Source organism: Mesoplodon mirus (assembly GCF_964341445.2).
Source record: "Mesoplodon mirus genome assembly, chromosome: 7".
NCBI classification, from domain to species: Eukaryota; Metazoa; Chordata; class Mammalia; order Artiodactyla; family Ziphiidae; genus Mesoplodon; species Mesoplodon mirus.
The window spans coordinates 23,998,943-24,249,447 of NC_138983.1; the positions used below are offsets into that span (position 1 = coordinate 23,998,943).

At 44.4% G+C, this 250,505-nt stretch overlaps 2 protein-coding genes across 3 annotated transcripts; one reads left to right on the forward strand and one right to left on the reverse strand.

Annotated features, from left to right (window-relative positions):
* Positions 1–13,511: 13,511 nt before the first annotated feature.
* FJX1 (four-jointed box kinase 1) lies at positions 13,512–15,779 on the reverse strand. The gene has a single exon (XM_082628487.1). The coding sequence runs from the start codon at positions 15,702–15,704 to the stop codon at positions 14,391–14,393; it is 1,314 nt and encodes a 437-aa protein (XP_082484613.1). The 5' UTR covers positions 15,705–15,779; the 3' UTR covers positions 13,512–14,390.
* Positions 15,780–16,901: 1,122 nt separating this feature from the next.
* On the forward strand, positions 16,902–186,543 carry PAMR1 (peptidase domain containing associated with muscle regeneration 1). Of its 2 annotated transcripts, none has more exons than XM_082626269.1 (11): positions 16,902–17,245; positions 136,112–136,288; positions 142,843–142,971; positions 153,276–153,390; positions 156,698–156,915; positions 159,731–159,838; positions 177,665–177,877; positions 179,653–179,719; positions 182,697–182,929; positions 183,893–184,185; positions 185,461–186,543. In XM_082626269.1, the coding sequence occupies exons 2-11, from the start codon at positions 136,117–136,119 to the stop codon at positions 185,995–185,997; spliced, it is 2,085 nt and encodes a 694-aa protein (XP_082482395.1). In that variant the 5' UTR covers positions 16,902–17,245; positions 136,112–136,116; the 3' UTR covers positions 185,998–186,543. The 2 variants fall into 2 exon arrangements, with proteins under 2 accessions (XP_082482395.1, XP_082482394.1); XM_082626268.1 differs by lacking the exon at positions 16,902–17,245 and adding an exon at positions 112,989–113,139.
* The last annotated feature ends 63,962 nt before the right edge of the window (positions 186,544–250,505 follow it).

Genomic DNA, 250,505 nt, shown 5'->3' on the forward strand with positions numbered 1-250,505 from the left:
ATTTGTACCATTATACCTTATACCCAGGGGATGATATTCAAATCACATAAGGAGCAATCAGAACTTACTGTTGGTCTTAGTGTTGGAGCACTGGTCCAAGAGACTGCCCGCTGTTCCAGGTGTCAACCTGTTAGCAGCTGGATCATGGGAAGGTGTGTGGGGTTGTTCAGGAGAAGGGCTGGGTGCTTGGGCAAGTAGGAGAGGCACTCTGGGAACTCCTGGCTGTAGGCATTTATCAACCTAGCTAGAAGTATTTCAGTAGTCTAATAACCAACATAAGTGTACTGATATATACTGCACATATCTGGGCCATGAGTAATCACTTGAAAATAACCCAACAGGGATTTCACATGAAGCACCAACTTCTGAGTTGCTAAATCTAGAGGCATGACAATAATTCATATGTATGAGTCATGCACCCAGGATCCCAGCATTGGAAGAGACACACATTTAATGTGGAGTTGAGTCATGACTGTTATATTATAGGGAGAGTTTGGATGGTCTCAGCTGCAAAGAGGTGGAGGAGAAGGGAGCCACACAGCAGCTTTTTTGGACATCTTTTTTATTAGCTTGATGCCTTGAGAAGTCAAAGATGCTTAACCTCTTCATTCATTAGCATGTCGGATGTTGCTAATAGCTCATTAGAGATGGGCTCACTGAACGGTGAAGCCAAATGCACGGTCCCTGGAAATGCAAGGTTGAGATTCATGTGTGCTGGCAAAGGCTTTGTTCTCTTCACAAGGTTGGTAGATTCTGGTCTTCACTGGTGATGGCTGGATTTTGCATATTTGGGAGCTGTGGTGGTGGCAGGAAGCTGACTGTAGATGAAGAGTACTTTTCCCTGAAGATACTTGACCTTTCTTTAACCCTAAATGTAACGTGCTGAGGCACTAGCTCCTTTGCCTGCAATGTGACATCACTTTTGCTGGCTCTGATGTTGATTGAAGGTCAATCTGAGGGATAGATGTTCCAGAGGCAAGGGCTGCCCTTTGACACTCTACCACATGTTATTCTTTTTTAACAATCCCTCCTCACTCGCCTTTCCTCTTGTTCCCAATCGTTTCCTTTCTTCTTCGCTTTTAATCATTTTCCTGGCCTATATCTCAAACTTGCTGTGGCAAACAGAACAGAATTTGTTATCGACTCCTGGGTCACTTGTTTCATGGATTATTTCAGGTCAAATCCTATTAAAGTAAATGTCTCCACTGTGGGGAAATCTCTCTGAATAACCAAATAGGGCATCTAATCCTTAAGTAAGGGCCAGCTTATTGCAAGCAGGATTTGATAGCAGGGTTTAGAAAGAGCTCAGGTGGACTTTGTTTCCAGCAATAAGGCAAACTACATGACCTAAAAAGCTTCCCTTGATAAGGCACCTATAAATGTTTTACAAAATATAACAAACATCTTCTTAAATGCATATCTGAGCTCATAAAAATGTACAGAAAATTCCCGGGGGTCCAAAACAAAGAGAGAATCAAAATCAGAGTGATAGGTGTGAACTGAAATTTGGGCTGCTCTGATGGGTGTGTGTGTGTGTGTGTGTGTGTGTGTGTGTGTGTGTGTGTGTCTGATCTTTGTAATCAAACAATTTGGGTTTAATGTGCCCCAGCTTGGGGACGGTGGTGGTGTATTTGGATCTTTCCAAGACCTTCACAAAGCTAAGACCCTCAAAGGAAAACTCTATCCTTCCAGCAAAGGGAGACGTGAGTGGGGATTTTAGCCTGAACTCTGGTTGGGGAAAATAACCAGCCTGGGAAGACTCCTCCTGTCATCATACACATTTAGTACTTAAATTTAAACTACCTTTTAGGACCTCGACTCCCAGGCAAAATAATTAATATAAAAGTGAGCTAGTTTTGCCTCTAACCCTGGGGTGCCTGACACAAGGAAATAAAAACTTCTTCGGGAGGACACATCTTCAACCCAAACAAAATGTGAGTGTTGCAGATAAAAGCCTAGATGAACATGAGTTTACAATCCAGAATTACAAAATACAAAGCTTCTGTGAGTCAGATTGCCAGGTTTAGGGAAATAAAACAAAACAAGAAATCTAAGTAACTTTGAATTTCAGATAAACAACAAATAATTTTTAATATAAGCATATTCCAAACATTGCTTGCAACATACTAAAAATTTATACTATAACTAAAGTATACTAATACTAAAAACTTATTCATTGTTTACCTAAAATTTAAAGTTAACTGGATGTTCTGTATTTTACTTTGCAACCCTATATGTGTAAAAGTCAGGAGACAAACAAATGGTAGGATTAAACTATCCCAGAATTCCAAATACTAGAGTAATCAGATGTATACATTTAAATGGTTGAATATATTAAATGACTGAATACATCTTGAAAATGTGAGAAAAGAAAATATTTTAAAAATGACTTGGAAGTTTTGAAAAAGAACCAAGTATTACTTTGGAAGAGAGATTGGCAGTCTCTTACAAAATTAAACATACTCTTACCATAAGGCCCAGCAATTACACTTCTTGGTATTTACCCAAAGGAGCTGAAAACTTATGTCCACAAAAAATCCTGCACATGGATGCACACCACAGCTTTATTTGTAATTGCCAAAACATGGAAGTAACCAAGGTATTCCTCAGTGGGTGAATGGATAAATAAACTGTTGTATATTCAGGCAATGGAATATTATTCAGCACTAAAAAGAAATGAGCTATCAAGCCATGAAAATACATGGACGAAACTTAAATGCATATTACTAAGGGAAAGAAGTCAATCTGAAGAGGCTACCTACTATAAGGTTCCAACTATATGACATTCTGGAATAGGCAAAATTATGGAGACATTAAAATGATCAGTGGATGCCAGGGGTTAGGGGGAAGGAGGAATGAGTAGGTGGAATACAGAGGATTTTTAGGATACTGTCTTAAATGGTACTGATGAATGATACAGATACTACTCTGTATGATACCATAATGGTAGATACATTTCATTATATATTTGTCCAAATCCATAGAATGTACAATGAACCTTAATGTAAACATGGACTGGGTGATGCTGATGTGTTAATGTAGGTTCATCAACTGTAACAAATGAACCACTCTAGTTGGAAACTCTGATTTGGAAATGTTGATGATGGGGAGGCTATGCATATGTGGGGCAGGGGGTATATGGGAATCTCTGTACCATCTGCTCAATTTTACTGTGAACCTAAAATTGCTCTAAGAAGGAAAGTTAAAAAAAAAAAAAGAACCAAATAGGATTTTTGGAAATAAAAATAAAGTCATTGAATTTAAAAAGACAAAAAAAAAAAAAAAACCCCAACAACTTCAGAGATGAATAAAATAGTAGTCTGGACACTGCTGGAGAGAGAATTCATGAACTAGAAGATAGATCTGAGGGAATTACCCAGAGAGCAGCATAGAAGGATTAAGAGATGGAGCATATGTAGGGGTTTCCCTGGTGGCGCAGTGGTTAAGAATCTGCCTGCCAATGCACGGGACATGGGTTCGAGCCCTGGGCCAGGAAGATCCCACATGCCGCAGAGCAACTAAGCCCGTGCGCCACAACTACTGAGCCCACGTGCTGCAACTACTGAAGCCCACGTGCCTAGAGCCCGAGCTCCACAACAAGAGAAGCCACCACAATGAGAAGCCCATGCACTGCAATGAAGAGTAGCCCCCACTCGCCGCAACTAGAGAAAGCCTGCACACAGCAAAGAAGACCCAACACAGCCACAGATAAATAAACTTATAAAAAAAATAACAGAGATGGAGCATATGTAAAAGAACTTGGGCATGGAAGATGGTCTAACACACGCTCAATAATATTTCTAGAAGGAGAGAACAGAAAAAAACTAAGAGAGATAAATATGTAAGAGATAAATATTGAGAGATAATGACTGAGAATTTTTCTAGACTGAAAATAAAGAACTCATTACATGTAAGAAACACACCATGTTCTTATCAGAAAAGAACAAAAGTAAATCCACATCCAAATACATCATAATGAAATTACAGGACATCAAAGACAAAGAGAAGATCTTAAAAGGAACCAATTAGAAAAGACTAATATTTTTAAAAAAGGAATAAAAAAAGAAAGACAAAAGGAAAAAGTATAACCTATTCTTTGGAAATACACAGATTTGCCTTCAAACCACTGCCCCACCTCTTCAAGCCGTGCGGGAAGTTTACTTTTTGAGCCTTAGTATCCACACCTGTAAAGAAAACATTCAATCCAGGGTTATCATTGCTAATTCCATAGCAACCTTGCAAAATGCCTAACACAAAGTCTTGTTTGTTAATACTTGTTCAGCAAAAAGGAGTTATTAATATTATTGACAAGTAATTTCCTAGAGGGCAGACAGCAGAAGCAAGAAGAACTACAATCCTGCAGCCTGTGGAACAAAAACCACATTCACAGAAAGATAGACAAGATGAAAAGGCAGAGGGCTATGTACCAGATGAAGGAACAAGATAAAACCCCAGAAAAACAACTAAACGAAGTGGAGATAGGCAACCTTCCAGAAAAAGAATTCAGAGTAATGATAGTGAAGATGATCCAGGACCTCAGAAAAAGGATGTAGGCAAAGATCTAGAAGATGCAAGAAATGTTTAACAAAGACCTAGAAGAATTAAAGAACAAACAAACAGAGATGAACAATACAATAACTGAAATGAAAACGACACTAGAAGGAATCAATAGCAGAATAACTGAGGCAGAAGAACGGATAAGTGACCTGGAAGACAGAATGGTGGAATTCACTGCTGCGGAACAGAATAAAGAAAAAAGAATGAAAAGAAATGAAGGCAGCCTAAGAGACCTCTGGGACAACATTAAATGCAACAACATTCACATTATAGGGGTCCCAGAAGGAGAAGAGAGAGAGAAAACACCTGAGAAGATATTTGAAGAGATTATAGTCAAAAACTTCCCTAACATGGGAAAGGAAATAGCCACCCAAGTCCAGGAAGCACAGAGAGTCCCATACAGGATAAACCCAAGGAGAAACACACCAAGACAGATAGTAATCAAATTGGCAAATATTAAAGACAAAGAAAAATTATTGAAAGCAACAAGGGAAAAATGACAAATAACATACAAGGGAACTCCCATAAGGTTAACAGCTGATTTCTCAGCAGAAATTCTACAAGCCAGAAGGGACTGGCAAGATATACTTAAAGTGACGAAAAGGAAGAAACTACAATCAAGATTACTCTACCCGGCAAGGATCTCATTCAGATTCAACAGAGAAATCAAAAGCTTTACAGACAAGCAAAAGCTAAGAGAGGGCTTCCCTGTTGGCGCAGTGCTTGAGAGTCCGCCTGCCGATGCAGGGGACACGGGTTCGTGCCCCGGTCCGGGAGGATCCCGCATGCCGCGGTGCGGCTGGGCCCGAGGGCCATGGCCACTGGGCCTGCGCGTCCGGAGCCTGTGCTCCGCAACGGGAGAGGCCACAGCGGTGAGAGGCCCGCGTACCAAAAAAAAAAAAAAAAAAAAAGAATAAAATACCTAGGAATATACCTATTAGGGAGACAAAAGACCTGTATGCAGAAAACCATAAGACACTGATGAAAGAAATTAAAGATGATACCAACAGGTGGGGAGATATACCATGTTCTTGGATTGAAAGAATCAATATTGTGAAAATGACTATATACCCAAAGAAATCTACAGATTCAATGCAATCCCTATCAAATTACCAATGGCAGTTTTTATGGAACTAGAACAAAAAATATTAAAATTTGTATGGAGACCCAATGACCCCAAATAGCAAAAGCAGTCTTGAGGGCAAAAAAACGGAGCTGGAGGAATCAGACTCCCTGACTTCAGACTATACAGTAATCAAGACAATATGGTACTGGCACAAAAACAGAAACATAGATCAATGGAACAAGATAGAAAGCCCAGAGATAAACCCACGCACCAATGGTCAACTAATCTATGACAAAGGAGGCAAGGATATACAATGGAGCAAAGACGGTCTCTTCATTAAGTGGTGCTGGGAAAACTGGATGTAAAAGAATGAAATTAGAACACTCCCTAACACCATACACAAAAATAAACTCAAAATGGATTACAGACCTAAATGTAAGACGGGACACTATAAAACTCTTAGAGGAAAACATAGGAAGAACACTCTTTGACATAAATCACAGCAAGATCTTTTTTGATCCACTTCCTAGAGTAATGGAAATAAAAACAAAAATAAACAAATGGGACCTAATGGAACTTCAAAGCTTTTGCACAGCAAAGCAATAAACAAGACGAAAAGACACCCCTTAGAATGGGAGAAAATATTTGCAAACGAATCAATGGACAAAGGATTAATCTCCAAAATATATAAACAGCTCATGCAGCTCAATATCAAAAAAACAAACAACCCAATCCAAAAATGGGCAGAAGACCTAAATAGACATTTCTCCAAAGAAGACATACAGATGGCCAAGAGGCACATGAAAAGCTGCTCAACATCACTAATTATTAGAGAAATGCAAATCAAAAGTACAATGAGGTATCACTTCACACCAGTTAGAATGGGCATCATCAGAAAATCTACAAACAACAAATGCTGGAGAGGGTGTGGAGTAAAGGGAACCCTCTTGCACTGTTGGTGGGAATGTAAATTGATAGAGCCACTATGGAGAACAGTATGGCAGTTCCTTAAGAAACTAAAAATAGAATTACCATATGACCCAACAATCCCACTACTGGGCATATACCCAGAGAAAACCATAATTCAAAAAGACACATGCACCCCAATGTTCATTGCAGCACTATTTACAATAGCCAGGTCATGGAAGCAACCTAAATGCCCATCGACAGACGAACAGAATAAAGAAGATATGGTACATATATACAATGGAATATTACTCAGCCGTAAAAAGGAACAAAATTGGGTCATTTGTTGAGATGTGGATGGATCTAGAGACTGTCATACAGAGTGAAATAAGTCAGAAAGAGAAAAACAAATATCGTATATTAATGTATATATGTGGAACCTAGAAAAGTGGTACAGATGAACTCATTTGCAGGGCAGAAATTGAGGCACAGTTGTAGAGAACAAATGTATGGACACCAAGCAGGGAAAGCAGCAGGGTGGTGGTGGTGGTGGTGTGATGAATTGAGCGATTTGGGTTGACATGTATACACTGATGTGTATAAAATTGACAACTAATAAGAACCTGCTGTATAAAAAAATAAAATTAAAGAAAAAAAGAAGTAATTTCCCCATGACATGAATTTCTATAGCATATGATATGAATTTCTACCTTCCCATGAACATAATCTCAGGATGACTAATATTTAAATGCATGTCATATTGCAGAAAGAAGACGGCATCCCTGTTGCAAAAAAGCTTAAACAACCATCATGGGACTCCCTCAACCTTCCAAGACAAACTGTAGAGATCAAGCCTCCCTGCAGTCTTGTCAGCAGGACATCTTCAGAAATACTATGAGAATCCCTCTTTTTGTAGTTTCCTTTTCTTCGAGACTTCCCTAAAATTCAAAGATAAACACAAGGGCAATTTGTAACACTTCTTTGACTTCCCCACCTTCAGACCAGTTTACAAAGTCTGCTGTGTGGCCCCATAGCACTTTCCTCTTTTATACCATTTATCACATTTTGTATCTGCTAGATTATTTTCCATCTTCCCCACTAAACTCTAAGCTCCTTGAAGGCAGGTACCTTACCTATCTTGCTCGCCTTTGACTCCACATGACCTGAAACTTTTTAAGGAGGCACCGAAAAAATTACTGAGTCTTCAGGTAGAGAAAAGAGACTGGAAGTTAGGGATGAAATTCATTTGCAGGGTTGCTGTACATAAAAACATGGCATTTTTCTAGAGTTGAAGGGGATTCTAGAGAACATCTAGTCTTCACATTGTTTTTTCAGATGAGGAAAATGAGGAGTTCATCAATTGGTATGAAAATCCAGGGCTATTAAATGGTGGAAATCAGACCCAAACCCAGTTTTACCAGTTCCCAAATGATACTGCTTACATTCTATCATGTTGCCTCCAGGGCGAGGATCACGGTTGTGTAAGTGAAAGAAGACAGACAAAAAAGGACAAATATTGTATGATTCCATTTATATGAAATATTGAGACTAGGCAAGTTCATAGAGATAGAAAGTAGATTAGAAGTTACCAGAGGCTGGGGCAAGGGAGGAATGGGGATATATGGCTTAATGATGACAGAGCTTGTTTGGACTGATGAAAAAATTTTGGAAATAGATAGTGGTATGGTTGCATCACATTCATATCACTGAACTGTATTCTTAACAATGGTTAAAATGGCACATTTTGTGATGTGTATATTTTATCAAAACTAAAAAGAAAAAAAAAGATCATGGCTATGGTCATTCCCTACTCTCCTTGCTTCTTCAGGCCATTTGTAAGATGGGAACAAAGACTTTAACAAGCATTTAAAAGATTCCTAAGGGGAAGGTGTAAACAGGCAGAGACAAATGCATGATGTAGGACCATCAAATTAAAAGTGACACTTCTCTATAATTAACCCACAATTTCTCAGCAAAGTAATATCTGTGGGCTTATACTGGAAAAAGGCCAGTTTCATAAGCTATTTAATTTTTTCTGGATAGGGTGTAATATAACTGTTAAAGCCATAAAAGATACCATATGGCATCAAAGAAAGGGAAAAAAAGAGCTCTTTTTTTGTTGTTGTTATTCAATGAACAATCAGTTCTCTATTCTCCTAAGAAAAATTAAGGTACCATTAAGGGAAAAAATTCAGAAGTGTCAAGAAGACATATCCAGAATGGAAAGAAAGTTGAATAGATAAATAAAATGAGGATTCCTTTAGCTATATTTGATGGAGTCCTGCAGAGAAAAAAATTCCAGCTAGGCAGCATTGAGACATAGTTTATTAATGCAGTTTCTCCCACAGCAGGACACAGAAAGAGAAATTGGTAAAACAGTCACATTAAAAAATTATGACTCCTACATCTGATCTTTATGAATACACAGAAAAGAAACTGTCCCCTTGAGTCGTCCTTGGGCCATGTTGAGGCAGAGATGCAAAGAATATATTTTTTTCCTTCCAAAACCACGCAACAACACTATCTGCTCCCAGATGGCAGGAACAGACTGAAAGTTATGTCCCACCCACATTTAGGGGATCTCGAAGGTGTTTATAAAAAGACCCTAGGTGAGATTTTGAGCAGTTCTTCCAATTACGATTTGAAATATACATCAGTCTTTTGTTTTTAAAGAGTGTAGAAAATTGAAATCTGCTTGTATTCCCTCTGGGGAAAAAATTATAGTAGGTGGTGAACTGGTTATAAATGGAATTTCCCTAGAATCTTAGAGCTGGAAAGGAGCTTACCAATCACCTAATCCAGTATTTTGCATAGTGTAGACTATGCCGCACTGATGAGTTATTAAATCAGTTTAGAGGGTCACGACTAGCATTGGGAAGTAGAGGAAGAGGAGGAATAGAATAAAGTTGAATTGAATATAAAAGTGTGTGGGCTTCCCTGGTGGCACAGTGGTTGAGAGTCCACCTGCTGATGCGGGGGACACGGGTTCGTGCCCCGGTCCGGGAAGATCCCACATACCGTGGAGTGGCTAGGCCTGTGAGCCATGGTCGCTGAGCCTGCGCATCCAGAGCCTGTGCTCCGCAACGGGAGAGGCCACAACAGTCAGAGACCCGCGTACTGCAAAAAAAAAAAAAAAAAAAAAGTGTGTTGTACAGACTGTTTTGTAGAACTTGTTTCAGTTGAGTAGAGTGTGTGTGTGTGTGTGTGTGTGTGTGCTCCCGTGCGTGCATGGGCACGCGTGCGCACATACTGGGTCACAATGTAAAGTGTGTGTCTTACTGTGAGTTCTGGTGACAAAAATAGTAAACTTACCAGTCTAATCAAACACCCCCTGTTCCAGGTAAGACACCTGGAGCCAGAGAGGGAAATGAATTTCCCAAGTCACATGACTCAGAAGTAGCCTGAATCTCTTGACTCGCAATATCCTTTCCACTTGACTCTAATGATCAAAGTATGCTTGGAGGTGGGTGTCAACTCTTGTCCTGTGATTTCCATCCACCTCAGCAGCTGACATTCTATTTCTTTCTGGAGCAATTCCTGTGCTTCTGGGTCAACCGGCGTCCCCACTCTTTCTTTAATACTCCTGCCAACCTTACACCACAGGGATCAGTGGCTCTGTGGGAGAGGGCAGATGTGTGGAGGGACAAATAATCAGTGCCCAGGCTTGGATGATCCATGGCAGCTGGGTAGCTCAGAAGGTGCACAATTCCACAGCTTACTGCTCCCTGGAGCTGATGAGCCATATGAGAAAGAGAATCACAGCCTCCCTGTGAAAAAGAGGGGGCTGCATGTGACAACTCACACAGAGGGCAATCTCAGAAAGGAGACAACCAGCTGACAACTGTGGGCTTTAGGTAATTCCTGCCAGACTCATGCACTCTGGCTGGTTTTCCTGAGCCAAAATAGAAGCATGTAGAAGGTGTTCTATGATTGCAGAGATACAGCAGGATTATGAAAGAGGAGCCTGCCTGGGACCCAAAATGCCTCTGGTTTTGACTTAAGAAAATGGTCTATCCCACGAATAAACAAACACTCCATATTGCATTTACCCTGTGCCAGGCACTGTTCTGAGAATGTTACAAATAGTTACTCATTTAATCCACGTAACCAACCTCTAGGCCTTAAGAGCTCCTAGCTGCAGTGGTAGGCGGAAGGTGAAGTGTTGAGAGGTGTTAAAATAATTTGTTTCTCTCCCTGATTTGAAGACAGGAGGGCAAGTACTCTTAATAGAGTTTAGAACTATGTCATTGACAAAGTGAATTAATCAACAGTCAAATCCAGGGAATAAAGGTCAACTGCCCACTTTCTCTTGGCAGAAGGAAATTGGAGGAGGATTGTTCTTCTTGCAAAGATGCATCACTTTTTGATGCTTTCCAGAAGTGATGATGGGTTTGCAATGATCTATCTACTCAAAAAAAAATCACCCTCGTATATTTGTAGTATAGCTGCCTGTGGTACAGCGGGTCTGCTTGGGTCCTGAAACCACCCACTTGAGCCCACATAGAGATCAAGCCTCTGCCCCTGGCCATATGATCCAGTGCTTTGCATAGGATCATATGCTAGAATAGGGTTCTCAAGCACTTAAAAATTAGTTTATTACTAATTTCAAAAAGTGGACCTCAACTTGGACATTTTTAGATTTTTTTCATTCTACTAATGAAAATTATTAGAAATTTACTGAAGTGTAAGAAAGGCAGGAATTTTTTTTTTTTTTTTTTTTTTTTTTTGCGGTACGCGGGCCTCTCACTGTTGTGGCCTCTGCCGCTGCGGAGCACAGGCTCCGGACGCGCAGGCTCAGCGGCCATGGCCCATGGGCCCAGCCGCTCCGCGGCATGTGGGATCTTCCTGGATCGGGGCACGAACCCATGTCCCCTGCATCGGCAGGCGGACTCTCAACCACTGCGCCACCAGGGAAGCCCTGTTTTGTTTTTTTTAAGAGCAATAGGAAATGAGTTTTTTAAAAGTACCTATGTGTGTCCTTATGTTTTATATGTTAACATTTAAATCCCACAATACTCTGAATGAATCTCCATTTCATAAATGAGGGAACTAAGTTAAATGACTTGCTGAAAGTAAATAGGTGAGGGACAGAATTCAGAATATAGTCTGCCTGCAGAACCTCTTACTCTGTTACATCATGCTGCAGCCTGAAAGTTCTTTTTCTTTTTTTCATCTGAAAAATGATTTGGTCCTAGCAGCATTCACTGACCATGGCAAAACATTAATTGATCTTTCCATGTCACAGACTACCGATTATCCAGAAGGAATAGCAACAGATAAAACCTCTTCTCTATAATTAAGTCTTGGTTCCCTAAACAACTCCACCATGTAATTAAACTTATTTCTCGAACAGGCAGATATAGTTCACTAAAGAATCTGAGAAGAGCCATTTAAATGATGCTTCGTTTCTTGCACTGGGTTAACCATGGTCAAGTCTGGGCTTGAAACTGAAGTTTAGGAGGAATGTGGAGAATGCAGCTGGCCCAGAATTTACCAGTGCAGAAGTTATATGGGAGTCAGGGTATATTTCCTGTGCATCTGTGAAACTTCTAACTTAGCTCTGCCCATGGTTTTCCTCCATGAACATGTCGGGTAAGCATGCACATTGCTGAATATTTATCCTTTTCTTGGAGCAGCCTCTGCTGATTTGGGCAGGAAATCTCATATAGTTATCAATCATCAGAAATGGAAAATGTTTCTTTTTGAAAGAGGTAACTATCAGAGGTTTCACATTAACAATGTCTTGAAAAAGATGTATGTGCCATTATCACTACCCTGTATCACGAAAATATTTGGCTTACACTACAAACTTTATAGACTCTTTTTTGAGCTGGCTTAGCAGAGGCACTGAAACATAAGGATGGCATTAAATCGTTAAATTACACGCTGTGTTGTAATGCACAGTGAGAAGGGAAACCCACAGAGATTTAATACCATCACGAGTCTATAAAACCCTAGGTTTACAAATGCAAGTCAAATAAAAATCTATTAAAGTAGCCAAAAGTTGCTTTGAGTTAAAGGTCGTTAAATAAAAAGAAGATAACAGGCAAGATCATTTGGACCCACGTATCAAAATAAAATGCCAAGATAAAACACCAATGGGTCATAAAAAAAAAAAAAAGACACAAACTGACTGCCTCTCCTCTCCCCTATGAGTCAAAAAGAAGCTTAAGAAAATACAAAGACATTTCCTGTTTTAAGTCACCAAGAAGTAAGGGTCCAAGTGCCATATACAAAGTACTACACACATTCCTGGTTTCACAATGGCTGCTCTGAGGGGACCATGCAATTAGTACTTGGGGGGGTGGGGAACAGTACAATCTCTTAAGAGAGCTGGATGAGTCCAGATGTTGGAGATTATGATCTCCTGGATGCAATGGAATTTATGCTGGGAGATTAAAGAGAAGAATTAATTCATGACTTTCTCTACCTGTATGCAGTATGTGCTCAGCTTATTATCTGTACACATCGTGATGCATGGTACTTACAATGCTGAAAATCAGGTGCAACACGTGACCACAGCAGTTAAGTTTAAGGGGGGGGCATTTGTCATATTTTAGTCTATACGTCTGGTTCTATCATATTTGCCAAATGATTAATATAGGACTAAACTACAGTGAAATCCTTTTATATCACAGTTTTATTTGCTAGGAAATAGAATACTTTCCGTCCATGTCTCTCTCCACCATCCCGCATGTTCTATGCTGAACTCTGAAATTTCCAGCACTAGGGTTCATTTGAGTGAGCAGGACAGGGAATCTGCTCTTGTCTTTGTTCAATTCTATAAGTTCCATGGTCACAGCTGGGATATACATGCGTCCTTTGTTTTAAAAGCACATCCACAAGGGAGAAACCTTAGAGCTTATTCTAAAACCAGACAGGGCATCAGATACCTCAAACAGTTAAAACCACAGGAATTAAATTCTAAATTTTAAACTCCCTTTTATTGAAATATAAGTTTGTTTAGTATATTTACACCACACTTTATGCACATATATACACATAGAAGGCAAATTTTGTCAAATAAAAAAAGTTTTTCTTAATAAAAAATTAAAATAAAAACAAAGTAAAGTGCATGAAACTTTTTTTTTTCCCTTCTGGTGAACATCATCATTGACAAAATTATGAACGGTTGGGAAGGGGGAGGAAGAAGAAATTCATTATTTGAATCAATGCATACAGCCGGTCCTGCATTTGTAGCCTTCAGGCTGAAATGACCAGCTGTAAGGAACAAGTCAGACAAATTGCCGGCGTCTGCAGGACTCCCTCCATTCTGCAGGTCCTGCTCCCTTTGTCCTATTGGGAGCGGTTCCCCAGCTCTTAACAGTGATCTCACCATCACCGAGCCGGAACAAAGGGAGAACACAGGAAGGGGGCTCCACCAGCCAATGTCATAGCCCTGCTCCGGGGCCACCAGCGCTGCGTTTGGTAGGAAACTGCAGAATTAGCTCAATGGCTCAAATAGAAGTTTTCCTTTTTCGGAAGGGGAATGAGGGGGCCAAGAAATAGGATGTATCTCCCACAGAGACGGCCACCCGGGGGCCAAACTCCGGCAGCAGCCAGTTTCTTTGGATGCAAACTCCGTGCTGGCACAGGGAAGAATCCTTTTATAGGCTGGGTGGAGGAAATGTTACACTTCTCGCCTCGGTGAGTTCGTCCTCCCAGAACTTTGAAAGGACACAGCTTGGGACTGAGAGAAAGGGGCAGGTGGGTAAAGCTGAAGTTTTTAGCCGTCTTCGCGCTCGGGTCTCCGGCTGGGCGTTGGCCGGCTGGTCCCAGGCGGTGGCTGAGGCGACGGCCCTTCCCCCATCATCCATTCCCCAGCCAGGGGTCTCTCTCTCTCCTCTTCCTCCGGGGGATGCTAAGTCCCCGGTCGGCGACCGTACTTAGCCTTACAGTGCAAAATGTGCTTGGCGAGGAAGTCGAGGCGGCGCTGCAGCAGCTGAGCGTGGGGGTCGGCGAGGGCGGCCAGCTCCGGGAAGCGAGGCTCGTGGTGCTGGTAGAGGCGCAGCAGCCGGGCGGCCGCATCCTGGCCGCGGTGCAGCTCCAGGACGCGCCGCGCAGTCCGCTCGCGGAACACGCACACTGACTGCAGCAGCGGCTCGTTATACTTGTCCCACATGCCCGCCACCCGGTAGCCGTGCACCAAGCCCGCCTCGTTGTCCAGAAAGACCAGCGCCCCGCTCGGGCCGCGGTGCAGGTTGCTCGTGGCGCGCTGCATGACCCGCGGGTCCCACTGCAGGCTGAAGAGGTTGCTGACAAGCCGGTCAAAGTTGGCCGTCAGGTAGTCGAAGAGGATCAAGTCGGTCCATTGTACCAGGTCTACCAGCTCCGCCCGGCTGCGGTTGGCCAGCTCGCCCCCCGTGGCGCGCAGGGGCCGCAGATGGCCGTCCTCAGAGCGCCAGGGCGCGGGCACCACCACGTCCGTGAGGTTGGGCAGCCAGCGAGTCAGACTCACCACGCTGCCCTCGGTCCAGTGAGCGGCACGAAGCTCCTCCTGCACCTGAGCCCACTGAGCGCCCCGAGCCTCCACCCGGGCCAGTGCCAGCGGCGGCACGTGGTGCTGGAGGCCCAGCAAGCGCGCCAGGTAGTAGGATAGGGCCTCGCCCTGTATCTGCTCGGGGTTGATGCCATAGCGCACGCAGGCGCGGGTGCCGTCGGCGAAGCGGGCCAGCCGGTTGGAGCTGCGCCCGCAGCCCCCGCGCTCCAGGGCCACCACCCGGGCGCCGCGCGCCGCCTCCAGCCAAGACGCCGCCTGGGCCTCTGAGAAGCCCCGGGGCACCTGCTCCTCCAGGCCGCGGCTCCAGAAGACGCCCCCGTGCACCGCGGCGCGTTCCTCAGGCCAGGGCCGTCCGGTTGGCACGTGTCGCCTGCGCTCACCCGGGGGCTGCCCAGGCGGGCCATCTGCGCCCGCCGCCAAGGTGAGCAGCGCTCGGAAAGTTTTCAGGGAGCCGCCACGGGCGTCCCGCGCCAGGGGCGGGGGCAGAGGGACGCGAGGCGCGGGCTCCCGGCCGCCGCTCCGGGCCGGGCGCCGCGGGAGTCGGTCTTCCGGCGGCCGGGAGGCGGGCAGCTCGGTCCGCGGCGGCAGGAGCCCGCCCCACAGCGCCAGCAGCGAGCCCAGCGCCAGCAGCCAGAGCCCCGCGGTGGCGGAGGCGCCCCGCATCCTCCTGCCCATGCTCCCCCGGCCGCGCCGGTGCCGCCGCCGCTTCAAGCCGAGCCCAGGAGCCCGGGTCCCGGCGGCGACGCGGGCTCGGCAGCTCGTTGGCTCCGGGGTTCCGGGCGCCTCAGCTCCATCGCTGCCGCGGGGCGCTGCGGGGCTCTGCCCGGCACTGAGAACTCGCCTCGCTGCCGCTTCCCAGCTGCTTTTGTATTTCGCTGTGAGACCCTCCGGCGGGCGCAATTCACAGGCGCCCGGACCACGTGGGAGAGATGGAGGATTCCCCCTCCCCCTCCTCCGCCGCCGCTCCCCGCCCCCTTCCCCTCCTCTTCCCTTTAAAGCGGCGATGGCTCCTTCCAAGCGGGAGAAGCGGTCCCACACTCAGTCGGGGGCTTAGGGGCCGGGAGCAGGAAGCCAGGCAGGCGGCGCCCGCGCGGGGGCGTCGGAGCGGGCGGCACAGAGCTGGAGTCGCGCTGGGTGGGTGAGACGCGCCGCTCGCTCTCGCGGGGGTTGGAGTGGTCGTGGAGTCCCTTTGCCTGGGCGGCTCCTGGCCTCCAGCAAAGTTCAGACTAACCCCCAGCACGCTCCCGGCGCCGCCCGGGGTGGATTGGGGCAGGTCCCTTTGCCTTCTCCGTTTCCGACGGTGGGTGTGATTCACCCTGCCTATGTAAACCCCTGGGGAGCTCTCCGAGCCACTGAGGAGGTGACTCCAGCCGGGTTAGAAGAACCATCTGTAGCAAACAACTTTGAACCGACACCTCCTTTCCCAAGCACGCTCACCACACTGGTCACTGAGGACTGCGCTTTGAGGTTGGTCGCTCCGCCTTTCCCGAGGGCCCCACCGGGAATTCAGCCTTGCTGTGCAAGAACCCCTAGGCAGGTTCCATTCAACAAACTGTCCTCGGTTCTGGTCACAGAGCATTAAAATCCACAGATGAGGTCCCGTGCTCACGGAGCTCACATTCTAGGGAGATGTTCAGGTTGCCAGGAGAGCCTTTACAACTCAGGATCCGACTTAGTGCGGAGGAGGGGGCCTTGGAGACCGTTTCTCTACGAAACGATACTATTTTGCCCATGAGGAAACTGAGGCACAGAGATGGGATGGGGCTTGCTCAAGATCCCAGAAGTAGCAAGTGGAGAAACTAAAATTCAAACTGGGGTCTCTGGGCAACATGCCACTTGATTTTCCCTCTATCAAGAAAGTTCACTATTTTTATCAAGTTGCCAGCATTCTCGTTTTTTAAAAACTCACTGTCACGTTATGCCCCAAATGTGATTTTCCATTCAATGAATGAAAAACAAAAAACCGAAAAAGAACAAACCCATATTGTATTTGACTTACTGGTTTAATGGTTTAAGGGAAGAAGTGGTTGGGGGGAGGGGTGGAGGAGCAAAAATAATAATAATAATAATAAAAAAGAAGAAGTAAACAGCAAACCACATTGTCTTCCAGCCACTTTTGGGTTCAATCCACCAGGAAGACTCTTGGGTAAGAATCGGCTCTCCCTCTTACCTCTCTGCGTGAGACCCTGTCCCAGATGTAAACCAAGATTTCCCAGGTGAGACACAAGACAAGGGGTGGGGGGTGGAATCCACCTCTGAAAGCAGGAGTTCGAAATTTGTTTCCTTTCATGTGTTTCTTTTGTCTTTACGCCCCCCCCCCATCAGATGCAACTGGGGGTTTTCAACTGCCTCAGCTCATTACCTGGCACTGATTATATTTTCTTCTCCAAAGAATGAACATTTTAAGAAACCCTAAGGTTTGTGACTAAGCAGAGGCATCCAGAGACCACATCTAGGGACTTCCAGAGCTGACCCAGTGTACCCTCAAGTGTTTCCATATTGGCTGAAGTGTGGGGTCTTTGTTGAATCTCTTCTGCACCCCATGGTGGCTGCCTCATGCCTTTGTATAGATCTTATCTGATGATGAAATGACTATTACTATACTACCTTAATTCATTAAAAGGTACCGTCTTCCTGCTCTGTGCAAGCTCCTTACCCCTATCTTTCCCTAGAAGGCAGGGACTATATCTTAACAACTTTCTATTTGTCTTACTACCTAATATAGGATATTGCACTAAAAAGGTGCTCAATAAATTGAATTTAATTTTTTGTCTTTTGGTTTAACTTCTGAGAATTTTTTTTTTTTTTTTTGAATGCATTGCTTTCAGCTTGGGTAAACTGTAAGCAAGATCTCCACCTTGTGGGCACTAAGTAGAATATCATCTAACTAGAAAGAAGTATACATTTTCAGCAGGTCGGTTAATTGTTTAAGTTCAAGTCTGAGACTATTACTTGGCTACCATGGCCCATGCCATGTCCTGGGGGATATGGGGAAATCCAGAGTAGTTGGTGTCTCTGTGTTTGTAGCTGTTAAAAAAACTATAAGTAACTATAAGGTATAGTTCACTGTAAACTTTGCAAGGGGTCCGTCTTGTCTGTTGTTCTATGGCTGCCGGGCCTCTCACTGTTATGGCCTCTCCCGTTGCGGGGCACAGCCTCCGGACGCGCAGGCTCAGCGGCCATGGCTCATGGGCCCAGCCGCTCCTGCGGCATGTGGGATCTTCCCGCACCGGGGTACGAACCCGTGTCCCCTGCATCAGTAGGCAGACTCTCAACCACTGCACCACCAGGGAAGCCGTATCAAGGTATTTTTAAAAAAACTGCATACCACTAAAAGATACAAAATAAGAGCTTTCATACATAAAAGGAAAAAAAAATGGTGACGGATCCACATAATGTAAGAGAAGGAAGCACATGATTTTCGATCTGGGAGGGATGACTTCAACTCAGATACCCCAAATCCCAGAATCTTCCAAGCACATTACCAGCATTGACGAAGAAACTAAAGCCTTAAAGCAGCCAGCTAGGATCTTACACCTCGGAAGATGGACTGACTCTATTGTAGCTCTTAGCCTGTAGCCACAGGACTGAATGCACTGGGTACCAGAACAGGATGCACTAATAGAAACTTGAACAAATGCATTGAAATGCATTGAAATGCAGAATTACAGAAAACCGCAGAAATAAAAGAGAAACAAAAAACAAACCCAAGGTAGAATGCAGTTTAAATGCATTACATAAGAGATATTTTTAGGCAGTGTTTAAAAACACTCCTCTGTTTACCCGTATGATGAAGACACTCCCATTCTTCTTTACTTCCTGGCCTGAGGACACCCCCCCACCTACTGCCATTCCCCTGGGGCTCCTTGGGAGGGCACAGGGCACAGTTCTTCACAATGTGTGACCTCAGGCCGGCCCCTCTGGCAGTTGCTTGGGGATGAAGGGAGGTGCTGTTCATCTTTCCCTACATAGGAACCTATTTTCACGTGGAGAACTTTCTTCACAGTCCTCAGAACTTCTCCCTGAGCCTCAGCTTCCAATTGCTTCACACTCATCCACAGTCCTGTTTGAAGGATGATCTGCTTCACAGAACAGTGCCTCCTGGGGAAGAGAGAGGAGGTGGATTTGAGGAGTTGAGGGTTGGGTGCAGGACAGCAGGCTGGGAGTTGGGAGATTTTCTAAGTCTGATATTTCTTCTTGCTGGCTGTTTTCCTTTCTGGCTAGTTATTTCCCTTCTATGAGTTCCAGTTTCCACATCTGAGAAACAAGGATAATAAATCCTACCTCCCTCACAGGATTGTTGTGAAGTTCCTGTGAGATGTTGATAATAACCTTATAACATTAGTAGCAAACGCTTATTGAGTGCTTATTATGGGCTTGGCACAGGACTGAGCCCTGCACGTGTGTTCTCCTTTCACCTTCCCAACCAGTAGTCTTGTCCCCACTGTACAGATGGGAAGACCGAAGCTTAGCCAGTAACTGGCCTGAAGTCACACAGCAAGTAGATGGCCGGGCTAAGATTCCAGAATGATGGAGGCCAAACTCTTTGCAAATTGTAAACTACTAGGAAGATGTCAGATATAAAAATTATTGAATTAAATCAAAGTAGATTCAACTCAGATTAAATTTTGCTTTGAAATGTTCTCTGTGGTTGCTATCAAGTGAAGCGGTTAAGAGCGTGAACCCTCAAGCCAGATTGTCCAGATTTAAAACTTACCAAGTGTGTGACTTTGAGTAAGTTACTTGACCTCTCTGTGCCTCAGTGTCCTCATCTATAAAACACAGTAATAATAGTGTTGGTATTATTGATACTAATTACAATAATATAATATCTGATGATTAACAGTAATTAATTAATAGTGAAAAACCTTACAGCTTATTGTGGTGATTAAATTAGATCCTGTATTTAAAACTCTTGAAAGGCTATCCAAGAGTCCACTATTTTTATAGGTTTTTTAAAAAAATTGAAGTATAGTTAATTTGCAATGTGTTAGTTTCGAGTGGATAGCAAAGTGATTCAGTTATGCATGTATATATCTTCTTTTTCAGATTCTTTTCCATTATAGCTTATTACAAGATACTGACTAGAGTTCCCTGTGCTATACAGTAGGTCCTGGTTGTTTATCTATTTTATACATAGTAGCGTGTATCTGTTAATCCCAAACTCCTAGTTTTTATCATTCCCTCTCCTTCCTGTTTCTCTGCTTTGTTGCCCAGATGGGGGTCTCCTTCTTTTCCTGTTGCTGTCTTCCACCAAGCCTCACTTGGGTCTTGAGAGACATGATACGGGTGGCGACCCTGACCAGTGCACCCTCTATGCCCCAGATGAGCATCTTCCCTGAAAATTTTGCTCCCTTCCTTCCCAGCTGGACCGTAGCAGGGTTCCCAGTGCAGCTCTTGTTGAAATCCCAGAGCCTCCAGCTAGCCTTGGGCAGCTGCTTTCCTCTCACTACTCTGCCTCATTCAATCCTAACCTTTCCTGGGTCTTCTGAGTTACAAGCCCCTCCCAAAATAGAGGTCCCCAAATTCACCCTCTAGATGCTTCTACAAAAGGGAAGAGTGGGAAAGACCATGTCAGGGAGAGGAGTACAATATTCCTTGAAACTGGGTATGACTCCTGCTTTAGCTGTTACTAGCTGTGTGACTTCAGGTAGCTTTCGAGTCTCTCTGGGCTGCAGTTTCATTATTTGTGTTTCCTTCTTCTCTACCCTGTCTCTGCCTAGGGTACATTATTTTCCTGCTTGGGGATCTTTTTCCTTTTCTTGGCATGTCTCTATTTGACCATGATCTGGATCTCCCAAGAATTGCGTAACTGTCTCATCTTTACACACCTGGCTGTCAGGGGCAGGTAATGTATACACCTGGCTCTAGGTAAATCTTGCTGGATAGTTGGAAGGAGGTCTGGAAACATACAGTGTTTGCAATCAACTTGTCTGCCTGAATGAGTCCCGGTTTTAAGAACACACTGTGTTTCTGGAAAGAAAGTGTCACCCTTAATTTATGGTGAGACTAATAGTTATATGATTCTCTTTATTCCATGTAGCTCTCTTTTTGATCTGCTTTTGGAAAAGGTTCCTGTAGCCACTGGTGTTGGAGACCAGAATCTAAAGGTTGGAACACTGGTGAATTAATTTAGTAAATTTTAGAGCAGTTGCTGATACAATCTCTCAGTCATATATCGTCATACCCTAGTTACAGGGCATGATGGTAAAAATTCTGGACTGGGCATTTGGGGACGTGAATTTCTTTCTCTACTATAACTTAGTTCAACTGACATTTATCGTTCATGTGCCAAAGGCCAAAGAATTGGGTGAAAGTAATGGTGTCAGATATTCTCTTGTCCTTCACACCTGCATCAGGAAACATTGGTTGTCTTTTCTTCACCCTTCCCTTTCCCTTCCTTCTTCTTGGCAGGTCTCCATCCTTCTCCCTGTGCCTGGTGCTGGAGGGGAGGCTGAATCCTCATTGGGCTAAATCAGTCACAGTGCCTTCAACTTCCTTGCCAGTGTTGGCTTTAGACACAGGCATATGACACCATTCTGGCTGGTGACACCTGAAGGGAAGTCCACAGGGAAGTTTTTGGAAAAGATGTCTGTGCTGTTACAAAAAGACGCAGAAAAATATGGCACTTTTCTCCATGGCTCAGGTCTAGATTTGAGGCCTGGAATTGGGGCTGGGATCATATAACTGCAAGGAGAGCTAAGTGGACACATTGAGGGTGGCAGAGCCGAAAGAGGGAAGGAACCTGGGTCCTTGGTGATGTCACCAAGCTCCTGAATTAATCCGCTCTGGAGCCACCCTGCCTCTGGAGTTCTCTGGTGGTTTAACGCACTCTGAGTTGGGGCTTTTATTCTTTGCAGCCAAAAGATTCCTAAATGATATACCTCTCACATGGGAGCTTGCAAACCGGAAAGAGGGCAAACATATAAACAGAACTCTTCCATCACACCTGTGCTGCTGGGAAGGCAGTGTGTTGTCATATTTTGGTACATGTGCTCGGCAGCCAAGCTGAGTCTTGCACTTACCAGCTGTGCTGTCTTGGGAAAGTCACTTAACCTGTTAACTCATGCGATAAATGGATGGTGATAACTGCACCTGCCTCGTAATATTATTGTGTGGATGAAATGCACATTAAGCACTAAGTAAGTGCTCAATAAATATTATCGCTTGCTCTAGCTATTAAGGAAATGGCAACCACACAAGAGCCCAGAGGAGGGAGCAACTAATTCTACTAGAGAAGGTCAGGAAGGCTTCACCAGGGAGGCAGATGTGAAGCTGGTCTTGAAGGGTAACTGGGGGTTTACAGGTCAGGGTTTGGGGAGGAAGAACATTGGGGCAAGCAGAGAGATCAGCATGTGAGCTAATTTCTACATCTTTCAGGAGCTCAATTTCCTCATCCTTAAAAGATTTGAGTGTGCTGGATTAGCTTAATCCTCTTTTGATAAAAGAAACAAATCTCAGGCCCCCTCCCTAAATTGAGAAGCGCCAGATGGCAGACTCTCCACGGCCCCTTTATCACTCACCTATCATTTTTCAGCCACGCTGGAGAAATTCACTCGACAAACATTTGCCACTGAAGAAAGTGACTCTCGCTGGCTTCGTTGATTCCTTTGTTCATTGCAGCCCAGAGCCTTATCTGCTGCGTAATTAGCAATGCTGTGCTTCCTCAGCTTCCCCAGGCTCTGTGCATCTCATCAGTCAGATAGATGCTGAAGCTTAATTAAGCTTGTAAGGCTTTCTGATTTCCTTAGATGAAAGGTGGCCCATAAGTACCAGGTTTTATTTTGGTGGCTCCTGCCAACGGTTATTATAAATGGGACTTAGTGCCACGTGGCTGAGCTCTTAGTGTGATAATGTGTCAAGACCAATCGAGGCTGCCGAGAGCAGAGATATTTTCATAATGGTTCCATCATAGGCGGTGGGTGTTAATGGAAGTGGCTGTGAAAAAAAAAGTATTGCAGGCAGTGAAACCAGACTAGAGGTGGCTGCAAGTGAAATATCGGCAGCTCCTAGGATCTCCATCATAATCATTAGCTATATTAGCCTTGGAGCCATTCTTCTGCCATCTCTTCTAGACCAGGCTCAAAGTCGAATAAAAAATGGTGCTTTAACTCCAAGTGAAAATATATTCCTTTGCTGCTTTTTAAAATCCATTTACATTAAAATGGTGGCCAGCAGGTAAGTAATTTATAACTGGGGGCTCAGTGCAACATGGATGGGTGTTGTCAGAATAGGGAGCAGCCTAAATGGGAGACAGAGGCCCTTCCAGGCCTGGGAAGAGTCATCACTGTTGGACTGAAGAGGGGCTGGAGGAATGTGCAAAAACAAGGGGTAACTTAGGGACACTCGCTGGTGGGGACTAGTGAATGGAGAGGTAGCTTCATATTTCAACAGTGAGGTGGGTGAAAAACCAGGTAGAAGTTCTTTAGTAATGCAGCCCTCGTTAAGAATGTGCTAGCTTCCTGGACTCCGGGTTTCATTGCCTAAAACCAGTTTTAGGCATCCCACAGGCAAAGAATCGATAATACCTGTTGATGATGGTGGTGATGATGATGACAGTGGTATAACCCCGTTGTTAGCTGAACTTTCCCTGCTCTTTTGAGATCCGGTTAATCTTGACCCAAATGCCTATTCCATGGCCTGGGAGGGTCCAGAAACTTCCCCTCCATTTCTGAGAGTCCCTGGGCCTTTGTTCCTCAAGCATGTCTCTCTGTGTCCACCTCCTGCTTCCATGCTTGTTGCTTTGACTTCAACACACAGTAGCATGGATGTGAAGTTCAATGCCTTACCTACAGCACCCTCCTGCCCTGTCCCGGAATCCACTTGGGCCAAAGATATGAGTTTAGTGACTTTACTGAAGATCTGGGGGGGCTCCCGGGGTGTGTGTGGGTCACGTAATTGCACAAGGCCTTCGTCCATCTACCTCTCCTTTCCCTCCTTTCCCTCTCCCCTTTGTGGAGGAACAGGCAAAATTTCCCTCTTCCTTCATGTAACACAGTGCTGCTTCTATTCAGGCCTCTGTAGGATCCCAGCTTCTTCCTTCGGTCCACAGACTGTCAAGGTTTTTCTTGTGATAAAGTTGGGAACAGAATTCTGGTGGACAACACTGAATGATTCTGAGGTACTTTCTACATGCAGTGCAGTGTGTCAGAGCTTTTCACGCACTCAATCTAGAAGACCTGCCTCCAACCCCCCTCCCCTGCCCCTGGAGGTGTTACTCCTCCATTTCATTGATGGGAAAACCAGAGCATCATGAGAAGTAAGACTTCTCATTGGCCTGGGAGACTTCTGCTAAGTAACAGAAGAGGAATTCCAACTCTGGTCTGTCCAAAGACAGAAGTTATGTTAACTACAGTGCCGTGTGACCTCTGGGGCTGGGAAACACCCTGGCCAGTTAACCAAGGGGCCTCTTACAAGGGACTCGTCTCTTCCTTTGTACTGGCACATTGTCTTACACCAGGCATGTTGGAAACAGGGACTTACATCTCTCCTCATCTCTGCTGTGTGACTGAGCCCAGCGCATCTCCTGGGAGACCTGTCATAGCCCAGAAAGCTCCCCGTGGTAAATATCTTATGTGGGCGGATGAGAGGGATTGGAAAAGAAGTGGGCTGGCTGACCTGATAGTCCTGAGGACAGCACTCTCTTTGTCTCAGGACTAGAAAAGTCTGAGTTAAGGTTGACAGTGGAAGAACACTCATCACCTGCTATAATTTCTCCTGTGGTTTCACCTCTCCTGAGAACCGACTCAGAGACTGCCACAGGGAATCAGAGAATTGCCTCTCTGGGACTGGGCGTGTTTGTTATGCGCCAGGCACTGAGACTCGATCCCTGGTTCCTTTACACTTTACCTGATGAAAAAAGGAAGGAAAAAACCCTCAGAGGCCATTTCTTGCCTGCTTGAGCTTAAAGAATGCCTGCATTTTAGGGAAAATGTGGGCCTGAGGAATAGCAGGAGAAGGGCTGAGGAATAATGATGGTGATATATTTCTATAGCTCTTTGCAGTTTTGCTGAGTTCTTTCCCGTGCGAGTCTGGTCGGATTTTTACAACAACCTGCTAGGGAGGGGTAGTTGGGCAGGTGTTAGTGACTGTTCCTATTTTGTGAAGGAGAAAACTGAGTTTCAGAGGGTGTGTGATGAGCCCCAGATGCACAGGTAGTTCCTGGCAGACCTGGAACTTGAAAGCACTTTACCTGACTTCCACATAAGAGCTCTTCCATGGCATTCATACCCTGTTTGCTGAGTTTAATCCATTTCTGCAGACTCTGTCACTACCTCCAGTTTTCCACATGGTTACATGTCCATGTTGAATGTATGTTACAATGACCATTAAAACTCCAGTCAGGATGGCACAAAAAGGAACCCAGGGGCAATTCCTCAAAAGTTGGAAATTTTAAAAGCCCCTCTCCCCTTTAATGGTGCTTTCTTTTTCTCTTATTAGCTGCTATGACAGAAAGGAGGAGGAAAAGATAAACCAGAAGGGTTGGGGAAAAGAAGAGAGAGATTATTTTGAAATCATTTTCTTTGCTTGCCTGGTTCTGTTAATAAACAGAGGATTTAATCAATAGGAGTCAGAGAGAGAAAGAGGCGGGTAATCACCGATCATTGGATTATTTGCGGGGCGGGGTGGGGGGGAAATGATCATAAAAAAACTCTGAGATGGCAAAGAGGAAATGGTGAGAAACAGAAAGTTTTCTCTTGCTTCTCTGCTCCTATGCATGATACCCTTGCGCACACAGGGCAAAACCAAGCCAAGAGACCAGAGTAGGGTGCTTGACCTTGTTGCCTTTCCCCACTGAGAGGGTCATTTAGTTGGGGATGATGATAGATCTGCATGGCTGTTTAGGCTCAGAGAGGGTAGCTAGACTGCATAGAAGTCTTCTTGCATTGATTTTCTCTTTCATAAGAAGGGATATTAATGCTTGCCTCACAGGAATATTGTAAGAATTAAATGAGAGTATGGGATTAAATAAATATAGCAAGTGAGAAGTTCCAGTACAGTTTCTGGCATATAGTAGGCACTGAATAAGTATTAAAAACCACACATTCAAGGGCTTCCCTGGTGGCGCAGTGGTTGAGAGTCCGCCTGCGATGCAGGGGACACGGGTTCATGCCCCGGTCCGGGAAGATCCCACATGCCGCGGAGCGGCTGGGCCCGTGAGCGATGGCCGCAGAGCCTGTGCGTCCAGAGCCTGTGCTCCGCAACGGGAGAGGCCCGCGTACCGCAAAAAAAAGAAAAGAAAAAAAAAAAAACCCCACACATTCAGCTACATAGAAACATGTCTGGGAGGACATACTAAGTGATTAACAGCATTACTCCTTAAGAAAAGGTCTGTGGGTGGGAGGCACTTTTACTTTTTATCGTATATATTTTTACTTTATCCTCCCTAGAGCATTTGGGGAAAGTATGCTGTGTACGTATGAATGGGTGTGTGTGGAGGCTTAAGTTAAAAGTTAAGATCAGACATAGAGTAATAAAGAATGTGAGATTTTGGTACCCCTGTCTCTGTGTGATTGTAAAATTTGTGCTCACTACCCTTGAACCAGTTGAGGTGGCTTTTGTGGCAAGCGACAGAAATGGACTGGCCAAGTCAAAAAACAGAAATGGGATTTGATAGAAGGATGCTGGAGTAGCTCCCAGCATCAATGGAGGGCCTGAAAATTGGGCACTGGAAAGCACCAGAACTCAGAAACACCAGGTAGGTAAGCAGGAGGGCCTTCTCTCAAAGGTGCACGTATACAGTGTCTCAGCTCCAGTCACCTCCCATTCCAGTGTGTACATTCCAGGGAGAGGAAATCTGATTGGTCCGTTTGTAGACAGCTGTTTCCACCATTGGCTCACTGGACCTTTGCCACGTGACAGGGCAGGGAGTATATAAGGGAGCAGTTCTGTGCTGGACCATAATTCTATAGGTAGCTACCTCAGTCGTCTGTGCTATTTAATTTTTGAAAAATTATAATCTTGTGTTACTTTTGTTACTTTTTTTTTTAAATAGGATTTACTCTTTTTTTTCCCTTAATTAATTAATTAATTAACTTATGGCTGTGTTGGGTCTTTGTTTCTGCTCAAGGGCTTTCTCTAGTTGCGGCAAGCGGGGGCTACTCTTCATCGCGGTGCGCGGGCCTCCCACTATCGCGGCCTCTCTTGTTGCAGAGCACAGGCTCCAGACGCGCAGTCTCAGTAGTTGTGGCTCACGGGCCTAGTTGCTCTGCAACACGTGGGACCCTCCCAGACCAGGGCTCGAAATCGTGTCCCCTGCATTAGCAGGCAGATTCTCAACCACTGCGCCACCAGGGAAGCCCCCTTGTGTTACTTTAAAAATAATATTGAGAAATCTCTGACAATTCATCAAATAAGTAGAGCTATACTGTAAGATCTCAACAGAATGTATTTTATGCATCTTTTATAAGGAGCCAATACAAAGCAAAACCAAGCAGCATCATGCGCCTAGTGATACATCACAGAGTGACACCTTGGCTTTGGGTCTGAATAAATGTTGATTATGATGGCAAACACACCCACACAACAAAAACAATACTTATCTTTTTGACTCCAACCGTTAGCAGATCCAAAATTTCCATAAATTCGTCTAGCGCTGTCTAGCTTAGGAAGGGAGTTTGAGACCTTTATCAGGGTAAAGAAAAGTAATAGGGCATTTTTGATTTTTTTATCACTAGCTGTTATTTTATGGTGTTTGGGAGGCAGGGAATACAAAGTACACAGAAGGTATGCAGGGTCTACTCCTTGTGTGTGTGTGTGTGTGTGTGTGTGTGTGTGTGTGAGAGAGAGAGAGAGAGAGAGACAGAGAGAGTGGGAGAGAGGTAGTATTTCATTCCCCTGGGGCATAATGATTTAGGCAGTCCTGTATAAGGCAAGCTCAAATCCAGACTGCATTTTCTATGCTGACCATCTGTGTTTCCCAGGAAAGAGGAGCCCAGCCGTGGGCCCCAAGAGGTTGAGGAAATAGTGAGAAGCAGGGTGTGTGGCCAGTCCCGGAGGGTCTCGGGGGGATGCTCTGTGTCCTTGTAGTGTCTTCTGGCAACATCAGCCCCACAGAGGCAGGCTTGGCTCTCTCCCCTCCTGGCAGCCCCATAAGCATCCCTCCCAGTGTCAATAAATCTCCTCTGGCCACTCTCCCCTTCCTTGTGATGTTTTTCTTCTCTGAGGGTGTTGCTGGGGGAGATCATCAGAAACTACTTATTTGAAGGCAGAAGCCTCATCTCTAACAAACGGGGATTTACTGATAACGCATACCATTTTCTGAGTCTTGCTAATAAGCCAGGTAGCTCACATATCCTCACCAACGCTTTCAGGTGGGTTTTTTTTTTTTTTTTTTTTTTCGGTACGCGGGCCTCTCACTGTTGTGGCCTCTCCCATTGCAGAGCACAGGCTCCGGACGCGCAGGCTCAGCGGCCATGGCTCACGGGCCCAGCCACTCCGCGGCATGTGGGATCTTCCTGGATCGGGGCGCGAACCCGCATCGGCAGGCGGACTCTCAACCACTGCGCCACCAGGGAAGCCCCAGGTGGGTTTTTATAGCCCCCTTCACAGACGAGAAAACCATGGTTCAGAGAGTTTGAGTGTGTTGCTCAATTGGCACAGCTCTTAGATGGTGGAGCCAGATGCACACCTGGCCAGTGTGTCTCCAGGTCACCTGGTCCTAATGCCTCCTCCATGTTGGAAAGCCAGCTCAGAAGGGCCCAAGACCTGGCAGCTCTGTCACCGATCACTGGCTACTCTAGGACCAGTCACAGAACTGTTGAGCAGTCTCAGTCTTAACTACAACAAATTGAGAATTATGATACAATAATACTCCCAAAGCCAGCACTGTAATAACATAATTTTAAGCCAAGGCTTTGCATTTGCTCTTTTGGGCATGTTTGGGAGACCAAGGCCCCAAGACCTGCCAGGACTGCATACCCAACTGTGAGAACCCTCCGAGGAGTGCTGTTTCTAAGATGCCCAGGGAAAGCTTTCCTTCTCTCTTCAGCTTGAGACGCTGGGTGTTCTAACCTCTGTAGTTCCTGGAACAGGACCATTAGGCTTGATAGCTTTATCGGAATTAAAAATACTGTGAATTCACAATGGCCTCTGGCCATAACTGGAATAAAAATGGTATTGCTTTAGATGATACCATTCACTAATTAAACTAGTAGAGAATGAAGCAACAGAAATACAACAGCGACAAAAGTGGGAGTTGTGGGCTTCAGAATACTCCCCCAGCAGGCAGTTGAATTTAAATTTCCATTATTTTGAGTGAATGTGGCCCTAAGGAACCATGTAGGGATGGATTTTTATGTGATTTCAGGGCATTCTGTCTCTTGTAGGGCAGTAAATTTGATAAAACTATAGCATGCTTTCTTGAAAAAAGTATAAAATATATGTATAACTAGGAAAGAATCCAGGAGGACACAGCTAACTGTTAGCAATGGGTTACCTTGGGGAAAGGAAATTTGGAGAGAAAGGACTTTCTTCTTTTTCTTTTAAAAAAATTCTATGTATTTCTGGTGTGTTTAAATTCATGATACTCAGCACATATTTTTTGAACAGACTAGGATGATCAAGGGAATGCTTTAGAGTGAATGATTCATGCTTCATGGCATCAGATTATCAAAAGGCAGATTAGATAGGTTACCATTAAGAAGCTGCTCCAAATAGGCCAGGAGTTAAGATGGGAACTGTCTGAGCTTAGATGGTAGCTGTGGAGATGGAAAGGAAGGGAGAGGGACTTGAGAAGCCAGAAGCCGGGATGTGATGGTTAATTTTTTGTGTCGACCTGATTGGGCTAAGGCGCGCCCCAGATGGCTGGTGAAACATTATTTCTGGGTGTGTCTGTGAGGCTGTTTGTGGAAGAGATTAACATTTGAATGGGTAGGCTGAGTAAAGAAGATCACCCTCACCAATGCAGGTGGGCGAACTTGCTTGCTTGAGCTGGGGCATCCTTCTTCTCCTGCCCTTGGACATTGGTGCTCCTGGTTCTTGGACCTTTGGACTCAGATGAGGACTTACACCATTGACCCCCCTGATTCTCAGGCCTTTGGAGTCAGACTGAATTATGCCACTGGCTTTCCTGGTTCTCCTGTTTGCAGATGGCACATCATGGGACTTCTTGGCCTGCATAACTGTATGAGCTAATTCCTATAATAATATATTCCTAGAGTAATTTTATATTATATATATATATAAATTATATATATATATATATATATATATATATATATATATATATATATATACATAATTATATCTATCTGTCTATCTCTTATTGGTTCTGTTTCTCTGGAGAACACAGGGGTGTTACCTGAATTGGCTAAAAGCTTGCAAGGTGGTACTGTTTGGATGAAGATGGAGCCTAGATATTGGTGCTGAGCTATGGAGGGACCTAAAGGGGCTAGAATCCTAATTCTCAGTGCGTGGGTGGTTGGGTGGATAGATGGACAAATGAATGAGTTCCGTCATAGAAGCTCTTTGCTTTCAGGTTAAGGCCGAACTTCTTTAAAAGCCTACTTAGGTCCTGAGGTTAGGTGGTGATTTCTCATACTCTTCCCCTGACCTCAGCTATTCTTCCCCAAACTAGGGAGGGTTAAGGCCTTTCTAAGATCTGGACCATTTCTGGATGCCTCATGGGGTCAGTTAGGTCTTTTATGTTCTAACTATGAGGACCCATCCCCCCACCACCACCAATGGCTTAGACAATAAAGGAGATTGATTTAAAGCCAAGTAATTAGGAGGTCTTCTGGCTGGTTTGATTTGGGGCCTCACCAGTGTCATCAAGCACCTGGTCTAGTCTTTCAAGCTTTCTGTTCTGCTGTTTGTACAACATCAGCCTGGCTTCCTCTTGGTGGCAAAATGGATGCAACAGTTCCAGGCTTTACCCTCACATTATATAGGAGATAGAGAAAGCTTGTTTTCCCCTAGAAGTTCCTTGAAAAATCTCTCTAGTCTCACGGACTCAAATTGGGTCTTTACTGAGTCCCTTAGGCTAGAGAATGCTGATTGGCTGATTGGCTTAAGTTACCTGAGTCTATCACAGTTATAAGGGTGGTGGTGTCAATCCACCTTCCCCTCCTCCCCCCATGGCCATGGCACAATGGGGGAGGGATGGAAGTGATGTTAGGGGGCCATCCAGTTCTACTTTGGGACAATGGAGCAGGAATGGCCTGTGTTTGTCAGTGTGTGGTGAGTGGTGGATGGAGTTAAAAGAGGAAAATGGCCAGAGGAGGGTGGTGGGTTTTCCACATTGAGAAGCAGGACATTTTCCACTGAGAAGCAGGACAGTGAGTTTGGATGTTTGGGTCCAGTCAAGAGCAGTGCCTCTAGAGCTATGGGTAGGGGCTGTAGAGGAGAATGATTATGAGGGTGCCTGAGAAAACTGGGCACGGAGAACTTAGGGTCTAGGGTGCTAGACAAGGCGCTTCCTGGGCTTTGCTTGGCTCTAAGTGAGTGGGTCAGCCAAGGAGATGCCCACTTCCAAAGGCTATGTTGGCATGAGCAGGAAGCTGGCGAATGGCACCCATGGTGGCATGGAGCAGCATTACCAGGCAGCATGTGGAGGGCCACGGACCGAGAGCAGCTCTAGGGGCACTGAACAAGTTTATGTAGAGCATTTGGAGTGTCTGGCAAGGAGAGCATGCTCCATCACTGTTACAATCAGTATTTTTACTTTATTTTATTATTATTATTATTATTATTATTGTGGTACACGGGCCTCTCACTGCTGTGGCCTCTCCCATTGCGGAGCACAGGCTCCGGGTGCTCAGGCTCAGCGGCTGTGGCTCCTGGGCCCAGCCGCTCCGTGGCATGTGGGATCTTCCCAGACCGGGGCACGAACCCGTGTCCCCTGCATCAGCAGGCGGACTCTCAACCACTGCGCCACCAGGGAAGCCCCTTCTTTTGACTTTTAAATTAACTTTTTTTTTTCTTGTGGCATCTTTGGTTTGGTATCAGGGTAATGCTGGCCTCATAAAATGAGTTTGGAAGTATTCCTTCCTCTTCTGTTTTTTAGAAGAGTTTGAGAAGGATTGGTATTAATTCTTCTTTAAATGTTTGATAGAATTCACCGGTGAAGCCATCTGGTTCTGGACTTTTGTTTGTTGGGAGGTTTTTTTTTTTGTGGTACGCGGGCCTCTCACTGTTGTGGCCTCTCCCGTTGCAGAGCACAGGCTCCTGACGCACAAGCTCAGTGGCCGTGGCTCACAGGCCCAGCCGCTCCACGGCATGTGGGATCTTCCTGGACCGGGGCACGAACCCGCGTCCCCTGCATCGGCAGGCGGACTCTCAACCACTGCGCCACCAGGGAAGCCCCTATTTTTACTTTTAATTGTTTAAAGTGGTGAGAAGCCGTAGCAGAAATGCAAACAGGAGACTGAGTGATTCAGAACTTCTTCCTGCTTGAAAGTGACAGTTTGGTGAACCTTCTTTTTGGACTCTCTCACCTTAGGGCTGGGAAGGCTCAAGAGTGTGATGGCTGGGATTCCTTCCAATCTGGTGTATGGGAGCTTAAGCAGGGTCCAATCTGTCTGAGAAATAAAGACCTATGGCATTACTTGTGTGGCATGAGCGAGCCTGGAGCTGCTCATACAGACAGAACTATAAAATCACATGCACACGTACTTTACATGCATGATCCCATTTGAGCCTCACAATACCCTACAAGGTAGTCATTGTTATCACTGTCTGACAGGAGAGGAAAGCCCAGCTTGGAGGTATTCGGTCCACAGCCCAAGCTCCAGAGCTAGGATATGGTAGAGACGGTCTTTGGACCCAGCATCCACAGGCCCACCAGCTCCCCAACACCGTCTACCTTCCTTACAGAGCTTAATTTGGCAAGCTATCCCCTCCTCCCCCATGAAGCCATGTGATTCAGGGATATGACCTCACCCTCACCTCCAGGGGAGAGGCCGCTTTTTCCCCTTGACCTAGTTCTGACCACTGGAATTCTGCTGATGGGATTTTGAGAGAAGTTATCTTACTTCCAGAGGAGAGCTATAGGAATAGTTTCCCTCTTCTTCCTCCAGATATTATCACATCTGGATGAGATATTTGGAAGTGCTGCAGAGCCACTTGCTACCAACCTCAGGACTAGGCCAATACTTAAGATGGCAGAGCCAAGATGGAGAGAATCTGGGTCCCTGATGGTGGGGGGAGTCACTAAATAACCCATCGTAGACGCCTCCAGGTACTGCTAGTTGCCTTCCTAGGGTCCATTCTGCTCGTCTTCCTTAGTCACAGAAAATCTATATTGATGGATGTAGCAATGTACCCAGATATAAAGCCACATTTTCCAGACTCCCTTATCAACACAAGTAGCTGATAAACTGTTAAGTGGCCCTTTGACCTGCCCCTCTTTATCTTCCTACTTCCTGGGATGTGGACATGATGGCTAGAGTGTAGTAGCCATTACATAATCACGAAGCTAACTTGAGGATGGAAGCCACATGCTAAAGATGGCAGCACAGAAAGTGTGGGTCCCTGCTGACTGTGGAGCTGCCATAACAGCTTTTGACTGTTTATATCTGGGCTTCTTTTCTGTGGGAGAAATATAAACTTCTATTTTATGTAAGCCACTGTTACTTGTGTTTCCTGTTATATACAGCTGAGTCTAATCCCAGCTGGGAAAACTATATAGTTCTGAATTTCCTGCTGGGTGAGAATTAATTTCCTTAATACCTAAACCGTTTGGAGTTGGGGTTGCTTTTGTGTGCAATCAATAGCTTCCGAATTGTTTCCTCTTTGAAACCCATACTGTTCACATCTGCGCTACATAGCCATCTATAACATAGGGCTGTGTTCTTCAATTCTCCATTATTCTTGGGGTGAGAGGTCCTCACGCTAGGATACCCACCACTTTCTATGATGTTTCCTGCCTCTGAGTCCCATCTTTGGGCAATAAATAAGTTCCAGAAAGCCCAAACAAAAAGCAAATGTTCTGGCTAGCTGCTACAGGGGTGGTACAGCACTGGTGGGGAACCCAAGTGGCTTCTTCGGCACTGACCTCAGACTCTCAGAGTAATACCTCCCACCTGAGCAGGGTCTGGCTTTCAATAGCCTCCTGTCTATTCCATCACCTTCCCCACTGCCTATCCCTCCTCGGTTCCTCTGCCCAGACCATGTGGCCTGCCTCCCACACAAATCCTCAGGGAGAGGAGCTTTTAATAACTGGCGAGGCAACTATTGACTCAGGTTTTGTTTGTCTGCCACTAAGTTCACATTTAATAAATGCAGGATTCTTGGCTTAATAGGCTGGTGATCGTCAAAATGGCAAATTAATTATTCAAAGCTGTGCTTGAGATAGACCAGAGACGTAACCGAGGTGGCCTCTCTCCTTCCTAATTCACAGTGAACTTTGCATTTCTGGCCAGTCAGTATTTATTTAAAGTATAATAGCTAACTTGTTAAACTCAAGTCTATTAAATCTAAATGAAGGTCAGGGATTCGTACTGGAGGGTGGGGGAGCTTTTAGTCAGTCTATGCCGAGAGCGTCCCAAACCACCCGCTTCATTACTCCCATCTTGCTGTGAGGTTGCCAAAGCCAGCTCATAAAGCATGGCTAGATTAATCATCGTTCATTATCCAGGGACAGAACCACCTACCATCCTTAGCCCAAGAAACTTTCCCTTGGATATAAACCTGTAATGTAATGATAATAATGACAACAAGCACTTAGCAAGGCCTATTGTATGCCAAGTGCTTTAGATTCATGATCTCCAATTCTCACAGCAATCCCAATCTACAGATGAGGAAATTGAGGCCTAGAGGGGTTAAATAATCTGCCCAAGGTCACACCTTTGTTAATTGGCAGAGCTAATTAATAAAGAGCTATTTTTGTTAATTAGCTCCAGAGTTTGGGGGTTCAAACACAGGTTGTTTGGGTTCTAACACCCATCCTTCTCTTGCTGCAGAGACTGACACCTTGAACATGTCTTTTTGTGTCCCAGCAGAAGGGTTCTGTCCCTTGCCTCTTGGGTCAGAGCCTGATTACCTGAGCAGTCTGTTTGACCTTCCACCTACTCTCATTCCCCATTGAAGCCCCCCAGACTTGCTCCACCTTTACATGGCATGTGCATTGGCCTCCTCGGCTCTCGAGGTGCCTCTCTGAGGCTGATGTGAGAGGAGGTCATCCTGACCTACCTTTGCAACCCTCCTGTTTCCACCCCTATGTGCAGGACTGCAGGATTTGTCACCACATTCTAATGAGAAGGAACAAAATTCCCAAGGAGAAAAAAATTTTTTATTGCATCTGAGCCACTTTTCTAGATTCTCTGTTTGAGTTTTCCCCACCCTGCCTTGTGAACCCGTCTGGGCTCTTTCAATGTGGGCCTTTGGCTTACAGCTGAGACCCAGCAACCCTCAGTGGAGGGAACATAAGGCACGAACAGCCAACTTCCTGGGGACTTCAGTACAGCTCACAACTTAGGATCCAAGATGCCTGGTTGGACCCATGGCATGATGTTGCTGAGCAACCAGGCCACATGGTTCAAACCAAGGACCTAATAAAAGGACACTCTGTTCAGCTTCTACTGAAGGCAGCCACTTGTTTTATTCGTTCATTCACTCCACACATATGTGTTGTATGTCTCTCTTGTATCAGGCACTGATGTAAAGCCTGAGGTCTTTGACTTCATGTGAGAGAGTCCTGGAATCCCAAGGGTAGGAGAGAGGAAGGAGCACTGACTGGACAGAGAATTGGTAGACCTGGGTTTGACCAACTTTCCCAGTTTGTCTGGAACTTTCCCAGTTTTAGTACTGCATCCTGGACAACCCTCAGCATCCACGGATGGTTGCTTGCCCTAGTTTGAGTGCCAGTTCTGCCATCTACTAGTCAGTCAGCAAGGGTATACTTCTTGAGGGCTGACTGTGTGCCAGGCAGTGTTCCACTCCTGTGAGAACAGCGGTGAACAAAGTGGAGTCTGTACTCAAGGGGCCCCCTTTCAGTGCCAGTAAATAATATAGGCAAGATTGCTTTTGGTATTTGAGGTCTTTTGTGTTTCCATACAAATTGTAAAATTTTTTGTTCTAGTTCTGTGAAAAATGCCAAAATGGAGCTGGAAGAATCAGGCTCTCTGACTTCAGACTATACTACAGGGCTACAGTAATCAAGACAGTATGGTACTGGCACAAAAACAGAAATATAGATCAATGGAACAGGATAGAAAGCCCAGAGGTAACCCCACGCACCTATGGTCACCTAATCTATGACAAAGGAGGCCAGAATATACAATGGAGCAAAGACAGCCTCTTCAATAAGTAGTGCTGGGAAAACTGGATAGCTACATGTAAAAGAATGAAATTAGGACACTCCCTAACACCATACACAAAAATAAACTCAAAATGAATTAAAGACCTAAATGTAAGGCCAGACACTGTAAAACTCTTAGAGGAAAACATAGGCAGAACACTCTTTGACATAAATTGCAGCAAGATAGTGTTTGACTCACCTCCTAGAGTAATGAGAATAAAAATAAACAAATGGGACCTAATGGAACTTAAAAGCTGTTGCACAACAAAGGAAACCGTAAACAAGATGAAAAGACAACCCTCAGAATGGAGAAAATATTTGCAAATGAAGCAACTGACAAAGGATTAACCTCCAAAATATACAGCTTATGCAGCTCAATATCAAAAAAAAAATGAACAACCCAATCAAAAAATAGGCCGAAGATGTAAATAGACATTTCTCCAAAGAAGACATACGGATGGCCAACAAACACATGAAAAAATGTTTAACATCATTAATTATTAGAGAAAAGCAAACCAAAACTACAGTGAGGTATCACCTCACACGGGTCAGAATGGCCATCACCACAAAATCTACAAACAATAAATGCTGGAGAGGGTGTGGAGAAAAGGGAACCCTCTTGCACTGTTGGTGGAACAGTTATAAACTGATATAGATCCTATGAAGAACCATACAGAGGTTCCTTAAAAAACTAAAAATAAAACTACCATGTGACCCAGCAATCCCACCACTGGGCATATACCCAGAGAAAACCATAATTCAGAAAGACACACGCACCCCAATGTTCATTGCAGCACTATTTACAATAGCCAGGACATCGAAACAACCAAAATGTCCATCAACAGAGGAATAGATAAAGAAGATGTACATATATACAATGGAATATTATTCAGCCATAAAAAAGAATGAAATTGGGTCATTTGTAGAGACGTGGATGGACCTAGAGACTGTCATACAGAATGAAGTAAGTCAGAAAGAAAAAAAACAAATATTGTATATTAATGCATATATGTGGAATCTGAAAAAATTGGTAGAGATGATCTTATTTACAAAGCAGAAATAAGGACACAGACCTAGAGAACAAACATATGGATACCAAGGGGGAAAGGGGGAGTGGGATGAATTGGGAGATTCGGGTTGACATATATACACTACTGATACTATGTATAAAATAGATAACTAATGAGAACCTACTGTATAGCACAGGCAACTCTACTCATTGCTCTGTGGTGACCTAAATGGGAAGGAAATCCAAAAAAGAGAGGATATATGTATACATATAGCTGATTCATTTTGCTGTACAGTAGCAACTAATGCAACATTGTAAAGCAACTATACTCCAATAAACATTTTTAAAAAATACAAGTAAGAGCAAATAAGATAAGGTATGTCTAAAAAGATAAAGCAGATACTGTTAGGTAGGTTGACTGCATGGTGGGCGGGGCTGTTTTAGATAGGAAGGTCAGAGAAGGCCTCAGTGGCAGGTGACAATGAACAGACACAGGTAGCCATGTACAGATCTTGTGGGGGAAGATTTCCGAGTAGAAGGATCATCAAGGGCAAAGACCCTGAGATGGGAACAAATCTTGCCAGGTTTGAGATCAGAAGGATGGTCGGAGTGGATGGGTACAGGGGAGGTGGGAGAGGGAAGGAGGAGGATGTTGGAGGATCAGGCTGGGGTCAGGTGATACAAGGCCGTGGGCTCTGCACTAGGTATGTGCCCTGGGGGATATCACTGTCAGAGGAGCAATCAAACGTTCAGAGAGGTCAGGTGGAGCTAGAAAACACAGTTCATAGGGTTGAGGTTAGGTTTCCTAGCTTCCCCCACAAACCTGCTTTCTATGTTGGGTTTTCTATCTTGGTAAGAATATCCCCATTCACAGAGTTGTCTGGGCTCAGAACTTTAGTGTCATCTGGGTTCCCGCTTTCCCGTCCACCTGTGTCCACATCCAGTTAGTCTCCCAGTCTTGTCAATTCGATCTTCCCCTCAACCTCACATCTATTTCCATCTCTCCATCCTCCCTGACCTGCTCCGCTAAAATGTCTCATCATCCCTTATCTGCAGCAGTTTCCTGACTGATCTTCTTGCCCTTAATTTCTTCCCCATTATGGTATGTGTTGCCATAGCTCTTTTTCTAAAACATAAATCCTTGCATTTCATGACCTTGCTTAAAACAATAGTACTCAGCATATTTTCCCAAGCTGCACACTTTCCCAGAAGCAGACTCTGAGGTGAAGATTTGTATACAGGAAGTTTACTGGAGAGTTTTTTTGGGTGTTTTGATATGGTGAATTACATGAACTAATCTTGTAGTGTTGAACTAACCTTGCATTCTTGAGATAAAATCCACTTGGTCATGATGTATTTAGTATATTATATTTATATTTTCTTAGTATTATAGTATATATTATATTTATAATTATAGTCTATTATCCTATTCTGTTATATCATATATATTATATTTTATATAGTACTAAATTCAATTTGCTATTGTTTTGTTAAGGATTTTTGCATCTATGTTCACGGTTTTTATATTTTGTAATGTGTTTGCCTGGTTTTGGTAAGAATATATAACAATGGTCTCCTAAAGTGAGGAGAGACTGGATTAGGGATAGAAGTGATATGGCAAGGGACTCCTGTTTTTCATTATAAGACTTTTAGCACTGTCTGATTTTTAATTATTTTGCTCTAGTACATGGAAATCAATTTTTTTAAACACTAAAAAGACAAAACAAAACCAAAATTCAAACCTATAATTTTGCATGACTTGATACTGGTGTGGGGTTTTTTGTTTGTTTGTTTTATTTTTGTTTCTATTTTGGAGTGAGTGGTAGAGAAAGGCCTTAGGTGGTTGCAGTTGGGCTGGGTAACAGTTGAAAAGTAGGAGAAGGTAGGCCTGGACTTGACGCAAGGTAATCATTGCCACATATAAAGCCACTTTCTGTGCCAGGAACTGTGCTGGCCCTTTGCATTACCTGATTTAATCCTGACAAGAGCCTGTATCAGTTAACTATGGTTAACATAACAAACCGTCCCCAAACTTAGCGGTTTAAAACAACAACTGTTTATTTTGCAATAAACAGTAATGCAGCAGTCTCCCTTGCCAGAAGCCAGAGAAGGAGATGGATGGATTAAAGAATTCAGAACTTTTGTGCTTGCGTGGCCCTTCCCTTCCTATAACTGAATGCTAAAAGGATGATTTAAAAGAGGACAATTTGTACTAAGTAGGTGCGTGGACTCATCTTATCTGTTGATGGCACAAGATACCAAAGGTCATCTCTACAAATGTGATCAGCATTCTACCATTTGAACTGGGCAGTTATTCTCTGGTTTCACTTGGGGTCACTTGTGTGACTGCAGTCATCTGCCTGTGTGGCTCAGCCAGGATAGAATGGCCCAAGATGGTGACCATCTGGTGGTCACAACATATATGGTGATTAGCTGGGGCTGCTGGCTGGGGTATCTCCGTTCTTCTCCGTGTGGCCTTCGCAGCAAGATATCTTAGGTTTCTTAGACGGCGGTAGCAGTACTACAAGGGCAGGCCCAGTAGTACAAACACTGAGGTTCCACTGGCATCCCATGTGATGATATTCCATCCGTCAAAGTGAATCACATGGCAAAGTCTAGTGTCAATGTGAGAGGAGGATATGCACGGGCATGGGTACTGGGAGGAGGAATTCACTGGGGGCATTCGATGTAACAATTTGCTGCAGAATGCTTTGAAGCAAGCATTTATTATTATCCTTATTTTATAGATGAAGAAACCAAGTTAAATAGCTTGCCCAAGGTCCTCACTCATGTCTGGCAGGGAACTCTCCTCTCTTCAACTCCAAAGCCCACACCTTAACCATTGTAGTGTCTCAGGTGCCCTGTCTTGACCTTGACTTCTTTTGCATGGTCCATTGTCAGATTATCTGATTGACATGGTGTTGAGTCTTCTAGTCTCAGGTCTGCTGCTGGTCTCTTGTGTGTCTGCCCTCGACCTCAGTGGTCCTCCAAGAACACACACACACGCACGGATGCACACACGGATGCACACACACACACACTCAAAAGAACAGTATAAACATGATTGACTCATGTTCTCCCTTTGCACATATTCCCTTAAAGGTACAACATCGTACTTCCCACTCTCACTTCCTTTATATATGAGGCCTGGAGAGAATGAACGCCCCATTACATTTGCAGAGATCACCCTTTGTATCTTGTACCATCAACAGATGAGATGAGTCCATGTACCTACTTGGTACAACTTGTCCTCTTTTTAATCATCCTTTTGGCATTCAATTACAAGAAGAATATGGCCATGCAGGCAGAAAAGTTCTGCATTCTTAAACCATCCATCTCCTTCTCTGGCTTCTGGCAAGGGAGACTGCTGTGATACTTCTCTCCCACCACTTAGCAGACTGATGGAAGTAGGGGAAGTTGAGTCCTCTCACCGTCATTGCCATCAGAAATCTTATAGCATCTCACAGACCGAGACAGATGGCCTCTTACTCAGGGAGGCCTGTTTTGTTGACAGCATCCAGCCTGAAGGCCCCGAGCACTATTTCAGAGTTGTTAATGACAACGTGATTGAGAGGAAAAGATTGTCAACTTGGCCTTCACAGGACTATTAAAGTGAAGCAGGAGGTAAAGTGTATTTTGTTTTCCACAAGGTTTCCTTTCTGTCCTACACGATGAACTCCAAAACATGTCATAGAAATGTGGCTTCTTATTATTCCTCCTTTTAGGGCACTTTGAAACGTTAGGAGAGGTGTAGGCAAAGAGCTGAGTGTTAATCCTTACTGACGAGTGTGATGCTGCTCTTTCTGAGATTATTATTTGTGGTTGACAGAATAATGCCCACTCCTCCCCCCCTCCTCCCCCATCCCCACAAAGATGTCTGTGTCCTAATCCCTGGAATCTGTGAATATGTTACATTGCATGGCAAAGGGAAATTAAGGTTGCAGATGGAAGTAAGGTTGCTAATCAGCTGATTTTAAAACAGGAAGAGTAGGGCTTCCCTGGTGGCGCAGTGGTTGAGAGTCCGCCTGCCGATGCAGGGGACACGGGTTCGTGCCCCGATCCCGGAAGATCCCACATGCCGCGGAGCGGCTGGGCCCGCGAGCCATGGCCGCGGAGCCTGTGTGTCCGGAGCCTGTGCTCCGCAACGGGAGAGGCCACAGCAGTGAGAGGCCCGCGTACAGCAAAAAAAAAAAAAAAAAAAAAAAAAACAGGAAGAGTCGCCTAGATTATCCAGGTGGGCCCAGTGTACTCAAAAGGGTCATTAAGTGTGGAAGAAGGAGGTCAAAGGTCATTCATTGAGAGAGACTCAACTGGCCATTGCTGGCTTTCAGTGTGAAAGGGGAGCATAAGCCAAGGAGTGTGGACAGCCTCTAGTAGGTGGAAAACGCAGGAAAAGAATTATTCCCTATAGCATCCAGAAGGAATGCAGCCCTGCTGACACCTTGCTTTTAGCACAGTGAGACCCATTTTGGACTTCTGACCTCTGGAAGTGTCAGATAATCAAGTGGTGTCATTTTAAGCCACCAAGTTTTTGTTAATTTGTTACAGCAGCAATAGGAAACAAATACACTACTTTTCATTGGCTCCTTGAATAATAGTCAGTGTTTAGAGAGCATCCTGGTTGCATTTATGGAAGACTTCAGCATACATGAGAGGAACAGAATGCATAACTCATGGTGGGGATATTACCCCACTTCTCATGTTTCTGTAGAAAAACTGTGGGAGCCACACTCCCTTTATACCAGAGAGACTTATCTGGTTGGTGAGGCTGAATAGCAATTACCAAGCATGCTCTGATCAAGTTTAAGATTATTTGCTCAAGATTTTGTGGGCTGGCAATTTGGGCAGGACTTGGTTGAGACTACTCATCTCCGTTCTATGTGGTATTTGTTGGGTTCGCTCCTGTGTTTGTGGTCACTTGGCACGTTGATTGGGTGCTGGCTGATGCTAGCTGATGTCATTCACAGGTCTAGCATTTGGCTCAGGTTTCAACTGGGCCATGGTTTTCATCCACATGGCCTTTCCACTGGAGTAGCTAGTGTAGGTTTCCCTCCTTAGCGGCTGGGTTCCAAGAAGGAAAATGCAGAACTCTCTATAGGTCTTGGCTCAGAAATTGCATAGTTTCATTCTATTACTTTCTATTGTCCAAAAGAAGTCACAGGAGCAGTTCAGATTTAAAAGAGAGCAGAGAAATAGATTGCGCTTCTTGATGGGAGCCGGGCCAACCCCACAGTGCAAAGTAGCATGCGTGCAGGGATGGGAAGAATCTGTAGCTGTATTTTTCAACCTTCTGTACTCTCTGCTGTTCCTTTCTTGGGCTAGGATACCTGAAGGTGGAATGTGTTCTTCCTTCTGCTCCTGCCTCTTCCGTGCAGTGAGCATACCAGGGCAAGCTCTGCCCTTGAGGGGAGTGGCCTGCAGTTGTCCAGCTGCTGTGACCATGGCTAAGTGCAATTTGGAGAAGAAGGAGCAGAGAACTCACTCAGGCTCAGGGACAATCCCCAGGAACCAGTTTGGGTAGCCAGCAGGACAACTGTTATTAGGACATCTGTCTGACTCCTTTGTGTATTTCTCAATTGCTTTAGAACTTGGGGTGGGAAGAAGGCATGATTAATTAATAACTCAAGAACTTTGCGATAACCGAGACTTCCCTGGTGGCACAGTGGTTAAGAGTCCGCCTGCCAACACAAGGGATGCGGGTTCAATCCCTGGTCTGGGAAGATGCCACAGGGCAACTAAGCCCATGCACCACAACTACTGAGCCCACGTGCCACAACTACTGAAGCCCGCCCACCTAGAGCCCATGCTCTGCAACAAGAGAAGCCACTGCAATGAGAAGCCCCGCGCACCGCAACAAAGAGTAGCCCCTGCTCGGCGCAACTAAAAATAAATAAATAAATAAATAAATAAATTTAAAATAATCTTGTTTAGAAACAAAGAAGAACTTAGCAATAACCACCTGAAGGAGTTAGAGAAATAACCAATGATAAGCAGGGGAAAGCTCAGTAAGGACAAAACCAGGCCATTGTTCTAAAAGAGAAGGTGCAAACAAACACTATCAGTGTAAGTGGTAGAGGCACAATGGGAAAGGCTTTCGCCATCTTTGTGGACTAACTATAAAATGTCCAACGATTAGGATGTTTAAAAAACACTGACAAAGTTCTGGAAAGCATTTGCTGGTTTTGTGTTTCCATTCTGGTCAAGTCTGTTTTGCAGGAGAGTTGCTATATGGACAGGTCTCTTGAGACAGCAGTGGAGTATAACATAAACTGACAGATAGACATTCACACATTTCCATTCTCTCTAGTTCATCTTCTTCCTAGAAAACCCACAGGAGTATATATTGAACATACTCATACACAGACACATTTTCACTCTTGTTGTTGATGCAATTTATAATGGGACACATGAAATGAAGGGTCTCTGGGTGTGGGTGAGACTTTTTCAATGAGCACTGCATCCAGAAGTCATTCTCTTCCTACAAAAATGGCAGTGAAAAATCAGAGCGTTACATAGACGCTCTTGTTCTATAGCAGTGGCAGCAGGATGGAGAGAAGGCATTGGTGCGTGGCTACAGGCAGCTTTCTGGTTAGAGCAGATATAAAGAATTAGTGCACCGTGGTGGAATGAGCACGTGCTTTGGTTAAAGATGGGCCTGGGTTTTCTACTCCTGGATTTACAGATCACTCAGTCTGAAACCTTGGGAAGGTAATTTCATCTTCTTCCATCTCCATTTCTTCTATAAAATGAGGCTCATGATACTCAAATTCACATGACTATTGCAAGGATTAAATAAGATGCATTTATAACGTCTACTCTTATGCTTAGGCCATTGTATTGTTAGTTGTGCCATAGTGACAGCCACTTGAGAACCAAATTTGCAGGACTGATGGAAGGAGTCATGATTCAAGCCCTGGCACGGATCTGTGCAGTAGCTCTCAGGAACACAGATAGCTAGGGTGGTAGACATGTGCTTGAAGAAAGCTTGAAGAATTCCAGGTTTTATGGAATGCATTTTTAGCAACTGCATAGCAGGAGACAACTTTAGAACTAACACATCACTTTCAGAGAACTCTCAATTAATGCGTCTGGTCTGAAAAGCATGGACCAGTGTGACTGGGCTAAGGGGATAAGAGGTTGATGTAGAATAAGACAACAGCAGACTGAGCAGAGCTGAGCACATGTGTATAGGCAGCTCTCTGGGCTGGTTTTGAGCTGTGCCATGTCCACTGCAGAGGCACAGTTTTGCTTCCCACTGGCTACCCTCCAATCGTTCTTCTCATTGACTTGGCAAGGCTGGTTCCTATTCTATAAACCTCAGCTCTAACAGCTCTTGGAATGTTCTAGTGTAACAGGTAAGTAAGCTGACAAAAATAGGAGCAAGGGCACACTCTCCCACTTGAGCCCCTCAGCTGGTCTCTCATCTACTGGGAAAGACCACTTCCTGGCTCAGCTCTTTCACCCATAAACTGGATTCTTGGTGCCTTTCCCAGCTCTTCTTTCTGCAACCTGCTGTAGTAGCAGGAGGAGGGAGAGATTCAAACCATCTTTCTAAAAACCAACCCTCATATTTCTGGCCGCCTTGTTATTATAGTGATGGCTCCTTGGGGACAGTGACTTGAATGATGAAAGTAACTGCTGTCCTGTGAACTGTCTTGACTTTCTCTCTCCCAGCAGGAGGGGGAGAGCACCTCCCCTTCCAAGGTATGGAGGCAACAAAGGCTTCTCCCCTCTTGATCCTCTGTTGCGGGTGTAGTGGGGCCAGACTTTACATACTAGACCTCAGGTGTGCAAAACCAGAAGGGAACTTCCTTTATTTTATTTTATTTATTTATTTATTTATTTATTGTGGTACGTGGGCCTCTCACTGTTGTGGCCTCTCCCGTTGTGGAGCACAGGCTCCGGACGCGCAGGCTCAGCGGCCATGGCTCACGGGCCCAGCCGCTCCGCGGCATGTGGGATCTTCCCGGACCGGGACACGAACCCGTGTCCCCTGCATCGGCAGGCGGACTCTCAACCACTGCGCCACCAGGGAAGCCCGGAACTTCCTTTATTTTAATAACTGATCTCTTTCTACTCTGAAGCCCCCTTAAGAGTAGGGGGAAAAGCAGAAAAAGACAAACAGGTGTGCCAATGAAAGAGACCTCAATATCTTCCAGTTCAAAACCATCCCTGTTGGGTTAATATTCTGAGGTTCTGTTTCCTGTCAGGTCTGTTTTTCTCTTTTCAAGAAGTTGCACTCTGCTCTTTCCCAAGGTGGCATCTGAGGTAGAGGGCAGAGAAGCTGTAGCCATCCTCATGGGATAAGGGAGGAGCGCTGTATCTGCATGTGGTCCTCTGGGCCACTGTTCCCTGAGCCTCTGGCCTCACAGCCTTACTGCTTCAGAACAAAGTCTGGTGTATCTTTTCTCAGCCCATGGAATGCAAGCTCAGCCATCTCCCTGCTGCTGTCTCCAACCCTCCTGGGATTTCACTGCTTCTGCTGGTTCTAAGACTTGGTCATATCCACCATCAGGCCCCCAGACCTGGCCAGACCTCCCTGTGACCTCTGCTACAGGATTTCCCCATTTTATGTCTCAGTGAACCCCTGTGGGCAGACTTCTTAGTTCTTAACTCTCAGCTACATTCACCATCCCTCTCACTGGCCCCTGAGAATGTTCCAGATCTTTTGTGTGCTCTGTTGAAGCTCAGAGAGACTTGGGCCCTGTGTATATAGTCACTCACTTCTGCCTGATGGTACTCACCCCTTGATGCACAGAGCACCCTTTGGAAATGCCAGGTTCCTCTCACAGGCCTGTGGCTCTCTCAGGTGGCACCTGGGGAAGCGGAGCACCAACGATGGCCTTTCTAGATTTCTCCAAACCTGCCTCGACATCCCACTGCATATCACACACAACCCAGCCTGTTTTTTTTTTTTTTGCGGTACGCGGGCCTCTCACTGTTGTGGCCTCTCCCGTTGCGGAACACAGGCTCTGGACGCGCAGGCCCAGCAGCCATGGCTCACGGGCCCAGCCACTCCGTGGCATGTGGGATCCTCCCGGACCGGGGCACGAACCCGTGTCCCCTGCATCGGCAGGTGGACTCTCAACCACCGCGCCACCAGGGAAGCCCCAGCCTGGTGGTTTGGATCTGGGTACGGTGGGGAGTCAGGACTCCATGTCTCACTTGCCTATCCTTCTCTCGTCACCCCTCTTCTCAGCTCCTCCCCCACTGGAAGTGCTTTCTACTCCTCCTCCTGTCGGACTGGAACTTTCTCCACATCATCCTGTGTTCCTTCTCTCTGGCCCTTGCCCTCCCCTCTTCAGGTCCAAAATGGCAGAAAAGGCTATAGGGAAAGAAACAAGACTTCCAACAAGGGGAAACACAGAAAGAAAGGGGACTGCCATCCGAAGCTCCATGTCTCCAGGCTCGGCGAAGGGCAACAGAATGGGTGGTAACTCACCCTTCACTGAGCTGCTACGGCACCTTTCATGGACTTTGAAACTAGGAAGACCGTTAGGAATTTTCTACTGTGATCTAGGAGGAAACCCAGAGAAGTGAGGTGACTTGCCCAAGGCTACACCACTAACTATTTGAACTGGGTCTAGTTTTCATTCTGTTTTGCGACACCACCTCCCTATCACCAGTTAATATCAATGCTAAGATATTGCAAATAAACACAGTAAGGAAGTAGCAATAATAATATCCAGAGGTCCACCTCTATGGATAAGGAGGGATGTATGAGTATAAGCATTCTCCAGAAGAAACAGAAGTAAAAGAATGTGTGAAAAATATTTTCACACATTTTAATACATATATATATGTATACTTATGTATACATATATATATATATGGGGGGAGGGGAGAGAGAGATTTACATTAAAGAGCCGGCTCATGTGAACGTGGCCTTGGGGAATCCGAAATCTGATGGGGTAACCTGGCAGGTTGGAGACCCAAGGAAGAGTTGCAGTTTGAGTTCAAAGGCAGTCTGCTGGCCGAATTTCTTCTTGCTTGGGGAAAGGGGCAGTCTGTTTTATTCAGGCCTTCAAGTGACTGGATGAGTCCCACCCACACTGTGAAGGGAAATCAGCTTTACTCAGAGTCCACTGATTTAAATGTTTTTTTTTTAAATATTTATTTATTTAGGCTGCACCAGGTCTTAGTTGCAGCATGCGGGATCTTTAGTTGCAGCATGCGGGATCTTTTAGTTGTGGATGCGGACTTCTTAGTTGCAGCATGCATGAGGGATCTATTTCCCCAACCAGAAATCGAACCCGGGACCCCTGCCTTGGGAGCATGGAGTCTTACCCCCTGGACCACCAGGGAAGTCCCAAACCCCTTCACAGAAACATCCAGACCCAAAACCCCTTCACAGAAACATCCAGGATCATGTTTATTCAAGTATCTCAGTACTGTGGCCCAACCAAGTGGACACATAAAATTAATAGTCAGAAGGGAGTTATGCTTTTCATCACGAGCTAGAAAGATATTGGCAAAAGCCCATCTCAGTGGGTGACGTTTCCAGAGAGTTAGAGATTACATTGGATTTCAGTTTTAAGTGGCTGATGTGGGCAGCACATCGAGAAAGAGGGGAGGTAAATGATGTTGAGGAAGGTGTGTGCCTCCACCTGCTTTACTTAGGTCATGTTTATAAGCAGAAAAAACCAGTTCAAGCGCCCTTTGCCTAAAGGGGGAGTTTTTTGGAGTGTCTTTGAAGCCAACCACAGCAACAAAATGGGACCTTGGGAAACATCTAAGATCAGGAACCAGAACACAAGCCAGACTTTTCCTGGGTCCCTTGCCTCTGATCTCCTCTTCTCCAGTCTTCTTATTCCCTGGAGACTTGCTTCCTCTGCTTCTTGATTCATGTGGCAGCTGGAACATGTTCAACACACAGGTCCAGTTATCCAAGTGAAGTCATACTTCCTTTTTCTAATTCCTAGGGGAGCTTTGATCAACCCAACTTGGGTAAGTTGCCCAACTCTGATTCAATCAATCATGGTAGATGATTGAGGGGATGGCTCAGTAATTGCCAGAGGCTCACTGCTGTGGATGAGGAGGGAGTTGAGGGTTTCAACCTGAACTGGGGAGATATTGCCAAAAATGATCCACTCCCCACCATCTCAGTGGGTAAGGATTCCATGGAGTTGAAGATCACATCCATGAGAATTGGGGTGGGGCTGCCTACCTCTCTCTGGCACTCTGCCCACCCTCCCTTTGAAGGATGCTGGCCTCTGTGACATTTCTCAGTAGCTTGTCAGTAGCAAAGAGAGCCTGTGAGGAACACCAACCTCCCTCCTGCCTTTAGTTGAGGACACATTAGGGCTTGTAGCTGTTAACACCTCTGAGAAACTGAGAGTTATGCCAGTGCATTGCCTGAAACAGAATCTCATTCACTATTCAGTTCATGGTCCAAGAAACAAAAATAATATTTAATGAGGAAAATCTTCTTTGCTTAATTATGTTGAATGTCAAGGTCGAATCCAAGTGCTTTGCTTAAGATCAAATGCTCAGTGCTATCAAAAAGCATTTAACCAGAGTGGCTGGGCTATTAAAACCCAGTTTAGTTAAAATCAGGCACCATCCTCTTTCACTGATTTATTTCCCCATTGGAAGCGGTAATGTTGGAGCTACAACAATCCTCTTGTGTTTTGCTCTTCTCTGACGTTCTCTTTAGGCTGATGAGGAATCCCCTAATGAAATCAATACTCCAAGTCTCCCAAAGAGTTACCCACAAGTCTCAGGAATCCTGTTTCCATTTGACCAGTGGTTTAGGAAGATGCTGATGCCCAGACTTCTCTCTCAGAGCTTTTTATCTGATTGATCTGGGTGAGACCTGGGCACTGGTCTTTTCTTAAGCCTCCCAAGTAAAGCGTTTCTAATATGCAGTATTAGAAACCTAACGTTTCTAACCCAGTTAGAACAACTGGGTTAAATGCTCAACTTAGTCAAAATGCCAAAAGCCGATGCTCTGTGTGCCCTGAGCTTTCCGCCATATTGCACTGTTCTTTCTCATAGTTTTTATTGCATCCAAATTTATATTCTTCCCCGCTGCCTCTTATTCTCAGAGCCCAGAGCTGCCTCCTAAGAGACAGCATGTGCTGTCAAGCTCCAGAAAGGGCAAAGCTGCAATACCATGCTCCCCTTGTACTTGGCAGTGAATGAAATGGGAACTATCCCGCAAACGTCCCTAGCTCCCCACCACGTGGGTTAGCAAAGATCAGTTTCGAAGGCTCAAGAAAGAGATGAGAATTCAGACCCTGGCATTCAGACCATTATCCTGTAGGTAAACAGAGGTGCCAGTCAATCACGGACAGAACACAAGTCAGTGGGAGAATAGTTGATTAAACGTCTCTGTAACTTATATAGCACCTCTCATCCCAGAGGATCTCCAAGCACCAGATAGACTTATGTATGTGCCACTACCCAGCCCCTATATATGTCATTTCCTACTCCATTGCCTCAGGGGGTGTGGAATGTTTATTGCCTTTGTCATATAGTTACTTCGAAACTGCAGTCATGGTTTAGACGGGAGGCAAAGAAAGGAACTTTTCGCTTCCTTGTCCTTTCAGGGAGCAGAAATCAACTACCCACCAGGAACTCAGCAGCAGTCAGAGAGTAATCTCCCTGCCCTTTGGGGCAAAATTTCTTTGGTTCGTGAAATGCTGCCAGTATTAGAGAATTCCCTGTTTATTCTTCTAAATTTGGCAACAGTAGGGCAGGCATTGAGATTGAGGGGTGAGCTAGGACAAGATCTAAAGTAAGGGTTACCAAGGCAGAAATGTTTTAGGATCTGCTAGAATCATTGTCTAGGAGAAGATCACTTGCAGGGAGGATTACGTACAAGACTTTAGAACTATTCGTGATAACTCTGCTCTTTAAACTTTAGTCATACATGGGCCCCTTTGAAAGCAGAAAACAATTTCCACTTCCCTCCCAGGGTTTCCTACAATTAGAGTGCTTTCAAACTTATTGGTACAGCTCTGATATATGTATAAAACCAAAAACCAGGCTTCCCTGGTGGCGCAGTGGTTGAGAGTCCGCCTGCCGATGCAGGGGACACGGGTTCGTGCCCCGGTCTGGGAAGATCCCACATGCCGCGGAGCGGCTGGGCCCGTGAGCCATGGCTGCTGAGCCTGCGCGTCCAGAGCCTGTGCTCCGCAACGGGAGAGGCCACAACAGTGAGAGGCCCGCGTACCGCAAAAAAAGAAAAACAAACAAAAAAACCCCCCAAACCAAGTTATATTCAAGCAAGTTAAATTCAGTTCAGTAAAATTCAGTTCAATACAAGCTAACACCAAAAAGCCAATGTGATTCAATTTAACACCATTAATTTAATGGGAAGGATGATGTTTTGCTGAAACCAAATTATCTCTCAGATGAGAACATGATATTGACTTCTGCCTCATTAGTTCTTTTGAGTTTCATATACTCGTCCTACAGGGTGCCATGACCCAATTTCCCACCATTTCTGTCTATTTGAATGGCAATGGAAACTCCCTTTGTGTGGTACACTATTAATTTATTTGGCCTTGATTTGGGGTGAGCACAAAGTTTCTGTGCTAAGTCTACATATGTGCCACTGGAACAAACAAGGCCGATGGGACCCTATGGCATGATTGATAATGTCGAGTTGTTAGCATGATGCAGAAGACGGTAAAACTAAATTTTAATACTATGATCAAAAGGAAAGCCCCCAATTAAAAAGTCCTCATAAAAATTTTTAAGGACTCTTTGGGGTCTGTGGGAACCATGGACCCCACATTAAAATACATGCATCCAAAGTCATTAGGTTTAGGCCAATATTGGGTTTAAAGCTGGAATCAGTGAAAAATTCTGGGAGAAAAGCAAAAGAAAGTTAAAAGACAGCATGACAATAAAATTCATTCCTAATTGGAATCATGGACTTGAGTATGGAATCCTGTCATAGGCGTGGCAGAGACTGCTGAATGTCCAAGTGTGTCCGCTGTCTCCTTTTCCCTTATAGTAAGAGGCTCCCCCTTGACCCCATTCCACAGGTGCTCTCAGGGAACTTGGCTAATCAGCTAGACGCCACATTTCCCAGCCTCCCTTGAAGTTCCTCATGGTCATGTGAGCAGATTCTTGCTAACAGAAATGGGGGCAGAGGGGTGAACTTCCACGTCGCTCCTTTACAGGGAAATTGCTTGCTTTCCACTCTCTTTGCTCCTTCACTTTGGCAGGTGCTTGGATGTGATACTGCTGGATCATCACCAACCAGGCAGCATCACCCTAAGAGGATCCAGAGGAAGAAAGTAGAAGAACCTGGGTCCCAGGATAACCTCATAGAGCACAGTGGTCAGTCTTTCCTGCTTACTGCTATTCTGCTATATCAGAGAGACATAAACTCCTTTGTTGTTTATGCCCCTGTATTTTGGGATCTCTTTGTTAAAGCCTCTGAACCTATACTCTAGCTGATACAGAAAGTGATAGCTTAAGATCCTGTTTCATTCGCTCAGCAATATATATTATGCACTTTTTATGTGCCAAGAATCAGAGAGGAAAGGATTTATTTGAGACTGTGTATTTAGTTCGTGGTAGAGCTGGGGAAAAAATCAGGTCTTCTGACTTTCAGCCCAGAACTCTTGCCACTTCATGCTTCCTCCTCATCTGGCTCTGTGGCTAACACTCCAACCATTACGATTGATTAGGGGAGGGCCAGTGTTCCCAGAACTGAGTGTGACCTGGTAGGCTTTATTCTCACATGGCTTGTTTGATTTTTGTTTGTTTGGAGTTTATTTTTTATGTTTTTTATTTTTTATTTTTTTGCGGTACGCGGGCCTCTCACTGCTGTGGCCTCTCCCGTTGCGGAGCACAGGCTCCGGACGCGCAGGCTCAGCGGCCATGGCTCACGGGCCCAGCCGCTCCGCGGCATGTGGGATCTTCCCAGACCGGGGCACGAACCCGCATCCCCTGCATTGGCAGGCAGACTCTCAACCACCGCGCCACCAGGGAAGCCCTGGAGTTTATTTTTTTAAAGGGAAAAATAAGGATAGTCCAAAAAACTTAGAGGAGATACTAACCCAGAAGAAATGTGTATTCATCACTGCAGGACCAACCCCACTCCCTGTGTATAGAGGGGTGTACAGGGAAGCTCACAGTATTCCAGGGATATGACTTGCCAGCAACAACATTGTTAGAGAAAGGCAGAAGCTGGAGTGAATAGAACTAGCTGATGTTTATGCCGGGGAAGAAAACAAATGGCAGTTGGGTTCAATGCCCCACTTCAGTGTTTCAAGATAGAGTCTGAGGGTTGAGAAAAGAAAGGAGCAGAAAACATGATCAAACACGATGGCTTCTCTTCTCCCTCCCCTTAAAAATCCTTCCTTATTGCATCATCCTGTTGTGTTTTCCTCAAGGTATGATCATGATCAGAAACTTTCATCTTCATTTTTTCATTCACAGTTTTATGGTCCATCTTCTTTAAAACAAGATATTTCCATGGCTGACTTGTTTACCATTGATTCTCTAGTGACCAGAACAGTTAGGCTCTCAAAAGCGTTGCTGAGTCAATAAAAGAAGTAGTGAATAAATGAATGAATGAGTGAGTGAATAGGAAATGTGACCACACAGAAAATGTAAATCATGAAACATACACAGTTCTGCTTCTTTGGTGACAGTATAAAGATCATATTTTTTCAATAAAGACATATTGAGTGTTACCTCTTAGAGAAGTGCTATTATTCCAGAATAACCTTCCTGCCTTACTGATCTCAGAATTTTCATCGTTAAATGCCCCGGTGGTGACCATGAGACTGCTCCTTGCAGACCTCTACTACAGGGAGGTTGTGTGCTGATGCCACACTTCCTATTCCCAGCCAACAACTGGCAGGGCAGGGATACTCAGGCAGACATGTTCCCGGGAGACCTAGGACTCCACTGACAGCTGACTTGGGCTTGGAGACTCCCTGACAGCTTTGAAGAATCCTCCTTGGACTGCATGGTGGTCTAGGATGTTCCTACCCAACTTTCCTTCTCTCTCTTGTTCACTCAGGGACGGACTCACATTGCAATTGATGGCTCTCCCAACCTTTTCTGACCCCTGTTTCCCCCAACAAATCCTTGCATATTTAATCTCATGTTGGAGCCTGATTCTCAACGGACTTGGACTAACACAGGCTCTGAGAATAGCTCTGGGGCCTCTCGTGGTGGGGAGGCTGCCTAACACCAAGCACCATCCAATTTTGAATCCAATGCCCTCTCTCACAGAGCCACCATCCAATTTTGCCTGCCAGAGCCAGATCCAGCTTAAATCTGGAAACCCTAACGCAAAAGCAGAGGTATAAGGCAAACACTACTTAATAGTCCATACTCTAGATTCAGGCACTGACAAGAAGAGTAAATATCAGAAGACGGCTAGGAAGTTTAACAGGGAAAACAAAGACATAAAAATCTCTTATGAGTTCAGAGCCTTCCTCACCATGGGGGACGATGTCAACTTTGACAAGCAGTAGCATGGTTACTGAATTTTTAGGGGCAAAAGAAGAGAGATTGGACAATTCAAATGAGAGTAGCAGCTCTTGGAATGAAGGCACTTAAACATATATATCTGTTGACTTTGTTTAATTACAGAAGTGGGAGGAAATTGGACAGGGCATGTTAAAAACTAAATTTCATAGTATGCCTTGGAGAAAGACAATGGATGTGAAAATTTGTTCCTGAGGAATGGATTTTCCAGTTCCAACCTGCTGCATTCTCTGGAACACTATTAGCCTGCCAAGGCACTGAAATTTTTTCTCTTTTACTAAATGTAAAGAAAATTTTTAACAATTTGTAACATAACAAAAGAAAATGTATTCATTATCTATGGCTGCATAACAAATGATCCCCAAATGTACTGATGTAATACTATGTTTTATATCTCAGTTTCTGTAGGTCAGGAATATGGCAAAGCTTAGCTGGCTCTCTGGCTCAAGGTTGGTCATAAATTGCAATCAAGGTATCATCTGGGATGCTGCTGGGTTTTTTTAAACATCTTTATTGGAGTATAATTGCTTTACATTGTTGTGTTAGTTTCTGCTGTATAACAAAGTGAATCAGCTATACATGTACATATATCCCCATATCCCCTCCCTCTTGTGTCTACCACCCACCCTCCCTATCCCACCCCTCTAGGTGGACACAAAGCACCCAGTTGATCTCCCTGTGCTACGTGGCTGCTTCCCACTAGTTATCTGTTTTACATTTGGTAGTGTATATATGTCAATGCCACTCTCTCACTTCGTCCCAACTTACCCTTCGCCCTCCCCGTGTCCTCAAGTCCATTCTCTATGTCTTCATCTTTATTCCTGTCCCTAGGTTCTTCAGAACCTTTCTTTTTTTCTTTAGATTCCATATATATGTGTTAGCATACAGTATTAGTTTTTCTCTTTCTGACTTACTTCACTCTGTATGACAGACTCTAGGTCCATCCACCTTACTACAAATAACTCAGTTTAGTTTCTTTTTAGGGCTGAGTAATATTCCATTGTATATATGTGCCACATCTTCTTTATCCATTCGTCTGTGGATGGACACTTAGGTTGCTTCCATGCCCTGTCTATTGTAAATAGTGCTGCAATGAACATTGTGGTACATGACTCTTTCTGAATTATGGTTTTCTCAGGGTATATGCCCAGTAGTGGGATTGCTGGGTCATATGGTAGTTCTATTTTTAATTTTTTAAGGAACCTCCATACTGTTCTCCGCAGTGGCTGTATCAATTTACACTCCCACCAACAGTGCAAGAGGGTTCCCTTTTCTCCACACCCTCTCCAGCATTTATTGTTTGTAGATTTTTTGATGATGGCCATTCTGACCAGTGTGAGGTGATACCTCACGGTAGTTTTGATTTTCATTTCTCTAATGATTAGTGATGTTGAGCATCCTTTCATGTGTTTCTTGGCAATCTGTATAGCTTCTTTGGAGAAATGTCTATTTAGGTCTTCTTCCCATTTTTGGATTGGGTTGTTTGTTTTTTTTGATATTGAGCTGCATGAGCTGCTTGTATATTTTGGAGATTAATCCTTTGTCAGTTGCTTCATTTGCAAATATTTTCTCCCATTCTGAGGGTTGTCTTTTCATCTTGTTTATGGTTTCCTTTGCTGTGCAAAGACTTTTAAGTTTCATTAGGTCCCATTTGTTTATTCTTGTTTTCTTATTTCCATTTCTCTAGGAGGTGGGTCAAAAAGGATCTTGCTGTGATTTATGTCATAGAGTGTTCTGCCTATGTTTACCTCTAAGAGGTTTACAGTGTCTGGCCTTACATTTAGGTCTTTAATCCATTTTGAGTTTATTTTTGTGTATAGTGTTAGGGAGTGTTCTAATTTCATTCTTTTACATGTAGCTGTCCAGTTTTCCCAGCACCACTGATGGAAGAGGCTGTCCTTTCTCCATTGTATATTCTTGCCTCCTTTATCAAAAGTAAGGTGACCATATGTGCATGGGTTTATCTCTGGGCTTTCTATGCTGTTGCATTGATCTATATGTCTGTTTTTGTGCCAGTACCATACTGTCTTGATTACTGTAACTTTGTAGTGTAGTCTTAAGTCAGGGAGCTTGATTCCTCCACCTCCGTTTTTCTTTCTCAAGATTGCTTTGACTATTTGGGGTCTTTTGTGTTTCCATACAAATTGTGACATTTTTTGTTCTAGTTCTGTGAAAAATGCCATTGGTAGTTTGATAGGGATTATACTGAATCTGTAGATTGCTTTGTGTACTACAGTCATTTTCACAATGTTGATTCTTCCAATCCAAGGAACATAGTATCTCTCTCCATCTGTTTGTCTCATCTATAATTTCTTTCATCAGTGTCTTATAGTTTTCTGCATACAGGTCTTTTGTCTCCTTTGGTAGGTTTATTCCTAGGTATTTTATTCTTTTTGTTGCAGTGGTAAATGGGAGTGTTTCCTTAATTTCTCTTTCAGATTTTTCATCATTAGTGTATATGAATGCAAGAGATTTCTGTGCATAACTTTTGTATCCTGCTACTTTACCAAATTCATTGATTAGCTCTAGTAGTTTTCTGGTAGCATCTTTAGGATTCTCTATGTATAGTATCATGTTATTTGCAAATAGTAACAGTTTTACTTCTTCTTTTCCAATTTGGATTTCTTTTATTTCTTTTTTGTCTCCGATTGCTGTGGCTAAAACTTCCAAAACTGTGTTGAATAATAGTGGTGAGAGTGGGCAACCTTGTCTTGTTCCTGATCTTAGTGGAAATGCTTTCAGTTTTTCACCATTGAGAACGATGTTGGCTGTGGGTTTGTCATATATGGCCTTTATTATGTTGAGGTAAGGTCCATCTATGCCTACTTTCTGGAGAGTTTTTATTATAAATGGGTGTTGAATTTTGTCAGAAGCTTTTTCTGCATATATTGAGATGATCATATGGTTTTTCTCCTTCAATTTGTTAATATGGTGTATCACATTGACTTGTGTATGTTGAAGAATCCTTGCATTCCTGGGATAAACCCCACTTGATCATGGTGTATGATCCTTTTAATGTGCTGTTGGATTGTGTTTGCTAGTATTTTGTTGAGGATTTTTGCATCTATGTTCATCAGCGATATTGGCCTGTAGTTTTCTTTCTTTGTGACATCTTTGTCTGGTTTTGGTATCAGGGTGATGGTGGCCTTGTAGAATGAGTTTGGGAATCTTCCTCCCTCTGCTATATTTTGGTAGAGTTTGAGAAGGATAGGTGTTAGCTCTTCTCTAAATGTTTGTTAGAATTCACCTGTGAATCCTTCTGGTCCTGGGCTTTTGTTTTTTGGAAGATTTTTAATCACAGTTTCAATTTCAGTGCTTGTGATTGGTCTGTTTATATTTTCTACTTCTTCCCTTGTTCAGTCTCAGAACTTTGTGCTCTTCTAAGAATTTGTCCATTTCTTTCAGGTTGTCCATTTTATTGGCATATACTTGCTTGTAGTAATCTCATGATTCTTTGTATTTCTGCAGTGTCAGTTGTTACTTCTCCTTTTTCATTTCTAATTCTGTTGATTTGAGTGTTCTCCCTTTTTTTCTTGATGAGTCTGGCTAATGGTGTACCAATTTTGTTTATCTTCTCAAAGAGCCAGCGTTTAGGTTTATTTATCTTTGCTATCATTTCCTTCATTTCTTTTTCATTTATTTCTGATCTGATTTTTATGATTTCTTTCCTTCTGCTAACTTTGGGGTTTTTTTGTTCTTCTTCCTCTAATTGCTTTAGGTGTAAGGTTAGGTTGTTTATTTGAGATTTTTCTTATTTGTTGAGGTAGGATTGTATTGCTATAAAGTTGCCTCTTAAACTGCTTTGGCAGCATCCCATAGGTTTTGGGCCATCGTGTTTTCATTGTCATTTGTTTCTAGGTATTTTTTGATTTCCTCAGTGATCTGTTGATTATTTAGTAGCCTATTGTTTAGCCTCCATGTGTTCGTATTTTTTACAGATTTTTTCCTGTAATTGATATCTAACCTCATAGCATTGTGGTCAGAAAAAATACTTGATACGATCTCAATTTTCTTAAATTTACCAAGGCTTGATTTGTGATCCAATGTATGATCTATCCTGGAGAATGTTCCATGAGCACTTGAGAAGAAAGTGTATTCTGTTGTTTTTGGATGGAATGTCCTATAAATATCAATTAAGTCCATCTTGTTTAATGTGTCATTTAAAGCTTATGATCCCTTATTTATTTTCATTTTGGTTGATCTGTCCATTGGTGAAAGTGGGGTGTTAAGGTCCCCTACTATGATTGTGTTACTGTTGATTTCCCCTTTTATGGCTGTTAGTATTTACTTTATGTATTGAGGTGCTCCTATGTTGGGTGCATAAGTATTTACAATTGTTATATCTTCTTCTTAGATTGATCCCTTGATCATTATGTAGTGTCCTTATTTGTCTCTTGTAATCATCTTTATTTTAAAGTGTATTTTATCTGATATGAGAATTGCTACTCCAGCTTTCTTTTGATTTCCATTTGCATGGAATATCTTTTTCCATCACCTCACTTTCAGTCTGTATGTGTCCCTAGTTCTGAAGTGGGTCTCTTGTAGACAGCATATATATGGGTCTTGTTTTTGTATCCATTCAGCCAGTCTCTATCTTTTGGTTGGAACATTTAATCCATTTACATTTAAGGTAATTATCGATATGTTTGTTCCTATTACCATTTTCTTTCGGTTTGTTATTGTAGGTCTTTTCCTTCTCTTGTGTTTCCTGCCTGGAGAAGTTCCTTTAGCACTTCTTTAAAGCTGGTTTGGTGGTACTGAATTCTCTTAGCTTTTGCTTTTCTGTAAAGGTTTTAATTGCTCCATCAAATCGGAATGAGGGAGACTGGTGCAAGATGGTGGAGTAGAAGGACGTGCGCTCACTTCCTCTTGGGAGAGCACCAGAATCACAAGTAACTGCTGAACAATCATTGACAGCAAGACACTGGAACTCACCAAGAAAGATACCCCATATCCAAAGACAAAGGAGAAGCCACAATGAGACGGTAGGAGAGGCACAATCACAATAAAATCAAATCCCATAACTGCTGGGTGGGTGACTCACAAACTGGAGGACACTTATACCACAGAAGCCCACCCACTGGAGTGAAGGTTCTGAGCCCCATGTCAGGCTTCGCAACCTGGGGGTCTGGCAACGGGAGGAGGAATTCCTAAAGAATCAGACTTTGAAGGGTAGTGGGATTTGATTGCAGAACTTTAACAGAACTGGGGGAAACAGAAACTCCACTCTTGGAGGACACACAGAAAGTAGTGTGCACATTGGGACCCAGGGGAAGGAGCAGTGACCCCACTAGAGACTGAACCAGACCCACCTGCTAGTGTTGGAGGGTCTCCTGCAGAGGCAGGGGATGGATGTGACTCACTGTGAGGACAAGGACACTGGAAGCAGAAGTTCTGGGAAGTGCTCCTTGGCGTGAGCCCTCCAAGGGTCCTCCATTGGCCCCACCAGAGAGCCGGGTAAGCTTGTGTTGGGTCGCCTCAGGCCAAACAACCAACAGGGAGGGAACCCTATCCCACCCATCAGCAGACAAGAGGATTAAAGTTTTACTGAGCTCTTCCCACCAGAGCAACACCCAACTTTACCCCAGTCCCTCCAATCAGGAAGCTTGCACAAGCCTTTTAGATAGCCTCATCCACCAGAAGGCAGAGAGCAGAAGCAAGAAGAACTACAATCCTGCAGCCTGTGGAACAAAAACCACATTCACAGAAAGATAGACAAGATGAAAAGGCAGAGGGCTATGTACCAGATGAAGGAACAAGATAAAACCCCAGAAAAACAACTAAATGAAGTAGAGATAGGAAACCTTCCAGAAAAAGGATTCAGAATAATGATAGTGAAGATGATCCAGAACCTCAGAAAAAGAATGGAGACAAAGATCGAGAAGATGCAAGAAATGTTTAACGAAGACCTAGAAGAATTAAAGTACAAACACCAAGAAGAATTAAAGAAAAAACAAACAGAGATGAACAATACAATAACTGAAATGAAAAATACACTAGAAGGAAGCAATAGCAGAATAACTGAGGCAGAAGAATGGATAAGTGACCTGGAAGGCAGAATGGTGGAATTTACTGCCACAGAACAGAATAAAGAAAAAAGAGTTATAAGAAATGAAGACAGCCTAAGTGACCTCTGGGACAATGTTAAACACAACAACATTCGCATTATAGGGGTCCCAAAAGGAGAAGAGAGAGAGAAAGAACCAGAGAAAATATTTGAAGAGATTAGAGTCGAAAACTTCCCTAACATGGGAAAGGAAATAGCCACCCAAGTCCAGGAAGCGCAGAGAGTCCCAGGCAGGATAAACCCAAGGAGAAACACGCCGAGACACATAGTAATCAAATTGACAAAAATTAAAGACAAAGAAAAATTATTGAAAGCAACAAGGGGAAAACAACAAATAACATACAAGGGAACTCCCATAAGGTTAACAGCTGATTTCTCAGCAGAAACTCTACAAGCCAGAAGAGAGTGGCATGATATATTTAAAGTGATGAAAGGGAAGAACCTACAACCAAGATTACTCTACCCAGCAAGGATCTCATTCAGATTCGATGGAGAAATCAAAAGCTTTACAGACAAGCAAAAACTAAGAGAATTCAGCACTACCAAACCAGCTCTACAACAAATGCTAAAGGACCTTCTCTAAGTAGGAAACACAAGAGAAGAAAAGGACCTACAAAAATAGGTCCTTCTCAAGTGTGCATGGAAAATTCTCCAGGATAGATCACATCTTGGGTCACAAATCAAGCCTCAGTAAATCTAAGAAAACTGAAATCATAGAATAGAATAGAAATAGGATAGAAATCAATTACAGGGAAAAAACGTAAAAAACACAAACACATGGAGGCTAAACAATATGTAACTAAATAACCAGAAGATCACTGAAGAAATCAAAGAGGAAATGAAAAAATACCTAGAGACAAATGGCAATGAAAACACGATGATCCAAAACCTATGGGATGCAGTAAAGGTAGTTTTGAGGGAAGTTTATAGCAATAAAAGCCTACCTCAAGAAACAAGAAAAATCTCAAATAAACAATCTAACCTCACACCTAAAGGGACTAGAGAAAGAAGAATAAAGAAAACCCAAAGTTAGTAGAAGGAAAGAAATCATAAAGATCAAAACAGAAATAAAAGAAATAGAAACTATAGCAAAGATTAATAAAACTAAAACCTGGTTCTTTGAGAAGATAAACAAAATTGATAAACCATTGGCAGACTCATCAAGAAAAAGAGGGAGAGGACTCAAATCAATAAAATTAGAAATGAAAAAGGAGAAGTTACAACAGACACCGCAGAAATGCAAAGCATCCTAAGAGACTACTACAAGTAACTCTATGCCAATAAAATGGATAACCTGGAAGAAATGGACAAGTTCTTAGAAATGTATAACCTTCCAAGACTGAACCAGGAAGAAATAGAAAATATGAACAGACCAATCACAAGTAATGAAATTGAAACTGTGATTAAAATTCTTCCAACAACAAAAGTCCAGGACCAGATGGCTTCACAGGTGAATTCTAACAAATATTTAGAGAAGAGCTAACACCCATTCTTCTCAAACTGTTCCAAAGAATTGCAGAGGAAGGAACACTCTCAAACTCATTCTTTGAGGCCAACATCACCCTGATACCAAAACCAGACAAAGATACTACAAAAAAAGAAATTTACCGACCAATATCACTGATGAATATAGATGCAAAAATCCTCAACAAAATACTAGGAAACAGAATCCAACAACATATTAAAAGGATCATACACCATGATCAAGTGGGATTTATCCCAGGGATGCAAGGATTCTACAGTATATGCAAATCAATCAATGTGCTACACATATTAACAAACTGAAGAATGAAAACCCGATGATCATCTCAATAGATGCAGAAAAAGCTTTTGACAAAATTCAACACCCATTTATGACAAAAACTCTCTAGAAAGTGGGCATAGAAGGAACCTACCTCAACATAATAAAGGCCATATACGTGAAACCCACAGCAAACATCATTCTCAGTGGTGAAAAACTGAAACCATTTCCTCTAAGGTCAGGAACAAGACAAGGATGTCCACTCTTGCCATTATTATTCAACGTAGTTTTGGAAGTGCTAGCCACAGCAACAAGAGAAGAAAAAGAAATAAAAGGAATCCAAATCGGAAAAGAAGTAAAACTGTCATTGTTTGCAAATGACATGGTACTATACATAGAGAATCCTAAAGATGCTACCAGAAAACTACTAGAGCTAATCAATGAATTTGGTAAAGTTGCAGGATACAAAATTAATGCACAGAAGTCTCTTGCACTCCTGTACACTAATGATGAAAAATCTGAAAGAGAATGTAAGGAAACACTCCCATTTACCATTGCAACAACAAAAATGAAATACCTAGGAATAAACCTACCTAAGGAGACAAAAGACTTGTATGCAGAAAACCATAAGACACCGATGAAAGAAATTAAAGATGATACCAACAGATGGAGAGATATACCATGTTCTTGGATTGGAAGAATCAATATTGTGAAAATGACTGTACTACCAAAAGCAATCTACAGATTCAATGCAATCCCTATCAAATTACCAATGGCCTTTTTTTTTATAGAACTAGAACAAAAAGTCTTAAAATTCATATGGAGACAAAAAAGACCCCGAATAGCCAAAGCAGTCTTGAGGGAAAAAAACGGATCTGGAGGAATCAGACTCCCTGATTTCAGACTATACTACAAAGCTACAGTAATCAAGCCAGTATGGTACTGGCACAAAAACAGACATATAGATCAATGGAACAGGACAGAAAGCCCAGAGATAAACCCACGCACCTATGGTCAACTAATCTATGACAAAAGAAGCAAAGATATACAGTGGGGAAAGACAGTTTCTTCAATAAGTGGTGCTGGGAAAATTGGACAGCTACATGTAAAAGAATGAAATTAAAACACTCCCTAACACCATACACAAAAATAAACTCAAAATGGATTAGAGACCTAAATGTAAGACCGGACACTATAAAACTCTTAGAGGAAAACATAGGAAGAACACTCTTTGACATAAATCACAGCAAGATCTTTTTTGATCCACCTCCTAGAGTCATGGAAATAAAAACAAAAATAAACAAATGGGACCTAATGAAATTTAAAAGCTTTTGCATGCAAAGGAAAACATAAACAAGACGAAAAGACAACCCTCAGAATGGGAGAAAATATTTGCAAATGGATCAATGGACAAAGGATTAATCTCCAAAATATATAAACAGCTCATGCAGCTCACTATTACAAAAACAAACAACCCTGTCCAAAAATGAGCAGAAGACCTAAATAGACAGTTCTCCAAAGAAGACATACAGATGGCCAGGAAGCACATGAAATCTGCTCAGCATCACTAATTATTAGAGAAATGCAAATCAAAAGTACAAGGAGGGGGCTTCCCTGGTGGCGCAGTGGTTGAGAGTCCGCCTGCCAATGCAGGGGACATGGGTTCGTGCCCCGGTCCGGGCAGATCCCACATGCCGTGGAGCGGCTGGGCCTGTGAGCCATGGCAGCTGAGCCTGCGCATCCAGAGCCTGCGCTCCACAATGGGAGAGGCCACAACAGTGAGAGGCCCGTGTACCGCAAAAAAAAAAAAAAGAAAAAAAGAAAAAAAAAGTACAATGAGGTATCACCTCACACCAGTTAGAATGGGCATCATCAGAAAATCTACAAACAATAAATGCTGGAGAGGGTGTGGAGAAAAGGGAACCCTCTTGCACTGTTGGTGGGAATGTAAATTGATACAGCCACTATGGAGAACAGTATGGAGGTTCCTTAAAAATCTAAAAATAGAATTACCATATGACCCAGCAATCCCACTATTGGGCATATACCTAGAGAAAAGCATATTTCAAAAAAGACACATGCACCCCAATGTTCATTTCAGCACTGTTTACAATAGCTGGGTCATGGAAGCAACCTAAATGCCCATTGATAGATGAATGGATAAAGAAGATGTGGTACATACATACAATGGAATATTATTCAGCTGTAAAACGGTATGAAATTAGGTCATTTGTAGAGATGTGGATGGATCTAGAGACTGTCATACATAGTGAAGTAAGTCAGAAAGAGGATAACAAATATCATATATTAACATATATATGTGGAACCTAAAAAAATGATACAGATGAACTGGTTTCCAGGACTGAAATAGAGACACAGATGTAGAGAACAAACGTATGGATACCAAGGGGGAAAGGTAGCAGGGGGGTGTTGGTGGTGTGATGAATTGGGAGATTGGGATTTACTAATATACAGTAATATGTATAAAATGGATAACTAATAAGAACCTGCTATATACAAAAGTAACTAAAATAAAATTCCAAAGTTCAAAAAAAAATCTGAATGAGATCCTTGCCAGGTAGAGTAATCTTGGTTGTAGGTTTTTCCCTTTCATCACTTTCAATATGTCCTGCCACTGCCTCTGGCTTGCATAGTTTCTGCTGAAAGATCAGCTCTTAACCTTATGGGGATTCTCTTGTATGTTATTTGTTGCTTTTCCCTTGCTGCTTTTAATATTTTTTCTTTTTTTTTGTACTTAATTTTTGATAGTTTGATTAATATGTGTCTTAGTGTGTTTTTCCTTGGATTTATCATATATGGGACTCTCTGTGCTTCCTGGACTTGATTGACTGTTTCCTTTCCCATATTAGGGGAGTTTTCAACTATAATCTCTTCAAATATTTTCTCAGTCCCTTTCTTTTTCTCTTCTTCTTCTGGGACCCCTATAATTCGAATGTTGATGCATTTAATGTTGTCCCAGAGGTCTCTGAGACTGTCCTCAATTCTTTTCACTCTTTTTTCTTTATTCTGCTCTGCAGTAGTTATTTCCACTATTTTATCTTCCTGGTCACTTATCCGTTCTTCTGCCTCAGTTATTCTGCTATTGATTCTTTCTAGAGAATTTTTAATCTCATTTATCATGTTGTTCATCATTGTTTGTTTGCTCTTTAGTTCTTCTAGGTCCTTGTTAAAAGTTTCTTGTATTTTCTCCATTCTATTTCCAAGATTTTGGATCATCTTTACTATCATTACTCTGAATTCTTTTTCAGGTAGACCGCCTATTTCCTCTTCATTTATTAGGTCTGGTGGGTTTTTACCTTGCTCCTTCATCTGCTGCGTGTTTCTTTGTCTTCTCATTTTGCTTAACTTATTGTGCTTGGGAATCTTCTTTTTGCAGGCTGCAGGTTCATAGTTCCTGTTGTTTTTGGTGTCTGCCCTCAGTGGCTAAGGTTGGTTCAGTGGGCTGTGTAGGCTTCCTGGTGGAGGGGACTGGTGCCTGTGTTCTGTTGGATGAGGCTGGATCTTGTCTTTCTGGTGGGCAGGACTGCATCTGGTGGTGTGTTTGCGGGTGTCTGTGAACTTATTATGATTTTAGGCAGCATGCTATGCTACCATTTTGAAACTCAACTGGGGAAGGATCCACTTCCGTTTGGTTGTTGGCAAGAGTTAGTTCTTTGTGGGCTGCTGCTCTGAGGGTCTCGGTTTCTCAGTGGTTCTTGGCTGGAGGGCACCTGTCCTGAGTTCCTTGCCAGGTGAGCCTCTCCATGGGGAAGCTCACAGTGGGTGACATTGGACTCCATCAGAGTGATCAAGTGATTGGGCCCGAGAGAGGCTGTGAGCAAGAAAGGAGTCAGAGTCTTTTGTAACCTAATTTTGGAAGTGACATTTCACCTCCTGCCATATCCTGTTCATTAGAAGAAATTTATTAGGTGCAGCTCACACTCAAGGGGAGGAAATTACACAAGGGTGTGAATACCAAGGCGAAGGGATTTTTGGAAGCCATTTCAGAAGCTGTCTACCACACAAAACACAACTGAAGGTTAAATAAAAATAAACGTGACTTGAGGGCATAATGGAAGAATGACCTGGAAGAAGGAGAAGAAACCACACCTCCAAGGGTATGATTCTTTATAAGGTTTTATTGGTTTCTGCAGAGGATGAATGGTTGGTTTGCATTCAAATAGTACTGGGCAAACTTCTCCACCAAAGTATTACTAATAATGGAAGGTTAGAAATGTACCCATGAGTCCCAAGGCTGTCAGTTTGAAATGGAAAATGACCTTAAGTTTTATGCTTTGTTGCTAAGGTTCACATGAGTTGTGTATACTAGGCTATAATATATGGGTTTGTTTGAATATAAAAGTATAAGAACTATTTACTAGGAGCAGAGTTGATTTTCCAAGGCAAGGCACCATGTGGATTTAGTTTGAAGAGCCTGACTAAGATCTCATAGCATCAGTTTCTTTTCCATGGGTCATCTCTGCTGAGTCACAGAGGCCCATTTCCTCTGTGACATGGAGAAGTTAACTACTATCATCTGCTGATAGGAGAAACATGAGAGATTTTGCAATGTCTCTTTATTTTCTGTTTTGTTAGGCATCCAGCCTCTCTGCTTGCTAATCCTTGTGTGGTCTACACATCAGCCATGTTAAACATCCACTTGCTCTTCCTTGAGTATCGCAGCTCTTTCTCACCTCAGGTTATGCAAACGTGTAATTCTCTCAGCCTGGACTGTCTTTTCCTGCCTTGTCTCTCTGTGTGATTCCTCCTTACCTGTTTATATTCCCCTTAGGGAGTCAGGGGTGGTCTTGGAGAAGCAGTGACACTTCATCTGAGTTAAGGGCTGCACCTGCCCTGCATTCCCGGAGCCATCCTTGTGCACCCTCATTAGATTGTTCAGACAAATAAATCTATAACGACTATCTAATATTCAACATTTCCTCCTCTTGATGTAAGCTGCTTAAGGACAGACTCTGACTTTTCTCCTTTATACCCCAGCCGTCAGTATAAAGTATCCACTGTTTGACATATAGTAGATGTTAAAAAAAATGGCTGTAGACTAAATCAATGGTTCTCAAACTTTTTTGTCTTAAGACCTCTTTATACTCTTAAAATGTATTGAGATCTCTGCAAAGCTTTTGTTTATATGGATAATATCTATTGATATTTACCAAATTAGAAACTATAACTAAATAATAAAAGATATTAAAATTTTTATTAATTCATTTAAAAATAACCACAAACCTATTACATGTTAACTAAATAAGAATTTTTTCCTGGCTCTTGTGTTTTAAAAGCCTGGGCCTTTGGAGGAACCTCAGTATCTCAAGGCAGAGATAAAATATTTGGGAGAATATGTTATGAGCACAAAGCATCATTTTTCCTCCAGGAGAAGTTCTTCTTGTCCAGGAATAGTTGACCTGGGATTAGGGGGTGTGGGTTGAGAAGAAGTGAAAAGATTGTTTGTGTTGGTGGGGCCCTAGATAGGAGCTAAGCCCAGAGATAGGAAAGGGTGGTTACACACACCAAAGGGACTAAACTCCATTCACTGGTACCATCTAAGAGAGTCCTCCGGACTCACCAAGAAAGAGGAGGAGAGAGAGGCTATGTGTGATGGGTCTCACCAGATGGCACCTTAGATGGCATACTCCAGGGGGCCTGGGAGCAGGAGAATGACTCCAGGCACCCAAATGTGTCAAGCAAGTTGTGGCGAGAGCCCCAGACAAGAGGGAAGGTTGCATCCGGTGTGGATCTGAGTTGCTGACTGCTGTGGCTACCAGCCTGGGCTATGAAAAAGACCAAAGCATGGACATTTTTGTAGATTTCTTTATGGTTATATGGTAGGGGTGAGATAAGCCCTCCAGAGCTTAGCACTTTATAACCCCTTCAGAACCAGGTCACAACCATGGGGAAAAGGGCAGAAGATGTTGAGTTGATGGAGATAAATATCTGCTGTTCAGATCCAAACGGAGCTCAAGATAAAAATTAAGCTGGGTTATAGAAAGTAAAATTATATTTCTTCATTATATGAATTTCTGGACAGAGATTTGTCCTTGCTACCACCATTTTACTGATGAGGAAACTGAAACTTCTAGACAGCAAGGCACTCGCCCAAGGATTAAAGCTAAGTGGCTTGGCTGGGATTCAAACACCAGAGTCCTGGTTCCTAAACATGCATTGTTTTGTCTCTCGGAGGACTAAACTCAAGGCTGGAGGTATTCAGTGTCCAAGACCACATGACCATTTGGGGTAGACTTAGACATGGAAACATATCTGTTGACTTCTCAGCCTGTGCCCTTTTCTAAGACAATAGGATTCTGTATTTCAAAGGAATGTGGTGAATTCCTACAGTGAGTTCTGTTATATGTGAATTTCTGTTGACTTCTCTAAAGGTCATGAGAAAAATCTGTTGATCAAGCCTGGGTATTTTAATCCTTTTTTTGCAGACTACTAACTTTGAAATGTTAGAAAAGTGATTTAACCTTTCAGCTACTTTTTTTTCTGTGAATGGGACTCACAGTTTTTGTCTCCCCACTCCTTAAATGTGCGCTGTGCATAGCCCCAGTATAATCATGATAAAAGTGCCAGAAAAAATCTCAATTTTGGTCTGTAGACTACCAGACCAGTTTTCCTCAGGGTCATCAAAAACAAGGAAAGTATGAGAAACTTTCATAGCCAAGAGGAGCCTAAGGAGAAATGATGACTAAAAGTAACATCCTTGGATGGGACCCTAGAACAAAAAAAGGACATTAGGGAAAAACTCAGGAAGTCTGAATAAAGTATGGATTTTAGTTGATAATAACATATGCATGCTAAGTCATTAACTATAATAAATGTACCATACTGATGTAAGATGTCAATAATGAGAAATTGGGTGTGGGGCATATGGGAACTCTCTACACTCTCTTTGCAACTTTCTGCAAATCTAAAACTAATCTAAAATTTAAAAGGGTTGATGTAAAAAAAAGGAAAAAAGGTAGGATATTGGTAAATGAGAAAATAACATTGGCAGTAACACTGAGGTATCCTTGAACATGCTTTATTTTATTAAAAGGAAACTAATTCTCAAACTTAATTTTTTATTGTGGTTAAAATACATGTAACATAAAATTTACCGTCTTAACCATTTTTAAGTGTACAGTTCAGTGGAATTAAATACATTCAAAATGTTTGACAACCATCACCACCATCCATCTCCAGAACTCTTTTCATCTTTAAAGCTAAAACTCTACACTCATTAAACAGGAACTCCCCATTCCTTCCTCCTCCAGCTCCAGGCAACCACTATCCTACTTTCTGTCTCTATGATTTTGCCTAGTCTAAGTATCTTATATAAGTGTACTCATACGGTATTTGTCTTTTTACATCTGATTTACTTCACTTAGTATAATGTACTCAAAGTTCATCCCTGTTGTAGTATATGTCAGAATTTCCTTTCTTTTTAAGACTGAATAACACTCCATTGTATGTATAATTGGCCCTCTATATCCACGTGTTTCAGATCCACACATTCAACTAACCATGGATCAAAAGTATTTAAGAAAAAATTCCAGAAATTTTCAAAAAACAAAACTTAATTTGCTGCATGCTGACAACTATTTATGTAGCTTTTACATTGTATTAGGTATTATAGGTAATCTTGAGATGTCTTAAAGTATGTGGGAGGATGTGTGTAGGTTATATGCAAATATATTTTTGTATATTCAAGCTTATTTGTAATTATTTTTAGAAACAAAGCACTAGTGACATACCTGTGGGTCAAGAAACCCGAGTTTCAACTGCTGAGGTAGATGGTGTCTATAAAATGCTTTTTGGCAACTCAGGCTTCTTGATTCAGATCTTCAGATGGTGCCTGAGGTTCTTTCCTGAATTCAGTCATTATCTAGTACTCAGTGGGAGTTGTAGCTGGACTTAGCTGATCATCAGCACCACAGGAAAGCATATAATTTTTAAAAATGTATTTTAATTAACCCAACATATCCAAACTATTATAATTTCAATATGTAACCAATAGAAAAATACTCATGAGGTCTTTTAATTTTTTTATATACTAAGTCTGAAATCGGTGTGTATTTTGCACTCACAGCACATCTCACTTTGCAGAGGCCACATTTCAAGTGCTCAATAGCCACATGTGCAGTTCTGTACTATCATTTAGTAAAAGAAAGGGCACTATCACACACACACACACACACACACACATGCACACACACACATGATCATGATCTCTGAATTTTTTAAAATGAAATTTAGGTGAATAAAGGAATGAATTACCTGTCCTTGTTTTCCTCGGCCTTCGTTGTGAACATCTTGGAGGACCATGCCAAGTTCACAGACGCTGTTTCCCAACTGGACACTGTGGGGTGGGTTGAGTTGCACCATGGTGTCTGGGACAGCCATGCCCCGACCTGAGTTGATGCCTTCCTTTATTGAGCAGATATCATTGAGGATCTACCTTGTGCTAAGCCCTGCTAGATGCTGGGGATACAATGGTGAGAGTAAAAACCAGATGGGTCCCCTGCAGCTTCCAGTCTACACAAATGAAAGGTTAATTACAAAGGAGCTGAGTGCTCTGTGGTGTGTGCTAAGGGTGGGGCAGGTGCAGGCAATGAGGGTGTGTGTTGTCTGTAGAGAATTTAAAAACAGTAATAAAACTGATGGAAAGTTGGTGTGCTTTTTATTATCACCATGAGCCTGCAATTCTAAATGATATTAGTGATAAAATGCTCCTCACAGGAAGACTTTTAAGCACCCAGATTCCCATGCCCCCCCTCTAGCCCACTAAATCAGGATTTCTGGGGGGGTGGCTCAAGCCTCTGAATGGTGAAGGAGCTCCCCAGATGCTATGGACTGAATAATGTTCTCCCCAAGTCCATATGTTGAAGCCTTCATCCGCCCCCCCAATGTGATGGTGTTTGGAGATGGGACCTCTGAGTGAGAATTAGGTTTAGATGAGGGCCTGAGGGTGAGGCCCTCATGATGGGATTAGTGCCCTTACAAGAAGGGACACCAGACAGCTTGCAAAATTGTAGCCACCTATGAGCTAAGAGAAGAAGCCTCAGAATGAAACCCACCTTGCTGGCACCTTGACCTTGGACTTCCCAGCCTCCAGGATTGTGAGGAAATAAACATCTGTTGTTTAAGCCCATTAGTCTATGGTATTTTGTCATGGCAGTCTGAGGTGAGGAAGACACCAGGTGAGTCTGAAGTTCATCCAGATTTGGGAGCTCTTAAACTAGACCAGGAATAACCAGTAGGGTTCTTCTGCCATGCTGTCTGGGAAGGACTTTGAGCCCTCAAAGGAAATAAGTGCTCTATCTCATTGAATAGTGATGTTTACCAAGGATGGCAAGGTGGTGACATGGAGTGAGGGGACTGGGGAAAGTATTTGCGACAAGTGCCATGTATTTGCCATCCTCTAATTCTTTAAAGTTTTAACAGCTTCTTTTCTTATTTCCTTGAGTCCTCTTTTTTCCTTCCTGGCATTGTAGTTTTGATAACAATGTTAACAAATCCTCAAAAAACTTTACACCCTTCCCCTTGACTCACTCACGCTCCTTGGATTTCAAAAACAGATACTGAAGAGCCAAGAGTCACTGTCTACATTTGGACTTTTCCTTTTGGTGTATCTTGTTTTTTTCCATTTCTTCTCTTCAGAGTTCTGGAATAAGCTTGGGAGTGATTCATCAGTCAAATGTTCTAACTTGAAAACAAAAGAATCTCTGGCATTAACAATAAGACAACTAAAATGTAATATCAAATTTCTTATCTTTTTCATTCATTCAGCTGTCATTTTTGAGTACCTTCTAGGAGTCTGTCTCCATGTTACTGAGCCTTTGGGAGACAGATAAATAGAAGATAAAATCTCTGCCCTAGGGAAGCTTCAAGTCAAACAGGGGAGCCAGATTCCATATCAAATAATTATAATGTGTTGGGGCTATAATGGGAGGTCTAAGGGAGTGCAAAAGAGAGGCCATTTCTGTATGGAGGGGGTGATTAAGGGTTTTCTTGGGTGCTAATCATGCTTCTTCCCCCTGTGGATTCAGTAATTCATTAAACAAATAAATCCTGAGCCCCTTCTATATGCCAAGCTCTGCTCCAGGCATTTAAGATACATAAGTAAACAAAACAAAGATTCCTGCTCTTATCAAGCTTATATTGTAACAGGGGGATCAACTAGATTGAGGCATCAGAAAGAGACCAGCATATCGACCCAGCAATCCCACTACTGGTCATGTATCCTGAGAAAACCATAATTCAAAAAGAGTCATGTACCAAAATGTTCATTGCAGCTCTATTTACAATAGCCAGGAGTTGGAAGCAACTTAAGTGTCCATCATTGGATGAATGGATAAAGAAGACGTGGCACATATATACAGTGGAATATTAGCCATAAAAAGAAAGAAAATTGAGTTATTTGTAGTGAGGTGGATGGACCTAGAGTCTTGTCATACAGAGTGAAGTAAGTCAGAAAGAGAAAAACAAATACTGTATGCTAACACATATATATGGAATCTAAGAAAAAAAAAAGGTCATGAAGAACCTAGGGGTAAGACGTGAATAAAGACACAGACCTACTAGAGAATGGACTTGAGGATATGGAGAAGGGGAAGGGTAAGCTGTGACAAAGTGAGAGAGTGGCATGGACATATATACACTACCAAACGTAAAATAAATAGCTAGTGGGAAGCAGCCGCATAGCACAGGGAGATCACCTAAGTGCTTTGTGACTACGTAGAGGGGTGGGATAGGGAGGGTGGGAAGGAGGGAGACGCAAGAGGGAGGAGATATGGGAACATATGTATATGTGTAACTGATTCACTTTGTTATAAAGCAGAAACTAACACACCATTGTAAAGCAATTATACTCCAAAAAAAGATTTATTTAAAAAAATATATATAAATTTTATTTTTAAAAAAAGATTTATTAGCTGGTAAAACGGTATGGGAAATTGTGGTTTGGACTTGTGGCTGGAGTCAGTTGCTCCTCCTTTCTGCCCAAGTTCCCTTCCTTCCCACCGTCTTCAGGGGAGATAAAACCTGCCTCATCCTTCCCAGCCTCAGTACTGACCTTAAGAAGGGAAACCATGGGCCCTTACCCGATGCGCTTACTGCAGGGGTGGAGGAAGGGTCCGGTTAGCCTGAAAGAGAGGGTTTTTCCTACTCTTGGCATTCAGGTGAACTACTCCTCGCTAGGAGAAGAGTGCAGGAATTGGTGGTCGTGGTGGTGGTGGTGATGGGGTGGGATGGAGAGAAGGACAGAAGTTCCTGCTTTAGGAAGGAAGGCAAGGAGAGGAGAAGGGCGCCCCCTTTACTTTAGACCTGGAAAAAGTACAGAGATAAGGAATTTGGTGATAAGGAGTTGTTCACCAGGCAGATAGGAAAGAGGGGGTTTCAGTTCAAGGAACATCATATGCTGAAGCATAGGCTCTGTAAATAAAGCCCCTGTAATGTTGCTATTTTTACCTTCATGATAGGGATGAGGAAACTGCCTTGGACACCTCTTGTGCTCCTGGGCCCACCGTTTCTTCTACCCATTGCTGCCGTGACCAGCTTGGCATGAGGTATAACCTACCTGACTATACCTCATCTAGGCCACACCACACTTTGCTTGCTTTTCGCTGTTGAGGAGGAAAAACTGTTCCTCTGCACCCTTAGGTGCTGCGTAGGGTGGCCTGCAAGTTAAACCAACAAAGACAGATTAATAAGAGAACAATTTTATTTGCCAGTGGAAGTGAACAAAAGAAGTAGCTAGCTTGTTAAATGTTTAAAGTTAGGGGCTTATATACCTAACTTATTAGGGGAAAGGGCAGGAGGAGAAACGGCTTCTATGGGAAGAGCAAATAGACTTCTTTAGGAAAGACACAGGAATTTTTAGGAGAACAAATGGGAGATAGGAAAGTTGGTGAGAATGTTTGTTTATGCAGGTGTGGGTGGTCTTTTCATCTTTTTATGGCCATGAAACTCCCCTGAGAGGGACTTTATGGCAGCCTCAGTTCCCAGAAATTGCTGCTTTTAGTCCAATGAGGGAAACTCTGAGAAGCCTTCTTTCTGCATCTGTTGATTCTCAATTGCTTTTAACTCAAAATAATCCTTATGCCAGAGTGGCCTATTTTAGGGTGGCAGATTCTGATCCCCACCACTGTCTCAGGACTCTCTGACGCAGCTGCATGGGAAGTCTGCAGGAAACCATCTGGCACTCATGCAGGCGTGATCTGGGCGTGGATGATGGAGCCCATTGAGAACTGTCTCCTCTTTTTTGTCTCTTGGGCATTCCACATAGCCCCCAGAAGGTCCCTATATCGCTGGGCCCAGCTACCCACAGGACTGGCTAACTCCAGAATACCCCTTGGAATGGCTTTTCCTCTTTTCCTGTTGTACTTGTGTCACTTCCCAATCCTTTCCTTAGGTCATTTCTCAAAAATACCTGCATAAAAGCCCTTGGCCAGGCTCTGCTTTCTGGGCGAACCCAGTCTAAGATAGAAACTGCAGTTCAAAAAGGGTGTAGTGATGTTGCCAAGATGCCACAGATAACATACGGTAGAAAAGGAATTCAAACCTGGGCTTCACCCAAAAACAAGTCCTTTTTTCCTCCATGTCTTCATGTTTTCAGTTGCTAAACTCTACTTGCATTCACTGCTTGAGTCTCCTGGGCCAACAGCTAAAATAAAGTAGGGGTGGAAAAGAATGATATTTTGTAAAGTTTGAAAACATGGAATTTACATCTGGTTTCTCTGGAATTTAGAGAGCCTTTGCCATCAACGGTTAAATTTGGAAAGTTTTTCAAAATACTGGTTTTGGAATGGTTTTCTTATAATTAATTGATTTGAAATCTATTTCATGTGGTTCTCATAACATATAAGTGGTTTTTAAAGACAGTGTAAGCCTGTTGGATGTCAAACTGGTTTTTGAAACCAGAACACTTAGGCAAAATATTTTTGTAACATTTTTATACTATTTAAAAATTAAAGAACTTTTAATCCAAACAATTTAAAACTCTTTAGAAACCGATTTCTCTGAATACCAAGATTTCTGGAGAAGTTTCACACTATTTAACGTCAAAACATTTAGTCAAAATAGCCTGGATCTGAGACAGATTTCAAAGCTGTATACTTTCAAAATGGCTCATCTAGATAACATCCAACACTCTGTGGACCATTTTATTGTCTCAAAACATTGGTTTCCCATCATATAAATAGGAGCCTCAGTAATAACTTCACATTATTGCAAAATCAGCTATATATTTTTTTAATTAAAACATCTGTGCAATGTGGAAGTGGATTGAAATGTTTTCTTTATCAATAATATGGAAACTATTTTGCAAAACTTCCATCCCTGTCCCCCTCTTTCCCTCCCATTGGGTTATAACCGTGGATTGTACATCACTCGATGGAACCAGCACTTTGTGCTGGTTCTTTTACTAGTATTTTTCCTTGTAATTCTCACAACAGTGCTGTGAGGTGTACACTATTATTATCCCTTTCACAAAAGAACACCCAGGGTCACAATGTTTCAAGTAACTTGCCTAAAGTCTTAAAAGTTACTGAGGACAGAACAAGTTTCAGGTCTCATCGGTTTGGTCCACGTCTCAAGTTCTTAACTGTGGTACTTCCTGCCTCATACCCAGTATTCATAAATTTAACTTACTGAACCAGTCTATCTTGTCTGTATAGTTCCCCTCTTTCTAGTCTCTGTTCCAGTAGATCGCAACCAAAGAATTGCCATGTCCCTGCAATCAGTTGCCAGATATATTACAAGTAATCTACCATCAATAACAAATGCTAATTTGAGTAAATTATGATTTACAGTGAGACATTACAGTGGATTCAGGATGATCTATAAAGTAATATTTTCCCCACACATTTCTATTCATATATGATTCTTGAGTGGGAACAAGGGGGAAATGGTAGAATTAGAGAAAGAAATGCCATCATCCGATGAACGTAGCATCTTCAGCATCTTCCAGGATGCTGGAAGATCCAGGAAGATGCATCTTCAGTTCTTGGTCGTCGGCCAAGAATTGAATGCTCTCTTTACACGTGGTTCCTCTAAGTTTAGGCTGGAGCCGACAGGAGGTGATTTAGAGGCTACCTGAGGGACAGAATGTGGAAGAGTGAGGGTTAGGAGTGGGGGAAAGGAAGTGACACTTCTGCGTAATAACAGAAAGGAGTACCTTCTTTTCTGTGAGAGATCACCTCATAAATAGAGAATTATAGGGAAAAATAAAATGTTTCTCCTTTCCCTGATAGGATGACTGTACTGACTCTGAAACTGCTGTTTGTTTTTGGAAATGTGAGTAGCTGTGCTTGATTTCAACAGTTAAGAGCTGGATGGTAAGGAGAATTATGAGGTGTGTTTCTTACTTACATTCGTAGACAAATGTCAAAAGATAGCAAAGACATTCTGGAATAATTTGTGGGCTTTAGGGTGGTGGAGGGCAATGTTGGGTCTTGCTGGGGCTCCCCCAAGCCCCGACCCAGACTAAGGGAGCTCAACTTGGGGATATTGACTGCTGGCGGAGGGATGCTCCTGGAACAAGGATCCTGGGACAAGACCAGTTTCTTTGGATGAGGGTAGGATTGTGTCAGAGGTTGTTGGAGAAATTTATGGGAGAGACTGACAGGAGGTGCCTTGATAGATCTGAAGACCAGAAGGCGAGCCTGGGAATGGTGGTGTGCTCACGGGCTGCACCCCGAAAGCCTTAGAGACAGGCCACTTCAGAAAATTGTTCATTTTCTCTTGAATCCATTACATTTGGCCCTTGCAGATCAGAAAAAAAACTGCCCTGGATCCCAAATTGGGCCTTAATTAAAATAATTTGTCATGGACAGGTATATCCTAACTGCTGGTTAGGGCTCATGAACCGGAATTAAACCATTTTGCCTCTGACTTAGTATAAACCTGTTCAATTAAGTGAAGAATGAAGACAATTATAGAAATAATTTTGTCTTCAAATATAGTTTTTCCTGAAAAATTCATTTAATTAAAGCAAAGGATTTTTTTTTTTACTTGAATTTTCCCCAAACTCTTTTGAGGTTGTGTTAATAAAGCCACTGTCAGTGGGAGGAAGTGCTACTGGTGGGGAGGAGGAGTGGGGGAAGGGCGATCGAGAGTCTGGTGTAGTGGGAAAAATTATAATTTAACAAATAAAATGGCTGGCTCCATGTCTGCATTCCAGGGCACAAGCTGATTGACTTTGTTTTCATTTTCACGATATTTATAATTAATTTCACCTTAGAAGTGGGTGAGTCTTTTGTGAAGGAAATCATCTTGATAAGCATTGATGAATCTTTTGGATTGAGAAGGGTAATACACCCCTCCCCCACTGCCCCGCCACACACACACACCCCGTGCCTGGCTGAGTTTGGATGGGCAATCGAAAATTGCTCTCGAGATAAAATCATGAGTTAGGGTTTGGGAAGCTGACAGCTGGAGCAGAGTGGAGAAGATCTCCTGAGAGGGAAAGACCCAAAGATGAAGGAGACAGGAATCCATCCAAGAGGAATTCCCCACAGCAGAGAATGATCCCTTTTAGGGGAGAAATGCCAAATATTAACTTTGGACAATGTATGATTGTATCAATATGTATTTTCATCTAGGAAATAGAACAAAGTCAAACAGTATGAAAGGATCAAGGATAAATCTAAAATGTTGATTTGGGTCCAACACTTCTTAGCAACATGGTCTTGGGCAGGTGAGTTCCTTAACCTTTCTGTGCTTCCACTTACCCAACTACAAAAGTAGGACAGTGATGGTGCCCACTTCACAGAGTTGTTGAGAAAAGTAACTGAGTTCACATCTGCAAGGGGTTAGGAACAGTATTTGGCCTTTAATAAGCACTTTATAAACCCCATATTTATATTATTATTATTATTAAGCACTTTAGAGGTACTTTGCTTTCTTTTTTTTTATTTTACAGGAGAAAAGCACACAAATTTTATTCGATGTTAATTTTTACATGACACGGAGGTGGGGGAGAAGTGGTTCCTAGAAAAGAGGACTCAGAGAAGTAGATAGTTCTGAGAGCCTATATACCACGTTTACCAAAGAGGAATAAATTGTGGAGACATGACAAGACAAAGAAAAAGCAGTCTTAGGCTTCCAGGGGCTGCAAACTGTGGGAAGGTAATACAGGTATCCCTCTCCCCACTTTTCAAAAGTTCACTGTACGCCACTAGAGGCACTTCTTTTAACTCCATGTTTTCCACCAGCTACTGCTCCATCTCTTTGATCCCTTTTGCAGCAAAATTTGTTACAGCATTATTTATCTTCTGTCCCTAATTCCTTTCTTCACGCTGTCTCTTGAACCAGTGTTTCTCAAACTTTCTTTTCCATTATTGTTGCCCTAAGGAATCTCTTTGACCTTTCTAAAAAAATCGCCTCCTCCAACACTTGACATTTAATACCACAGATGAACTATAGAGTCGTTTATCTACGTTTTATACATAAAAAGAGCAAGATTTTTTCATCCCCCAAGAATCCATTTCTCCTCCCTTGGGAGTGCTATCACCCTCACTGAGAATGCATGTCTTAAATCTACTCCAGCCCTTCTTTGCCTCCACTACACACGGTTCTTGTTCAAGGTCAGATCACTGACCTCTGTGTTGCTAAATCTGTGGTCAATTCTCAGTCCTCATCTTACTAGACTTCCCACCAGCATTTGCCATGGTTGGTCACTCCCTCTTACTTGGTACACTTTCTTCAGTGGCTTCTGGCACACCCCATTCTCTTGGTTTTTCTCCTAGTCACTTGTTGCTCCTTCTCAGTTCCTTGCTGGTTCCTCTCTTCTTGTCTTCCTCTTAATGTTGGAGGACCCCAGGGCTTAGTCCTTGATCCTCTTCCTTACCTATACTCACTCCCTGTGTGATCTCATCAGATATCCTGGCTTTATGATCACCTATGTACCCATGATTCCTTACTTTATTCCTCCACCAAAAGTATCTCCAGGACTCCAGGCTCATATAATAACTGCTTACTTGATTCCTCCACTCGGGTGTTTAATGGACCTCCCCCTACTAACATATGCAATTTTAACTTTTGAAATTCTTCCCCCAAACTGCTTTATCCGAGTTCTTCTTCTCTATTTTTCTCACACCCCACCAATCCATTAGCAAATTCTGATATCAAAATAAATCCAGAATGCTCCTTGATATTTACCCAAATGAACTGAAATAAACTTACATCCACACAAAAACCAGCATAGGGATGCTTATAGCAGCTTTATTCACAATTTCCAAAACTTGGAAGCAACCAAGATCTCCTTCAGTAGGTGAATGGATAAATAAACGGTGGTACATCCAGACAATGGAACATTATTCAGCACTAAAAATAAGTGAGCTATTAAACCATGAAAAGATATGGAAGAAGCATAAAGGAATATTACTGAGTGAGAGAAGCCAGTCTGAAAAGGCTACAGACTATATGATTCCAACTATATGACATTCTGGAAAAGGCAAAACTATGGAGACAATGGAAAGATCACTGCTTGCCACGGGTTGCGGGGAGAGAGGGATGAACAGGTAGAGCACAGAGCACAGAGGATTTTTAGGGCAGTGAAAGTACCATGTATGATACTACAATGGTGGTACTTGTCATTATATATTTGTCAAAACCCATGAAATGTACAACACCAAGAGTAAACTCTAATGTAAACTATGGACGTTGGGTGACAATGATGGGTCAGTGAAAGTTCATGATTGTAACAACTGTACCCATGGGGTGCAGGACATTGACAGAGGGGGATGCTATACACGTTGGGGAAGGAAGTATATGGGAATTCTCTGTGCTTGCTGCCTAATTTTGCTGTGAACCTAAAATTGCTCTAAAAAAATAAAGTCTATAAAAAAAAAATTCAGGGCTTCCCTGGTGGCACAGTGGTTGAGAGCCCGCCTGCCGATGCAGGCGACACGGGTTCGTGCCCCAGTCCCGGAAGATCCCACGTGCCGCGGAGCGGCTGGGCCCGTGAGCCATGGCCATTGAGCCTGCGCGTCCGGAGCCTGTGCTCCGCAACGGGAGAGGCCACAACAGTGAGAGGCCTGCGTACCGCAAAAAAAAAAAAAAAAAAAAAAAAAAAAAAAAAAAAAAAAAATTCAGAATCTGCTAGCAGCTTGGTGAGAGCCACAATCTTACCCTCTCTCCTGAATGACAATAATCACCTTCTAACTGGGCTCCCTGCTATGACCTTGTTTCACTATAATCTATGCTTTTCCTAGCGGCTGAAGGTTCCTGCTAGAACACAAGTCAGACCATATTACTTCTCTGCTCAGCACCCTCCAGTGACTCCCCATCTGACTCAGAGAAAAACCCAAAGTCCTGACTGTGGCTTTCCAGGCCCTCCTTTCTGACCCCCATTCTTTTAGTCTCCCACTTGTTCACTCTGCTGCAGCCACACTGGTCTCCTTGCTGTTCCTCAGACACACCAGGCACACTCCTGCCTCATGGCCTGTGCACCAGCTGTTCCCTTCCTGGAAGCCTCTTCTTCCCTGTATCCTTGGGACTCCCTCGCTCACCTCTGCAAGCCTTTGCTCAAATGCTGCCTTCTCAATGGGGCATTCTTGTCTACCTATTTAAAACTGTAACTCTTCCATCCCTTGCATTCTGAGCTCTTTTATCTGCTCTATTTTATTCATAGCACATCATTATGTAGCATACTGTATTGTTTACTTACTTTCTAATTTGTTGTGTGGACAAAGAATGTCCACTGCCATGTCAGTAAACAAAAGGTGTGGTGGTTGTCAAGCCCTCAGCCACTGCAGCCACCCCCAACTGTGTACCCTGAGGGATTCAGGATGGAGAAAAAAGGATACTGGCCCTAGATAGCTAAGGTGCATATCAAAGGAATAATTTCAGGAAGCCCATCCTGAAACTATACTCTTGTATCTTCCTCCACATAAGAAAGCACTAAATTCATCCACTTCGGATGTCTGATTTTTCTTTAATTAGCAGTAATATCTTTTGATGTTTGACTACCTGTTTTATTTTGTTTGCAAAAGCTCCTATATAGCCTGGCTCCTTTCTTAACTCTTTGGAACAGCCCCTCAGAGCTATCTGAGAGGTGCATCCTAGGCTTAAGTCCTCAGTACGTCTGCTGGATAAAACAGAATTTTCGGTTTTAGGTTGTGCATTTGTTTTTCCGTGGACAGTTTTTTTTATTTGGTCTCCCCTTGACAAAATAAAAGGTCCATGAAGACAATGATGTCTGTCTGTTTTGTTCTCTGCTCTATCCCAAGTCACTAGAACAGTGCTTGACATGTATTAGGTGCTCAGTCAAAAGTTATGGATAAGTGAGAGTCTCCCTACTGCCTCTGATTCCAGGTCCTTCTGCAGTGTATGCTTCCAGGGATGTTCTGGGCACATATGAGCAAATAATTATAATTTAAGCCAGTTCTTGTATTTTGCTGTGCTGTAATTCTGTTGCTTACAACCTTCAGTAAAAGTCTGCTGCATACAACTTTAACAGTACTTGGAAGGGCTGAAGTGATGGGATGTTCAGTGTATGGCAAGTGGGATGGAGAGAAGACAAGAACAAAAGGAGATGAGTCAGGGAATGCAGAGAAATAATTCCACGGAAGCACAAACTCAGTAAAGAGGTGACCAGAAGAAACATATGACCCCAAAGAACCCTTGGCGTCATTTGAATAATGGTACATATTCTTATTGCCTGTTCATTTACTATGCTAGTTGAATGAAAAATGAAAGAGCCACCATCCCACTAAGGCTGGAAGACTTGGTGATATCTAGACAGCAGATGTCTTGATAAGAATTGAAGAATTGCCCCGATTCTTCATTTTATTATGCTGATGTAACTATAACCAGGGACAAGCTCTCAAATAACGATTCTTCAGGCTTCTGTTTTCTTCTTTTTCCTATTGCTTTTATTAGACGATCTCAGTTCTTGTGGCTGGGACCAAAGGTATTGGGGGAAGAGGATGGGCCATTGTGGGACTGGCTAAAATTCTTCAGGATCCAGTCCTGCTGGTCCAGAGACGGGATCCACTCTCCTCCCCTCGCTGATGCAGTGATTGAAAACACTAGGACTAAGACTTCAAGGCAGGGCTGGCCTTCTCAGTTGATTTTACAGCAGGGCAAGTATGTTTCCTTCTGGCTGAAATGCCTGGGATTGAAGGTCTGGAACATGTATTAGTGGAGTAATGTCTCGGGAGAAAAAGACAATAACATGGAAATACTGACTGCTATGGCAACAGTTGGAATAATAAACAACATTTTTTCCCCCTAGGAAAATCACAGAGTTTGGCCTTGTGGCAACTTTAGGAAGGGAAATAAGTAATACCCCAAGTTAGATCTTGTGTTTGGCTTGATTTTTTTCCCCCTGGGTTGAAGAAATTTGCTAAGTGCCTTATTGGGCAAATGGAGGATGTTATACGTCATTCAAAACTCATATGTCTTTCTAGAAACTCTTTTAAACAAAAGGAACTCAGAATGTATGAATTGAATAGTCAAAATCCCTCCTCCCCCTTCTCATTCTTTCTCTTCTGCGGTAACCACTACACAAAGAATTGTTATAAAATTTCTATATACATACAAATATATTACTAACTGGTTTAGTTTTTTTGGTTTGTTTGTTATTAAGTGGGTGAGACTTGATAGGGTACATTCAGCAATTAGTGTAATCCTCCCCTCCATTTCTTGCTTCAAACATACTCTAATGATTTCCCTTCTTGGCATCTCAGATGGCCTCATAGCTTTCCACCCACTAGCAAGTATTCAAAAGTCCAGCCCAGTATAAATTAAAACTTTAATTTATCATCTAATTCAAAGTTTCTTTCCCCACCACCCTACCAGGACGCCTGACCCCAGCTAAGTGCTGACTTGATGGGGAAGGAGGCGTGGCTGTGATATGATCCATTCTTTCCAACTTCTTGCACCATGATGTCCTTTGTGGCCTTTGTCTCCTCCAGTGTGGGGAAGAGGGAATTAGAAAAAAAAAAGGCACAGTCTTATTTGACTGACATTGTTGTAATCTGTAATGCAGATGCCCAAATGCTGGCTCTTCAGAGACCCCATGACCCTTACGCACAGGGAAATCAATCTCTTTTATACCATTTGATGAATTTATAACTCCCCAAATTTGCACCCTACCCTATCCAGCTTCCCTGGTTATTATGGAAATATATCTGTCAAGGTAGGATGATAGAACATGTTTTATTTAGCTTGATTCATGATTTAAAAATATTTAGACATAGGGTATGTGAGCCTTCCTTTGTGCTCTTGGTCTAGGTCCTGGAAATATTAGGGGTGGTCATGATTCAGCCCGCATGGAAACTCATGCCTCCATGATATGCTCAACCTTGGAAGTACAGGCAGGTTCTGCTGCTGTCCCCTCTCCTCTCTCCAGCATCCCAGGGAGCTTCATCCAGCCTCCCACCTTTCTGCTTCTTCAGGCTAGAGGTAGGCATTTCTCTCTCCCTTTCCATACCCCCCACACTCGGAGGGCTACCTTTCAGGTTCTTTCAGAACCTTTTGCCCTCTACTTTAGGTAGTAGCACCTGGTGGTGAGCTTGTGAGTTGTTCCCAGGACACATTAAGCTGAAGGATGGGATGTAGCTGCTCCTCCTGGCAGACAAACTCAGACTCCGTGAGTGGTTCTCTTGGGGAGCATCTCCCTCAGTCTGAAGGGGAAAGGAGGAAAAACATGACTGTGCTTTCTACTCCTATGGATTCCCTTCAGACGATTTCCTCTACTGGATCTCAACCTTTTCTTCTATGACCTGGAGATGGGTGAGCAGGACCCATAGTGAAGGGCCCCTCTGTGTACCTCCTGGTAAGACCTGCATCTTACCAGGTATATCTAGAACTTCTCTTTAGAATGTGTGTATACTCATCACCCAGTTGTTTTCAGCTTTGGGCTTTAGCAGAATTCAAAGGCAAAGGGAAAACTCCTACCTAGTAATCTGCGACACATACACATTTACTCATTTATTGATTATTTATTAAGCCCTAAACTTGCCTTTTTCATTTGGATGACTGTTTATATATTTCTTTAATAGCTACATAACATTTCATATGGTACATATGGCTGCACCATAACTTATTTAACCATTCTCATATTGATAGTTATTTAGGTGGGTTTTTGATATAACAAGGAAGGCTGCAATGAATAATCCTTTAACATATATCCTTGTGCCCTTATGTAAATATTCTTAGAAGTGTGATTGCTAATCCAAAGGGTCCACAGATTTTACATTTTGTTAGGAATCACATTTTGTTTAATAGGTGGAGCCAAATTACCCTTCAAAAAAACTTTAACAATTTACACTCTTACTCAAGTGTCTTTCCCTAAACCCTTGCCTACACTGAATATTGTCAAGCTAATCTAATCAGTGACAAATTCTATCTCTTTGCTACTTTAATTTGCTTTTCCCAGATCACTAATGAGGTTGAACACCTTTTCATACATTTACTAGCTATTTGTAATTCTGTGAATCATGTTTGTATCTTTTGATGACTTTTTAATGTTTAGAACTCTGTTTTAGTCATAACTGCTTGACTATAAAATATGTGGCAAATATTTTTTCTCTATCTGTTATTCTCAAGATGCTTTAATCATAAATAAATTATTGAGACCAAAGGATTATTCTGTTGACTTAAGTTAGTACCTCCAGAAAACAGAGTAATGAATTACATATTAGTCAACAAATTTGCTATAACAAATTATCCTCAAATTTCTGTAGCTTCATTCAATAAAAAGTTTATTTTTCATTCTTTTAAAAAAATTTATTTACTTAATTTATTTATTTTTGGCTGTGTTAGGTCTTCATTGCTGTGCGCAGGCTTTCTCTAGTTGTGGTGAGCAGGGGCTACTCTTGGTTGCGGTGCGCGGGCTTCTTCTTGCGGTGGCTTCTCTTGTTGTGGAGCACGGGCTCTAGGTGCACGGGCTTCAGTAGTTGTGGCACACGGGCTTAGTTGCTCCGCAGCATGGGGGATATTCCTGGACCAGGGCGCGAACCCGTGTCCCCTGCATTGGCAGGTGGATTCTTAACCACTGCGCCACCAGGGAAGCCCTATTTTTCATGCTTGCAACACTCCAACATGGGTGTTCCTGTTCAGCTCTTTTCAAAGTGACTCATCGTTCCATGATCCTTCTACTTTGTGGCTCTGCTCTCCTCTGGATTCTTGACGTTTTCTCCATTCAGCTGGCAGATGGGGAAGGAGAGAGCAGAGGATTTCACAGGATGTTTTACAGACCAGGTTTGGAAGTGGCATACATCACTTGCCCTCTTATTCCTTTGGCCAGAGCATAATCATATCATAAAGAAGACTAGAAATGAGATCTAGCTATGAGCCTACAGAAGTCTCTGCTACAATAAGTGGAGCACACCGACATCTCAGCAAATAAACTTCTCCAAATCTCACTGTGTTATTGAAGGAAGTCTAGTGACTCTTGAATAGAGAGCATAGGATGATCCCTACCAAAGAGTTTTCAACACACAGAGTGCTGTTTGAATGTCAAGGATCATGGTTCCATTGAAGTCTTATAACTCTTCCTTATGGAACAAAATTCAAAGCCTCTTCAAAGGGACAAGGAATTCTTCTGAATTCTTTTACAAGAGGAAAAGAATCTCTCTCAATACAAAAACATTTCTGCAAGTTTCCTTGCCCCTGTTAGACTCAGAGGCTTTGCATGGGGTGTTTGGGTGGAGGGGCCGGGATCAGGCAGCTCTGGCAAGGGCGGGTTCTAGGGGTCATGAGATGGGGAGGCGGTTGGCTGAGAGCTCACAAGCCAAGCTAGAGCTGGGGTGGAGGTGAAATAAATGTTCCAGGGTTGGGGAATCACTGTGGAGGCTGGTGAGGGGTGAGCTTTGGGAATGTAATTCTTGTAAGGGGTGACCTTAATAATAGACAGATTAGGGCAGAGGGAGGAGAAAGTTAAGAACAGCCTGGAACATGGATTTCTGACCCATGTTTAAAATGCGAAGGAGAGGGGCAAATGCTAAGGCTGGTATGGAAACAGCATTCGGAATTGCTTCCTAAAAGTGCCACATGAATTTCCAGACAAATAAAACATTTTATAATCTTCAGCTGCCTTGACCCTAGCACAGCTCTCCCACACCTTGGCCATTGTGATGTTCTCCCAACCCAAGACTTTATGTCATTAGGAAGTAGTGCTTCACCACCTGGACGGCCAACCACCTGCAGGGGTTATCCTGGGGCTGCTGTTTGGTGCAGGGGCACTGAAAATATTTGACTACTCAGAGAAGTGATATATAGACATTCATAACTAGAATGGCAGTGAATGACCTCTGGCCTTGTGACCAATGTTCACATTCCATTAGACGGGCTGTTGAAGTCAGCAAGAATCATGCCCTCTTCTTTTATAAGGGGTAATTAGTCCCAAGACCAAGCGGAAGAAGACAGCAACTTCTCACCAAACTCCTCAGGCTGCAGTGATGTTCCTGACCTCGGGCAAGTTACCTTCTCTCCCTAGTACTGTTTTACCATCTGAAAAAATAGGGTAGAGTCTGTGGGGGTGACTTACTCTTCCAGCTGTGACTTTCTAGGAACCTAAATACAACGTGTGAAAACCAGAGTTTTCAGGAGAAGGTAGGTTCTGCCCCAATGTGATCAGGGTGGTCTTCCCATTGCTGAGCTCATGTATAACCCAGTAGGCTTTATGATACCCTAGACTGCTCAAGGGCCTTAAAGTCTTCCTTATCACTCACACTGGAAGATAAAGATGTCCCAGGGGGATGCTTACTGCTCTGTTCTGGTGGCTTCACTCCCTGGTACCCCCCCACATCCCAATCCCAACACATCACTGATTTCTCTCTTGTGGCTTCTCCCTGTTTGAGTCATCCTTTCAAATAAATCCATGTTGGCAGTGCCCTGGCTTTAAATTTTGGCTTCTCTCTATATCATTGGGTCCCCCATTCTCTCTGAAACTACACACCGAAGTTCATGGTTAAGTCCTAACCAGTCTTGCAAAGGCTTAGAGTCCCAGGTGTCCCCATGGAGAGAGAAATTGGACAGTTGTTGTGCATCACAGCACTTGTTCTGGTTTTTTTGTGTGACCAAACTTCAGAGGGTAGCAGATGGTGGTCAAATGACCTTTAGCTCTGAGAGGCCAAGAATCAGCTCTGTGAGAAGGTGTGTTTTTAAAAAATCTATTATTTGTTTGGCTGTGCTGCACGGCATGTGGGATCTTAGTTCCTTGACCAGGGTTTGAACCCGCACCCCCTGCAGTGGAAGCATGGAGTCTTAACCACTGGACCACCAGGGAAGTCCCAAAGTTATCATAATATTTTCAGGTGTAGGATATTTCTATCATTACAAAAAAAAATCAGGATGCACTGTTTGGGGCCTTATATGGGGCTGGGAGTAATCAAGATGATGAACACCGAGCCTATTTTTCCTTATGCCACACAGCCCCTTCTAATTCAATAATCAGGAAAGGCTAGTATTATGGAGGGAAGTGTTACATTTGTTAATTAACTTCTTCAGCATGGCTGGCACACACTGACACGACTCTCCACTCTGACCAGATCTTAATTTCCTCCACTTTGTAAAGGCACATCTGGGAAAGAAAAATGAACCTACCAACCCAGAGAGACAATTGTGGGAGAGAAGCTCCTTTGTGCCAAGAGAGAATTTTCTAGAAGAACCTTCTCATTCAGGGAACCTACCCTGGGCTGTGGGCTCGATGAGGGCAGGGTCCATGTCCATCGTTTCTGGTGCACTTTGGGTGTCAGCATTTGGAATGAACAGATGAAGCCAGGTCTGCCCCACAATGTCCATGACGGATACTCCCAGGGCTGAGATGCCCTCTTTGATAAGTAAAGCCCCACGGTGTTTGCCCTACAATTTGGCTCTTACTGTCCTATTCTGTTGTGTTCTAAATCTCACCCTGTTTCTTACTGTTGGCACTGAACATGGTTTTTGAGATCCAGCCTTATTCCTAGATGTAAATTATGGTTTCTGACTGCTGTGTAAGATTTCGTTATATATTATACCAAACTCTCTAGAGATGGATATCTATGTTGCCTCCAACAACTAACTCTAGTTCCCAGCCATCCCCATGCTCAAAGTATTTCCTCATACTTGTCTTCTTCCGAAATGCAATCCGACTTTGTTTAGTGTTTACTTGAATGGTTTCAATCACAAATTCATTGCTTTCTTAGTGTGTAAGTTCCCTTCGAGCAGATAATCATAGTCTCTACCTCTTAGGGTGGTTGGTATAGATGAGATTATGTGAGTGAAGTGCTTAGCACATTATCTGGCGAGCAGAAAATTCTCAGTAGATGGTATAATCCTTCCAGAGCCTAGAACACATTAGGACTTTAATAAATAGCAATTACAAGAATGAATGTTTAATTACCTGTGGTGATTTGGGGTCTCCTTCCCCATAAAGCTCAGTCCCAGAACACTTGAAACATTAGGTATTCATAATAGTAGTAATGAATGAGATAGTAATTACGATAGTCACCATTAATCCTCCCAAATTGTTCCCCTTTTACAGATGATAAAACTGAAACTCAGAGAGGTTTTGCATCTTGCTTATGATCATTCAGCGTAGTTAGTGGCAGAATTGGGGCTTACACTGTGGTCTAACTCCAAAGCTTCTATTTTTAAGCACCCTGCTGTATCACCACCCCTGGGGAAGTGTGCTTAGGTTATTACTATTTCAGCAGCAATAGCTTTTATTTTCTTTGTGTGCAGATAACAAAGAATTTAAGATTCAATTAATATTTACTGGGACCTCACATGTGCCAGGCCCTGCCAGGGCCATGTTTAAGGGACATTTGTGTAAATTACCGAAAGATGCTCCCTGGGTGGATTCAGCAGTGGGCACATGGCTTGGTGAGTAGAAGCTGGGCTGGATTCTGGCCTCTGCTTGTCCCCTACCCTGGGCACCTGTGTGCAGTACACAAACTGCCCAAGTGTATGCTATACCCCTGGGAACATGCTGCTTGTTTCCTCCGTGCCATGCCACTGGATCTTCCTCTCCACAACAGTCCTATGGGGCAAATACAATTCTGCTGGACAGATGAAGAGACTGAGGTTCAGAGTTGTGACATTTCAAGGTGACGTGGTCTCAAGGCACAGATCCAATGTTCAAATGGGAGCTCTTTGGCTTCAAATCCAGAGACTGGCTAAATATAAAGCAGAGTGATCGAATGGGGTCCCATGTAGGAAAGGAAAAGAGATTCAGGAATCACTGGGCAGAACCTGCCAAGTTTGATGACTACTGCTGGGATGATCCTCATGCTTTGATGTAGCTGCCTCCCTGGTGAGTGATGGATGTGGTCCCCCATCAGAACTCCAGAGGAGACGAAGTTCCAGGCAGACTGAAACCACTGTCTGGTGAGCTTAGGGCTGTGGAATGTGAGTACTTGAAGGCGGTTATGAGCTCCTGGAATAGGCTTCAGGTTTCAGGGCATATACTGCTGCTTCTGCACGAGGGATTAGTAAATATACCTGCAGGTACAGAGTAGCACATGCTCAGCCGAGGGCCAAGAGGTCCTGCCAGTGGCTCAGTGGAGAGGGACAGGCTGTTGGGTAGTGAGGTGAAGATGAGGCCCCTGGAGAAAGCCAGACTGGGCTTGCCCTCCGGCTTGGCACTTACGAGCCAACCTCTCAGAGCTTTGGTGTCCTTATCTCCTCCCTTATTCCTCTGTGACTTTTCTAGTCCTTTGGAGGTTGAGTTTATGATCTCCCTGAAGATACACCCATGCCCCAGAGTCAAATCAGGACCTCTGATTTTAGAATGTTCTACAAAATCATTATCTCAAAGAGGTATCTGCCCGCCCACCATGTTCATAGGAGCATTATTTTTTTTTTTTTTTTTTTTCTTTTTGCGGTATGCGGGCCTCTCACTGTTGTGGCCTCTCCCGTTGCGGAGCACAGGCTCCGGATGCGCAGGCCCAGCGGCCATGGCTCACGGGCCCAGCCGCTCCGCGGCATATGGGATCCTCCCAGACCGGGGCACGAACCCGTATCCCCTGCATCGGCAGGCGGACTCTCAACCACTGCGCCACCAGGGAGGCCCCATAGGAGCATTATTTACAATAGCCAGGATATGGAAACAACCTAAGTGTCCGTTGATGGCTGAATGGATAAAGAAAATTTGAGATATATAAATAAGAAAGTAAAGTGTATATAAATGTGGTATTCATATATATATATATATATATATGAATATTTACTATTCAGCCTTTAAAGAGGAGAAAATTCTGTCATTTGCAGCAACATGGATGAATCTGGAGGGCATTAAGCTAAGTGAAATAAGCCAGACAAGGAAAGACAAATAACTCATAGTATCACTGATATGTGGAATCTTAAAAAAAAATTGCCAAACTCATAGAAATAGAGGGTAGAGAGGGGCTGGGGGTGGGGCCACTAGGGAGGGGTTGGTTAAAGGGTACAAACTTTCAGTTACAAGATGAATAAGGTCTGAGGATCTAATGTATAAGATGGTGACTAGAGTTGATAACACTGTATTGTATGATTGAAAAGTGCTAAGGGAATCGAACTCAGATGTTTTCTCTCACACACACAAAAGATAAATACGTGAGTTGCTGGGTGTGCTAATTAACTCTATGGCAGGAATCCTTTGACAATGTATACGTGTATCAAATCATCACGTTGTATACTTTAAATATCTTACAATTTTGTCAATTATATCTTGGTAAAGCTGGGGGGGAAATAATGTTGTTCTAAAGCACTGGGGATTTTTCTGCCAGTGAAGGAGATGTGTATTTGGATGGGCTATTCTCAAGTTACTCTGTAGGTATCCTTCCCTCTGAAGCTGGGGACTCCCTGACCCCGCCCCCGCCCCCACCCCAAACTGTTACGTGCTGGAAATATTGTCGTAACCATTCCTACTTCGAGGAAGTTTCCATCTAAAGGGAGGCAGACTAATAAATAAGCATTTATAATCCAGCATAATAAGAGCTAAAATAGACACTGCAACACTGGGGGGAATCAGAGAAGACTTCCTGGAGGAAGTGATATCTAACCTGAGTCCTGAAGGATGAGTAAAAAGCAGAACGGGAAGAGAGTTCCAGGTGGAAGGCACAGTCTGCGCAAAGATCCAGAGCAAATCAAAGCCAGCTTGTTTAAGGAACAGAAAGATTGGGAAACAAAAGACCCCACAGGGTTGGTTTGTCTGTTTGGCTACATTCATGCTTTTGGACTTTATTCTGGGGGCCACAGGAGGCCTGGAAGGAATTTGAACAGGGATTAACCTGCTCTGAAGTTGAGAAAGACCACTTCGGCCTGATGCAGAAGACAGCGGGGGTGGGGCAGAGACTGAACGCCGGGAGATTTGTTAGAAGGCTGTTCAGATGTGGGATTATTTAAGGAAACCTAAAAATCCATGTCTAACTGTGCTCCTCAGGAGAAAGGCCTTCCTCCTCCCGCCCCAGAGTAGTCACCTCTGGAATCTTTGGAATCTCTATGATCTTGGAGGCCAGTGAGAGCCCATAGTTCTCCTGGCTCCCAGGCCAGTGCTGTGCTCCAAACCTTCCCCATCCATTTCCCTTCCAAGAATCAGTCCTTTCCCCCAGCAGCTAATCTTTCCTTCCAGCATCCCCACGGCCTCCAGACGGATCACGCGTATTTCTTCCTATGCCCTTTAGTTTCCCGTCTGACTCTCCTCTGATTTTCTCTTGACCTCCCCGGGGCAGACACAGTGATAAATCTGTTGGCTTCTTGGTGGGACAGTTTAGTCTTGTTTCCAGCTCTGGCAGAGGCAGCAGCTTCACTCTGGCCTGGGACCGCGCCGAGGGGCAGTGAAGGAGCTCTGGCTGCTGGAAGTTCTTGCTATGGATTCGAAGATGGAAAAAAGAAACTGATTCTGGTCCCTTCTGTCAGTAACGTGGTACCCTGTCTCATGGTTCTCAACCCAGACTGCAGAATAGAATCACCTTCTGTGGACTTAAAAAAAATTGCCTGGTTCCTCAGAGATTCTGATTTAATTGTCACAGGAAGAATCCAAGTATCTGTAGTTTTCAAAGCTGCCTGGCTAATTCTAATATGTGGGCAGGATGGAGAACCACAGCAGTTTTAGCATCACATTTCAGAGATAAGATGACACTTAGGTGGATTGCAGGCTCTGGCTTTTTTTTTTTTTTTTTTTTTTTTTTTTGTGCTGGGCTTACCTTGGGCAAAGCATAGCCTCTCTGAGCCTCATCTATTCCCTCCTCTGGACAGGGAGGTTAAAAGCACCTACCTTGTAAGATGGTTGTGAACCTGCCGAGTCAAGCATTTGCATTGCCTGGTACAACTGTTTTTTCTCATGCCCAGCTACTTTAGTGTGAGTTGGATGACCAGATTTTTAAGACTCAACTGTGAGAGAAGATGTACTATATGAGGGAGAAAGGTACAGGGTTAAAATTTTTGCAAAATGATTAAATAGAATAAGTTTTGTCTCCATTTCCACTCCCTGTGCCCTAAGGCTTTTAGGCAGGATTTGAGGCCACTGGAGGTCCCTCAGTACCAAGCATGCATCCCCAAGGAGGATGGAGAGAGGATTCTTCTGTAAAATTTTCCTTTAATAAGTGGTTTCAACGCCATTATAGAATAAGACTTTCCATCGCTTTCCTGCCAAATGTGTTTCATTAATCCCTAGATGTAGCCTGTGTGGTCTTTACTATGGGTGGGCTCTCAGAGTCCCCGCCCACTCTATCTTCTGTGATGAAGGGGGGTAATGATACATAGCACGGCAGGGGCAAGAGTGAGTCCTCCCAGGCACAGTTAGCTCGGCAAAGAACTCTCTCCTTACTCCCATTGTCACAAATGTGTTTTCCTGGGCACAGCAGAAATGTCAGTGGAAGAGGGAAAGGTCAGTGCAAACTCATCACCACTCCAGGAAAAATAGCTCGCAACACGCTCTTCATAAATGAGAAGATGGATGTGTCTCTCTCAAGACATTTGAGACTCAGAGATTGGGAGAGGTGCTCTGGAACAGCTGAAACTGAGTTCAGAAGAGGTGCTCAGAGATCCAAGTGACAGCTGATGGGAGAAGCCCACGCCTTCACAGTGGTTGTGATAGAATTCTAACTCAAAGGATATTGCCTTTCCATAGAGACCTTCATTAAGATGGAAAACAAACAATCTGAGCCCTTAATGGATTAAGCTAAAGAGTCCAACAGCAGTTCAGTTTCTGAAAGTCAAGCTATTTTAAGAAGCAATATATTATCCCAAAGAATTTTTCAGTGCTATGACAGAACCTGGATGTCCTATGCACTGACTCACTTCATAATTCAATAAACATTTACTGTTCCAATGAGCATTTGTTTCTTCTCCTTTACCACAAATACATCACAGGAGCAGATCTTTCAAATTGCAGGCATTGACTGGTGATGAAACTCCTTCTCACACAGGCAACTCAACCTAGCATGATCCAGGGCGAGTAGCTACACGAATTTAATTGTGTGTCTTGGAAACTGAATGACCAATTCACTGTGTAAAAAGCTTTATTGCAAAGTTTAAAACTATCATAGCTTGGTATTAATTATTAACAATTATAAAAAAATTAATGCTGACATTTAATAATTTTTACTTATAAAATTATTATGACGTCAGCATTAATTTTTATCATTTTCATAAAACTTTATTTAATAATGGTTAATCGCTTTTACTGAGCCAACCTGGCAAAACAGTTAATGAGATAAAATATGTCAAGTGCTTAGCACACGACATTTAAATAAGCAGGCAAGAAATGATGGTTCTCATTTTATCATGGGAAAATTATAATTTTTCCAAAAGATAAAGGCATTTTGAAAGAAACTTGATTTTTTCAGAAGAGGAATAAAAGTGGTGCAAGTCTAATGGCTAGTCTGATTATCTAGGAATCACAGTATCCATGAAATTCAGGTCTAGATATTCACTGACACTGTCATTTTGATTGGTTTTGCCCTTTCTGGAACGACTAAATTATTAGCAACAACTACTGCAACTATTATTATTCTAAATATTAATATTAGTGGTAGTAGTGGTCATAACTGTAGCTGGTGTCATTTATTTCTGCTTGCCCAGCACACCAGCCCCCTGATTTTGGAAGTATCTAGATTATCCTTTGGATAATTACCCTTCCCCATTGGCTTTGGTCTTTGTTGGGATGTCAAAGTGTACACCTTCGTTTGGAAGGTGACTCAAAGATGGTGGAGCTGTTTCATCCTTACAGCAACACGTTGAAGATACCATCCAATGATTCCTGTGACTTACCTGGTGGCTCTTCTGTCTCCTGCTTCCTAGTTCCTTCCAAAGCTTGGCCATTCAATTTATCCTTTGATTCTGTCAACTATCTCAGAACTACTCAATATATTTTCTTTTTTTTTTTAAGTTAGCCAGAGATGATTTGCTTTGCTTAATAATCAAAAACCCTAAATAATAAGATAATATTAGTAATAGTAGCTCTGATTGTCATTGTCATTATTTTCAAAGTCATAGTAGTAATAGCTACCATTTACTTGCTATGCATTATGTTCTAGGGACTATTCAAAGCATTATCTTATTGCATCCTCATAACAATTCAGTGGATATACACTGTTATTTCCTTCTGCATATGAGAAAACTGTAGGTTGGAGAGATTAAGTAATTTGCCCATAGCTAGCAATCTGTGCTAGCAAATGTGGCATCTCCAACTCTGGCACCAACACCCTCAATCACTATGCTACTTTTCTATTACATGACTCAGATGGGATGTGCCTGGCAATGTGCTAATCACTTTACATCAATTACCTCTTATTTTTCACAAAAACAATCATGTCTCAGTATGGGTTCTGATTGCAGCCATACAGATGAGGAAACGGGGGCTCAGATGAGTTAAATGCTTTTTGCAAGGTCACTCAGCTACTAACATTCCAGAGCAAAGCTATCCAGCAAGAAAGGTCTGAGCCTGTCAGCAGAGGGATGAAGAAACAGGCCAGGTCTGTCCAGACTTAACCTCACTTGCTGTTAACAGAACAAAAGAATCTTTAAAAGATGCTGAGAACCAGGCTGCCTTCTGAGGAGTCCCAGGAGGCTTCAGCGGAAAGGGAAAACTTCCTTGTACTGAGATAACTCTGAAACCCTCATTTCTTGGCCAGTTTTGTTTTGTTTTTTTCTCTTTTCTTCTTTGAAATTCCAGGCCTGATTAGATCATGCTCTGGACTTGAGTCGGCCAAGGGCCATGCTTTAAATCACTGTGATCCTGATGACCTTACAAGAACATCTTAAAAGGATAAATCTATTTGTTTTACACTGAGATAATGGAAAATAAAGCAACCTCTGCCCTCTCCAGGAGACCTTGCTTGCCAAGTTGGTTTTTTTTTTTTTTTTTTTTTTTTTCTTTTTGCGGTATGCGGGCCTCTCACTGTTGTGGCCTCTCCCGTTGCGGAGCACAGGCTCCGGACGCGCAGGCCCAGCGGCCATGGCTCACGGGCCCAGCCGCTCCGCGGCATATGGGATCCTCCCAGACCGGGGCACGAACCCGTATCCCCTGCATCGGCAGGCGGACTCTCAACCACTGCGCCACCAGGGAGGCCCGCCAAGTTGGTTTTTATAACATACTTTTACAGTTGATTTATCTGCCCTGAAAAATGAGATTTAAAAACTAAAAAATAAAGAAGCCCTCAGTGGTGCTTGTGCTAAAACCAGTGGTGAAAGCCAAGAACATCATCGTAGACCCTGTTACCAGAATCGGCAGGTTGATGTGTTTCCATACATGGGAACAAAGGCCTCAAATTCCACTGAGTCTGGAGAGACTTTCAGGGGCTGTATTTTCAGGCCTGTATCAGGAAGTGAATGATGTAGAAGGCACTCGTGTGGCTGCTGTTTGGCCTCCACCACCAACACCAAATCCCACCAGCATTTATGGCCCTCCCCCCAGGACTTCTAGGTCCGCAGCTTGGAAATTCAAAATTTGTGCCCTGAAAGTGGATAAGACCATTTTAACAGAATTATCTGGCTGGGATGATTTTCTAGAGGATGCTGATGGGGATGGTGTGGGGAGTAATCAAAGTGATGACAGAAGAACAAGTCATTTCTGCTTTGCCTTTTGTAGCAGTTATTTCTAGACCAAACCAACTTTTTCATAAATTTCAGAAGCATGGAAGGATGACATTGTCATTGCACTACACAAGGGCACGCCTGCCAGCTGGTGGAGGTCATTGGGCACCATCTTGGAAACTGGCTACCACTTAAGACTGGCTACTGTATAAGCCTTAAGGACAAAAGCCCTTAACATGGTCCACAGGGACCAGCTTGCCTCACCAGCCTCCACTCCTTGATGTTCTCTGGGCTCCATTTCACACTGGTCTTTTTTCAGTTCCTTGCATGTAACATGTTCCATCCCAGTCTGCCTTTGCAAGTGTTGCTCCCTCACCTGGAAGGTTAATGTATTACTCTGTGTCATCACTACCTCTTCATCCTTTTTTTTTTTTTTTCTTTTTTTTTTTGCAGTACGCGGGCCTCTCACTGTTGTGGCCTCTCCCGTTGCAGAGCACAGGCTCCAGACCCGCAGGCTCAGCGGCCATGGCTCACGGGCCCAGCCGCTCTGCAGCATGTGGGATCCTCCTGGACGGGGGCACGAGCCCATGTCCCCTGCACTGGCAGGCGGACTCTCAACCACTGCGACATCAGGGAAGCCCACTACCTCTTCATCCTTTAAAGCTCAGCACCACCAACACATCCCCCAGGAAGCCGTCCCTGATCCCCTAGACTAGGTCTGGTCTTCTGGTCCTGTGCACAATATTGCTAATAACTGAGTCATTGATTAATTGATTAATCATTAATTAATACTTACAGGAATGTATGGTCTGACTTGTGCTCTCTGGGTCACCAGCAGGGAGCACAGATCATAAAGTCAGACCCAGATTCCAGGTTTCTTCACTCAGAATGCTGGGTTCATACTCTTCATAACAACTTTTTAATCCCTATTCCTAGGGGGAGAAAAATGACCATTATTGTACCTTGTCCTTATACAAGGCTCTTTTCATTAGTTCTAAAAATAGAATCATGCTGATTTTCCAGACTAAGCATCTAGCGTATATTTTTGCTTCCAGGCCCCCTACATTAACCACAAGAAAGCACTTTCATTAAAGTACGTTATTTTATTCCTTTATCAATTTGATTCCTATTTGTCAGGAAGTACAGAGTTTTAAAAGTTACCAGCAACACTGTTCGTTACAGGTTTTCTTTGGACATCAAGGCCTACTGCTAGAATCCACTGCAGGGAAGAGTTGGAGAAAAGAATTCACTATTTTTCCCGAGTACGGTGGAGTGGCACACTGGATGTGCCACTTGGAGCAGAGCTCTTAGTCCTCTGCTTTTTTTTCACTCAACTCACACACACACACACACACACACACATACACACACACTCACTCCTTTGATTTATTCGCTAGGATGATATAAATGGAAATTACAGAATCATATATGTGTGTGTGTGTGTGTGCACGCGCGTGCTGGTGGGGGAAGTAGGGATGTCTGAGCTGAGCCTAAAATGGAATTCAAATATGTCTGTAGAAGTGGTGGGAGGACCACTTGGAGGTGATTTGCAGTAAGGCTTTCCCACCCCTCACTGGGAAGGAAGTCAGACATGGCCTGTGTCTTACTCCTGTGGAAAGGAGGCTCCTAAGGGAAAGAAAGAGGAACTGTTTGTATTACACAACAGACTCCATGACTCTCGAGGGCACAAGCAGGGCCTTTTGGAGGTCTGGGTGACCCTGTGTGACTCTGAGTGGGGAGGGGGCTCATAGCCTCACTTAGGAGTGGGTTGAACTTGGAAGCCCAGCAGCTTGGGAATAGTGGCAGGTGGCACCTTTGTGTGGACATTGGCATTGAACTAGTGTCCGCAGCGTTCAGAGACCACATGGTGAGCTCTCAGGGGGCTCTAGATGCAGGTGGCATAGGTGGGGAAGAGAAAAACCCAGTGGCTGCAACTGGATGTGTTGTGTCTGCGGTAGCTGACTGATTTGTGATCACCAGGGAGACACCCCCAGGGGACACCAGGACACAAGAGGCTGAGATGTCATGGGGGCTGATGAGCTCTAAGATCTTATGGAAGAAAGAGCCAGTGATGTGTGGGAATGGCTGTAACAGTGAGCTTTATCTAGCCATCCACCAGAGAGGCTGAGAAACCCTGATTTGTATAGAATAAACCACTGAAGTTAGAGGCTAAGAGAGACCTTAGGTCATATACTCCAACCCTTCACTTTACTGAGGAGGAAGCAGAACCCAGAGAGAAAGGCAAGCTTTCCAAGGGCAGACAGTTAAGATGGAGATCTGAGTTCTAGCCTTGCTGTCTCTTGGTACCTAAAGGAGTTTGGAGGAACTAAGTAGATCACTGATAGTTCCCTAAGACCACTGAGACTTGGGGGTGGACTGATGCTAAGAGACAAGCAGGCCTTAGGTTGGGTGGCTCCATGCCATGTGGCTGGAGGGACAGAAGAAACCCAGCATGCCCCAAATGTCTCCCCTGATGGCACACCCCGGACTCAGAAATGCCCTCCTTCAAGGTCATTCCTTTGGTTTGAAGGCTTGTGCTTAGCAAAGATGCTTTATCGGGAGGGTTGGACCCCATGAGTAAGCATGGGAGGAGTTGGATAAGGGAACAGCAGAGATGGCAGGCCTGGGTGAGGCCTGGGAGGGGAGGTCCACGGAGATGCAAGAGAGGTGAGCAGATGCTAAAATGGGGAATGGGTGGAAATGAAGGGCCATGACAAAAAATGGGCCACTTCTCCTTTTAACTGGGCCCTGAGCCCATTTCCCGTGCTCCCTCCAGGCAGGTTTCAAGTGGTGCACTGTGCATCAGTCATATGCTGGAAAATCCCCTTGCCCTACTTAAGTGGTGCCCTAGCCTGACCTCATGCTTAGGTTCTTGAGCCTTGCTTCACTGAAAAGAGAGAGGGAGAGGAGAGGAGAGAGGAAGACAAAAGAAAGAGGGAATAGAGGATGAGAACAGAGAGAGGCGGAGAGCAGAGGAGGGGATGTACTGAGACACACAGAGAAAGAGCAGACATGGGCCATAAATTGCTTCCAGGGTGTAAGGAATGACAGACACCCACTTTCAAGACCTTCTGGGGCCACTGTTTAAAAGCATCCAGCCGTCTGGCCGCAGGTGGGCCTCTCACCTGACCCCCATTAGAGCTCCTTGCCTCTGGAAACTGGCATGATTTATGGGTCCCTCTGGACTCATGGCTAGACAGCCACCCCTCACCTATCACATCCTCCCTGACCCTGAGTTGCCCTTCTTCTTGCTTGTGGTGCAGCAGGTGGATTTGAATTTCTAATGACTGCAGACACCTGTGTTTCCCTTAGGCTCTTGCTGTGGTGATGGAGAGCAGACCCTGTACCCAGGAGGGAGAGTTCAGTGGAGGAAATATGAGAGACAGGCTTGATGGAGGCATGACAGGTCACCGAAAGTGTGCACCCTGTTAGATTTCATTAACTGTCTACACTTTCCTGGCTGCATTCCACTGGTCACCTGCTCAGAAACACAATTGGAAACACAAATCTTAAAGGAGATCAATTTTCCAATGACATATGGTAGGAAAAAAAGGGTCCGGAGCCAAATCACAGATAAGCGGGCCCAATCCACCAGAGGGACATTCATGAGGATCCCGGTGTCCGTGCAGCTCTGGTCCAGCCTGACTTATGGCTGGGAGCCCCACTGTGAAGGAGAAGGGGGTAAAGCAGGTTTGCAGAGCCCAAGAGAGGCATGCGCCGACTTGGATTAATGGGGGGCCGCCGCCCGATCCCTCCCACCCTCTAAGTCCTTTGGAGAATAGCATGCTTTCCCTGATGACAGCTCTGCTGCAGTTCATAGCAACTCAAGATTGAAAGTTTAAGGCCCATGGTCAAGCCAGCAGTGCAGAGGGAACAGAAGACTTAGTTACGAGTCCTAAATCCCTCCAGATGCAGCGCAATTCACGCTGCTCATCTCCAAGCTGCTTAGCAGAGAGTAACCCCTTCATTCCCAGGGAACATGGTTTGAAAACCCTCTCAGTCAAGTCCAGCTAAGTCCTTGGTGCCAGATTTCATGGGTCAGCAGTTCCCTGCTGCTGTTGCTGCTTAAGGGGAAGTAGTCCCTGCTAAAACCTTCATGACTCTCCTTTAGAGCCTGCTGGAAGAACTTTTCCTCTATCAGTAGTCTAGCCTGTGACCTTAGAGGAGGTAATTTCTGCTTTGTTACAGCGTTACTTCTCTAATTGCAGTGCAGAAACCAGCATCAATGGCATTGTTGGGATCAGTGGCATCATTTGAGTCCTTGTTAGAAATGCAAAATCTCAGGTCCCCGTCCCAGTCCTACTGGATCAAAATAGTGCCATGTCAGGGGCTCAGCATTGGGCCTGGTCGCCTGCAAGTTGGATATTCAGAGGTGGCGGTAGTTGGATTGGCTTTGGTAAGCAGCAGTCCAGGTTGTATCGTGTAACCTCTATCTCTACTACTTTGAACACTCATGTGCCCATCATGTCAGGTGATGACAAATACTGGCTAACGTCATTTTTGTCTACTTGGCTATTCAGTGCCTTTCCCATGGTAGATGCTTTCTTTCTACCATGATCACATTTTCTAGTCATCCTTGGTGCTCACTCCCATATGCCCATCCACTTGCCTCCAATCATTCAGTCCTTTTCATTTCAGGCTCCTGATCAGCCAGCGAGGCCATTTGCTACTGTCCATGAGACTTGATATATTCTCACTTCTGGCCACTTTTTCTTTCACACAGAGCAAAGGACTAGGTGCACCACTCAAAGCTCCACCCACTGGAAAGATCTTCCCTCAGCTCTGTCATTTGAGTCCACTCCATGATGCCTGGAAGACACCCACCATTCATTTTCAGCTTGTACTCACATTCCAAGATGTCCCACCTGTAAACCAACCATGAGATTTTTCTCCTTCAGCTAGTTGTTTTGGGAACCTTCCTAACCATCTGGCCATAGGTACAAGCTGAGAGAGTGGTACTGGGCAGTCATGGCAGGTAGCATGGGAGTCTGGGGTTCATGCCCATGAACCTTTATTGTTCCATCTGGTCCTGCTTGGGATCCATTTGGGGTGTACCATTTCCATCTTAGAATGGCCTGCTATGGGCCTGTGTGATTTCATGACTTGGAGGGTCTGGTAGAACTCAGCTCATGATTACTTGACATTCCAGGGTCAAATGTCCCATGTCCACCAGGGCCCAGAAATACTCCAGGATATGTTCCTCAAAAAGCACATGCTGAAACTGACATGGCCTTCATCCAGACCCCAGAGCCTATGTTGTAATTTTCCCACTGGGGTTTGTTATAAGATCCTTACTGTATCTTTTTCCCACCACTGACACTTCCGACACCAGATTGTCTGCCAGATCATATCCTCCAAGTGGCAGAGCTACTTGTACCATAGCCTGAACTGACTACAGATTCCTTTCTTGCTCCAGGCCCACACAAAGTTGGCTACCTTTCAGATTTCCCAGTATATGCACTGGAGTAGTATTGCTAGATGTGGGATGTGCAGCCTCCAGAACCCAACCCAAAAGGGAATGACAGACATTATACCTCATTCTAAGGGATAAAAAATACAGCAATTTGTCTTTTACTTTGGACAGTATTTCTCAGCATGATCTTTGGACCCCTGAAAACTTTACCAATGTGCCATGCCTCTCCATCTTCCTAGGGTTTATCTCCCACCATCTGAAGTGAGCTGTTTCACCAAGGCCCCCAGTGTGCTAGGCAGCTCTTACTCTCCCTGCTCTGTCATTGATAGAATGGATCAATGTGGCATTCTGAAGGATGTGCAGATGGCCCAGATTCCTTCTGACTATATTGTGATGGCAGAAGAATTAACATAGACCTAGGACAATACTGTAAATACATATCATTGTCCATTCCATGTGAATGTAAATTTTTCCTGATTCTCTTCTCTGATTGGGATAGAAAAGAACTCATTGGCTGCATACCATTTGCCCAAGTCCATAATAATCTGCTCTGGCAAAGGGACCATGAATGGCAAGACAGCCACTATTGGAACTACTTCTCGGCTGAGTATGTGATAGTTGACAGTCATTGTAGAGTATCCATCTGGTTTCTGCAGGGACCTGACTGGTGAATTAAGTTGAGATGTGGAGATATGAAGAAGACCACCATGACTGCATCAGTAAGATCCTTACGGGTGGCACTAATCTCCAACTTCCCCAGGAATGTGATATCTTTTTGATTCACTATTTGGGGGAACTGAAGTTTCAGAGGGGAAGGCAGTTTCAGAGGCTTTTGCTCAGTCTTTCCATTATGATAAACCAAGGATCTCATGTAAGAATTTAAGAGCTGAGTATATCAATCCCAATGATACATTTGGAGACCAGAAAAATCATCACTGGATGGGTGATCCATGGACCCACTGGACCCACCGTAAGTTGGCCTTTGGCCAAAACTCAATATATTAACTTGCTACCATATGCCTCAAACAGGTGGCCATTATGACATTTCAGGTCTCCAGATATTGATGTCATCTCAGACTCTGTGTCCACTAACCCTCAAAATGTATTGGTATTTCTCTTTCTCCAGTCATCTAAGTAAATGGTTGTAGGTATTTTAAGGGAAATATTAAGGGGATCATTAGTATATACTTGCCATGGTGTTGCTGTGTACTTCCTTTTGGGGACCCATCCACCTCTGTAGCCAACAGAGTCTGGATATGAAAACTGGCTCAGGTCCAGGAATTGAGCAAAGTTCATACTTCTGTTGAGGTGACCACCTTCAGCCTCCTGCTCATTCATTCTTGTCTTTTTTGATTGTATATGTTAAGCAGCACCCTCTTTGTCTGCCTGTGTCTTTTGTCCCCAGGGGATCCCATGTTCTACTAACCATATCCACAACTCCTTGTGGGTCAAGCCCCCTTGGCTGCCCCTCCAGTCTTGTTGGTGATAGTAATTGTGGGGCCCCCTCATTTCTGGTGATTAATAACCATCATCTGGACTCTTTTGCTTTGAGGCCTTATCATTCCCATTGCAATTAGTAAGCCAAGTTCTATGACATATTTCCTATAGTCAGTCCTAGCCGGTAGAGGAAAGCCACCACTTAATATCTTAGTGATGCTAATATTCATCCCATCAGCATGTTCTTGATGGCCTTCATGAATAGCGCGTTCTCTAGATCCTTCCATGGAACAAAATTTCTGATGGATCTTCTGTCCTCATGTAATATATCCAATTCAGCATGCCTAGTTCCCTGAGCCATTTAATCCCACTAGTTTCCATGGTACCTTAGGCATTACCACTTGCTCAGTATGGGCTATTTTGGGTATTTTTTTGGCTGTGCTGGGTCTTAGTTGTGGCATGCAGGAGCTTCATTGTGGCTTGCAGGATCTTTTTTTTTTTTAGTTGTAGCATGCGGACTTCTTAGTTGTGGCATGTGGACTCTTAGTTGTGGCATGCATGCGGGATCTAGTTCCCCAACCAGGGATCGAACCTGGGCCCCCTGCATTGGGAACTTGGAGTGTTACCCACTGGACTGCCAGGGAAGTCCCAGAATGGGCTGTTTTTTTCTCCATGTTTTTAAGAGTTTTTAATAAGTATCCCAGTTATCAGTTATGTTGGTTGGTCCCTTTAAGAAGCAGACACCAAGCTAAGTTAGAAGTGCAAGACAGAATTCTTGGTTGTAGAGCCTGTGAAAAATAAAGGGGAGAGAAGCAAGAGTAGGCAGGGAGAGCCTTCAAACTGCTGTGCGGGTCTGACATGGTGAAAAGCCAGGGGAAACACAGGAGGATGGGGTAGGAGACCCTCAGACTGGTACAGCGTTCAGGATTTCTTGGTCAGTGTGGTAGGGAACTCTAGTGCAAATATTACCTAGAGAGAAGTCCTGCACTGGGTAGAAATGGCCAGGCCCCCATACCCTCACCAACTGGGAATAATGTGGCTTGAGTTCAAATGCTGCAATTAGGTCATTTCTGGGTAGGCTTCAGAAGGTCCACGCATATCCTGAAATTGTAAGCAAAAATCAATATGTGTATATGTTTCTAGAATCCATAGCTTTTCACTCAACTTTCAAAGAACTCCCTGAGGCCCAGAAGGTAGCGTGACAGTGGTGTGAATTCACTTGGTCATCCCAGCATGTTCTCCTGGCCCCTTTCATGTTCCCTCTTTTCTGAAGAGCTGTGTGCCAGCTACACTGGCCTCCTTTGTGTTCCTCAAGCACTCTAAGCTCATTCCCAACTCAGGGCCTTTGTCTTAGCTGTTCCCTCTGCCTGGGATGCCCTTTCATCAGATGCATTCATCTTAAATGTCAGCTTCTCAGAGAGGCCTGCTCGGATTCTGCAAACTAAAGTACCTTCCTCGTCACTCCTAACATACTTCTCTGTTTCATTTCTAGCACAGAGCTCTTCCATCTGATCTTCTCTTTGTTATTTGTTTGTGATATATCTTTGCCCAGTAGGATGTAAGCTCCATGAAAACAAGTCATTCTCTCTTGTTCAACATGCTTTCCCCATAGCCTAGAATGTTCTTGACATATAGGAGACATTCAAAATGTTTTCTTTTTTTATTGAAGTACAGTTGATTTGCAGTGTTGTGTTAATTTCTGCTGTACAGCAGTGATTCTGTTATACACATATATACATTCTTTTTTATATTCTTTTCCATTATAGTTTATCACAGGATATTGAATACAGTTCCCTGTACTAAACAGTAGGACCTTGTTGTTTATCCATCCTATATATAAGAGTTTTCATCTGCTAATCCCCAAATCCCAATTCATCCCTCCCCCCACCCCTTGGCAACCACAAGTCTGTTCTCTATGTCTGTGAGTCTTTCTGTTTTGTAGATAAGTTCATTTGTGTCATATTTTAGATTCCACATATAAGTGGTATCATGTGGTATGTCTTTCTCTTTCTCTTTCTGACTTACTTCAGGTAGTATGAAAATCTCTAGGTCCATCCATGTTGCTGCAAATGGCATTATTTCATTCTTTCAAAATGTTTTCTTAAGAATAAATGCTTGTCTTCTCTGTCCATTAAAATATTTTCCAATGTGTCCCCTTCTTACATTTTTTGTAGCTACTTTATAGAACTATAAATATAGATATAATTATTAATAATCCAGACATGCAAAAAAATTCCAGACAATAACAGATCCCTATGGACTAGCCTCAAAGATAGACAGATGTTAACGTTTGGCTTCAATTGCTTCAATTTCTCCTTCATTTGTTTTATTTTTTAGCTAAAATTTCATAGCTCACATTTTGTGACATGCTTCCTTTTCAGTAGTAACTCCTGCCTTGAAGGTAGTGTATGTCATTTCTAACTATGTTTTAGTAGTTTAATGACACATGTTTCTATTCACAAACAACATATGCTATTTTTTTTTTTACTGAAGTATAGTTGATTTACAATATTGTGTTAGTTTCAGGTGTATAACAAAGTGATTTGGTTATGTATATACATAACTGAGTATATATATATATATATATATATATATATATATACATTCTTTTTTCAATTTTTTTCCATTATAGGTTATTACAAGGTATTAAATATAGTTCCCTATGCTATAGAGTAAATCCTTGTTGTTTATCTATTTTATATAGGTAATATGTATCTGTTAATCCCATACTCTGAATTTATCCCTCCCCCCGCTTCCCCTTTGGTAACCATAAGTTTGTTTTCTATGTCTGGAGTCTGTTTCTGTTTTGTAAATAAGTTCATTTGTACTATTTTTTAGATTCCACATGTAAGTGATATCATTTAATATTTGTCTTCCTCTCTCTGACTTATTTCACTTGGTATGATAATCTCCAGGTCCATCCATGTTGCTGCAAATGGCATTATTTCATTCTTTTTTATGGCTGAGTAATATTCCATTGTATATATGTACCACATCTTCTTTATCCATTCATCTATTGATGGACACTTAGGTTGCTTCCATGTCTTGGCTATTGTAAATAGTGCTGCAATGAACATTGGGGTCCATGTATCTTTAAGAATTAGAGTTTTCATCTTTTGTGGATATATGCCCAGGAATGGGATTGCTGGATCATATGGTAGCTCTATTTTTAGTTTTTTAAGGAACTTCCATAATGTTTTCCATAGTGGCTGCACCAATTTACATTCTCACCAACAGTGCAAGAGGGTTCCCTTTTCTCCACAAGCTCTCCAGCATTTATTGTTTCTAGATGTTTTTATTATGGCTATTCTGACAGGTATGAAGTGATACCTCATAGTTTTGATTTGCATTTCTCTAATAATTAGCGATGTTGAGCATCTTTTCATGTGGCTGTTGGCCATCTGTATAACACATGCTATTTTTATATGTCCCAAGATTTTATATAAATGTGTGCACACTATGTATCTGTTGGTAATTTGGACCTATTTAAGTATTTAACACTATTGTTGAGCCACAGAATTAACTCTGGAGCTGTCCTACCTGTGGACTTATTGTTATACATGATAATACAATTCCTTATTGTTTAAGCCACATGAATTGGGTTTGTTGTTATGCACAACTGAAAGCTTCTTCCCTGCGATAGGCTCATTGTATTAACATTTCTCAGTGTTGAGTCCTTAAGCTGTGGCTGCCCAGAAGTTTTCATTTGGCTGCAGGTTTACCAAGTGTATAGACAGTTTTGGTTTCTCCTCTACCCCAGGTTGCCCAATTCAGAAATCTTTTGTAGTAGTAATTTATTGTCGTGTAACAAATTTAGCAGTGTAAAACAACACAATTTATTATCTTGCCTAGTTTCTGAGGGTCAGGGATCTGGGAGCAACTTAGCTGCGTGGCTCTGGCTAAGGGGACTCTTGTGAGGTCACAGGCAAGTTGCTGGCTGGGGCTGCAGCCATCGGAAGGGCTGGGGAATTGGCTCCCAAGATCCTTCATGGGACTGTTGTCAGGAAGCTTTGGTTCCTTTCTGTGTGAGACTCTCCATAGTTGACTTCTCCCAGAGTGAATGATCTGAGAGAGAGAGAGAGAGAGAGTCCTACACAGAGCACCACCATGCACCCACCCACATCTACACGGTTATCAACTAGGAGTGGTCTTTGCTCCCTCACTTTTCACCTCAATATACACCATAATCACTGATCCCATCCTTTTTACCTCCTTGGTGCCTCTCAGATCAAGCCACTTCTCTCCATCCTATTGCATACTGGATGTAGGTGCAGAGAGCTGAGTCTGGGGCACAAGTCTGATCCAGTCACTGGCCCTCAAGTTGTTTTCAATGACCCTGTCAGAATCAAGTTCATGGTTTTGAAGGCCTGCCTGCACCTCTAGCCTCCTTATTACCCGGTCTCCCTCATCTCTTGTCCTTTACTCTCCCTTCCCTCTGTGTTTCTTTAGGTCTGAAGTTCAGGGTCACCTTCTCAGGGAAACTTTTCTGACCTTCAGACCAGACTGGATCCCCTGGCTACATGCTTTTGGAATGTTCCATCTTCACTCATGCTGATCATCACATTTGCCCGATGTCTCATTGCTACCTGGTCTGAAAATCTGCAAGGTGAGGGACCACACAGGTTTTGTTCACGGCTCTACTCCAAGGACCTGAGATGATGTCTGGCATGTAGCAGACATGCAATACATTGCGTTGAATAAGTGAATGGATGATTTTTACTTGGTATTTGCGCTTTCTCCTTTCCTTCCTTCCATGGAAGGAGACAGGTTACTTTATATGCAAATCCTATTTATCCCAATGAACAATGTGGCAAGATTGAACCAGACATTCAAAGCAAGGACCTTTCAGGGGATTTTGTGGGTCCTGTGTGACAAAGACTTGCTCCTTAAGCAAGCTGTAGTCAGTCTTGTGTAAGCCTTTTCTTGACTAGGCCCCTCCTTGAGCCTTGTCCTCAAGAGAAAGAATCCTGCTAAGTCAGTTTAGGGAGAATCTCCCATCACTGATATCTGATCACCCTTGATATCTGATTCAGTTCCTCATCCCCCACCATCTCCTGGTTGATATCTGATCACCCTGACGTGCCTTCAGCAAGAATCCTGTTAAATCAGATTAGCCAGTATCCCCCCTTATTCCTAATGTTTCCTCTTAGTAGTTTTCCATCCACTGACCCCCCACCCCTCTCCTTGGTGATAAATCCTCACTTTTCCTTGTTTAATTCAGAGTTGAGCCCAATCTCCCCTGCTTCCTGCAGACACCCATTGCTGCAGTCCCTTGAATAAAGTCTTCCTTACAGTCTTTAACAAACATCAGAATAATTTTTTCTTCAGCACTTGGACTGGGTCTACTCAGGACAGGCCTCTCGATTTGTCTTTTAACAAATGCACACTCTACCCCTAGACTTCCAACTGGAAGCATAAATATACAAGACAATATATTCTTCACACATGCATTGGCTTCAAATCAATATAGGAACATAACCTAACTTATATCACCAGACCTGTGGAAAATGGTACCTACTTAGTTTCATTTTGAAATGAAAATCTAAAAGTAGATGTTCATACATAGTTATAACAACAGTCAACCTTGATTGAGCTACCATTGTTTGCCAGCCTTATTTTAATCTCACCAGAATTATAAGGTAGCTATTACCTCCCTTTTATAGATGAGGAAACTGAGACTCAGAGGGGCCAATGAACTTACCCAAGTTCATACAGCCGGTAGGTAGTAGAGCCTTGATCCAGCCTGGGGCCTGTTGCCTTTTGTATGCCACTGTACCCTGCTGCCTTTCCTTGGAGTTATTCTATTTTTTGGTCCCTTCCTCATCCTAAATGGCTCAAATGCATGTAACTGTTGAGTTAGCCACTTGGATTGGGGTCACAATTTTTGCCAGTGTTCTTTGTAAAGCTTTGCAGTTCCGTGGCATGGCAGACATTTGGCTTTAAATTGAAGTTTATAAATACACATATAAAAGTCAAGAATAGGTTTCCCCAAGTGATTCAGGAGCACATTGACTATGAAGGAGGGAAGCATGCCCACTTTCAGCAATTTCCATGATGAATGACATAGACCAAGAAGAATGTGGTTAAAGAAAGGACGACAGACTCACCTACCCCTTTGCCTGGTTCCCGATGGAAAGGGAGTGGAGCTGAGCCAGCCCTGGAGGTGGAACACTGCTGCTTGTTGTGTAGGTGAACAGCCGGGATTCATTAGGGCTGGAGACTTCCATGGTGCGGCCAGTTAGAGCAGGCTCTGCTGGAAGGACCCTTTGTCTTTTCCACAGACCTACCCTTCTCCATCTCTGGCCTTGGTTGACTTGAACTTTGTGTCTCGTACACTGATGAAAACCACACTTACTGACCACACTACTGACTAGTGCTCTGGGATGCCTGTCTCAGGCTTGCAGACCTGTACCACCCCAGCTCTTTACTCTGGCTTGCCCTCTGTATGGTTGCTGCTCAGGTGCTGATCTGAAAAAGTTATAGTTTGGAGATTGGCGAGCTGTTGGCATTCACAAGACAGCCTTCTCTGCGGTTTCTTTCTGTGTATTCACATGCAATCAGCCTCCCACGGCATTGAAAAAGGTTCAGGTTTTTTAGAGTGCCTCATCCTTTCATGTGAAAATTAGAGGGGGTTGTGACTTGTAATTAAATGGGTGGCCCCACTCCATCTACTACAGCCAATTGTTGATTTCTGAGTGTTGATTATAAGTAGATAATTCTTAATTCCAGGTACTGTTCCCTACTTCCCAGCATGGCACTTTACCTCTTTCACCCATAGCCTTTCTAATGATTTATTCCCCCCAGAAGTGGGTGTAGAAAGTGAGGGGGAGAGAATCATAATAAAAATAGCTAATGTTTCCTGAGTACTTAGTATATTTTAGGCACTGTTCTGAGCTCTTTACTCCAACCCTATGGGGGCAGGTACCATTATTCTCTCTACTTAACAGATGGGAAAACTACAGCCATCATAGGTGAAATAACCTGCCTAGGTGTACATATGTAGTAAGTGGTCCAGTTGGATTCAACACTAGGTAGTATGATCCAGAGCAAGAGCTCTTAAGACAGAAATAGAAAAAAAGGGAGGAAGGGTCCTACAAATACCCATTGTGCAGCTTATAGCCTAGATTCAACAATTGTCTGTCCCAAACCACTTTCCCCAAACCCAACAGATACTTGGTGAACTTTTCAGTGTTATCTTATGATGATCAGTGATTCTTAAAAAGTTGGGACTTTGCAGATCCCTTTGAGATTTTGAAGAAGGCCATGGCTCCCTCTTACTCCAAAAACTTCGTGCAAAATTTTGCATATCATTTCCAGAGGTTCAAAGGCCATGTGAAACTCTCCTCCCAATATACCCCATGGAACCTGGGTCAAGAATCCTGACTTAGAATATTAAACTCTATCAATATGAAAAACTGATTTGACCATAATGGGAAGAGAGGAAGCTAAATTTGGGTAGGAAAAAGGAAATTTGTGTAGAGTTGTATGACCTCAGACAAACTACTGACCTTTTTTGTATCATAGTCATAGCTTCCCTCTTCCTCTACCAGCCCATGTTTATTGTCAAGTTCAACAAGGTAATATCCGATCACTGCTTTCAGTTCCCCAGAAGAATGTGTCCCGCTCCTTTCTGAGAATTCCTTTCCAGGTTCCATAGCCCTAGGAAGTTTGCAAACCCAGATTAGTGACAACAAACTAGTAGGGCCCAATTACTCCTGTGGGCATTCCAAAGATAGATGTGAGGGCCTGTTTCCAGCCCCCTAAGCCTGGAGAAGCAAAGACCTGGCACCAGGGACTTCCTTAGGGAGCTGCCAGTCTTGTTCACCACCTGGGGCTCCATCCTAGTGGGGTAAATTGCTGTAGGGAGAGGTTGCTGGGTATGCCTCAGGGAGGGTGTGTTTGTGTGTGTAGGTGAGGGGAGACAAGGGAAGAAGGAAGTAGCATTGTCAGCTGATGGGAGAAACAGATTCCTGAGAGGCTCTAATACCTACAGTTCTTTGGAAACTAAGTCACCACCTCCCCACTCCCATCACCAAAGGACTAGAGCTGGTTGACCAGCAACAAAGTAAACCTCTCCTCTTCTAACTTCTTCCCTCCACCCCCTAGGTGTGCTGCCCTTTGGCATTCCCTGCCCCCCCCCTTAAGGTTACTTTTGGTGCTTGTTTTAAACAAGTTTCACCTGGATAGACAAGTTGAGGGTGAGGGAGAAGGCCCATACCACGGGATGTCCTTGGGATCAGTCTCAGACTGATAATACAGACAATGATTTATATTTATGGAGCATTGAGAATGAGCTAGACCCTGTGCTAAGGGCTTTATGTATATAATCTCATTAAATTCTCCAAACAGTCTACAAAGTAGATTTGATTATTATTTCCATGTGACAGATGAGAAAATTGAGATTCAGAGAGTTAGTGGTGAATCAAGGATTTGACTGCCGTTCACAATCTTTTGGCTGCAAAGGGCCCCAGAAGCAGGGCTGGGATTTAGGAATTTCTCCCTGAGAGGAGCACCTGTGTCAGGGCTCCTGCCCATTTAGTCTGTCCTGAGTCCTGGGATTCTACCTTCGCCAAGTTTCTCCCATAATTTTTCCCTTCAACTTCCACGGCTGGCTCCTTAGTCCAGGCATTACTCCATAGTCCCAGCTGTTCTCTCTAGGCGGGCCTTGGCCTCCTCCATCCCTCAGTCTGGACATCAGGGTGACTTTTCTTCCTGGGACTTGGCTTTGGGCCCAACACCCCCTTCTCCTAAACCATCAGAGCTGTAGAACCATCATTAACTGTAGAATAAAATCCAAAGACCATGACCACATGCTTTTTTCCTTGCTCTCTGCCATATCCAAGCTATACAGATTGTTTATCCTCTTGAGTTGGCTTTTGTTCTGAGGCATATATATATATATATATATATATATATATACAGTTTTGATATATAGATCGAGATATATCTATATCTCGATCTATCTATCTATATATGAAAACTATTTAAAATTCATTTTAATGGTATACATTGCCATGGATCCTTTGGGGAAAAGGATAAATATAAATTATAAACATGCAAATACTCACTTATTTCCCAGTGGCTCTGGACAAACTCAGCCCTTTTTCTTAGAAAGACCTCCCCACTCCCTCCATGGATTGAGATCCTACTTCTCTCTTAGGTCCCAGATCAAGCTTCCCCAGCTCAGGGAAGCCTCCCAGTGCTCTGGGCCTGAATGATCACTCCTCTCAATAGCCTAGTTTGGTTCTTCATCTGAAGATACAAACTGGGGCCAAGCATGGCTTGAAGCCCCAGTGCCTCCCTGAGTTAGACCTGGGTATGAGTCCTACTTTGCCACTTCCAGCCAAGTGACCTTGAACAAGTCATGTAATCTCTGAGTCTTGGTTTCTGTATCCATACTGTGTGGACAATGCCATCTACTGTACATGGTGACTATAATGGCTAAATAAAATGCTGTATACACAGCATTTTAAGAAGCAGTATGCCTGGTGGCTAGGACTATGGCTTCTGGACCCAAGCTGCTTGGGTTCAAACCCTGGCTCTGCCACTTACTGCCTGACCTTGGATGAGCTATTGAACTCTCAAGGACTCAGTTTCCCTATCTGTAAGATGGAGATGATAGGTTTATTTATTTTTTAATTAATTAATTTATTTATTTTTGGCTATGCCTCATGGCAGGTGGGATCCTAGTTCCCCAACCAGGGATCGAACCTGCATCCCCTGCAGTGGAAGTGGGGAGTCTTAACCACTGGACTGCCAGGGAAGTCCCAGAGATGATAGGTTTATTTTGAGGAATAAATGAGTTAATACATGTAATGTACTTAGATGCCTGACACAGAGAAACTGATAAAAAATGTCAGCTATTATCTTGTAAAGCATCCTTCCTCCTCACTTCAACATGTCACTTGCTATCTCTGTACCTAGACTGAACGTCCTCAGAACGGAGGCAATATCCTGTATGTTCTTTTATCCCTGAGCCCAATACCCTGCCTAGCATGTGTGCAGGGGCTTTTATGCTGCTGAACTTACCATAATGGGCGCCATGGGAAGACGAAGAATTTTCCCAGAAGCCTGTAGAGGCAAAGGATAAGATTTCCAAACTGTGATCACCTGGGGCAAATGCTCCAGGTAGGAAGGAGACTTGGGGATACAGGTGGCGGGGGAGGCAAGTTGGCTGCTTTTCTCCTCGAATCACCGGTGCGCCCCCTCCCCCTCGAAGGCAGGCTTTTAATCTAGCAGACTCAGTGTGCGCAGTGAAGGCAGGCAGTGGACCTCCCATCCCAGGCTCGGGGCGTGGGTGAGGGTGTTGGGGGCAGGTGCTTCAGGCCTCACCTGAGCGGTCCCCAGCCCCGTCTACCTCCGCTCCCATTCAGCGTACTGCGGGCTGCTCCCCTCCCCTCACCGCGCTGAGGGAGTCCAGCCTGACCTGGGCTGGCCTCCGTGCCCCGCAGCGTCCGTTCCAGCCACAGCCTGGGGCCTCTCCGCGCGGCCACACCTCCCCGGGCCCCGCAAGGGTTAAGGCAGCCGCGGAGAGGAGAGGTTTGGGCTGACGTCGCTCTGGCTGAAGGTGGTTCCCCTCGGATGAGGATGGGAGAGCCTGGCGAGCTGAAACCCGAGCTCCCGCGCGGCTGGGGCTTGGGGAGGTCCGTGTAAGAGCCGCCTGCCCGCCGGCCTCCCTCGGTCCCTCCCCGGCAGTCGCTCCGGGCACCACCGCGGAACGATGGAGCTGGGCTGGTGGCCGCAGCTGGGGCTCACTTTCCTGCAGCTGCTTCTCATCTCCTCCTTGCCAAGAGGTACTGTGGGTAGCATCAGGAACCCCAGGAGGGGACTTTTCCCTCTTGGGGTTTGGTAGGGGGCAGGACTGGGGGGTCCCAGGAGATGGTGCTTGTGTGTATGTGGGTGGTGGCTGGGGGCGGGGGCTTCTTCTCAGTGATAATCTTGGGGGCTTGGCTGGTGATGCTGGAGTGTCTGTCTTTCTCCCTGAGAATGGGACACTGTTTTCTGTCATCCCAACTTGTGGGACTGAACTGCCTCATGAGGAGTACCAGCTTCAGTTTCATTTACTGGTTTTTTATTTTAGCTTCTCAAAGCACAAAATTACCTCCGGGAATCTACCCAGTGTCAGGTACCCCACCCCCTGACATGCAAAAGCTAAATTTCCCACTGGAAAAAGCCCCCTCAGAGGTGAGCTGGAAGGAAAGAGGAGGATGAGAGCAGGGCTTGCAGCGAGGGTGTCCCTCTGGGGCATCTTGCTTGGTGAAATCTTACAGTTACAACCCTTCAGAACAGATTCCCAGCAAGGGAGATGTACTCACTCAGCATATATACACTTCCTTTCTGATAAGAATGAGAAAGAAGAAGGAAAAGCCGAGGTGAAGAGTGCAAGTCGTTTCTGGGGAAGCACAGTGCTTGTTTAGAAAGAGCTGTGGCTTCTGTGTTTTTCACATGTCATTTTCTGAGCCACAAAACCCATGTCAAATGGGCTCCTGGGGCAAGTGAGGCTGAAACGAGACACAGAGGTCTTGGGAGCCTCTTGACCCAGCAGAAGCAAGGAGAGGGCAGGCTTGTCCTCTGATTGCTTCCAGGCAAGCAGGGAAGGAGGACTTCTTAGGATCATCTGTCCTATGGCTGGAGAGGCCAGGTGTCAGGAGGTAGGGAGAGACCTCAGGAGATAAGGACCAGTTGAAATGTACACACATGATAAAATAGGGCAACTTTGCAGAGGAGCAGGGAGTGTGTGAGCTTTTGCTACTCTCCTTCTCCGGGGGTTACCTGTCACCTGTGCTGGTTACCTGTCACCTGTGCTCTACTTGAGAGGTGGATGCTCCATTGCTGCACATAGCTCGCAAGTGCCTGAGAGTGAAACAGAGTAAGTGGGAGTGGTGAGGGTGTAAAATGCAATCACCTACTGTAGAAGGGGAGCTGGACCGTGGGGCATATCCCTTCCTGATGAACAAAAAGCCAAGATATAAAAAAAGAAAAACCCATTTTGGTGAATACTTCCCATCTACCTGTAGCCTGCCAGCCCCAGGTGAAATCTTCCTTGGTGATTTACTCTTAAGCTGGAGAGAGTGTTTCATTTGAATTTTGCCTCACTGGCATCTGGAATAGCCCAAAGACAAGAATGTAGGAAGAAGGAGCCCAGGAGGGGCAAGTCTGATAATCCATAAACCCAGACACTCGCCCCAGGGGGTAAGTTGGTGAATTTTCCTTAAGGCTCCTTCCTGTTCCACCTCTGCCTTTTGGAGCCGAACTTCCAGGGCATGGTGGCCCGAGCCCAACTACAGAGGAACCTGGTTCCTTCTGGAGCACCAGGGCTCCGAGGTCTAGTTTGCTCATCTCTGCATCAGCACGCCCCTGCTTCTTTTTTTCTAACGTGGCAGGTTAGATGGCTGAAACCCAGAAAAGTTAAAAACCAAAGCTCAGCTGCCCCTTTTCTCTTGCCCAGGATCCGAAAAACCCATTTTTTCCTGAACTGAGAATCTCTTTTACCTTTTGCTCTGGAAAAGCTTCAGGGAGGGTACGCGGCGTCTGGGCAGCCAAGCTGCTGACTGAACCAGAGAGCAACTTCACGAGTCTAGCAAGGATATTTCATTGTTGAGCATTCGCATTTAGAGGGAACACGGAGAGATGGAGTGGAGAAGGAAAATATTTCTTCAAGTCGTGAGTGAATGAGTCCACTCCCCGCTGGAGTTCTGAATCTGGCCCCGTCAAGGAAAGCTTAGCAGCATATTTCCTCTAATTAGTTTTCTAAAAAGAGCGTCTGATGAAATGTAAACATCCACGGGGATGGCACAGCAGACGGTTGTTGCTCATCGACTTGGGACACGTGTCTGAGGATGAAAATCCAAACATGGGGCCAAGTGATAACCCAATATAAACAGCATGTGAGGGGAGAAACCCAACTCCACTGACTTCACCAAATAGCAGTAGCTCTGCCAACAGGATTCTGCCTAAAAGGAGCGACTCATTTAAAAGATGTGACTCTGGGGAGTGAAACCTTAATATGAATAACTTCACAAGTGTTGCTTCCAACAGACATTAGCTGGTGGGGAATGAGCATCAAGGCAGCTGGGGAAGATAATCTGAAGCACAGATATTCAGTGGGCAGGAGAAGCCAACCGAGAAAGGGAACGTGGAAAGAGAGCAAGGGGGAAAGAGTGGCAAGAAAAATTAGATGTTGGTTTATAATGGGATGTGTTAGCAAATTCCAAGGAGACAGCTATGAAAATTGGGCCTTCTTGGCAGGGCTAGATTTCTGTGGGGACCATAAAGAGGGTGTTCCCCAGATATATATTCTGAGAACGCCTGGCTTCTCCACAGGGAAATAATTTGAGGGGGGGATCATTGGTTTAGGGAACTGGGAGTAACTGTAGAGATCATTTAGTTTGAGTACCTCAAATGCAGAGGACAAGGAGAGTAAACATCTGTGAGCATTTATGATGTGCCCAGTGTTTGAGCCAAAGCAGGGTAGGTGCTGTTTCCAGATAAAGTTTAGAGAGGGTCTGTAACCTGTCCAAAGATATACAGGCACAGTTGTAAAAAAGGTAAACGTTTGATCTAGCAATTCCACTTCTGGGTATATACACAAAATAAGTCAAAGCAGGAACTCCAGCAGATATTTGTACACCAGTGTCCACTGCAGCATTATTCCCAATAGCCAAAAGGTGGGAAAAACCCACGTGTTCATCAATGGATAAACAAAATGTGGTACGTACATATAGTGGAATATTATTCAGACTTAAAAAGGAGTGAAGTTCTGACACAGCCTACAACATGGATGAACCTTGAAAACATTATGCTAAGTGAAAGAAGCCAGACACAAAAGGACAAATCCTGTCTGATTCCATTTATATGAAGTACCTAGAGAAGTCAAATTCATAGAGGCAGAAAGTACAACAGTGGTTACCAGGGGCTGTGGGGAGGAAAGATTGAGGAGTTAGTGTTTAATGGGTGTAGAGTGTCACTGAGGGGTGACGGAAACATTCTGGAGACGTATAGTGGTGACGGTTACACAGGCCACTGAACTGTACACTTAAAAGTGATTAAAATGGTAAATTTATGTTATTTACATTTTGCTGTAATAATGATAAAAAAGAAAACGCAAGCAGATTAGCGGAGCCTGGCGTGAGCCCAGACTGTTGAATTCCTGAGCTCAAGCTCATGTGGTACCTGGCTGACTTAAACTCACATACCTAATAGAATCATATACTGATACACATGTGATCATGGCATGGCTTCAGGACACACGTGGCGGGGGGAGGGTTCTTGCTAGCTCCAGTTTGGGTGGCACTCCTGCTCTTTTGGGGGCCACTTGGGCAAAGAGGGGGACTGTAGCACCGAAGGATTGGCAGCCTTCGGGTCAAAGGTCTGCAGAAGTAGCTAGTAGGATATGATGCTTAAAAGTGTTTTGAACCTGAATGCTTTGAGGTAGGCTGGGTCCCCTCTCTGGCCTGACACCCTGCCTTCTCAATTCACACGTATGTATGTTCTCTGCTAGTCTCTACTGGCATTTGCATTTTTGACCTCCATTCCTGGGAGGGGTGGGGCAGAAATGGAGAGTGAAAGAAAGTGGAAGGCTGTGTACTGAAATGGGGGGAAGCACAAGTGAGAATTTCGTAGCAGACAGGGCTTTTAAAAGAAGGAACGTAAATGTATTTTAACTTGTGTGTTTGTGGAATGTAATCTCAACTCTAGGACCACCAACTCTTTGGTAAAATGTTCTACTCTCAAGAATGCCCTTGAGAGTGAGCTTTTGGTGGAAACTGAGGGTGAGGCTTGGTGTTATGTTTGGGTCAGTAAGCTAGGGACAAAGCACCTCTGGACCCAGAGGCAGATGTGACCTGGAGCATGTAAGTCCCTTAGAAATATCCAGAAGCCTTAGGGAGGGCTTTGGAATGCTCCTGGCAGGGACCATGGGTTTGACTTAAACTTATCTGCATCTGGGTTCCCCTGGCTAGACAGCAATGGCTGAGATAATGGCGTCTCATGGCGTCTGGAGGACCTAATGACTGGCCTTAAGTCAGAAAATTATTTCCATCTGCCCTACTAGGGGTGGCCAATCCCAATGCATGAGAAAACCTCTCTACCTGCCTCCCCTGAGCCCAGCTCTAGACACTGCAATTGATCTGGGGTATGTGCAAATTGGGAAAAGTGCCATTTCAGTGATAAATGAGAGAAGGTGGTGCCCTGCTCTTCCCACGTGTGGGAGAACCTGTCACTCTCACCTTGTGGATACTTGAAAGTCATAGGAACCCAGATCCCTTTCCTCTTATTTTATTTTAAAGGGGAGGGAAAAGCAATGTTTACATTTTCTAATTCCTGAATTCCATGGCAGAGGACCCAGAGGGCAGCTGGAGCTTTGAAAGCTACCAGATCAGTGGCAGAAAGTCTATCAGAGTCCAAGCCTGGTCTATGTTTAAGGAGTTCTGTTCGTCAGTCATCATGAGATCTGGGCCAAAGCATTAGGTTTATGATGGAGAGAAAGAAGTAAAATGCAGGAAAAAAAATCAAACCTCATATCTATAAACAAAACCACTCACAGAAGGCAGAGAATTAGTGTTGGCTGGAGATATTCCACTCTCTTAACCAGTGGGACTTTCTACTACTCCCCGCGCACTGCCCAACCCACCAACAATGACTCCTTTCATTGTTCTCAGTTGTTATTTGTGATACAGACACAGAGCCCATGTGGGCTGAGAGTGGAGTAGGTAGGGCTGCACATCAGATTCTTCACCGGTGATGGTGGAAACACCAGTGGTGGAAGCCTCCATGCCTAAGGGACCAGATCCCAAATGATCTACTGAGTCTGTGGTAAATACCAGGCACTCTCCTATATGCTTTACATGTATTTATTTAATCCTCACAACACATCTAGAAGCTAATTAGTAGTGTTATTATCCCTAGTTTACATAGGAGGGAACTGAGAGGTACAGTACTTGCCCAGGTCATAGAGCTGGACGTCCATGATTTGAACCCAGACAGCCTGACCCCGTTATACATGCACTGAAACACTACACAACGCTGCCACGGTCAGCAGGGGGTCCAACTATGGTAGATCTGCTGGCCGAATCACAAAGACCATGGTGTTAGTAAAGAATTCTGGTTATCCCTTGGATATTCCAGGAGCTGAGAATGGCCTCAGGGGGGTCATGTGCTCACCACTGTGGGGGCAGAGTGGATGTGAGAGACGACGGAGAGACCTCAGCAACCCCAGTGGGACCACATGGAAACCAAGAGGAGCCATTTTCTAAAGGAAACAGGAGTGTTAAGCAGATTGCAAACCCCGCCAGTTTCTGGGGTAGCTGTCCACAGGCTCACGCATCTCATTCTGATTAGATGTGGGAAGTGAGAATTTCTTTGTCCCATGGTCAGCCTTTATAATCAAAGTCATGTGTCTGCTTGTGGAGGGACAGAATTAAGGATGAGACATGCTTCAAGCCTGGCCCTGACACTGTGTAGCGCTTCTCCTTTATGGATTTATTCTGTCAAGATCGTCAATGTGTAAACTCTTAGGCTATGGAACAGGAGCAGCAGGCCTGGCGTGAGTAAGGGGAAGCGTTTTCTCTTTCTTCTTTTTTTTCGGCATAACACAGTTGATGGATATTGCAGGGGATGGAAATGTAGACTCCTTCCATTAATACTCAGGTGGGTTTTGAATGAGGATCAGCTGTCTACTAGACACTAATGTCTTGGGTCCTTTGTCAAATGGTTAAGCGAAGTGCTCCCCTCAGCTGAGCAGCAAATAAAGACACAAGTTTCTGTCACCCTTCTGCCTCTGGAGTTGGGAAAATGCCTTTGTTCCTGCAGTGTAAGCATCTTTCTCACTGCCCTCTCCGAGGCTCTGGCTGTCTCAGAGGGTTGAGTTAGTGCTTTGGCAGCCAGTGTCAATGTAAGTAGAAGTCTGGTCAGTTGGTTTGGTGATTGGAAACCCAGGGCTTCTGCTGCCAGAACAGAGTGAGGAACACATTCAGGCAACTTTAGCTCATGGGAAGATGCAGCAATTGTCCTCATCAGCTGAATTTATGATTGGTTACAATAAATTTCCAACCAGTTTTTAATGGAAAACCACTGTGCGAAGGAGGGATGTTGTCCTGCTTTGCTTCAAGTCAAATCATTTGAGGACTCTGAGGGACCAAGGTGTCAATGTTTTTCAAACCCAGTTCCATGTCCACTTACTTCATAGGACTCCTTTGAAGATGATCAATTAATCCCCTGCATCATGGGATCCCACCTTGGAAGTCAACAGTGATGGTAGAGAACACCTGAGATATCCCAGAACAAGTTGCCTGAGCTTAGCTTCCATCTGGTAGCATCTACTATATTTTTCAATATACCACTTGGCTCACCTGGATACAAGCAGAAGGGAGGGCTTGCCTGGTATAAAGAATCTTTATTCTTGGTCTGGCTTTCTGCCTCCCAGTGGGTGATTGACTGCCTGCTTCTAAGTGATGTTCCGCCTCCTTTCTGTACAAGCCTGGCTCCCCCGGCAAATCAAAGGTAGAAAAGAACAAGTGAGCAGCGAAAGCCTTTATGGAAATGAGATGCAAACTGCAGTACACAAAGAGCAAAAAGTATTCAGCAGTAATGGACCCAATGGATTCCTTCTACTGTAAAATAGCGACCCCAAAATGTCATCGCAAGAGCCATTTCTTTTTCTTTTTTTTTTTTTTTTTGCTGTACGCGGGCCTCTCACTGTTGCGGCCTCTCCCGTTGCGGAGCACAGGCTCTGGACGCACAGGCTCAGCGGCCATGGCTCATGGGCCCAGCCACTCCCCGGCATGTGGGATCTTCCCAGACCGGGGCACGAACCCATGTCCCCTGTATCAGCAGGTGGACTCTCAACCACTGCGCCACCAGGGAAGCCCCGCAAGAGCCATTTCTAACATCAGTCTTTGACACAAATAACCTGACCTTGGAAATCACACATGCCTCATGTATCCACATTCATATATTTATTCAGCAGACTTTATCAAGCACCTACCAGGTGCCAGGTGTGATCCTAGGTGCTGGAGACAGGATGATGAATAAAAGGCCTTTTCCTTAAAGCACTTTCTTTCTTTCTTTTTTTTTAACATCTTTATTGGAGTAAAATTGCTTTACAATGGTGTGTTAATTTCTGCTTTATAACAAAGTGAATCAGCTATACATATACATGTATCCCCACATCTCTTCCCTCTTGCGTCTCCCTTCCACACTCCCTATCCCACCCCTCTAGGTGGAGGCAAAGCACCGAGCTGATCTCCCTGTGCTATGCAGCTGCTTCCTACTAGCTATCTATTTTACATTTGGTAGTGTCCATGCCACTCTCTCACTTCATCCCAGCTTACCCTTCCCCCTTCCCGTGTCCTCAAGTCCATTCTCTACGTCTGCATCTTTATTCCTGCCCTGCCCCTAGGTTCTTCAAACCATTTTGTTTTTTGTGTTTTTAGATTCCATATATATGTGTTAGCATACGGTATTTGTTTTTCTCTTTCTGAATTACTTCACTCTGTATGACAGTCTTTAGGTCCATCCACCTCACTACAAATAACTCAATTTCGTTTCTTATTATGGCTAAGTAGTATTCCATTGTATATACGTAAGGCACTTTCTTTAAGGTTGAAACAGCTTATGGTCCAGCCTGGTATTTTCCAAAGTAGGTTTCATGGAATACTAATCCTAAAGGATATTCAGCAGAAGTAAACAAAACCTAGGACGTCATGATGGAATTAGCTTGGGGAATGTGGGAATTAACTATGTGCAAAGAATATTATAGACTTGGCAAAGCCCTACAATAAAGAAAGCTGTTATTAGCATTTACAAAGTTGTTTGGCCACAGAACCTTTATTCACATAATACCTTATACCATCCAGTGGAACTAGTGCTCTAGCATTTGGAAAACTCAGGTCTCTTGCCCATAATGAATAAAACATTGAAGAATATCTTCACCATTATAGAGGATGGGGTAAGAAGGGAATTTGAAAATCTACAAAACATGAGCTTTTCTTCAGACTTCTGCTGAGAGATGGACGGGAAGTCTGATGTCCTAGTCCCTTCACACTTGTTGAGATGTTGAAACAACTGTGGAGGTGATCCCGACCACATTGCTGTAAGAAAAGTCCTCACCAGCATCGACCTGCATAGTTCACCAAGAAAACTCATTTCTTGTCTATAAGTTGTTTAAAGTAATGTGGTTGCCCTGGGATCACTGGTCAAACTGAGGTGTGGGTCTGAGTAACGCACACCTATGACGATGTGGCAGTTCTGGGGAGCGATAAGAGCTGTGACTTGACTTCCCGACTACATTGTATCCTTGGTGACAGTCACACTGTCTCCTCTTCAAAAATAAGGAGAATATGGGACTTCCCTGGTGGCACAGTGCTTAAGAAGCCACCTGCCAATGCAGGGGTCAGGGTTCGAGCCCCGGTCTGGGAAGATCCCACATGCTGCGGAGCAACTAAGCCCGTGCGCCACAACTACTGAGCCTGCACTCTAGAGCACACAAGCCGCAACTACTGAAGCCTGCGCGCCTAGAGCCTGTGCACCGCAACGAAGAGAAGCCCCCGCTCACCGCAACTAGAGAAAGCCTGCGTGCAGCAACGAAGACCCAACGCAGCCAAAAATAAAATAAATTTTAAAAAAATTAAAAAAAAACCAATACAGAGAATATTTGGGCATCCTTCTAGTCCCTGGGGGCACTGAGTCCACGGTCTGTTCATTACCAATTAACCTCTCCCTTCCCCCCTCTAACACATGCAGGTTTGTCTCCATTGTTTTTTTATTTACCCCCCTGTCTGCCAGTTCTAGTATAGCTACCATGACCCTGATTTGCACAACCTGGAAGTGGTCTGGGCTGTTTACACTGGGGCTGTATCCCATAGAGACAGAATGTGAGTTTGAGCTGTTCATCAACTCCTTGTTTGCTGTTTCTGGGAACAGCTTTCTTCCTGCCTTTCCTAAATATTGTTCTTGTTGTCACGCAACACGGCTTCTCCCTTGCCCCTAGCATTGCCTGCCTCCTCTCTCTGCCCAGACTTGCTTCAGAACAGTGGCAATGGATAAGGAATAAAACCAGCTGTTCCTTTTAAGGGCTTCCTGCCTAAGCAGACTTGAGTAACCATATCCTTCTCAGCAAAGATTCAGCCCTTGCTTGCCATATTTATGGATTTCATTTTTGATATAGACATCTTAGTATGGATATGTTCAAGTTTGAATACACATGTACACAGAAAAATAAAAGTGTAGATATGGTGTGTGTATACTTATGTGTGTATATGTATGGATATGTATAAACATAGGGTGTAGAGTATTATGGTTTAAAATATGGGCCAGGTTTGAATCTTGCCTCCGTCATTTATGGCTGGTTTTCTTGGCAAGTTACTTAACCTCTTTAATGTGGCTGTACCACCTCTTAGCCTGTACACTGAGGATAATAGTGTCATTTTTGTTTGTTTGTTTTTTGTTTGCGGTACGTGGGCCTCTCACTGTTGTGGCCTCTCCAGTTGCGGAGTACAGGCTCCGGACGCGCAGGCTCAGCGGCCATGGCTCACGGGCCCAGCCGCTCCGTGGCATGTGGGATCTTCCTGGACCGGGGCACGAACCCGTGTCCCCTGCACCGGCAGGTGGACTCTCAACCACTGCGCCACCAGGGAAGCCCCTGTAATAATAGTGTCTTTATATAGGTTTATTGCAGGTGTTAAATGAGATAACCTATTTATTTATTTACTTACTTATTTATTTATTTTTAAATTTTTATTGGGGTATAGTTGATTTATAATGTTGTGTTAGTTTCAAGTGTACAGCAAAGTGAATCTGTTATACATATACATATATCAACTCTTTTTTAGATTCTTTTCCCAAATAGGCCATTACAGAGTATTGAGTAGAGTTCCCTGTGCTATACAGTAGGTTCTTATTAGTTATCTATTTTATATATAGTAGTGTGTATATGTCAATCCCAATCTTGCAATTTATCCCTCCCCCTCTTTACCCCTGATAACCATAAGTTTATTTTCTACATCTATAAGTCTCTTCCTGTTTTGTAGGTAAGTTCATTTGTAGCCTTTTTTTTTTTTAGATTCCACTTATAAGTGATCTCATATGATATGTCTTTCTCTGTCTGACTGACTTCACTCAGTATGACAATCTCTAGGTGGTCCAGTGGTTAAGACTTCACGCTTTCACTGCAAGGGCACAGGTTCAGTCCCTGGTCAGGGAACTAAGATCCTGTATGCTGCGTGGCATGGCCAAAAAAAAAAATAAAGTAACCTATTTAAAATAGTATAATGCTTTGTAAAAAGGGAGCGCTCAGGAAGTTAAAGTCATCTTCCACTCCTCTCCTTTCTGCTATATTTCCCACTAGCACATGTTTCACAAGGAATTAAGAAGGAAAAATACTGGGTGTTCTATCTATAGTAGGATGGAAGTTACATGGTCTTCTTGAGGCCCACTCCACCTTGGTCCACAGTCCTATGCTATTCATCTGTTACTCTGTGTCAGGGAAAAAATATTCCTAAAGATTCACCATATGTTTATTTCTTTGAGACTTGCTTTCTCCCCTTGCTTTTATCATGCATCTGCCTTCCAGCCTTAGGGTGAAATGCCTTCCACATGCTGTGCCTAAGTTTGTCCATGTTTGAAATATGGCTGGTGGTAGATTCTTGCAGGGGTTTGAGGGGATGGTGTCTTTCAGAGTAGGTGATTCTGGGTCAGTGATGTCTCCCAAACATGAGATGTTGCTCATGACCATCTGTTGTGATTCAAGGGTAGAGCCAGCCAGGAATCCTCAGGCAAAAAGAAGTTCCCCTTCATCTTGTTCTAGCTTGCAGAACTGGAGAAGGCAATTCTAATGAGGGCTAGCCTGCATGAAGCTGCCGCAAGCTTAGGGCTTAGTGAACCATAGGACATGCCATTGTAAACGCATCACCCTCGCTCAGACTGACATCTGCTCTTGGCCATGTGCCTTTGGTAGAAGGAAAATCTGGCTTCTGCCTGGCATCAGTGAACCTGGATGTGAAGACAGTAACACTTACTCTGGAAGCTCTTGGCAATGGGGCGGGTGTGGTTGACCAAGACCCCCTTATAGCCCTGACACACTCTGACTCAGAAAGAAGGTTTTAAAAGTGTTGAGGATTGAGGAGCAGGTGGGATCATTTGTAGAATTCTTAGGTCTGGGGAAATTCAGATTGGATTTTTAGGGTATAGCTTAAGTTTTATTGTTTTTAACTTAGACATTCTAATACTTTGCTTGGATATAATATTTGCTGAGTTCTATTGCCAAGTACATTTAGATGCATTATTAAATTATATTTTTAGTACTCAATGCTAATAAAAAAATAAGATCTATTCAGCTCATATTCCAGTGTTTGAAATAACCCAGAAGCAGCCGCCCTTCAAGGACTTCCAGCACAGTTGTTGAGGATAATGGCAGCTTGGGGCTCTTCCAAGATGCTAGAGTTTGAGTTTTGTTCCCTTTGCCTATAGATGTAGAATTTCTATTTCTGGAAGACAAGCAGCAGGAGGTGAGGTATGTCCTAGTTAAAAAGGTGTCTGAAGAGGAGGTATTAGAAAAAAGAGATCAGGAAATCTAGAAGCAAGGGGGAGGAACCCAGAATGCCATGATATAAGCAAGAATGGACTGCTTGAAAATGCCATGTATGTGTGGGCCTCTGGAGGAGACATTATTACTCACCCCCTTTGCTCCCTTAGCCATCTGTGTTTTAGCTACACGTGATGGTTTTTTAAAAAAATTTTATTGGGGCCTCCCTGGTGGCGCAGTGGTTGAGAGTCCGCCTGCCGATGCAGGGGATACGGGTTCGTGCCCCGGTCTGGGAGGATCCCATGTGCCGCGGAGCGGCTGGGCCCGTGGGCCATGGCCGCTGGGCCTGCGCGTCCGGAGCCTGTGCTCCGCGGCGGGGGAGGCCACAACAGTGAGAGGCCCGCATACCGCAAAAAAAAAAAAAAAAATTTTATTGGAGTATAGTTGATTTACAATGTTGTGTTAGTTTCAGGTGTATAGCAAAGGGAATCATATATATATATATATATATATATATATAATCTCTATTCTTTTTCAGATTCTTTTCCCATATAGGTTATTACAGAATATTGAGTAGAGTTCCCTGTGCTATACTGTAGGTTCCTGTTGGTTATCTATTTTATACATAGTAGTGTGTATATGTTAATCCCAATCTCCTAATTTATCACTTCCCCCCACGTTTCCCCTTTGGTAACCATAAGTTTGATTTTGAGATCTGTGAGTCTGTTTCTGTTTTGTAAAAAAGTTCATTTGTATCATTTTTATTAGATTCCACATATAAGTGGTATCGTATGATATTTGTCTTTGTCTGACTTCACTTGGTATGATAATCTCTAGGTCCATCCATGTTGCTGTCAATGGCATTACTTCATTCCTTTTTAGGGATGAGTAGTATTCCATTGTATATATGTACCACACCTTCTTTATCCATTGATGGTTGTTTATTCTACAGAGAATAATGGTAATATCTCAACAAACATACGATTTTTCTTCGAAAGTGCTTTATGCTCATTGCCTCTTTAACTGCAGTGACATTAACAACCCTATCAACCTACATCCATTCTCTTGAGGTTTGTGGGAAATGCCACAGCAGGGTGTCTTGTCTATGATTGTCCAGCAGCATACAAGAGGGACAGATTTGGTATTAAAATTTGGGTGGTCTGATTACCAAGTGTGTTCATTTCACCAATGCTGCATTCTTAATCTGTAAAGTCAAAGTTGTGAACTCTCTAGAATCAAAATACTGTTTTGGAAAGAATAAGACTTTGGCCCCAGAAAGAGCTGGCTTCTAATCTTTCTTCTTTCACCTGAAAGCTGTGCCACCTGGGACAATTTATTTACCCTCTCTGTTCCTCAGTTTCCTCATCTGTTAAATGAAAAAAATGATACTTCCTTTGAAGGGTGGCTCTGAGGATTCAGTGAGCTGGTATGTTTGAAAGGTTCAGCTCCGTTTCCGTGGGGGCTGGGACCCAGGGAGAGAGGAGAATGAATGAGGAGTGACAGTGCCGGGCAGAGTGAAGAGGGGAAGGAAGTGAAAAACTGATTTTTGCTTCCCTACCCCTCCCAATGTACTAGTGTCAACACACTAGATTTCTAGGGAATCCATTGTAAGTTTTATCACTGCTGATACCCAAAAGGGGGTGATGGAGGCATTGACTTTCCATCTATCATTACCTCGTTAACAAGAGGAGCTGTGAGCAGGGAAAGACCAAGGTCACTGAAGTTGGGAATCCAGCCAGGCTGGGACTGAGGGTCATGGTGATGGGATGGTTCTCAAAGGCACAGGAGGAGATATTGAGTCACCAAGGGCCCCAGTAACCGTTCCATCACCCCTGACTCACATCATTTCTGTCTGGGATTTGCCTGGCATCTGTCATTGGCCGCATGGAGTGGGTGGTCAGACCTTCAGGTGGTTAGGAATGTTGTGTGTTACAGGGAGTTCAGACAGCACGAGAGGAGGCGGGGGAATGAGTGGGGATGAGAGCAGAGCCCAAGCTGCCTAGCTGCAGGACTCTCTGATTCCTACATCTTTTTTCTCCCTCTGGTCTTAGATGGTTTATAAAATGCAGGACAATAAAACGCTCAGTAGAAATTTTCATTAAATGTGGTTAGAGGGGAGGTCTGTGGGGTTTTTGGTGGATGCAAAGGCAGACCCTAACATCACAGAGGAGAGGGCGCATGATGAAAACGCCTTTCTTTGCAACCTGCTGGGGTGGCCTGTGGTCTGACAACTGACATTTCCACTGTATGTGGAACAGTCTGACTCATGTTTTCATCATGAATTCTCTGACCTTTTTCAGATTTACCTTAACAACTATCATGTCAACATATTTCCTTAAAACCTAGTGTTGAAAGCTTGCCACTTGGAGACGATGCTAAGGAGACACAATTGCTCCCTCTGCCATTCTGTGGAATCAAGCCCCTGCTGTTTGAGGGATTAAGTGTTCTCCATCTTGTCAGCAGTAGAAATACATCAGTGTTGGAGAGCCTTAAAGCAAGCTGCCTGGCTGATGGGGGGCTGTGAAAATAATGCCGATGGCCATGTTGACAGCCAACTCTCTCTCACTCATTTGTTCATTTGTTCACCACATCTATGAAAGCCAAACCTGTGCCAATTGGTCAGCATTGTTTTCATTGCCTTGGTATTTGCATGGATAAAACAGGACTGAGCGGTTAAGTGTCTTACGTTTTCCAACGTGAATTCAGGGAAAACCAGAGCTGGACCAATATAACTGAACTCTTTACTCTGGATAGGAGATACCAGGATGGCTGTCCCAAGCGTGGCAGCTGAGGAAGGGCTTGGGCAAAGCCTATGATACCAAAGTACTCTGCATCTCTTTTTTTATTTGTTTACCCTGATTTTAAAAAGAGGGGAGAGAAGCAGTTGCACATACAGGATAATGATGCAGCAGTTTAAAGTCACTTTTGAAGATTACTCAAGGTCAAGAGAAAATGTGATTAAAGTAAAGAAGAAGAGCAGTTTCTTTTCTTTTAAAAAATATTTATTTATTTATTTGTCTGCACTGGGTCTTAATTGCAGCACGTGGGATCTTTGTTGCCACGAGTGGGATCTTTAGTTGGGACATGTGGAATCTAGTTCCCTGAGCAGTGGTTGAACCCGGGCTCCCTGAATTGGGAGTGCGGAGTCTTAACTGCTGGACCACCAGGGAAGTCCCGAAGCAGCGCAGTTTCTTTTCTTTTTTTTTTAAATATCTTTATTGGAGTATAATTGCTTTACAATGTTGTGTTAGTTTCTGCTGTATGACAAAGTGAATCAGCTATATGTATACATATATCCCCATATCCCCTCCCTCTTGCATCTCCCTCCCACCCTCCCTATCCCACCCCTCTAGGTGGTCACAAAGCACCGAGCTGATAAAAATAAAAATAATAATAATAATAGCTTACCAGCTTTGAGAGGTAAGAAGATAATCTACACATCTAGCATTTTCTACATGTGGATATGTATGTCCACTGAAAGAAACCAATTGAAAGATAGACAATATAATATTAAGGTTATTTCTGAATACTTCTTACTCCTTTATGTATGATCTTATTATTTGAAGCTTTCACAAGGAATCGTTTACATTAAAATATGGAGTGTTTTATATAGAAAAAACTAAATATTTTGTCCAATGGAAGAGTTAGAGATGAACGAATGCATATGGTGCCTGGAACTTTGTAAGTTCAATTTTGCTATGTGATTATGGGCATGTGCTTGACCTTTTGGTGCCTTGATTGATCCCAAAGTGGTGCTCTATGAGTTCTTGGTGCTTAATTTGCGCTTATTTCCTGGGAAGCACTGACAGGATAAAACTCATTTGCAGCTTAATAACTCTTTGTTCTCAAACATGGAAGGCAAAGTAAGAGTTGTACAACTACAGCAGCCCCTGAAACTAGAGGTTGTCCTGGGCTGTTTCCAGGCTAAGGAAGCAGCAGGCTGTTCACCCCCTCCCTAAACCTGGAATTCTATGGGCCTCCCTTCCCACTCAGAATTCCCTAAAAAACATCTTTGGCATTTCTCTTTGCTTCTTCCCTACTTAGCTCTTTTCATCACTGGTAAAGTGAAGAGGTTAGAGTAGCTTATTTTAGATTACAAGAAAATGTATTACCTACCTCACTGGGTCATCTTGAAAATTAAATTGCATAAACAATATAAAAGCCCTTTAGCTAAACAAATGCTAACGTGATTTAGCATGCATATAGGAAAACATTCAGTAACTTCTCCTGCTGTTGGTATTTCTTTAAATCCTAGTTTCTGGAACTGACCTTTAGCATCATATTGAAATCGCCTGAAATTTGTACAGCTGAAGCCAAATGACCAATGTGCCCTTCGTCCATTTAATTCTGATAAATGGAGAAGGAAAAGTCCAGGAGATCACTTTTGTCTGCTTATCGTATTTTCAAACCTCTTCAGCTGATCAACTTTAAATATTTCTCATAGAATATTTCACTTACCTGTTTGTTTCTCACATGTATGTTTTTTTTTTTTTTTTTTTTTTGCGGTACGCGGGCCTCTCACTGTTGTGGCCTCTCCCGTTGCGGAGCACAGGCTCCAGACACGCAGGCTCAGCGACCATGGCTCACGGGCCTAGCCGCTCCGCGGCATGTAGGATCTTCCCGGACCGGGGCACGAACCCTTGTCCCCCGCATCGGCAAGCGGACTCTCAACCGCTGTGCCACCAGGGAAGCCCCTTCTTTTGACTTTTAAATTAACTTTTTTTTTTTTCTTGTGGCATCTTTGGTTTGGTATCAGGGTAATGCTGGCCTCATAAAATGAGTTTGGAAGTGTTCCTTCCTCTTCTGTTTTTTAGAAGAGTTTGAGAAGGATTGGTATTAATTCTTCTTTAAATGTTTGATAGAATTCACCGGTGAAGCCATCTGGTTCTGGACTTTTGTTTGTTGGGAGGTTTTTTTTGTTTGTTTGTTTTTTTGCCGTATGCGGGCCTCTCACTGTTGTGGCCTCTCCCATTGCGGAGCACAGGCTCCGGACGCGCAGACTCAGCGGCCATGGCTCACGGGCCCAGCCACTCCACGGCATGTGGGATCCTCCCGGACCGGGGCACGAACCCCTGTCCCCTGCATCAGCAGGCGGACTCTCAACCACTGCACCACCACATGTATGTTTTGGGGACACTTTCCTGTCTCTGTTCCAGTGAGGGGAGAAGGAAGAGTGATGGATTTACCAGACCAGAGGAGCCCAGTCAACAGAAGCATTAAAACCTTCCCCTCCTCCATCACATCCGTATTCCTGAGAAGTGGTCTTATCTTGGCAAATAGATTTTTATTTGTGATTTTACTTAAACCCCCTTAACCCTGCGAGTCCTGTAGATTTGGTGCTAATGTCCCTGCATGACCATCCACTTGTTCCCATAGCATCCTACATGTCCTCATCACAATGAGTGATCGTGTGTTTGTGGGATCCTTTATCCAATATCTACTCCTCTACAAAACTGTGAGTTCCATGGGGCCGGTAACAGTGTTTGTTCTCTCCATTGTCTCCCAGTACCCAGCCTCCTACCTGGGATGTAGCAGACACTCAATAAATACTTGTGGGATGAAACAATGAATTCATCAGTTCACCCACACCCTTAGCACTGTGCTCAGTGGGAAAGCTGAGGACCAGAGTGGTTAAATGACTGGCTGTGGGTTAACCTTTCTTTTGAGAAGACACACGTTGTTAATTCCCTGTGGATACTGTAACATATTACCACAGACTTAGTGACTTAAAACAGCGCAAGTGTATTTTTGTACCATTCTGGAGCTCAGGGGTCTGAAATGAGTCTTAGGAAGCCAAAATCTAGGTGATGGCAGGCCTGTGTTCCTTCAGGATGCCCTAAGGGAGAATCTGTTTCCTTGCCTTATTCAGCTTCTAGAGGCTGCCTGCATTCTTTGGATTGTGGTCCCTTCCTCCATCGTGAAAACACATCACTCCTGTCTGTCCAGTGCTTCCGTCCTCACACCTCTGTTTCTGACCCTGACCCTCCTGCCTCCCTCTTATAAGGATCCTTGGGATTATATTGGTCCCACCTGGACAAGCCAGCATTCTCTACCCATTTCAAGAACCTTAAATTAGTCACATCTGCAAAATTCCTTTTGTCCTGTAAGGTAACATTTTCATGGGTCCTGGAGGTTAGGATATGGACATCTTTGGGGCTACCACAGAGAGTCCTTGGAAAGGAGCCAGCTGGCTGACTTGGCAGACAGCATAGAAATGGGTTTCCCTGGGATCATTCCCTTTGGCTAAGATGATACAATACTCTGGACCTTACCTATAAAATTATTGTAATGCGTTAGGGAGAGCAGAGGTGGGTTTGCTCATTGAAATAAAGAGAAATGCCATTGAAGGCATTTTAGGGAATTCATTTCCCAGGTAAAGGGAGGCCCGCAGTATTCCATGGCTGGGCCAGACGTGGACTAGTCAGCTGCTTAGGGAAAACACGCTTTGCCCTCTACTGGCGTAGAGCAGACCTTACTTGGCTTCCCGTATTTTATTACAAGGCTTATAAAAGCTGCAAACAACATTTATTCTGTTGGTGTCCCCCAAGAGTCATTAGTACTTGTAAATTCTTAGAAAACCTAGAAGGATGGAGTGCTTACCCTCGGGTGGGCAGGGGGAAGGGTAAGACATGAGCCACACCCCACAGGCATATTAGATGTTAAGAGAGTGGAGAAATCATACAGCTGGACGAGGCAGGGGCTGGCGCCAAGGAATGGAGACCCAAGTTGGGTAACCTGGACCAACTGTTCTAGACCCTTCACCATGGGAGGGAAAGTGCCCCGGTTCTGATATCAGCAAATTATGGAGCGGAGCCAGCTCTCCTGGCTCAGCTCCGAGCTGGACCACTGGATAGAAATATTTGACTGTTGAAGGGAGGGTAGCTCTAGAGTGGAGGCTGGTTCTTTCAACAAGTATTTATCCAGCACCTCTTACATTCCAGGCCCTTCTCTAGCTGCGGTGAACAAGTTAGGTGTTGTTCCTACCAGCTTATGGTCACGTAAGGGAGACAGATGATATGCAAGTAAATGGAAACATAGAAAGGGATTATAAATTGTGGTAAGGGCGATGAAAGGAAACAACTGGGATGCTGTGATAGAGAACACTATGGACGGAGGGGCAGAGGCATGAACTTCAGATGAGAAAGTCAGCGAGGACCGTTCTGAACGCGTGTCATTTACACTAAGGCCCAACGTTTTGACAGAGGCAGTGGGGAAAGCAAATGTGAAGGCCCTGGGATGAGCAAGACCTTGATGGTTTTGAGAAATAAAAGGTGGGAAAGAGTGCCAAGGAAAGGTTGCGGGGCTCAGGAGAGAGCAGCTCTCAAAGGCCTTGGGGGCCATAGCAGAGCATTTAGGGTTTGCTCCAAATGCAGTGGGGAAACAACCTAAGCATTTAATTAATTAATTAATTTTTTATTTATTTGGTTGCACCAGGTCTTAGTTTTGTCAGGCAGGCTCCTTAGTTGCAGCTCACGGACTCCTTAGTTACAGCTCGCTGGCTCCTTAGTTGTGGCATGTGAAGTCTTAGTTGCAGTGTGCATGTGGGATCTAATTCCCCGACCAGGGATCGAACCCAGGCCCCCTGCATTGGGAGTGTGGAGTCTTCTTAACCACTGCACCACCAGGAAAGTCCCAACATGAGCATTTTACGTAAGGAGTTGATATGTGGTACATTCAAAAACTTAGATCCTTGAGAAATATGGATGTCAATAGTGTTTTTCTTCTTAAGCTACTAGTTATCGAATGTTCATTATATACTGGGCACTGTGTTAAGCTCTTTATATACATAATCTTATCTAGTCCTTTCAGCTGGCTTCTGAGTTAGATAAAATGTACTCATTTCATTGGATGATAAACTGAGACTGAGTGAGTAAAGTAACTTAGCCAAGGTCATATACCCAGTAAGTAGCAAAGGTGGGATTCCAAACCCAGGTCTGTCTGACTCCAATGCTTAAGCCTTTAAACACTTTTTTTCCTCTCACTAGTTTTTTAATATTAAAAAAATATGATAAAAATAACATAAAATTTTCTACATTAATCATTTTAAGTATACAGTTCAGTGGCACAATATTTGTCCTTCTGTGTCTGGCTTCTTTTACTTAGCATGTTTGCAAGGTTCATCCATATTGTAATTGGTATCAGCATCGTCTTCTTTTTCATGGCTGAATAATATTCCACATTCAGAATAACATTTTATGCATATACCATGTTTTCACTCATCTCTTGATGGACATTTGGGTTGTTTCTACCTTTTGGCTGCTGTGAATAATGCTGAAGTGAGCACTGGTATATAAGTATCTGTTTGAGTTTCTGTTTTTGATTTTTGGGGTATATGCTTGGGAGTAGAATTGCTGGGTCATAAAATAATTCAATGTTTAGCTTTTGAAGGAACTGTCAAACTGGTTTCTACAGAAGTTGCCTCATTTTACATTCCCCTGAGCAATATACAAGGGCTCCAGTTTCTCTACATCTTTGTCAATGCTTGTTATTTTCCTTTTTTTTTTCTTTTTTGGATTATAGCCATCCTAGTACGTGTAAGGTGTTGTCTTGTTGTGGCTTTGATTTTCAATTCTCTAATGACTTGTGATGCTGAGCATCTTTTCATGTGTTTATTGGCCGTTTGTATATCTTCTTTGGAGAAGTGTCAGTTCATGTCATTTGCCCTTTTTAAAATTGGGCTGTTTGTCTTTTTGTGGTTGAGTTGTAGGGGTCGTTTACGTATTCTGGATATTAAATCCTTATCAGACGTATGATTTGCAAAATTTCCCCCCATTTCGTAGGTTGTCCTTTCACTTTCCTTTGTTGCACAAAAGTTTTTAATTTTGATGAATCCAATTTATCTGTTTTTCTTTTGTCATTTTTGGTGTCACATCTAAGAATCCAAGATCATAACCAATCTAAGATCATGGAGACTTACTCCTATGTTTTCTTCTACTTTCTTTTACTCTTAACCATTAAGTTCTCTTCTAGATTTTTTAAAAAATAAATTTATTTATTTGTTTTTGGCTGCATTGGGTCTGTTGCTCGGTGCAGGCTTTCTCTAGTTGTTGTGAGCGGGGGCTACTCTTCGTTGCGGTGCATGGGCTTCTCATTGCAGTGGCTTCTCTTGTTGCTGAGTGCGGGCTCTAGGTGCACGTGCTTCAGTAGTTGTGGCGTGTGGGCTCAGTAGTTCTGGCTCTCAGGCTCTAGAATGCAGGCTCAGTAGTTGTGGTACACGGGCTTAGTCGCTCTGCGGCATGTGGGATCTTCCCGGACCAGGGATCAAACCCGTGTCCCCTGCATTGGCAGGCGGATTCTTAACCAGTGCACCACCAGGGAAGTCCTCTCTTCTACATTTTAGAAGTTATTCATCTCATCCAGCCAAGTTAGAAACATGAGAAGCTCAGCTAAGTAAGTCCTGGTGTCTGTCCTGGAGGGGCTCACAGAATAGAACGGGAAACAAAATCTCAGTAGTGACAATATCATGGTGGCCTATGCTGGTTGTTCCCAAATGCCAGTGTGAGGATCTTTGCTGCCCCACCAATGTTCGTAGAAAAGAAAAGAGGAATTTTTTCATAAAACTACATGTATTCAATTAAGGAACTGTCCCTTATTATGAAAGTGGTTCCTTTCTATGATGCTAGAATGTTCTTATGACAGAAGGCTGAGAGAAGATGGTGAGAGTTTCTTTAAATTGGTCTACTTGGCAAATTGAGAATGACCAGTTCTGTGTCAGACTTCCAAATTTAGGGGAGGAAAACAGAAAAGTAAACTATGAAATTCAAGAGGTTAGAAGCCACCGCAGATATTAGGGTTGGTTTATATGGGCCTACAAGGCATGTTGGGGATCCCTCCCCGGGGTTTTTAGGGAAGCCTGATTCACTTTCTTCCTCAAATATCTGACCTATTTCTGCTTCAATCGTCATCTTTGTGCAAAATTTTTAGGAATAGAGAGTTGGGGCAGGAAGAAGAGCAAATCAAAGCTAGGTCTGTTTCTTAGCCTGAATTCCTCTGGGCAGCCTCCGACTGATTCCTTTTATAGTTTTTGCCAAATGATTTTTCTTTTTCATTACCTAAGGTATATTTTTAAAAAGACAGACAGAAAGAAATTCCACCCAGAAAGGAATACTTTTTTTCTCATGGGAAAGAATGCTCAGTTGTTTTTAGGGACTGAATGAAGTTCTGCCAATGAGTTCACTCTTGTAAAACGTTGAAATTCTCCCAAACATACTAATTAAGATGGCTTTTGTCTTTTCTGTTGGTTTTAGCTTTGAAGATACCGTAAAAATGACATGTTGCAAAATCGAGGAGCCAGGTTTGGAGGAAATGATGTGGTTCCTACTTGGCATTCAGCCTTGCACTTGATAGACCTAGTCTAGAAAGTGGTCACCAAACTTTTTTGATGGCCCAGGTGCCTGGGCTGCACTTTACAGTTGTGCAGTTTAATGGTTCCTTCTGGAATTGCGCAGTGCACAACCTGTGTAGCTGTAAGCCTTGGCCTGATGTGCCCCGGCAAAAACAGAAATGAGCACAGACACTCAGGAAATGTATGCTTGTTTATAAGTTATTTATGTGTATGTGTATCAATCCACTTAGATTATATGTTGATAAAACATGATTTCTTTTTTGATTAAAAAATAAAAATGAATAGCAGTTTTATTATTATTATTTTTTTTTGCTGTACGCGGGCCTCTCACTGCTGTGGCCTCTCCCGTTGCGGAGCACAGGCTCCGGACACACAGGCTCCGCGGCCATGGCTCGCGGGCCCAGCTGCTCCGCGGCATGTGGGATCTTCCGGGATCGGGGCACGAACCCGTGTCCCCTGCATCGGCAGGCGGACTCTCAACCACTGCGCCACCAGGGAAGCCCTTGAATAGCAGTTTTAACAAATTTCATCTGTGCCCCAGTGGATGTTTCTTTGTTTGTTTGTTTGTTTGTTTGCCGTACGCGGGCCTCTCACTGTTGTGGCCTCTCCCATTGCGGAGCACAGGCTCCGGACGCGCAGGCTCAGCGGCCATGGCTCACGGGCCCAGCCGCTCCGCAGCATGTGGGATCTTCCCAGACCGGGGCACGAACCCGTGTCCCCTGCATCGGCAGGCGGACTCTCAACCACTGCGCCACCAGGAAAGCCCCACTCGATGGTTTTGAACATCCTTCAGGCAGGGTGACACGTTTGTAGGGCAAGGTTGCTTCTTGGCAGTAAGGTACTTATGGGTCTTACCTGTTCCTGCCAGACCCTCCATCTCACCTTCTGGTTTCTGTTTCAGAGTACATGGTCATTAATGAAGGCTGCCCCGGAGCTGAGTGGAACATAATGTGTCGGGAGTGTTGTGAATACGATCAGGTTAAGTGTGCCTGCCCTGGAAAGAAAGAAGTGGTGGGTTATACCATCCCTTGCTGCAGGAACGAGGAGAATGAATGTGACTCCTGCCTGATTCACCCAGGTGAGTGTGCAATGGGAGACCTCAGGTTGCCTTCATGTTTTCTGAGGTCAGTAATAGGAGCACGCCGAACACTTGAATTCTGCCAGGTAGACATCAGGAGGCTGTGATGCCATGATGATTAAAAGTGGCATAGTTCAACCCACTCTAACTACAGGCAAAGGAATTGGAGGAGTTAGTACCCTTTTCAGTGTTAAGCTTATAAAGCTGTAGATTTATCTACTTAGTCATTCATTTAACAAATAGACTGAGCAGCTCCTTTATACCATGACAGGTAGTGGGAATACAGTGATTTTTAAAAAGATACATTCCTGGCATTTCCAGAGCTTACAGCTTAGTGGGCGAGATGGAGGAGTAAACAGGTGGCTATAATGCAGCCTGGCAGGTGCTGTGACAGAGAAGCATGGGTACCATGGGAGCCTGGATGCGGATGTGGGTGGATGACTTATTAGAGGAGGTGATATGTGTGCTGAAGATGGAAGCAGCAAACTGAAAAGCATGAAGGGGAGCCAGTCGAGAGGTCAGGCCATAGAGCATAGCATGTGATAAGGCCCTGTGGCAAGAGAAAGCATGGAGTTTAGGGAATTGCAAGTAGCTCCGTCTGCCTGGAGGGGTGTGTGTGTGTGTGTGTGTGTGTGTGTGTGTGTGTGTGTGAGGTGAGAAACATGGAAAGAAATAGACCAAAGATTGAGAGAACAATCTGAAGGAGAGAACAGGGGGCTCCAAGCCAAAGGGATTTGGAGGCTGTACTGTGATGTTCAGGGTATATCCTGAAGATATTTGGTAACATTGGAGATCTTTTCATTAAAAAGGTAAAAGCTGATTTTCTCTTCAAATGCAGTATGGAGAAAGGATTGGGAGAAGGCCTCGATTGGAGGCAGGGGAGGAATACTGGAGACCTTGATGAACAGAAGCCCTATGGATGGAGAGAGGTGGAGGGATGTGAGAGAGATTAGAGAGTGGAGTTGATGACAATTTGGGATTGGTAGGATGGGGAAGTGAAGGGAAGAGCAGAAGTCGAGGATGATGCTCCGGCCCTGAGTTAGACATTTGGGCGGTGGTCTCAGTAATATGAGAGCATCCTAGGGTGAGATGGGACCTTCCCAGGTCATGGTGCCTATTCCTTTGCCTTTATATCAGGCTGGACCTGCCTTCTCCCAAACCCCCAATTCCCTGGCCCCCACCATAGAGGGGGCAGTGATTGGCCTTCTTCACTGAAGTGCCTGTCTGCCTGGAGCAGTGTGGACACTGAGCTTCACTCTTAAGGTATTTCCAGTGTGATTAGCGACTCACTGAATGTTTTCTTAGTGCTTTCATATCTGCTGCCTCGTAAATCTGACTTTTTCCAGGGGAATCTGACCTTTTCCCTTCCAGGCCTGATCAAAAGGAGGAGGTAGAGAATTTTAAATACACTTTCCTCAGACTGAAGACTAAAAGGATGTCAAATATGTGCCTTGGGAACTTCTGTCATTTCTTCCTCTCCCCTTATTTTACAAACACAGAGAATGTTGCTCATTATTACCAGGAACTCTCTTTTGAGGAAAGCTATAGAAGAGGAGAGAAAACAGGGCTTAAGTATACAGGTGTTACATCTAAACCATCTTCCTTCTTGGAAGAGAGTAATGTGGAGCTTTAAAATATAAGTGACCTCAGGGCTTCCCTGGTGGCGCAGTGGTTGAGAGTCCGCCTGCCGATGCAGGGGACACGAGTTCATGCCCTGGTCTGGGAAGATCCTACATGCTGCGGAGCGGCTGGGCCCGTGAGCCATGGCCGCTGAGCCTGCGCATCTGGAGCCTGTGCTCTGCAAAGGGAGAGGCCACAACAGTGAGAGGCCCGCGTACCACAAAAAAAAATAAAATAATAAATAAATAAATAAATAAAAATAAAAAAAATAGAAGTGACCTCAATAACCTTTGCACATTTGATCCAGAAAAGAAACCCACTGTTCCAATTCCCTGATGGTGAGAATGTTTTGTAGGGAAATAGTTGAGTAGTGCCTCCAAATTTTCTAAGGAAATTTTGACAGCTAAGCCAGGGTCTCCTGACTAGGGGTCCTTGACAGGGATGCTGAAGTCTTTGAACAATTTTCAATATTTTCAAAAGCCTAGCGATTACTGTTGTTATGAGGGTGGGGCTTTGGTTTAATGAGCTGGCATGAGGTCGTGGAATAAATAAGAGACCTTCATAGGCAGTGCTGTGTGCTTCCTACTGCATCATATAGAAGGGCATCAACGTCTGCCACGCCTGCACCCAACATCTTATTACATCATACGGAGGCACCCAATATGACCACGTCGAATGGTGCTAGGAACGATCTTTCAAACTGAGTAGTGAAGAACTGTCCCATACCTACCATCTGGTTGCCCTGAAAGGAGAGGCTAGAGAAAGGCTTTTTTAGAAAAAAAGATTTTCAAAAGTAGTGAATTGGTGTCCTAGCAGTCCCTACTGGTGATCAAAGAGGTTTCTCTGTGTGTGTGTGTCATTATGAACGCAGGCATTTTTATTTATTGATGTGATTTAATCCATTTCAGTCATTATTTATTTTAATGCACACAACTCATAACACTGGGTGCCCCTTTATATCTTTCTGTGTTCTTCTGACATGACCACACTGTTTTTGAAGACTTCTTGATTTCTCACATGACAAGATATTTTAGCCTCTTCTTATATATTTTCTGCCCCAGATCTGGAATCAGCCACTTCTCAAAAGAACTTTGGTCTGAGATCACGATCTGGTCACCTGAGGTGTTCCTTGCTATTGGACTGTCATTGTTACAAGGTTTTGTTTGTATGTTTTCTTAAGTGGATGGAGCTGGGAAACATGTATTTTTTAAAATGAATTTTTGCTGCTACTCAAGTTCAAATGTAATATTCCAAGGTTGTTCATTAACTTCTTTGATTTTATATTTGTATGTCTTTTCTCTCATGGTGAAAATCCTGTTTCCTGTTAATATTACCCTAATCACTTACTTGCTTTATCTTATAATTATACAAAACAATAACAGCGCTATTGGTATTAGTAATAAGACCATTGATGATAGTGATTTTTATTCACCTTAGAATATATCTCATAAGTATATAGAGTCAAAATACTATGTTTTAAAGCCAATTGATGTAGTTCTTTTGTCTGTGGTGTTATACCATCTACTTGATGTGTAGTTAGGTTTATTGTTTCTATCTGTTTTCTATATTTGATGATACAAGAAAATATGTGTGTGCATTTCTGTATCTTTCCCCTTCTTGCACAAAAGACAACATGCCATAAACACTGCTAACTGCCTTGCTTTTTTCTCTTAACAATATATGCTAGAGATCACTCACTGACAGTAATAAAGCTGGGGTTTTTTTTTCCATTTCTTTTTACAGTTGCATATAACTACATCACGTGGATTACCATAGTTCATGAGTATTTGGGTTGTTTCTAGCTTTTTGCTGTTATAAATACTACTATAGTGAATAGCCTCAGGCATACATCAGCTAGTATTTTTGCAGCATATCTTTGGGGTACATTCCCGGAAGAAGAATTGCTGCATCAAAGGGAGGTGCATATGTCATTTTGCCAGTCTTTGCCAAATTCTCCTCCATGCATTGGCATTCACAGCATTCACACAGTACATGAGAGTACCGTTTTCCCGAAGTCTTGTGACAGAGTGTGTTGTTTTGGAATTTTGTTAGTCTCAGAGGTGCGAAATGGGATCTCAGCCTGGTTTAAGAATTTCTATCACTTCTATCATTATGCTGGACAACGATTCTTTCTCTTGTGATGGCAGTAATTGCATGAGGATCGATGTCCAGGGGCATGGTGGTGGGGATGGCAGTGCTGACATCCAGCAGTGGCCAGTGGCACTGGGGCCCTCAATGGAGCAAGGTGGCTGTGTATTTTCGTGCGTTTCTAGGCTGTGTAGCTTGGCCCTCGGTCCTCTAACTCTTCTGGCAATACCGTGAGCTACTTAGCGTCCTTTTAACACAGCCTTGTTCATCTTAATGACCAGGCTGGTTTTTGTGGCTTGCAACTAATGGCCCGGATGTTACTGTGCTGACAGCTGGCAGAGTCGTAGAGGGCAAACTCTGAGTCCATTGGCCTCCTTGGTGGCACAGTAGGTAGGAAGTCGGACGGGAATGTGGCATATGGGCGAAGATGGCCTTTAAAAGACCATCTTTTAAAGCAGTCTTTTAAAGGACCACTGGGACCCAGTTATGGGCCATATGAAATTTGATGATTCATATTAGCAATTCTTTTCTGGTTGGAAGAGACCCTGGGAGAGGGAAGCAAAGTCAGGATGGTGTGCAGAGAGAGAGCTACAAGTCTCTCTCCTACAGAAGTCACACATATGTACACTGCATGTATATACTACAGGCCAATGAAAACCTAATTTTAGCCAAAAGCAAAAAAGTATGCTCTTAGCTCAAGGAAATGCTGGTTATCTTGAACAGCTCAGAAGCCTGGATTATTCATCCATTCAACCATCCATCTATCCAGTTATTTATTCGCTCAAATCTCAAATAATAATATTTCTGGAACACTTATTATGTGCCAGATACTGTATTAACCGGGGGGGATATAATGTTGAACATGGTGCAGTCCCTGACTTCAGTCTGTACAGGAAAACAGGCAGTAGGCAGTTAAAATTGAGCATGCTATATGCTATGGTGGGGATAAGCCAAGAGGAGGTATGGGAATGCAGAATAATAAAAATAGTTCATGTTTTGTGGGTACTTGCTATGTGCCAGGCCCTTTACAGGTGTGAATTTAATTTATAAAACAACTTTATGAGGTAGGCACAGTTTTTAACCCTGGGTTTACAGATGAGGACATTGAGGTACAGAGAGCTTAAGCAATTTGCTCAAGGACACACAGCTGGACAATGGAGGCGCCAGAACTTAGCGCTCCGTTTTAATAAGTGGGATTGGATTATCTCTACCTTTCCTCACTGTCCCCCACCCCTCAGGAGACCATGTTTTAAAAATAACCTTTGACTAGGGTCTGCTCAACCCTCTCTGGTGTGGACTGCTGGTCGGGGGGAGCCTGACACCTTCCAGGGTGAGCCCATTATTAGGCATTAAGGTTGTTTCTGACGGCACACTCTGGTTATAGAAGAATATGCCATAGGGCTTCCCTGGTGGCACAGTGGTTGAGAGTCTGCCTGCCGATGCAGGGGACACGGGTTCATGCCCCGGTCCGGGAAGATGCCACATGCCGCGGAGCGGCTGGGCCCATGAGCCATGGCCGCTGAGCCTGCGTGTCCGGAGCCTGTGCTCTGCAACGGGAGAGGCCACACAGTGAGAGGCCCGCGTACCGGAAAAAAAAAAAAAAAAAAAGAATATGCCATAGAAGAATATTTAATGGAATGGGAAGATGGTTACTATCTATTATTAAATTAAAAGATAAGTTATTGAAAACAGAATGTACAGTATATAGTATAAGCCTAATTTAAAAAAATGTGTTCATATATATAGAGAGAATTACTGATCATTTTCTCTGGGCGATGGAATTTTTGGTGTTTTTAATTGAATTCTTTTTGCTTGTCTGAATTTTCTAAATATTCCATAATAAACATGTAATATTTTTATAAAGAGAAAAAATACCCTGTATTGATGGATTCTACCTTTTACTACAGGTTATTTCATTTTGCATTAAAACATCAGCCACAAATGAAACAAGCCAGACACAAAAGGCCATATATTGTATGATTCCATTCATATGAAATGACTGGTAGATTACTGGTTGCCAGGGATTCGGGCCGGGGGTGGGAACTGGCGAATGGGGAGTGACTGCTATTGAGTATGGGGTGTTTTGTGGGGAAGGTGATGAAATGTTCTGAAGTTAGATGATAGTGATGGTTATGCAACTCTGGGGTATGCTAGAACCCACTGAATTGTACACTTTAAAAGAGGGAATTTTATGGTATGTGAATTATCTCCATGTAGACTTTTTAAAAACGAATGCGTTAGAACAAAAATGTGCAATCAGTCTGGAAGCTTATTACTAAATATTTTTGATGTCTTTTCAGGTTACTTTTGATATACTTTTCAGGTTACTGATGTTACGTGAGATATAGCACCCTTGTAAAACGTGAAACATTTACAACCAGCAAGAGGGTTTTCCTTCAGTACAAACAACAGTGTAATTTAGATTTGGTTTTCATATAGTAATAGGCATTTGCTGTCAATTAGTCTTAAATTTGGAGGTATTTTCATCAATGTTATTTGCTTTATAAAACATAGTGATTACAAAATAATTTTAAATAGCATTGTGTTTTATTGAAACTTAAAGTTCATAATTATGACCAGAAATGGAATTAAAAAAAAAAAAAGCCATCAGCCACTAACTAGGAAGATGGTTCAAACCACCCTCCTAAACTCCTCAGTCTGAATTCTGGTGCCTCTAGCGTCTTCCTAGGAATGAGAATTTTTTCCTAAAGGCTTTGGCACCTTTCTAGGTCCAGATGCCCTCAGCTGAGACAAGGTCCTGGGAAGGTCCATAGTTTCTCTCTCGTGCAGCCGATTAGAACCTGCATGTGCTTAATCTAACACCCTTCTGCTTGGAAAATTTTCAGGTTGTACCATCTTTGAAAACTGCAAGACGTGCCGAAACGGCTCGTGGGGGGGGACTCTGGACGACTTCTACGTGAAGGGCATCTACTGTGCAGAGTGCCACGCAGGCTGGTACGGAGGAGACTGCATGCGTGAGTAGACCCTGACATAGCTCCATCTCTAGTGTGTGCTCCTTTCAAGTCTCAGCTTTGCCATGGACTAAGGTTGATCTTATTGGACTCTGAGTTCTGGAAAGTTTGTGGCCACAGGGCTTTCTAGGTAAGACTGTAAAACACAAAGATGTGTTTCCATCTGTTAGGTGTGGATTGTGGACTTCTGTTTGGAATTGACCACAGGAGGTTTCTGTCTGTTCTTAAATCTTCCCCTCTCTCGTAAATGAAGTCAATGCATTCTGCACAGAGCATGCCTCATGTCCACTGAGAAGGAATTGTATGTTGTCATTGGTCAGCAAGCAGTAAATAAGGCTTCAAAAATGCTAAGTCTGTAGTGCATTTAACATATGAATTTCTATGGAAACCTTCTTGAATCCTGAGTTAAATTCCTAGAACCCACATCAAATTGTCAGCATGCCACTTGTCCCAGGAAAGGGATTATTTCTGGGTTCTGCTTGATCTCCAAGAATTACTAAATCTTTATTAGTGTCCCCCTCTAGGTCAATAATCCTTTGAAAATGGAGTGGAAATCTAACCTGTCTCAGTTTAAGATCCCCCTCTGCAGCAACTGAGAGTCAGGATCTGGAGCAATGTACAAACTGTCATTATTTCGTTAAGCCTATTTTACATGTTTCCTATTTGAATCAGGAGCAGTCAGGATGGTCGTAGAGTCTAAGTAACTTTACGCTTATGAACGATATTTCCAGTCTGCAGAAATAGAGGATGGAGCGTTATATTGGTGTTCTTCGCTTGATCAAACCTGTCGCAAAATGCAAGAGTCGAGGGCAAGGGGTGAGGAAGATACCTAAGTCTATGTGATTTCAGACCCCTTATTCTCAACCACAGTACTCACCTACCTCCCAGTGGTGAGTTCTTCCTAATAGCTCTGTTTTCTCTGCAAAGCAGGATATGAAGTCTCTAATGATAGCAGAGTAGAAGGGAAGCTGAGGCTTGAGAGTACCAAAGTTTTGGGACAGCCACGTGATGAATGCAGAAATGTACCAGCTAGCGACAATTTAAAGCATGTCCAAGCAAGGCTGAGGACCCAGTTGAAGCTGGAACTCCTGTGTAGGTGATGCAGCCAGGACAGGTGGATGATGCTCTCTAGCAGCATGGTAGCAGAGATGAATAAAAGCAGTCACTTGGTTTATCCAAGAGTTGGCTGAGACATGATTGTCCAGGGGTCCGGGTTGGGTAGGACATGAAACCAAAAAGAACTGGGTAAAGAGACTAGGGACTGGAGGTCTCAATGAGATGGAAAAGCAGACTTAGTGATAATAAAGCAATGGAACATGTAGATGGAAGAGGTATTGTGGTCAGAGAACAGAATTTCTAAGTTGAAGCTTTCAGGGGTGGTGGTGATAATGTGTTCATATAGATTAGTCAGTTTTTGCTGTGTAACAAACAACCTCAAAAGGACAGATGTGTATTTTTCTCTATCCTGGGTCTGTGAGTTGGCTGGGGTTTAACTGGTTTCAGCTGGGTTGGCCTGGGTTGAACTCTAGGGTTCAGGGCTCAGACCAAAGGGGCAACTTTGGGGTGTGGTCTTCTCAGAGTGGGTCACAGAAGCACAAGAGGCCAAGCCAAACACACAGCCAAATTTAAGGCCTCTGCTCACATCACGTTCACTCATATTCCAGGGAAGTCACATGGCTAATCCCCAAATCAGTCAAGTATGAGAGTATATTCCATCCCAAGGGGAAGGGTACAAATATTTCCTAAACAATACTTTAAACACTCTGTGTGAGTAAGTGGGTTTGTTTAGCGGACAAGGCAGAGAAGGGGAAGAATATTTGCATGCGGGAGGTCAAAGACAGAAGGACTGAATTTGCCCCAAGAAATCCTGTAGGTGTGTCTTTCCAAATGGTACCTATTGGTTGAGTCCTGGGTTTAGCCTCAGTGTAAGAGCTGACTGTGTATGGAGTCTGATTGGTTGGATTAGTGATGGTGGCCATGTGTAGGATCAAAGCCTTCTCAAGGACAGCAGAACTGGCTCAGGGCAACTGGTCATCACCACTAGGCAGGCAAAGCAGAGCACACATGCCCCCATTCATTAAAAAAAAGTTTAATGAATAAATCTACCCATAACCATTCAAAAAATATTTCTTGAATGGATGCTTCCAGGTGCAATGATGAGCAAGACAGATGTAGTCACTGCCATCTTAGAGCTTGAAAATTAGAGAGGAGAGACCAAAAAACAAACCAAACCAAAACAAAAACCAAAACAAAATAAGAGTGTGGTCAATGCTATGAAACAAACAAAGTAATGGTCATACTCCTATCTCATTCTTTGTTGGTTCAGTTATGCTTGTTCAATTCCGTGATGTTTGTTCTGAAAGCCTCATTCCATACAGTGTATGTTACCTGATCACTGTCCTCATTCCACCCAGTTATGGATATTATCTGATCACAGCCACATACACGAAGGAAGCATTTCTTATGGATCGCTGGGCTGGTCACCAGGCAATACAATGAACCCTCCGTGAGTTTACAGTACATTCGTGGAAACAGGGCTTGACCCTAAGAAGACATCACTATGATGTTATTAGGTTCTTATCACCTGCAGCTCATACTGGCACTAAATAAATGTGAAGGGAATTCATAAGAGGAAGTAATTCATTTCAGTATTTGTTGAATGCCTGCTCAACTGGGCACCATGCTGCCTGCCTCTGTTAAGGGGCAGCTGAGCACTTGGGTGGTCTGTGCACAGCTCGGGCACAGTGCGGGAGCCAGGTGGCAGTGCAAGCATTTACCCAGTAGATGGCGCCCAAGCGATCCTTTCAGGCCCTTTAATCCTGGAGGAGGAAGGCTTCCTGCTGAGCACCATTGTAGAGCCCTGGCATTTTTTCCTGAGCTCCGTATAGAACCTTAGAAGGAAAGAGGAGTGCAAATGCCAGAAAGTATCCGCGTCATTTATATTTGAGTTATAGAGCATTCAGTACTGAGCAGTCGTGGTAGCACCTTTATTTGCTCACTGTCCTTGACAATGCTTGTCGCAGTTGGTATTAACCTAACTACTTAGAGTCTTAAAATCCATTAGGTGACTGATTGATTCATAACCATTGACAAGTTCCATTAACCAAGAGAATTGGAGAAGGGCTGGAGGTCACTGAGCCCAGGAGACAACTTTCTTCACATCTTCCTGGCCAGGAAATGTTGGTTTAGTAATCTCAGAATATTCTGGCTAAGAAGCTGATTCCTCCTTTCTCCAACTTTCTATTTTGAAAAGTTTTAAATACACAGAAAGTTGAAAGAATACTTCATTCATCCTTTACCTGGATTTACCCATTATTATAATTTTCCCACATTTTGGCCTGCTCTCTCTTCTTCTGCACTATGGATTCTTTCCACGTTTCATAGCGCTACCATCATTTTTTAATGCTCAAATTGTCCCAGAATTGGCCACTGAAGACCCTTTAAGCCCACTTCATCACATCATTCTCTGAGCACTTCCTTGCTTCTTGGCCACCGTAACCCCCCACCCTCTCCCAACATGTTTCAAGTTCACCTTGACTGTTTACATACAGGTCCTGGAACCAGCCATGTCTCCACGAATCCTGGTTCCTTTTGTGGGGAATGGTATTTAGGAACTGTGATCTGGTGCTGGCCATGAGAGACACTGATCTCTAAAGTCAAAATCAAGGCTTCCTTTCAAAGCTTCTTAAACAGGAAAGTTGAGTTCTTAAGTGGAACCACTCTGCTGACTTCCAGAGTGAAGTTTATTTAACTTGGCCTTCAGACCAAGTTCCTAAGCCACCAAATGAGATGAGCGTGAGAGGGCCCGAGAGCCACCCGGATGCCATGCTTCTAGGTAGCACTGAAGTGATGCCAACCCTTCGGGCCCCAAGGGCTCTAGGGGAGGTAAGAAGGTTAGGAAAGCAACCTAGAGGAGAGAGGATTTATGGGGAGAGATTATAGGCCCTTAACACCTTTTTCTTTTCTTAGTTATATTATAGATAGAAGCAGAGTAGGAGAGGAACTGGCTAATCAGCCGCGACCAAAAATGTTTGTGGGGCTGGAATATCAGGCTGGTCCTTGAGCCATAACCAGGAATGATCAAGAGCAAATGAGAAAGAGAGAGAGAGGGAGAGAGGGAGACAGGAAGGGAAGAGAGAAGGAGGGAGAGGGAGAGAGGGAGGGAGGAAAGGAGGGAAGGAAAGAAGGAAGCGGGGAGAGCGGGAGGGAGAGGGGGAGGGAGAGAAAAGGCTCACAAATCTGTGTGTGACTGAGTTACTGATTTAAGGAGCCGTCTTCCTGGGAGAGCATAGAGTCACCTGGGTGGAGTTACTGAAAACTGGCTCATCTTCCTCTGGGCTTTTGTGTCCTGACACTTCCAGGAAAGGAACAATGCCCAACTAGGAACAAATTGGGGATGGTATTATATGGTAGTTAACAGCTGGGCTTGGAACCCATTAGGACCTGGATTTTAATCTCTCCCGTGACTTCTTCCTCCGTGACTTTGGGCAAAGTTACCCAATCTTTGTAAATCTCAGTTTCCTCATTTACAAAATGGGGAAAACAATAGTGCCCCCTCAGAGGATTTTTGTGAGGGTTAACTGAAGTGCTGTCTATAAAATTCCTTAACATAGAGTCTGGTATATAGTAAGTGCTCAATAAATGGTAGTTGCTATCGGTATTTTTACTAAACCAGAGCCTTCTTGAAGGGAGCTCTTTTGCTTTTTCTTTGTTGGGAAGGAAGTCAATGTAGGGCCAGAGAGGAAGAATAATAAAGCAGAACTTCCCAAGGGACAAGAGAATATACACTGGCCATGAGGAGGTTATCTTCTCAGGACCATTGGTATGGGGGGAGGGGCTTCAAAAATGGTTTGATTGGGCAGGGAGATGTTCGATTTAATCTGGCATAGCCATTCACTCAGTTAACAATTAATTAAGCACCTACTCGATGCATACAAAGGTGTGAGCAAGACAGACAAGGTCCCTGCTCTCACAGAACTGTGTCATGGAGGAGACAAACATTTAAACCACCATTATAAAGTGTCAGATTGGTTGGGATTATAGGCCAATTCACAGGATGACCCTTGAAGTCATTCCTGGACATCTAATGAAGACCTGAGCCCCTGACAAAAGCCATCACTTAGCACTTACTTTGAACCAGGTATTGTTCTAAGTACCTTCATGTACAAACTCATTAACCCTCCTCACAGCCTTTTATAGGTGAGGGCATTGAGGCACAGAGGGGCTGAGTAACTTTCCTGCTTGCTGTCATGCAGCTGGTAAGTGGCAAAGCCAAGATGCCAGCCCGTTCAGAGGCTGGGCCCCAGGGCCCAGTCTCTCATCCTCTATACGAAACCGCCTCTTGATGTGAGAGGCCCGTGAGGTCCTCACTCCGAGTGCCTGTCTGAGGGCCTAGCAGGTCAGGGTAGGATGAACCAAATCACATGGAAGGTGTGAGCTTCCTTCCGGCTCCTGGTCCTTCCCATGTCCTCATCCGGGCTTTTGTTCTGCCATCACTGTCGGAGATCCTGGGCCTACAGGCCTTAGGGCTTCAGCCGATGATGTAAAGAGGCTCCTAGGAGCCCTGGAGCGGTGGGTCAGAATCTGGGCTGTCACCTGTGATTCTTTTTTTTGTGTGTGTGGTACGGGAGCCTCTCACTGTTGTGACCTCTCTCGTTGCGGAGCACAGGCTCCGGAAGCACAGGCTCAGCGGCCATGGCTCAAGGGCCCAGCCGCTCCGCGGCATGTGGGATCTTCCCAGACTGGGGCACGAACCCGTGTCCCCTGCATTGGCAGGCGGACTCTCAACCACTGTGCCACCAGGGAAGCCCCACCTGTGATCCTTGTACCAAATTTGTGTCTCAGATCCAGACAAGACTCGAGACACGACAGTATTAGTTGCCATTTACTGAGGATTTCTGTGTACCAGGCACTTTGCTAAATGCTTTACATACAATATCTATCTCATTTAATCCTCAAACAAATAAGAACGTATCAACAACAACAACAAGGTAGTAGGTATTCCTATTATGCTTGTTTCCACATGAGGGAACCTTGGCTTGGAAAATCTAGAGAACTTGTCTCGGGTCACACAGCTTGGAAAATCTGAACTGAGATTACGACCTGGTCGGGCTTCCAGGCTGCCCCTTTAACCATTGTGAGTCCTGTCTCCTGAGTGCTATTTGAAGGAGGAAGGAAAGTGCAAATGGCTTTTTAGGTCAGAATGCTTCCTTTAGTCCTTCCCCCGTCCCCATCCAAGAGGAAAGATTAAAGAAAAAAAAAAAGCACTGCTTCTCAGAAGTATGTTGTCTCTCTCTCCTGACCCTCCCTCCTTGCTCCCCCAGCTGGAGATAACAAGACTTGTCTGAATGCTGGGGGTGTTCATTTTTGCTGGGAACCTTCCGCTCTCTTTCTAGTTTAGAAATTCATGAAGGTTTCCTTTCAGCTCTGTAGAGGCAGAGTCTATCCAGCTCTCTCTCTTGTCTGGGTTTGTAGCCATGGGGAAAGATGGGGGAGGGGGCGGCCTTGGAGATGAGTCCAGGATTCGAGATCCCAGGGGACAGTCTGGCTTGGCTGGCAAAATTCCCTGCACACACACATGCGTGCGCACACATACACACGCACACATACACACACCCTCTTCCCCTGCAGCAAGACATGGTCAGGGAATCTGAGCACTTCGTCTGGGCCATTGCCTCTCTGGTCTTTCAGGCTCAGGACCACCTGCTTGCTTGGCCAGCTGTACTTCCTTGGCAGGGACGCTCACCTGTGTTCAGTGTTCCGCCCTAGACGGAGGGTGCAGTGAGTCTGCCCTGCGCCCAGACCCTTGGACTCGGACGCCCACGTGGAGGTGGGAGTCGCTTCGTGTGAGGGGGGAGCAGACCACCTTCTCCTTTTCCCGGTGCCCAGTACCCTCCCCCCAGAGCACATCTCTGAGAAGTGGCCTCTTTGTCGCTGGCTGTTTGGAGCTTGTCCCCACTCTTGGGACCGACTCTGCCCTCCCCTCTGGAGTGGGAAGGAAAACATCATGAGGGCCCGAGGCATCACATGTGGCTGGTAATCCTGGCTGCTTCTGAAGGACAGCCCCTGGGCCGCAGGAACAAGTGGTCTTGCATCTCAGGTGGCCGGGGGCCAGCCCCCCGGGGTGGGTGGGGCTCCTGGCCCTCTGGAGGCCGCACGAGACCCTGGAGCTGGCCAAAGACCTGTGCGGTCTTGCCAAGAAGACCTGCCTGGGGAGGGGCACCAGCTCCCCGTGGACCTGGGGGGTGGGGGGGGCAGTGCCACTGCTGTCTGATTCCAGGGAAGAAACCAGAAGCAGGCTGGTGGCATCTGCTGCTGATTCCGACTTGGGGTCCCTGCAGGATGTTTGCTGCGGAGCTGGGATTTAACAACTTGTGGCTGGGAGGCTGCCAGTCCCAGAGGGGCGGAGACTGTGCAGGAAGGTTTCTTTTTTTGTCTCTCACACCCAATGTATCACTTCCATAGCCGGGCAGCAGATGGGCGGATGGGGGCGATGAGGAGTGTGAGGTATACAGGAAGAAGGCACGTGCTCTTCCAAAAGTGGGGGGCTGGGGCAGAGATTCATTGTATTTGGGGGACGGGTGGTGGTGGAAAAATCCTGTTGCTTCAAAACGGAGTGGGAGAAGGCTGGGTCCGGAAACCCTACGACAGTTTAATGCACTAGCAGAGACCCAGCCTTGGTGCTAGACGGATCCAAGTTCAAATCCCTGCTCTGCCACCAAATAGCAACAGCTACGTTTGCTGAGTTTTCTGTTAACTCCTTTCCATGTGAGTAATCCGATTCAAGTCTCACAAAACGTATGAAGTAAGTGCTAGTTTTACTCCCATTTGGCTCAGGTCTACTGAGGTTCTGTGAGATGAAGAAACTTGCCCAAGGCCACGCAGCCCGTGAAGCTAAGCCTGAGACTCAAACCCATGACAGCGGGACTCCGAAGTCCCGTCGTAACCACTGCTCGGCAGTTAGAACAGTCGTCTGCAGTCTTCCGACTTCCTGGCCACCCAGCTGTGGGGAAGTCACCTCACTTCTCCCATCCTTAGTGTTCCTGTCTGGGGACTGGGGAGATGAATATCGTTCTCCCAGGTTTCTTGTGAGGATTAAACAAGAGAATTTGTGTACGTCTTTTAGCCAGTCCCTGGCCTGTCCCAATGTCATCATTCATTCATTCATTCAACAGCTCTTTACTGAGCACCTGTTATATGCCAGTTTCCATTCTAGGTGTACAAGCTAGAGAAGTCCCAGCTCTACCAAAGGGAGTAAGCAAATAAGCTAGATAATTTCAGATAGTGATGTGTGTTATGAAGAAAACAAAATCGAGTAAAAGGCAGTGACTGTAGAAACGTGAAGGTCTATTTTAGCTGGGTGGTCCAGGAAGTCCTCTTTGAAGAAGCAGCAGTTGAGCTTAATTCCCAAAGGAAGGAGATGTGGAAGAAGATGAACCTTGTGGGTTAAGGGAGCAGTGGGTGCAAGGCTTGCAGCTGGGACAGAAAGGAGGCCGTGTGGCTGGAGCTGCATGAAGACCAGATGGGTGGTGGTAGAAACCGGGCAGAGGGCAGGGCTGGGCGGTCCGTGAGGCAGGGCCGTGGATGCTGTGGGAAGGTGAGGCACAGTGGCCAGCCTTTGGAGGGTCAAGTCGAGAGAGTAATGTGATCTAAGTTACTTAGTTAAAGGGTGGCTTTGGCTGCTACGTGGAGAATGGAAAGTTGGGAGACAAGGATGGATGCGAGGAGGCTGGAATTGCAGAGAGAGAGAGAGAATGGAGGCCTGGCCCAGACAAGAGTCCCACATGGAAAGTGGTGGAAGATGTTTCCCATGTGGTGCCGGGCAGCAGCAATAAACATCCTAATGATGAGATGACTCATGCTGCCTAGCACTCAGTTTTGCAAAAGTCACAAGCTTCAGACCTCACAGCTTGTCAAAAGCAGAGTTTGGGCTGTATTCCTAACACTGTAGAAATATTACTAACATTATCCTGCCATGAGGCACCATCCACTGATGTTCATATTTTTCTTTTGAGCGATGAGAATTTATTTGGGGAGGTTATTGAAGATAACCACATGTCCAGAATTTATGAGGTCAAACTGGGTTCTTTGTAGAACAGGGTTAAATACACTGTTTCTGTAAAGGGGCAGATAGTAAATATTTTCATTTCTGTGGATTCTACTGCCTCCTTTTTGCAACTACTCAACTCTGCCATTATAGCTGGAAACTGACCTTAGACAATGCATTAAAAATGGGTGTGGCTCTGTTCCAATAAAACTTTATTTAAAAAACAGGCAGGAAGCCGGATTTGGCCCATGGATCATAGTTTGCCAACTATGGTAGAAAATATAGTTTATTTACATGACCCAGATAACTTTTTTTTCTATAACACCAATTCAAGACATTTCCCCCAAACTCTTTTGTAAAACTAAGGTGCATCTTACACATCTCTGCTTAACACTAGAAGATATGATATAATTTAATGAAGACTCTGTTCCGTGGTTTTCAGATCTTGGGGATTCCTTGGAGGTAACTCAGGAGACCAAGGTGATAGTGAGAGTGGAGGGCTTGGAGCCCCAGCTTCAACCAGGAGCCCCTCTTGGATCCATTTTAAAAAATTAAATTGGTGGTCTTCATAAGAGTTTGTCTCAAAAAAGAAGGGGCTTGGGAGGTAGAAAAAAAATTGAAAACCACTAATCCAGTCCAAATGGTTGGAGTTCATGTCCCCCTGTAGGTGCTTATCACATAGTTGCTCATAGAACAAATTAATACATACGTTTTCTAAATGGATGGAGGGGGGTCAGGAAGGAGTTGCTTTGGGGTTATATTTGTAGGGTAGAGAATGTGCAGGGAACACAGACCAAAGGGTCTTATGCAGATTTAGACTCTGGACAAAGGCCACAGTGTCCCATGTAGAGCTGCGGGGAGGGCCTGCTTTCTGAGCCTGGTAAGGTGGCAGCAACAGGCTGGCATGTGGCAGCCTTGGAGAGGCAGGTGAGAGAGTGGCTTGGACCTTACATTCAGACACAGGTTCAAATCTCTGCTTTGTCACTTAGTAGCTAGACAAGTTATGTATTGAATCTCTGGTTATCTATTTTTCCATCTGGAAAACTGGAATGATACTACTTCTCTTCTCAAGCTGTTGGGTGGATTAAATGAATTAACAATTCACTGCCAATTGCCTAGCACATTACCAGGTGCTTGAGAAATAGAAATATCTTTCTCCATTCTGTTCTCAAGGATGTGGGATGAGCTCAGAGGCTTTGAGACCTTTTACCATCTCTTTCCTGTTGACTCCAATTTTCATTCCCCAATCTTCTCTTCTTAGGATGTGGCCAGGTTCTACGAGTCCCAAAGGGTCAGATTTTGTTGGAGAGCTACCCCCTGAATGCTCACTGTGAATGGACCATTCACGCCAAACCTGGGTTTATCATCCAGCTAAGGTAAGGGGCTGGGGTCAGAATTAGGGAGTCTGAGGTTATAAGGAAACACAGTAACAGGACCAAAGGTCCTGGATCCTAGTGACCAAGGGCTAATCATCAGAACTTCATTTTTAAAAGCAGAAAATGTATATTAGAATCTTTTCCTTTACCTCTCAGTGATTTTGTGGGATAAGGCCTGGGTAAAGCTACAGTCAATTAGATGTTTGTCATTCACTGCCCGAGGACAGTGAGGCTCAGGTGACGGTGACCCAAGGATAATACCAACACTGCAGGACACTGAGAGCAATCTATCCCCCAACCCCCAGATCTTGACCAAGTCTTCCTATTTGCTCAGTACTGGACTAGACTCTATGGGAGGGAAGGGAAGAAATAAGGACAGGTCTAACCTTTAAGGAATTTACACTCTAGACTGGGGTTTATGCTCATCACAGCTCCTTTCATGGCTGTTCTCAGAAGACAACCACCAGCCCTGCAGCCAATAAACTGATTGTTTCACGTGCGTGGAAGATAAGCTGATTCTTCTTATGGAGCTCTGGGGTCCTCACAAATGTGACTAATTTATGCCATAGTCCAAAGTATAGACCCAGGTTCATTGTAAGTATAGATAAATAACACGAGTGCATCCAGTTTTGTGAGAACTCCTCACTGCTGCATCCAGGTGCCTGAAACAGGACCCGGTACACACCACAGGTGCTTGGTGGATTCTTGTTGCATAAATAAAGTTGAAAGAAGTGCTCCCTGCTGCCGGTGTATCTTCTCTCCCCTGGCAAGCACCTCGGCTCTTCCTCTCTAGGAAAGCAGAGTGGCCCACTCTCCCCTGGGACATCTAGGGACATTGTCCACCTAGCTCTTCCCTTTTCTAACCAGTGGGGAGGTTGGCGGTGATGGAAATCTCTAATCTTCTAGGGCACAGGCTTTCAGTAGGTATTTTCTGGGTGGATCAATGCACCTGGAGGTGACCACGTGCCAGCTGGCTCCTCGATGGTGTTCTGTCCTTCAGGAGGGGCAACACGATACCCACTTTGGAAGGATCCAGCAGATCAGGTCCCCTTCTCAATCTTCCACATCAAAGCTGCCCTTTAGTAGCTGGTCTTCTTGCTCCCCCAGGTCCTGGGGTTAGGAGTAAGCTTCTTTAAGTAGACTTTCCCGGAAGAAGGTTAACTCAAGGAGCAAGTGAGAGGCCACACGGTGCTGCTGAATGGGCTCCAGGCTGGGTCTGGCAGGATGATAAAGGCAGGTGTTAGATGCCCCATGTTAATTTTTCAGCAGCTCAGGGACCAGGACCAATGGTCCCCTCAGGGGCCTCTAAAGAGCTTCTCGGAGATACAGGATACAAAATAAATCCCCTCCCCCTAACCCTGCCAAACAAAAATCCAAAATGGTGGAAGGATTGAGAAGCACATCACCTGCCCGGGAAAGGGCCCTAGGAAGGATTGGAAATATGTAGATTTCTTTCCTGCCAGTCCAACCTGGACCTGCTGGCCAAGGATAATAATAAGGACATAAATACTCTGAAGCCTAGTGTTCAGCCCAAAAGCTGGCAGTCATCCCTGATGCCCCCCTTTTCCATCACCTACTACAGCCAGGTCATCACAAAATCTACTTCCTTACTTGTAAAATAATCTCAAGTCCATCCACTGTCTCTATTGCCAACAATTCCTTTGTTTTCTGGTTTCCTTGCTTATTGTCTGTCCCCCAGATCAGAACTCCATGAGGGCAGGCACTGTGTCTACTTGGGACACTGCTGTACTTTCAGCACCTAGAACAGCGTCTGACACAGTGCTGACCTGCCACAAATGTGTTGAATAAGTGAACAAATGAATGAATGTAAATACAAGTTGCAATGTCTCATGTTTCAGTTTCAGAAAAAGCTGTGATTTCTGTTGGGTGGTGGCCTTGTCCCCCCTCCTACCCTTTTTAGACTAAGATACCAAAGCCCAGAGAAGGAAGTGATTGCTCAAGGCTCACAGTGAGTTGGTGGTGGCAACTGGATGAGAAGTCAGATCCTTACATGCTACAGCATGTTTCACAAAGTATGGTTAATAGGACTTACACTCCCTAGCAAAAGATTTTGTGATAAAAATTTTTGAAAAATAAACACTAAGCATACTCAGTTATTGGGTTTCTTTTTCAGTAAGACCTTTAAGAGCATTTAGAATATCCTGATTGTTCTCTAACTCTGTCACTTGAAGGTTTTACCCAAGGTGGTAGAAATAGCACAGGTCCCAACTTTTCAGGTTGTAGTTCTGAGCTCTTCTGTCTATTCCTAACTTCTCCAAAATGTGAGGGACAAGATACAGAGGTACATTTTGTGAACTTGATACTGAGGCATTCCCTTGGGAATCTTCTAAAAAATGTCTTTTCCTCTCTTGCCCTGGGATGTGACTGCCTCTTTTCTTATCTCTTGGAAATGGGAGCTTAAGGTTACCTTCTGCTTTTTTGATCTGCTGCACCCCAGTATTTCCAAACCCAAGACCCCTTTAAGGTAATCACAGATATATCAGATCTCTTTCAATTCTGAAATTTTGATATGGTGCTGCTTTTTCTACTCTTTGGGGTAAGTATTGTTACCAAGAGAATAATTATCTTCTGATCCTTCCGTCAGACAGAAGAGTGTGCAGAGAGTTTTTTCCTTTACTTGGTCTTACAAGACAACATACTCTTTTCCACTCTCCCATTGTAAAATTACGATAGAGTATCCATTGTCATCTATTCAGCAATATTTGTTTATTGTCTCTATATGCCATGCACTGCGTTAGTCACTAAGCAAACAGTGGTAGAATAAGACAGATGTCACACTCTACCCTCAAGGAATTTGCAGTCAAGGGGAGGAGACAGGCATGCACACACACTCACAAAGTCAAGGAGATAAATGTGAGAAATTAAAATGTATCCACGCATTATGAAGAAAACAATAGGTCTCCTTTAGAAAGAGTTGTCAGGGAAGCCTCTTTGAGGAGAGAATATTTAAGCTGAGACCCGAGGATAGGAAAGAACCAGCCACGCAGCCTGGGAGGAGAAGTGCTCCTGGAAGAGGAGCCAGTGTGTGCAGAGATTCTCTGAATGGACTGTGGCGCGCCCCTCACCTGGGCATGCGTGTACACACACCTTCACACGGAATACCTACCTACACACATTAAAAGAAACGTATCTGACCTCAAGTCCTCCAGGACCATTGTCCTATCACATCAGGCCAATGGCACCACTCTTCAAGAGACTTGTTTATCGTCTGGCCGTGAACTTGCCCTGGGGTGTAAGGACTATCCGGGGCCCACCTGTTTCCTGCTGTCACCCTCTCCACCCACAGGATTGTCATGTTGAGCCTGGAGTTTGACTACATGTGCCAGTATGACTATGTTGAGATCCGTGACGGGGACAGCAGCGACAGTCAGATCATCAAGCGTTTCTGTGGCAACGAGCGGCCGGCTCCCATCCGAAGCACGGGTTCCTCGCTCCACGTCCTCTTCCACTCAGACGGCTCCAAGAACTTTGACGGCTTCCACGCCATCTTTGAGGAGATCACAGGTAAAGGCCAGGGAGACAAATGTCGCATTTTATGGCTGTGCTCCAGACAAACATTCCTTTCTGTGTACCCCCCTTCTCCCTGCCCAGCCTTGTTAAAACCCAGCGTGCTGGGTTCTCAGAAGCAACCTGCACATTAAGAAGGTAGAGAGAGGGGCTTCCCTAGTGGCGCAGTGGTTGAGAGTCCGCCTGCCGAGGCAGGGGACACGGGTTTGTGCCCCGGTCTGGGAAGATCCCACATGCCGCGGAGCGGCTGGGCCCGTGAGCCGTGGCCACTGAGCCTGCGTGTCTGGAACCTGTACTCTGCAACAGGAGAGGCCACAACAGTGAGAGGCCTGCATACCACAAAAAAAAAAAAAAAAAAGGTAGAGAGAAATGGCAAGGGATATTTCAGAAACGCTCACTAGGACCAGAGCTAAGAATTATTAACTCCCCTGTTTAGATGCTGCAGCACGGAGAGCCCAGGTAATTTGTCTGTGGTTGCACGGCTCTGGGGATGGAACCAGGGATCTGTACAGTTTGGCTCTAGAGCTTCTATTAGGGGCTCTCATGGTTAAGAGCATTAGCTTTGGTCCCTAGCAGATTAAGCCGTGTGGCTTGGACAAGTTCTACTTCTCTGGGCCTCATGTTCCTAATCAGTGAATAAGGACATAACCCTAGATCCTGCTCTGTTAAGGAGGTGCTGGAAGACAGAACAGATGAAGACTTTAGCACAGTGTCTGGAACAGAGGAAGCCCTCAGTAGCCGCCTTGCCCCAGGCCTGCCCTGAGCCTCCCTTTCTCATCTTTCAAATAGGTGTTCAAAGTCTTAAACTACGTAGGAAATGCCACATACTTTATGAGTAACTCTGAGTCTGACTTCACCTCCTGTCCTGTTCATATTAGGAAGTAGGGTTCGGCCAGAATGAACAAAGTGCTCAGTCCTCAGAGATTGGATTGCATCGGGTTTTACAAAATAAACTCGAGCTGGAAGTTCTATTTTTTTAATACTGAATTTTAAAAATTGCAATTGACCATTATAGCTTCCTTATGGAAGGTGTGATACAGAAGTCTCAGGAAGGGAGGCAGGTAGTAGTGGCATCAGCCCTGTCCTTTCAGCAAGACCGGCAGACAACCCACCCTCCCCAGCCTCCTCCCGCGGAGAATGGTCCCACAGGAGCTCTCAGCAGTTGCTTCTGTGTGACTGCCTCCTTCAGGGATGTCAGTCTCCTCTGCAGCTGCTCAGAGCCTGGGAGTTCTAGAAGCTTTGCTGCTGTGGTGTGGTCGGCCTGTGGCTGAATCCTTGCCCCTCGGTGACGCCCTACCAGCTGAGGCTGAGATACATCTGGGGGTGTTTATGGCAGGCAGCTGTTGGGGGCAGCAGTGGCTCGCCAGCTTGTGACCCTGTGACTGAGGGGAGAGTTAGGAGGGTCTCTTCTTCAACCTCCCCTGGAGAACTCTGGGAAACTCTGTTCTCCATTGTCAAACAGTCAGACAGAGCTCTTCCCGTTCCTCAAACACCCTAAGCGTCCCGCCTGTGCTCAAGTTTTTCCCTCTGACTAAACCCACCTCCCAACTCCTGCCCATCAAGTCCCACCCTTCGAGGCCCTATCAGATTTCTCCTCCCCTGTTAAGCCTTTTCCCTTGTTCTGATGGGCTGTGGCTTTGCCTTTTTTTGAATGTCTTCTAGCACTTTCTCTCTTTTCTGACACTAACTGAATCATGCTTCAGTTTATACTCACTGCCTACTCTTCTTAGAAAGGCTCTGATCTGGTGAGTGGGAGCTCCTATTCATCTTTTTTTTTTTTTTTTTTGCGGTACACGGGCCTCTCACTGTTGTGGCCTCTTCCGTTGTGGAGCACAGGCTCCGGACGCGCAGGCTCAGTGGCCATGGCTCACGGGCCCAGCCGCTCCGCGGCATGTGGGATCTTCCCGGACCGGGGCACGAACCTGTGTCCCCTGCATTGGCAGGCGGACTCTCAACCACTGCGCCACCTGGGAAGCCCCGTCCTGTTCATCTTTGTATCCCTCCAGTGCCTTACACAGAGCAAGCTCTCAATTTGGGTTTGTTGAACTTGGCCGAGTGATACATTTCTACACCAGGGTAAATGAATGTGGAATTGGTGGGTAATGAGCAGACTAGTGTTTCCCAAAGTGTTCTCTGTAGAAAAATAGTCCCCAGGACACTCTGTAAAATGCAGTCTCTCAGGTCACATAAGCCTATGAAAGGTGGAACATTATGTGCATTCTTAGAAATTCACAATGCGCCTTAGAATGTGGAATGTTCGGAGAAGTTCTGCAGTAGAGAATCTGGTTAATTATCATTTAACACCAGTAGCATTTCCCCACCATATCTGAGATCTTAACTCTCAGTATCTCAAGGGACTACTGTTTACAGAATGCGTGTTTGAAAATTCTTGAGTACACTTTTACTAGTGTCATGAAGATCATCTTCTGGTTCCTTTCCCCCAGTATCCCGGATACTGAGCTTCCTTGGAAATAAAGATGATCTATTACCCAAGGCTTCTGTCTCCCACGGAGCCCCTACAGGAGGGGGTGAAGCAGGCCTCTGCTTTAATTGTGTGGTGCGCCTGTGTGTGTTGTCTCAGACTCTTAAGTGTCTAGAGCATACTTCTGGGGCCTTGGAAAACATCAAAGAACATCAGCAACATTTGATTAATGAGCAGCTGTTTTAGGCAACCTCAAACAATGGTAACATGATATCAATAAAAGGAGTTAAAAAATTGCAAGAAGACTGAAAAACAAGTGAAAGACTGGAGGCTTGAAGAGACTGACTCACTGCACAGGGGCACTGAGAGAAACTGCCTTTTCTCTTACAGCATGTTCTTCGTCGCCTTGTTTCCATGATGGCACTTGCCTTCTTGACAACACCGGATCTTACAAGTGTGCCTGCCTGGCAGGCTACACTGGGCAGCACTGTGAAAATCGTGAGTTTGCCTCTGGAGTGGGAGTTAAGGTGTCACATGGGGCTGGCATGGAGAGGGTTTGGGGAGCTTGCCAGGGGTGTTGTTCCCTGCTGTCTACCATGGTCCCTCCAAGATGATGGATAATGTGGGCTTTGGCACTGAGTGGATCTCAAGAGGGCTGGGCTACCTCTGAGTCAGGATGTCTGGAACCACCCAGTTTTGTCCTCAACTGCTGCAAATACCTCTCAAAAAGATATGCCTTCAGTGGCCTTGAATAATATTCTGAACTCAAACACAGTGAGAAAGTGTTAACAGTAGAAAGCCACCACCATACACACACCTGGGGCCCAGAGTCTGAACTCTCTGTCCATCCCATCATCCAAATTTTGGAGTCATGGCAGCTGTGGAATTCCACACATCGTTCTCTAGGACGGCTCCCCTTCTGCTGTCACCACTCAAGTCCCACCTCCTGCCTGAGCTGTATCCTGGCTGTCCCATTGAGTCACCCACACTCTCCAGTTCTTGCAGACAGAAGTCACAAGCAGAACCACAGTAGTATTACCAAACCATACTTGGGTCTGCTCACCCACGTGCAGTGAAGCCAATCTACTGACACCGGGTTGTGGTGAAGGAAAGTGTGGTATTTATTGTAGGGCACCCTACAAGGAGTCCAGGACAGCTAGGGCTAGGAAAAGCCAGAACTGCCCAAAGGGTTTCAGCAAAGCATTTTTTTTTTTTTTTTTTTTTTTTTGCTGTACGCGGGCCTCTCACTGTTGTGGCCTCTCCCGTTGTGGAGCACAGGCTCCGGACGCGCAGGCTCAGCGGCCATGGCTCACGGGCCCAGCCGCTTCTCGGCATGTGGGATCTTCCCGGACCAGGGCACGAACCCGTGTCCCCTGCATCGGCAGGCGGACTCCCAACCACTGTGCCACCAGGGAAGCCCAGAAAAGCATTTTTAAAGGCCAGGTGAGGGAGGGCGGGTCACAGAGTATGTGATCAGTTCGTGCACAGTTCTCTGATCAGTTGATGGTGAGGTAACAGAGTGGCGTCAGAAGGATTAACATGATCAGTCCTTAGGTGCCAGTAGGTCTGGGAGCTACATGCCCGTGATCATCAAGTAGTTAATTTCTTCCACTTGGTGGTGGTTTCAGCATCTGTAAAACAACTCAGGAAATGTGCACCAGATACTATTATCTAGGTATTTCAGAGAGGAGCCACAGCGGAGGATATGGGGGAGGAGTCTGTCCCGGGAAGGGTCCATCGGGTCCTGCTCAGTTACAGTAGCCCTCATTAACCCTGGTTCAACCAAACAGCAGAAATAAGAAGAAACAAACACAAAGAAATAACTCACTCAGAAGGAGGTAGAAGTTTCTAATTCATGTTCTTGAAAGGCAGATCATGGCTCTTCTTCGATATTAGACTCAAACTTCTGCCAGAGGAGAGAAGCTAGAACGTGTATCTGATAGGGCAAATCCATTGCCCTGGGGAAGGGTACAAACACTGACCACTGCCTACGGCAGCATCAGGTGACATCCAGCCCAGTGGTGCAGTACCAGGACTGTGCCATTGGCAGAGAGGAACTTAAACACTATGACTAGAAATCACCTATCAAGGGTCTCTGGTAACCAAGACCCTGTGTATGTCCTAACAGAAGTTTGAGACTTAAAACAGGTGCCACAAACTGCAGCTGTCAACATGGAATGAGACGTTTGGAAGAGCAAGAGGAATCAAAATTTGGGGAAAGCCAAGGAGGGCAGCTAATGACCTAGGCAGTGTTCCCCTGAAGCAAATCCTGACATGCGAATGTGTGAGGACATGACCCCAGGAGAAGCTGGTAAGGGGGTGGGGAAGCTGGGCCAGAAGGGAAGGAAGCCAAGCAGAGTCATGATTTCAGGCAAAATCCCAGCCTTAGTGTTAACAGGCAATGGAATCTGGAATGTGAAGTACATCTCAGACTGTGTCCTGGCTTTAATGCAAGGCAGCTGGGCTTTCAGAGCCCAACTGCAATCGGTGATTGGCTAAGGGCTGCCTTGGGTGAGCAGGACATGCCTAAGTTTCTACGCGTGTGCCAGAGGGGTTCCAATAACCCTTGAGCAGTGGAAGAGTTGGTAGGTGCAGGCCATTGGAAGTAAAACAGCGTAGACTGGGCGGGGGAGAGAAGATAAAGGGCATCCAAGGACAGAACACCAGCAGTGTTTGCTACCATCGCTTCTAACTAGCGTGCACGGGTAACTCTGGGGTCATCCTATATATAAGGGGCCTGGTCTGACAGCATTCTATAAAGTTCATGCATTTTTTTCAATTACTTTCATGAACTTGCCTTGCAAACAATGTAGACAGAAGCCAGTTTCGGTAGTGTGTCCTTGAGTGTACATTTCATTCTACTCAAAGCACTCCTTGCTTTGGGGTGGCACAGCTGACCTGAGTGTGATTATGCCGGATTCTTAGAAAGTGATGTTCTGCTTTGTGGTTCCTGCCTCGTTTAAGTTCACTGGGTTGTGTGCAAGGTGGAGAAGAGAAATGTTGCTTTCCCTTTGTTTCAAGAATTTGTACATAGAGTGATTCTAGAGTCTTGACAATGGCAAATCCTGAGCTCTACCCTTTAGATGCAGAGGGGGAACAAAAAAGGAAGGCTTAAATTCTTGGTGAACTAACTGTACGATATTAGAGCTTTGATAAATAAAGGTAAAATTGGAGTGCAGTAAAACCACCAAATTAGTCAAAATGCCTTTAAGAAGCTGGGTCAAATCATGGGGTGGGGGTGGAGGGGGGGAAGGAAATTGGTCCAAAAGTTGTGAGTAAAATATTTATGAGTAGCTTTTGAGCCAAAAAAGGACTTCTCGTCATTGTTATTCTATCCAGCAAAATACCAAAACAAAACAAAACAATTAACCATGATGAAAAAAATGTAAAATATGTCATTATGAACTGATTCATAGCTTGGTTCAAAAACTGTCTCAAATCACTTTTGGTCTCAAATCACTTTTGGTCTCAAAACATCAGCATAGATGGACAAGAGAATTCTTCCTAGCTACTTTACAAAATGTTGTTCAAAAACTGTGATTTCCTTAGTACCCTATAGTTGTGACTGGGTGAAGATATTGGTGGTGGATATCTGATATGCCATTTGCTAGCATCAATGTAGGGGACCAAATGTTTGATTATTTTCTGTAAGATTTAGGTCTCTTTTTCCTTTTAGGAAATTCAGCATGAATTCCAACTAACTCAGTGAGGGAATGATCACAATTGGCTGTGGCAGTTTACCTTGTAATTTCTGAACAAACGTCAACCATTTTTCCTGAGCAGTCTATCATCTAGAAAAAGAAAAAAGAAAAAAACCAAGCTTTACTTTATTGTTTTTCTCATGAGTATCTCAAAAAACCGAACAAACCTCCTTGGAGGAAATTCTTTCAAAATTAATAAGAAACTGAAGCATTCTGGGATTCTCCAAATTCTAAATTGTCCAGATTGGACTAGGCATATGTTTTTTAAAAAATGGCTTTAAAAGCGCCAAAGCCGGGCTTCCCTGGTGGTGCAGTGGTTGGGAGTCTGCCTGCCGATGCAGGGGACACGGGTTCGTGCCCCGGTCCGGGAAGATCCCACATGCCGTGGAGCGGCTAGGCCCGTGAGCCATGGCCGCTGAGCCTGCGCGTCCAGAGCCTGTGCTCCGCAGCGGGAGAGGCCACAACAGTGAGAGGCCCGCGTACCGCAAAAACAAAAACAAACAAACAAAAAAACCGCCAAAGCCAATATTAATGAGAATTCCATCTTTTGTTTATGTAGTACCAAATCTGATGAGGTACTGCTTCATAGTTGCTGCCTTAATGCATTGCTCTCCTAAAGGTTTTGTGGAAAGGTAGATGATCCTTTAAGCAAATGAAGGATTTGAAGTACAGGGTGCAAGACACCGATCTCGGTCAAATTGAAAACCAGAGGCCAGAATTCCTCATTTCCCACGTTGTTCACAATCTCTCTAACACCATTCTCACCACCTGGCTTGATGAGACTCCAGATGATGGATTGATGAGCTGTGGTTACCATCCTGTCTCATTATCAAGTCCTCCCAGAGGGCTTCCCTTCCCAGGTAAAGCCCACCTGTCTCTCTTTTCTAGAGAGTCCCGATTGACTGTCTCTTGATATGAGCTATTCTCTTTATATTCTTTGTGTATGTGTATGTCGGTGAGTGGGAGTGGAATAGAAATAGATTTTCTACTAAACTACAGAGGAAATATATACTTGTAAAAATAATCAAACAGTACAGAGGTGTATAAAATAAAAAGAGAACATTGTTTTCCCTCACCAATCCCGGTTCCCAGGGGAATCACTGTTAACAACTAGGTGAGTATCCTTCCAAACTTTTTCTATGACATGCAAACCTAGGTTGTCTATATGTTTTCAGCTGGGGGAGATTTTGTCCCCTGCTCCCACCCCCAGTGGACTTTTGGCAAACTGGACGCTTTATTGGTTGTCACAATAGCAAGGGGGGAGAGTGCTGCTGACATTTGGTGGGTAGAGGCCAGGGATGCTGCAAAACATCCTACAATACACAGGACAGCCTCCACCACAAAGAGTTATCTGGCCCAAAGATCAGTAGTGCCAAGGTTGAGAAACCCTGTTTTAAACAAAAGTGGATTAAAGTATGCATACAATTTTTCAACTTTTTATTTTCCGTGCTCATATCATAGATATTTTTTCCAGGTCATTCCTTTTTGGTCTCCCTCATGGGGGAAAAAAATGACTGCTGAGGACTCCATTGTATGGGTGTCTATACAATCATATAATCACCCCTTAAGATGGACTTGATATCACGTTTAATATTTTTACTATTATGAAGAAAGCTACAATGAATAGCCTAACATATGTTTCTTTGCTCACATGTAGAGGTATTTTTGTAAGATAAATTCCTAGATGTTGAACTGTTAGTCCAAAGGGTACACGTATTTAAACTTTGGGGAGTTGTCAAAATGGCCACCAAAATGTTTTACCAGATTACAAGATGAACCATTTTAAATGCCAGTCCTCAAAATAAGAATCAGAACTTGGAGGTCAGAAGCCAGGGTCTATTCTTGTCAAGCTGGAAATGGATTTATTTTAGAAGGAATTCTGTGGGTCTGAGGGGAGATGTCTTGTTCAGATTTTGTGTTGTAGTAGATGAAGAATAAGATACTGTCAACACAGGTTTGCCCTGTTCGGTTAGGGAGAGGGTGCAAGAGCCCCGAGGACAATCTTCAAGGACAGCTACCCCAGCCTTCTCCTCAAAATGTTTTCCAAGGAGCAACAACCTTCCCCTGCTCCCAGGTGAACTCCGCTGAGAACAAAAAGAGGGGAGTGGCCCCTCCTCGGCTTTGGGGCCAAGCTAACCTCCTGCCAGCACCCTCCGTGACCCCAACCTCCCTGGGCCACCATGTAAGAAACTGGAGCCCCTTTTTTTCGCCTCTGAAATTTCCTGTTTCTTTGTATGGAACACGAGGACAAAATAAGTTCTTGAGTAAACGGTTGGAATCTTGTTTTGAAAAAGTGGAGAGCGAGGGATTCATTGCCCCGCTCCAGTTTCCATGTTGCCTTTGTTCCTCTGGCCCAGTTGACGGTGCTGGCGTCTCCCCTCTGCATCCTAATGAAGGGTGATGAAACGGGCTGAATCTTGGGGCACAATGCTCATACTGCGGGCTCTGACGCGCCTTTGAACAACACGAATCGGCTTCCACCAATTAAAGAAAAATGGTGTTTCTGGATTCATTGGGGTTTTGGAGCATCAGAAGGTTTCCCAGTAGCCTGTCCCAAGGACTGGGAAGAAAAGAGCCCAGGATGAGAGGCACACTTTATACTTCAGCTTCAAAGGGCCAACCCGCGTTTCTCAGCAGAATAAGCGATTGGGAACTTTGGGGTTTTCAAGGAGACGTTAACACTGATGCAGTGAGGATGCACTGAGACCCCTAGTGGGTCTCAATTGCCTCTCCCATCACAGATAAATAATGTGCCTTAGGTTTGCTGGAATTAATGCAAATTCTTGTAAGATCTCTTAGGGGAGGTATGGTAAAAATGGAATGATTTCACTGGCTTTTTTACAGTTCTAAAGGCCTATTTCATCCTTAACATGTGGAAGACAGGCGCACCTTTGTTCACAGTGACATGATGCAATCCTGGGTGAAGAGCTTGGACTCTGGTCAGAAAGACTTTGGTTTGGTTGTAAGCCTGCAATTTACCAGCCCAGTAAATCTCGAGCAGGTCATTCATCTCCTATGAGCCTCAGTTTCGCCACTTATAAATTCCAGGAAAATATTATCTAATTCTTCTTAGGGGTGATGGCAGGGATGGAATGAGATGAGCCATGTAAGGCGCTTCTATATTGATATTGATGTTATTATATTGAATAATAGAAGCAGTGATTCTTATTACTACTTTTGGCCCCATGTGGCCATTTAAAAGTTTGGCAGAAAGCAGGGATTCTCTAGACAAGGGGTTAGGGTAACGGCACTAGTTTCTACAAACTAGATGATCATGACAAACCTTTCTTAGGGTTTAAGAAAATTCTCACAAGACTTTCTAAGTTTTCTCTGTGAACTCTTCCTCCTGAATCATTGCCAGATGCTAAGTATTGCTACCATTACACCAGTATCCAGGCAAGAAAGATCGGGTTTTAAAGGACAAGTAGATACTGCCAGTGCCATTGTCATAAAGGAACCCTGGATCCCAGGAGAAGACATGAACATTGCCATGATGGATGGGGAGTCTCTGTAGCCAGAACAACCAGGAAGGGGCTGTTAGAGGTGATAAGTGGAGGAATGTCAGGGGGAACTAGATTGGGAAACTCCAGAGCAGGTTGCCCCAAGCATCATGTTATCTAGTCAGCCTCCTTTTTTTCTCATGGGACTTTTTAATAGTCACTCATTTAACATGGGGTGGGCTGTATGTCAGTCCCCTGTGGTTATGCAGGAAACCAAAGCTCCAGAGCATCCCTTACATATTTTATTAGAGTAACAGGGTAGAAAAGAGAATACACAGTCTGCCCTGAGAGGGTATGAGGGGTATAGGGATAACTCCATGGAAAACAGTCCCGGGGAATCTGTAGTTGTTACCCACCAGCACTTGGTAACCCAGAGCCTTCAGAGAGTGGAGGAGTCCAGAAAGATGACTGGCTAGTGGACTGCTTACTTCTTACACATCCCCTATACCTGAGCCTCCCATCTCCTCTCCCTCCCTAACATGGAGATGAATCTCTGCCATCCTTCTTAGCATGTTTAGAGGGAAGCTGTCTCATTTGGATTTAGATCTGGAAAGCCAAAGAGGTCACTGAACACAGTAGAAGCTGCCCTTGTATAGTTATCAAGGTATTTGTTTGTTTGCTTTTATAATTTAGGGGAAATTTTCCTTTTCATTTGGATCATTCCTTCTTGGTAATTCTGAGTGTACATAGACCCAGTGACATTTTAGTGTTAACTCTGCTGGGCTCCAAGCGCCTGTGGCCCCTTAACCAAGGCATTGCCTCTTCTCATTCAGAGTAAGATGACTGGGGTTTGTATATAAGGGATGCATTTTGCTAGTCAGCAATTGTTTTAGTTATGGATGGCATTCCAGCCAAATAATAAGAGGACAGGTCAGGCCTCCTAAACAACTCTCCAGCCTGACTGTCTCCAAGAGTTTGGGGTGGAGTGCCCTTGAGTGTGGAATGGGCCACGTCCACCATTGTTTTACTAAGACTTTGCTTCCACTTGCCTGCTCCTTGTTGGGGCCCCCTTGGCTTTTGCTTTGGCAGACGAGGTCACTGAGGCAGGACTTAATGCAGGGGGTGGATTTTATTTTGGTTTTGGGTTAAGAGGTAACCCATCAGAGCTGGGTTGGACTGTATGCCCATGCAGGGAAGTGGGAGGAAGATGCAAAGAGTAGAATAACTTGAGAGCAAAGCAGAATTAACTTCTGATGGAAACAAACATCCCTCCTGTCACAGACCCTGAGACTCCAGCCCCTTGACAAAGGCTACAGAGTTCCCACTTCTCCTTAAAGCCTCCTGCCTTGTGGGGTGTTCACTACCTGTCCCTCACCCTGCTTCAGAAGGTGAAAGCTTCCTCTCTGCAAAACACAAGACATCCTTATTGGTATCCAAGTATTAAAAATTACAACAGTAGTTATTCTCACGATTCTCAATATAGGTCAAGCTCTGTGCTTTTTGTGACACTGTCTCATTTCATTGTCATGACATCCCCCTGGGGTAGGTACTATTATCCTCCCCACTTTGCAGATTCATCCAGCCAGACATTTTTGAGTGTCTGTTAGGTACCAGGCACTGAGGAGATAAGGCAGGGCTCTTTGGTATATTTTCCCCCTTCATTAGGCAGAACTGTAAAACAATTCCAATCTTAGCCTTTTTCTGGTGCAGAGGAGAGTGGTCATGCCGTACATTTCCCAGCGACAACTTTTTCTAGAAAGGCCTTTGGTTGGTAATGGTGATGGTGGTGAGAATTACTAAGTTAGCAGGATCTCTTAGGACTCACATGTTCTCAGAAGCTCAGGACTCCTCTGCAAGGTCATTCTCTTCATCCCCAAGGCTAAACAGAATAGTGTTGCCTTGTTTGGGCCATTTTCATTGGGATGTATTTTCTATTTGAAAAGTTAACCATGAATGCCTTGGGGGACATTTCCCCTGGTAGGTTAGTGTTATTGCCCCCCACACACACAGCCGCATCCCCAGGAGCTGACTCAGAAACCTTCTGAGATTTGTGGGAGCCCTAAGAGGACTTACTGAGCACATTGGCTAGGTAGAAGACGGCTAAGTTTCTATAGTTATGTAGGTTGCTCATTGGCTCTACCACATGAGGATGTGAGAGGTTCATCTTTTTGTTTTGTTTTTTTCAATTAATTTTTATTGGAGTATAGTTGCTTTACAATGTTGTGTTAGTTTTTGCTGTACGGCAAAGTGAATCAGCTGTATGTATACACATATCCCCTCTTTTTGGATTTCCTTCCCATTTAGGTCACCCTCAGAGCATTGAGTAGAGTTCCCTGTGCTATATGGTAGGTTCTCATTAGCTATCTATTTTATACATAGTAGTGTATATATGTCAATCCCAATCTCCCAATTCATCCCACCCCCACAAAAAGACCAGAATTTCCTGAGGATTTTTTGAAGCTGACCCATCTCTTAGGCACAGGGAGTTTCAGCTGTCTAATGAAATAGGCCATCCAAATACCAGGAAAGTGGTATCCAAAAGACACAGTGTACCCAAAGCCAAGGACAATACTGATTAAGATCAAATAGCTAATTGTAAGCCTCAGCCTCCAAAGTGTTGCCAGATGAACAAATAGCAGTGTGTGCAGTCCAAGTATAATTTCACATGGATAGTCTCATTCACAACTTCGGAAGGCTGGAAAACATCAGGGCGGCAGGGTTCCATTGGCTGGACAGGGATAAAAAGGGGTTTCATTGGGGTTTATATCACCAGTTGGTGTCATTATTCCTGTTTGGGGGAGACCTTTGTGGAAGTAAAAGATATTGGGTCCAGAGGCACCAGGCACAGATATTAGCTGAATAGGAAGAGATGCGAGCCTGTCCAACGGTTGTCTCTGGGTGTTGGTCTCAGATTAAGTTGGATTTCCAGAATGAAGGAAGTTCCAATGAGAAAGTTAATGCCTTTCCCAAACAGAACTTTAATTCTGTCATAAATTATTCCCTTGACTTTTTGACGAGTGAGAATGGGTGGATACCAAGAGTATGTTAAGAATTGAGACTAACACCCCAGCTCACACTGCCAGCTAGATAATGGGGTAATGAATATTGTTGACTTTGGATCTTTTTCCCTTGATGGAACTCTCAAGATAATTTTTACAGCTCTGAAACCCAGCTCCTGTTAAAGAGACAGAGTAGTCCTCTTAGTTTTTTGCTCAGGTGGCTCTCTGGCTACCCTAAATATATCATTAATATAAAATTAGCGGGAAAAAGTATGCTTTTTTTAGGTGCAGTTTTGTAAATCACATCAAACCATTCCTGAAAACAAGCAGGGTATAAATGATAATTAAAGTAAAACAATTTAGAAGTGGGACAAGAACAAGCAACGGAGAACACTAGGTGGTGCAAGAAAATTAATCAACGAAATGGACAGCCAACAGCACTTCACCAGTCTTTCTCTACAGAGAGACTTACAGGGCTTCCAAAAGGCAAAGCGGTGATTGGATTCTTTGGTTCTTAGGGGCTTTTTCTAGATGTTGTCTCCAAATTTGAACTTACAGCTTTGAGACCAAAGGAAAAGACAAATATTCTTGAAGTCTGGTATATCATAGGGAAATTCTAGACTCATTCATAAGAAGATAGTTTGTGAACAGGGATACACTGGTAGAGAGCAATATAATGGAGCAAGAGGTCTGTTTTCTTGCCACAGCTGGAACTGCTCCCTGAGTTTTGTGATTATTTGGGGAATGGGAAGGTGGGTCCACTCCCTAAATTAGGGATGAAGAGTGTGACCTTCCTTTTCTTATAGTCAATATAGTTGATCTGACAAGAGGGCACAAAAAAGTGGTATTATTTGTGTGCACCAAAAAGCTACTTTTCCTTAAAATGTCTCTACATTATCCTGACATACTCCCTGACGTCTTCATCATTGTGTCCATTTCTTATAGACCTTCTGGACCTGGTCATATTAGCTACTTTATATTGGGTATGAATCTTCGTGCACAAATCAGGGGAGAAAAAGATACAACTTTATTTGCTTTAAATCAACTTAAATTCAAATCTAAGACCCATAATTCAGGCCCGTGAGAAGTTCTATACCCCAGGGCTGTAAAAAGGTCCCTGGCTTTCCACAGACAGCACCAAGTCAGCAGGGAGAATCCTTGGATGGTGGATTCCGTGTCTACACTGTTTAGCTTAGGGAAGTCCATTGTCTTGATCCCTTCAGGTCAAAACAGCCCTGCTGGTGGGGATGGGGGTGGGATGCTGGAGCCTGATATATCTGTGGAGGCTGGAGAACCTCTGATGAGATGCAGCCTTTCTAGTTGCAGTCATCCTCCCCAAGATCTCCCAGGAGTGCTGAAAGGCAAACAAGGCCCTATGCCCAGGGCTGAGATAACAACCTCTCTCGGGTCTCATCACCTCCCAGGAGTGTCGCCCTAGGGAGGCATGAGGGGCTCTGGTACCCAGGGCTAAGAAAACAGCAGAGCTGTCTTAGCTTAGTTTCTCCCCAAACCAGACCCTGAGCCACATTTGGGTCCAAATGATTTATTAAAGGAAGTACTCTCAGGATCAACCAGTAAGGGAATTGCAGAAGCAAAATAGGAAAGAGGAAAAAACCCAGCACAAGTGATTTCACCTGAACTCCCAGACTCAGCCTGATCCTGTGGGGTGTTGGGAAGTGTAAATTACACCTCGAGAAACAGGAGTTGGGCTTTTGTACTTCCACACCCATCAGTCACTGGCTACAGCCAACCCTGGGGTGGGCATGAGGGGACAAAAATCTAGGCATTTTTTTAGCTCTTCATATGGGCAAGATGGTGCCCATGCCCAAGGGGCAGTCCTGTGAAGGTGGCAGGTGCCAGCTCTCAGCAGCAAAGCACACATGTAGAAGCTGAGTTGGTAAAAGGATACAAGGAGACCTGGATGGGGCACCAGTAGTGATCACTACAAGAACCATCCCACAGCCATTGCATCTCCTCTGTAAAGTGGTATCACAGCAAACTGCCTAGTACTGTTGCCCTGAGAAAAAAAGAGAACGAGGGAAGGTCTTTCTTTAAATGTTTATCTGAAACAGTATGCCATAGAAATGCATCCCAAGTACTATTTTGTTCGAAAGATAGCCTGTAAAGGCATGCTAAACTTAATGTGTTCATATCCCTGGGCCGAGTCCCAAAAGTAACAGGACAATGTGCTATTTATTACTAATTATGTAATATTTTACTTAGCAAAAAGCAAGAGCTTGATGCTTCTTCACACCGGAGATGCAGATGTTTTAAATTCTCATTTGGCTTTGTGTGGAAACATCCATCCTACTGAGGAGAAATGAAATACAAAGTTCTTGAAAAATCAAATAGAAAAGAATCATGAGTCTGTTCAGTGGGGAGATACAAAGGTTTCTAAACAGAGAACCCACAGGGGTAACAGAGAGGGAGTTTGGAAGTCTAACCCTGGGGAGATGCTCTTTTGAGATGCAGATGCTCTATGAACCCAACAGGTAGAAGTCTAAACAGGGAGAGAAAAGGATGGATAGAGGAAGTCTTAGAATTCTCTTCAAAAGCATCATAGGAGAGGGTACAGAAGGAAGAGAGAATAATGCCCAGTAGATGTTTGATATAGGAATATAATTTTAAGGCTTCATTACACAGGATTAAAATAGATGAATGTACAGAGATCATGGTTGGTACCCAGAAGTCTGAGTCAATACACTGGACCCAGATCTGGAAGCCCATCGCATTACCAAGAAGCCAAAAAATATTGCTTTATACTTGAATAGACCCGATAATGGGCCTTTAGATTCCTTTATGGGTTTTTCTTTAAGGTGTATGAATTTGGGGAATTGTTTTTTAAAGGTAGTAGGGTGCTTTGTAAATAAAGGCAAAAAAGGGAATTAGAGACTATGTGTAGTTTAAATTACTCCTCAAAACCAGCCCAGCCAGAAAAGTGTAATTATCTCCTTTTATAGATGAGAAAAGCAAGTCTTGGAGAAATTAATTAATTTTCCCAGGCCCTGGTTTATTAAGTGGAAGAATGAATACATTTTAGCCTTTATCCCTTCCACCCGCAAACAAACATTTATTGAACACCTACTGTGTGCTTATTCTGGACACTGAGGACCAAATGATTATTTAAGCCTATAGCTATCTGATCCTGGAAAACATTGTTTTTCCACCAGAGTCTAGTGACAAAATTCATTTGGATCTGAGTTCATGGAAAGTTGGATTAGTCTGTGATTATGCAAGATGGTAAAGAGATTTGCATGGGTTGGAGAGGGTATGGGAACACACACACAAAAAAAGGCATGAAGACTTAATGCTAGATTTATAGGCTTAGTGGGGAGGACCCAAACCATTTTGCCTGATACTTTAAAAAATAATAACAATAGAAACAACAACAAAAATAATAAACTTTTATGGCTGCATTTTCTGATTATAAAACTTCTAAAAAAAAGTAGAAAGAAGCAAAACACATTCTCAGTGTTATAAGCCAGAGATAATGACTGTAATTATTTTAAAGGATGTTTTTCCAGTCTTTTAACCCTTTGGCTCCTTAAATTGTTTTTCTTTGGTTTTTGTTTTGAAAAGTTTTATATTATATGTCTATGTGTGGTTTTCTTCATATTCATCTGGTTTGGGACTTTGTAAATCTGTAGCTTGATGTCTTTCATCAGAAAAATTTCAATTATTATATCTTTACATATTGGTTTTGCTCCATTCTCTCTCTCTTCTTCTGGGGTGCCAATTACATGTATTTATTAACCTCCTCACTGTATCCTTACATTTTCCTTACATTTTTCACCTTTTTGAGTCTTGGGGTTTGTTCTGAATCTTTTCTTTGAAGTTATCTTTCAGTTTGTTAATCCCCTTACACTGTATCCGGTTTGCTACTAAACTCAGCCACTGAATTTTTACTTTATGTCATTATAACTTTTTGAGTTCTAGATTTCTCCTTTGGCTATTTTTTTTTTTTTTTTTTGCGGTACATGGGCCTCTCACAGTTGTGGCCTCTCCCATTGCAGAGCACAGGCTCCGGACGTGCAGGCTCAGCGGCCATGGCTCACGGGCCTAGCCGCTCCGTGGCATGTGGGATCTTCCCGGACCAGGGCATGAACCTGTGTCCCCTGCATCGTTAGGTGGACTCTCAACCACTGTGCCACCAGGGAAGTCCTCTCCTTTGGCTATTTTTTTAAGGTTTTCAGTTTTCTACGAAAGTTCTCAATTTTGTCTTTTATTTCCTTGAATATATTCAGTCTATTTATTTTTCAGTAGTGTCAGACAACTACATTATCTGAATCCTTTATGAATCTGTTTCTAATGTCTGAATTTCTCTTGAATTTCAGCCGTATAGTCTCACCTTCCATTGAACCCTCACTTGGAAGCATCATTCAGCTCAACCCTGGTGACATTTCATGAGCATAACTTAAAACCAAATAAATAGTTCTCCATTCTAAGATTTTAGCAAGTTTAAGGTGCACTGTTGATTTAATTATAGCTGTTTTGGGGATTGGGAGTAAAGAAATATTACAGGAAATGTAGGCATGTGACCTGATTTCAGACATATCACGTTATAAAGGAATAGGCATTTAAGAATTATAGAAATATGGCAGAATTCCTCAGCCACGGGCAGACCTGTTTGGATATCTTGAGTCCGTTTCCCTTTAAATGTTCCTTTAAAGCCTCTTCAGTGAGAGGAAGAAAGGACCTGAATTGTCCTGAAGCTTTATTACATCCAAGAGCTCGAGAACTCTCCAATGTTCCTGCCAGTTAAACCCACATGGGAAATGTTTATTTAGGTCTTCTGCCCATTTTTGGATTTGGTTGTTTGTTTTTTTGTTATTGAGCTGCATGAGCTGCTTATAAATTTTGGAGATTAATCCTTTGTCAGTTGCTTCATTTGCAACTATTTTCTCCCATTCTAAGGGTTGTCTTTTGGTCTTGTTTATGGTTTCCTTTGCTGTGCATACAGACTGCCAACAAACACATGAAAGAATGCTCAACGTCATTAATCATTAGAGAAATGCAAATCAAAACTACAATGAGATATCATCTCACACCAGTCAGAATGGCCATCATCAAAAAATCTAGAAACAATAAATGCTGGAGAGGGTGTGGAGAAAAGGGAACACTCTTGCACTGCTGGTGGGAACGTGAATTGGTACAGCCACTATGGAGAACAGTATGGAGGTTCCTTAAAAAACTACAAATAGAACTACCATATGACCCAGCAATCCCACTACTGGGCATATACCCTGAGAAAACCATAATTCAAAAAGAGTTGTGTACCAAAATTTTCATTGCAGCTCTATTTACAATAGCCCGGAGATGGAAACAACCTAAGTGTCCATCATCGGATGAATGGATAAAGAAGATGTGGCACATATATACAATGGAATATTACTCAGCCATAAAAAGAAACTAAATTGAGCTATTTGTAATGAGGTGGATAGACCTAGAGTCTGTCATACAGAGTGAAGTAAGTCAGAAAGAGAAAGACAAATACCATATGCTAACACATATATATGGAATTTAAGAAAAAAAATGTCATGAAGAACCTAGGGGTAAGACAGGAATAAAGACACAGACCTACTAGAGAATGGACTTGAGGATATGGGGAGGGGGAAGGGTAATCTGTGACAAAGTGAGAGAGTGGCATGGACATATATACACTACCAAATGTAAAATAGATAGCTAGTGGGAAGCAGCCACATAGCACAGGGAGATCAGCTCGGTGCTTTGTGACCATTTAGAGGGGTGGGATAGGGAGGGTGGGAGGGAGGGAGATGCACGAGGGAAGAGATATGGGAACATGTATCTGTATAACTGATTCACTTTGTTATAAAGCAGAAACTAACACACCATTGTAAAGCAATTATACTCCAATAAAGATTAAAAAAAAAAAACCCACATGAAATGTAATAGAAATAGGATCCATGAGAATCCTGCACATAGGAGATCATGGAGTGGGAGCCTGCTGGACCAGGAAGCTATTTACTTCTAAGAGGAGAAAAATGCAACGATTAGGCTTACAGTAGAAGCCTCTTCTTGTCTTCTGCTGAGACTGATGTGACTAGAGGCTAGTTCATTTTCTTTCAGTATTCCAGGATGGGTCTTAAGTATCACCCGATCATTCTTGGCCATGAGCTCTAGCAAGCAAAGCTCAAAATGGATGAGGAGCTACACTTGAATTACACAGATCATAGCCCTTTGATATAGCCTAACTGGCCACCGATTCAATTGTCTGCCAGAGCCAGGCAACTGGTCGGTGGGGGCCTGTGGCCGAGGCAAGGCTGTGGTCCAGTCCAGGCAGGGAGCTCCTCCCCACACCAGCTGATTCTTGCCGTGTGAGAATACAGACCCAGGGTTTCCGAAACTGAATTTTGTCAGAAGCCAGGAACACAGATTTCTGTGACAAATGCCCTGATTTTTATGTTGACAGTGAATTCCATTTTCTAAAATTTGCATGTATAACACACGTTTTTGAGATGGTTGAAGTCTGTGGGCTCTTGCTGGTTGTTTCTGGGCTACATGTTCAGCACTGAATGAGTCTGTACTATAAGAAGGTGGCCCCATCACTGAAGCAACATGGAATGCTTGCTCTCACATCATAGAGGGATTCCTGGAAATATAAGTACTGGGGGACTTTCTGAGTCCACTTGAAGCTTCAGAAAAGTGCATTGCCCTCACTATACCATTTCGGTATTTTTTTTTCTTTTTCCGTGGCCTTTATTGTTTTTTTTTTTTTTGATTATTAGTTTCTGCTTTATAACAAAGTGAATCAGTTATACATATACATCTGTTCCCATATCCCTTCCCTCTTGCGTCTCCCTCCCTCCCACCCTCCCTATCCCACCCCTCCAGGCGGTCACAAAGCAACCATTTCGGTATTTTTTAAACAGCTCACTCAGTGAGGTCCTTTTTTGACACTTAAAATGGGGCTTTGGAGTCAACCCTCAGGGAAACTGCTCAAAGTACATAGCCCAAAACACACAGAGTGTCATTGAGATCGTCTGTCATGTGATCTACAGGCAGTCTTAGAGCAGACAAACCAGAAACTTGGACAATATTAGCAACCTTTCCAAATTGCACAGAGGAATATTCATTAATTTTTAGTTCTCAAATATTGTAAAAATATTATATGAATGGACATTAATTTCTTGCCTGGAGGCAAGCAAGTAAGTTGTTTGAAAGGTAACTGGGACATTTATGGCAAGTAAAACATGTCCAGTGCATAATTGTATTGTGTGGGGACAGCTTTATAGGAATGAACCTGTGTCTTAGAAAAAATGATTAAAAAGAGACTAGGGAGGCTGATAGAGTGATTGGTACCCAAACTCAGTAATTAAAGGTTGAATTCTTCAGGGGACTTACTCTGTGTCCTTAGGCAAGTAATATTCAGTAATTTGCCATAATCCATTTGAGAAAAATATGTTATCTAGCTGATAGAATATTTCCAGGATATATCTAATATCCTGTTCAGTGCTTAGAATAGCTGGTGATGCCAGCTACTCTAAGTAGCTGTGCAACATGAATTAGAGAATAGAGATATCTTTGTAATGAATATTGATAAATGTTTAGATGGAACGTTATATTTGGAGATCAAGGGAATTTGTTGTATCTCTGAATTTATATTGTCCTCTAGTGTTTTTTAATTACAACTTCTAACACACTAATGTTCCAGCAGATGAAATATAAAATCTAAATTTTTATATGTACTCGTTTTGAATCTGTTCTACTTTCTGGGTACAACACAAATAAGAAACTGAATAGTCTGGTTTAATTGCCTAAGCTTTAGGGAACGAAGGAGATAATATTACAACACTGAAAACCAATAACCCTTGTATACTGATCATAAAAACGTAGGCAAAATGTGTATTTTGTCCAGGCCTGGCCATCTCCCACAGTTTGAGAAACAAACGAACATGATTATATGAGAGACCGTTGTAGTGTCAAATTTATTTGTATCTGGGATGAAACACTTCTCAGTTTAAGAATAAATTGTAAAAGCAGGGGGAAGATATGTCTAATGCATGCATTTTTCTATTATGAGTTTTCTCTTAGTAATTCCTTTGAGTACCATTGTTAGCAGGCTCTGTATCACTGCATTTTTAATTCAATGAGACTTGAAAAGATTTGATGCTAAAATGGAATGCTTCAGACTATTAATAGCTCTCCTTTTCTTTCCACTTTCAGTCCTTGAAGAAAGAAACTGCTCAGACCCTGGGGGCCCGGTCAATGGGTACAAGAAAATTACAGGAGGCCCTGAGCTTATCAATGGGCGCTATGCAAAAATTGGCACCGTCTTGACCTTCTTTTGTAACAACTCCTATGTTCTTAGCGGCAATGAGATGAGAACTTGCCAGCAGAATGGAGAGTGGTCGGGGAAACAACCCATCTGCATAAAAGGTAACTTGCAAATAATTTTGAAGTCTGTAGGAATAGATGGAGTTGCTGGACATTTTGGTAGCTCTCATACATGTTTTTGAGCCCCTGGAAAAATGCCTTCTCTCTTAAGTTCTCACTGGAACCATACATTCCTCTTAGGTTGGAAATCATCCATAAAACATTTGCTTCTTTTTTGAACCGCCAAAGGACCTGCTTATCCTAATCCCAGTGTCTTGATGTGATCAAGAAGAGTGATGTAGTTAACAGAGCAGTTTAGGAAAGATGACAAGGCTGAGTTTTATACATGCAAACCCAAGCATAGATTTGAAGCAATTAAAATGCATTTATATGGCTACATTTATCTACTGTCTATGCAATATTAAATTAGTGCAAGAAATAAAAGAACGCAATAGACATGTCATCCCTGCCAGCCTATGTGGAGGGAGGTTTGAGATGTTAAGATGTTTAAAAGCATTTTAAAAAGACAGTAAACGCTTGAACATTCAAAGGAGAGTTATAGAACAAATGAGTGGTGTATATTCCGAGGAGTGAAATAGAGACAATTGCATGTAGCAGAGAGCACTGGAACCTGTCTGGGAAGCAGGGAAGGATTTATAGAGGTAAAGAGGAGTTGGGATGATATTCCAGTTAGAAGACAAAGGGAAGGTGGTGTAGGCAGACGTGAAAGAATCATGGTAAACAAAAAGGGAATCAGTCCTGGAATCTGGGAGGTAAATTTTAAAAGGTAGTTGGGGACCAGAACAAATGGAACTTTGCATAGGGAAATTTGGACCTTACCCCACTTGGGAGTAGACATGCATAGTTTCTTGCTGAGTTGATTCCCTAGTTGCTCCAGGTCAACAGCCCCTTTCCTTTTGGTGGCAGGTCACAGTTATCTAGCTGTTTCCTGGGAAGAAAAGCATATCCTTGGCCTAGATTATCCAGATAATTGCTTCAATCCTCCACTTTCCCTTCTGAGTGTTTGTCAACAACCTGAATCATGGGAAAAGGAACAAAAGAAAGATTTGTGAAAGGAAGAAATCACTTTAGACTTTAGCCAGGAGCAAGTTTCATCCTCACCAGCACAGACTCTGATTCTTGATTTCATTAAGTATGGAAACGGTGTTACATACGTCCTTGGAGATTTTTGTCAACTCTTCTCTTACAAATTAATACAAGCAGAGTTCCCTAGGTTGCTAATTAGATGAATGTTGGCTGCTTGATTGGGAAAGTGAGATGGGAAGGATTCCTTTTCACTTGTGAAGAAAGAGAGACTTCAAAAAAATTAAACTGGGCTTTGAGTTGCCCTCAAAGGACCCTTAGGAGCCTTAGTTGCAGAGACATGGAGGAATAAGTTACTCAAGATTTATTGATGGTTGACACTGCTGTCTGGTTTTAAATGAGAACCTTGTGATTCACTATGCTGGGCTATATTTTAGAACCTTGACCTTGGCTTTTATTCTGTATTGATTAAGTTCGCCAATACTATTTATGTGAACAGATAATCCTGATCTATTAATTACCATTGTTTCATATCACCTGGGGGGAGCAGCTCTGCAGAGGTGTTTATTCTACTTGGGTTCTTCAAAGGGGGTTGTCAATTTAGATAAAACTCAGCATGCTCTTTTGCTAAGTGAGCTGTCCAAGTTTGGCTAATGTGTCTTACTTCTGAAAGCCTGGGGAATGTGCACTGGTCTCCAGAAAGGGTGGTCAGGTATGAATCTGAACTGAATGATGTGAACAGATAATATGGAAAAGAATTATGCAGCACTCTCTTTTTTTTTTTTTTCCCCTAGGCTGTCGAGAACCAAAGATCTCAGACCTGGTGAGACGGAGAGTTCTTCCAATGCAGGTTCAGTCAAGGTGAGGTTGAAATACCTGAACTCTGCTTTAAAGGCGCATGAACGTTCCTCTCCCACCCCCTTTCCCCACTGGTGTTTGGCCAAAGACAGTCTGAGGTTTCTTAGGGACACTCAGTGCTGACTGGCCAAGGAAGAATAGGGCTTGTTAGATGGAGGCTTATTAGCCAGCTGCCTTTAGCCAAGAGGTAGCAACTGTTGGAAGATGCACAGATTTCACTGGATTGTGGGAAAGTAAGTGGTGGTGGGAAGCCAGACTTTAAGATGGTCTTTGAGGAACTGGATTTTAATACTCAAGTCTTCCTGAAATTACTACGTATTTATTATGCAGCCAGCTGTGGCTTAGGAAGATGTTCTTGGTAGTGACCAATCAGATGGGGCAGGCTGGTGGGGCCAGGAACCGGAGATGAATGACTTGCCCCTGATGAGGGATGTGAGGCCTCAGGGACACCCACCCAGCGTTTTTCCTGGAAAGATAGAGGTGGTGACCCCTGGTGGCAGCTACGGAACCTTACACCCATGGCTCCAGAAGGAACCTGCTTCCACTTGATTTCAACGAGGCTTAGTGCCTGGTTTCCTTCAGTTCCCTGCTTAGTTTTCACCTGGCAGAGAGACCTTCCAAGACCATCCTTTAAAAAATAGCAACCCCACCTCCACCCTGACCGCTGAGCTGACTTCTTTAGCCAGCGCTCTCTGACCTTTACAGAGCTCTCCAGTTTTTACCTCGGCATCCATCTCCACCTGTTGTCCTACTGACATTTTGTTCATTTATTTGTTCAATTTCTGTCTCCCTGTACCCCACCAAAAAAATGTGAAAGTTATAAGTGCAGGAACATTTTCTGTTTGGTTCATGCTGAACTTCTAGTTCCTAGAACGGTGCCTGCCACATGGTGGGCACCCGCAAAATATTGAATGAATGAGTGAATGAATGAATGAATGAATGGATTGGATCAGTTGGTTCAAGACCTGCTGTCATCTCTCTTTAGCATTGGGTATTCTTGGGCAAATTCCTAAGCTTGCTGAGCCTTTAGTTCCTCTTTTGAAAAGTAAGGGTGATCACAATAACATTTGTCTCTGGGGACTGTTAAGGATTAAATGCAAGGCAAATAGCATTTACTGGGTGTTTGCTCTGGGCCCGTTACACTTCTGAGTTCTTTACATATATTAGCTCATTTAATCTTCATTAAAACCTCTGAGGTAAGTATTATTATTACCATTTCATTTTAGATTTTATTACTTTTTATTACAGATGGGTAAACTGAGGCTCTGAGAGGGTGAGGAACTTGCCCAAGGTCACGTTTCTAGAGGAAGGAGCAAACCCAGGATGCACATCCAGGGTCTTCAGGGTCTGCTCCTTGATGCATGAAGCTTGAACTAAGCCTTATATAAAGGCCTTAAAAACGCCTTGCACCTATGAACACCTGTGAGCAGTATCTATTGCTTTTAGAAATGGTAACAGTGAATCCCAGTGACTGGAACTGACCCCAAACAAGTGATCTGAAATATTCAAAGTTCAGGATATTCCTTCATCTCTCACTCTGCCTCTGGCTCTCTCATTCCATTTCCTTTTCCGGCAAGGCATTTCCTTGGGGACAGTGGCAGTGGAATCCAGTATTTCTACCCACCCTCCTTTCTGATCTTTGTGATTTACCTGGGGCTGGACTCTCCAGTAAGTATTCTTCCCAAGGAGACATCTTGGAGAGGAGGCCCAGAGCTGTTAAAAAAGATCACCACCGGGCTTTGCATTTTGTAAAGCGGTTGTAATGGAGGGTTAGGTGACAAGGTGCCAGGTGTCTCATGTAGATGAGAAAGCAAGCCTAAAACTTGGTTGTAAATATCTTTCTGGAAGATACGCTGCTGAGTGGGGATATGATGTTCTCCAGCAGCCAGGCTCACCCAGGAACCCCCAAAGGCAACGCAAACCTTCAACGGCCAAAAGCTGTGTTTGTTTGCGAGTCCAGAAGCTCCCTGAACTGCAGACCTGGTTCTAAACATGAGCTAAAGATTTGTTGGATGAAATCAATGTGGATGGAATGTTTGCTCTGAGCACAGCACGGTACAGACACAGGAAACAGATTTCTTACGATGGATTGGCAGGGCAGGGAAACCAGGGTGGGAACCATGACTGCCCTGTGCTGCCTGGGGTACTGTCTTAGCTTCCTGTGTGCCCTTCAGCACTCCTACCTACCTCTCTGGGCTTCCTTCCTCCATTCATTAAATGGGATGAAAACACTGATTCCTAAGGGAACTCTAACTTGTCAGTTACTAGTCATTATGCACTGATATAAAATGAGTACAAGTTGTGTAGTGTGCATACCTCTCTCCCAAGAATCCCAGAGTGGCCTCTGGGTGCTTCAACTTCAGGGCTCATTTAAAAGACCTTTTCACATTCGCACACAACGCTCCTTATTTCTCCCAATCAATGTGCTCTGAGAGAAGGTTTTATTCTCTGAGGTGGACTAATTACATCTGCTAATTGCTAAATCAAGCTGCTGTATCAACACAGTTCAGTTCGAATCAATTCCTAATACTGCCCCATTATGATAATGGTTAGAGAAAAGCAGCCACTTGGATTTCTCCCCTTGAAATTAACTTCCTTTCTTGTTTAATTTCACTAATTTTTGTGTGTGTGCATGTGTAGCGTACCTTTGGATAGCAGCTAGCTATTATGTCAGATATTATGCTCTTTGGTTAAAATCCAGGGCAGCTGGAGGCATGCCAGAAATGGAAATGATGGAATAAATTGAAGTATGCAAGAAAATGTGCTCAGTGGTAGAAGAGCCATTCGTGTGTGTGTGTGTGTGTGAGAGAGAGAGAGAGAGAGAGAGAGAGGTGTGAGGGGAGAAAGGGAGAGAGAGACACACACAGAGGATGAGATAGCTGTTTTCCCTTCCTCTGTAAGGAATGGGCTTGGATACTAAAAGAGCCACAATGACAGTCTCTGGCCCTCCTCTCTCTCCGGGCCGGGTGCTCCGATGTAGGGAGACGCCATTACACCAGCTATACTCATCAGCCTTCAGCAAGCAGAAGCTGCAGGACTCCTCTACCAAGAAGCCAGCCCTTCCCTTTGGAGACCTGCCCCCTGGGTACCAATATCTGCACACCCAGATCCAGTATGAGTGCATCTCACCCTTCTACCGCCGCCTGGGCAGCAGCCGGAGGACATGTCTGAGGACTGGGAAGTGGAGTGGGCGTGCCCCGTCCTGCATCCCTAGTGAGTCAATGCCTGTCCTTGGTCTAGAGCAGCTTAGATCTCCCATTGCTGCCTATGAAAAGCCACTGACCCTATTGAAGACTTTTTTGGGAAAAACTCCTTGTCCAAAAGAATGGCCCTCTAACACTTTCCCTAGCTTGGCGAAGTCTGAAATTCCACAGTTAGAGCTTCCTTCCTTTGGCTTAAACGTATTACCCAGGAGAAATGAACTCGTTAAATCTTAGACGATGTTTTTGGGAAAGGGGGCATACTTCTTGTGGATAATTCTTTCATATTTACTTGGAGAAAAGGGACAGAGCAGTTATTAAACACCAAGTGGGGAGGGGGTTAAAGGTGCTAGAGGGCTTCTGGTGATATCACCTTGGTTACCATGTCTAACCCAGTTTTCATTCTCATCACCCAATGGTATTAATTAGGTTATTGTTATTAATTAGATTATGAGGTATTAATTACTCACAAGGTTATAATGATGATTACTGCAGTAATACATGGAAGTGTCTGGAATAGGGTCTTGCACATACTAAGCTACCCCCATCCTCTTTGTCAAAGAAGAAGAATATGGCTTAGTTTGAGGTGGTCATCTTTATAGCAATAGTCATGATATCTGAATCTAACTGTTTATATACATCATCTCATCCACTCTTCTCAAGAACCCTAGGAGACAGTTGTGATTACTGTATCCATTTTGCAGGCAGGAAGACTGTGGCTGTAAGAGATTAGGCAACTTGCCCAGTAAGTGGCTGGGATGGTAAGCCTCCAATCGTAATCCTAGACTTTATAGTCAACCATGTCAAGGTGGTTGATTAATGTTTAAAGGGAAAAGAAAAACAGGTTAGATGCTCTGTGGTCTTGACATCCGTAGGGTCCACCTTTCCAGGTTTGTGCTCTGTTGCTTGACTGACACATTCCCCTTTGGATGGGAAGGTCTGAGTTTACATTACTGAGCTGGTGCTTTCTCCATAGTCTGTGGGAAAACTGAGAACGTCACTGCTCCGAAGACCCAGAGGACGCGCTGGCCATGGCAGGCTGCCATCTACAGGAGGGCCGGTGGGGTGCACGGGAGCAACCTGCACAAGGACACGTGGTTCCTCGTCTGCAGCGGTGCCCTGGTCAATGAGCGCACCGTGGTGGTGGCTGCCCACTGCGTCACCGACCTGGGGAGGGTCACCGTGATCAAGACAGCAGACCTCAAAGTCGTCCTGGGGAAATTCTACAGGGATGATGACCGGGAAGAGAAAAGCATCCAGAGCTTGCGGGTGAGAGAGGGCTGCAGCCTGGAAACCGTGTCTCTGGCTCAGCAACTCCCAGTACTGGGCGAGCAGGGACTGTGTCGGTCCTGTCACTCTAGCACTTTAGCATCCAGCCCAGAGCCTGGAACTATTAGGCACATAGTAGGTGGCTAATATATATTGACAGATACTAGAAAGGGGCATCTAGAAAGACTATGGAGTTTTTCCCCCCTAAAATTGTTTTAAAAATAAGATAGTAACAAATATCTTCTATCATTGGGGTCATCAAAATGTAACCACCTCTTATGTTTAGGACACTGTGCTAGGTAGGCTTTGAGGAAAATAGAGACTCCTAATAAATGTGTAATATTCTTCTCTTTCCCTGCCTGCCTCCCTCCCTCTCTTCCATCCACCCATTCACCCATCCAGCTCATCCATCTGTCCATCCATCCATCCATCCATCCATCCATCCATTCAACTATCCATCCATCCATTGTTGAGTTCCCACAGCATGCCATTCGCTGGGAATACATACCGAACTGAATAAGGCATGGTTTTTGGCCTGAAGAGTCCACAGGCTAGGGGAAGAGACAGACCAGTATATCGTGACTAGTCCAACACAGTAGAATCCCTGAGTAAATGAGCCCAAATGTAGTTGAAGGAATAGAACACATCCATAAGAATGTTACGGCGTATCACAGATGTAACCTCCTGGAGGCCCCCGTCAAAGAAGATGATCAGCAAGGGTGGGGACAATCAGGGGAGACTTTGTGGCACAGTCTTGTGGACCACCCTGGGTGTAGCTCTATCTTACTGGCTTGAGGGTAAATGCAGTGTTTACAGTGGACCAGATGTTGCAAACTGATAGCCTGTAGGGTTTTGTGTTTTGATGGTGCTAACATATATTTTTTTAATCAGTTATTTGCCAACATTTAAAAACCAGGAGGTTTCAACCAGAGATCTGGAGTCTATTCTCTGGCCAAATGAGCACTTCTGCATGGCAGTGGTCAGCTGGAGCAAAGTGGCAGCTGCTCCCTCTGCATGGGGCATGCACTCCTGTTCTCTGAAACCTCACCTGTCCACTCAACTTATTTAAAACAACCTGCCAGCCATGCGGGCATTTCAGTTTGCAACCCTGGGAATAGAGCAGTTGCTTTCTATGATCCCTTGAGAAAAGTAACTCCGTATAATTGTAGCTGTCTCTTAGACATTTTCTCCCATTAATTTAGCCCCGGGGCTTGCCTGTTCCTGTCACTGTGGGGTTGGTTGCTCACAATTGCTGTCCATTCCTTACCTTGGTAGATTTCTGCAATCATCCTGCATCCCAACTACGACCCCATCCTGCTGGATGTGGACATCGCCGTCCTGAAGCTCCTGGACAAGGCTCGCATCAGCACCCGCGTGCAGCCCATCTGCCTGGTGGCCCCTCGGGACCTCAGCACCTCCCTCCAGGAGTCCCGCGTCACCGTGGCAGGCTGGAATGTCCTGGCAGATGCGAGGAGCCCCGGCTTCAAGAATGACACGCTGCGCACGGGGGTAGTCAGTGTGGTGGACTCGCTGCTGTGTGAGGAGAAGCACGAAGAGCACGGCATCCCGGTGAGCGTCACAGACAACATGTTCTGTGCCGGCTGGGACCGCGCTGCCCCTTCTGACATCTGCACCGCAGAGACGGGCGGCATCGCAGCTGCGTTCTTCCCAGGGCGGGCGTCCCCTGAGCCCCGCTGGCATCTGGTGGGGCTGGTCAGCTGGAGCTATGACAAAACATGCAGCCACAGCCTCTACACAGCCTTCACCAAAGTGCTGCCTTTTAAAGACTGGATCGAGAGAAACATGAAATGAGCCTCAGGCCCATCAAGAAGCACTTCTGTGCATCCTTCCGTACGTGTGTTGCCCGAGGCATTGTGGACCTGAAATGTGAATCTGCCCATGAATTTGGCTGTGCCAGGGCTTCTGATGTCAAAACCAGTGGAGGGCAAGTCGAGCTTACTTTCTGGTAAGCCACTGCCTCCCTGACTGCTGGGACCATTTGGAAGATACCAGGGCTGCTCGCAAGAACTCAGTTTCTTCAAACTAGACTACATGAATAGCAAAGAAATCCTCCCCATTCAACCGACCCCAGTGGCCTTCCCCACCTGCACTTCAGTGGTGTGAATGCCATGGTCAGCTGTGGTCGAGAGAGGGTTGATTGGCTTCATCAGGTCTCCTCCAAGGCTCCAGCCAGCCAGAGTTCCAAAGAGCCGCCTGCAGGACAGTCCCGGACAGCGGAGCCTGGCTGCGGCATTGGTGGCCATGCACAGTGCCATGTCACGAGGTGGTCCTTTTCCCTCCCAATCCCCTGTACCCACTTTAATAAAACAAGGGTTGGCTTCTGACCCACGGAACGAATGTGCCATGGCTCTGATTCCTGCATGCAGCCTCTTTGAGCTACATGTGTTGGGACCAATGGCTGGGTGGCAGCCCTTTAAAAGAGATCCTAGATTATCATTCCCAAATAATGCATATAGCAAAGCCGATGCCATCTTTTCAATACCAGTGCTTGCAGCTTGCTGGGCCTTCAGGTGGGGGAGAGGGAGGATGGGCACCATCAGATAAGGCACAAACAGAGGAAAATACCAGGGATTTGAGGATTTCTAGTGTCCCCTCTTGTTCTTATGTTCTAGATCAAGCACAAAACCCCGCTTTGAACCTCTAGAAATCTTTAGGACCTATTTTCATAGCATCTGAACTGGAATCACCTATATACTCACACTCGATTGAGATATGCCAAGAAACCACAGCTTCATTCTTCTCTATAACTTATAGGATTTTCCTTTCAAACCCCACCCCTGACTCCCACTGGATAGTGGAGGAAAAAAAAAATGAATCCAATCCAATCCCTGAAGTGATCTTTTCAGGAACGTTCTCTTTTTTGGGTGACTCACTCTTTTATCCTTTCTCCCCTACCCTCACCAGCTTCCTCCTTTCCAAGGTGTGCCATGGAGGCTTACGTGACTTCAAGCCCCGGGACACACACAGTAGGACTCCTGAGTTCCTGCTGGTTCTTGGGTGGGTGTGGTGGGACTTTCTCATCCCTGGGCATTTTGCTGACACTGGGTGCTCATGTCTGTAACTACTTCAACTTGTGCTGTGTTCCCTGTTTCCCTGGGGCCGGCGGTCCTCCCCGCTGACTTAGCTGCTCGTCAGGTCTGGCTGGCACTGATACTCCTGAGATCTGGGGGGACTCCGACTTGACACTGGTTTGGGTTACTCAGCCTCCTGGCCACAGTGACAGCCTTCTCTGGTGGCTACCCAGCCTGACTTTCAGTGACCTTCTCTTCCTCCCCTGGGGGCTTGTGGGAACTTCTTGGTCTTTTCCTCACCTCCTGAGGCCTGAGAGCCAAGGGTTGGTACATTCGCCTCCTACAGACCCCAGCAGAAACATTATTCTTTCCTCCACTTATCAGAGAAAACTTTGACCCCAGGGACTTTAGCCCCAAGGCGGGAGGTCACATCTGTCTCCCAACCTGCCTCCTCATCTCTGTGTCTTTGCATAATTCCCTGAGCCAGAAGAGAATTTCTGGTACTTTCTCTTCTGGTCAGGCTTTCTTGGGGCTTTCCGTGCCTCACGTCGTCCTCCTTTCACCCACCCGCTGCATCCTCATGGCTTAATCTCAGGGCAACGTATGACTTATCAACTTCTGAGTAACAAACATCCAACACATAGTGGTTAAGCTGGAGTATTGGATTTGACCAATATTTATCAGGCTGCTCAAAGGGTTCTTTTCTTGCTGTTTTTAAGCCTAGAAAGTTTGGATTTCGAGAGGTGTAATGGAAATCAGATCAAAAAGATCTAAATTCAAATTCCTGTCTTTCAACTTCTTTTAAGTGATCTTGGGCAAGTCACCTAACCCCTCTACCTCAGTTTGTCGTTTGTTAGGTTGGCATGCTAAACTCTGTCTTTTGTGGTAGCTGTGATGATTAAATGAGCTACTGTGTAAAGCAATGAACATAGTACCTGGCATACAGTTTGGTGCCTATAATAACTGGCAGGGGCACGGCTGTCCAGCGGGGCACAGCTCCATAAAGCCTCCACATCGGCCACATCTCACCTGGCTGTCCATGCTCATACATTCCATTCTTTAACTTGTCCTGACCCCTCACCTGGACCATCACGTTCCCTATTTTCTTGACACTCTCTTTACTATTTAGCGTCATTTTCCATCTTTGCCTCACCACTCAGATTTGGTTCACATTTCTGTCATCTCAGCTATGGCTTTGTTCCCTTTAGAAGCTGAGTCTGGCCCCCAGTCCTGGTGACACCACCTGGGGCTGCTTCGTTAATAGCCTCATGGCCACTTGCCACTCGCCCTAGATCTTTCTACCCCAGCACTGCTCTCACAGGTTGCAAGCACTCAACCAGACTAAACTAAGACTCCAGGTCAGGACGAGAGAGTCAGACACGAGCCTGTCCCTTGGCCATACCCGGCGTTGGAGGAATGTCATCCATCTCCCTTCATCCCATGGCCCTTTGGTCTTAGGATAGAACTCCAAGGATGAGGAATCTCTTCTTAGCTGGAAATCTGGGGTGTATGTCAGTCAGGGTTTTTTCAGAGATTCTGAACTTATAAGGGTCATCTAGAATAAGGGGTTACGATGGCCACATACAATTGTGGGCACTCGTGGCAAAGTCTTTTACAGGTTGTTGCCTTCGCATCTGATGTTGGATCTGGATTCAACCGGCCAGCCGTTGGGAAGGAAAGCTGGGTGTGAAATTGGCAGAGCAAGGACAAACTGGAGCCCACGAGGACAAATGGAAACCTATGTTTGTCTCTTGCTGTCCCCAACCTCGATGATTTGAGTGACCTGCACACACACACACCTGGTCCAGGACACTCGGAGAAGCCGGAAGAGGATTTCTAGCAGGTACGGGGGGAGCTGTGGGCCTGGGTGATGTCCCGTGCCAGCAAAAGGTGAACGAGCAGATCAGTGACGTTGTGTATGAGCTGCCACAGTGCCCGATGCTCTTTACCATTTTCCAGAGCACGGAGACAGCTGTTGCTTCACTCTCCTTCTCAAATCTCATGTAAGTTTCTCTTGTGCCCGCTCTCACCTGGAGCCATACAGGGAAGGGAACTCTGCAAACATAGTTCCAGCCTCTAAGTTGACACGGAACAAAAGTCATCACAAGTTATCGAAGATTAATGTGTGAAATATTAATGTGGTTCTCAACTGGGGACACCTCTGTGGAGAGCTGGAGAAGGCTCCTGATTCATCCAGAATGGTTTGGCTCTAATTTCTTTTGTAGTGTTTTTTTGTTTTGTTTTATACACATGAAGCCCCTGACATCTGACATTCTATCTGGGAGGCCTTGGTGCCTAGGAGCTGGCCTGGCACTCACAGCAAAGCTGTGGTGTTCTCCTGTTGAAGATCAATCGTTTCACAGGATGCCAGGATCAGTCAAGATCATTCTGTGACTCTGTTGGATCAAGACAGAAACAAGACTGCTTTATAACTTGTCTATGAAGAGACAAAAGCAAGGTTGTTATTCAAACCAAAAAATACCAACTATCCCCCTCTCCTGGTTAAGAGGAGTGACTGCGACCTCTTTACCAATTACAGTGTTAGCCTCTTATTCTTCCTTCCTTTTAGATAAGATTTATAAAGATAGCCAATTATAGAATTGTCCCCACTTAACTGTTAGCATGCAATCCAGAACAAAACCCCACTTCCTCGGAACCTCCCCCAAATCACCTAATAGAAGCCCAGATCCTATAAGAAGTTCATTCTAAGACTCCCTTGATGAAATACCCCACATTTCCCCATGATGTGCCTTCTCTTTCATTTCAAGGAGCAATAAATTCAACTTGTTCAACTATAGGTGTATTTCTGGTGGTCTTTGGCTGTAAGGCATTGAAAAAATATATAGACACACACATATACATATAGGTATACAAGTAAGAGTCTTGCCTAAGTCATATAGATTTTACTTAAATTTCCATACTCTATGTTAACACCTATATGATGCATAAAATTTAAGTAAACTCAATATGATTTAAGCCAGATTTTTGCTTTCCTTAGGAGTGTCCAGGTTTACATATCAAGTGGACTTTCAAGAATTACTGAGTAGTCAACCCATATTGCTTTCTCTTACATAAACTCCAACAGGAATCGAGAGCAAGGGGCACTCCAAATAGGCCAGTGTTTTCAGTTAACTTGTCACTCACAAGGTAGTTAGAACTTCAGCTGAGTCTCTGGAGTGGTGGATGGAAAGGAAGTAGGATATCGCAAACACAGGAAGAGCTTGGAAAGAACATAAGGTTAAACATGGAGGGGAACTGGCTTAAAGAAGGGCCAATTCTTTCCCAACATGAATCCTTTATTACAATGACAGGCTAGGTTGGCCAGCCAAGGCAAGGCCAGCCCAGGTGAGGCCAATTGGTGGTGGATCTCAAATGCTAGGATCAATAATTTGGCTTCTTATTGCCTATTTGCAAACATCAAGCTCATGTTGATGTCTCCAGGAGAGTGAAAGGATAGAAGTGGAACTCTAGAAAGGCCCATCAGGCTGGCTGTACTAGACAGAGACAGTGGTTAGAAAATCCAGATTGATCTCAAATCCCAGCTCTGTCACTTACATGCTGTGACCTTGAGCATGACATTCAATCCCTATCCCACAGTTGTTCCATCTGCAAATGGGAGCGAAATGATATGAGGAGTCGGTGAGTTAATGTGTATGTGAGTGAAGTATGTAGAACAGCATCTGACCCACTGCACTCTATAAATATTGGCCACTATCATGATGGTTGTTATTTCATTGCTGTTCTTGAAGGAGGGGGAGACTGGAGTTGGAGAAACCAGTTATAAGAGACATTATGAGGGGTGGAGAGAGGAAGAGAGGATTTAGAATGCTGCTGCGGTCCACACATGTGGAAATAAATTTGGCAATCTGTGGGGTGAGCTTGACAACAGGGAAGGCTGGGCAGAAATAAATGGGCACCACAGGTTAGAAGAACCAAGAGAGTTGAGAGCAAAACGCAATGACACTATGTAAGTGGAAGTAGTCTGGATAAATTTCTAAGAAAAAGTGCCAGAGCTTGCAGTGAGTTTTTACACATTTCCCCATCTGCACGTATGTATATGTACGTGTTTGCTGGGGAGTTTTGGGGGGGGGTGTACAGGCTAGACTTTTTTTTTTTTGTGGTATGCGGGCCTCTCACTGTTGTGGCCTCTCCTGTTGAGGAGCACAGGCTCCGGACGCGCAGGCTCAGTGGCCATGGCTCACGGGCCCAGCCGCTCTGCAGCATGTGGGATCTTTCCGGACTGGGGCACGAACCCGTGTCCCCTGCATCGGCAGGCGGACTCTCAACCACTGCGCCACCAGGGAAGCCCAGGCTGGACTTTTTAAAAGGGATCAGGTGCAGCTGGACTAGTAGGAAATTTGCAGCCATCTTATCAACTCCTTCCCAGGATGAAATCTGTTGTTCTTTGGAGTTATGGGTATGAGGTTTGATATGAATCTTTACAGTTCTTTGGGACTTAAGAATTTTCATGCTTTCAAATTCATCACCTACTCAGAACTTAATGGGCCTTCCACAGTTACCACCTCCATCAGAATAGTAGTCGATAAAGTCTCTTCCATCCTGAATTCAATCAAGGATTGTGAGTTCATTGATTTTCTGCCTGTCATTTATCCATCAACGAAAATTGATTGAGTGTTAAGGATTGAAATACTAAAGGTGGACAACATAGGCTTGGTGCTTGCCCTCAGTCATAGAATCCCAGAGATATATAAATAATCAGAAATCATTGTGACTACTAGGAAGGAACATACAGCACCTTGTAAAACTGTATAACAAGGGTAACCGATTTAATCTGGATGGGGCGGGATAAAAGGTTGGCCTTCCTGAGGAAGTGATGGCTGAGTTGGGAAGGAGCTGACTAACGAATGGAGGGTGGGGAGTGGGGAAGAGCATTCCAAGCGGGGATGAGCATGTGCAAAGACGTTGAGAGGAGGGCTCTTGGCATATCTGAAGAACTAGAGAACCAATAAGGCTCTCTAAAAGCGTGGGAAAGCGTGAGGAGGGGAACGGTGTGATGGGAGGCTGGAGATGGAGTTCCGGTGTGTATGGCCACCTGGGCAGCTGGGAGAATTAGGTGACAAGGCACTGCTAGGACCACACTATATATGTCAAACCCCATGAACTCCTAGAAATGTGCACTAGGAACTATTAATGAGGCCATCAACTCGTCAACTATAGCCTTTGGCTTTGACTTTGGATTTTTCTGTTGTCCTTCTAACCTGGACATGAATGAAGACCTTGAGTCTCATGGCAATAACACAACTGCATATTGTTCTAACGGAGAAATATCTTAAATGAGTATAAGATAAGCTAAAAGAAGAAGGCTGACAGTCAATGCAAGAGGCAAAGAAGTGAGACACTTATAGCTTCCCTCCTGCCTTATTTTTTCTCCTTCTTTAGTATCCTGTGAAAATTTTGAGTGAAATACTTTTTGGATCCCTAGGGCTTGGGGAAGTTTATCTTTTTAGGGCTGTTGGAAAGACAAGAGCATTTTGGAGTGGTTTGGTAGCAATTTGTGGTCTCTTTTTGCTTTTCTTGGCAGTAGGACCTGCTTTCCCTGGCAGGGCTCTGCCCGGATGTGCTGTTGAGGCCCAGCATTTTAAGAAGAACATCTCAATGGCTGAGGTTTTTAGGGCTCACTTCACGTTTGTATTCCAATTCACCGAGTGTTTATCCAGAAGCTTGTGGACCAGACACGACGGAGAGCTTTGTCAACAAAGAAAAAAAAAAGTCAGCAGATAAAATTAGGGAATAGCTTTCTCGGGTGAAGAATAATTTTAGAGATTGAATTCTCAGAGGAAAAAAAAAACAGTGTTATATTCCTGAACTTATGGTTTCTAGGAAAAGATAACTCCAAACGAAAGAGAAAGAAAGAACGTTATTAATCCTTATTTAGAAAGGGGACAGGGTGTTACAAATAAAACAGTATCCAGGTGCTAATAAATGAAACCTCCAAGTGAATTAGGACCCTTCTAATTTACCGTTTTTACCCAAAGACATAATTCATCCTTTGATTTAAAAAAAAATATCTCTGAATCTAGAATCTCAACTTAGAAGTAAATTACCTGGTAGCTATCTTTCTCTTTCTTTTAATAAGGAAAACAACTTTATAAGAAAAATACTTTTGGGATTTGATAACAAAGCCTCTCTCAGAATTACTAAGTGATTTCATAAAAGAAATGAATACAGATATTAGAACCAGAATCACATCACTGGGTTTTCTGAGGTCACGAGAGCCTACCTTGGGTCCTTGATTTGGTCCTTTAGCCAAATCACTTAGCATTTAACCACAGTGAGGTGGCATCAAGCAACGAAATCTCCCACAAAGATAAAAACATTCTCTCCATCCTTTTGACCATCATAAAGATATCACTACTCAATACTGTCCCAGCAGAACAAAGGGAAAGGAAAGATGCATAACTGGCATTCTTTGCCATCATTAGAAGGACCTGGGGGTAGAAATGAAAATACCAGCAATCACCCTCAAAAAGTATTTCTGCTTTATACGGAATCGAGCTACTAAAAAAGAGACAGTCGCTCTAATTCAAAATTGTATGGTTTTTATGCTGGGCATAAAGAATTTGCACCAACCCTGACATTTACCCTCAAGCCATCTCCTAGAAGAAGATGCTGACATCTAGGAATGATAAACCAAGAACTCACAATTCACCTTTTTCCATTGTGTCCTTTCCTCTTTCATCTTTGTGATGTAAATGGAATGAATTCACACTCCTTCCGTTAGAATTCATCGGGCAATAAGTGTAGCTAACAAATGTTTTAGTCTTCCCGAGCCTTCTACTTAATGGTGGAAACCGTCTACTAGGTGGTTTCTGCCTGAAGAATGGATTATATTTAGACCAAGTTCTCAGTCTGAAATGAGACTTCTCTGAAGTGACATCTCTTTTCTCATCAGCGTAGAGAGTCAGGTAAAAATAGAACTCCCTTACTTCTCTTTTGCTGAAGTGTGTTAACAAGAAAAGAGTGAATGAACTCAACTTGTATCTTACTGCTCCAAACACCCCTGAGAGGGCTGATTCCCTTTCTTTCCTATTCAGTGACCACGCTGGACAGACAGAGCTACAGGCAGGCTCATCTGTAGCTGTACTGTGTTGTCGGGTCCGAAGTGAAACCACTATGATCACTTCTGAGTGATGACAGCATGGCAGCCAGGAGGCTGACATAAGAAAGATGACAATAGCTATCGCTGTGTGCCAGGAACTGTGCTAGTGCTTTAGGTGACATCACCTCCTTTAGTGCTCCTCTGAGCCCGGTGGATGGGGTCATTACTAGTCCCATCAATACCCAGAAGGTTAAGTGACTTACATTCATTCAAAACGAAAAGAGGGAAAGATGGATTCCCTTTGAAACTCACTGCTCCAAATGTGGTTGAGATGAATGGTTCCCAGGTCAGTCTAATTCTGAAGACCATGTTATAAATTCTACAGAGACCACCTTTGCATTCTTTTTTTCTTTTTAATTAACATCTTTATTGGAGTATAATTGCTTTACAATGTTGTGTTAGTTGCCGCTGTATAACAAAGTGAATCAGCTATATGTGTACATATATCCCCATATCTCCTCCCTCTTGCGTCTCCCTCCCACCCTCCCTATCCCACCCCTCTAGGTAGACACAAAGCACCCAGATGATCTCCCTGTGCTATGTGGCTGCTTCCCACTAGCTATCTATTTTACATTTGGTAGTGTATATATGTCCATGCCACTCTCTCACTTCGTCCCAGTTCAGCCGTCCCCCTCCCCATGTCCTCAAATCCATTCTCTATGTCTGCATCTCTATTCCTGTCCTGCCCCTAGGTTCTTCAGATGATTTTTTTTTCTTTTTAGATTCCAGATATATGTGTTAGCACATAGTATTTGTTTTTCTCTTTCTGATTTCACTCTGTATAACAGACTCTAGGTCCATTTACCTCACTACAAATAACTTAATCTCGCTTCTTTTATGGCTGATTAATATTCCATTGTATATATGTGCCACATCTTCTTTATCCATTCATCGGTGGATGGACACTTAGGTTGCTTCCATGCCCTGGCTATTGTAAATAGAGCTGCAATGAATATTGTGGTACATGGCTCTTTTTGAATTATGGTTTTCTCAGGGTATATGCCCAGTAGTGGGATTGCTGGGTTGTATGGTAGTTCTCGTTTTAGTTTTTTAAGGAAACTCCATACTGTTCTCCATAGTGCCTGTATCAATTTACAATCCCACCAACAGTGCAAGAGGGTTCCCTTTTCTCCACACCCTCTCCAGCATTTATTGTTTGTTGATTTTTTTGATGATGACCATTCTGACAGGTGTGAGGTGATACCTCATTGTAGTTTTGATTTGCATTTCTCTAATGATTAGTGATGTTGAGCATCCTTTCATGTGTTTGTTGGCCATCTGTATAGCTTCTTTGGAGAAATGTGTATTTAGGTCTTCTGCCCATTTTTGGATAGTGTTGTTTGCTTTTTTGATATTGAGCTGCATGAGCTGCTTGTATATTTTGGAGATTAATCCTTTGTAGGTTGCTTCACTTGCAAGTATTTTCTCCCATCCTGAGGGTTGTCTTTTCGTCTTGTTTATGGTTTCCTTTGCTGTGCAAAAGCTTTTAAGTTTAATTAGGTCCCATTTGTTTATTTTTGTTTTTATTTCCATTTCTCTAGGAGGTGGGTCAAAAAGGATCTTGCTGTGATTTATGTCATAGGGTGCTCTGCCTATGTTTTCCTCTAAGAGTTTTATAGTGTCTGGCCTTGCATTTAGGTCTTTAGTCCATTTTGAGTTTATTTTTGTGTATGGTGTTAGGGAGTGTTCTAAAAATATGGAACGCTTCACGAATTTGCGTGTCATACTTGCGCAGGGGCCATGCTAATCTTCCCTGTATCGTTCCAATTTTAGTATATGTGCTGCCGAAGCGAGTGCACACCTTTGTATTCTTTTTTTTTTTTTTTTTTTTTTTTTTTTTTTTTTTTTTGCGATACGCGGGCCTCTCACTGTTGTGGCCTCTCCCGTTGCGGAGCACAGGCTCCGGACGCGCAGGCTCAGCGGCCATGGCTCACGGGCCCAGCCGCTCCGCGGCATGTGGGATCTTCCTGGACCGGGGCACGAACCCGTGTCCCCTGCATCAGCAGGCGGACTCTCAACCACTGCGCCACCAGGGAAGCCCCACACCTTTGTATTCTTAATACAATGATCTGGGGCTGCTGCTGTGAAGATCCTCCTCCCACCAGTTATCACCCTAAACTCCCTTCTTTTTCTAAAACCTTTTCGTTTTCAATTGAGTTTCTCCAACGTCTCTCTCAGATGCTCTTGGCTTCAGGGCCAGTGCTGTGAGAGAATATTCTTTCCTCTAAAATAGAACACTGTACAAGGATTTTCATTCATGGTTTTCATTCATACTAAAAATAGCTCACAGTTTTGAAAAATTAGCATACTCATTTTAATTGTCTTGATGAAAGGGCCTCCAGTATCCTCTCTGTTTTATTTATTTCTTAAAAACCTTAAGGTGTTTATTTTGTAGTCTTAATGATCAAGCCGAAGTTTCAAAAGACAGATCCAGACATGCTGCTCTTTCTCTGGGTCCTTTCTCCTGATAAACTTTGGACATTGAGACATTTCTCCTCTGTGGTCATCAGGAAGGGGAATGGGCTTATTTAACAGCCTTTTATGGGAAAACAGTGTAGGGCTTTTTTTCTCTTTTCTATATTAGGAGTCCTCCCACCCCCCAATCAGAGACACGATAACCAATCTCAAGCAATCTGTAGGAAAACCAAGACAGGGAATGAATTCCTTAGAAGAGCAAATAAGAGAAGGGGAAGCTTTTATCCCTTCTTTGGTTCAACTAAGCTCCTATTACGATTGGAGAAAAGCACTGAGAATTATAGGATTTAGGACTGGAACCTTTGAGGCCATCTGGTGATTTCTTCCATGGTATAAATATACCGTCTTCTAATCTGTAGCAAATGGTCTGGCTGAGTCCTCTCTGCTAGAAGATGCTCCGTGGTGGAGAGGACCCTGCATGGGGGCAACCTGTTCCAATAATGATGACATTATTGTTACTACGGGTTGCATAGCAGAGAGGTTAAAAGCAAGGTTCTGCAGGAAGGCTGCCTGATCTCAAACACCAGTTTTGCCCCAGCTTCATTTGTTGGTCCTGTAGATTCCTTCTCTGACTGTCTCCATCCTGCTCTGTTCCTCGGGAGGTTGAACTACAAGGACTGCATATGAGTTGTGCCAATGTGCTCTCTTGCCCTCTGCTTCCAGCTTTGGCCAACAGGCAGTCCCGCAGGGGAGAGAACAGGAGGGAAGTAGGGGTCAAGTTTTATTTATTCCCAGGCCCCCTTCCAGCAGGTCGCCATGGCAACAACATCTCAGTTTATGTCAGCTGGGACTGAGTGCTCCCTCTGGGTTCAGGTTAGGGTGGGTAGTGGTGCCCCACTGTTACAGTCTGTGGGCTCTGCACTATCCCTTAGAGTTTCCCTACGTCCTTCCAACACCCTTCTAAATAGTCTCTTTGTTAAACTTTGCACAACGTACTTAATTTGAATATGCCATCTTTTTCTAGCTGGGACCTTGACTGACACAACCACTCACTAACTGCGTAATGCTGGGCAAATTCTGTAACCTCTCTTGGACTCAGTTTTCCCCTCTGTAAAATGGGGGTAATAATAATAATATATGCTGTAGAAGGTCATCTTAAGAATCAAATGAGATAATATATATATTAAGATACTTTGAACACACAGTTAGGACTCAGCAAATGCTAGGGTAATGTTCCAACATAGTCTCCAACTGGGACCATGAAGTCCCAGCCTAAACACTACCTTAATTCAACCGTGGTAAGTCACTTCTCACAGCTTGGGTTAAGCCTTAAGTCAACCATCAATAAGGCAGAAAAGAAAAAACATCCCTCAGAGTAAAAATTAACTTTGAACATCCCTTACGTCACCTATCAGAGGACAGTACAGTCAATTTTTTGGTATTCAGTCCTGCAGAGTAGTTTTTATTCCTGCTAAGTCTAAGAGCCTGTGGGCAAGACTTAGGAAAGGTAAATCAACATGCAAATGTGAGAGCATCCCTCCCCTTCTGCTTTTGCCATAACCATGGAATCCCTAGAGGAGACTGAGAGATGCTAGAAAATTCGAAAGTGTTCTTACTGGCTTGTAGGGTTGACCTCGTTCTGTTCTCATATCAGGGCTTTATCGACTTAATGTTGGCTGGGAGATTTGTATAGTTTGTTGTGAAGATAGAAAGGAGTTAATGGGGTTACACTTTAGGTGGCTTAGGGGAGGCTAGATTTTCACATGGGCTCAGTGGGAAATTAAACGGGGTGCGTGCTGCTGCTCCCACAAGTCCAGGATGACCCTTTCTTGAGCTCTTAAGATGTGCCAGCCTCAGAGCTAAGCGCTTCCTATGTGTTAGTTATCCCATTTTAACCTCACGGCAACCACAAGGTGGTATTATTATGTTCTCTGGTTTTGAGATGAGGAAGCTGAGCACCTCAAGTGCCCAGCCTAAGAATATATAGTTTAATTGATGCCAGGGGCAGTATTTGATGCGTGTCTGCCTGACCCTGAGCTGAGTTTGGATCCAGCACCAAAGCAGTGTGGGAGTGTGGCTTACCCTCAGTGTTCCATATATGTGCAAACCGAGAAGAAAACTCCATGTTTTACAGCTCTTCATGTTAGTTGTCCACAATAGCACACACGTGTTTGCCTGGATAGATTTTTTAAATGCCCTGTATTTGGCGAGAGGAGGGTCAGCCTGTTATATTCCTATTGTCTTTGCAAAGGCTAAACACACCAATCTGCTTCAAGTACTCCCCAGGGCCATGTTTCTGGACCCCTTTCCATCTTTTTGAATCATCTCTAGTCCAGTGGTTCCCGATGCTGGCTGCACAGTAGGGGAGGTCTCACCTGGGGAAGTTTAAAAAAAAAACCTGAGTCAGGGCCCTTCTTCAAATCTCTGGAAGGTGGCCCTAGCATGATTGTTTCTAAAAAGCTCCCTCAGTACATTTGAATGGTCAGTCCATATTGAAAAGCACTGCTCCAATTTGCTTAAAAAATGAAGAATTAGTGGGAATGTTGGCAGGGCCCTCTGGAGCGAGGAAAAAGAATCAGTTCCTTCTAGTTAATGATTATTATCCAGAATTATCTGTGGCAAATTCCACATGATTTAATAGGCCTCATCTCCAAGGGCAGCTGAATGAAAATTTCTCTCAAGTATAAGACGGGTGTCAAGGTTCCCAAACATAGCCGTTTGCAGGAAAAGTGGCAAAGTGGAGCCACTTCTCCTGCCTAATCTGGCCATGCTTGTTGGTTCACTGAATTCTCTCAGGTCCCGAACACTGAAAAATATAATTAAGACTGTTTTTCAATTGGACGGTTTAAAAAGTGAAATCAACTCCATTTCCTTTTCTCTGGTCTTTTACTTAACTCTGTTTCTTTACCATCAGGTGTGTTGCCCTTGGCAGTGAGGGCTAAGGAATGGTGCTGCTCAGCCCTCCCCACCTGTGTGCAGATACTGAGGAATTCTGATGGAGGTCTTCCTTTGTGCTCATTGTAAAGGGGGTTGAGGTAGTGCTGCTGGGATCATTAACGTCTGGAGAGATACCCGTGGCTTTGTTTTCCAGCTGCCACCTTGGCAGAAAGGGCAGCAAAATCCCTAAATTATAAAGAGAAAATGAGACTGTACATATTCTGCACTTGACAACTTCACATACAAAGTCACACATCCACTCTTGACAGGACTAGAGAGAAGGCAGTACCAAGCATCACACGAAGGTTCAGGAAGGTAGTTTTTCATCTACAAATTATTATAAATCACAACTAAACTTTAAAAAAGAAAATGCACAATTAGAGGTGATATGAAGGGTCCCTAGGATAGATACGATATAGGTCTGGTTAATCTAATGGGGCACACAGGAAAGAGAGAGAGAGCAGGAGGAAAGGGGAGCGATGGAGGAAGATGTTTGGATTCAGATTTTGGGAAGGGAGGTGGAAGGAGGAGGTGAGCAGAAACGTTTTAAAACCTTCTATTTAGTTCTTTTCTCTTTTTCTTGTTATTTCTCTAATCTGCCTGTTCACACTTGGATATTGTACTCAAGAAACTATCGTCCAAGGAACCTCAGATTAAACTGAACAATTTTTGAGGGTTTACTGGGTGCCAGACTCTAGTTCAGAGCTTCGCGTATCTTTTACATTTCATTTCGATTTCTTAGCTATGCGAGGTTGGGAATGGTACTCCCGTTTTGCAGATGGGATGAAGAGCAGTTGAGGACTTTCCTCCCAGATTATTCCACTGGAAGGTGAACTCAAGCTCTCAGATACCAGCGTCAGGCATTTAACCACGAAGCGTCCCTGCTGAGTCTCCAGCTCCCCTGGCATGGTCCCCGGGATGAACTCCGCGAGTTTCCACGTGGCCCGCTTCATTCGATCTTCGGAAAGGGGTCAGCACAGCCACGGGGCTGGAGAGCTCCTCTCCCGGGGAATAAGACTAGACAGCCGGCAAGTGAGGACACTACGGGCGTCCCAGACCCCCTCCCGGAGGAGCCTGGCAAATTCCAAGGGGCAGGCTTGCACCGCAGATATCTCTCGGGCGCGTTGACACTGCAAATCTCTCTCTCAAGAGAGCCTGTTTAATTCTCACCGCGGCCCTGAAAAGGGGGTTATTTTGGCCCCATTTTCCAGAAGAGGAAATTGAGGCCTGCCCTCCCGGGCGGTCACAACGTTGACAGGCGGTGGAGCTGTAGGTGTCTGTTTCTGCCTAGAGATAATAAAATCTGCACGGATTTTGTCTTTATTATGCAAAGCCAGCGTGGAGGCTCGGACCCTCCCTTGATAGAGCCCATCTGTCTCTGCGCGCCGCCCCCGGGGCACAGAAGCCTAAGGCAAGCGGAGCAGAGTGGGTGAAAACGCGTCCCCACCACTTGCCTCGCCGTCTCACCGCGCCTTCCCCGCCAGCGCCCCGGAGGCCGACCTCCCTTGGCTTAAAAACCCCCTCCCCCCAAAACTACGTCCTCCCCAGCACCCGCCCGCCGCCCCAGGGAGTTGCATTAATATTAATCCCGATGCATAATTGAAGGCCGGAGATTTACTCGGGCCGCGGCGGGGGAGGGCGCGCAACTGGGCTGTATTTCGGCCGCGCCACTCGTGTTTTGGCCGCTTGGGTTCCGCGGGGCCTGGTACCCAGGACGTGGGAGGGTGGGGTGGGTGTGCCGCCTGTGAGGATGAGCTTGGGAGTAAAGTGAGCCGGAGCGAGTGTGCCAAGGAGTGAGGCGGGGTGCTGGGGGCTGCTCCAGGGAGGCGGGGATGGAGGGGCATCCCAGGTCTCCGCGACGTGGCTTGTGCTTCGCCCAGCGCGGGGTGACCCCGGGCCACGCGGGCTTGAAGGGAAACAATAGAGACTCCTTAGATCCTGGGCTCCTGCCACGGACGGCCCAGGCCTTCCCGGGAGACCAGCGGGGCTTCTTTGCTTATTTGGCTAATTTATGGAGAGAGGTTGGGGGCAGGGATGGCAGAGGAGGGACGGCGTCTGGAGACGGGGGGCGAGGGGGCGGCAGTTAAAGGAGTCTCCTGAGGCGGCGGCACTGGTGATGTCAGCTCTCGACGAAAATAGAGAGGGATCGCCTGCAAATCCCCTGCTCCGGCGGGGCTAAACCTTGCAATCCCTCCCCGACCGGCGCGGAGCCAGGGCGCAGCGGCCTCCCCCGCCTCCCCCGGCGCGCACACACACCCACACACCCGCGCACGCACGCACACACTCCCCTGCACACCCACGGCACACGCACTCGCCGCCCTCCCCTGCCACCGTCCTGCGAGCCCGCGCTCCGCCACTCGCCCCGCGGCGAGCCCCGCAGCAAATACAGGTGGCAGCGGCGGCACGTCGTCCCTGCGCGCCCTCCCGCAGCCCGGGGGACGGCGCACTCTCGGGGAAGCCACCCTCCGAGGTCCCCCCAACGCCCCCCCGAGCGCCCAGCCAAGCCCCAGCGAGGCCGGCGGAGGGAGCGCAGCACGCGCGCGGTGCCGAGCGGAGACGCGGCTTAGCTCCGGCTGGAGCCTCCTGCGCCCGCTGAGGCGCTAAAGGGCTTACCCAGGAGGGGGGTGGAAGGGCGGGGAGAGGCTCCCCCTTAAATACCGCGCTCGGCCACTCTCGCGCTCTCACCCCGGCACCCGCTCACTTCTCGCCCGCCGCTGCCGGATTGTGCCGAAGAGGAGGGGGCGTTCCCCAGGCCATGGCATCCACAGAAGGGTGAGAGGCTTTTTCTCTGTACCCGCAGCGAAGCGGGGGGCGCGCGCGGTGTGGTGTCCGCCTATCCGGGATGGGAACAGAGAGACGCCGGCGCCGGGCCTCGGAGACGGTGGCGGAGCGATGGCCTGGCTGGGGGTGGGATGGTGGGATGGTGGTGGGGGGGATTGATTTTCTTTCGCGAAGCTTGCTGCTTAACCCTTTGAAGATGCGAGAGACGGAGGATTGCTTTATTTTAATTAAAAAGGTTCGGTGGAGGTGTGAAAAAGAGTGACGAAAAATCCTCTTGAGGTTACTTTTGAGATTTGAAAACAATAAGGGATTGGGCACAGTAAGAGAGGCAGACATTGCTGGGGGAAGCAGCACTTGGAGCGCGGCGCCGGCTGTACGGTGGGGACCGGCCGGGAATGAATGAGCTGGGACCCGGGCCGGGGCGGGGCGAAGACCAGCGCGCGCCGTCTTGAATGTCAGATTTGCAGAGTCGCGGAGTAGATACCCGGCCTGCTCCGATCTCTTCTTGTCCCTGGATGGCGGAATCTCCCTGGCCAGTGTTAAGGAAAAGTGGAAAAGATTTGGGTGCTTCCCGGGAAGAGGCAGGAAAATCAGTGGCTTTGGGCAGGGACAGGAGTCCCCAAACTCCAGCGGAGCGTTGACCTCCCCCTCCCCCCCCCATTCTGCCCGCTGTCTTGGAGTTGTCTCCTGCCTCCTGAGGCTGCAGTTGGATGGAGAATGATCCCAATGATAAATAAAGGGAGTGTCTTTAGCAAGAGGGAGATGGGGCTGCAAGAATCCCTTGAATACTTGTACCTCAAAGGAAGTGTCCAGAACAACGTCCCTGGACCAGTGTCTCCCAGGAAACTTTCCCGGCTCGGTAGAGTCTGAGTAGGAATAAAAGACTGGTTGGGGAGCTCAGCCCTTTGGTTAATTCACAAAAGTGCACTAGATACTTGCAAGAGATCACTGGATCCATCTTAAGTGGAAAGCAATCTGAGCACAGGTGGAAGGTCCTTGGTGCTGGAGCTTTCCAGGGCTTCTGCCTAATAAATTTTACCAACTCTGCAGGCTTGTTTGGGGGGAATGGGTCTCTAAATAGGAGCATAGAGTGGCTCCAAAGTTAGATCTCTAGACTTCAACCTCCAACGAAGGGCAACTATTTCTAAAACTGTCTCTTTGTGTCCAAGAGAAGGAACTCATCCCTTTTCTGGCCCCTGGAGTCCTTCCAAAGAGGGGCTGGCACCTGGTGGTTGCATGAGATTTCTCCTCTTTTTGTCCTAGTATTTCAGCAGTGTGGACCTTTTTGATTATTAGTTGTCCAAAAAGACGCTCCAGGAAGATGCTTGTGTACAAGGAGGGTGGTACATTGTGCTAACACAGATCTCTAGAATTAAATATTCAGAGCTCATATGTCTCAACCTCAGTGTCTTTGCCTGTTTAATTAAATAGTCTTTCATATTAGAAAAGATGTAAAGGCATTTTTGGCTGCCTTCAGGTCCCTTCTAGATTTGTCCCTGCTTGTAAAGGCTAGGTTGGAAAACATCTGTGAAAGAGATTGATGATGGTAGTCTTTCAAATCCTGCATCCTTATTTCGATGGCCAGATAGTAAAGGGAGAGGTTAAGACAACAACAAAAGTCCCCAAATTAAGTGTGTTTATCTCACCTGTGTCCTAAATGAGACCTGCCCAAATATGACTCTATATTTGATTTAAATATAGAGCAGAAGTGATTCACATTCAATTAATTAATGTCGTATTATACACTCTGCATAGTCAGGAAAAGATTGGTCAAAGGAATTTGCATTTAGGAGAGGAAAGAATTGAGAACATTTGAAAGGCTGGGAAACAAATACAGAAAGAGCATGACACATTATCACTTCAGAGCAGTTACTGATGAGCAGGTGACATTCTCAGAAGCCCTGGTCTTTCCTTTTTTCTTCTGTTCCTTTCTTCCATCTTTTCTTCCAGGTGCATTTACTCAGTACTTGTTGGGTAGACCTCACATGCTAGGCACTCTAGGGGGCTACAAAGACATAAGACTTTGATGAGTAAATTGTTCATATGGTTTAGTGAGATTCTCTCGCCTCTTCTGATGTCTTTGGTTAATGTGCCTTACAGAGGGAAGTTCACTAAGAATCCTCAAGCTGGTTGCCTTTGTTAGCCTGTGTCTTCTAACAACGTTGAAACTGTTTCCTTGAGACATACATTGCTGAGAAGGAAGGAAAAATAGCAACAGAGTCTTATGCTTTCAATGTATGTATTTTCTAAATTTTTTTTTTTTTTTTTGTGGTACGCGGGCCTCTCACCGTTGTGGCCTCTCCCGCTGCGGAGCACAGGCTCCGGACGCGCAGGCTCAGTGGCCATGGCTCAAGGGTCCAGCCGCTCCGTGGCACGTGGGATCTTCCTGGACCGGGGCACGAACCTGTGTCCCCTGCATTGGCAGGTGGACTCTCAACCACTCCGCCACCAGGGAAGCCCCAATGTATGTATTTTCAGTTCAACTCTGTTTGATCCAGAATGTTTGGGGAATGGAAGAGTGTGGCAAACTGACCATTCTGGTAACCATTTATTTGGTGATGTAGTTACAGTCAACGGCATATGCTGATTACCAATTTTGAAAGAATTACTAGAAGCAATAGTGACATCTTATGTTTGTTTAGCACTTCACTTTCAAAGCTCATTTGTGTACATCATCACATTTGATTCTTCCAGTAACTGTGAAGTAGGCGGTCCAATGAGGAGGGACTTTAAGAATAAAATGGTATAGAATGTGATGTCATCTTTCCCAAAAGATTCCAGGACTTGGCCGCACTTTGGAGTTATCGTCTGGAAATGTCAATTATCCTGGGAGACTGTGCTAGGCATGTCTGGAGCAGGAGATTACCAGCCTTCTCTCAAAACTTCGGCATACACTGTGCAAATTGCCTTGTGGAATATTCTTATCATCAGCCTGTGCACTTGCTCATTGCCTTTTCAAAGCATGCTCAAACACGGTCTGGTTATTTGAGGTTTCTGATTATTTGGAATTGGGATTATTAGCATCCAGCTTCTAGAAAACTCAACAGCGGACTCTTTGGTAGTTCCCAGGCCCTGAGAGGTATTTTCCTGCAAAGCAACGTCTAATTTGATAGTTGAGCATTCTGTTTTTCTGAGTCCTCAGACATGGCTAGAATTATGGTTTTGGTCCCAGATTCAAATTGAAAAGCGATTATCAGTAGTTGGTGGCAGACTGGCTAGTGTCCATTATAGACTGAATTATGTGGAGCATTCAGATGCTGTAGAGGCAGGCATTTTAGAACTACGTTCTGGGGGTGGGAGAGAGCTAGGTCACCATGCGTGTCACAGGTCCAAGGCGATCTATCTTCCGATAAGCTCCCAGGAGCCAAGGGGTCAGAGCGAAAGCCAAGTGCGAGGGCTTGGCTTTCAATTTGACTTAGAAAGCCAGCGAAACAGAAAACTGCTGACAGCAGAAAAACCCCACAAGAGAGACCACTGGATGTATTATTTCAAGCAAACAAAAGCAAAACGTAACGCTTGCTTTCTCCCGCTTCCCCTTGGGAATGAGGTTGAGGTCAGTAGGAGGAAGATTCCACGGAACAGACTTATTGGGAAGGGAATGGAGCGCAGGGGGTTTGGGGTCCAGAGGAGGTTGGTTGCACGTTGCGTGCCTCAGACTTCACTGCAGTTTTCATTTCTCATTTTCAAGAATATAAAAATCAGCCTCCCTGGGTAAAATAAAGATGAGTGAAACTCAAATGAGAAAGCCATTTCATGTTTAATAACATGGCCTCTTGTGAGTGACTGAAAGCTTAATTCTCACGAAATAATTGCTAAATCCAAATGAAGCTTGTGACATGGAAGAGCCAAGGTGTTAAAAACCAAAAGGCAGTTCTGCCCATAAGTATCAATGGCCACTTCTTTTCTTCTTTAATGCAACACAATTAGGGGCTGTCTCCTTAGGCTTCAGATTTAAGGGAATTGTCAGACAGGGAAAAGTCTTTAAGAGATGGTGGTGCTTTGGCTGCAGAAACAAGCAATATTTAACAGCACAGTGTGAGATTTCTGGGTCAATGTGCCAGATCCAGGATTGCAAAACTGACAGTTTGAAGCTCAACACAGGTTGATTTCAATGAAAATCTCATCTCCCCATCCTCCTCCATGGCTGTATCACACAATGCCCAGATGTCTGGTTTTCCCCCTTTCAAAGGCAAACTAAATTGTTTTCCATACTGATTCTTCCCCCCTTGGGACTGGCTTGCCTCTTGGAACGAACTGCATCTACTCATTTCTGTCACCTGCTATACTTATTTTCACCGAATCAGACACCCATCATTTAAAATCTTCTAGCAACAGTAGGCAAAAGAGTCATTCTCAAGATGAAATTTTAGTTTTGTTTGCATTTTCAGAACGTGTCCTGGAAGTCTGAAAAAGCTAACAAGTGCCATACACCGCCTTGCTTGCTGTCTTCTCTCCCATGCCCTTAACAGCTTGTTGGGGGGCCAGCAGAATGTTTCATAGCAAGGGTTTTAGTGTCCAGATTACGACAAATCTCTTTATTTACCAGATCCCGAGCTTGCTGTCTCCTCCCTCTGCCTGCCCCTCCCCCTTCCCCTCACCAAGGGCCAAGTCCTTGGAATGAATTAATTAAAGGAGTGTTTAAAAATATCTCATTGCTCCATCTCCACGTGCTCCATCGTTGATTGGAGGCAGATGGGCTGCATATTTGTCAGTAGAATAGAAGAGGACTAGCATCTCGTTATAAATCTGTCTGGTTGGCATCAGATGATGGCAGAAAGACAATGGGCCAGCAATAGTAAAGGAGAATAAAGACAAAGGTAGATCCTTAAACTTTAAAAAAAAAAAACACCTCATTTTCTTAGTGCTTGGTTTTTTGTTTTTTGTTTTTAATTTCCAACAATGTTGGAAATGTTGCTTTCCAACAGTGTTGATGTTTATTTGCTTATCTTTCATTCGTGTATCTATTTAATTTCTCACGGCTGTCTGCTGAACGGCCGTCTGGTGTTCTTGGCCATCTTGGCGGCTGCTTTGGGTTATGGACTCATTGAGCAAGAACTGTCCTTTAAAAGTGGAATGAACTCTACTTTGGCAGTTGGATATGTCAATCTGGGTCTCTCTAAGCTAGGTGGTGGTCCGTGTTAAAGACCTTGAACGAAGTCCCTGGGGGGAAGGGGGGCGACAACTTCCCCCTACACTTACACACCCTGTATATTAGAGGCTTCATTTAAACCACTGAGAGGACTTTCTTCTGTTACATTTGGTCAGGCATGCCACCTGTCACTCGCTCTTTGTAATCTGGCATAGAACTCTCCATCACGTGCTCCTGCCATCCTGACTTCACAGCCACTGTGCTCGAAGGATCACCGAGCTGGTGGCCAAGTTGGAAATGGGGTGAGGCCTGTCTGCTTCCCAAGCTCTGCTCTTCCCACAACACCAGACTCGAGGTGTTGGATGCCTGTGCACTGTATGTGGCCCACAGACAAACATGTTTTGCCTCACACAGGATTTTGAAAACATTTGAATTATTTGCTTATATTTTAAAAGATTTCACCTAAAAAAAATCCTGATTCTGGCTTCTCTCAAACATTGGGAAATCTGATGACAAAGGACCTGCCCTTTTGTCTTGGCACCATTTATTGAATGCTTACAGCCCTACAATTTTTTAAGCACTTGGCATGTATTGTATTAATTGATTTAATCCCCACAAAAATGCGATGCACAGGGACTATTATTATCCGCATTTTATAGGTGTGAAAACTGAGACACAGAAAGATTAAGTAACTTGCTCGAGGTTTCACAGCTAGTGAGTGGCAAAGCCAGGCCTTAAACTCAGGCAGCCTGTCTCTGGAACCCATGGCCCTAACCACAGGCTATACCTGCAAGGTGGTGGGCGAGTCAGCTGGGGCTGAAGAGTGGCTGTCCCCTGAGACACGGCATGTGCCTTCCAGGTTGGGCACAGTCTTTTCTGAGACCAGTTGCTCATGTTACCTGCTTGACCCCTTACCTTTCTAAGGCAGCCATTGAGAGAATAAGAGCTTGGGTTCCATCTTCTCAGGGCATGCCATTGCTTAGCGGTTGTGCCTACTTTTTCCTGTTAACCCCTTAAACACTACCTTCTTGTTATTTCTTTTAACTTTGTTCTTAATGAAGAATTCCTTTGTAAATTATTGGTTGTCAGGACACCAATAGCATTGTCTTATCCAGATGCAGTGCTTTGAAACAGCCCAGGGCATGACCACATGGGTCCAATCCTTTGGAATCTTGAGCCTTGGGCATGCACTTCTTAGCGGTAAATGTAGTGGAGCATTTAGCAGGCCCTGGAATTTATTCTTATGTGATTTTCAAGCGTGACTGTTTAGGGTTGTGACTTAACTTACCCACTTTCCTAAAACAGCTACTAGTCCTACCTCTTTAGGAGGAGGGCGGATGTTGTTGTGGTTTGCAACATATGCAAACAGTGATGGCTGGGGAGCCTTTTAAATTGAGGAAGAATCATTCAGAGGCTGTATTTCTGTGTATTTTTAAGAATGGCACAGTTTGCTGATCATCCAGAAGGTGGCAGTAAATGTCAGTACTTTGTCCAGACTGGGGGTTTGACTCCCTTTAGTTCTTAGGGAATCACAATTCCTACAGCAACCCATTCTCTTTTGATTGAAAAGTGTCTCCACCAGATATATCATTTAGTATTTGTGAGATGATTGTCATATATCAACAATGTTTATAGATATCACCATAAACAAACATAAATAGGATCATTTGTTTGAACTTATTCCAAGTCTGTGTGACTATACATATATGATTTCATTAAGTCCTTATGAACTCTTATGAACTCTTTTGGAATTAACCCATTAACTCTTATGGAATATTATGCTCATTTTACACATGGAGAAACTGAAGCTTCAAGATATTTTGATTTTATGCTGTTATTGGGTGTCTGGGCTTTTTTTTTTTTTTTTTTTTGGTCATCTAATTCTACTGTGTTTCATATTATCCACATTTTGTAATTAGTTCATATTTGTTTAAAATTTCACGAGCCCTCCCTTTGTTCATTTGTTTGGTTTTGCCCCAGTGGGTTTCTCCAATCACTTTGGTCAAAGGTAGCAAGATAGCCAAGCATTCCTGCAAAAAGAGATAATAAAGAATTTAAGAGGCAATGCACAAGAAGGACAACAATGGTTACGGAAAGAAGTTAACTTACTTTTTTTGTTTGTTTGTTTTTGCGGTACGCGGGCCTCTCACCGTTGTGGCCTCTCCCGTTGCGGAGCACAGGCTCCGGACGCGCAGGCTCAGCGGCCATGGCTCACGGGCCCAGCTGCTCCGCGGCATGCAGGATCTTCGCGGACCGAGGCATGAACCCGTGTCCCCTGCATCGGCAGGCGGACTCTTAACCACTGCGCCACCAGGGAAGCCCAATGTGTTTGTGTTTTTATTAGCATGACAACTCAATTCAAATGACTTGATTGTAGAGTAGTAGAAGGTAAAGCAACCAATGTTGAAACCTTCCCTTCCTTACCCGTTTTTGAGAGTTACACATCTGTTACTTACAATGGCAGATAGATACTGTGTATGTTTCCAGTTATGTAAGGCAACACTGATTGTATTCCGTCTGCATTTAGAAAATATATTTTGCACATAGAATATATCAGCCAATAAAGGGGTATGAAGAATTCACAATCCACTGTCAAACAGATTATATTAAACAAATTTTAGAAAACTTCTTGTCCTCTGGATCAGTGGCTCTTTTCCCCAAACGAAAAATGTGGCATTATTCAAAAAACCCCCCAAACTTCAAATATTACAGAATAGCATAAAGTAAAGAAGTAAAAGACTGCCTCTCACCCCCATCCTGTTCTCCAGAAATGCTCATTTTTTGGTCTATCCTTTGAGCTATTTTTCTGTAATGTAGAATGTCAATGTAAACATCCTATTCTTAATATGCAGATTGTATTATCCTATACAGACAACTTGCTTTTCACTTCATAGCCCTAGGTACATATGTATGTGATATATATGTCTCCTATGTATGGTAATATGTTTGGTTATAGACACTGGTCCACTGTATGGTTACATAATAACTGACTTAAACAGTCCCCGATGGATAGATATTTAGATTATCTCCACGTCTTTGTTATTATAATTATTAGAACAATGTTGGGTGAAATATGAATTGGAGAGGAGGATGAGGCAGGGCCACTGAGACCATTAGAAGATGACAGCAAGTGATTCGGTGGGAGATACTGCCTTATGTTAGGGTATGGGGATGCATATGCAATACCAGAGTCCAAGGATATTTAGAAGGACTCAGTGACCAAGCACATGAAGTGGGTGAGTAGGGGGAGGTGTACAACCATCTCTTGGGTCTCTGGCTTAAGCAAATGGAAGTGAAGGGCCGGGAGAGGGCAGACAAGGAATTCAAGAGAGAGAGAGAGAGAAGTTTGACAGAGAAGATAATGAATTTGGTTCAGCATCCTGGGTTAGACTATTTCTGTGGGACGTCAGGCGGAGATGCTTGCTGAGAAGTTGGGTGCATGAGAGTCTGGGGCCTTTATGGAGTGACATTTATGATCCGAGAAGTGAACAAAGTCACCCAGACAGATCATGAAGCTAGAAGAAAAATGGGTGGAGGGAAGAATCCTGGGGAGCTCTCATGTCTCTAGATGGACAGAGATGATTCAGGGTACATAGGATGCTGAGAAGCAAGAGGGGAGTCAGGAGGCATGGGGGTCTTGGGGTGGCTGACTTCTACATGCTGCAGAGACATCAAATAACGTAAGTACTGAAAAGGGATCATTGGATTAATCAATTTCAAGGCCATTGCTGACCAGAGCTAGACTCAGCAAAGGGATGGCTACTGTCGCCATGTTGGTGTGGGTTGGGAATGGCTGGAGAGAAAATGAATGTAATTTTTTTTTCAAGAGTGGTAATCTAGGGGAGGATGGGAGAGCAGGATTACATTTTAGCTTAGTTGTTTTGGTTTCAGGATGGGTGTGAGGTAAGCATGTTCAAAAGGTTTTATTAGTGATGGTGAGGTCTTGAGTACCCTTTGTGAAAGAAGCTGATGAAGGAAAGAATTAGAACCAGAGGATAATTCATTGCTTGCTCTGGAGGTTCCCGCAGGGGAGGACAGGGCAGCTCTCTGAATACTTGGCCAAAGCTTCCTGCAGTCTTCCTGTTTCATCCCACAGCACAGAGCAGGACAACTCAGAACAGAGGGAGAGGAAAAGATCATGTGCTTAGACTGCTAGACCCAAGCAGTCAACCCTGGTGATCTCCTGAGTGACAGAGGGGGCAGCTAGCTGGAGTTGGATATATTTTGGTAGTAGTTGTTATTTATTTTTTTAGATCCACCTTCCATAAGCCTTTCTAAGTCTCCCTAGTTGTATGTCTTCTCTTTTTCCCCCAGTCCTTCACTTGTGCTCCTGTGTAGCTCGTGAAACTTCTTTGGACTCATTCTTGATCCCCATTCTCTTGACTCTGCAGTCTCTTTGGATCACTTCTTGGGCCTTTGCATACCACATGTATACGTATAACTTTCAAATGTATATTTCTATCCTGGACCTATTCTCCAAGCTCCAGATTCCTATATTCTACCACCTAATAGACATCTTCATTTGTGCAACGCTTGTTGAAATGACAGCGGTACAATGGAAATCTTGATTTTTAAAAAGTCTTTATTTTATATTGGAGTACAGTTGGTTTACAATGTTGTGTTACTTTCAGGCATACAGCAAAGTGATTTAGTTTACATATACATATATCTATTCTTTTTCCATATAGGTTACTCTACTCAATAGAGTATTGAGTAGTTTCTCTAGAGATTCAAAGCCACAAATGTAGGTGTTACCCCCGTTGTTTTCTCTTGTGTCAGCCCCAACCTATAAGCTTTCTCGGTTCTGCCTCTAAAATGTCCCTAAGTCTGGCCTTTTCTCTCCACTGCCATGGCCATCACATCAGCCCAGACAACTGTCATCGCTCCAGTGGAAGCTTCACAGCTTCCTAACTTTGAGTTCTTCAAATACCCCATGCTCTCGCCCACCTCAGGGCCCATTCCCTTTGTCTGGACCACTTCCTACCCTCCATCTGCCACCATTCTTCAGTTGGCTGGCACCCTCTTATCCTGGAACATCCTTTAGTTCTTAGCTTGAACGACATTTCCCGGAGAGCTCTTCTCTCATCATTCCACTGAAAATAGGTCTCCTTTCTTAGTCCTACATCATTCCTCCTTTTTTCCTTTCTTCATGGCATCAGTTACAATTTTAAGATATTTTATTTATTTATCTTATTATTTGTATCTACCTCCCTCACCAGAATGTAAGCACTCTGAGGGCTGGTTCATCATGGCATCCCCCAGGATCCTAACGGCCATGCACTCAGTAAGCGTTTATTGATTGAATATTCACCCACCTCAGCCTAGCGACATAGAGAAGGCTTCTCAGGAGAGGTGACATTTGGGCTGAGCCTTTTCCAGGGACTTTGTCCCCATTACACTTATTACAGAACTTCATTATAACAGAGTGTGCTAAGTGTTTTCTTGTCTGTCTGAACAATCACCATCCTGAGATCTCTCTGAGGATCAGGAATACATTCATTTCTTTTTTTTTTTAAATAAATTTATTTATTTTTGGCTGTGTTGGGTCTTCCTTGCTGTGCACGGACTTTCTCTAGTTGTGGCCAGCGGGAGCTGCTCTTTGTTGCTGTGCGCAGGCTTCTCACTGCGGTGGCTTCTCTTATTGCAGAGCACGGGCTTAGTTGCTCTGCGGCATGTGGGACCTTCCTGGACCAGGGATCGAACCCATGTCGCCTGCATTGGCAGGCGGATTCTTAACCACTGCGCCACCAGGGAAGTCCCTCCATTCATTTCTTTGTGCCCCAATTTATTACCATTGTCACAATGCATGTAGTAATTGAATTGTAATCTCTTTGGGAAAGAGACATGCAAAGGCATAGAGAGGGCAGGAAAGGGAGGGTTTTAAAGTTGAAAAAAACATGTTCTTTTGCTTGTTGGGACAAGTCCTCCCTGGTGGTCAGTTGAACTTCCCTGTCTTGCAGTGAGTAATCAGCCTTTTCACTGCAAAGTGTTGATAGGGTTCAAGTAGGTTACAAGAATAATTAGTTGGGCAGCAGCTCATCTTGTGAAGCCAAAAATGTGTTTGTCATAGTCAACCATGTTCCAGTGCTGTTGTCTGGGAAAGATTACAAACTCACATAGCTGGTGTTATTTTAAAATGCAATAGAATGGAATCAGATAAGATTTCTTGAGCCCATCCGCCCCACCACCATGCCCCCGCATCTTTCCTAAGACTGCTTGCTTCCCCTCAGAGGGATGTCTTTCTATTCCTTTTCCTTGTTCCTTGTGGAAGAAAACAAGAAGTTAGCATGCATTTGATATTCAGATGCAAAGAAGGATTTAAGTCAAAGATGGTGTTTAAAATTACATCAATGAATAAATCCAAGGCTCTACAGACGGTACAATTGCTAGTGAAACTGATTTAGAAAAAGTTACCAGAAGCTGACAGCATTGTTGTCAAATTTGACGTTTTTTAACTTTTAAGGAGATTCTGAATGTATTTAATCATTCCCAATAGAGTTTTCTTCTCTGGTTTCCTATTGTGATCGGGGAAAAAATGAGCCATGGGTCTAAAAATAATATGTCTTGCCTTTGGTATATGTGTTTTCTGGTAACATAAATAACAATGTTCGATATTTCTATATTTCCTGAAGTGGAGTTCTTTTCTGGAGTTTTCCAGGGCTGCAACATGTTGAGGGGTATTTGTTGTATCCTGGTGGGATAAGAAATAAAAACTCTGCCCGGCGTGTTCTTTCTCGATTCTCAGAGAGAATTCTGTGATTGGATGAAGGGCCAGTTTATGGAACCCGCTTCCTGAGCCTTATGAGAAAGTCTTCAGCTGAAACCCCCCTCCTCATCCTTATGGCAAATGCTAGATTCCTCCTAGATTCAGAGCTAGGGCATTCAAACTGCTGTTTTTGAGTTGAAAGTAGAATCAAAGTAGAGACGCTGTGTTTTCTAGTGTCCTCTGACATAGAAGTCATTGTTAGTTGGAGCATCCACGGGTCATGTGTTTACTTTCTTTGCTTTCTCTCTCCCTCTGAAGACTTTCAGTGGGTTTCCAGGAAAGTAAACTCCAGATCACCATACACAATCCCCACGTCATTAATTGTTCCACAATCAGAAAGACCTACCCGGTTTGTCCAGAAAGCGGCGCGGTGGAGCCTCCCAGTGGCCAGCTGCAGGGCAAGGCTGATTTTCCTGCTGCCCTGAATCAAGAGTCAGAAGGCAAAACTGCCTCTGTCCCCAAGCCAGCAGCAGCTGTTGCCTCGGTTTTTGAGAAGAGAAGCCCTTCCGCTTTGACTGTTTACATTCCAAGTGACCTGGAGTTGTTAAAACAACCAGGGGACCAGAGCTCTTGAGCCCAAGGCTACACCTGGGTCAACGGGACTGAGGTTGAGAGTGAGTTGACCGCAGTCGCCATTTACACCCTGGTCCTGGGTCCACGTCCTTGTCCTCGTCCTCCTGGCTTCTCCCTGAGAGTCATCAGCAGGGTTCGAACGAGATTTGCTGGTTCCAGAGCTTGGGTATGTCCCACCTGGGTTTAGTCTGGGTTATTGGCAGACTTTTTAAGATGAAGGGGGCAACCCTGGGGAAGGAGAAAGGCCTTTAATGGGGGGGAAACAGACGAGGGATTGAAAAGTACATTTGGAAAAGGTTGGAAAGGCCCCAGAATAAACAATTCAAGAATGGAAGAATAAAATGAAATGAAAACAGATATTCCTCTTTTCCTAATGACTAACCAGACACCCCAGAAGTCCAGCTTGTGTTCCAACCCAATTGGAAGCAAGAAACAGAATTAAAATAGGCGTGAAAATGCTGTGTTTTTGCTACTGGGCTCACTCTCTTAGGAGGAGGCTGTAGAGGAGGAAGAGGCTTAGCCATGTGTCCATATGTTGGTTGAAAGAGGACTCTCCTCTCCACCTTTGACTGAGATGCCCAGGCCAGCCAGCGAGGTGGAGATGTTCCCGAATTTTCAAGCCGCAGGAAAATCACGCTTCTGTGCAGCTGTAACTTTCGTGTCTAGTCAAGGGGGCATTTAAAATTAACCTTTGAGTTTCTCATGTCATAGAAGCGCAGGGTATTAACTGAATAAATAAATGAAAGCCGTCGAAAAGCTCACTGGATGAGTTCTTTACTGCAAGAATTTCTGAGCCCTCCTTCAAGAGAACCTTGGATTATTTGAGTTTATTGATTATAAACATAGGAACACAGGGAAGCAGGGCTTGCTTCGTGGGCATGCGATGGGCAGTCACACAGGGCTCAGAAGGGGCCTGTCCTTGGTTTAATGCTCTGCAGTTGCCATCTTGAAATTCTTAATAACAGAGGCTTTGGGTTTTTCTTTCTGCACTGGGCCCAACCAATTACGTGGCCAGTGCTGCAGGGAAGCCACCCAGAAACAGGCCAGTATGAAATACTGCTATTAGTGGTGACAGTGACCATGAAGAAGATGATAGCTGTGAGACTATCTGATCTCTTGCAGTGCACTAGACTATTTCATAATGAGATATTTTGCATAAAACAGCTTCTGGGGGCCAGTGTTGTACAGTGGTTGAAAGGATGTGTTTTATACTCGGACCCAAGCCAAATTTCCTGTTCCACTGCTTACTAATGGTATAACTCCAGGGAAGTTTATTAGCCTTTCTGAGACTCAATTTATTTATCTGCTAAACAGGGACAATATCACCTACCTGATAGGGTTTTGGACACGGAGGACACCCTGTAATGATGACTGTCTTTCTGTATCTTGGAATAGCCTTACTATATTGCTTTCAGCCTGCTGAATTTAGGTGGGGTTATCCCTCAGTCTCCTAACTTTGCAAATTACATTGCTAACACTCGGTGCATACCCACGGTTATGTTTGCTAATTCTTTCTCGAGAGCCCCAGGTGATAAGATTAGAAAGTAGGTCCTAGACTCCTTTGATCTTATGGTGGTATTTGCACTAGTGAAGGTCTGTTTGAAGATTTTTCTCTTCTTGTGCTTTTAACCCTTGAACTATTTTTACTCATAACACATGTGACTCAAAATGCATGGTACCTTTTCCACCACACTCTGATACCAGCTGGGTGTCCTACCATTCAATTCAGTTCTGACACTGTCCACCTGGAGTTAGCGCCAGATCCCACAAGTTAAGGGCTCAGTCCTACAAGGCTGCCCCCGCCCACTGTAGATGCCAGTCGCAAGCCCAGGTTGTGCTTCTGATGGACAGGCTGTAAATTCAGGGGGTTCCCACAACCCCCTCGTCAGGTGTGATAATGCCCCAGAATGACTCACAGCATGCAGGGGAACACTTTACTTATGTTTCCCAGTTTATTATAAAGGATACAAGTCAAGAACAGCCAATGGAAGTGATGCATAGGTCAAGGTATGGGGGAGGGAGTTTGGTGCCCTCTCTGGGCACACCTTGATGTGTTTACAACCTGGAAGCTCTAGAAGCCATCCTTTAGGAATCTCTATGGGTGTTTCATGATGTTCCATGATTGATTAAATCACCGGCCATTGGTTATGAACTCAATCTCCAGCTCCTCTCCCCTCCCCCAGGGTGTCGAGGGTGAGAGGGCTGAAAGTTCCAACCCTCTAAGGCCTCGGTCTTTTTGGAGATGGCTGCCAGCCTGAAGCTACCAAGGGATGGGGCCCCCAGCCACCACTCATCAAATTAGCCTACAAAAGATGCTCTTATTGCCCTGGATACTCCTACAGTTTGGGGAGCTATGTGCCTCCCAGAAACCAGGGACAAAGACCAAATATTAATTTTTTTATTTTATCACAGTCCTATAATAGGAAGGTCTCCCCAAGCAAGAAGCATCCTTGTCCCAGCTCATTCATTTGTTCTGAAACTGTCTAAAGATAAGATGAATTGTTTCAGGAGATGTTGGGCAGGGAGATGGAGCAGAAGGTGTCTTCAGACCTAGGTCAGACGACCATCAGGCAGGGGCACCACGGAGGGGAGCCAAGCCTTGGAAAGAGGGGTGGGCTAGATGACTGTTGTTTCCTGTAACACTGAGGGTCTGGGGTTTCCTCTCTGTCACGTTACCCTCATCAACTCCAACAACTGGTGGTTCAAGATTTCCAACACGTTAGACCACCTTAAAGCATCTCATGGGTGTTTGATTGGTAATTGCCTTGTAGGTGACCAAAAACATGTGACAGAATGTTACTCTTTTATCAGGCGAGCTGGTATACGGGGTAAAAGGGACCTCTGTGTGCTGTAGAAAAGAATGCTTGTATCTCCCAAATAAAACATAAAAAATAATAGGCAGCTGGGCACTAAAATATTACTATAGGATTATTTTCAAGGGAAATCAAATAGAAAGACTTCTGTGTTTTTCTTTTTTCCCTTTTCTTTTTAATGTTACCTCTGTTAAACTTTCATGGGACTCTGATTTTCAGGGATGTTCTGTATCATTTGTGACAGGCATAAGCCATATTAAGACATTATTCTGTAAGGGTGGAGAGTTTGTCTATAACAAATTTATTTATTATACGTGGAATCCATACTGGTTAGACACAAACAAGATAAAAAAACCCCATAACACCTATTATCTCACTAACCAGAGATAAATACCTTTAATATTGGTATATATCAGTTTGGACTTATGCATATTTACATGTCAATAATTTTTAATAAAAGTAGAAGCAGAACCTACAGATTGTCCTATGAACTAATTTTTTGCCTTGGCAATGTGTTATGAACATCTGTTAATAAGTAAGTCTGTAAACTTTAATGAGTGCAGTTTTCATTTTGTGGATATCATAACTTTTAAAACCTATCTCCTGTTGTCAGGTATTTAGCTTGTTTCTAATTTTCCACTGTTACAAACATCCCTGTAGATACATCTGTGCAAACCTGTCTCATCAATGCCTTGGGGTGGAGTGCTAGAAGCGGAATCACTTGGTCAAATGGCGCACATACTTACAAGTTTGACATGTATATATCAATTGTGCAGTGACTGGGAGGGGCAGGAGATTCGGGTGAATGAATTCGGGTGAATGCAGTGTCTTATTGAATCTACCTCACTGCAGTGTCTATTAATTATTAATTATAGTTCTAATATAGGATGGCTCTGTCGCTAACTTTAATTCCTGGCAAAAACATAAGCCAGATGTAGACTGAGAAATGCCTTTCTCCTGCACTTGGTTAGAAAACATTTTTTTTTTCTGTGTTGGTTTTTCCTGTTTTACATATCCTCTTTTACATCCCACATCAGTCTACACTGAAATGGTCACAGGCTTTGTTTTGGAGATTTTAGACAAATTGCAGAATGTTCTAGTGATGTCTATCTGTATTGTTCACACGGTGTCTCTAAGGGGTTATCGCTCCTCTGATGAGTGATTTCCGTGAAAAGGTGGCTTCTGACGTTACGTGGGGTTGGCTTCTCCCTTTTTGCTCTGTGTTTTTGCTGCAGATGGAAAGAACTAAGTATCTCCTCTATGCTGAATAGGAATAGATGATGGAACAACTATTTCCAACTATTTCCAGTTGTGCACAACTGCCAAAGTCATCCTCTATACGCAGGCATCGGGTGCAAGCTCTGCTTCTTGCGTTCTTAGACTTCTTGTCTCAAGACCCAGCCCTGCCCCTACCCTGGCCACCTCCCTGCCTCCAGTTGTGGTCATCTGGATTTTGTACCCCAGTTCTAAGGAGGTGACATCTACCTAACAATCAAACAGGGAGAATCATCCCATTTGTCTTTCTTATCTGGGCAGGTCAAAGTTAAGGTGTTGGGACCAAGTCATTCAAAGTGCTTGCTTCAGTTTCCCACGTGTCCTAGGAGATGTCTGTAGAGGGCTGAGTCTGTTAAAGGCCAGCCCTCAACTTCCTTAAGGGTGAAGGGGGACCTCATGGGGAGCATGGCAGTTCAGGGAGCAGAGAAAAGAGAGAGGAGAATAGTACAGACTTGCTGAAGGTCGACGTGGATGGGATGGCTCCTCCTAGGGTGGTAGGAAGAGATGCAGCTGAAAAGTTTTATTTGCAAGTAACTTACAGGCTGATGCAAATGGAGTCTCTCCTCGAGTAGATGGTGGTCCAGTCACGGGCAGGCTCTGCAGGGCTAGTGTGGTGTCCTTCCTTCCCATCCAGGAGTCTCCAAATGGCCTCTCTTCTCATCTCACGTGTTTCACAGCCCCGTGGAGCTGAGTAGGAGGCTAAGCTGCTGCTGCTTAGGGTAAGACTCTGCCTTTACTTAGCTCTCTTAAGATTAGATAACTCACGTCATCTCCCTGAGGGAGAAGTAGGGGCATTGATCTTTATTCCTCTGCAAACAGTGGACCCCAAATATCTATTTGAGCAGGCTCTACTTAACTCAGTGTGGAGTTGCTGTGGGCTTAATATCCTTTGGGCTACTCACCAGGGTAGCACTTCAAGTTTGGGTGGTGTTTCCTTGGTCAAACTTGGACCATATTTTTGTTCCATCCCCTTCAAAAGGGAGAGAGTTCAGTGCATGTGAAGTTGCCTTGGAAATGAATGCTGAATCGACTTCTATGTCATGTTAAGGATAATAAGGGGTTCCTCATTGTTGTCACCAAGGTCTCAGAATGTTCCAGAACATTTGGACCAGCCCCCTCATTAGCCTGAGGCCCACAGTCAAAGTGAGTTGAGAGACCTGGGCTTTAGTCCTTGCTCTGCTACTGGCTTCTCGACCGTTATATCTCCTAATACCCTCTGTGAGTTTCAAGGATTGGGAGAAAGAAAGAAATGAGGTTTCAGCTAAAGTCAAAGACTGTGCCTTAGGCATATTCTGAGCTTTTCTTCTTCCTTCCCAGTGTGTGAGCTTTAGAAGATGCGTTGCTTGCTTCACCTGTGTTCTTCCCTTCACCTTGGGCCTCCGCTGACTATTCTGGGGTCCCTGGGACCATTACTGTCCCTTGGGATGGTGCAGCTCTGTCTGCAGTCTCAGTGGAGGGTGAGGTGGGAAAGCCGAACTTCCTTAGCTCCCGTACCCCTGAGTTCCCCAGAGCCTCTCACATGGAAGGGGGTTGTGAATATATAGACTTTATTGAAGATACGGGAATTACCAGAGGGAATAATGATTTTTTAAAAAAGATAACCATAAAAAAGAATATTCTCAGTGCTTAAGAGAAAAAAATCCTCAACTTTTGACAGAGGGGTCTCCTGAGAGATGAACTCATTCCTGGTTCTGGCTTGAGGTCTGAGCACAGAGAAAGAACCTCTCTTTCAGTCCTTCACCGGGTGGGTGGGCATCACTCCCTTTTGAAAACCACCACGCCTGCCCACAGAGATGTGGGTGCTGTCCTTGGATCTCTGTCACCCTCGATGCTCCAGGACAGCTCATAGCTGTTCACTGTGGAGTGTTCCTGAAATCAGAGTTAATCACTGTGGATGGCACAGCGGCAGCATCCCTGTGAGAGCTCACCTCCTCCTGGGTCTCTGGGAGCCTTTGAGTGACTATAGGCCATGGCCCAAGCTCACCACACAGAGCACCTGGGCTCCTGAGGACAGCAGTGGTCCAAGGGGGACCCTCCACACCTACCATGGAAAGAAATGTTTTTCTCAGAGGTAACGTACCATGCAGCTATGTCTTCCATCCACCACAGAGAGAAGATTTAGCTTTATAAAGCGTTGTCCTTCCCTCATCTTCCAGCTGCCATGTCATGGCAGCTTAACTGTGCAGCTTAACTGTGCAGCAGAAATGGGACTCAGAGCTGTGTCTCTCCAAGCCCCCAGGGCCACTTGGCCCTGATCACTTCTACTAACTAGATCAGAATCTACAGGGTTGAATCTTCCTGGAATTCCATCCCATTCTTGGCTGGTGGGACGGTGGCCCTCCAGCAGATGAACAGGAATTGAAGGTGTGACTGTGGGGTGAACTCTCCAGGGTAGAAAAGAAGGGATGGGCCCACCTGGCCTGTCCCACCTTTTTCTGCTGAGTCACTTGGTCATTTTCTACTGGCTGAAAAGTTCATGCTGCTTTGACTCGAGCTACAGGAATCTTAATATTTAATCAGGAGAGTTAAGTGAGTTACTTGTACTTTCGTATAGTTGAAAAGCGGCCTTTCGCTCCAGCAGGCTCAGATGGCCAAATCTGCGCATCCAGTGTCTGAGGGACGAATGGCGGGCAGGTCCAGGACAACGTGGCAGTTCTCTGTGGTGCCTGAGCAGCAGGCTGAGGCTTTGGGGACCCAGCGGATGTGTCTCTGCTCCCTCCACACCTGGCTGAGGACATGTTTGGGGACAGAGCGTGGATCTCAACCTTCATGTGACATCATAAGCACCCCCATTGCCTGCAGGAGGGAGGTGGGTGGAAGGATCATGTCTGGGGACCTTGTACGAGGCAGGGGAGTTTACCTTTCCAGACTCCTGTGGTTAAGGCTGGGATTTGTTCAGGGGCAGGGGCAGGAGTTGGCGACAGGAGGGCAGCAAACTTGCAAATTGCTGAGGGTGGAAGGGCTCCATTAAACGAAGACATCTTCTTCCTTTACATGTGGACCGGAGAATGCTGGGTCTCAGTTATAAAAGGGTCTCAAGGACCTGGGACCTCCTCTAGCCATTCCCATGAGAATACAAGCTCGGGGGAGGAAGAGGAAAATTGTGAAAATGTCCATGATGATAAAAGGGAATCTCTATTCTCTCCCATCTTTAAAAGACCAGAACATTGTAGGCAAAGAATTTTTTAAAATGCCTTTTTAATACCCACATACTATTTGAAGATGCATGTTCTATTGATATCTATAATTATTTTCATTTGGTTACTTTTTGTATATGGAGGGGGGCACAAATCACTAAAGGGAATGTTCAAAGCTTGTAGGAAAAGTGATGGATGACTTTTTTCAAATTCATGAAACATCCTTCCCATTTTGTCTGAGTGCCTCTTCCTAATTACCAAATATTAATTTGATTGAAGGCTTAGCAATGAATACCAGTTTTAGAATTATTTTTGCCATCTCTGCTCAGGACAAAGGCAGCAAAAAGAATGGAAGGGTGGGCTGCAGATGCTCTGGGTCACTTGCAGCCATCTGGCTTTAAAGTGACCAGGGAAGGGACTCCTGTATTAGCTGGTGGTGGGGGGTGGAGGTGAGATCAGGGGCTGGCCTGGCCTCTGCCTTCATCGTGGCAGCTTTAGAAATCAGGGGAGTTTCCTGATATATCATCTGGACCCCCAGCTTAAGCTGCAATAAAACATGGTGCCATTCATTGATTTAATAGATGCTTGTGGAGTGGCTGGCCCTCTGCTAGGTGTTAAGGATGACCCTCTGTGGGTCAGATACAGCCATCTGGTGGGACCCAGCAGCCTGGTGCCTGGAGAGAATGCATCTTGGTCTTCTGCTACCTGCTGTTCTCACAGCCTGGCCAGAACCTTAGTACAAGACACTTGGCACCTAGAAGGAGCTAGAGATGCTTCAATCTAGGACCAGCTACTTTCCAGATGAGTGACCTGGCTTCTTGGAGCTTCAGATTCCTCTTCTATCCCTACTATAAAGTGGAGATAATAGCACCTACCTTGCAGGACTGTAATGAAGGTCATCTGCCATTTGACTGGTACTGGAACAAATAGGTGCTTGAAAAAAAGGTGGCTGTTTTGAAACATATTGCCGTGTAAGCACAGTTGCGCTTAAATCTCCCTGGAACACCTAAAACTGAGCCTTCAAGATGTATAAAACCTTTGTTCAAAGTGTAGTAATGCTACATTTATGCATGCTCCCCCTTCGAGCACACATGTGCACCTCATTGCTGCCGAATCTGCCAGAAAGGGAGAGCCTGATGATGCTGAGCCTGGACAGATGCTGTGCAGGACTCAGGGCATCCCTTCCAGGCGGCTTTCCCAAGCCCCTCCACTGCCGCCAGGAAGATTCTGGAAACCCTGGAAGCCTTTAGTTCGGCAGGCAAAAGGTGGGCTTTGGAGCTCCAGATCTCTCACTTGTCTAACTCAATAAGCATAAATACTGTTTGGCCCTGGGCATTCCTAGTAGTCTATATGGAATTGCCCACCAGGACCCCTGCCCCGGAGCAGCAGAGGCCGGCTTCCTCCGCCGGCTGCTGGTGACGTCCCCAACCCTGGACGCAGGGGGGCGCTGCAGCCCCACTTTTCCTCAAAGAGGGCTGGTGGCCCTCCCCGGGTTTCCTGACTGAGCCCTGAAGATTCCAGTCCTTTGTACTTAGTGATTATTCTCTACGTCTTCCTATGTGGAAATCAGTGGAAGGATGGCAGTGCTCTAAAAACACACACACAGAAAATGTGCATGGCTTCTTCAACCAGGAAAATTTAAAAATTTGCAAGCAATACACTTTCATTGTAACAAATATTTAAAAGTACATACCAGCGAAAAGAATTCCACACACCCTGTGAGCATAGTCTTCAACACACACACACACACACACACACACACACACACACACACGACAGTTACAATTGATTTTTATTTATTCACCAAAATAGGATATCACTCTGAAAACTATTTTGTTATTTGCTTTTTCACTTAATAATATCCCCAGTGAACTTTTTCAGTCTTTCCCACACTATTTTTGTTTCAAAGTGACTTTGTTTAACTGTCTGGGACCATCAAATCTGATGTGTGAAGCCCTAAAGTATTAGGGTTGAAAATGAAAAACCAGGCACCTTAATGAAAAGCCCTAATTGAAGAGAGGCTTAAAATGATGGCAGTTTGGTCACTCTTAGAGCAGCATCTGAGCAGTATTTATTTGCAAGGCGGGTAGCAGGCAGCTCACTTTCCCTAGAACTAAACAAGTATTTACCACCCTTAAATTCCCTGAGGAGAGGTCTTCTTCCCCAAACCTGTCCCCGTTTCCTTCTGGACTGGTTGACAGTCCCATGGGCCAGTTCTCCAGCCGCAAAGGTAGAATTTAGTGCTACATCTAGCTAGGAAGGGATTGTTTGAGGGAGGGGAGGGTGCATACAAGGTAGAAATGATAGCCCAGGCCTTGTTGTCAGACTGGCACGGGTTCAAATCCCAGCTCTGTTATTTGCTGCCCAGCTGGGTGATCTTGGACCAGTTACTTAATTGCTTGGAGCTTCATTTATAAAGTGTGGTAATGAAACTCCTCTTGCAGGATTGTCATCAATATCAAGTCAAATAACATATATATGTATATATATATATATATTCACACACATTGACTGGCTGATAATAAGCATCTGGCACTCTGTTAGGGATCAGCAAACTTTCTCTGCAAAGGGCCAGGTGGTAAATATTTTAGGCTTTGCAGGTCATACACAGTCTGTGTCGCAACTCTTCAACAGTACGTGAATGAAACAGTGAGGATGTGTTCCAATGAGGGTTTATCTACCAAAACAAATAGCGGGGTGGATCTGACCATGGGCAGTGGCCACTGACCCTGCTTAATGTGAGTCTCCTCTGTAATATCAAATTTTCTTGTAGCCACAGGAAAAAAGTAAAGAGAAACAGGTGAAATTAGTTTTAGTAAAATATTTTATTTGCTTCAAAATATCCAAACTAGGGCTTCCCTGGTGGTGCAGTGGTTGAGAGTTCACCTGCCGATGCAGGGGACGCGGGTTTGTGCCCAGGTCTGGGAAGATCTCACATGCCATGGAGCAGCTGGGCCCGTGAGCCATGGCCTCTGAGCCTGCGCTTCCGGAGCCTGTGCTCCGCAACGGGAGAGGCCACAACAGTGAGAGGCCCACGTACCGAAAAAAAAAAAAAAAAAAAAAAAAAAAAAAAAAATCCAAACTATTATTGCTTCCACATGCAATCAATATGAAAGATCATTAGTGAGGTATTTTCCTTTAATGTTTGGTAATTTTTTTAAACATCTGCAGTGTATTTTAAACTTGCGGCCCCTCTCATTTCATCTAGTCATGTTTCAAGTGCTCCAGAATGAAATTGGACAACACAGCTTTGGAGAGTGCTTCTCAAACTGCACGTCCCCACCGTTTAGTGAGTCAAGAAATCCATTTGTTAGAAAAAAGTCAAATTAAGAAAATAAGCTAGAGGAGAATAGAATCTATCAGAGTACATTGCATATAGAAAGAGTGTAGGTTGTTTCCTGCAGTTTTGTGTATGCTTGCCTGTGTGCGTGCGTGTGTGCGTACTTGCACATGTGTGTATATATGTGCATGTGTGTGTATATATGCGCATGTGTGTGCATGCTTGCATTGTGTGTGCATGTGTGTGTGATGCATGTATGTGTGTGCTGTCACGATGAAAAACATCAGATGTATTTCTTCCTGTGGATTGTTGTCAAACATGCTTGAAATTCACTCTTTTACAAGCTAAAGTCAAGTGTTTTAGTTTTGTTTTTAAACTCAGGCTGAGGTGTTTAGCTTCTTCCTCACCTAGACCCTGCCTGTGCTGTACCAAAGCCAACTGTTGACCACATGACTGGTACAAAACGAGTCAAACCAGTTACTAAGTGTTAGGCTGACCATTTCAAAAATACAAATCAAAGTTCTCAACTTTAAACTTTACTATCGCTATACTTAGTTTCAAAGAATCCCCATTTTACAGATAGTAAACTGAAGCCTGGAGAGCTGAAATGCGTAATTAAGATCCCAAACGTGAGCCGTGATTTTGGGTGAGAACGAGACACTCCATGTGCCCAGCTTGGGGACAGCTCCTGCCTCATGTGCTGGAGCTCTACCTGTGCACGTGGACGGCGGATGGGAGCCTGGGCCAGCTCACCTGGTGATTTAAGTGTCATGAGTCATTTTTGCTCGGAACTTTGGAATTTATGAAACAAAAGTTAAAGGGATGTTGCTTTAAAGTATTTCCGTCTCTTCTTGATTCTTTCTTTCACGCATTTTTCTGAGCACCCCAAAACGAAGGTTAAGTAGGTTCAGGCTCTGCTCTCAAACAGCTCAGCTTTTATCTTTCTATAAATATATGTCTAATATTTTTCAGAGGGTAGTGGAAAAGAGCATGTTGTTGTGTCTGGCTCGTAATTCCATAAAAGAAGAAAATAGGAAATTGATAAAACTCATTTTCCCCTCTTCTCTTTAGCTATGTGATGAAAGATATTTTAAATAATGTGTATAGTTAAAATGATTTAAGGTCCATTTTCCTGAAAGAAATTCTGGGTTTATTCCACTCCCAGTTGGATTCAGTTTTCTTCCTTTCCCACAAGATTGGTGTGTAGAAACAACACAGACTTTGGATTCAGGCTGACTTGGGTACAAATCCTGCCTGCACGGCTTCTAGGCTGTGAGGCTTAGCTGTGGTCTCTAAGACTCAGCTTCCTCGTCTGTTAAATGGGGATAATAATTTTGGTCTCATAAATTTATGGTAAAGATTAGTTGGGGAAATATATGTTAAGATACAAATGTTTGAGTGTGGTAAACTACTTTTATATATGTATTTTCCATATGACTATGTTTTCATAATAATAGAGCCAAGTTGAGTATAGAAAATGATACTTTTTTCACTTCCTCCTCCTTCCAGAAGGGTGCAGTGTAGAGCTAAGAAATGCTTTTGTTTAGTTTGTTTTAATGTCCTGATATTTAATGACTTACAGACTGCATTTTTAAGGTATCTTTCCTCCACCCGTTCCCATCTCATTCTCACACATATACAGTTTCCGTCAGGAATTCAACATTCGAGAAGAAATGGCCTCATGTTTTAGATACTTAAAAAAAAGGGGGGGGCTTTATGTTGTTGCCATGACACCCAAACCCTCTCCTGTCAGTTATCCAGAGTGAATTATTAAAGAGCCCTGTCCAGAGAGTCATTCTGAGGGGAAGGTTATGTGGCTCTAATAGCGAGAGAGCGGTTGCAGTATTGGGAAGGTGGGGCATGGGCTTGCCTTCTCAGCCCACCCACGGAGGAAGACCCAAATGAGCCAGCCATTTGCATGGGATCCTCCTCAGTGGCCAAAGAGTCTATTTTCCTGGCATTTCAGGTTGCCTAAAAGGCTGAGTGCCTCTCTGAGTCACTTTTCTAGAAGCAGGATGCTTAAATTAGCACTTTCTTTCATTCCCAGAAAGAGTTGACCTGTCCCTGCTCAGAAAATCCTTCCCACAAATTAAGATGGCCATCTACGGCGATTGGTTGACCAGGAACAAATTCTTATACCAAGTCCGTGAGAGAATGGGGGAGGCCGCTGGAAGACGAGAAAGTCAAAATGTATATGTTTGCAACTTATTGAGATATAAATGGCTATCCTCATTTTTATTTTAAATTAAGAAGCACTGCATGTTAGCCATGGATAAGCTTCCCAGACAAGGTAATTTTAAGGCAACTTACTTAACTTTTCTGAGCCTCAGTTTCCACACATGTAAGATTTAACAAAAGGTTTAACCAAATCTTTTAGGGGTGGTTGTGAGGATAAATGCATAGAAAATGTAGAGGGAAGTTTCTGGCGCACAGTAATCCTTTGGTATGCTAGCTGTTGTTCTTAAAATGGTTGATCCCCAGGCCATATATCAGTATTTCTCTAACATTGTCAAATCTCCTGAAATCTGTTAGGATGTTCAAAATAAAACCTTTTAAAGCTGATTTTATTATCATTTTAAAAAATAAGTATTGGTTTTCTTTCTCTTTCTTTCAGAAGAAAATGCTTGAACCTGCCATCCGAGTCATAACATCTTGATGGCTTTTCTTCACTATTGAGTTTTGGTTTATACTAACATCTCTGAATTTCACTGCAATGGTGTCTGAGGGTGTCAGTGTCTGAAAGTATCTAGAAAATATATACATTTAAAAAGACATGTTCCTTTACTGACACAGTATAAGAGTGAGAGATGAGAGAAAGCAAGATGGGCCTAAGATTTTGAGTATTCCATTGAAGAGAAAAACGTGGCGGTATGGAAGAAACATAGCAAGGAACATGGTTAAGGCCCAGAGATAATAGTTTCTAAAGGCTGGTTTTGCTTGTAGCTTTCTGCCTCCTCTGCCTAAATTCTAATTCTGATGAGACAAATTCCTGTAGGGTCAAGATAAAAAAAAATTATTACATGAGTTTAGTTAGAAGATGCTAAGGAGAATCCAGGGGACCAGAGAGAAAATGAAACTAAGCTCTGTGTCTTTGAAGGAGCACACCTTGGGGACAGATGAAGTCAAGAAAGCAGATGGGCTGGCCTGGTTCCTTGTGGAATCGGTGTTCTGAGATAACTTAGAGGTCCCAAACAGTGTACTTTTAAGGAATTCCAAAAAGACCATTTTATGCCAGTCATGCCCCTCTGAGGATTTTCTGCCTGGCAAGAGTGGGAGACATAACACTGCAAAACATGGAAGCTTTAGAGCCAAACAGACTAGCTCTGTGACCTTGGAGAAATTGCCTAACCTATAGGAGCCTCAGTTTGCTCATCTGAAAAAAGGGAGATAATATTTTCCTTGTAAGGTTGTGATGGGGATGAAATGAGAAGCAGTCTGTGATGTGCTTGTCATGTCATTGGCTTTCAACATCTGTTATTCCTCTTCTGTGTATTGAAAAAGCTGTCCATTTTTCTAATACATAAAGAGGAGGGCAGGGATGGTTTCACCTGGGAGATTTACTGGTCTTTATAAGTTACATTTAGGAGTGAGCTTTTATTTTTGAATATTTCTATTTTGCTCTCATTAGTTCACTCTGAGGCCCACCACATAGAGTATGATCTTATCAATCATTCAGCCTGTGGGTAAATTTTTTTTTGTGTTTGTTTGTTTGTTTTGTGGTACGCGACCCTCACAGTGTTGTGGCCTCTCCCGTTGCGGAGCACAGGCTCTGGATGCACAGGCTCAGCGGCCATGGCTCACGGGCCCAGCCACTCCGTGGCATGTAGGATCTTCCCGGACCGGGGCACGAACCCGTGTCCCCTGCATCGGCAGGTGGACTCTCAACCACTGCGCCACCAAGGAAGCCCTGTGGGTAAATTTTTATAATCATACTTCTTTAGTTTATCCTTGTATACACAACAAATTTCTGGGAAATTTACCAAGTGCCTCTCTAGGGGTTGTGCCATATTTAGGCAGATGATTACCTATTGGGTACACAGAAGGGTAGGAAAACTATAGTGCACTGACTGTGGGCTTCCTGGCCTTGGCAATCACCTTGACCTCTCTAACCTTTATTCTTTTATTCATATTTAATAAAATATGAGGTTGATGATTGGGTTTCTAAAATCTTTCTACATCCTCCAAATTCTACGGTTCAAGTTCTCAGTTATTTGTGTAATTGTCCAATAGCATAAGCAGATAAATGGCTCAACTTCTGAGGTGGTATTTTTCTTCCCTGAAGTTGGTGAATCTTCTGAAGATTTGAAAGTTGAAACACTGATGAATATGCCATAGTGTAAGTATGGATAGGTAACTCAGCAAGTGAGTAAGCTTCAGTGATGAATTGATGTTCTCTAATCCATAGGGTTTAAGGCTGGAGCTGTCTGAGACTCATTTACGATTCTTAGATCTTCCACGCACTTGTCATTTTGAATTATGGTCACATACTGTGCAGATGGCCTCGGGGCTGGTCTTCCTTGTTTGAGAGGGAAGAGGTCATCTTCATTTATCTGTACTTTTCTAAAACTCATGGGATTCTAAGGATGAGTTCAGAATTCAGGCACACTAGGATCAAGCCATATGGATGAGAACAGTCATCATCCATATTCCATGTGGGATCTGAGGTCATCCGGAGTTTGGCAATGTTTTTATACACTTTCGGTTAAAATATTTCTAGTATTATGATATTTCAAAAAGTCATTCTCAGCTCTAGCTAACCAATCATCCAATGACTGGTCCAAATTGCATTTGGCAAGGCAGCTTCTATTATTATTTTGTTTCTTGTTCTTGGATTCCATGACATACCCATGCCTCACACTATCACAATCTTCTCTTTTGTTTTGTGTGAGTGCATTTCTCTCTCAAGCAACCAAAAAAGTCCAGACCAGGACAATGGAGGAAGATGACAGGCCATTGATAAACTTTATTGGGTTGTGTCCATACCGTTTCTCAACTGTCCCTTTTGTTCCCTGAACAGTCAGTCCTCCAAACTGACCACTAGAACAACTGCTGACCCTTCGATACTAAGAAGCCCCAAAGACAGGATATGGAGGGATATTTATGCAACGCATGTCATGAGTGAGGTGGTATCATGGTGGCCGCACCTCAAAACACTAGCATTGCCCCCCTGGAATCCAACTGGGCACCATTCAACAGACATTGATCAGACACCCACTGTGCATGAGGCCCTGTGATACATGCTGGAAATATAAAGATGGCTAAGATAAGGGGCTCGCTCTTGAGTGGTTTACACCATAATGAGGGCAACAACTTGTACAGAACATGCTCTATGATAGGCATTGTTTTAAATGCTTCATATGTTAGCTCATGTGACCTTCAGAACAACTCCATGAGGTCAGTACTATTATTCTCATCCCTGTTTTCTAGGTGGGGAAATGGAGATGCAGAGAGGGCGGGTAACTTGCTCAGTTACAAAGCAAGTGAGTAACAGAACCAGAATCCAAACTCAAGCAGTTGACTTGAGTCTGGGCTCCCACCCATATTCTGCTTATATTTTTCTTTTCTCTGATAACCTCACTAACATCTTCATCTCCCTAATCCTTGAAGCCTTTTTCTTAATAACCATTATAAACAACCATTTATCAAGTAATAACCATTATAAAAATAATGTTGCTCAAAGCAAAACAAACCAAAAAACTTTCAACCAAAAAGGCACAAGGCAAAAAAACAACCAAAAAAAAAAAAATCACCCACAATCCCACTACTGTTAACCATTTTAATTTATGTCCTTTAAACCTGTGTGTTTGTTATTTTTGTAAAAATAAATATTTTAAAGTCTGCATTTTTCACTGAGGATTATGATAGGTTTGTTTTTTCCCCACTGTATTCGTCCTCAACATAACTTTAATGACTCAATTGGTGTATGTGTTTTCAAATCACACTTATACTGTACGGTTCACTTAACTAATCCCTTATTGTTGGACATTTAGGTTACAACTTACCTTTCACTGTCATAAGCCACAGGGTCATGCACATCATTGTATATACATTTTTTTCATATATGTTTGATAATTTCCTTAAGTGGTTGTCAGCTTTTAACTTTTGTGACGTTTAGGTGGGGAAAGCAGAATCAGATGTCAGCATCAGGTTTCAAAGAACAATTTAAGTTCTTTTTACTCCTGGAGAGCTGAGAGATAGTAATATCATAAATGTCTGAAGCATGATTTAAATCATCTTTTATTTTTTAGGAAAAACATTTAAAACTTAGGATTTGTTTTCTTGGAAATATAGGGAATTTTCTTCCTGAGAACTGGATTCACGATTCTACCAAAGGTTAACTAAACCAAGATGTAACTGGTTGGTTGCCCCTCTTCACCCCCTTTGAAGAATCACAATGGAATGATGGAGAATCAAACACAAGAGGATCCGGAAGACACCACAGAAATTTAATGGGAACTTTATGGGAGTGAAAATGTAGAGAGTCTGACAGGCCAGGAGGGAAAACACAGTGTGAAATAAATAGCAAGTAAATATCCATCAAGCAGTGGGTGGTTCAACACATAGTGGGCGACCACAGGCTTTGCAGATACATGGGGTTGAGTTGGAAGCCTAACTCCACATCTTACTTGCTGTGTGACCTCGCACAAGTTGCTCCATCTTTCTGAGCCTCAGTATCTACATCTGTAAAATGGGCGTGTGACAGTATCTGCTTCAAAGTGTTGTCCTGGGGATTTAACCAGATCATGTAAGTAAAAGTCCAACGGCTGTTGGCTGGTTGCTTTGTGCAGGGCACTAGACTACTGCAAGTTCATCATCATTATCTTCATTACCAGCAACATCACTCAGTGGAGAGGACTGTGTGATCGGAGGTCAGCACTCACACACAATTGTGGGGGCATGAAACTGTCAGGGAAGTTTGCTTTTCTGGGAATGACAACAAATGAAAGGATGCCATGTGATATCTGTGGGAAACAAACGTTACACTTTTTTTTTTCCGGAAGTACAAAGTAGGATCAGCTTGGAATTTCCCATTTGCTTTCTGGGACAAATGAGCACAGTTAGGAGGCCTTTGTTGACAGGGCTTGTATCTTAGAAAGCCGGGTGGGCATAAGTGGATAGGCTTATGGCTTGTACTTCAACATTCCTCTGGTGTTTTTAGAAATCTACATTTAGAGATCACCCTGCATTAAGCTTCTTTTGGGTGTTCTTGGTAGAACCCCAACTCAAAGGGAGAAAAGGGAGAGCTTTATTGTTCAGGTCACCGGGATGTCTAAGGAGTCAGTGGGCTGCAGACAGAGCAGGGCCAAGGGTACAGACACCATGAGAGTCATCCTGTTCCCTCCCATCTCTTGGCTAGGCATTCTTGGGTTGTCTCATTTCAGGCAGTGATGGCTTCTGGCAGCTCAGGGCTTATAGCATCCTCACCATTGATGATTCAGCAATAAAAAGTGCCTGTTTCCTGATGCTTCCAGGAAAAGGCCCAGGGAACAGTCTCATTAGCTAGACTATCAGTCACACCTATTCCTGGTCTGACCATTGCAGGGAAGGTTGTCTGACTGGCCAGGTCTGGATCACTGGCTTCACTTCTAGGAGCAGATGGAAAGGGGTGGAGGAGCAAAAAGAAAGGGAAAAAAAAAGAAAAGGAGAAGAAGGAAGGAAGGAAGAAAAAGAAGTATGTCTGGCTACTACAAACTCCTAAAAATCTCATGATTATGTGGCGTACACCTGAGCTCTGCAATACTTAATTTACGAAGAAGTTTTTTCTCCCTTTTCCACCTCTAGTTCCACGTATGTGTGATTTCTAAGTCAGCCGTGGCTTCCTTTCACCTGAAACTTTGGCAGTCGCTGTGCGCATCCTGCTTCTTTAAGCTCAGGATGTCAATAGTGGCATAACAGCCACCCTGTGCAGCTTAACTTCTCCCTACAGATTCTAAAAATACCCAGCGGCACTCAAAACAAGCAGTGAGGCCGAGGCGTGCGCAGGCGCCACTGCACCCAGGCGCCCTAAATGCCTTAGTGCTGTCACTGGAAAGGCAGCCATTGGCTCCCTCAGCTCTATTCTCCATTCTTTATCTTCAGTTTTGGCTCACGTATACTGCTGCTTATGCAGAGGAAGAAAACGGGGTTATTGACGGAACAGAATTGACTGGAAGAAAGGGAAAGAAACACCAAACTAGTTCATGCTGTCATTTTGCAGCTCGCTGTAGACCTGAACTAAGATGTGTCAAGAGATCAGACCAGTCCAGGGAGCAGCAAAGATTAGCTGGCATTTAAAATAAAACTCTTTAACCAGAGGTCACCTAGAATAACTCTCACGTATGTGTCCATGAAGAGACTCGAGGACCATATTCGGAGAAGGTTAGTGCTCACAAACGACCTGGGCCACAACCTGGATTATTTTCCAAAGGCAAAGCAAAAACAAATCCCCTTTCTGTGAAATTCTTAGGTGGAGTTGATCCATCCAGGGAACTGAGGTTTTCTTGTTTCAAGGAGGTGTCCCATTTTGTGGGATTGAGGACCTAAGGGTATTGGCATCACATGGTTTGGGAAGCTGCGTAGCGTCGTTTGTCTGATCAAATCAGTGAGTACTGGGGTTTTCTGAAACCTGACCAAGGGATTAAATGATAAAATCAGGTGGGTTATGAAAATATGTGAGTCATTACAGATCTGACCTTTTATAGATTTCCTGGAAGAATCAGACATCCTCTTTAGGGTAATGAACCTGAACCCAGTGGAAGCATTCAAGTAATGTCTTTTGCTGTTGGTGCCTAAATGGAATCTAATAGATGTCACGAGTGATGATCATGGAAAGGAGAAAAAAACACAGCTTTTTACTAACTCTACGGATGTCTGGACTACATTGAACCTTCGTTTTAGCTGTTGGGAATTGCCGCGCGATTAATAGATTGCCCAGAAGTTGTTCTCAGAGCAGCCTTTCAGTTGGCTGGTTTGTGGCAGGATGCTGGGATTTCAATTAAAAAGTTCAGCCTTGTAGGGTAAGCATGAGTCAATTCTTGGGACAGAATGTACTTAGCATTGTTTCCACCCATATGTGAGCGGAGGAAGCATATGTACCCTGGACATATGCTTCTCATTGGGAAATGCGCTCAAATGTCTCTCTCTGGACTGGTTCTCATGGAAAGTCCTTGGCATCTTCTCAAGCCTCAAGTAAAGGCTTCTAAGCTCCTGAATTGCTAGATGGTCTCTCCCAAGGCACGTGTCAGAGGCAGGGGTGCTTTGCTCTTTGTGGGTGGGAGTTTGCTCATTCAGGATTTCATGTCTGCCTTCTTTAAAAAAATCTGCTTTGCTTATTTAAATTGAATTGCCTAAATGTGGTGAAGGTTTCTGATAGTTTTGTGAATCTGTGCAGCCCAATAACAATTTCAGTAATGACGATCGTAGCAGGAACAAGAGCTAACATTTCTAAAGCACTTCCTTTACGCCAGACACTGTTCTATGTGTCACAAATTTTAATGCATTTAATCCACCAACAGTGGGGTTTCAGGTTTATCCCTCCATCTTGTCCTTCTCCTTTCAGAGCTAAAATTAGCCAGGATGCCTGTACACCCTTTCCAAGATGGCCAAGTAATTGCCAACTTTGAACTGTATCCATACAGATTTGACTTTTAATAGAGTTTAACTGAAGAGAGCCACGTGTTGTAAGTTTGAATAGGAAGAGCAGTGGACTTTTATTAGAGTTGCTCATAAAGACACAAATTGCTGATGTGAACAGAAAGGGTGAGTGTTTTCAGAAATGAAGATTTTGACAAATCAATTCAGGTTTATGACAATTTTCAACTGCTTCAGATTAGTCGTCAATGTTCTTTTCTAGCTCTTCCTCTGCCTTTGTGGAAAGATGTATAATATGTAGCCACAAGCTGCTCTAAGACTATTGTCTTCCCAGAAGGTAGGGTCCCCTGAGTGTCTTGTGTTTCATCACCCAGACAACGTTTCAGAATAATTGGTACCCAAAGTCCTACAGTACAAAGGCATCGGGCCACTTCCACTGTGCCTGTGTTTTAGAATCTGGGGATTCTGTCCTTTCCTAAATTCATGTATTGCTTTTCCTTTTGAAACGTGGAATTTTCTAGATAGCTTGAGTCATGGAGGTGTCTAAAATAAGAGATGTAGGCCCCAAACAAAAGAAAACACGCAAAACAAACAAAGCAGGGCTTCCCTGGTGGTGCGGTGGTTGAGAGCCCGCCTGCCGATGCAGGGGACATGGGTTCGTGCCCCGGTCCGGGAAGATCCCACATGCCGCGGACCAGCTGGGCCCGTGAGCCGTGGCTGCTGAGCCTGCGCGTCCGGAGCCTGTGCTCCGCAACGGGAGAGGCCCCAACAGTGAGAGGCCCGCGTACCACAAAACAAAACAAAAACAAAAACAAACAAAGCAAAATAGACAAAAAATACTCTAATTGTTCAGGGTCTGAATAATCTGGATTTGATCAATGTGACAGGCAAAATCAAGGATAATGTCAAAATCTGCATGAATATGCCTATTCAGGCCTATCTTTTAGGGTTACTTTTCAGGGCCTTGAGAGGAGGTTCATTTATTCTTAGCTACTTTACATTTTTTTTCACCTTGTGACTCTGCCTTGGAAGTAGAATGAATGGAGCTTTGGCCATCAGGAAGATCTGGGCTTAAAAAATTCTGGTGTGGCCACTCAGCTGTCTGGTAACTTTTCTGAGCCCCGGTTACTTCATTTGAATATGGAGTTGATAATCACTCCTCTTTGGTGATGATCAAATGGAATGATGGATGTAGAGCAGCTGGTACATAGTGTGTGTTCTGTGATATTCATCTGGTTCGCTTTGCATCTCACTCTCTGAGTTGAGGGCAAACCAAAGGATGATTTGATAGAGAGAGCCAGTCCAATTTTGGCCGAAATAAGCAAGTCAACAAAGAAAGGGAAGCCTACAGTCTCTCATGATAATATGGTTTTCATGCTATATCCCAACTCTGTTCTTGACTTGCTGTGTGACCTTGAGAAGCTGTTTAACCTCATTGACCCTCAATTTCCTGATGAGTGAATTGGGAACAATAACAATGGTTCCTTCCTCCTAGGGCTGTAGAGAGGATTCAATGAGCTAATGCAGGCAGAGTGTTTACCTCAGTGCCCTGTACATAGTTACAGGGAGCTGTGCATCTGTTTTTCCTTTACCCCTCTGGCTGCTGGCTGCCAGCCACCTTGACCCTCATGAAGACTTGATTCTCTCTGGCTTGCCCATTCCTCCTTGTGTGTGTCAAACCCGTGCCTACGAAGTGGTCCTTCAACCTCCAAGGGATCCAGGCCTTTCCTGGGCAGCGGCCATCTACCTGTGGGTATTGAGTAGATTTGTTGAATAGCAACACTGAGAGTGGGCTCAGCCGCTCCGCGGCACGCGGGATCCTCCCGGACCAGGGCACGAACCCGTGTCCCCTGCACCGGCAGGTGGACTCTCAACCACTGCGCCACCAGGGAAGCCCTCTCTTCCAGTTTTATTGAGCTATAATTAACATGCAACACTGTATAAGTTTAAGGTGTCCAGCATAATGAGTTGAATGACGTACCTGATGAAATGATTATCACAATAAATTTAGTGAACTTCCATCATCTCCTATGGATACAAAATAAAAGAAATAGAAAAGAATTTTTTCCTGGTGATGAGAGCTCTTAGGATTGACTTTCTTAACAGCTTTCATATATAATGTAGAGCAGCGTTATTATATTCATCATGTTGTACATCTTATCCCTAGTACTTATTTATCTTATAACTGGAAGTTTGTGCCTTTTGACTGCCTTCATCCAGTTCCCCCTCCCCCACTCCCCACTCTGCTAAACGCAAACCTGATCTCTTTTTCTGTGAGATTGTTTGTTTGTTTGTTTGTTGAAGTATAATTGACCTACAGCACTACATTAGTTCCTGGTATACAACATTGTGATTCAGTATTTCTATACGTTTAAAACTGAAGTGATGGGTTTTTCTGAAGAAGATACAGGTTTCTAAAACTAATCATTGCCAGCTTTTTTTTTTCATTGTTGTTTACAATTTTTAACAGATTCAATGTCAAATCAAGATAAGTACTTATTCGCATACATAGGAGGAAACAATGTAGTTTGATTACAATTACAAAGATAAACACATTGGTTTATAAACCGAGAATGTCAGTGGTTTTGATCCTTTTGTCACCTGTGTTTTTTTGTTTTTCAACACCAAATTCTAGAAAAGTTTTAGATAATTTTAGACTTAAAGAAGAACGGTAAAAATAATAGGGAGAGTTCCCGTATGCCCCTCACTCCGCTTCCTGTAATGGTAACATTTTACATAACCACAGAATATTGATTAAAACTAAGAAGTCAGCCTTGCTCCAATGCTATTAGAACTCATTTGGATTTCCCCAGTTTTTCCAGGAAGGTCCTCTTCCTGTTCTGGGATCCGATCCAGGATCCCATGTTGCCTTTAGCTTCCCTGTCACTCCCCGTTTGTGACAGTTTCCTTGTCTTTTATGACTTTGACACTTTTGAAGAGGACTGACCAGTTCTTTTGTAGAATGCCACTCAAGTTGGAAGTATCTAATAATTTCTCCATTTCTAGTTTTTTAGTTGGCTGCTCTATATACACTTGACTACCCAGGCCGAGAAACCAGTCGTAAATGAATGTTTCAGGGCCTAATAAATCTAGTTGCTTCTGAGGCTAGCCTGGTGGGGGTATTAGAGAGCCTAGAGGTTAAGAGTATGGACTCTGGGGACAGAGAGCCTGGGTTTTGTTCCTGGCTCTATGACTTACCTACTGTGTGACCTTATGAATGTTACTTGACCTCTCTGTGCCTAGTGTCTTCAACTACAAAATGGGGATAGAAATGACTTCTTTGGATTATGGTGAAGATTGAGTTAAAATACATGGTGCATCAAACAGTCCCTTGCATGTAGCCATCCCTCAGTGTGTCTTAGCTGCTACCATTGCTGCCCTCTGCAGCCCCACCCCACAGAAGTTCAGGCCTAGTGATATCCTGGTGTCACTTCTCAGGTCTGCAAATTCAGGTGTGGTTCTGGCCAGAGTGATGACTTTGCAGCAAAGCCCTGGGGTTTTGGACATGGGCCTCAGGTCCCATGGAGAAAACCCATTTCAACGGGAGGATTGAACCTTGGCTGCCAGGACCATATAGAGGTTCAGTCTCCAGGGCCTCAGCACCAGCTGGTGGTGCTCAGCTCTTAGAATGTACTTGTCGCATCCCCTACCTTGCCCAGTTCCCAGACCAGTGTACCCCCTGGCCATGCTGTATTAGTCCCACAACCTCTCCCCTACCAGCAGACGGGCTCACCCACAGCCCTTCACCTTGATACAGCCCAGCCTGCAGTCCCCCACCCTTAACCCATGCCAGCAGCCCTGGGATCTGCTTGGAACTCTCTCCAGGGCCCCTTTCTCTGCTCTGCTTTCCGTTCTTCTGTTCTGCATTCTTCTGGGCCTCTCACCTTGGCCCCCTCTCTTCACCTTGTTCCTCTGACTTGATGTGAGGCAGCAAGGCATGATGGTTACACACCACACTTCCCTGGAAACATTGGCTGGGTTTAATTCCCAGCCCCATCACTTTAACATTACTTAGATCTCTGTGCTTCAGTTTCTTTGTCTCTGAAAGGGTCTAATGATAGCAATAATTATTACAGTGGAATTGACTGAGGCTTTATTCCTTGTGATGCACAGCTTTAAATGTTACCTCTACTGTCACAACTGTATGACATAACTACTAACATGTTCCCATTTTACAGATGAGGAAACTGAGAAACAGAGAATTTAAGTAGCTTGCCCGAGATCACAGAGCTAAGAGATGGAGGAGTCAGGATTCAAACCCCACCTTGGAGCCCACGTTTTCATTCACTTCACTCTTGCCACATGGTGTCTCAGGGGGTTTCTGTGAGGGTTCAATAAGATAACTTATATAAAGCACTTATCAATGTGCCTGGCTTAGGGTTAAAGTTCAGTAAACTTTAACTGTTATTAATCCCATGATCTGACTTCTGTTTCCTCTGGCTCATGGTTTATACAACTCTGGGTTGCAGGTTCTAGGGTTTATCAATCATTGACCTGGCACTCTGCACCATGAGCAACGGACACCTTGCCCAGTTCCCAGACCAGTGTACCCCCAGGCCATGCTGTATCAGTCCCGCAACCTCCCCTCTACCAGCAGATGGGCTCACCCACAGCCTTTTACTTTGATACAGCCCAGCCTGCAGTCCTCTATCTGCTTCTGATCTACTCATTTTCTCGTGTCTTTGCTCCTTTTCCATTGAGTTTCACCTGCACCTCCAACGTTTGGTTCTGCTTCTCTGGCCCTGTTTCTGCCTTCTTCCCCTCACCCACAGCTGGCCTCATGCTTGCCCTGGACCAGTTGCTTCCTGTCCCCAGACTCAGCCCCTGGGACCTGTCGTGTGGCACAGACTGAGGCAGGTCCTTGTGACTGGTGTCCCTGCTGGGTTTGCCCAACTCGTGAAGGGACTCTACCCTGTTATGGAAACAGCAGCACTTGGCCATGGTCCTCGAGGTCTGAAAGAAGGTATTCAAGGAGAGGGGAGTGCAAAAGGACAGGGACAGGGGGCAGGAGCCAGCCAGCGTTTTGTTCCCTGGTCCCAGGAAGCCCTTTTCCTCATCCAGTGACCAGAGCCCCCTTGTGTTGCTTCAGGCTCCGTTCCAGACAGCATGTCTGAGAGGAGGACTTCTCCATGCCCTACATCCGGCTCAGGCCCTGCTTTGGTGGATCCCGGTGCTTCCGAAAGTCTGCCCCCTGGATTGTACACAGACCTGAATCTCTGACCATGCTGTAAAGCAGGGAGGTGTAGTGGGCAGAGTCCAGATGCTCCAGCCGGACTGCCTGGGTTTGCATCCCAACTGCCACGTGCCAAATGAGCTCAGGCAGGTTACTGCAATCCTCTATGCCTCAGTTTCTTCATCTGTAAAATGGAGCTACTAAGGGTATCTACCTCACAAAGTAATTTTAAGGAAGCTCAGAATGTGTTGATCCTAATTATTTTTATTAGCGGGAATTTCTTGAGGCCACGTACAACATCTTACTCATCTTTGTGGCTGGTCCTGGGCTAGGTCCTTCCTGGTTATTGAGAATCAGTTTGCAATAAGTACCTGAGGATATGAGAATAAATGTCTCAAGTTGTATGGAGTGTGCACTTGGGAGATACTCCAAGAAGTAGAAAGGTTAATAATCTAGCTCAGAGGGTTTTAATGTGGGCTCCAGGCCTGGGCTCCAGAACCACGGAAGCAGGGGAGATGAGGCTAACATATAGGATGAAACCACAGAGAATGGTAACCGAGCGAAGCCATCAGCTGGGTGGTATGAACTGCTGCTGGAAGCTCTGTATGAAATGATGAGATTCTAAGTGCAGCTGAACATGAATGAAAGAAGCATCCAATCCTAAGAGACAAGACAGCAGGGAGCATGGCGTGGCTGCCTGGAGGGGTGATGGGGGGAGGGGCGGGGGGAGGGTAGCCTCATCATTACTCTTCCCAGGCACGCTTCCTTCTCTTGCCCTCTCCATTTCCCCCCGCCTTCTCGCCAAGTCGCTTCTTTGCTTGCCCTTCTCCCTGCCTACACTGTGCCCACACCTTGGGGAGCTGCCGACAGTGGCAAAGGCACCAAGGGCTGAAGCGGGAGTCGGATTGTGGGCCAGACCCCAGGTCTCCTTCCTAAACTTCCCATGAGGATTGGTGGTTTCATGGCTGTCAGGCTGTCAGGCTGCTCTTATTGTTCCGTTTTTGTTTTTTTCAAATTAAACAAATTTCAGACCCGCAGCCTAGTCAAATGAGTTTCAAGATCAGGTAGACTGATGCTTCTTAAACCTCAGAGGGTTTAAGGATCACCTGGGGATTCCGTTAGAGATTCAGTTTCTCATTGCTCAGGGCTGGGCGGGGCCTGAGACTCTGCATTTCTGTCTCCTAGGTGATGGTTGCTTGAGTATCTGTTGATAGGCAAGAACTCCAGCACATTAATTCAGCCAGTGGCACTTCTGACTGTTCGATAACGAATTAAAAGTGCAAAGGTGTTGCCTTGAGCCTCACTGCAGATGTTGCCTCCTCCTAGAGATGGTAAATGAGGTCACAGTCTGCCTCGGCAAAGGTTTCGAGGCATTGTTGGCATATTCCCTCATCTGCTGGTACCAAGGAAAATGAGGCCACAGGTTCAAACTCAGCTTTTCAGGGAGCAGTCAGCTTTACTTTGCTCTGCAGATGTAGACTGTAACTCAGTAACCATTGGCCACCAAAGTCATATGCAAGGGCCGACAAGGGGAAGAGAAAAATCCACTGTGACTGAGGGATGAGGTCCTGAGGGCCCAGCCGGACCATGGTAGATACTTCTCCAGGTCAGCAGGAAGGGAGTGAATGTGGCTCTGGCGGAGTTGGTGCCATATCCATGTGGTAAGGGGAGGCTATAGACAGGAGGTGAATGGAATGATGGGAAGCAAGGGGATGGGAGCCATACTGGAAGTGTCCCTGATGGGCTGCTGGAGGGGACTTGCTCAGGATGCAGGAGGCAAGGTTGTTCTCACTCAGGGTGGCTACCAGGCTTAAAGGTGCAGGATGAGAGTCAATACGGGTGAGTCAACTCATTCCATCACCTGGTAAGGAAAGAGCTCAACACTCACCCTGTTGACGGGAGAGGGGCTGCCCCCCCCTTTTCTGGTTCTCTGAGCCCTCACAGGCTGTCAGATAGGGAGGGCAAAGGTTCACATCTTCCATGCACTCTGGCCATCTCTTCTTCCCCTCCAATACTCAGCAGAGACAGCGCATTCTGTTCTTGGTCTGGGAGGTTGTGGAATCTCTAACTGGCCACCAAAATGCTGGGAAGGAAGACTCAGCACTGAGGCCTCTTCTTGCCCGCAGTTTCTCCCCTCTGCCATCTGACTCAAGTGAGACAGCCGCTCACCTGGAATGGAAAGAGATCTCACCTCACCCTGCTCGGTCCCCATCCCCCTGCTCAGCCCCTCTCTTCACTCTCCGCTCCACAGGGAAGAGTCCCGCTGCCCCGCACTAAAGCGCAGGGGTACCTTCTAACAGCCCCTCTGTTCTTTGCACTTCTCTTTCAATTTATAATCCTGTCTGTCAGGCTGCTGGATGTGGAAACTCCAGGCTGCTTCTCTCGTGGCCGGCGGGGCATAGTTACCGCCACGCCAGCATCATCCTTGTTCACTTGGAAGCTCAGGTAACTCATGCAGTTATCTAAGGACAGTCTCAGCTCCTTCCTTGAGGAGGCTTAGCTCTGCCTGGAGTACAGGTGGACCACCACCAAAGGGAAGTAGGAAGGGATAGTGGAATGTTCTACCGTGACCACTCCCCCATCATTTCCCCTAGCGATCCTTGATTTCCACAACCAGATGAGCTCATTACTTTATTCCTATATGAACAGTTTCTTACTTTTCTAGCTCTGGATACTTATCATAGTCTGATTTTTGTTAGCATTAGTTATGTATTTGAGTTACTACCATACCATCCTACCCAGCCCCCTGCCTCACCACGTACACCTCGCCAACATCTATGATGATCAGTTGTCAGACAGTGGGGTCTAGCCCTGTTTGGCCTGCAGTGGGTGGCATAGAAGGCAGTCCATGAAAAACTCAGAATAAATGTGTCAAATCCTGATATGGAAATGCCAAGCCCCTTTCAGGCCCTTAGACATGGCTGTATCATGCTCTGGTGGGTGTGAGGGATCTAGAGTTAGGGACAGTGCTTTGACAAGTATCCACAAAGCCATTTTCATAAATGAAAGAACATAAGTTTCCATCCAGAACTTCCCCCCTCCTGCTTCCCATGAATGCCCATGGGCAACCTGGGGTGTCCATAGCCACAGCACTAAGTGTCCTTCATCTGCTGGCCGGCCAAGTCCCTTGGGGGGCTTCCTGAGAATGTCCGGACTGTTCTTTGCTTCAGAATCAAGTGATTAAATCCAAAGCAGACAGAATCCAGCAGGCACTGGGGATGGAGAGTGGCTTTTTCTGGACCGTTCCACTTGTCCTGGGACTCCCAACCTCAGCCAGGGACTTTTGGGGTGCACTCTGGGTGTGGCCCTGTGGTGGGTCAAGAACACCCAGGGTCCCCTTTCCCACAGTCCCACAGACCATGTACCTCCTTTATCCCCAAGGCCCCGTGTCTTTATTTCCAGCTTCCAGCCTGGGTTTCCATTCATTCTCTGCACATTTGTTTTGCTTCAGTTTGGGAGAGGCAGGGAGGTGCAAGGCTGCTGATAAGGAACCTGGAGCCTTGTAAACAGATTCTGTGGATGGAGCATCTACAACACAGGTGATGCTGAAATATAACTAACTTTTAAGCTAAAAGAGTGTCTGACTCACACCACCCTCACCATTGCCTTGAGTTCCATGACAGAAGACCCATCCCCTGGGTATTACTTTAGTCTTCAGAGCCCCTAGTCTCTGGGAAGGTGGTGGGGAAGAAAACTCCACTCTGGGATGTGTTATTTCTGCTGCCTTCACACTGTCAACTCCAGAGCAGGACTTGATGTTGGTGCTTTAAGACCAGAAAGGGGTATGGGGAGGGAAGGCAGCCATGTGAGCCATGGCCGCTGAGCCTGCGCGTCCGGAGCCTGTGCTCTGCAACAGGAGAGGCCACAACAGTGAGAGGCCCGCGTACCGCAACCCCCCCCCCACCAAAAAAAAAACCCCTACCATCCAGAGTGAACAATAATAGATAATAATGACAGGCATAATTTAGTGAGCCTGACTGTGGGCCAAGCATTTTTCGAAGGTCTGCACATTACGAAGTAGGGACTATGATTATCCCCATTTTGCAGATGAGGAAACCGAAACCCAGAGAGGTTTAGCGACTTTGCCAAAATTGCACAGCTAAGAAGTGGTAGAGCAGGACTCAAACCTGTGCTGTTAATAATGAAACCACATGAGGTAAGGATCCAAGGCAGTGATACAGCTTTACTCAAAGCGTGAAACAGATGCTCAATGAAATGAAAGACGATTTTAGAGGACACATGAGATGATTGTTCACTGGTGGCAAATTAAGGAACATTGCATCACGTGGTGAGAAAATTACTCCCTTTTCAAATATCTTCCAATCTTTCTGATTAGGACAAAGTTAAAACCTTGGTTAGGTGCTGCCAGGCCTTTATCACTGTCCTAAAACCTTTCAACTTCCCTTTTTTTTTTTTTTTTCTTTTTTGCGGTACACGGGCCTCTCACTGTTGTGGCCTCTCCCGTTGCGGAGCACAGGCTCCCAGGCTCCGGACGCGCAGGCTCACGGGCCCAGCCGCTCCACGGCATGTGGGATCTTCCCAGACCAGGGCACGAACCCATGTCCCCTGCATCGGCAGGCGGACTCTCAACCACTGTGCCACCAGGGAAGCCCTCAACTTCCCTTTTAAACCAGGAGAGCAGGAGGCCAAGGCTTCAACAAACATCCAGGTAGAATTCAATAAAGATGTTTGTTGTCACATTTGTTTGCACGCCTACCTTCCGTTTTTGACAAATGTTACTGGTTTTTCATTGACAGTAGTCATGTAATATTCCCTCTGAAGATAAATGTATTTAAGTACAAAGAATCCATCAGTGCTAAATATTATTAAGTCAGTACTAGTAGAGGTGGTTTCAGATACGGCAAAAATAGCAAAGGCCGATGTGAGTGACTCAAGCATGAGGAATCCTGTGATACATCATGAGTAGGTTTCAGCCTGATGGGTTGCACAAGGTTCATACTTAAGTGAATGTTAAAGGACAGAGGGAAGGGAGGCCACTCTCTCTTTCCATCTGGGAACAAAGGAAAAGAAATGAGCTGTTGGTAAACTGCATGCGACGGTCTTTCCCTTGAAATTTTGGGTCTGATTTTAGCTTGTTCTAAAGGCTGATGGATCAAGCAGGGGATGAAGAAAGTGAGGTTGGTTTTGGTCTTCAGCGAACCACAGAGGCTGAGTGCTGGCGGTGGACCTCAGCTCTTAGGGTCAGACCCCAGGTTACAAATGGGAGGCTCCAGATGAAGAAGGGGTTTCCCCCAAGGTCAGCCAGGCAGAGAGAGCCGTAGTGTGACTAGTGCCTTCATCCGTTTCTAGGCCAAATGCCTCGTCTTAGTCTCTTTTCCCAAAATAGTCACCAGGCCTGAACTGGTTCGTGGTAAAACCCAGATGGCTCAGGGTTCAGTCCACCTCTCTAGGTGCTCACCGGTTCCCAGCACTGCATGAGGAACCATGAGTTATAGGAAACTCCACAAAAGGAAGAAAGTAAATAATCATCTCCAACCTCAAGGCTCTGCTGTTTGATTTTGCCCTTAGACGAGCATCATTTGGGAGGTAAATAGCCCAGGTTTTCTAGAATGACATCAGTGAGGAAGGTCCCTCTAGGAGTGAGAAGCCCCATATTAGTCAGGTTTCACCAGGTTATGCTTCAGTAAAAACAACTCCCAAATGTCTGTGTCTTACAACCACGGAAGTTTGTTTCTTTACCTGTTAGTTGCAGGCCAACTGCAGGTATCCACCATGTCTCCTCCATGTGGGACCCAGGCTGAAGACGCAGCCCTTAGCTGGGTCATGCCATTGTTGTAGCAGAGGGAATAAGAGCAATGACAGAATCATGTGAAGGTTCCTGATGCTTCTGCTGGGAAGAGACATGTGTTATTTCTATTCTGTGTTGGTTTGGGTACCGAAGGGCAGATTCCAGAACAAGGATTCCAGCACAATAGTTTATTTGGGAGGTGCAGGAAATACCAGTAGGAAAGGGGGAAGTGGAAGGCCAGCCAAGAGAGGGTGGGTTATCAAGCCCGCTACCACTGTGGGCAGCTCCAGTTTAACACATGGGGAAGTCTGTGGCGACAGGGCAAATCACATGTCCTGTTATCCTTGGAATCATGTGTCCTGTTATCCTCTCCAGGAATGAGGGAGCAGGTGTATTTACACATTCAAACCTACCAGTCACTGGTTGAGGGCTACTCCTGGTCGGGGCATTTAACTCCCCAGCACTTCTGACCTGTATGGGGGCAGAATAGCCTTTTAGCTTCTGAGAAAGCCCTCAGACAAAGATACACAGACACTGGCACTTGAAAGTCAGCTGGAGTGCATTAGAGTGATAGGCGAGTATTATGGGTGAGGCAGGGAGAACATCTGAGACATCTCTCATCCCATTGGCCGAAGCGGAAAGGCAAAGCATGGCATCAGGAATGGAGACGTATAATCCTCCCACAGAGGTGCAAACAAATATTTGAGGTCTGAAGCACAGTTTGCAGCAGGCTCTGAGCCATGATGTACGGAGTACAGTAAACTCTTTAGTCAAGCATCAGTGATGCTTAATTGAGAACTACTAGGTAGACTAGGGTGTGTTGACCTTGGCACCATTGACATTTGGGGCTGGATAATTCTTTGTTGTGGAGGGCATATCCTATGCACTGTATCCTATGCACTTTAGCAGCATCCCTGGCTTCCACCCATGAGATAACAATAGCATGTTCCCACCTCCAATTTTGACAACCAAAAATGTCTCCAGATCTCCAGCTGTCCCCTGGGGAGCAAAATTGCCCCCACAGAGAACCACTGATGTGGATTATGCATGCATTGCTAATTCCCAGAGAACTGAAATACATTGCTAATTCCCCAAGAATTAAAATAAATCATAGGTGCCTGGATGGAGGCGTTCACAGTCTAATGGGGGAGACAAACAGCAAGTCACTCGGTGTTGCAGCACTTCAAAATACGTAAAAGAAGCAGAAATAGGTAAAAGAAGCAGAAATAGTTCAGGAGTGGAAAACATCCAATCGTTGAAGGGTGGGGATGGACAAGGAAGGCTGTATAGAGCCAGAAACAGCTGAGTAAGGTTTTTTTTTTTTTTTTTCTTTTTGCGGTATGCGGGCCTCTCACTGTTGTGGCCTCTCCCGTTGCGGAGCACAGGCTCCGGATGCGCAGGCCCAGCGGCCATGGCTCACGGGCCCAGCCGCTCCGCGGCATATGGGATCCTCCCAGACCGGGGCACGAACCCGTATCCCCTGCATCGGCAGGCGGACTCTCAACCACTGCGCCACCAGGGAGGCCCCTGAGTAAGGTTTTGAAGGATGAAGAGGAGTTTTCCGGATGAGTGGTACCACAGGTAGAAGTTAAATATAATCTTTGATGATAGTGGAGACTTGGGCATGCTGTAATAATTGATGTTGGAAAAGCTGACTTCAGAGCCTTCTCACACTCAGGCCAGCATGCACGACTGTAGGTGGATCATCTTTACCTTGTGATGACAAAGCATTCTGAGTTCAAATGGACCTGGGTTCCAGCCCTCCTCTGCCATCCACCAGCTGTGGACTTCTCTGACTCCCTCCCCATTTTCTTATCCATAAAATGGGTATAATACCTACCTTATGGGATTGTCTTGAGGACTAAATCATGCTATGTCTATAACTCTCAACCCTGTGCCTGGCACACAGTATGAGAGGAATAAATAACAGTTAATCATTATCATAAATATTATGAAATATGCTGAATTTGCGTAATGATAGCTAACTTTTATTGAGTGCGTGTTATGCTCCAGGCACCATCACAAGGGCCTATATGTATTAAGCTTTGAGTACAATAGCTATTGTGATTATTATCTCCGTTTTACATATGAAGAGGTCAAGGCACAGAGTAATATGTATGGTGGGTGAGTGGTACTCGGACGCCAGCAGACTGTCTGAACAGGCAATCACTTTGCTGGATTGTTTAGTACTTAGCATTTCCCCTTAACTTTTTGAAGAGAAATCAAGGGCTTGGTTATAAAGTTGTTTCCACCAATTAGAGCCAGTGTAGCAACTTTTGGATAAATGAACTTTTCTCACTGTTGGCTGAAGGTCCTTAATACACTTACACATTATTAATAAGAAGGTGGGTGAGCAGAGACTTTTTTTTTTTTAATAAATTTTATTTACTTACTTATTTATTTTTGGCTGCGTCGGGTCCTCGTTGCTGTGCACTGGCTTTCTCTAGTTGCATCGAGCTGGGGCTACTCAATTGCGGTGCGCGGGTCCCTCACTGCGGTGGCCTCTCCTGTTGCAGAGCACGGGCTGTAGGCGTGCGGGCTTCAGTAGTTGCAGCACGCGGGCCCAGTAGCCGTGGCTCGTGGGCTCTAGAGCGCAGGCTTAGTAGTTGTGGCGCACGGGCCCAGGTGCTCCGCGGCATGTGGGATCCTCCCGGACCAGCGCTCTGTTCCAAGAACTGGTTTCAAATCCAGCCTCTGTGTGCCTGGTGACAGCTATGGAGATCAGCACAGGGTCCCAGCGTCTGGGGGATGCCCTCCTTCTGCCTGTGGTCCTGTGTCTTGCTAAGCTCTCATCTCTGATAGCCTCTTCTTGTAGGAACAGAAAATACAGCTCAAAAAAAAAAGAAAAGAAAAGAAAGAAAATACAGCTCAGTGAGGGCATGGACCTCTGTGAGGGCATGGAACTACATATGGACCTGCCATATGTAGTTCTGCGTCCTGGACCCATTGTAGAAGCTCCAACAAGAAAGAGTCCGTGAATGAAAGGTGTGGATGCTCCTTCTGTCACAACACTGCCCATCGAGTGCCTAGACTGCACCTGATCTGAGTTTCTCCCATCTTGGGCTCAGGTCGTGGCTCCAGTTCTTGCCGGCTTCATGTTCCGGGGCAGATTTCTTTCCCTCTCTACGCCTCATCAGTAAGGTGGAGAGAATAATAATTCCATACAGAGTGTGGCTGGAAGAATTCAGCCTAAAGCACCCGGCTTATAGAAAGTACTCTTAGTGGTAGTTCTTCTGTTTGTCATTTCGAAAATGGAGCTGGCTCTGTTGACGGTATCCCTGGGGCTGGGGAGAAGGACTGGCATCCTAGAATTCCACAATGTGGAGGGATCTTAAGGTACCCTCTGGCTCTGTATCCCGAATGATATTTGAAACCCTCTGGTGACCCCCTGTTTTACAAGTGACAAAAACCTTGGCAACCTAGAGAAAGAGGCATCTGTAGCAGCTTTGCTCTCATTAGCCGTGTCCCAGGCTCCAGCTGGGCCCCCTTCCTTGCTGCCAGGCAGCAACCTGCTCTCTGCCTCCTACTCAGGCGTCCATGGTTCTGCGGCAACCCCAGAACATTCTGGGGTAGAATGTGAATGCGGCTTAGGCTGTGCCTGACTCATTGATTAGCTGGTGGTTTTCTCTGCACGACACCCGAAAGATGGTCTCACTCTCCATGCCTCACCCACACCCACCCCTGCCTCCTCCACTTCCCATTCTTTCTCGAATATTCATGCCTCACACTGCCCCTTCTCTAGAGAGACAGTAAACCCCTCCAGGGAGAGTCAGGGTCATGCGATGGTTCTGGGCATAGGCTCAGGAGTCTGAGTTTGAGGGTTTGGATCCCAGCTCTGCCATGGAGCTGCTGTGTGACCTTGGGCAAGTTACTCAGCCTCTCTGTGCCTTCTCCTGGTCTACAGATGTAAATACTCGTAGTGCCTACCTCACAGGGTTGTTGAAAGATTTAAATTCGCCAAACACATGTAAAGCATGTAGAATGTGCCTGGCACATAGTAAGTCTGCAGTGAAGAATAGCTAATATCAAGATCTTACAGTGACAAATGGCACCAACAGAGGATGAAGATGCTGCAACTAGAAGAGCTTGAATGTAGTCAAGCTCCCAAGGGGATCTGAGATCTGAAAATCCAGTTGGCTGTGGATTTGCCATGGATTCTAATGGCAGCTCTCGATAGCAAAATTGTTCAAAGGACATTAAGGGCTCATAAAGGCAATGGCTACTGTACCTAAGAAATATTTGTGGATTGAATAAATACTGATGAAAACAATAGTTACTATGTGTTGCATGCTATCCATGTTCTAGGTACGTACGTGTATGTTGACTGATTTAATTTTCACAACAACCTTGTAAGGTATTATATTATTATTATTATTATTTATGAATGAGGTATTTGAGGTTCAGAGTTGTTAAGTAATCTGCCCAACATTACACAGATCATGAGAGGTGGAAGTAGGACTGAAATCTCAGGTGGAGGCCCAAAAGGTGTCCACTGCATGCTATAGACTTACCTATGGCTGAGATTAGGAACCAAATAAAATACAATTTTTTCCCAGATGCGTAGCTCTTGTGAAAATTTCGGATCGACGGGAAGGCTACAACATCTCCGA

Coding starts and splice junctions, on each gene's coding strand:
- FJX1 (XM_082628487.1), bottom strand. CDS start 15,704: ATGGGCAGGAGGATGCGGGGCGCCTCCGCCACCGCGGGGCTCTGGCTG.
- PAMR1 (XM_082626268.1), top strand. CDS start 113,067: ATGGAGCTGGGCTGGTGGCCGCAGCTGGGGCTCACTTTCCTGCAGCTG. Junction 153,391..156,697: donor GGGTTTATCATCCAGCTAAG/GTAAGGGGCTGG, acceptor CTCCACCCACAG/GATTGTCATGTTGAGCCTGG. Junction 159,839..177,664: donor TGGGCAGCACTGTGAAAATC/GTGAGTTTGCCT, acceptor TTCCACTTTCAG/TCCTTGAAGAAAGAAACTGC.